Genomic DNA, 244,304 nt, shown 5'->3' with positions numbered 1-244,304 from the left:
CCCTGAAACCTCTCCTGGAAACAAACCCAAGCACAAACCAAGGCTTGCTCAAGGCAGAAGGGAAAAGAAAGGACACAATTCCCAGTAGGAAAGGGCAGGTAACACAGAGGTAACAAGTGACAGCAGAGGTAAAAAGTGACCACGGAGGAAGCAGCTCAAGAGGGAGGACAAAAAACCAAAGGCAGCAGGAAGAGAGGAAATCCAGCTACATGCAGGAAATCCTGGGGGATTCCCAGCCCAGAGTGGAGGGGAGCCCGTGGCTCCTGGCCCAGCTGGCTCCGTTCCTCCCCTCTGCTCCTCCCTGCACGTTTGAAGCTGGAAATCTGCTCACAAAGCACGTGGATCCGTTTGGTTTTTCCGCCTCAGCCTCCTGCACAGAACAGGGGCCGGGAGCATCTCGAGCCAGCAGTGCCACAGGAATTGTCCCGTGAAGGTCCTTGGCTCTGGGTCCCTGGGCAGGGATGGGCAGGTTTGCAATCCCACTGCTGCCTCAGCTGCTGTTTTCATTCCCACCAACACCCACGCAAGCAGCAGCCCTGGCCCTGGGATGGGATGTCCCTGGAGCCACTCGGGCTCCATCCCCTCCCGGGGGCTCTCCTGGCCCAGCCGTGAGCTCACTGGGGACACGATGGGTTTGGCTCCAGGCACTGCCATCCGTGAGGAGCTTCCACCATTCCAGACCAGCTCACCTGCCCCATGGCAATAGAAGCCCTGGAGATGCCCGGTTTTGGGGTGCCCCAGGGCCAGGAGCAGCAACAACCCGGTCCTGGTCCAGCCCCTCTCCCAGCCCCAGCAAAGAGGCACCGAGACACTCCCAAGTTAAACTCTCCATTTATTGGAACCTTTTACAAAAAACTCAACATTGTGCTCGTGTCCAAGGAGTGTTCCTTGTCTCTCAGTTCCTGTTGGATTTGAAATCCCGGCGCTCACGGCACCGTCGGCACAAGGGGAGGGCAGGGGCCGTGTGACACGGGCGGGGCCGGGGCCGTGTCACCTCAGTCGTTGCTATTTACAGCGGGAATGGCCTCGCTCCGTGCCCGGGGAAAGCAGCAGAAACTCTGGAACCGGGAGAAGGTGCAGCTGCCAAGAGCCCTTCCCGTCTCCTCAGGGTTGGGGTGGTGGAGGCCGCGTGCCCCAGGAGCTGGGATGAATCGTACAACCAAACCTGAGCTTCGGAGTGACCCTGGGATGCCCTGAAAATCCCGGGAGAACGAGGAGTGGTAGCAAGGAAGGATGTTTGGGATGGTGGCACGGGCGGGAGCGCTCTCTGGAAAAGCCCCTCTCCTCCCTGGTGGTGGAGGAAAGCCTCAGGACAGCTCAGGTCCCGGCGTGTCTCAGGAGCAGGAAGCTGGGCTGTGAATCCCAATCCTGTTCTCCAAGGGTTTCAGTGGCTATTTGGGATGATTTGGGAAAGAGCCACAGCAGCAGGACGGGAGGGACAGCACCAGCCCTGCGGGTGGGGAAGATGTTCCTGCTGGCATTTCATTTCCTCACAGAATTCCATCCCTCCCAACGCTGCTGCTGCCTGGATGCCCCCCTGGAGCATCCTCTTTCCCACTTCACTCCCAAATAATTCCCTTCGGGGGCGCTCAGCAAGGAGGAATCCATCCCACAACACGCACGGAGATCCCACTGCACATCCCTGCTCTGCCTCGATGCACAGGGGGATCCTCCCAACAAAAAAAACACCTTGGGAAAAAGGCCAAAGAGCCTGGGAGGAAGAACAGTTGGATTTGCTCTGCTGATCTCTGATCTCAACTGGCCTCGAATCAAAACACAGCAAGGGAAAGCAGAATTCCCAGCCAGGGGCTCCAACATCCCGAGCATCCCGAGCCCCACAACACGCTCAGCAATGCCAGCACTTCCCATCCCATCCGTGTTCCCCCAGGCTCTCACTGGAATGACCCTTCGGATTTTGGAAAGCCTGAAGGCTGCAGAGCAGTGCCTGTGTTCAGATGAAGTGCAGTCCATGCCCACGGGAGAGCTGGGAAGGCAGAGCTGGCCCCGGTCTGGGCTGTACCGGAGCCACGGCATCGCCGCTGACGAGCCCCCACTAACGAGGGTGGAATTAAAGCCGTGGCAGAGGAGCTCAGGCCCCTCGGGAACGCTGGAGCTGGTGCAGCTCCTGACCGCTGCCACATCTCCTCTCTGGGCAGGGGCAGGGAATCCTTCCTGGTATTCCAGGGCCTCGCAGGAGTCTCCAATGGCATTTTTAAGGAGACTGTGAGACTTCACGTGCTGTTTTGGGCATCTGATGTTAAAACCAAAAGGGAATGAAAAGGGGAAAAAACCCACAGGACAAGATTCCTTGATCCGTGTTTTGCTGCGGTCAGTAGTGCTGGTGAAGGCACAAGCCACGGGCTCGGCTGGGAACAGGCTGCTCCTTCCCTCCCCTTCCCAAGGAGGAAGTGTCAGTGCTGATAGGAAAACCTGGTGAGAGGAGTTTGGAGAGGCCCTAGAATGTGGTGCAGGAGGAGCATGGACAAGGCCTGAGCTTGGGATTGAGCCCAGGAGCTGCTGCTGGACCATCCTGCTCCCACACACCAGAGGCGACATCCTGCTGTGGGGTGACAGGCCAGGACAGCCAGGGACATGGAGGTGACCACACAAGTGTCACCTTCCCGCCCACCCAGCAAGAGCTTCTCCAGGCTGCTCACAAACACCTGGGATGTGCTGAAGGAGAACATCCCAAGCTGTGCCCTTCCCTCCTGCGCTGCCCTCCTGTCCAGCTGCGACTGCAGCAGGAGGTGGGCTGGTCACAGGTGTAACAGCGTTTTGCTCTGGGGGAGAGGAAGCAGCTCCAAACCCACGCTGTGAACGCGATCCCAGCAGCATCACGATGGAAAGCTCCTGCTGGGATTAACCCTCGGACACAGCCCGAAGCCAGGGCATGAGGACGGGGTGGGGGTTAAGGCAGTTGTGCTGAAGCCCACGGCAAACCCAACACGGGCACGTTTCGCTCTGGGATGGGGATGAGGCAGAGCGGGAACTGCGGCTCTGACACACCCAGGCTGGGCTGACCACGGAGAAGGGTCAGAGCCTCCAGGAGCCTGGAGCACCCCCAGCCCTGGCTGTGCTGCAGGTGGACCTTCCCCAAGCCCAAACACGCTCCCTGTCTCTAGAGGATCAGCAGGACAAGGTGGGAAAGACACTGAAACAGCAGCAACTGAACCCCCCGAGCTGCAGCACAGGAACGGTGCCAGAGCTGGACCCGGGAAGGACCCTCCAGGCCGGCCTTGCCCCTGTCTGAGGGCTCAGGGTGGGGAGAAGAGCAGAGCAGAGCAAAGGGCTCCTCACCAGGTGACACCTGAGAGGCCTCAGTAGCAGCCACAGGGCCAGAGAAGCCAGGATCTGGTGTGCGGGAAGGGCTGTGCCACAGGAGGAAGCACAGCGCTGGTGACAGGAGCTGCCCTGATGCTGCACCCAAACACCTCCAACCTGGCCTTGCCATGGTGCCCTCGGATGGGCTGAAGGTCCAGAGGGGGAAATGGGGTGGGGAGAGGGGAGGGAAAAGAAAAGAAAACAAAAAAGCGCCTCACGCGGCAAATCTAAAACACTTTCATTTAAATAACAATAATTATAATTAAAAAGAACGGCTGCCCTTGGCTAGCGGAGGGGCAGAGCCAGTGGCCAGCGAGCCATTCCTCAGTGTACGATCCATGGCAGTGTCCTCACAGGAGCCGTGGGATCCCGTTCCCTGTCCTGGTGAGCCGCTGGGGGAGCGCAGGGAAGGAGGGAAGTGCCCGTCCCAATCCAGGCCGCCAGTTTGCCTGCGGGAGCGAGGCCGGAGTCCACGGCCAACGGCCCCAACAAACCAGCCCCGTGCCAGCCTCTCCCGCCTCCGGCCGGAGCTGGGAGCGGAGAATGTCCAGCTGCTCCTGTTTCTAGATGAACTTGAAGCATTTGGTCTTGTCGTGGGGCAGGCGGGTCTTGAAGAGGACCGAGTCGACGCGGAACTGGGTGTAGAGCAGGGGCATGTACCCGTACACCTTCACGAAGAAGTTGATGCACTTGTGCCGCTCGTGGAAGTGGGAATCGTCGTGGGAGAGCGCCTGGGGGCAGCCGGGGCAGCGGAACGTCCAGCGGGAGGTCACCTGCCAGGGAGGGACAGAGGTGTCAGTGCCACGCTGCCCACAGGGCCCGGCCCGGGGCACTGCGAGGGGAGCTGCGATATGGGTGGGATCTCGGGATGGACTGAGCTGGAAGGGACCTCAGCTCATCCAGTCCCACCCCCTGCCATGGGCAGGGGACACCTCCCACTATCCCAGGTTGTTCCAAGCCTCGTCCAGCCTGGCCTTGGGCACTCCCAGGGATCCAGGGGCAGCCACAGCTTCTCTGGGAGTTCCAGCCCAGCCCCTCCCCACCCTCACAGCCAGGAATTCCTTCCCAATATCCCACCTACCCCTGCCCTCTGGCAGTGGGAAGCCATTCCCTGTGTCCTGTCCCTCCAGCCCTTGTCCCAAGTCCCTCTCCAGCTCTCCTGGAGCCCATTTAGGCACTGGAAGAGGCTCTGAGCTCTGCCTGGATCCTTCTCCAGGTGAACACCCCCAGCTCTCCCAGCCCGACTCTAGGGCAGAGATCACCTTTCACCAGACACCAGAATTCAGTCTGATTTAATCTTCCAATATCAAACCTCAATTCACCTGCTCTGTGGCAGGGATTTGGCTGATTCCGAAGGCTGAGCTTTTCCACTGGAGCTGCATTTCCCTGGAGCAGAGCAGCCCCTGACACAGCACTCACTTCCCAGGCACAGCTTCTCCAGCAATGCCAACCCCGGGACAATGCCCTGGCTCCGGTGCTTTACCTTTATGGGAGGTTTCCTGGTCAGGTGGGACACCAGGAAGTTCATGGCGATGTCCTCGCAGTTGATGTACTCGTCCACCATGTCCCGGATGGCCTGGGGCATCACGTAGGAGTACAGGTACGCGTAGTACTGGGAACGGGGAAAGGCACAGCGTTCTCCAGGTGATACCAACACATGGGACATTTGGGATGTGTCTGACTCACAACTCAGGGATCCCAGGGGAGATTCCCCATAATGGAGTTAATCCCGCACCAAGATCCTCTGGAGCCACAGCAGCAGGAAATCTCCCACAGCCACCACCCTCTCCCTGAATCCCCAGCTCCTGTAACCTCAGAAATCGAGGAATGGGGGTTCCAGCCCCCTCAGATCCTGCTCTCTGCTGCTGTGGGGTCAGTATGGCAGGAAGAGCCACTGGATACCCTTCCCAGTGCACTCAGGACCAGGTTCTGGCCGTGTTCCAGTTTGGAGAAAGTGAGGGAAAAGGAGCAGAGAGCTCCCACGTTTGTCCTTAAAAACCCACAACCCCCCAGAGCTGCAGCCTCGGGTGGCTGCGAGCAGGAAGGGGCAGCTCCGGGGATGTCTCACCTTGTGGAAGAAGGCAGCACCAGTGAGCACCATGGAGAGCTCACAGGAGTAGTTGGAATTGTAGAGCCAGGACTGGTGGGGGATGTCCCAGGCGTGGTAGCGCCCCGGGAAGCCCACGATGCGATCCCTGGCCTCTCTCCACACCCTGCAAACACAAAACTGTCCGTGAGACATGGAGCTGGGAGCCCGTCCCGAGGGGCTGCAAGGGATGGAGGCGTCTCTACATGAAGAGGTTTGGCCACTGCTTATCCAAGGAATGCCCAAAAGGAAAAAGTGTTAAAATGTGCTCCTCTCCTAGAGCACGGCCGAGTGCACAGGGAAAGTTCCTAACCCATAAATCAGGGATTTTGTAGCTCATCAGGGCTGTTCTGGAGGTTTAAAAGAAAACTAAGGCCAGAGCAGCCCAGGCTCTGCCTGGGAGGAGCCCAACATCTCCTGGCCTCTTCCCCAAATCCCTGGGACTTTCCATCTCCCAGCAGCTCTGTAAAGCCAGGATAACATCAATCTCCCTTAAAGAAAGCTTCAAGACCAGGCTGGATGGGGCTTGGAGAACCTGGGATAGGGGAAGCTGTCCCTGCCCATGGCAGGGGTGGCACTGGCTGAGCTTTAAGGTCCCTTCCAACCCAAACCATTCCAGGACTCTGTGATTCCAGAATTCTGTGGAAAGCTGCTGAGATGCTGAGGGCCCCGGCATCTCCTGAGGGAAGGCCTGGATTGTCAAACTGCCAGCTCCTCATCCCAAACCGCAGCTTCCCGGGCTCTGGCCACACAGGAGAAGCCTCCAGGGCCCTGAGTGCCCCCCTCACCCCAACACGTGCTCACAGTCCAGCCTTGGGAATGAAATCCTGAGGTTTGAACGTGGGAGTGTGGGATTGCTTAATATTCTGCTCTCCTCTGCAGCTCACGCTCCTCCAGAGAAATCCCCCAGGAGAGCTGCAGCACTGGCAGGAATAATTAAGGAAGAAGTCAGTGCCTAATGCCTAACCTGGGAAACAAATCCAGCTTCCACAGGCAGGGGTGCTGCCTTCCTTTGGATCGTTCACTCCCACCTCCCTGCTGCTCAGTGCCCAAGCTGTGACTCCACACTGCATGAGAGAACTCCCTGTGCACACAGAAGGGTTTTCCCTTCTTCCCAGGCACAGAACTGGGCAGAAAGTGGCCTGTTTGGTTTTTTTTCTCTCATGTCCATGGAAATTCTTCCCATGAGCCCTGTTCCTGGAGAGCTACAGGAGGAGAGCAGCTGAGGAGACCGAGATTTCCCTGAGCTTTCCTCACACTTGTGGAGCACAGACGTGTTTGTTGTTCAATCCTCTGCTCCAATTAATGAAACTCCAAGATAACCTGGTAATGAATCCTGAGAAATCAGCACCACCAGCAGCTTCCCTGGCTCCCTGCTCCCCCCAGCACTTGTTTGCTGCAGTTCCTGTCAGTCCAGGGTGATTGTTTAGAAAAGCTGGAAGTCAAAACCACTTTTCCCTTTCACTTCTCCCACATCTTCGCTTTCCTACGAACGTGACACTTTTTCCTTCCCAGCTCAGCCACAAAAAGCAGGATTTCTCTGGAGAATCATTCTGGGGGTGCTCAGGGAGCTGCCTCCAGCTCCCTCCTGAGTGGCAAACAGGGAAGAACGAGGCTTTTGGCCCCAAGAATCAAAGGCTGGAGCAAAGTTTCACAAAGCACAGTTGTTGTGGGCAGAGGTTCACTCCAGTGCCAAGACTCCAGCAATTCCTGGGAATGTGTTAACAGAGGGAGGCTTTGTGGGAACAGGGTGTCTGTAAGCAGGGATCTGAGTGAGAATAACACAGGGCACTTACAACCTTCATTTGATGCTCTCCAGGGCTAATCAGCAAAACCTCGGCCAGGCGAAGGAAAACAGAGACCAAAAAAAGGGGGAAAACAGCCCAGTTCAGATAAAGAGCCTGGAATGGGGCAGGGAAGGGAAGCCAGGAATCCTGACGCCTCCTCCTGCACTTTAATCCCTCTCACACCTCGTTTCTCATCTCTCTGAGGGAGCCTGGTGGGTTTCCAGGCATTTTGTGCCTTTTAATCCTCCTCCCAAGCAGATTTTGGTCCCTGCCTCCCACCCCCAGGCAGCTGCGGAGTGTTCTCCGGCTGGGAATCGCAGTCCCTGCTCCTGGTGCCACCCTCCCTCCCAGCTCCTGGCAGGCAGGGAGGTTTGGATGCAGGAGCTGCAGGAGCAGCTGGCACAAACCTCCCCCAGCAGGAGCCCCCTCATTGCCATGATCAGGAAGCTTTTGCCAGGGAAAAGTCAAGGGAAAGCTGGAAGCTGGAGCAGAGCAAGGGTGGGAGCGAGAGCACCCCGCACCTGCCTTTGCTGGGTGACATCTGCCTTCACCTGCTCTGCAGGAGAAAATGCCCAAAGAACTGTCACAGCCCAGAGTCACACGGAGCAGAGGGTGGCAGCCACCACCAGCACATGAACATCAGGTGCTGGGGCAGCCAAGAACATCCCAGCCTTGCCTGTGGCACACGGATGGAGTGCAATGGCCTCTGGGATTTGTTTCCCGGTCTCTGTCCACCCTAGGAAGCCACAAAACCATTCAGGGAGCGTTACCAGCACAGCAAGAGCTGAAGAGTTGGGTTAAGCAGTGTGGGAAGTGGGGTTTCCTGGACAACCTGGGATCGGCTTCCCCACCCCATCAGCGCGTGTTTCTCCAGCACACGGAGTTGGGAAGCCACGGGGAGGGATGTGCCAGCCCTAACTGTGCCCCTGAGCAGCTCCTGGCTGTGGGGAGGAGCAGTCCGTGGCCGGGGCCGCGCGGGGAGGGCGCTCACCGGAAGCCGAACATGATCTCGTCGTGGCGCAGGTGGGCGTCGTCGTCGATGGACAGGATGGCCTCGGTGTCGATCTCGTCCCAGGGCAGGAAGCGGTTGTTCAGGCTGTTCTTCTCCGTGCGGACGACCTGTGGGGTGCGAGTGACGTTCACGGGGCTGCAGGGCCCAGGGGTGGGGTTTGGGGGCTGGGGCTGTGCCAGCTGTGGTGGCCCTGGGATGGGGAATGCTTTCCAGGCACAAAGCATCGGCTCAGCCCAGCGCCAGCTCCAGCAATTCCCCTCATCCCCAGCCACACATGTGTAAAATCTACCGAATTTCTCCTTCTTCCAAACATCATGGAATAGAATCACGGAGTTGGACGGAACACATCAGGGTCATCCAGGCCAACTCCTGGGCCTGCACAGACACCCCAACAATCCCACCCTGTGCATCCCTGAGAGCAGTGTCCAAACACTCCTGGAGCTCTGGCAGCCTTGGGAATGTCACCATTCCCTGGGGAGCTGTTCCAGTGCCCAAACACCCTCTGGGAAAAAACCTTTTCCTAAAATCCAGCCTAACCCTCCCTTGACAGCCCCATCCACCCTGGATCCTTGCCCCGGCTCTTACACTTTCAGCTTCCCCTGGCTGATCCAAAGTCACTCCGCCCATCCCGTATTTCCCATCCCATTCAATCCCTCCAGTCATTTCCCTGTCTCTGCTCTGAACAATCTCTGTTCAAAAATTAAGCCCAGCCTGGTGAAAAGACCGAAGCGTCACGGCAGTAGGACTCCATTAAGCAAGATTACATTTGATCCCACAGAAAAGCCCATGCTGAAACCATTAACAGCGGAAATATTTGTATCGGGATCTGCGTGACAGCTGGGATGATTCAATTCCCATGGAAAGCCAGTCTTGGAGCTTTCATCCATCGATAGCTCCGGGGGGGATGGAATATTCGCCAGGAACACGTGGAATATTCCACTGAGGAGCCATCAAAAGCACCAACAATTTACTGCAGATGAGCAAACTGGGCAGCTCTGGGCTATGGAAAAGCAGGGCCAGAGGGGAGCCAGCAGCATTCCCACCCGGGGAGCTCCATTAGGACATGGAAAAAGCAGGGAAAATGTCGGCACAGGAATTTCTGATCCTTCCCCTTCCCAAGGTGGAGAAGCATCACAAAACTCGGCTTAGTGTTTGGCTTGGCTGAAGGGTTATCCAGAGCCAGCAGATGCTCCCAGGGGTTTCTTCTCTGCCTGGGAACTGCTGGAAAAGAGGATGCAGGAATCACAGCGAGAATGGGGGGTGAGGAGGGAAGCAGGAGGAGGCAACTCTGCACTCCGTGTTCAGCTCTGGGGTCCTTAGCACAGGAAGGATGTGGATCTGCTGGAGTGAGTCCAGCCTGGAGAAGAGAAGGATCCAGGCAGAGCTCAGAGCCCCTTCCAGGGCCTAAAGGGGCTCCAGGAGAGCTGGAGAGGGACTTGGGACAAGGGATGGAGGGACAGGACACAGGGAACGGCTTCCTGTGGGATATGCCCAGCCACTGCCCTGGAGGGATGTCTGCTGAGATGAGAGATTTCGAAACCGTCCAGCAGGACTCCCTGGAAAGGACTTTTGAGTCATGGTGAGGAAAAGGAGACCCACAATCCTTTGGGATACCCTATGCAGATCATTCTGTAACCCATTGCTCTATCCCAGACCCTCTGTAATCCATTGGTCCCCTTGCTGATCCCCTGTACCCCTATAAAAGAAGACCAGCTCGCCTCTGTAGGAGGAAGAGCTCGTCCCTGGCTTCCCTTCGCCAGAGGGAACCCACAATAAAGCTCCCTTCGTGCGGAACCAGCCACACGGGCCTTCTCGTCTCTCTCTGGTCTGGTTTGGCCTAGAGGCTGCTCTGCAGAGCTGAGCTGGAATCACGAGCTGATATCACTAAAGAGCTGACAGCTTCTGCAAGGGCTCCTCTGCCAGCAGCTGAGAGGAAGACACCGGACCTCGGGCAGGCAATTCCTTTCGGGACCATCTCCCCGGACCGGTCATCTCTTCCTGGGTCACGGCCACGGACCCCACCACCAGCTGTAATAGCTTCCCAGTGCCAGAGGGCAGGGATGGATGGGATACTGGGAAGGAATTCCTGGCTGTGAGGGTGGGGAGGCCCTGGCACAGGGTGCCCAGAGAAGCTGTGGCTGCCCCTGGATCCCTGGCAGTGTCCAAGGCCAGGTTGGACATTGGGGCTTGGAGCAGCCTGGCACAGTGGAAGGTGTCCCTGCCTGTGGCAGGGGTGGCACTGAAAGAGCTTTAAGTCCCCTTCCAACCCAACCCATCCTGGGATTCCATGGTCTTGGCAATGGGGATGTTTCTGGGGGACTCCCTCAATGCGGAAGCTTTGCAGGTCTGGAAGTGCCAGTATCCAGCACTTCCCAGGAGCCAGGGCAGTATTTCCCAGGAAACAGGGCCCTCCTGCCTTCACCTGGGAGCAGTGAAGATTTCAGCGGCCTGGAAACCAATACATCCCAGGGAAAAACCTGGCAAACTTTACAGATTGACTCGTTTTCCCAAAATCTGCTGAATGAGGCAACTGCTGTCCATTGAGGAAGCGACTGCCTGAAACCTCTGGAATTTGGGAACCCCAGAGCACAGAGAGATCTGGCAGTAATCCCTTCCCTAAGGAGAAGGATGCTACAAGGAGCCGGATGCCTCCAAGCCAGGATAAGCACATTCCTTACACCAGCTCCAGCAAAACTTAGAAGCAACTGCTGCGTTTGTTGCCTTGTTTCCAAAGGAACTATCCCGAATTCCAGCACTTGGGATGCACTTAACTGCCAGCAGACACTGTTCAGTGGCTTTTGTAATTCCCAGGGGTGACTAATCTGAGGAAGAGCACAGGGATGTCCAGGCAGCCGTCTGGGATGGAAAGGATGAGGCTGAGATCAAACCCTTCCTCCCATTTCTCCATCCCTCTGAGATGGTTCAAGGCCAGGCTTTGATCCTGACCGTGTCCAGCACATCCCGGGGCTGCAGAAATGAGGGAATAGTGTTCTGTACAGAAGAGAAAACTCTTGAGAAAGCTAAAAGTGAATTTTTGGAGACTTCCCTGCTTTAAGACAAGCAACTCATCTTGTAAAAACAGGGGCAGAGAGGGGCAATGGGGGAGAGTTTGATTCAGGGACTTGAAGTATTTTTCTCTCTTCTGAAGTGTTTAAATTTCCATGGGTCTCTAAACCCACCGGATTTCTTGGGCACGAAATGGGCATTGTGGGCACAAGTAGACTCAGAAGCTGATTAGGTCAGGTGAGAAAAGTCCTTGCATCCCTGGAAGTGTCCCAGGCCAGGCTGGACAGGGCTTGGAGCAACGTGGGATAGTGGGAGGTGTCCGGTCCACGGCAGGGGGTGGAATGGGCTGAGCTTTAAGGTCCTTTCCCACCCAAACCATTCTGGAATTCTCCAAGTCACCTCCATTAACCTCCTGTGTGCTCCAGGTCAGTGGAGCTGTCACTGGGAGCAGCATCTCCCCCAGGGAGGTGTCCTGTCCCCACCCGGGGACACTGAGAGTGGGAGAATTCCCCTTCCTCTGCCACGTTCCCTCTCAAACATCAACACTGCTCCTTGGGAATTATCAGCCTTCAGCTCCCACCCGCTGCCCTGGGTGGGCCTCACCCCCCAGAAGAGCCCATAGGTGCCATAACCAACCCCTCTCTGTCCTTTTTCAGACACCGAGGTCTCAATCCCTCCCCTGGCGCTGCTTCTCCCGCCCTTCCATCATTTGAATGACCGATTTTGCCACAACTTTGTTCCTTAATGGTCTCGAGCCAACAGCTCTGTCAAAACCCAAGGAAAAATGTTCCCTCAGCAAAGCTGAAAGGCTCTGGCAGAACAGGGAGTCAGCATTTCTCCTTTCCAAGGAGATTCAGTGAGGAGGACACGAAATCAGCCAGAGAACAAGAGAGACCCCAGCTCATCACCAAAACACCACCTTCCCTCACAGCAAGGGCTCCAAACAGCGAGCAGAGCACCAGTGGTGGGACCTGCACCAAAGTCCAACCCCTCCAGGCTCAAAAACACCCCAGACTGTGCCCTGCTCGCCTTATTGTGGTTATTTTTGACTTTTGTTTGGGAATAATCCTCTTTAAAACACTTTGCCATCAGCTCAGTGGCCCAGAGCTCGAAACCATGAACCTCCTGAGCAGTTTGCAAAGTTTGGAGACAACATGCAAGATCTAAAATGCCTCCAAGCACCCAACAGACCACACTAGAAGCTGCTTCTTTTTTTAGCAAATGAATTCAAGTTGATTCAGTCCCACAACGTGGGATTTGCTTGACTCAAGGAGCACAAAACCCCACAGCTCCATGAAATCCATTTGCTCCCGGTGTTTGGTGTTCGCAGACACGTTGGACAAATGGATCTTAAAAAACCTTAGAGAAAACTAAAGCAGAGCATAAACCCAGAGTCTGCCTAGCAATCATGTCCTTTTACCAATACTTTAAAAGAGGTTTTTATACATAAACACAAAAAAGGCAGCAAAATCAATATCTTCCAGCAATCTCCTCGCTAGTGAGGCTTCACGCTTGAGCTTTAAATGAAGTGTCACGTGTAATTCGATGGTGAAAACATGAGGAACGTCCGTGCCCTTGGACAAGTTTTGACAGCTCAACTTAGAGAACTGGGTTGATTCCTGGGCAAAGAAGCAAACTCTGCAAGAAACCAGGCGCCTCGCTGCTCACATCCCGTCTCTGTGAGGGGGAAAAAGCCTGAAGGATGCCCTGAGGAGAGCTGGATAATTTGGGGAGATGGTGAATGAGCTCTCAGGAAAAGGATCCGTTTCCATCTTTCCCAAAGATGAGCAATTCTACCCAAATGGGCTGGGGGCAGAGAGCAGAGTGGGGTGGGGACACCACGCGCTCCCCTTGCTTCACCAAGGAACGGGCAGGATTCAGATCCTCTCCGTGAAGGAAAGGGATAATGCAAATCCCGGATCATGGGTGACCAGTGTGACCAGCCCAGACCTGGGACTTGGCTCCAGAGGTGCCACCGCTGTCCCCACCCATCAAGGATGGCCACATGTGGGAGGTGATGATCTTCATCCTGCCCACATCCCGCATCCTCGTTCCCAGCTGAGCAGGTTGCTTCCCATCCTCCTTTCTCTCTGCAGAAAGCACACGGGAAGCCAAGGCTTCTCCAGCTCTCCCATGTGAACATGTGGGACACAAATCAATTAAAAATCAGCCAGTCTAGGCTTAATAGAGGTCAGGGAGGGCTCTGTTGGAGGACTTTGGGAGATGGCAAACTCTAGGAAAAGGGAACAATGAGTTCCAAGTATCCCTGAAGCCACCCTGTCACATACATCTATTTTCAACTCCTAGTTTGGCCAAAGTCAGGCATCTTTTGATTAAGAAAGTTGCCTGGATCAGCACTTGAGACCCACAGACTGCGATACACCAGGGTCCCTTCCCTCTTCACCTCAGGCACAAGCACTGGGATTATTTGCAAGGCTCCCTGGAAGGAGGGAAGGGTGTGCAGATCCATAAACAGGATAAATCACATCCTTCATTACCACAGCCGACTCCATTCCCGCTCCCTCTGCAGCTGAGGTGTGAGATCAGACTGGCCCTTGCTGCTCTGCAAATGCAGCCAGAGATGGGGATGGGGAAGAGAAGAACTCTGCCTAGTCCCACCAAACAGCATCCTCCTGGAAGCTGTGGAATTTTTTGGAAGTGAAGCTGTCAGAACGAGTTTGCACTGAGCCAAGCAACAAATGTGGGATGTGAGGCAGGGACGAAGCACACGGCCTCAGGCTGGGTAAAAGGAGGAATTTCTTCATGAAAAGGGTAGTCAGGTACTGGCAGGGGCTGCCCAGGGACGTGTTGGAATCCCCATCCCTGGAGGTGTCCAAGGAAGGACTGGAGGTGGCACTCAGTGCTCTGGGCTGGGGACAAGGTGGGGATCGGGCACAGCTTGGACTCGATGGCCCTGAATCATTCCAACCTGAATGATTTTGTGACTCTCTCAACATCCTGGCTACAGCAGGAATTCTGGCATTGGATAAGGCTTCATATGGGAACTCCACACCTGAGGCTCCCTTTGCTAAAGATGACTTTGATCCTGATGTCTCTGAGCTCTGTGTTACCGCCTCTCACGTCGTGGAAGGAGGGAAGAGGCTGATCCTGGGCACGCTGGCTCCATGACAAGCAGCCAGGCTCTCTGCCAGGACAGGTGCCAAGGAGAAGCCAAAGCAGCTGCTGCCATCACTGCAGATGCCACCCAAAAGCTCTGCAGCCCATTCCCAGTGAGATGCCATTGGAGTAAATCTCATGAGTCTGACCAAGGCCACATTTTTAACTCGATTTTCTCAGTGTTTTATCACTACCTGTTCCTGGGCAAGCCGAGCTGCTCCACAAAAGCTGGCAGGATCACCGTGGCTCTCAGCCCAGACCTCAAATCTGCTTGGCTGCCCCTACCAAGGACAACCACCGTGGTGTTTATTGAAGACTTTCAAGCGCAGCATCACACCCAGCGGTGCCGGTGTCCTGCCCTGCCCACGCAGAACCCCTTCCCTCCTGCCAACCTCAACTCCCACCACGAGAAAACCCTCAGAGGACAGAAATTCACCTAGCTCCTACTGGCCAGCATCCTGCTTTCCAAAGCCAAAAGCACAGATCCAGGCCTTTGGCTCAGACAGGAGTTCTTCATTTCATGAGAGATGAAATAACCTGGCCTCACTCGATGCAGTGCGAGGCTCCTTCCGGCACACTGCCAGGAGCTGTGGGGGCAGGGAGGAGATGGGATCCAGCATGGCATTTCCACCAGAGCCAAGCCCCTGGGATGATGCCTTTCCTCCCCACAGCCAAGCTCTTTCTCCCAACGCAGACCCAAAAACTTGAGGAAATGAGTCCAGCACAGCAGGGGACTCCAGGGCGTTTGAGACAGCTCCCGATGAGCTGCAAATCCAGTGGGAATTGCTGCCCTGCACTTGGATAGGGTGTGAGCGGGCTGTCAAAGCTCCTTCCAGACACACTGCCAGAGCTGAGCAGGCTGGCATTTTGTAAAAAAACCTGATGTTCTTTTGGCCGTGTTTGGGATAATTAATCTTTAAAAAACTGGGAACGCAGAGGCGACATCCCAGATGCACAAAAAGCAGCGTTGAGGTGTTTGTTCAGACAATGATATTTGGGTGTTATCCTGTGGTTAACACACTCAGATCCTGATGTATTGATAAATGGGAATGGCTGTGACCTGAGCTCCTAAAGGAACCCCGTTACCACATCCAGAGCCATCCCAAGGGAGAGCCAGGATGCTGGGATCCTCCTGCATCCCAGGCACTGCCGGGAGGGAATGTGCTCCTCTCATGACTGGTCTCTCCCCACCAGCCACCCTCACCATTCCCAGCTGGCTCCTAGCTTTGGTCCAGGACTGGACAAGTCCCAGGACATGCTTGGTTTGGATGGAGCTGTAGGTGGGCAAGGGAGATATCAGTCCTCACCCACCCCATAGAAATCCTCTGGAATCTGCTCTGTTGCTGGATTTGATGGCACCAAAAACATCCATTTATCTGAGCACCCACCCCAAACCTGAGACACTCGTAGCAGGATGTTTCCTCAGTCATGCATCGCCTGAAGAGCTGTCCCTGGCTTTTACAGTGGTTTCCCCTGGCAATTCTTCACCTTCTTGTTGTTCCTTTAATCTCCCCTTGTAAAGATGGATCAGGAAGTTACCGTTATCCCCTTTCTTATGTATTAATTATTCCCTGCTCCCTCCTCTTCACCTTGAAACAGCTACAGCCCCTCCTTTATGCCCTGAACCTCCGCCTTTGCTACCTCCGACTTAAAGCCTTTTCAAAATCTGAATTTAAAAGATTTATAGACTATTTTAAGACTCATCTCTAGAGGTATGAGAAGGGTATTCAGCTCCAAAGCCATCCAAAGGCAGCGCATGCTGAATATAAATTGGCAAAACAGATGCATTTTTAAAATACGCGTAATTAAATAATGCAACATAAACCCCGGCATAAATTATCCCCCGCTGAGAACAAAACCACACAGGAAGATACCACGGAAAGGCTTTTCTTAAACTGATGCTGTGTCCACGCACGGAAAATGTGCAAACACTTGGTCTCCATTTAAACTCCTCAGCTGAGATCAGTGGGTCGCTCATCTCTGAGAGGAGAAAACAGCTTGAGATACAAATAAAACTGATTATTTATTCATTTTCATACAGGAGCAGCTGTCACATCTTCCCAGAGAAGCGAAAGGAGAAGGATACTCGTTTTAACGTTAAAGGGATGCAGACACTTATTTTTATTCTGTGTGTTGCTGTTAGTGGCTGTGCAATTAGAGATGCACATGGAGTTGGATGTCCAATTAGATTTATTTTACAATTAAGTGTAATTATTTGGCTCAAAGAAGGTCCCTGGGATAACACACTGTCATGTTCCAATAACTCCACTGCTGCAGCTCATTCCCTTCTCAACTTCCTGAAATTCCTCTGTGTGCTTTCCATGAAAGCTCACAGGGAAAAACTGCGGAGTGCAAAGCCCATGATCCAACTTCCACTGGCAGGTCTGGGATCACGAGCCAGATGTACGAGCTGCTGTTTGCTGTGAAGCCAGGGAAAGTCATTTGAAGAAAAAAGAGCTCACTCTTTTGAGGGTTTTGATACTGATAACCCAAATTTTTAGTTTGGTAGGGGTTTTTTTGCAGTGGAATAGGCAATTCCCAAAGGTGAGATCATGGAATCACAAAATCACTAAGGCTGTGGAGATCTAAAGTGATCAAATCTAACCATCAACCCATGATCCACAGCCAGCACATCCACACGTTTTAAAAACACCTCCAGGGATGGGAACTCCACCTCCCTGGGCAGTTCCAATGCCTTTCGGTGGAGAAATCCCTCCTGATGTCCACCCCGAGCCTCCCCTGGCCCAGCCTGAGGCCGTTCCCTCTCCTCCTGTCCCTGTTCCCTGGGAGCAGAGCCCGATCCCCCCCCCGGCTGCCCCCTCCTGTCAGGGAGTTGTGCAGAGCCACAAGGTCCCCCCTGAGCCTCCTTTTCTCCAGGCTGAGCCCCTTTCCCAGCTCCCTCAGCCTCTCCTGGTGCTCCAGCACCTTCCCCAGCTCTGCTCCCTTCCCTGGACACACTCCCAGAGCTGAAACACCCCAGGGACGACAATGGATGGCGGCAGGAGTGTCCCTAGCATGGATTCAGCACAAGCAGGGCGTGCATACATTATTATTTGTCAACTCTGAACTTCATCCTCTGTGTCTCTTCTCCCTCTCCAAATACCCCTTGGCTGTTTAGTGGTAATTTTAACAGCAAAGAGGTTGCTGGTTAAATCAGCTTTCCTTCCAAAGCTCTGGATAATGATAGCCCTGGTGTGTCCCATTTTAACAAACCAGTGCCATCCACCCTTCCCTAATCTCACAGGGCAGCTGTTCCACTGATGAATGCCTCCAAACAACTCCGAGATCTCGGGATGGAAAAATCCTGCCAAGGATTTTCAAAGGTTGGCCCTGCACAGTAGGAATGTTGCCCTTTTGGATTCAAAGTCACAAAACCCGATGAATTTCACCCAACGCCTGATAACGCAGCGCCAGTGAGGTGGTGAAACAGAAGTGTTGTATGGATAAGGCTGAGAGCCAGGAATTCCAGGCTGGAGAAGCCCAGCTCTGTATCACTGAACACAGGAAAAAACAACAGGCTGGTGTCAGCTCGCCTATTTCCATCCCTGATGAATTTTATTTGCACTATAAAACTCCACCCAAGGGGAAGGTGCTTCCCACGATGACCTCGCCATCTCTCCAGCATCCCGTGTCTGGCTCCATGTCTCCATCCAACCCTGGTGGCTGAGCTCTCCCCAGACAAGGTCCAGGAGCACGTTCTGATGAAATGGGGACACCTTCCTCACACCGCCTGCGTTAAACCCACTTTGCTAATATTAGGTAAAACACAGAGATGCCATTTGGGACCACTGTTGAGAAAGAGAACATGCCAAGAGACAGAAGGAGGGCAGGCAGCAGCTTTTAACTCCATCCAAAAGGTGGAGTGTTACTGCCTGGAGCTCAGGGATGAGGGATTCAAACCACTTGTGGGTAGCAAAAGCTTCCCACACTGGTAAATACCAACAGCTCAGGAATGGATGTGAGCACTGTCAGCAAGCCCAGGAACAGATCCCACGCTTCTGCTCCAGATTAGACCCAACTCAGACCCTGGGATTCAGCAGGAGTTTGGCTCAGCCAGCTGCAAATCCTTGCAGCACCCTGGCCCATCCCTGGAGCAGAGAGAGCCTGAGGAGCAGCCAGGTTAGAGTGACCACTGCTCTGAACTGGCTCTCATCTCCTGGATCTGTTTTGGGACTCACAGGGAAGCTGGCACTGTACCAGGCAGGGAAGAGCTGCACAAGGAACTGACTGGGAAAGCCTGGCCTTGTTTTGGCAAAAATATCCGTTTCCCTGCTTGCCTGACTTCCCCAGTTGTGCCCCCAGTGGAGCACTCAGAGATGTGTCAAGCCAGGCACAAGCTCCTTCTTATCCTTGGAAGAGCCAAACGAGAGCCCAGAACAGCCACACAAGAGCCCAAGAACCACTCACAGACTGCAACTCCCTGACCTGATTTCCATAAACAAGCAAAACCCCAAAACCTCTAAAGTATGAAAGCCCAGATCTCCCTCAGCCCATCACCAGCTAATTCCTGCACTTCCAATTTCCCTGGAAAAGGCACGTTGCCAGTCCCCTGCTCCGTGCCCAGAAGTCTGGAAGCAAAGGGACTGGGAGCTGAGAGGTGGATCTGAGAAGGGCTGTCACATCCCATCTGTGAGACAGGAGATGGAAGAGTCAGGAGGCAGCTCCGGAGCATCCCTGAGCATCTCCTCCCCTTGCCAAGGGATCAGAGCCGTGCAGGACCAGGTCATGGCATGGGAGGAAACACAGCAACATCCTGGAGACACAGAAATGCACAACAGAGAGACAGACAACAGGAAAGTGCTGGAAATCCACGGGCTGTGATCCCAGGGGATTATTGGAAATACCTCCTTTCTGCTCACTAAGTGAGGCAGAGCTTATCTTTCCACACTTTGCTCTTTGGCTGATAGCCCGGCTGCTTTAATTACCAGAGGCTTTAGTCAGTGCAAATCCTCTGTATTGTTGTGCATTGTTGTGCAATTACTTCTTCAGCAGGTTCCTCCTCGGGATCTGTCAGAAAGGATTTCCACTACAGCAGGAAAACAAAACACCTGGCAGAGCAGGTGCCATTATTTGTAAATTTGTTCACATGGGTGCGTCTCACTCTTCTGGAATACATTACACCCAAGGATGCTCGGAGATGCTTTCAGCATTTAAAAGCTGCTCTGACCCATCCTACAAGAGCTTCAGTGCAAACATTTGTATCCGAGGGCATCCCAACAAACATCACAGCCCAACAAAGGGAGGAGGGAATTGCAGTCAGACTATAACTCACTGAGCAGCTACTAAAAAACCCGGAATATAAACTCAGATACAGCAGAGCCAAGAAGCCATCAAGTTTGCAGGCAGGTTATTGTTTTGATGGGAAGAGGACAGTGGATTTATTAATGTCTATGTGGCTGGGAGCAGCAACCATAAAGCACTCAGGCACATAAACTCACTTTTGGCTTCCAGGTTTATTCCAGACCGGAAGCCTTCCGGGGACTTGTGAGATGAGAAGGCTGAGATCTTACAGGGGAAGTTCTGGGTGAAATGATGACAGCTTGCTGCCAGCATCCCTGCCCTCAAATCCATTATGGAGGGATGAGAGCTCCTGTATGGAATGTTGGATGAAAAGAACTCTCCCAGTACCCACAGCATGATCCCCAAATTGGCATTTTATCCCTCGTTGTTCCAGGAGCACAGCTCACTGGGAACTGCAGTTTCCATCAGCTCAAAGAGCAGAGCACAGGGTTGGGATGTCCTCCTGAATGTGGCCAAACAAAGGGAGAGGCATCTTCCCCAAACACACAATATTCCTTCCAGGTGGCAGAGCCAGCCAGTGACAAATCTGGATGTGACCCCCAGATGGGTTTCTAAGGAATTTGTAGGTTTCAATTTTTGGATCCTAATTCCTGGAATCCTTGGCTAAATCCTACTTTACAGCAGCCCACCATTCTTCCACCCAGAGGAGCAGGGAACCATCTCCATGCCCAAGCCATGGGCAATGTCATGTCCTTCAAAGCTTCATTTATCCCAAGGCTTTTAATATTTGCTTCAACAAAATCCAGGAGGAAAAAATGCTTCCATCAAGAGGCAGTCAATGCATTACTGCCAAACACATGGTTGGGATGAATCCAGACTCCCAGAACTACCTCCCACAAGCCACAAGATAGGATGGGAATTAAGGACCAGCATGTGTTAGAAATTATGGACTTCACATGAATGAGTCACAATTCAAAACAATTCCTTTTATAAATTCCAATAAAACCAGCCTAATTACTATCAGTGTTTTGAAACCAACTTGCTTTGTCACCTGTGTTCAGAGCAAGAGGAAAATGAGCCCTGTTGGAAAGAGTTTTCCAGTTTATGGCTGTTCTGAAGCTTTTCTTACTCCCTCTTAGCTCTCTTCTGTCACAGTCCAAGATGAGGCTGTCCCTTGTCACAGAGATAAGCCAGGCTCCCACCAGCCAGGCTCTGGGCAGCTCAGAGATCAAAGCCACGATCATCCCTTCCACATCCAGGTTGGAAATGGAACTTCCCTGCCCCAAATGTTTTCAATGTCAAGAACAAAGCCCATTTCTCTTCCCTCCAGGAAGCTCAAACCCCTCAGAGTTCAGTTCAAATGAGCATTCAGAAAGCTGAAGACTTTGCTGAACTATTTGGATCTGAAAGTGTTACCTGGGAAGACAGAACCTTCACCACATTTCCCATCTTTCTGCTGTTAGAAAATCTGGGAATAGGTGAAAACAGCATTTCTGTGGACTTACATGGAGACACAGAGGTAGATGTTTCTGAGACCAGGTGTCGCTTTCTCCGGGCCCCAGTTTCCCTTTAGGACCCTCAGCTCCTTGCTGATGGTCCTTTGGCCAATTTCAGGAGAAGGAAAAAAATCCTCACCTTTCTTAACAGGGCTAACACAGATTTTCACTAATTAACTAAAGGCTTTAAATAAATGGAAGTGTCTGAAAACTACTGATTTTCTCACAGTCTCTGAAGTGACATCCCCTTGCTGTCATCAGGAGAAAAAGCTCCATCCTTTCTGGGTGCTTGTAGTGAAACAACTGCTTCCAGGGATTCTGGAGACAGGACATGGGGAAAACAAACTGCAGCCCTTTGGTTCTGAATCCAGCTACTCCATCACCTGCTGTCACTGGCTTTCCACAGGAGATGAACCTTTTCCAGAAGTCCAGGAAGGAGCCAAGTGCTGCTTTTTGGACAGAGGAGCATTCTGCATGCCCAGCAGGGCAGGGAGGCCCATCAGGCTTTATCGCTAAGCACAGCTTGATTTTAAGAAAATGGGAAAAGAGCATCCATGAATTAGATAAGGGAGAGCAGCACCTGCTTCCTCACCAGACACAGGTGAGGAAAGGGGAAGGGACTGTGGGGAAAAGGGGAAGGAGACTGTCCAGGGGCTGGCTGCTGCTGCCAGCCCAGCCCAAAACTTGGGAGTAAATCATCACCTTCTGCAATGTCTCTGCTAATTGATCCACAGAGTTTGGGGAGGCATCTGGGAGCTACATGAGACATGCAGCAACAAGCAGCGATTAAAACCTCTCTCTTGCTTCTCATCTCTTTCTCTAACCTCATATCCAAGAGGCACCTTCCTCTTTGTAACCTTCTCATGTCCCTCACAGCTGCCTCTTTGATGTCCCAATGCCCCATGAGGTCCCTTCTGTTCCAGCAAATGCAGATTTTCTTTTGTCCCATCTCTTTCATACCCAAATTCCTGACCTCCGTGAGTACAGCTCGCCTCCTTCCCTCCTGTGCCAGGGGATCCATCCGTGTCTTATGGCACAGCACCAAGTTATGGCCACTCTGGGAGGCAGGGCTGTGTTCACAAATAAGGCAGCCTGTGCAGAATGCACAATCAAATGGCTTTGCACAGCAGAACTACTCCACCAGGACAGATAAAAGCCTGGGAAGAAAGGAAATGCAGATATCCAGGCTCTGGGACTTTATGGGAAGAGAGGCATAGCTTGCAGTGAAGTGGATGTCAACACTCAACTCCATCACAACAAAGTCCCAGAGGATGGAAAGTAGGTGAAAACAAAAGGAAAAAAGAGAGGAAATGCATCCATACACTCCATTCCCCCCATGCCTGTTCCAGTGTACGGAATAATTTGGGGACATTTGATATTCTGTTGGTATTTAAACAGGTCACAATAAAACCCTAAAAGTAGCAGGAATCCAGCCCTGGAAAAACAGTGTGGGTTTTGCTGCTGCACTGCCTGCAGTGCCAAGTCCTCTCGCGCTGCTTTTGTCCCCCAGCGGTTGTGACAGAGCCTGCTCCAAACGGGGAGCGTTTGAGATGCACAGGCAGCTTCCGTGGTGATGTTTAATGCTTCAGCACGGAGGACTGGCCCCTGGGACATCTGCAGGCTTTCACATGTGACAAAACCCACCCAATTATGTCCCCAGCAGCATGCAAGGATGCTTCCCTCCCTTGCTTTTCCTTTCCAGTGCCCCAAATACGCTTCCTTCTGGTCACCGACCACATTAGCTGCATCCTGAGCCAAGGGAATTCCAGGGGCTGGGGCTACAGTAAGGTTTTATCTGTGGAAAAGCCATCACAAACCAGCATATGGCATGGGGGAGAATGACGGGTTGGGTCTAGCGAGGATTGTGAGGGTGTTGGAATTAATATTCCGAGTCCAAATTCCGAGGAGTCGGCACTGCTTGTTCCATTATCATCCCACGTTCACGCCTCGCTGCACCTTTGCTCAGGCCGTGCAGTGACAAGCATCTGGATTTCAGGATTCACAGGTAAACTAAGCAGCAAATTTGTTCCTTCCTCTGCTGCTACACAGCAGAAAAAATACATATGGAGATGGCAAACCTTGCAGGGATTTCAGAACTCGGCTGCCTCCCCAGCAGCACCGGCTGCGCTGGCAGCAGGTGGTGCTGCAAACCCGGCAGCGGCGCCCAGGCACTTCTGTGGAACGTCTCCCTGCCTTCTAAAACTGCTCTCGTGGAGAAACTGAGCTCACAAACCCGGGATACACTGCTGGTAACGCTGGTGCACTGAGTATGGCCTGTTCAAGCCAAGGATGGGGCCAATCTCCTGTGTGAAGTGACTCAGTGCTAAGAAACACAGGGATTTTCTCAGCCGATTTTGTGTGAATTGTTCCTTCTGGAAGTAAACCTGGAGCCCCCCACACCCATATGCAATTCAGGAACTCAAAGCAAAGTTGGGTTTCTTCTGATTTGGAACACAAGAGCTGTGAGTCAAAGTAAGACAGGGGAAAGCAGGATAAAGCTGGGACTCACCAAAGAGTTTCTGCAGGTGAGTTGGCCCAGAAAAGCACAAGCCACATCACCAAGGAAGAGTTTGGTAAATGCTGAATTACCAAACTGAACCAGACCCTGAGCTGGTATTTAGGCAAAGCTCCCAGGAAGGAGAAGGACTGACTGAAGGGGTGGTGTTGATCAACATGGAGGTTTTATTCTCTTTTTCAGCTCCTGGTCAGTGTGATGATCTCACTCTGGATCACACACACCACTGCAGCTTATCTCAAGCTGCTGGTTAGTTTGGAAGGTTGATGCTGCTATTACCAGAAAACCAAGCTTGAGGATCCAGCTGCTTGCTGAAAGACAAGTAGAGAAGCTCATGGTGCCACCATGGCCACCACCCTGACCAGGTTCTGTCCTCCTCCTCTTGGCCAGAAGTATCACCTACAGATCCTGCTGTGCTCCTTAAAATGGAGATATCAAAGACCCTTTGAGTCCTTCTGCTGGAAAGGACATGCAAACCTCAGGCATCTGAGCTTTGAGCCAGCTCAGCACAGCACATTTACACAGCCTGAGCCCAAACAGCAGGGAAAGTCAGGACAGCATTCCCTGCCCAGCCTGCTCCTGATTAATAAATGCCATGTCAAGGGACCCAAACAGGTCTGCAGACCCGGCAGCACTTCCAGATTAGCCATTTTCCACAGATTATTCCTTTTTAAACAAGCAGCAAAATGGAATGAGCCCTCTCAGCCAGCCACCAGGCCAGCAGCAAAGGACATTACGCCACTGGAAGTGGCTGCAGGGATCAAAGGCAGCGACTTATTCTGGAACAAAGCTGGAGGAAGGGATTAGTCACTGCCGGCAGCCACAGGAGCTGGCACTGAACCCAGCCTAAGTGCTCAGAGACGCCTCCAGCACTCACAGCCCACCTCAGCCCCGAGCAGGAGGAGAAACCAAACTGCTGCAGGGCTTTTCCAGCCACGGCTCTGCCACTGAGGGCCCTCACACAGCCAGCAGAGGGAGAGAAGCTGGAAGTTCTGGCTGTCACTTCTTAGCATGCGAGCAGAGGTTGTGAAAATACTGGTTTGGGCTGGATAAGGTTTAGCTCCAAATCACAGAATCACAGAACGGTTTGGGCTGGAAGGGACCTTAAATCTCACCCAGTCCCACCCCCTACCACAGGCAGGGACACCTTCCACCATCCCAGGCTGCTCCAAACCCCGTCCAACCTGGCCTGGAACATTTCCAGGGATGGGGCAGCCAGAGGTTCCCTAGAGAAGGGAGAAGCTCAGCAGTGGCTGTGATGTGGCTGTTGGAGCTGGAACAGTCCCACTCCTTCTGTCCTGGGAAGTTCTCCTAAGGCAGTGCCACAGAGACAAACACTCGGGGAAAGTGAGGCTTTGAGCTTGCACAAACAAGAGTTCTCATTCACACCGTTGGGTTTTGCTGCGATCCTGATTAACGTGGGATGGGCAGAGTTTTTACAGCTTTAAATGTGAGGGCAAAGTACCTACATCTGTTCCAGGGGCAGCCCTGAGTGACTACAAACAACTTCACATTATGTTGGATTTCCACCTACTCACTTCAGGCTGGGGACAGGGACAGAATATTTGATCAGACTCCTGTGCAGCTTAGCAATCTCACTGATGTTTTAGTAAATTATGCCATCTATATTTAAGTCAAAGTTTTTTAAAAATCAAATATATTCTGTCTCCCTGTTTATCTCGTTATCCATGAAAGATTCAAAGATCCAATGCAGCTTTGAGCTTGGCTCTTGATTAATTCCCAGCCCACCAGGGAAAAGAAATCTGCTTGGGAGGACAACCCCCAAATCACAGCCAAGCAGCACAGTTTGCACACGACGTTTCAAGGAACTCATCAATAAATAAGGTTAACACACGGAAGCCCAACTCTCCTTTGGGGAATTCTGCTAGCACAGAGCCACACATCTCTTGCCACCAGCAGGCCCTGGTGGGGTTTAGGACACTTATTTTGCTTCCAAAGGCTCTTTAAGCCTCGGACATGCTACACACGTTGTTTTGTCTCATTAGCCTGTGATTTACATAAAATGATAAAATGGTTTGGGTTGGAAGGCACCTTAAAGCTCATCCGGTGCCACCCCTGCCATGGGCAGGGACACCTTCCACCATCCCAGGTTGCTCCAGGTTGCTCCAAGCCCTGTCCAACGTGGCCTTGGACACTTCCAGGGATCCAGGGGCAGCCACAGCTTCTCTGGGCACCCTGTGCCAGGGCCTCACCACCCTCACAGCCAACAATTCCTTCCCAATATCCCATCCATCCCTGCCCTCTGGCACTGGGAAGCCATTCCCTGTGTCCTGTCCCTCCAGCCCTTGTCCCAAGTCTCTCTCCAGCTCTCCTGGAGCCCCTTTAGGCCCTGGAAGGGGCTCTGAGCTCTCCCTGGATCCTTCTCTTCTCCAGGTGAACTCCCCCAGCTCTCCCAGCCTGGCTCCAGAGCAGAGAGGCTCCAGCCCTCAAAGCATCTCCGTGGCTTCTTCTGGACTCACTGCAATAGATCCATGTCCTTCTGATCACAGATTTTCTTCAGTGACCTTCTGGCTTCAGGTGCTTTGATCCAGGATCATGCTGGCACACATGTGCTGCTGCTGTGCTGCTCCTCAGTCAGATGGTGCCTGGACCCATTTCAATCACAACCCAAATCCACCCTCATCCCCTTCTCTTCTCCCCTCAAGTTTCCCCGCAAAGCTCTGTGCTCTGGGACCTGAACACAGAGCAATTCCTTGCATCCCGAAGTCACTGGCAACGTATTTGTTACATAGAGATACACCACCACTTCCAGATCTGAGAGAATTGGATATTCCCCATCAAAAGACCTTTTTTTCCCCATAAGGAAATCAGATTCACAGCTCTTCAGTTCCTTCTGACACCAGCAAGTACTGACTTGTGTCTCCTGCCAATCCCACATCCCCACCTGCCTCTTCCCCTGGCCAGCACGTCCCACATCTCAGCCAACAAGGCTCAGACAGAGCCTCACCTCTGCTCCCAACATTCTTGTCATCCTTTTCCAGAGGCAGACCTTAGGATTTGTCACTGTCTGATGAAGCCCAGGGAAGTTTTCCATCATTGCCACACCAAACCATCCATGCAGATGAATGGTACAAACTCCCAACGGGATTAAACACCCAGTCTGGAGATGGGCTTAGCAACAGGCACGTCGGTGGGATGGATGCCTGGAGGCTGCTCAGGGTTAACCCTCCTGCGAGAGATCCCAGAAGACTTGGGCTCTTTTAAAAACTGGGATTTAGAAAAATGGGAAGAAAGCAGAACTATTATCAGACCAACACACCCCTTCAGAAAGGACCTGGCAGAAGCTCTCCGTGATCCAGCCACTCCCCAGCACTTGGCCACGAGCACAGTGTCACCATCCACTGTCCCAAAGCAGGCACACGACAATTCCCTCCTCTGGAACCCCACAGTTCCCAACATCCCCTACAGCGCATCCCCCCCAGCGCGTGGCTCGAAGGTGACACGAAGCAACTCGAGTGTGTCAAGTCCCCGAAAAACCAGAGGGGCTCCAACACAACAGATGTACAGATGAGAGCCAGGTACAAAAAGCCATTACCCTCCATCAAAAGAAACGTATTTTTCTTTCACAAATAACACCCATTAGCAACTCCAAGGAGAACAATCCCCGCTCCGAAGGAGGACGCGGTTTTTCAGCAGACACAATGCAAAGATTTTGTCGAATTCAGAGGTTCGAAAGGACTAATGTGAAAGATTATGTCGCAATTATCCAAGCAATTTTCCCTCCTCATTGTTCCTGGACCATAAGGGTTTTTAAATGTGAGCAGAAGGATTTATTCATCACAATAATAATAAAACGAAATATTAAATCAATGAATCTCTTTGCATGCAGCATAAAGCTTCCATTGCTATTAAGCTCAGGAGCGTCCTGTCACATAAACCACACACAGTTTGTGTATTTAAGTACCATCTCCCTCTTTTATTTTCCCCTTCCCTAATTTGTAAGGCATTATCCTTCCATTTGTCCTCTAAACACAACCAGATTCAGACCACACAGTGTTAGTTCTTGTTAGTGGCTCTGCGCCCTTGCTCTCTTTATGAGGGGAGATTTACATTTAATATTCATTGTTAACAATGGCCAGTGAAGAAGGTTATGTTGGGATGACAGGGAAGTCCTAAAATAAATAAAAATTTAGGGAGAATTCACTCCTTACAAGTCAATACCTGAGTGAGTACATTTTCACAGGTCTGAAAATGAAGGCTGGCTTTTGAAGGTGTTGCTTCTTCAGTTTGGCCGGGGAAAAAAAATAATCAACCCAAATATACAGAAAACTCAGCTACAGCCTTGGGAGCATGGAAACTCTCACAGTCACGTCAGCCTTGGCTTGCAACTCCTTCTCTGCCACCCCTTGTGATACAAAGTGAGAGATGAGTTTTGAGGTCAACACGAATTCAGTGGGTCCCTCTTCTGTTTTAATAAAAAATTCATCTGGCAAAGTGCAGAAGCAGTTACTACCTAGATATTTATAAGGTGTCAACTGTCCTCACAGGGAGGCACTTAAAGAGCCTAAGCAAAGATTTCCAGCAAGAAACAATCTTCAGCTCTAAGCATCAAAATTCATATTAGCCTCCACAAAAGCCATTCGTATTCCATGAGCGCTATATCCTGGCACCTCTTGTTTTTCTCCATTGATTAAAGTATCCAGACGAGGTACAGACACCTCCAACCATCCCCCAGGACTGAAGCTGAGCTGACACAGCCAACTCCAACACACAAATCCCACCACGAACAAGATCATTATAGATGTAGCTACATCTGTCTTACCATGATTGGGACGCCGATGTCTGGCCACAAGAGATCCTCGGAGGGAAGCTTGGGAGAGTTCCACACCACCACAACTTTATTTAAGTAGGGGAGACCATTGAGTCTTTCTAGGGAGTTCATCAACACTTCCTCCCGCTCGTAAGTCAACATCACCACCGTGAACTGCTCCCGCGGGACGTTGCCACCCAAAGCAGCCTGGAACTCCTTCCCAGAGCCACCTGCTCCTCCACCAATTGGTCGAAATCCAGTCCCAGACCCTAAAAATTTTGCTTCTGATGGTAAAATGGGGTCAAAGGGAGTGTAGGGGAAGAGGTGGAAAGGCCCTGGAGCAGAATTCCAATTCCTGTAGATATCCATTGCGGTGAGGGTGAAATTGCGGAGATATTTGGGAGATGCGTAGGGTGGTTCTGTTTCCACAGGCCCCAAGTCCAGGTCACCATTGTCTGCCATATTGGGGTCTGTACCAGCAGCTTTGCCAGACCGGTGGGGGATCTCCACAGCGGGTTCTTCTCGGATAGGAGCAGCCGGGATTTGGATTCGAGTCCTTATGATAGCTAAGACTGTGCTGAAGACGTTGTCAGAGGTGGAGAAGTAGGTTTCCCACAAGAAGCGGCCCTGCCTCCTCATGGCAAGGAGATCGTTGTCAGAAATGCTTCTCAGAAGGAAGTGCACTTCTGTGATACGTGGCTTTGGTATAATTAAGGCTGCCTCGTTCCACCGGATCACATCGTTGTAAGGTAGCTGAACTTGCTCTCCGAGAACCACTGGGATGGCCCCAACTTCCAGGGCCTCAAACAGTCTCATGGTACACCCTGCGGAGATCACTAAATGGGTGTCCCCGGGGGTGATGATCAGTGCAAAAGTAGAAAGCTTCAGTAGCTCTAGTCTGTCGTCCCTTTCTCCACACAGAGCCCACTCAGTGGGCAGACTCGCCTTAGGCTGGTTCTTACACGTGAACTCCACCAGAACAAAGTCCAGCTTGCTGTCCTGAACAGCCTTCAAGGTGGTGATGATCCGGTCGTCGTAGTCGGCCGGGGCGTTGCCTTCGATCTCCTCTTCGAAAGAGCGAACCTCCTGCAAGCTGGATCGGAGAGACTCGATCTTCTCCCCCTGGAAACTGAACAGGTACTTACGCTTGACCGGCACCTGGGGCGGGATTTCCAGGAAGTTGGGCTCGGACATGGCGTGGACCAGAGGCGATACCACGATGTCAAACCCCGGTCGGTACTGGGTGTCGTAAAAGGTGGACTGGGCGATCATGGCACGCCCTGTGCTGATGTTGTAAATGAAGTTCTGAGTTTCCGACTTCCTCGATAGATTGATGATGAGATGGTTGTGTCCATCAGTCCTCCAATATGGCAAAGAGTGCAACTGTTGCTCTAGTTCAGTAGGTTTTGGCAATACGGGCTCTTGCATTTCCCCCACTAAAATTATATACACACAAGCAATATTTGCATTTTCAGTAACATAAACATTAGTTCTGACAGTCGCCTCAAAGGCCTGTTTAATTAAAGGGTCTAAGGAACTACCAAAAGGGTAATCGTCACTGTTGTAGACATAGACTGGAAAGCCAGACGTCAGCGGGCAGCGTGAGTAGTCAAAGCAGTTGTGCAGCCTGCAGTTCCTGTTGGATTTTGGCAGGGGGAAGGTCGCATCATCCTTGTCTGGCAGCAGCCGGATGGGCAAGGAGAGCTTAGGCTGGTTCTGAGCCATCAGCTCTTTGTAGGAATGCTCAGTCTGACTGATGACATTCTTCAGCTGCAGCAGGTCCTGCTTGGCATTTTCAATGCTCTTCTTGCAGGCCTCGATCTTCAAGTTGAGCTTGGCGATCTCGCTGTTGAGCTCCTGCCGCTTGGCCTCGAGCTGGAGCAGCTCCTCGCTGACCGACTCGCGGATGCGGCACAGGTCCTGCACATGCTTCACCTCACACAGCTCGTTGCCGGTGCGGGGGCCAAAGATGCGCTTGCCGGCATCGTCCGCGTCGTCGATGGTGGTCAGGTAGTAGTGGGCAATGAGGGGGAAGAAAACGAGGATGATGAAGAGGGTGAAGCTAAGCCAGGTGAGCCGGATCCGACTGGACCACCTCAACACCCACGGCTGGCCTCCGTTCCCCACTCCCCCATTGCGCAACATCGTATAGCCAGTCATGAGTTCCAAAGTTGCCGCGCGCACAATCACGTTGGATCAGTAGCCATAACCAAAAGAGTTTTTACAGCAAGTCTCTCAAAAGGAAATGTTATTGTGCCTGCTTAACGAGAAGCCAATGGAAGGGGAATTTCATCTTCTTGCTGTGCCGGCGGCTCTTCCACGCTCGTTTTGCTGCAGGCACAACTTCTGATCCCGTTAGACTCGATCATTGACCTTCTCGCCCACCTCCAGCCCACCCTTGGTCCGCGGGCAACCTTTGCTGGAAGTGTCACAGCGTTGTCATGGTGATTCAAAGTCGCAACCGGCAGAAGAAAAGCACAGTGGGACCGAGCCAAACTCTACCACTGCTCCCGACATCCCGCATTACCATCCAATGAATATGCAGAGGCAGCAGCCATTGCGCAGAAGGAGCCAGAGGGGACTCAGAGCACTGTCAGTCTCTCTCATCGCTGCTGTGAGGGTGAAGCTCTGCCATTCCTACAAGAGAACAGTCAGAGTCAGGCAATGCAACCGAAACGACCCATTACTCACCTAGGACATTTAGATTTAAAACCAATTGTCCTCTCTCAAAAGAACAACCTCTGGGCTACCTGAGAAGGTGATGGGACCCATCAGATGTGGACACACAGCCTTCTCCAGGCACTCTGCTCTTCATTAGGGTTGTGCGGGGCTGCTCCAGACTACACAACCTCCTCAGCCCTGGACCTGGATCCCTGTTTTTCCCACCTGTAAGGCCCCCTCTCCTCACATCCAAACCAGAGGTGTTGACGTACACCTGCTCTCCCTGCCCGCCTCGCTGCGATCCCGGGACACAGCAGTGCTGGGAGTTTGTACTGCATAACTGAGCGTAATCGCCATTGTTCTGCTCCAGTGACTAGAGCTGATGAGGAATTTTTAGATGAAGTGTTTTGCTTTCATTTCCTGCTGGAAAATTTTGATTCATTGCATGAGAAAGTTTAAAGGGAACGCACTTGCCTTGGTTATGATTAACTGGCTGGCTGCATATGAGGGAATTTCTGGTCAACACTGGAAAAGTCTACACTGTACATCAAAGCAAAGATGCTGAAGTTAGGATCTGCTGGGAACCTGCTGGGAGAAATTCTTCCCTGTGAGGGTGGGGAGGCCCTGGCACAGGTTGCCCAGAGAAGCTGTAGCTGCCCCTGGATCCCTGGCAGTGTCCAAGGCCAGGTTGGATGGGGCTTGGAGAAGCCTGGACTAGTGGAAGGTGTCCCTGCCCATGGCAGGTAGAACTGGATGATTTTTAAGGTCCCTTCCCACCCAAACCATTCTGTTATTCCATGAAATTCAGCTCTGACTCTTAGCTCTAGGCCAGCAGATTTAAATCTAGGGCACATCAATATGCTGCCACTAGAAAATCTCTCTTCCCTTTTATTGGCATCCTCCAAGGTACTGAAGTTTCTGGGATATTCTTTCACACACTGGACTTCCCACATCACTGATGAATACAGAGCTGGGCTCAGCACCAGCTCCTTCACGGCCCCAAGAGAAGCTCATTCATTTCCATTTCAATTTTTAATTAGAGGAAAGTCATCCACACTGGTGACGGTCATTTTTCACTAAATCTATTTAATGCCCCTCTCATCTACTCATCAAGAATTCCCAGAAAGAAGGTGAGGAAGCAAATCTCAGCTGAAAGAGAGATCTGGAAATGAGCCAAAGCAAAAAAGTTCATCTTAAAGCAGCAGAAAGAAGTCAGGAGGAATTTTCAGTGTTGTACTCAAGTGCACATCAGAGAAAATTAAGGGGAAATTTGATTTTAACCAGAAAAAATCATCATGAAGAGGGGAAATATGTGGGGTAATAAAGCACAATCCCTAGGCCTGTTGTTACACAGACATTTGTTGCCACTAACTTAACACCCCGTGATTAAATGGGATTTCCATCCCCCCCACCAATGTGACTCACAACCCAGTTGCACAGCAGAATGGGCACTTAAAACTAAGGCAGTTTTTAAATTCATGACATTGGCAAAGAGCAGTGGTGTGGATCTCGGAAAGCCAGGAGGATAAAGGGGCTAAAAAGTCAGCAAAAGGCTAAATCAGCTTTCTTAGATCTTGGCAGCACATGGCTGTGGGCAGATGGGAGGTTCCAGCCTCTGGGACTGCTCTGCCCAGCAGCAGGATTTTAGCAGGCACCAACATGTAACTGAAGGCAATAATAATAATAATAATAATAACAACAATATTAATAACAACAACAACAATAATAACAATATTAAAATATTTTATTTGATTTTATTTTGTTTTTCTTTCTTTTTCCCCCCTTTTCAAGCTCTCTGCAGGAAGTGAAGCTCATGCTCTGTGTGTGTGTGCCAGTCCCAGCCATTTCAACCTGGTCTCACAGGGGCTGCAAAGATCCTCCAGTTGCCACCAGTTTTCTGCAAACAGCTGGCCAGGAGATTGAGCTGCCCTAATAATGCTTTTCCTGAGGGAAATGCCAAAGCACACACTCACTTGAACATCACAGAATCTAAAAATCAGCTTAACTTCAAGGCACACATGGGGAAAACAAGCTTTGCTTGGGTTTTTTGTTTGGGGGTGCCATGGGATAAGTGGGGTCTTAAATGTGGACACATGGACACATTGCTTTGGGCTGGTCAGAAAAAACTGCAGCCTCAAAGGTGAGATTGCATCAAAATCTTATTCCTTTGTGGTTACTTTGCCCATTAATAAGCCATAAACGGTAATGAAATGGCAAACTGGACTCTAAAATGGCAACTGGGGTCCTTGAAAAGCCAAATCCATCACCCTACACCTGATCCTCTGCAGCTGTTCTGCCACCTAATCCTTCCAGTGGCTCCTCTGGTCCTTCCCTTCCTTGACACAGAACAAAATTCATACTCCTCACCTCAAAATATGGGTTGTGAATTAAAAATATCCGTATGCTCAGAAGCCTGAGGTTGCCAATGTGACTCCATCACTCTCCTGGAAAACACCACATGGGTAAGGCCAGGGCAGGCTGAGGAGGGATTTAAAATGCACCACACATGGCTTGGGATTAGTTAAAAGTACGGACTGTCAGTATGAAATATGTGCTGGTGATAAAATGAGCACTTTAGACACACTCCTCAACTCTTCTTCACTATAAAGACTTTATTTCTCATCAACTCAATAGAGCCTGAGGTCGTCACACGTTGCCATTAGGACTTATAAAAAAAAAAGACAAAGTAAAAACCCAATCCGTGGTTTTAGTTTTCAGAAAGAGAGATTTCAGGGCTGCGTTTATCAGCCCTGGGGAAAAAGGCTGCTGATTCCCATCGTTCCCGAAAAGAAATCTGGGAGGAGGAGAAGCAGGAGAGTTGCTGAGCTTTCCAGCCAACTCATCCCTCTCACTCCCAAGCACTATTTAGTTCTTTAAACTTATCAAGTGTCATGAAAACTCTTGTTGATGTTATAGCACAATGCTGCTGCCTGATGGAGCTAATTACATACACACAGAAAGAGGCAGGAAGAGCTCTTGGGAGATTAGAAGATCAATAATTATCAGAGCCTCTTCCCAAATGCCAACCTGACTGAATTCTCAGGCACGACAGGTTTGCACACTGCAGCTCCTTCTGCCATGAAACTCAGCTGCTCAGAGCACATTGTCAAAGCTCAGGCTGCATTTCCTGAGCTTCCCTCAGCTCCACAGCAGGCCAGTGAAGTTATGGGAATACCTGAGGTTCTCCCTCATTTTGCATTTCTGGAAATAACCCAGCTGGTCTGATCTGTGAGTGTTTGTGGAGTCATTACTCTGCAACTGTTCAAAAACCTGACCGCACCTGCTCCTCCCTGCTGACACCTCTGTTATCCATCTCCCTATAAAATTAGGGAAGTACTGCTCCTTTCTCAGCATATTTGTGAACAGAGCCTGGGAATTTTAAACTTATGGTCCTTCAGAGCTCAGCAGAGCAACGCATAACCATGAGGCCGAACATGGTGGCACAGACTGCACTGTGGAGAGGAAAACCCACAGGGATCCTGCACCTGCTAAATCAGAGTTCCCAAACTCTATCTGTGTGCATCCATACTCACTTTCCTTATGGAATCAGGGGTCTGCAATGTTGTTATCCACAAAGTTCTGGTGTGCTGCTCTCCATGGAGAACAAACCCACCTCTGCCACACCAGCTCTCTCCTGGCAAATGGGGAAGGATCTCAGGGAGTGTGGAAGTGGCTCCTGTGCTTTATCTGTCCAGGCTTGGAGAGACAGCTTCTATTGCAAAGTCTCTCTTTCACCAGCACTAGAAATGAAGTCAAAGAGAGAAAATAAAAATACAGCGTGTTCCCCTCTTCAGAACGGGTGCACCGGAAGAAAACAAACTTCAAACAACCCTTCAGCAATGATAACTTTCTACTTCCTAATGCTTTCAAAGGGAAGGATTACATCCCAAATCTCCAATCACTTTGGGAACAGGAGCAGTTGAACAAGGAGAATAAAACTATCAGGTACACGCTTTAAGGTACAATTGGTTGGGAGCAGATCCTTCAAAGCAGCAGATGGACAATTCACTCTGAAATGCTTTGCATGCAGCAGCCTTTGGGATCATCCCGAGGGATTTGTACCATCTCCAGAGCTCACAGGTACAGAGCAATTCTCCCAGGCTGAGATCAATGCTGTTACAGGCACAGGTAAAAGGTCCTGTAACCTGGAAATTCCAGGGATAAACTGCATCCCTGGCTTTAGGGAGTTTCATCTAAACCAAGGAACATCCAGCACGTTTGCAGCTCCATGCAAAGCCCAACCTGCTTCCAGCCCTGTTCCTCATCCACATGGGCATGTGTGGGGTAAAGGGATCCTGGAAAAACGCCCCAAGAGCCCCTCCATGTGCTCACTCTGGAAAAGTAGGAAACCACACGTGCTGAAGAAGGCAGTGGCTTTAGAAGTGGCACTTTGAGCCCTCAAAGGGCCTCCAACATCTTTTGAGAGCTCTTTTCCACCCCAAGTTCCTGGGGAAGAAGGGTGCTCACTTCTGTCACCATGGCACACAAGTGATGTTCTCCTCTGCCCTTCCAGCTGCAGGAAATGATGAGGGAAGAAGCAGGAAGAGCCAACAGATCAATACTGGCTCTGAGCCTGGTGTCACCAGCAGAATTCTGGGGCTTTGGATCATGGACTGGTTTACACCACACCAGGTCTGGGGGCAACAGACGGGGTTCAGCTGTTTCAAAGAGGGAAAAGGATCATCCTGCAGGAGTTAGGAGGGCTCAGAGAAAGAGCTTTAAACTGGATTTGAAGGAGGATAGAAGAGGCCAAAAGATATCCAAAACTCGCTGGACAATGCCCAGGTTCAGAGACCTCCCGAGGTCCCTTCTCACCAAAATGACTGTATGACTCTGTGTCCAGGCTGCCAGGTGACTGCAATTCAGAAATGTGAGGAGAAACCCACAGTCAGGATGTACTGGGCCTGCATCCAGCTCCAACACTGCCTCTCTCCAGCAGCCAGGGGAATCCAGGCATGCCCACGCCCCTGACCTTCATCCCTCTCTCCACAAAGCAAACGTGACCTCAAACGCTTCAAAGCAGACCAGTGAAGAACTGAGTCTGGCTCTCAGCTTTGTGCTCCCATCTGGGCACGGGGACAAGATCATGCTCCAGACGATGCTCAGTATGGAGAAAATACAGAAACCTCTTCCCCAAGTGCTCGCAGGAACCTGAGCTCTGCCCTCTGCCAAAGGCTCACAGGCTGTCCCTGCTCCTCGGCCGAGCTCAGCCGAGTGCTTCACAAACGCTCATTTATTCTGATGAAATCCTGGAGACAGGAAAACCACATCCCGTTCTCAGAGAGCAGGTAATGGAGGTGTGGAGAAACAACTTGCCCAAGGTCACTTGAGAAGCCGTGCCAGCTTGGGATTCACTCCACATCTCCTCATCCTATCCGCAAGATCATCCATCTTCCCAGCCTGCCTTCTTCCAGTGGTTTCCTTCAGCAGTGCCTTTCTGCTTTTTGCATAATGCATTGTGAAATCTACTTTACATATAGAGCTTTTAGTTCTTAAATTTATTATGTAGTGTTGTTTTCTGGTAATAAACCAGTCACAGTGCTCTTTATTTATTCTTCCAGGCTGTACACAAGCACTTCTCCGCTCAAAGGAACATCCAGCTTAGGAGCAAATCCTTCTGTGTCCTGTGGGATGGAGTGGCAGAGCATCCTGGATGCAAAGTTCACCCCTCTCCTCTCCAAAGCTCTGAGCAAGGGACCACAGGGCAGAGTTTCCCAAACTGGAAAATCCCTACAACCACAGGGGCTGATGCTGCAGTGCTCACCACATTCCTGGTTACAAAGTGCTAAAGATATTTTGGGACGTGGGAAGCAAACCGAGGATACTCCAGGATGCAGTGGCACAAGCTTTTACTCGTTTCTAAAGGGGATAAATTAGGTGTGGGAGGAAGCAAAGGCTCTCTTTGCTTTTACCTTGAAGTAATTAATGAACAAGAACTCTCCTGAGGCAAAACCACAGTCAAGAGACAGGCACTCCACATCACACAAGAGAAGCATGAAGAGGTCAACTCCAGGCAGGAAGAGAGGGTTGGTTTCCCAAACACTGAGACAGCTCAAATCCTTGGTATTCTTTGTGGCTCCAGCCCCAGATAGCTCAGGCACGTTATTTTCCCCAAGGCAAAACCACAAGCCTCTCTCACCTCCCTAAAACACCCTCATCGATGCTTCCACAGCAGGAAATAACCACGTGGCAGCTTCAGGCTCCTGCTCCCTGACAGAAGCTTCAGGTCATAATTAAGCATGAATTTAAAAGTTTCATTGTCCTGGGTGAGTTATAAGGAAAAGGAAATAACTGCCTGAAAAGCACAGATACACACAGACTGTTTAACAGCATCGCACTCAGCAGGGTGGGTCTCTGTGGAAAATAATCCATCTGAGTGGGTTTTATGGAAAATTTGCTCCTTTCCTGCACGCAGGGAATAAACCAGATCTGGAGACTGAGCACCTGCATTGAGAGGCTTCTAACAAACATGAAATCACACAGATGGTTTCTTGTGCACCTCAGAGGGCAAGGAGGCAGCTCAGCACTGAGTCCTCACAACCCAGGGACACCGGGAAGTTCACATCCAGGGAAAGCCAACAGAAACCTGGGAACACTGGCTGCTACACCTGAGCAAGGCTCAGTGACATTCAGCAGTGCCACGTGGCCAAATTAACCAACTCCAAATGTACCTTCCCTCCTCTAACAGCTCCTTCACCTGCTCCCATGTTATCCCATCCCTGCTGTTGTGTCCAGCTCCAGCTCCTCCTTCCTCTCAGATGCACGGGGTGGGCACCCGCCCACAGCCTCATTAGCAAGCTGAGGGACTTTTGCACTTTTTGGAGATGCTTCATCACCACCTAAATGGGAGCTGTCCTGCTGCAGACAGCCTGCTCAATCACACCAAAAAATTAAATCACCTGATGTGTTGGATCACCCATGTTTATACAGCAGGTGGGTTCTTATCCCACACAGTTCATTGCAAAGCAAGCTGGAAATTCAAATCACAGAATGGTCTGGGTTGGAAGGAACCTTAGAGATCATCCCACGCCAAGGACACCTTCCACTATCCCAGGCTGATCCAACCCCTGTCCAACCTGGCCTTGGACACTGCCAGGGATCCAGGAGCAGCCACAGCTTCTCTGGGCACCCTCTGCCAGGGCCTCGCCTCCCTCACAACCAAGAATTCCTTCCCAATATCCCATCCATCTCTGCCCTCTGGCACTGGGAAGCCATTCCCTGTGTCCTGTCCCTCCATCCCTTGTCCCAAGTCTCTCTCCAGCTCTCCTGGAGCCCCTTTAGGCCCTGGAAGGAGCTCTGAGGTCTCACTGGAGCCTTCTCTTCTCAGGTGAACACCTCCAGCTCTCCCAGCCTGGCTCCAGAGCAGAGGGGCTCCAGCCCTTGGAGTATCTCTGTATATCTACATTTCTCCCCCCTGAGAAAAGCTGAGACAGGGCTTGGAGCAACCTGGGGTAGGGGAAGGTGTCTCTGTCCAGGGCAGGGGGTGGAACGAGATTGTCTTGAAGGTCCTTTCAACCCAAACTATTCTGGGATTCTCTAAAACCTAAAGAAGGTCCCTGCAGGACACTCCACCACACAGGACGTGCAGATGTGGACGTGGCCAAATACTTCAAAACACACCGAGGAGACAGAACACAGCACACAAGGGTTGTGTGTGCGTATAATGAAGTCATTAACCAGCAGCAGAGTGGATGATAGGAGATAAGCAGCAGCACAATCCATGCTAATTAAATTCCTGCAAAGCGCCGCCGCCGCTTGGATTTGGGATGCTGGATCATCTGACACACGCTGTGCTCTGTCTTGTCACTGGTGCCCAGTGCTTCCCTTGCAAGACATCACAAAGAAACACAACAAAAAAAGCTCTCCTCAAGCTGTCTCTGGCTGGAGAAGACCGACACAGGCAGTCCTTGGAAAAGGCAGGATGGGAGATGGCAAACTCCACTCAGCACGTGCATCCAGCGTGGAGACTGCTCCTACCCAAATGGGAAGGTAGAAAATATCCAGAAAATGCTGCGGGGCAGATGTAGCAATAACAGACCAGTTAGGAAGGGCAAAGTGACACCGTTGTGTTTATTGGAGGGCTAAAAGAGAGGTCAGGGCAAAAAGGGATCCAAGGAACTTGATCAGAGCTGGAGGTGAAGGAAGGAATTAACTTTTCAGCTGCACAAGGTAGATTCAATCACTGAGCGAAATGAGATGGGTTTTGGAAAGCCATGTGTTATAAAAGTTAAGCTGAGGGTTAGACTGAGCCTGCCTAGAAATAAATAGCTCAATTTAAGACCTACGCACCAAATATTTAATAATGCAGCATCGACCAAAGGAGGTCTCTGCTCTGGAGCAGCACCCTCCTGCCCCAGCCCTGTGCTTGTGCTTCACACCTCTGTGACGGCCACTTCTGGGAAATGCTCAAGCATCCTTCCAAGTCAGAGGTGATTCTGCCTGCTCTCAGGGCGGGGAACTCAGGGATATCAAGAAGAATACAGCAGGACTCTCAGTTTAAGGGCTGCAAACTTAATGAGCAAACACAGCACTTCTTTTGACCTCAAAAATTACTTTTTAGGATAAAAGTGAGGCCTTAAAATAAAAAAAGCATGATGAAATGCTTCAACCAACAGCACTACTGCATGGAGCCTCTTCCTTAGCATCCCAGAGCAGATGTGCTGCACTCAAAATGTCTTTGTCTATTAAAACTGTGTCAGCTTCAGAGACTCCAAAACTCCCTGTGGCATAAACAGAATTTCTAATGAACAGCTGCAGGATACAGGAGTGGCCGCACAAAATGCAGCTGCTGAGATCGTTTTCTTTGCCCCCCTCTCTCACCAGCTTTTCCCTGCTGTCCAAATCCCACTTTCACCCATTTGGGTCTCTCCTGTCCTCCCTCTCCCCTCCTCAGTGAGGCTCTGCTGCCTCACTGTTCCTTCTGCCCCCTCCACACATCTCCTGGTCCCACAGAGCCCTCAACCTCTCTCCTGCTGGAGTTTTGCTGCTGCTTTCCCTTCTCGCACCAAGGAAGTGCAAAAGGGACAAATTAAGGAGAAAAACGTTCTCGTGCCAAACCCTGAAATTCCACAGAACAAGAGCAATCCTCAGGGAAGGATTTATCCTGAGAAAATTGAAACTCACTAATAGATTTTTTAGCTTCCACGCTGCCTTCCAGGCCAAGGCACCAAAGCATGACTCCTTGTGTGAGCTGGGGGAGCGTTTTTTAAATGCCTTTGAAACCCAAAACCTGTCAAGCTTAAAGCCTGGTCCAAATGCACTTCCCAGCTGCTCTCCCGAACCTAATGGTGTCCTCTTAGCTGGAGAAAGAACTGGAATGATTTTTAATTTAGTCAGGGGCTTGTAATGGCCCTGCAATGCTCAGCACTGTATTTTGCAAAAAATATCTGTGGTGTCAATGTGCCCCCACAAGTTCTGGGAAGAGCAGCAAAAATGAAGCTGAATTCTCACTGTTTGATGCCTTCTGTTTTCCATGGGGTTCTCCAGGATCCCATAGAGAGCCTCACTTCCCTATTTTCAGACCATTTATACAGAGTTAATGCTTTGGTGAGCTCCATCCCTCAAATTTGAGTGCAAACAGCTGATGGATTCAACAGTTACTGGAAGACTAATGGGTAACAGCAGATGCCAAAGCCCTGCTTTATTAGAACCCTCTGACAACATTAAAGAGCATCTAATGCTAAGCATTGTGTCTTTCTAAGGAAATTTTTATTAACTGGTATCAAATATGAAAGCCAGTTTAATACCTTGTGGCTTTGAGACAATCTGTCTGCTGCAATCACACCAAGTCCAAATGCTTCAGCCACGAGTGGTGAGACTGGTGCTGTCAGCGAGCCCCTCAAAGCAGCCAAGTTTTTGCAGAGTTAATGGTCTAACAGCTTCCCTGGACTGGGAGCAAGATGTGCAGGACAGAGCTGGTTCACAGGGCTTTGAATAGTTCACATCACTAATGCGTGTCCATGGCCAGGAGGGAGAATTCCCAGAGAAACCATGGACATTGTGGATACACTCTGCACTCCAGACATCACCCAAATAACCCTCACCACATAAACCCACCTGCCTGCCCGCAGCACAGTGTGGAGGGAATCCAAATGTCAGCAGAGAGGGCACGTTCGGGAAGGCTGGAGCTCCTTTAGCTCCCAAATACTCCAGGCAGGAATCTCTGACACACAGCAGCTATTTTTGTAGGGAAGAGGGGCCAAATGTCCTCGGAGCAGCTCAAAAAGTGGGCAGTGGGCCACAGTGGCAGCACAAGGCTCATGCAAATGAAGGAGCTGCTTCCAACACAAGCTGCTGTCTCCCAGCCATCATCCCAAAGATCAGGCTGGTTCCAACTCATGGAACCGGTTCCAACTCACTTCAGGGACCGTTTGGAAAATAGATGCTGAGAGGTGCTAATGGATGAGGAAGCCACAAACGCCTCTTCTGGCCATTCACATCAGTCATTACGGACAGAAGAGCCAGCCTCAGCATCTCAAGCTGTGCCATCTCATTCCCATCTCAGTGGCTGGAGCCATGAATGGCTCCAATCACACAAAATTTCCCTGAGGCACAGCAGAGCTCTCTCCCTTTCAGCCTCACACCATCCCAGGCTGCACTAGAGAGTGAGTTTGCTGTTGCCACCCTCTGCACAAAGGCTGCTTGTGGCCAGAGTAAACACCTGATGGCCAGCCAGGAGAAGGGGAGCCATTCCCAGAGGCTGGGAAAGCTACTGGCAAACACAGCCTTCAACACAGCCACCAGCTCCACTGTGAACATGCCACACGGACAGACACAAAGGCATCAGCCTGGAACAAAGTCATTAAGATGGGCACAAAATTCACAACTCAATTTGGCCTCTGTAGAGAATCAAAAAAAAATATTAAGGAAGCACTAGGATGGCTGTATTAGATCAAGCCAATGATCCGTTCACTTCAGCCCCTCACTCCTCAGTGCTCATTTCCAGCTGCTTTGGTGTAAAATAACCATAAATCACAGCCATGGAACAGTTTATTCAGGACAATTTCTCCCGAACCATTAACAAACAGGAGTTGTAGGAGCCCTTGAAGAACAGCAGCTGTCCACCAAAATGCCTTTTTTGAAGCAACTGACCACAAACATTCTCAATAGTACAGAGTCTGAACTGTTAAAAAAAAAAAAGGGGGGGGGGGGGGGAGAAAACGAAAAACACACCAAGCACTCGGTTTCACAGCTTCCTGCAGCAGCAACTTCCACAGATGAGCTCTGCAAGTTGCCCAGAGAAGCTGTGGCTGACTCTGGATCCCTGGAAGTGTCCATGGCTAGGCTGGACAGGGCTTGGAGCAACCTGGGATAGTGGAAGGTGTCCCCGCCCTTGGCAGGGGTTGGAATGAGATGAGCTTTAAGTTCCTTTCCCACAAAAACCATTCTGGAATTTTAAGGGATTTCCTTTCACCAGCTTTAAACCCAACGCCTCCTGATTCAGTCCCTGCCCCCTTCTCCAGCATTACACACATCCATGGGGACAGGAATGACACAACTCACACCCAGCTCACAGCAGATCCAAAGGAACAAGTCCCAAAGCCACCACCAGAACAAGAAGTGCCACCTTACCTTCTCTAAGCTGCCTGACATCCCACCACATGCTCCTCTCTGCACTAGGCAGGATAAACCTTTTCAATCCTGGCAGCCAGCAGAGTTGGCAGGGAAGCAGAAATACAAGGATCCTACTGCCAAGGGATAATTTCAGCACAAATCTGCACTTCTGCTATTGTCTCCCCTTCCCTGATGGACACCCTGCTTCTCCAGCACACTCCTTTTGTGGAGCAGCCCTCCCTCTCTTTTATCCAACGTCCTCTCTAACATCTTTGTTCTGTTCCCATTCCACTCATTTCCCAAATTTGTGCCTAGTTTCCTCTTTTTTTTTTTTTAATTGCTCTCAATATGTCACTCTATATTAGTCAACAGCAGATTTATTTAAACGTGTCAATGCTGTTGCTTAGCAGATCTGACTGTGCTTTACCATTTCAGCCTCCTTCAGAATCACATGTTTCCCTTCCCAGAGCTCCCCAGCATGTTTGGATCACCAGGAAGTTTGAGGAAAACAAAATTAAGTCCGATTCTAAAGGCAGGCCGCTGCCTGGGAAAGCTTCAAGAAAACAAAAAAACACCTCCAAAAACAACCAAGAAGAGGAATTCTGCCAAAAAAACCACATGGTTTTGTTTCTCAGTTAGGAAGCAGCACCAGATGCTGGTTTTCTTCCATTTTCTACCTTTTACTCATGAGTTTCAATAGGAGCCCATCAAGTAAATGACGATCCAGAGCTTTGGAAAGGGTCTGATACTGAGCCAGTATCAGCTTTCCCCTGCAACAGCTAATTTTAGGAAATGGCCTTCAACCACTCTATAAAAGGCTGGGAACACCCAGGTGAGAGCATGTTCTGACCTTTGAAATTAGATTTGGGTCTTTGCTGAGGCAGAAAGAGAAGATAATGTGCAGCTAAATCCCCCCCAGGAGGATTTCTGCTCAGGCTCTCCAGCAGCGATGGTGTTGATTTGGTCATTGCTCCTCAGATTCCAACTTGCACATTCACAGCCAAGTGACTGGAGAATCCAGTGGGTCCAAGCAGCATCAGCTCCACACACAAACTGTGGCGCAGCTGTCCCAAAATGCTTATGGAATCATGGGATCACAGAATCATTAAGGTCGGAAAAGCCCTCTGAGATCACTGAGTCCAACTATCAACCCAGCACTGCCAAGCCCACCCTAAACCGTGTCCCCAAAGGACAAAATTGTCCGTGAAAAGGACTAAGCAACACCAAGAAAACATCATCCTTCTGCAATCCTCTGAAGCAGGATAGTCCCAAGCCAACTCCCAAGAGCACCCCAAACCTGCTGTGTGGCCACTGACAGATGCCAAGTCTCCTGCACGTCCATCAAGGGCTCCACCTGTGGGATCATCTCCATGGCTTGGCTCCACTCCAGGTGCACTTCCCATGTTGCCCCTAAGCCAACCTCATCTTCTGCCCCAAAATCTCCAGCTCAACCATCACCCTGAATCCCAGAATCCCAGACTGGTTTGGCTTGGAAAAGACTTTAAGGCTCGTCTCATTCCAGCCCCTGCCACAGGCAGGGATGCCACTCACTAGATCAGGTTGCTCAGGGCCCCATCCAACCTGGCCTAGGGGGAATTAAATCCCAGAAACTGATGCCATCAACAGAGTCTCCAGCAGCTGCTGATTCCACATTCAGAGTGCAGATCACATCCAAGAGATCAGGTTCACAACCTTGGGAATCGATACCACAACCTGAGACAGCCCAGCCGAAGACAAATCCCGCAGCAGGACCTGCCAGAACGGCTTCTGATGGCTTTCCAAAAATAACCCAGCCCCCTTTCCACGGTGCCTGATGTCCATTTACTTACAGCCACCTAAAAATAGCCCTTCCCATTCGGATCGATGACGGGAGCTGACAGAAGTGAAAGGAGCTCATCACTCCACACACACAGGACTAAAGGAGATAAAATACTTTGGAAATGCAGCGTAGGGAACAATCCCGCTCTGGCCCCGAGACAGCCAGCTGGATGGGACTAATGATTCTTCTCCAGCACCAGCTGTGATTGAATTTATTTCCATTTGGTGTGATTAAAGAGACAGATAAAAGGGAGAACAAAAAGTCCAAGATTTCAAAAGACACTAAAAATAAAATAGTTTGTGTGAGCTTGGCACCCTACCTTGACAATTTTTATACGTATCAGCCAAGTTCAATAACCCAAAAGGAAGACACAAATAGTCTATAGGTGGGGAAACCAAGGCATGGAAATGTTAAAATACCAATTCAATCATCAATAAAATCAACAGCAGGAACAGGTTGAAAGGGCAGGCGCTCCTGAGGCACCTGCCTGTATCCATGCCCTCAGATCCCTCTGTATTTACTCTTCATGGAGCCATTGTAATTGTTTCCATTGCCTGGCAAGTGCAAATCCATGCTGAGGAGTTCAGTGGCTCCTCACGACGAGTTCCAGTCCATTTAGCTGATCAAAGGGAGCCGCTTTGCCGAGCCCGTTCGCACCTCGCAGGGAAAAGGCACTTCCTCAAAATTCAAACGTACAACTTCAGCAGCAGGAGGCCTGAAATTAATCCCTCTATTTAAACATTAACAACTTTAAGTGTCTCTAAGCAGTTGTAAAGGCTTTATTAGAGAAGACAGAGAAAGGCTGTGAGCAGCCAAGTCAAGAGGAAGCCAAGGTTATCTGCACTCACGTTCCAGGTATTAACTTTGACAACAAACTCACTCTGCAGTGTCTGTACCTGGAATAAAGGACAGCAACACCTTGCTGCCAGCTGAAGCTGTGGGCAGGGATGGATGGAGCAAATCCTCCCAGAATCCATTCCCATGGCCATGAAGGGTAAGATGTGCTGTGGGCAAACTGAACCTCATCGATTTGTCTTCTGAAACCGAGTGACCTCCTTGGCAGATGTTCATTACCTTGACAGCAGCACGGTTTCTGATGTAGTCTCCTGTGTGGATATTCAGTAGGAAAGCAAATGACTGGAACAGGAGCCTAGAGAGCTGATGGACCCTCCAGCTCAGCACAGTCAAACCTCAACTGCACAAAGCCTTGAGCAATCTCATCTACCTTTGCTGTAAGCAGGACATTGAATTAGAGACTTCCAAAGATCCCTTCCAACCTCATTTATTCTACAATTCAAAGAAATGCCAGAGAGAAGCTGCAAGCCTTTCCTGGAGACATCTGAACTAGATAAAGTTGTAATGTATAATAAAAACAACTCTTTGTAAGCTTTTCATTGAATGTATGAGCTGGTGGCAGCGAGGAGCCTCCCAGCACACTGTGCTTCCCTCACTCCAGCATTTACCTCTGGACACAGGAACACATCTCTTCAGTTAAGACACAAATACCCCTCTCACACTAAAATTCAAGGTGTTTTAGTGGCATTGTAGGACTTAATACTTGTAGGAGGTGATAAAACATTCATGAGAGCAAGACTGTGAGATTAAATGGGTTGGGCTGACATTAAAAGACATTTTATGGGACAGCCTTTTAAGGACCAGCTCTCTGCTCAAACACTACACAATCGTTTCCCCAAATCCTTTCGTGTATCCAACATGCAGAGAGATACACAAGGTGTGCACATCCCACCCTGGATCCTGTCTGGTTGCTGTAGTGGGAGAAAAAAAGCATGGATTAGATGCTGTCTGAATTGCAGGTGTCACCAGGTTTGGCATTGTTTTTTAATGCCTCCCTGTTACCGGAAAGTAACTATTGAGTTTCACCGAAGTCAAAAGCTCCTCTCAGGTTCGTTTTCCTTTCAGCTGCTCCAACACCTGTCTTGCCAAAATCCATTGAAGACAAAATCTATAGTTCCTAGGATTCACATTTTGGAATGGTTCCAAATGCAAAGGTTTCACCTTTAATACACTCTCGCAAGGCACACAGCAATCTCCCTGACTTTGCTGGTCCTGATCCAGATGGAAAAAAAACCCCAAAGCACAAGCCAGTGTTTTTGCTGACCAGGATTACCTGACTTAGTATCAGCAGCCTTCAAGGACACGGTCTAACACACCCGAGTGGAAATCACCAGCGCTGGATGCAGTTCCCTTAAATCCTCTAAGCCTCTGCTTCTCTGCTGGAACAGCTAACTGCTGATAAACTCACTTTTAGACTATTTTCATAAAACTGAAGGTCAGCAAATGATTTGGTAATTAAATCTGTCACATAATTCTCAGCCTGATGTGTAACTCAAGCCAACTCCAGTGAGCAGAGTGGCAGGCAGGGTCGGCTGCCTGTCTGGAGGTGTGACAAGGCTGTGGGGTCACCAGGCCTTGGTGACAGATTCCTCAGAGCCACATCTTGCAGCAAGCTGTGTTTTGCAGCCTCTCCAAGCCCTGCCTACCCCACACCCACTTCTGCAGAGTTTGTCCATGTTTAGTGACATGTTCTTGCTTTGGTGGATCCCTTGGCTCTGGACAAGTCATCCTCCAGCAGCTCAGAAGTCGCCCCTTGCCCGGGGTGGCTTTGCAGATGAAGGGTGAGAAGTTGCACTGATCAATTCCCAGGGTCTAAAATGCTCCTGACTCTTTCCAAAGTCACTGAAGAAACATAACAATCCTGCCCCCAAAAAAGTCTCTGAACTGGGGAGGTTGTTCTGTTTTCAACCAGAGGAGGGCAACCACACACATTCACAACAGGCAGCATCCTACTGCCTGATACAGACAAGTGCACTTTATTCCCATTCCCAACCACCAGAAGAGTTGTTTTATCTTTCCCATTCTGCCTGATTTATGTCTGTTCCCTTCCTTGTGATATTTAAAGAACATCTCCCAGTAGAATCACAGAATGGTTTGTGTGGGAAAGGACCTTAAAGCTCATCCAGTGCCGCCCCCTGCCATGGGCAGGGACACCTCCCACTATCCCACGTTGCTCCAAGCCCTGTCCAACCTGGCCTTGGACATTTCCAGGGATCCAGGGGCAGCCACAGCTTCTCTTGGCACCCTGTGCCAGGGCCTCACCACATTCTGAGTAAAGAATTTCTTCCTGAAATCCAACCTAACTCTGCCCTTTGGCAGTTTAAAGTAGCAGAGTATATTCCCCTGCTAAAGAGAATTCCTCATTCCCCCTGCTCAGCAGCAATTCCAGCAGCCAGATCCAGAACCCATCGAGCTTGGCCCAACTGTGTGTGCCACTGACCTACAGAGAATTCATCAGTCCCAGCTGGAAAGTTGGGCACTGGGAGCAAGGAAACTGCTTGTGACATGGCTAAAAATAGCAAAGGGACCGCGGATATTTTCTCCCTCTTGTACTCCTGCCTGCCCTGCTCACACAAACCCTTTGGAGCCTGGATCAGGCTGTGCTGATGCTCTCCCGCCAAGTTTGAATCATGAGATGGACGTGAAAGGGTCTGTCCAGGAGAGCACAACCACCCTAACTTTTATATCTTGAGGCAGAATATCCTGCAAGTAACGCCATTCCTCAGCATTTAGCTGGAAAACCCAGGGAAAGGCATGAGTTTGTGGGAGAGGCACCGGGTGACAGCTCTTCACCCTCTCCTCTCTTCCTGTGGACAATTCAACAGCACAAGGCACTGGAGTTACAGGATGAGACACAGGGATTCACTCAGTACACAAAATGGAAATTCAACAACCCCATCAGCTCTGATTTTTAAGGACACTCATTTCTCCATCATCATTAAGCTCTGTGGTAAAAGCCACTTTATGAGCTCAGCTAATCTGGGATGCTGCTGTTGCATCATCACCTGATGTTGATAAACAACTATTAAAGAAAAAAAAAAAAAAAGAGGCAAACAAATCCATGCTTCTCCTCTGGCCTGGGTGGTTTTCAGTACCATTATCAGTGAAAAAGGTGGTTTTTTCAGTACCATTACCACTGTGGTTTTGGTATGGACTGCCATGGTCCCAAGGCCTGTTCTCTGGCCCAAAACCTGAGGTAGAACCCAGCCACTTTCATGCTCTTGAGCTATCCCAAACACCTACAGACCACATCTGACTTGCCTTGGAGGTTTGATTCCTGGTTGTGCCAAGTTTGGATCACATGGATCAATGGCAGCTGGCTGAGGTCACCGCTGGGTGGTTCCAGCCTGGACGAGCAAGTGAACAGGAGCAGCCTCCCATGTCCTAAACCTGAGCTGTGCATCCATCTGGGAGCAGAGCCTGGCCCCTGGCTGGGGAAGGATTGGGAATCTCAGTTTTCCACTACTCCACAGCATTCAGTAACAAATAAATCCCATGGACCACACGGGGAGGGTTATTACTCCAGCACATATAAAGGAGACGTTGAAGTGACAGGAACTTCCCTTCCCACCTTTTGTGGGGATAATACAAATCAGCAGAGCAGAAACACATCCAAAACATCGCTTTTCAAAGCAGCAACAGATTTTTCTGTCAAAGGAGAGATTTCACAAGGATGTCTTGGGCATGGGTGGATTCATGGCAAAACAGTGAAGCGATGCGAGAGACACACGACCGTTTCTCTTCTCCGAGTGTCGAAAAGCTTTCAGGAGATTTATAAAATTAGAGCTGCTTATGATGAACATCTCAAAGGGAAAGGGGAGAGAGGAAGTGCTTCCCCCACGCAGCTCTCCAGCAGCAGCTCCTGATTGTACTCAGTGGGAAACACGGAGCACTCTCAGCACCTTCCCTCCCATCGAGCTCCAGGCACAGGGGAAGCTCAGCAATTTGCAGGATTTGGGTCCTTTTTTTTGCTCCCCTTCCCTCTCTCCCTCCCCATCCTCCCTTTGACAACCACGGAAAGAAAGATTGAGGAGAACACAGCAATTAAGGAATTTGAAGCCTCGCTAGCAGCTACTCTAAATGCAGGCACATGAAGCAGCAGGATTCTGCTGGTGACATTTGGACCACAAATGAAGTCCCCAAGAGTAATAAACAATCAGGTAAAGAAATCTGGAAAGAAATTACCCAGCACACCTCATCTTCCTGGTCCCCATGAGATCCATATAAAATGTGTTAATGCATCTGATTATGATCTAAATTATATACAGAGGCTCCTGCCAAACACTCTGTGAAGTTTCTTTATTGTTAAGTTGGAAGCTGTTTAAGAACGGTCCAGTCATCATGTTTCAAATTAGATTTGGGGAAAAAACATTTTCCTACTTTACTGCTGGCTCAGAACATGGGAAAAAGTCGGGATGTGGGTTTTCTACGCTGAAAAAAGAGCAGGAAGAGTGGGAACAGAACGGCAGAAGAGCCAGTCTGTTTCCTGTCCTTTACTGTCACCTGAGCTGCGTGGCTTTACTGTCCCCACACATGCCAGAGAATTACTGCAGCTTCAGACAGTTTTCTACACATTTTTTCCTGAAAGGCGGATAAAACACCAAGGTGTTCCCATACGCACTCTCCACAGGCCCAAAAATTTTGAAAGAAAGGATTTCTGGAAGAGTCCTGCTGAGAAGACCTGGTAAAACACCATGTGAGATTTTCCCCACACCTGTGAGGGCTACCTGAGCTGTCACTTACGCTGCCAGTCCTTTGTGCTGCCTGGAGGCAGGTAAAAAAGCTGGGTTTCCCCCCAGCATGCTATACCAGGACTGGAACTTTTAAAAAAAATAGAGATACACCCCTCCCAGGTGTATGTGCAAATTCGGGAGAGCACCCATAGTTTTACCTGCAAGCCTGACAACCTCACATGTGCTGAAACCTCCCCCAGCCCAACCTGCGCTTTCTCTCCTGCTGGTGTCTGGCCAACCCTTTGCTCCATGGATCAGCACCTCCTTGCCTCTGCAGGGCTGGATTCCCAAGTCAGAAGCAGAGCCAAGGTCACCTTGCTCAGAGGAGCTGGATTTTAAAAGGAGGGTCCCTGTATCTATTAGAAGTCTCCCATCCATTACCTATGCCTTTCCAAGCTCACAACTGCAGCCACAACTGCATAAATCTGGACTAAGCAGGGCCCTGTGGAAGTGAAATAGGATATAAATAGTTCTTACAGGTTCATTTTGCTCTATACATGGATATAAATCATACACATACACACATATATATATGCCAGCTATCTGCCTGTACCTCATTGAATCATGCAATGATCTGGGCTGGAAGGGACTTTAAAGCTCATCCCATCCCACCCCTGCCATGGGCAGAGACATCTCCCACTATCCCAGGCTGCTCCAAGCCCCATCCAGCCTGGCCTTGGACACTTCCAGGGATCCAGGGGCAGCCACAGCTTCTCTGGGAATTCTGTGCCAGGGCCTCACCACCACTCTTACAGTAAAGAATTTCTTCCTAATATCTCATCTAACCCTGCAGATCTGCAGGAAGTCAGGGATGAGAACAACCATTTCTAGCCACCCGTGGTAATGCAGTGGTTTAAACACCCAAAAAATGCTTTAATGTAGGATCACAGGCTGGATCCCAGCCAGGCAACAGCACTGCTTTTCAAGGAGTATTTATCTCCATAAAACACTTCCTGAACAACGTGCTCGGTGCTTGAAAACAAAGCCTTGCTAAACAACCAGGTTTTAACCTGGAATTCTGCATGTTGGCATTCTCTGCTGCTCCAGATGAGTCTGATTCCCTTACACAGCATGCTGATTTTCACTCTTTTTAAGAAGAAAAGGAATTTTCTCTTTCAGTTTAACTTTGAGGCAAGATGGAAGACCACAGCCTGGCCTCAAAGATGTGAGATCTTTTGAACTCCAAGTCAGCAGGCTCTCACAGGAGCTGAGCTCGAGGGCTGCTCTGGAATAAATCAAAAAGGATTTACTCTTTCACTTGAACAAGGCAGGAAAAAAAACCTCCATAGATGCACAGATATGGGGTTGGGGGTAGGGAGACAGCTAAAATATTTAAAAAAAAATAAAAAAGGCAACTTAAGAATGCCGTGATGGTTTGATAGTCACAGTCTCATAAGCTAAACACCACCCTGCATGGTTGGATTTCCTGGAGGAAATCACAGGCAGAGTTACTAAGCCTGCTGGAAGCAGTTCAGCCCAAGAATATAGGGAGCAGATGCTCCAAACACGACTCCCAAGGACACGGCGCTCCTGGAGAAATCCTCTGACAGAGAGTCAAAATGGGGGCTTGAACTGGCCGTGTGTTATTAGAGATGCAGCTGTGATTTCCTCCCAGAGTAGCAGAGTTCAAGGCCAAAAGGGACCTTGAGAGCACCTAATGTGCTTCATCACAGCCCATCACACTTCATCCAAGTTTTCCTAACAATAGGAGTCAGATTTAGCAGCCAGATTCCAACCCGAGTAACCCTGGTGGCTCCCAGACACAATCCACGTGCTGCTTCCACTCCAAAACTTGGGCTGACAGAGCAGCTTTGTGCAGGATGCTGCTGCCTCTTGGTGTCCTTGTGTCCCTGTGCCAGAAAATGCCATTCCCTGGAACAGGCAGGAGTGAAATGACTCCGTGCTCCAGCCCCTTTGCTTCACTCCTGACACCTCTGCTGGAGCCCACACTCATCAGTGGTTTTGACAATACTCCAGAGCTGGAGCTTGCCTGAAGGAGCTCAGCACAGGGCACAAAATCTCATCCTCTGGCTTCCTCACAGGAGTGAGAAGAAAACTGGAGAAGGAGAAATGTGCTGCTGGCAGCAATTCCAGCCTCTGCAGTGAGATTGGAAGGCTCCCAGTCAGCCACATACCCCCGCAAGAGCTGTGCACCCATGGACTAATCCTCACACCTCAATTACAAAGAGTTTGGGGACAAGAATGTGCCCAGAGAATGGTGCTAAAGAAGAAAAATGTTCAGAGCCCAACTTCCCTCTGAGCTGCGTGCAGGGATTTGGATCCCAAGGCACCAAGACACTGAGCTCAGACCATTAGTGACATTCAACACTGCTTTTAAAATCAGAATTTAAAACTGCTGAAACCAGAATATTGTGAAATGCTGCTTCTTCGCCTGCAGCTCTGCCAAATGAATTTGGCTAAAACTTTCAGCAATTAATGGATGATTAAATGGAAGAGCTGATGGCCAAAAAATATGTAAGGGACTTGATTAAAGCTCTGGGGGTGACATTGTGCCCTATTTTTACAAGCTTTCCTCATCTCACCATTATTTCAACTGGACTATGGGGAGCAGGAGAGTGTTGTTAGAAGGGTGTGAGAAGTTCTGGCAAATTATGTTAAAATCCAGCATGGGAAGAAGCAACTCAGCCCCAGGCATGGGGCAGCCTAACACAGCAGAGCTCCTGTGTGCTTTACCTGTTGTTCCTTGGCTCAGACCTGTCCCACATCCCACATTGACTCCTTGACCACCTCTCTTCTGCCTCCCAGTGCTGATCTCAGGGTTTCCCTCCTGTGAAACAGAAAAACCCAGACAAAACCACATGGACTTAAGAAATCAGTTATGTATGGCCTTGAGGCATTGTACAAGAGAGGCACTCTGACACAAACATTCCTTCTGGGCCTCTCCAAACAGGGACTGAGCAACGTGGGAGAGTGGAAGGTGGCCCTGTCCATGGCAGGGTGTGGAATGAGATGAGCTCTAAGGTCCCTTCCTGCCCAAACCATTCTGGGATTCTGTGATTTATGACATGGTCTTAAGCCTGGAAGCTCCCACAGGCTTGACAATTTGGGCTGCTGGGGAGTAAGGGAGGCTGGAGAACACTAAAGGGGGAATCAGGCGCAAATGAGACCACCTGGAGAACGGACATTGCAAATCTAAAAGGGATCAGATGTGGGTCACCAGCTCCCAGCTCCATCAGCTCTGAGCCAGCTTCCAGGCATTCTCAGCTCCCTTCACACAAAACTCTTCCTCTACGACACCTGATAATAGACAGCTCCCAGGTTACATCCGTGCGATCATTTCCCACAAAAATATTGAATAAAAGCATCAACTCCACTGTTCCGTAAGTGCCAAGGTCCAAGAGGATCACTGCAAGCCACCCAGCCCGACCTGTTCTGTGACACATCACGAGTTCCACCCACCAAGTCCAGCCTCAAGCCCAGCAATTCCCCCCAATTCTTCATCCAGCTTTTTCCCTAGCTCAAATCCTCTCTCAGCCACATTTCTACTGCTAACAACCACCTGATCTCAGCAGACAAACATATAAAAAATTAAAAGAAAATAAAATACCTTTAGTTAAGAAAAGCCCAAGGCTCCAGGATTATCCTTCGGTGGCGGGCGATGCCTTGGCCATCAGTGGCATTTCCCTTTGTTTTAGAACAAAAGGGACCATCCACATCCTGCCTTCATCCTCCTACACAGCCTCTGGGACAGCAGAGCATCCCAACCTCCCTCTCCCCACCCTGACTCTCACTAATGTGTTCCATACTCAAAGCCTCTCCGCAGTCCCAGCTCCAACGCCGCTCCCAGCAGGGAGTCGGGACTGGTCCTCGGAGGCTGGTGCTGCTTATAAAGGCTGCTTCCATCCCTGTCACTTCAGCTGGCAAAACACTTCCTGAGTGCCCACATCTTTGGGATACAAAAAGGAAACACATCACGATCGGAGCTCGTCTCTCCTGGCAGGCTGCAGGTCCTGGCACGGTTCCATCCGCACGCGGCTACAAAATGTTTGCAGAAACAAGAACAGCCACGACCCTTCTATCCCCTCCTTCCTTGCCTGATCGCAAAGCTTCTCCCAGAGTTCTCCAGAAATCACGAGTGAAGATGTTACTCAACAGCCACAGCCGAGGACTTCATTTCAACATGACCTGTGAAATATCCACTTCAAACCTCACCCACGCTGCACGAGCCCAGCATCTGCACAGCCCTCGCCGCCTCTCCTGGGTCTGGAGATGTTTTATGGCAAGCTTGGAATGCCGACAGTTTACAAAAAATAAAAATCTGTTGGTTTGGGTTTTTTTTCCCCAAAGCCACCAATTATTTTGAGTCTCTGAAACTCCGGCCACTTGGGGCAAAGGAGCCAAGGGACCAGAGCATCTGGCAATGGGATGCCCAAATCTATCAGGCAAACAAAGCACTCTCCTGAGAATCACAGAATGGTTTGGGTTGGAAGGAACCTCAAGGATCATCTCATTTCAACCCCCTGGGACACCTTCCATTAGAAGAGAGCTTAGAGGTTTTTTTTTAATTTTAATGTAAGCTCTGGAAAACCTCAGGCTCTTCATAGAACAAATGCCACTTTATGATTAAAGTGAAGTCCCCTCTGTAATAAATACTATATAATTAATATGATGTAAAAATCCCAGCATATATGAACATTTTATTCTGATCACTGTCATTAACAACAATAACAGCATCCCAGCATAGGCTCACCCCAAAAAAAGGGTGGTTTCTCCTTACTTTCCACCAGAGAAGAGGAGGGAAGTAGCTGTTACAACTTCATTTTATATTTTATTAGTTTTTACAAACCAGCTATGCTAAAAGGTTGCACCAGTAATTTAAACTGCGTTTGTCAGCAGAAGTGAAGGACATTGTGGGATACATTTTATTCCAGCTCTTTTATTGCCTGGCTCCTTGGAGTGATTCAAGCAGCTTAAGGATTTTAGAGGCACTGTCACAACAGTATCTGGCCCGTCGCAAGTTGCTATTTTAACAAAAAAAAAGTACCCAAAAACTCCAACTTTCAAAGAACTGGCTGGACCAGCAGAAGCTGTTCAAGACTCAGCAACTCCTGAATGCCACCAAATTATTCCCTCACAGGGACAGGCACTTTCTGCAATGTTATTCCCACTTGGAAGAAGGGGAGGGGGATCCATAAAACGGGGAAATGCTGATTTTTGCAGCTCTGCCAAACCACAGGAACACACAGAAACACGTCGTGACTCTCCCCACCCTCGGGAGCCAGCAGTGCTCTGTCACATCTGCTGGGACACAGACAGCAGGTGACAAGCTGGGGACAAGAGCACAACGAGGCTGGCACAGACCCAATCCAGGAAAGCTTCCAACAGTGCTGGCCAGAGGAGAAATGTTTTGAAGATTCCTGAGACAGCAGGCATCTGCTTTCTGTCCCAGCAGCACCCCGGCGTTCTCCTGGACTCTTCCCGATGGATGATCAAAAAGCAAATTAATTCCTTGAACTCAAGGACCAACCCCTTCTCATCACAACCCCAAGCTGGTGGGAGATGCTGGTTTTCATCCCCATCCAGCTGCCCCGGACACCACGGGGCTGGAGGGGAAGAACATCCCACTGCTGAGATGTCTGCTGGCTGCTTGCCTGGCAGAGGACTCAATTCCAGACTCCATTAGGGAAACTATCCCAGAAAAACAGGGAAATGCTACTTTGTGGGAGGGTGGAATGAACAGGGCCGTTCCTGGTCAAAGCACTGCAGTACTTTGGGCACCAGATAAATCTGAGTGACCTCAAAGCCCGGTGTCCCCATTGCTCCCCAGGATGCAGAGCTTTCCTGAGGTCCCCATCTCCTACCCACACACAGCAAGCCATGAAACACACGTGGGTCACCTTATCCCACCTCCTGGGGTGCTTGCAGAGAGGGGGGTGCAAGGCTGACAAACCTGGAAGGGCTCACAGGGCCATGGGGTCACCTGCACTGATGCCGGGTCACTCTGTGCCATAGGCAGAGGAGAGAAATCCTCACCCTCACCCCGTCCAACCTGACCTTGGACACTTCCAGGGGTGGCGCAGCCCCAGCTTCTCTGGGCAGCCTGTGCCAGGGCCTCCCCACCCTCACAGCCAAGAATTTCTTCCCAATATCCCATCTAGCCCTGCCCTCTGGCAGTGGGAAGCCAGCAGATCTTCAGATGATGCCACACCAGTATTGGAGAATGGGTCATTCTCAACTGTCCCCCTTCAGCACATGCAGACACTGTGCCAGGAGAGCTCCATGTTCCCCAGAGCTTAAAATCTGTGAGGACAAGCAAAACTTAATTTGCAAAGAAAGATCCTTTAAGCAGAGGGAAAGTTCTCATACCCGGACTTGGGCGGTTTTAAGTTTGGGACATGTTTTAATGTATTAAAAAAAGTTTTTCAGGTCATCTTTGATGCAGAGTTGTCTGGGAGGGGGAGGCTGTCAGATGGTGTCTTAGCAAGGGAATATCTGTTCCCTGGGCACAGAGCTTTGTGAACTCCCTGTGGCACCTGCATATTCCGTGTTTGTACTCCAAGCCCCACGGACACTCCTTTGATGTGTTGCCATGTGGTGAGCTGGAGCTCCTAAAGGTCTCTGGAGATCACAGGATCTACGTGACGGGATGTATTTAGTGGATAAGGAGCCTTCCATCCTTTGAAACAGAACTTTGCTGTGTTATCTTGTTTAAAGAACATGTAAATTGCTTCTTTTTTCATGCCCGATGCAGAGAGCAGCTGTGGACAGATGCCCAGGAAGGATCCACGGGGAATCCAGCCCTGCTCTTACACACATGGTCTCCTCCTGGCCTCTCCAGCTCGCTGCTCCAACATAAACAAGTGAGACCTACATCCTCCTGGAAATTAAACCCAGCCTCTCAGACATGTACACAGATCTCCTCCTGCCCCGCAGGAAACGGGGATGGAGGATTTGCAGCCCCAGGTGGCCCGGAGCAATCCCTGTTCATGGGGGCTGGGGAAGGCCAGGAGTGGAACACGCAGCACTAAGTGGCATCTTGGGATATTTAATGCTCTCAGTTTTCTTTTCTGATCTCATCTCTTCATTAGCCAGAGAAATTTGTCCATTTTCCTCTGCTCATCCTCACAGTGTTCACCAAAAAGCTTCTTCCTTTACTCCTGGTCACAAAAGCATCCCAATCTGCTTCCATTTCACTCTTCCCTGACAACTAGCCACCCTTGGTTCCCTATTTTCTCTTCTTTCAAGGCTCTTATCCAGGCTGGTTTTTTCTTTCCCTCACCTGCCTGCACCACCATTACTTTTCCCACTGTCAGAGGTGCCAATCTAAAATTCACTTGAGTTATTTGAGCTCATTCTCCTGAACTAACGCAGACAAATACTGCAGCCTAATACAGAAATATGCCCCTGGAAATCATTCCTGGGATGCAACGCTCCCACCTGAGCTGAAGGCCAACGTGATGGAGACAGAGCAACACAAGCCCAGATCCACAGCTCTGGAAAGCATTCCTGGCATTCCCATTCCAAGTGCCATTAAGGAGATGCCGAAGTCCAGCAGACGTCTGGACAACACAAAACATTAAACTGAGCTCTGATATTTAAGAGCAGAAAAGTTTCCCAGGCTAATTCAGGCAATGTGTCCCATAAAACTGGCAAAAAACCAGTCCATTAACTGCATTTGCTCTCCAGCATTTGCTCCTGAATTGTTTATGCACAGAGGTTTCCCAGCATATTAATCCTCCAGAAAAGAACGTGTAAAACAGAGCTGGAAATGAAGGAGTGCTTGGGGATCCTGTTGTTATGAGTGGGATAAAGCAGGAGGGGCCTACGGGGGGAGAAATCCCCACAAGAAAACTCCAGAGAGCCACTATTTACCTTCCCCTTCAGCAAGCAAAATCCCACAATCAGGGAAATTAAAACCTGTTGTTGCAAGCAGAGACAAAGTCAAAGATTTCACAATCCTGCTGTGAGAAAGGAATTTTAACAGGCTGGTAGAGGATAAACTGTTAGTTTCTTCCATAAACCTGAACAAAACCAGTGGATTTCCCAGAAACAAATTGGGAAATTATCCCCTCGGCCCCAAGAGTCAAGTCCAAACCTGCCACCAAAGTTTCTTCACAGACTTTGCCAGGCTGGGGTTCAGGCTCACGATCCAAATTCAGGCAGGTTGGAGATGCCCTAAAAGCTGCCGAGTCACCGGAAGGGAAAGGGATTTAAGCTAATAATTTACCTTACAGCTGACCAGGAGCTGCCAGCACACAAGGCAGGGTGTAACTCTCACTGGAAATGCTCTGCTTAGAGCTCCGTGTGTTCCCAGTCACCCAGTCCAGATGCCACAATTCCCCTTTCATGCCCTCGTGCAGGAGAAACAACTCTCCACCTTGACTTTTGGATGGCCAAGTGACCACTGAAATACCAAAGGGACAAAGATCCCCTTTAAAAATCCCTAAGTTTCCTCAGCAAGCTCAAGTCTGCCAATCGAGCTGACAGAGAGGGCTTTGCATAAGAAAAGGAGGAATGCAGGGATTTCCAATGTGGAAATGAGGGTGGATAAGGAAAACAGGACATTTACTCTGGAACTGTTGCCCCTAACATTTATCAACAAGGAGTAACAAGACAAAAAAACAATATATAAACTGGATATTAGGAATAATTTCTTCTCCAAAAGGATTGTGCCAGCTCTGGCACAGCTGCCCAGGGCAGGGGGTGGAGTCCCCATCCCTGGAGGGATTTAGAAGCTGTGTGGATGTGGCACTTGGGGATGTGGGTCAGTGGTGGCTTTGGCAGTGCTGAGGGAACAGTTGGACTCAATAATCTTAGAGAAGTCTTCCAGCCTAAATGATTCCATGATTAGGACTTATTTTGAGGGGAAAGAAGGATATTTTTCATCCTTATCTAACTCAGAAAAAACTTCGTTAAAGAAACCACTTTGCACACACTTCAGAGGCTCAAGACATTCGGGGATAAAATTGGACCTTCAAATTAAGGTTCTTCACGTCCCTTTCCACCTGAACCCACAGCTGGAGATATTACAAATCCTTTTCACCTTAAACCAGTTACGTGGCACAAAGAATTAGCATGAAAGTGAGAGATGCTCAAATGAACTGCTGCAACGAAGAACTCAAGGCACGTTAGAATCTCACTGTTCTTCCTTCTCCAGCAGGAAGAACATTTAGAAGTAGCAACAATCCCCTTCCAGAAAATTGTCCTAAGCTTCCAGCCCACTGCCAAAATTCTTTCAAAAGGAACTGGTCCAAGAAAGAACCTCCACCATTTTATGGTGCAAAGCCACCCTCTGTTCCACGACAGCATTTTGCTTTCACAGCAGAAAAGGTGCCTTGAGATTTTTGTCTTCAAGAAAGGCAATGGAAACTTTCCTTGCTCACTGCCACCAAACTGGTGTCGCCCTCTCTAGATCTCAGCATTCCCACGGGTAAAGAAAAAGCAAGTTCAACCTCCAAAGATACATTCAAAGAGGCAGCAAATCCAACCCTTCCTGAGAATTTGCTCCAGTGATTAATCCCAGCCCATGTCTACCTTTCAATGTCACCTTCCAAGCAGCTTTCCCCGTCCTCTCCAGGTCTCAGCAGTACCCAGCAGCCTCTCCCCAAAGATGGGACTCAAGTTTTGGTCTCTCTCCTGACCCATAAACACAGTGGGAGAGTTTAAAAGTTCAACTCTAGATCTTTTCACCCTGATCCAAAAGTTGCCCTGCTGCTCCTTCTGCAGGATCTCCAGCTTTTCCCACGTCTATTTTAACATACGGATATCAGAGCTAAATACGCTACTTGAACAGTATTTTCAGAAATGCAGTTTTTGGAGTAAAAACATCCTTTGGTCCTATTTCCCAGCTCACATGTCCGTAGATGGCATTAAACGCTTTTTATTCTGGGAACTGAAGCAGATTTGGCTGCTCAGTCCAAGCACAAGTACCTTTGCACAGCGACTGCTCCTGAAGGGCTGAGCCCTCTGCCCCAGGCACAGCCCATGATGCTCCCTCCATCCTCCAGCTGAAAAATCATCTGCATTACTCCAAGTCATCTATCATATTCTGGGGACGATTTATTACTCCACTGGTGTTGTGAACTCCACAGATTTCCTTGTTCTCTGTACTTGATGAAAATCACAAGAGCCAGGATGCAGCTACTCCTAAGAACCCTGATGATCACATTTGCAGCACTACAGCTTTATCACAGCCTTTCCGTGACTTTTATTTCCTATCCTGATGAAAAAAGAGCAGAGACAGAGGCTCACATGATCTTCACGACAGCTCTGATGCTGCCTGGTCACACAAAGATGAATTTGTTCAGTGCAGATCACGGAGAACCCACTCCTCCCTATAAGCACAAATTTTACACTCAATTTCTTTTCACTACGGATAAGAGGAAATTGATTAAGCAGAAGAGGTCCTTAAAAAATGAATCTTCTTATATGCTCTTTATCAAACAAAAATAGCCTGAAAAACTGGCAAATCTAAGTGTTTGCCCAGCAGATAAGACAAATCACCCTTCAGTGACTCTCACATTTCCCTCCCGCCGCGTGGAACTCCTGCAGGCCTTTGTCACCACAGGAACGAAGGGTGGTGCCACCAGCAATGATGTTTAATTCTGTAACTTCAACACGTGCAAAAGCTTTATTGGAAGGTTATTGAAGTCCAGAACCCTGCTGCATTTTGTCACAGGCTCCATCTCTAAGGCAAGCAGGCTGCTTGCTGGTTTGGTTTGTTACAGAAGAACAACTCCTGCATTAATTCCTGCTGGGCAAACTGAGCATGGGGGAGATGTGTGTTCATCTCAGCCATTCTGCAAGAAAAAATATCCTGAATCAGAAAGACAGGCCCAGAACATTCTGTAATGCCCCACCATATTTATTTTTCTTGCAGGTCACCACCCACCTCTGTCACGGTGTCCCACAGTGGTAGGGAGGAGAAGAGAGATCCAACAGGCAGGAATTGTGCAGCAAGATTCTTTTTTTAAATTATTTTACAACTCTTTTTTAGACTTTTTTCTTCATAGTCTAATTGGTCAAAGGATCAGCCATCCCTTGGGGTGATTGTCTAAAATCCTAAAACATCCATTGTCAAAATATTTTTCTACTGTACTATAAACAAGGCTTTGCAAGGTCTCAGGTGTTCATGGTTTATAGAACTCTACAAATACCTTCCATGAGAGAGAAAAGTATCTCACGGGACTGGAAAGAAGCAAGAAAAATTCTTGCTAGCAGCAATATTTGTATCCACACACCTCCACCAAAAGAAAAAGAAGGGTGTCATCCCCACTGTCCCCCATGAGGCTCCAAGCCAAGAGCCCAATGCCCCATCCCACCTCCAGCCTGGACTCTTACAGAAATACAATTTGTACAACTGTGTTTTCTGACACCTCTTTTAAAACCTTCTGAAGAGGTTTCAGCTCAAATCTGGCCTAGCATGAAGCTCTTAAGACACAAAGGTTGTGCCTCCACAAAGACAGGAGCCTCAGAGGATGGGCAAGAACCAGCAGCTGCTGCTCATGAGGGGATGCCTCAGATTCTAATACATCACAGAATGGTTTGGGTTGGAAGGGACCCTAAAGCTCATCCAGTTCCACCCCCTGCCACGGGCAGGGACAACTTCCACCATCCCAGGTTGCCCCAAACCTTATCCAGCCTGGCCTTAAACACTTCCACATTTATATACATTTTCTCATCTTTACCACCACACAGCTATATGTGTTTACGTATATATACGTACGTATTTTCACATACTCAGAGAGGGCAGGTCCTACTAAACTCCATCATCCTGCAAAACTAAATCCAGGGTGTCCAAAACCACTGCTCTGGGAACAGTATTTCTGAAGAGATTGTTTCCAGCAACTTCCCCAAAATGACACAGTCCATGGGAACAGCAAGGACAGGATCCAACCCGAGGGTGATATTCAGTGATGATTAAGAAACACATATTTTCTCCCTCCTCTCCCCCTTAATTCCCTGCCCCAATTCCCTCAGTGCTTCCAAATTGGCCCAGCTTTGGTGGATTTTTATGGGAACTGCAAAAGGGATATTTGCCAGCCATCCAGTCACTGCTCCCAAGTGCAGAGGCACCATGACTTGAATTGGTCACCCTGCCTTTATTTGTATTTGTTTTTAATTGTAAAGGAACGTATTTTCACAGTCGCATCCTCCAAAGCAGCTGAGCAGTTTTCATTACAGTCTTCCCAAAAAGCACCAGCAAGCAACTAGTTGGAATGTTCCACCTGAAGCTTGACATAATATGAACAACTGAAAACAGGATTTTCAAACACAGGAAAAGCTTAGGAATGCCACCATTCCCCTCTCCCAGGTTAGGAACCTCCATCAATCCCCTCTCAGGGCTTTCTACCCACCCTTCTCTGCTGGTTTGCTTTGCTTCAATACCCAATTTAGGCTGCCTGCTCCTCTGGAATAGACCTCAACAGTGTATTTGTCCATAAAAAACACATCAGTGTTGCTTTGCACCCAAAGCCACCCATTTTAGCCATGGTTTCACTCAGCCACTCCAACAAGTTTTTAAAAATTCCCTTTCGGTGCCCACACACAGGCCACCAGCAGGATTTCTGAGCAGGCAGAACATGAATGTGTGTTGTGACACACGATGAACATTTCCATAATCGGGATTTCACGTTACTCAAAAGCAATTTGATGTTTGGTTTGGGATTTTTTTTAAGTCTCCAGCAAACCTTGAAGCTGGGGATGAAGGAGAAGGGCAGGTCAAACATGGCCAGACCCCGTTTTTACATGATCCTTGGCCAACTCTGCTTCTCTATCGCCAAGCTACAAAAAATTCTCTCTCACAAAAATTAGATGGCACCGTAACCGAGCCCACCATGAAAAATAAGGAATCAGGAGGGAAAGGGATGGCCAGGATGCTGATAAAATCTGATGCTGCCAGTCTTGTCAGCTCATTACTTGAGGCAGCCTGGGCTCCCCATGAGGTCCCATGAAGCACGAATGACTTAATCAAGGAACCTCCCTGGGGCTGAGGGAGATGCTCATGAATAACAGCATCAAATCAAAGCCTGGGAAATCAGTGGCATCCTATGGAAAATTGATGGGATCAGCTGGTAAATCCTTAAGCTGTTAAGTGGTGCCTTGCTCCTGCCTCATACCAAAAAATTGCCCTGAGCAGAGCTGGAGGCACAAGGAATGCTAAAAAGCCAAAAATGGGGAGTTGGATTCCAGAAGTCTGCAGAAAACTGATCCACACCTTTGGAGAGTGCCACGAGGGACAGGACACAGGGAATGGCTTCCCACTGCCAGAGGGCAGGGATAGACGGGATATTGGGAAGGAATTCCTGGTTGTGGGGGTGAGGAGGGGCTGGGATGGAATTCCCAGGGAAGCTGTGGCTGTCCCTGGATCCCTGGGAGCGTCCAAGGCCAGGTTGGACGGGACTTGGAACAACTTGGGATGGTGGAAGGTGTCCCTGCCCATGGCAGGGGTGGAATGGGATGAGCTTCCAGGTCCTTCCAACCCAAACCATTCTGGGATTCCACGGTTCTAAGGCAGGAGCATCTGTGCACCTCTATGGGAACACAGTTTCCGAATTTATAAGCACATTTTCTCATTTTCAAGCCAACCTGGACAGCAGCTTTACAGTCACCAAGCGCCTTGGGCACACCCAGCGCTGCAAAATCTGCAACGACTTCAAATTCTTTACTAATAACATATTCTCCATATTAATCTTCCCCAAATGATCCATACTGGGAATTTATGCATGACCCAGTATTAAAATCCACTGTAACTGTGTCTCTGAGCGTGTCATGGAGCTTAAATACAGGCAAGCAGAGGGCATTAAGAGGCTGCTGAGAATCATTTTCTAGTACACTGGAAAGGACAAACTGTTTTTATGAGTGTGTGTTTTACAGTCTGTTTTTTCAAATTAAATCTAAAATAGTTCCCAGACAGAAGCTGCATCATTCCAACTTCAATCTAAGGAATATTTTATTTTAAAAAATAAAATAAAAAGAGGTGAAGCATGAGAAAATATGACTCCACAGGAAGGCCAACAGTGTCTTGTGCTGCTCAGAGAGGACTCAGAGACATGGTGACAAAAACCCTAAAGACTTTTTTCTGAGCAAAGATTCAAATAATAAGGAAGCAGTCCTAAAACAGTGGCATCAAAGTTTGTCCTTAATTCCACAATGAGTGCATCAGACTGTGGCAAATTTCTTTACAAGGCTCCAGGCATCCATGAGGCAGCTGGAGAACGAAAAGGATTCCCTTGCCCACAGTGTTCTTATCCACTGCCTCCAAGTAGCTCTCCTTCTACAAATCAGTATTTTCCATTATTTTTAAGTATCCCATATAGCTCTACATGGCTCTAACCCTCTTCCCAACTCACAGCACCTCCAAAGCTGGAACTCAGCTTTTAATCAGCATCAGCAACGATGGTCCAGATCATCTCTGATTCCAGAGCTGGAGAGGTGATGCAGATCCCTCGTGTTTTGTCAAGCAAACGAATACTTGGAAGAGCAGAGAGGAGATGAAACCAGGATCCTTGGAGTTGCACATGGGGGCAGAAGTGCAATCAGCACCTGGCTTGATTTGCATCTCCCACAAATTGCACATATTTATAATTTGGTCAGGACAAACGTAGGAGTGGTTTGATTACAGGACCCCAGGGATGGAAAAAGCAGCTCCCTTGGCAACTTCCAGCCTGGCTGCTGCAGGGGAGGAAGGAATAGGAGGGGAATCACTACAAATACCTCTCTTCCACAGTTCAGAGGGAACAATTCCCGTGCCCTACACACTGAGTATGGTTTGGTCTTACTCCCCCTCCAGTCAGGGTGGCCACACGCCTCTCCTAAACACCTCCTGGGTGTCCTGGCCATATCCCAGGCAAGAAACCATGGTCATCCATGGATCAACAGCAGCCCAGCACTCCTCAGCATGTCACCCTCCATCCCCCCTGCCAGAGCCAGATCCCTAGGGGTCACCAGGGAACAGAGTGAAAACAAACAGATGTGCTTAGAAAGAAATGCTTGGGAGGAACTGAAAGCAGATTCACATCTCCCACCCTTTACTCTCATTTCCTCTCCTTGGACCTGACCTCCTGCCTGCTAATGCTGTCCTTACTCCAGCTTCTGGCTCCTACCCCAACCCTCTTAAACTCCTCATCCATCATAAAATCACAGAATACCCAGAGTTGGACCCACCAGGATCTCAATCCAGCTCCTGGCCCTGCACAGACACCCCAACAATCCCACCCTGTGCATCCCTGAGAGTGCTGTCCAAGCGCTTCCAGAGCTCTGGCAGCTTTGGGGTTGTGACCATTCCCTGGGGAGCTGCTCCAGGGTCCAACATCCCTCTGAAGGAAGAACCTTTCCCTGATATCCAGGCTAACCTACCCCTGGCACAGCTCCAGCATCCTGTCCCTGGTCACAGAAAGCAGAGATCAGAGCTGCCCCACTGCTGCCCCTCAGGAGGAATTATCCAGCCACCCTCCCCCCCTTCTTTTCGAAGCCCTCCCATCCACACCAAATTCCACCCCACATTACAAATTCTGCTGGGCACAGAGATCCCATTACAGCAAATTACCAACGTGCTGCCTGTGCTTTGCAGCTTAGAGAGGATCGAGTTATGCCCCAGCTCATGACACGTCAGTACCATCAGGAAAGCTCCACTCTGCCTCAGGAGGGACAAAACCATCCTGGACAAACTGGAGAGCTGAGAGGGAAGAGTTCTGATTGAAAAACAATCTCATAACTGGGTAGAAATAGTGCTGTCAGCAGCAGCAAGACACACCGTGCCGGAAGGAGTTATCTCTTCTCCAAACAATTTTAGGCAGCGCAGTCAGGAGTGGCAACACCAGCTTATTCCACACTTGCTCCCTCCTAAAATCAATTTTCCAGCCGCACATCCATAGTTCATCTGCCAAGTGGCCCTGTCTTTGCTGTATTCACAGTTCTGACTCCCCTCAGTCAGAGCAGGGAGCTCTCCCTGGAGCTGGGATTAAACACAGACATCTCCGAGCAGGGATCTTTCCCCTCTCCATGTCACCAATCCCTCTCTCTTCTACCAGAATCACTGAACAGCCTCTTGAAACCCCAACCTCACGTGAGGTTCTGCCGGCAACCGCAGCACAAAGCGCAGGTTTCCATATTAATTTCTGCTCCCTGAAAACCCTAGGACACAACAAGAGCAGAATAATAACACCAATTACTGATATTTGATGCAGCAATTTCAGAGCCAATTAACATAATGAACCTCTGTCTCTTTCAGATGGGCAATCTCAGAACACTCCAGTTAAAGGTGAGGGGCTGAAGCACAGAACAGGAATGTTAAACACTGATTACAGGAAGGGAACTGCGAAAGATTTCCACACACTCCTTCCTCCAAAAATCCACCTCCCAGCCCCTCTCCACCTCCACACACACACAAAGGAGGACCTGTGGTATTTTTTATCTGTATTTTGATGGCACACTGAGGGATTAGAGTTGGAAGCTTTTTATGACAAAGCTCCAAGCCCAGCAGCCAACGATTCGGAGGAAAAAGAGGAAAGGGAAAAACAGCAAGTTCTGGGTGAGAAGCAGCAGATTCCAGCTGCTGCATGAGAGAGAATCCCCTGCACCAGAGGAACAGATCCATCCCTCTCACAGGGAATATACCTGCAGCCACGTGTGCTGTTTGCTCCATGCTGTGCCCTCTGCAAAATGCGGCTACAGAGGCTACAAAGGACCCACACTTGAAACACATCTGTGACACTTCAAATCATCGCAGAATGGTCTGGGTTTGAAGGGACCTTAAACATCATGTCATGAAAGACTCTTAAAAAATCAATCCTCCTGCCATAGGGGCAGGGACACCTCCCACCATCACAGGTTGCTCAAACCTGGCCTTGGACACTTCCAGGGATCCAGGGGCAGCCACAGCTGCTCTGGGCAACCTGTGCCACCCTCACAGCCAAGAATTCCTTCCCAATATCCCATCCATCCCTGCCCTCTGGCAGTGGGAAGCCATTCCCTGTGTCCTGTCCCTCCAGCCCTTGTCCCAAGTCTCTCTCCAGCTCTCCTGGAGCCCCTTTAGGCCCTGGAAGGGGCTCTGAGGTCTCTCTGGAGCCTTCTCTTCTCCAGGTGAACACCCCCAGCTCTCCCAGCCTGGCTCCAGAGCAGAGGGGCTCCAACCCTTGGAACATCTCTGTGGCCTCCTCTGGACCCACTCTAACAGATCCACATATCCCTTGTGCCAAGGACCCCTGTTTTGGAAGAAGAAGAACATCACCCTAACATTTAGCACATTAAGTGCTGGGGAAAGAACTTATGACTTGTGCCATGGGTAGGGGACTTGAGGGTGGCAAAGCTCGGGCCACCAGCGTGAGAAGGGGCTGATAAAGCCACACCACAGTAATGTGGATTTCCTGCTTTTGAAGCCACAGAAACGGTTTCAGTAATTTTTTTCTCTTCTTAGAAACTAACTAAAAGCGTGGGTACGGTGAGGGCAAACGGCACGAGAAGGAAGCAAAAAAACACAGGAGAAAAAAAAGAACAAAATCAGGGTCATATGGCCTCTGCCTACAAAGTGAACCTGTCTCCTCATCCCCCATTCCTCATCCAGGACACTTCCCTCCTTTGCTTCCAACTCCACCATAATCCTCGTTTCATTCTTGGACAGTTCTTACACGTTTGTCCTTCTCTATCTCATCACAGAAGTGCTCCAGGAGGCTCCAGTAAATGCATTAGGATTTCTCCCTAAACTTTGTGTAGTCACCCCAAAAGGCTGATCCTTGCTGGAGCACTACACAAGACACACACGATACCCACAAAAACCAGGCAGCTCAAAAAGCCATAAACATAGAACATAAAAGCTCAAAAAGCCAGAAATATAAAAGATCCAAAACACTGGCTGGGCTTTACCCAGACACTTGAAGGGCACAAACTGCCCACGGGGCGGGGTTGGAACTACATCTTTGGGGTCCCTGAAAACCCAAATCCTGTGTTTCTGTGATTTCTTCTCCTGGGTAGAAAGGTTCCATCACATTTAATCACCATAAATCTCACAGTTCCTCAAATAATACAAATTGTAGACATATAAAATATGAGTCTAAGATTGTGAAATGAACAGAGTTTAATGCACTAAAGCTTGTGCTCTGTCACATGGAACCAAAATATTCACCCCATGATCCAGAAGAGGAGAAGGACCAAGGATGGGTTTCAGCGAGCCTCAAATAAACAAACTGATGAAAATAACATGAGGTTTGATTTTCAGATAACGAGGTCACACCAGTACAATCTGAGTGCTGGAATGGCCACAGCCACGCTTTGGGTTAAGCTGTGGCTGCCCCATCCCTGGAAGTGTCCAACACCAGGTTGGAGCAACCTGGGATAGTGGAAGGTGTCCCTGCCCATGGCAGGGGTGGAATGGGATGAGCTTTAAGGTCCTTCCAGGCCAAACCATCTGTGATTCTAAGCTCAGTCATCACCTCCAAGCTGTCACATCAAACACAGCAAGCAGGAGTTTTGATGTTTATTTGGCTACAGACTAACAAGGAACCAGGCTGAACATGCCCAGGGCTCTTGGTCACTGCCTTGGTGTACAACCAGAAGCACCAATTAACAGAACTTTGAGATACCTGAAGGCACTAATTAGGCCAATTAAGGCAAGAAAGAGCTAAATTACTTGCCCAGGGCCACAGAAAGCAGTGAACAAGTGGTGTTTAGGAGCCTTGTTCACAGCCCTGTTCCGCAAGCCGTGAGAGAACCCCCACAGAGCAATTCATGGGGGGACTGTGGGGTGAGAAATCTGTGCTGCAGCCAAAACCGACTTCCTTCCCTCTCCCTCCCTCTCTGCCCACAAAGACAAGAGTTTATGATGAGTTACTTCATGCAAGATGTACAACTTGATTTAAAACAGAAAGAAAACCAACAGAAGTCCCTCACACCCCTCAGGTACTCAGGGCACCTGAATGCTGCTGAAGGTCCACACTCCTTTGTGAGTGAGCAAAGCTACGAACAGGAGGAAAAAATCCAACTTCCCATGTGCTTCAGGAGCAGGAAGCACTGCCAGGGATCTCTCAGCCAGGGATCTCCCATCCCAGCCTCACGAACCCCACTGCTGTGCCACATGAGGCTCTCCTGACCACACAGCTTCCTTGGGAAAGCACCCCCGGGAACAAAACAGAATAAAGCTTACAGGGCTCCACTGCCTATGACTCAGGTATCCTGATACTCCAATTACCCTGGAGATGGGAATAACTAATTAATAAGGAGTCATGGGATGGAAGGGAGCAGCTAGATATTTTGGGTTAGTTTAATTACTTCACCTCAAAAGCGTCCCGAAGCTCCAACAACAAGGGATTCCCCTTACAGCATCCCCGAGCACAGCAATACTCACACTACCTGTATTCCAACCTCTCCTGCAGCTCCTGACATCTCCAGCGGCTACAGATTTCCCTGGGAGAGGTTTCTGGCAGTCTCGCTGGTTTTCAGTGTTAGGATGTAATAAAAAAGGAAATTCATGAATTGTCTGCAGCAATTTGAGGGAGATTTGTGGCCATAGCAACATTACTATAATCTGTGCTTCGGGGAACAAAAGCCACTTTGATCACGTCGTTCCCACCCTCCCCACCCCACCCATAAGGCTGGAAAACGCTGTCCAGACACTCCCCAGTCCCCAGATGTGCTCTCCCACTGGCTGCCCCGGACATGAAATTGCTGAAAAGGGGATTTGGAGTGACTCGGGAAGGTTGTGCAGCACATTCACCATCCAGACAGACCATCCCAAGCAACCACCCTTGACAGACCACGCTCCTGTGCTGCTTTAGGAAGGGGACAGTGCCTGGTTTTCCCAGTTATCCACCAAGCACCAGCCATCCCACAGCTCCCAGTGAAGAGCCTGTGACAGCGCTGACTGGGCTGGGGATGAGCTGAGGACACTCATTGTGCTGGTAACAGAAAATAAACAACTCACCCCGGGTTTATCGCTGTCGGTGCCACGTGGCTGCAGGTTCTCCCTTGTCACTCACTACATTTCCTTACTCTGAAATTCATCCAGAGCATCTTTCGGCTCAGACAGGCTCTGGCAACGCTCCCGTGCCATGCCTAGCTGGGGGTCTAAGCTGCACTCAGGCCTGCAGGCACTCCTGTAATGCAAATAAAACAACGAACCAAACCACTGAGGAATTAATCTAACGAGCTGCCTGCCTGCTCCCTGTGCCGTACGGCTCCCACAAGGAAGATGCCTCCGGAGAGGCCGGGCTGCCCAGTGAGCTGAAGGCAGAGATTCGTATTAATGCTCTCACTATTTTTAGCTTCACAAATCAGGGAGAGCTGACTTGTGCTTCCTGCCCCCAGCAGCCACAACATCTGGGCTCTTTATGGTCATTCAGGCTCTTTTTCCCACAAGGCAGAGCCTGGAATGTGGCAAGGTGGAACACTGGGAATGGGGAAGAGGCAGCAAACTTTCCAAATTAGTAGGCAAAAGCAGAGGGCTGCAGTAATTCCACAGCTGGGATAACTCAGCAGCAGTGATTACAATCTGCCCACTTAATTTGGCCCTGCAGTTTCTATTAGAGGCGCAGTAGGAGGAAATTCCTGTACAGTAGTTAAGGCAAGGGCCGGGTGTCGGGTGACTGGGGTTTGATTCCCAGCTGTGCCTCAGCCCTTCTGCGCAACCTCAGGGAACTCGCTCCGTCTGCTCCGGTTCCCTGGCTCGCAGCATTCCTTGGGAATTCACCAGGGAGCTCGTGGGTCACAAATAGCAACTGAGAGGAGAAATATAATCAAAAGCTACTTCCTGTTCAGCAGGATGTAAAGCATCTTACAAATTTGTTTGTAAGGCGACCAAAAGATGGAACTACTACACAAAACTGATTGATTGGCATCTTCCAACCATCTCAGTTGTATGGGAAGGAAAGGGCACAGCCTTGCTGAGCCATTCCCATAACCCCCACGCTACCAGGGAATCTATCTGAGAACACATGTCTTGATAGTCTCAAAATATGATCCTGGGAGACAGGAAAAATTAATCATCTTGTGCTGGTCTGACTTCAACTACTTCATAGCTCTGACTCTGAAATAAAATCTGAGCATGGGAGCAAGAAATGCCAGGAAAATACAAGGACTCAAATTTGAAGCTTAAAATTAAAAAAAAATAATTAAAAAAAGGGCATTGAACCCCGACAAGTTAAACACAATAAAACAATGAAAGGAAGGAGGAAAGGGTGCTTATTGCTGACCCCTCAATCATGTAGCTCTGAAGTTTGGGGTTTTTTTGGAAGACAACATATTCCAGTACCCAGGAACTTCTGGTTTTCCAGAGCAGGGGTAGAGTTCTTTGTAAAATGCTCTGAGGTCCTCAAAAGGAAGGCCAAAAAAAATTAATAATAGAACTTCCAGACCAAGACTTTCACTCCACATCAACTCTGAATTGTTGAGACAATGTATTACACCCTCACAGGGGCTTCCACACCAGGGAAGCACTGTGGGGTAATCTGGAATAAAAAGTTGCAGTAGAAATGGGAACCCCTTGCCAGCATCTTCTCCCATCACCTTTCCATATCCAGACCCACCAGCAGCACAGGGATCCCATCAGTCCCTCAGCACGTTTATGTTATGGGACGAGTGGCTCAGAGCCTCAGAAGAAAGGCAGTGCCACAGCAGCAGACTGAAGTCACCCTGTGCCGGTTGGAAGGCGAAACACGTAACCCTGAACAAAGCCAGGCCAGGAAACAGCCCCAGAGCTCTGCTCTGCTTTCAGGGGACGTGTCACGAGCAGCACTGGTGCCACTGACCTACTTATTCCCCCAAAAGGGCCACAGAAACAGGCAACAGCCCCAGCTCCTTGGCTGCTGCTGTGCCCGGCTCCCACGGCACCGAAATCTCTCTGGAAAATGCACTATGAGGAACAGAGAACAGGTGGGATCTTCCAAGACTGCTCCAGTTTTCCCAGAAATAACTGCTATTTTTGCCACTGTGTTACACAAGGGCAGAGCTGGAGCAAGGCTGTGTTTAGGAAATCCCATTTGCACCTCTGCCTTCCAACAGCAGCTTCTGTCCAATAATCTCCCTAAGGCTAAAAGCCCTCTGTAATCGTTCCAGGAGGAAAGGGCAAACAGGCTTCATTTTTTCAGGATGAAAGCTTGCAAAGCTGCAGGAGTGTTTCAAAAAATGATCATTCCCCCCCACCAATCCAAACCCACAGACAAGGACGTGGGAATGCTGAGGAGGAAGAGCCCGCACGGAGAGCAGCATCCCACAGCTCCAGCCTGCTGCTCCAGCCAGAGCCATCACCTCAGCGATCCAGGGTACAAACATCACTACTGAGAGCGAAAGAGCCTAAGCTCATCCATTTGGCAACTCAGGAACACATCAAACAGGATACCAGGATGAGCCAAAAACATCGCAGAGCCCGACACCCCCTTCGTGGCACCTGGTGAGGTCCAAATCAAATCTGGAGCTGTGGCTTTATTTTGAGTCATGTTCAGAAGTTCAGTCCTAAAGGAGACCTTGCAAACAGAAAAAAGGCAAATGATCACTCCATAGTAACAAAGACACAAATCGACACCGACTAATTTAATTAATTAACTTTATAGTGCAGCCAGCAGGACCAGGGCAGTGATCATTCCTCTGTGCTGGCACTGCTGAGGCCTCCAGGCCTGGGAACAGCTCTGTGCCCCTCACGAGAAGGACATTGAGGGGCTGGAGCATGTTCAGGGAAGGGAGTGGAGCTGGGGAAGGGGCTGGAGCCCCAGGAGCAGCTGAGGGAGTTGGGAAAGGGGCTCAGCCTGGAGAAAAGGAGGCTCAGGGGGGACCTTGTGGCTCTGCACAACTCCCTGACAGGAGGGGACAGCCGGGAGGGTTGGGCTCTGCTCCTGGGGAACAAGGGACTTACAAGCACGAGAGTGGGAGGCCAGCAGGTCTCTCGTTTCACTTTAAAGGAAAGAACTTCAGAAAACTCTTCCAATAAAAGTTTCCTGAACCTCAGCCACGACTTCTGAATCAACACTCCGGCAGCAGATTCCTCCTCTCTCCCAGCTGATGGTGTGATGGCTCTTTCCTTGCCAAACACCTGCTCGTCAGAAAGTGAAGCCGAGCACTTTATAGCCCGAACCAGACTCTGCAAAGATGTGAACCCACCATGCAAATGAGCCATTTGTTCAGGCTTCACACACAGCAGTCCTGGTTCCTTGATCCTCCATGGATCTGCCACTCGGCAGCGAGGCATAGCCTTGGTGGCTTGTGGGGGTCACTCCAAGTTAGAGAGACACAGTCTTGGTGACTCGTGGAGATCACTCCAAGCCAGGCCTTGGTGGCTCGTGGGGATCACTCCAAGCCAGGGAGGCACAACTGGAGCCCTGAGAGCTTCACTCAGTCCTGTATTCTTCTAAATCCTGGCCTCCGGTTGTGCCTCATCCCAGCCCCAAAGGCAGAGTCATGATGAGGAATAAGCACTACAGCTCATGGAATAAACACTCCGGAGCTGCCAGAGCTTCCATCCTCCCCAGTCTCCTGAAGATCTGACACTTTGATGATGTTTGGCATGGAACTGCTCCGAGGTGCCACCAAGCCAGGCAGGGACAGGCGGCTGTCTGCCATTAACGCCGCGCCCCGCTGCCTTCAATTAAAACGCTCCATTTCCAACGACACGGGGGGAGCTCCCTGTCTGCTTTAATTTTGTACCACACACTTTACACAGCACAGACTTCTCCAAAGACTGCTGGATTTCACGCAATCCCAGAATCATTAAGGCTTGAAAAGTTTTCCAAGATCATCAAGTCTAACCATCAACCAGCACCACCACAGTCACCACTAAACCATGTCCTCAAGTGTCACATCCACACATTTTTAGTGACTCCAGCACTGCCCTGAGCAGCTGTTGCAATGCTTGACAACCCTTTCCATGAATGTTTTTTCCCCAATATTTAACCTTAACATCCCCTGGTGCAACTTGAGGCCATTTCCCTTGCACTGAAAAACATAACCTGGGAAACTTCACATAACAGAGGCAATTGTGTTGAGGATAGTGGGAATTGGATCAGCTGGAGGTGTTCACCTGGAGAAGGATCCGGTGAGACCTCAGAGCCCCTTTCAGAGCCTAAAGGGGCTCCAGGAGAGCTGGAGAGGGACTTGGGACAAGGGATAGAGGGACAGGACACAGGGAATGGCTTCCCACTGCCAGAGGACAGGGATAGATGGGATATTGGGAAGGAATTCTTCCCTGTGAGGATAGTGAGGCCCTACACAGCTTGCCCAGAGAAGCTGCGGCTGTCCCTGGATCCCTGGAAGTGTCCAAGGCTGGGTTGGACGGGGCTTGGAGCAGCGTGGGATAGTGGGAGGTGTCCCTGCCCATGGCAGGGGGTTGAAATGAGATCTTTGAGGTCCCTTCCCACCCAAACCATTCCATGATTCTGTCACAAACACTGCAGTTTGCTCCTTCAGCCACATTTTTTTTCTGGAGTATGGCTGCAACAAGAAACAGATACACACAAAAGGCAATTCAAAGGCACTCAGCTGACCTAAATAATGGTAATTTCCTGGAAATTTCACTTAACTACGTGGGAGTTTGCAATACTTCAAGCAATCAACACACAGGGCTCCACAGATAAAAGCTGGGGGTTTCGCTTCCCTATCTGAGACATCTCAGAGAAGCACCAGCTGTGCAAAGAACCACCACAAGACTGAAAATCTCAGATCTCCTTTTGATTTTATGTAGCCTCTAGAAGGAGGCACTTCCAGCCTGCAGAAACCGTGAAGAAGCACTAAAGGGAATGAAACCAGTCCCTTGCTTCCACTGTCGCAGCCCCCAGAGTCCCACATTCCTTAGAATGAGACATCCCAGCCAGGAAAGGTGTGCGTGAACTTTGAAAGTTCAGCATCTCTTACACTCCTGGATTCATAAAAAAGGTAACATTTTGCTCAGAAAAGGAAACTGAAATAGGAATTTCATAGTAACAGCAGACAGAAGCAAAATATCTATTTCATTACACTTTTATGTATTAGCCTCAACTGTGTCTGGTTCTGCCAACACGACATGTTTGACATGCCTCAAATAGGAATACCTAAGAGATTTCAATATTTGTCTTGGATTCCTCCTAAAAAAAAAAAACAAACAAAACAAACAAAACAGTTTTTGTAAAGTCTAAAGTTGTAGCCACAGGATGAAGAAATACAGTTGGTATCACCTAAGGTAACCTACTGCTTTCAAACTTCTTTGCTCACCAAAAGAAAACAGCCTCATTCTCTCTTCCATAAAATATTAAACCATGTGAGATTGCATTTTGTAAATGATTTAAGGGATTCAAAACACATAAATTGAGAAAAATACAGCCAACTTATCTCTCTTTCGGTGCTGATTTTAGCATCTTGTGCTGAGGGAACCCAGTCCCTTGGATGGTGCAGATTTCCACCAGCGCTGCTTCCCCAGTCACCCTGAGCCACCCCGTGACCAGAAGTTGGAGTTAAAGCCTTTTGCTGAAACAGTTTGGATTTCCCATATTTTCATTTCATCTTAAGGCCTGGACACATTGGCAGAGGAGGGAATTCGGCATGATGACACCAATGTTTGAGGATAAAGACCAATCAGAGAAAGGTCCTGTGTTGTGACAGGCAATAACACGGCAAAAATAAGAGTTTTGAGGCTCCAGACAGGACTACAGAGAAAGCCTCTCACAAAGAAAGACAAGGCAACACTTTTATAGTCAAGTCAGACAAGAAAAATTAGAAAAGGGACAAACCTGCCATGGGAAGACCAATTGTTATCAGCAAATTTAATGCCAGTACTAGTGTGAACAGAGACGGCCCCAAGAACACAGTCCATGGGCACCATCCTGGAAAAGTGTCCCTCACCTGGAAGGGCTCAGTTCCCACACAGAGAGGTGACACAAGGAAAAACAAGAGGTTAAATGATAGGGACAAGGACTAAACCCAGGAGCTGTGCCCATAATAGTGAGTTAAACCAAGCCAGAGTGGATCCAAACAGTCCAATGCAAGGATCAGGAAATGGCAGGGGCTGGGGAATGTCCCAAAAGGGAGCTGGGACCAAGCTGTCCTGATTTTGGAGCTGGAAGTTTAACAGTGGGATTGTGTCCAGGCTGTTCCAGGTGGGCTGAGGCCAGGGGACAGGGCAGGAATGCCACAGCCTGACTGACAGTGACATCCCAGAGCCAGAGCTGCTCCCTGACAGACTCCAGGGAAGTGCCATGGAGGAGACAATGAGCAGCTAAATATTTCCGTGTGGGAAAATCCTCCAAAACATGGAAAATCCTCCAAATACACACTGGTTGTTTTGAGCCCCTGCTCATGGAAAACTGAACATGAATACAAATGAAGTCCTCAAAAGACGGAATACGAAGTTGCTTCACATCTTCCCCTGAGGGCAGCAATTGCTCTCCATGGGATCAGACAGACTCCATGGACGGCATGCCTGTCACACTCTGGTCCCACCACAAGAAGAAAGAGCCCTCACTGCAAAGGTCCTGCCAACAGGCCACCATCAGTGACTGAAACACTTTGTACTGTAAAAGATCTGAGAAATCTCTTTCTTTGAGCACTTCTGGAGACACTTCAAGCTCTCTCTACACTGCGTATTCCAGCATCACCTTGAGACACCTCAGCTCCAAGGGAAGAAGTTTGGGCTTCTAGTGAGGCCAAAAAAGCCTCCTGGCTTAAAGAAAGAAATAAAAGAAATAAATGAAGCCAGTGCTTTTCTTCTTTCCCAAATCACTCTAAAACCAACACAAGACTGAAGAAGCGCTAAGAACCAGCACAATGTCCATCCCTTACCAGTACAGGAGACCAAAGGGGCCTTACAGCAGAGCTGGAAAAGGACTTTCTGCAAGGGCATGGAGTGACAGGACAAGGGGGAAAGGCTTTGGGCTGAGAGAGGGTAGATTTCGATGGGATATTGGGAAGGAATTCCTGGCTGTGAGGGTGGGGAGGCCCTGGCACAGGTTGCCCAGAAAAGCTGTGGCTGCCCCTGGATCCCTGGAACTGTCCAAGGCCAGGCTGGATGGGGCTTGGAGCAACCTGGGAGAGTGGAAGATGGAATGGGATGATCTTTAATGTCCCTTCCACCCCAAACCAGTTTGGGATTTTATGATTATCCACTGTGCTGAATTCAATGCCAAGACAGTAATTCCTGATGCCAATCAGAGCCATCCATATCCAAATATCAGGCACGTAAGATCCAAGCTTTTGAAACAGTCACCACATTTAAACTTGGCAATTTGTTCCAATTAAAATGCAGTACTGTAATTCAAGTGGAAAGGATGATACTCAAGGTAAAATAGACAAGGTCTAATGTTAAGAGGGGCTTTTACAGAGAGAAATTATATTTCATCTGTGCTTGAGAGGAGTGGCAGGTCCCTCTCTCCTGCTCACACTTTTCCAACACCATCTGCTTGAGTTCAGCTCAGTGCAAGTGTTCCTCTCCTTGCAGGAATTGGAGAAGGAACAAGATTTAAAAGTCAATACCTACAAAAAGAACAGCAGCTTGAGATGAGGAAATTGCCTTAAATTTCATTTTTCCCAAGTACCTGCAAAAGCAGCAGCTCTCCCCTTCACTAAAGATCTCAGCACTTGTTTTTCTTCTTTATCTCTGTTTTTTATTGATTTTACAAGGAAAATCAGCACCAGAGCTTTTGCCAGGAAGGATGAATTATGTGTGTGGATTTGAGAGGTTTAAAGCAGACTTGCCCTGAAATCTGAGAATCAAATCCTACGCAAGATTTTTCAGCCTTTACTACGTCCACAAGGAAGAAGCATTTTCCATAGGAAAACAGATCCATGAGCTGCCCAAGCTTTCATTTGGACTCTCTTTAAAACCTTCACATTCATAGAAATGTTGTTTTCCTTGTAGATTTCAGAAAGAATAAAAACAAAAACTGAAATTTCCTACAAGCATCCAGGGAGCTTTTCTTCTTTACTACTTCACTGTGCTAGAAAAAAACACTGCTTGCTTTATAATAGAATTCAAATTAAAACTGCTCTGCCAGACTCAAGGCATTTTATTTCACAGGGAAGGCAGATTTTCCTTGCTGATGGGGTGGATTTGCTGTACACAACACACAAGCCCACAGTCAGTGACACAAGCACTTGGGGCCCAGCCACAACAGAAATGGGGAGTAAATCAGAATCCCCTTGAAAACAGCAAAAATTCCTGGGTCCTACCCCAGCTCTGACTTCACTCAGTGAAAATTACTCTATTTTAACTAAAAGGGTATTAATCCAAGTCAATTAGTCCAACCATACTCCACCTCTATTTGCAGAAGTGACCTTCTTTCCAATTACCTTAATTTTAACTCTGGAAGTAAATTAAGACAAACCTTCAGGCAAATTTCATTCAGAGCAAGAACTAAATTTCATAAACTTCAAACAATTGAACCTGAGAAGCTGAATTCCAATTAATTTGCCTGTGTATCCATATGCAGATGGAGCCATGAACCTCCCAGCAATTCCTCCCAGCACCCTCAGCCCAACATTCTGCTCCCAGACCGAAGTGTGATGCTGCTCTTCCCGTCAATAATCATTTTTCCACCTCCCAGATGGCTGAATTTCCAGAGCTTTGATTGTAGAGTTGTCTGGAGCTTCCAGATCCTGGAAATGGGAAGCATTACATGATGCTTAAGGCCATTAAATGTGTGTTGAGTGCTGGAGCCTGGAGCCATCCATCAAACGTCGAGATAAAAACCTCTAACAAAAGATTTCCAGAGGAGGCTTCTGTTAAAATAAAGTAAAAATGGGAGGCTGGGGAGTTTGAAAATATTAAGGAATAACAAATCTGTTTTCCAAGTTCGTTTTACGGTGTTGACTCTGCTAAGTGAAAAGAGCTGCTTAAAGAGAGTGAATGGAATCAATCACAGCAGTTCAGGGAAAACACGGCCCAGAGGTGGGGGGGAATAACTCACCCGGCTTCAGAAACGCCAGTTTGCTCAAAAAAAAGAAAAGGCCACTGAGGCAGGCAGACAGCAAAGAGATCTGACCCTAGGAATGGATTTCCACCCGATTTTCAAAGCGAGGCATAGTTAAACATCAGCTGAAGTTCCTGAGACACAGCTCGCCAGTCAAACCCAGCCCCAAAAAAGGCTTACATGAGACAAACAACTGAACAAGAGGGAGAGATAGGAAAATCCCTCCTCTGAAGTGCTGTAATTAAGGAATATGTAAGGAAACAAATAACGACAAGCCTGCTTTGTTGATCTCCTCTGCTCCAGGAACAGAAGAGCCCCAGAGTGAAGAGCAGCTAAAAAAGGAACATGCGCTGATGGCTCCCGGTATTTGAAGAGAGAGGAAGTATCTGCCAATGGTACACAAGGCTGTGCTTCAAATGACAGCAGCACAATTTCACAGATGTAATTTTGAGCTTTCTTCAGGTGATGAAGTGCTACTGGAACATCAAGAAGCCCCTTAAGAGAGGGAGTAGGAGCCCCATTTGTCAGCAATAAAACCACAGGATGACACACACCGGAGAAGCAGTTTGGTTCCCGGTCCAGGGATGCAGCTCAGCAACTTCCCTGGATGCTCATCCCACTCCACTCATCCGTAGCCGTGAGGGTCATTAAGGCTCAGAGCTGCACATAACCAGAGCTCAGGGTCACAGAAACAAGCTCTGCTCACACAGTTGCTATATTTGCCTTCTTTTCCAGGTCTCCCTCACAGCCACTTGTCTTCAGAGAAGCTGTGGCTGCCCCTGGGTCCCTGGAAGTGTCCAAGGCCAGGCTGGATGGGGCTTGGAGCAACCTGGGATAGTGGAAGGTGTCCCTGCCCGTGGCAGGGGGTGGGAATGGATGGGCTTTAAGGTCCCTTCCAACCCAAACCATTCCATGTTTCTCTGATTCCCCCACCTGGGGTTGCTGGGCATGAACAATCAAGCTGCCCCAGGAGACACCTGAGCTGCCACAGGCGGCACATGGGAAAGAGGAAGGGAAAACCCAACCCTTCCAAAACAGCCAGGGAAGCAAAACTGATTTCCAAATATCAGGCAACATTTCCTGACATTTCTCAGGAGCTCTTTAGCCAGAAAGGTAACTAGAAAACCTCCCCAGGCTGAGAGCAGCACTGGGAATGCCTCTCTTGGACACCATTCCCAAAGGACACAGCAGGAAACGTGCTGCCATAAGCTCAGATCTCAGTATCTGCGAAAACAGCAAATGATTATCAAGGCGCTCAGATGGGCTCATCTCAGTTCTTAATCACAGTTGTTGGTTAAGTCATCACTCACTCAAAGATTTTCCATTCCCCCCCAAGCCCAAAGCACAGGGAGGCAGTGGTGGATCTCATCCCAGCTCCTGCTGTACTCACCCACCACATCCCAGTCTCTGGTAAGGAGGGAAGTGCATGCACCATGGTCAGATTTATTGTTTTTAAAACCACCACTGACACATTTGGCAGAATTCAGAACTCTCATCTAGGAAGATGAAACTTGCTACGTTTGACGTGGGAGTCAGACATCCCTTCTCCCATAATGGAGTTCACACTGACAAACACGGACACAAATCTTCGGGAAGTCACAACTCCCCCCACCCTCAGTGGGAACAAGAGCTATTAATTTCAATTTGGAGCATCAAACCCCTCAAGCCAAAAGCACCAGGCAGAGAATAACCACATTTTGCTGTGTGCTCTGCGATTTATGACCTGGAGTTTCAAGAGGGGGAGAGGAGTTCTCGTGCTGCGTTTCATTTTTCTGGCTTTAAAACCTCAGCCAATAACAACAGAATGTCACTAAGAACCAGCTCCCTTCCCAAAGGAGCAGCACACGGTGGGACAGACCCCAGCTCCTTCTCCCACAGCATTATTCCATGTGAAGGGCAAACAGGAGCAAGGGTTTAAGTGCTAAAGCAAACAGAGCCAGCTTTAACACACAGGTTGATGAAAGAGACCGTACACAGCTGTTCTTGAAGTAATTTCTTTGTAGTCTTCATTCCCACAGATAATTATGAGCTTAGAGGTTCTAAGACTTCAAATGATAGTTTGTGCTTTCTTCAAGTAAAAAAAATTAAATAAATAAATTTAAAGCTCATCTGCTTTTTAAGTCAAGATTAATGAATCTTCACAAAAATAATAGAAATGGCCACAGTTACCTGAGGGATAGACTTGGGGGAGCTCATATGTGCTTCTGATTTTGCAGAAAGGCTCAACCTCAACCTGGGTAGGACCTGTAATTTAATTTATAAATTGTTGGGGTAATATTATTGCCTTGAAGACTACATACATACAAGACTTCCTTTAAAACTAAATTTGAGAAATATTGATTTTTAAGAGGCTTTCACAGAGCACTGTTAGCAATAAAAATAGCATTTGGAAGAACAGAGCTGGAAGTTTTAACTCTCCAAATGCTGTGAGTGGGACTTGGGGGAACCCAACTCCAGGGAATGAAGGAATTCATCTGATATTTCACATCCACCTGGAAATAAGAAATGACAGTGCATGGGCCAGCAGGCCTTTCTGGAGTGACTGTCATTTAATAAATTATGGCAGTGTTTTAAAAAGAGATACAAAAAAAAACAAGACCAAAAGTAATTTAAGAAGAGAGAGACAAAAAAATAAAAAAGAAAAAAAAAGACATTTCCTTCTATTCCAAGGGCACAGACCAAAAAAAGAGGCACAAGCAAGAACATAACACAAACACGTAAGTTTGTGGAGGAAAGGAACAGGCTTATTGTCTGGAGAATACACTATATTTCGCACAGCAATTGTATGGGGAGAAGGAGTAGGGGGAAGAGAGTATCAAAATCAAAACAAGTCACAAGGCATCAACAATCCCTTGATGACAGCAGAGCAGTTTTTGTTGGCACAGCTCGTGACAGCTGGAGGAATAATTGCGATGCTGAGCGAGGATGCCGAGAATATTTCGCTTCAGAGTCTCAGATGAAAGATGTTATCCACAAGCACTTTGCAAATGTTAATTAAACCCACACAGCCCCTTTTGGCAGATCAAGAAGTATTTATCCATATTTTGCAGAGAGGGGAATGAATATCTCAGGCACTTTTAACTTAAGGTAAAGCTGCTCTTTGTACTTAGGAAGTGCCCCACAGATACACCATTAAAAACACAAATTAACCTTCCCAGTCCAGCAACCCTCCGGAGGGCACAGCCAGGACGGAGCTGATCCCTCTCACTTCTCTCTGACTACTGCCCCAACAGAAGCCTTGACTCTGCAGAAAAACCAAACTCTGAGGTGACTACGGGCACTACAAATGAGCTTTAAAACAACACCAACCCTTAGTGAGTTGGAAAAGAAAAACAAAACCCAACTGCTCTTCCTTTGGTTTTCCTCTTCCAAGGTGACAGCCTTTCCTGGGCTTAAAATCATGGAATACCCTGAGATGCAAGGGATTCCTAAGGATCATCCAGTCCAGCTCCTGGCCCTGCACAGACACCCCAACAATCCCACCCTGGGCATCCCTGAGAGCGTTGTCCAAACACTCCTGGAGCTCTGGCAGCTTTGGGAATGTCACCATTCCCTGGGGAGCCCGTTCAGTGGCCCACCAGCCTCTGGGGGAAGAACCCTTCCCTGATACCCAACCTAAACCTGAGACAGCTCCAGCCTTTGCCTGGGTCCTGTCTCTGCTCACAGGGAGCAGAGATCAGAGCTGTCCCTCAGGAAGAAGCTGCAGGCCCTCATGAGTCTCCCCTCCGCCTCCTCCTCTCCAGGCTGGACAAACACAGTGACCTCACCCACTCCTTGTACTCTTACCATTCCAAACAAGCTTCCTATTCCAGATATTCACATAAAACACCAGTCTCCAACAGGATAAAAAAGTAATCATGTCAATTTAACCCAAAGCACTGAGTTAAAGCAGGCAGAAGCAGTGGAAATAAAAAGGAGCTGTGAAATCATTACCAAAAAAGACAAAAGAGGCACAAAGTATTTGGGGCACCTACACCGGCAGGGCAGGAGTACCACTGTGTCCTGGAAAAAAGAGCTTTTCCTCAAAAGAAAACCAGTCCATTATTTGTTAAATTGACATGGAACATTCGGTATTTAAGAGGGCAAGGGTCAGTTTGTTGGATCTATAAAAGAGTAGCTGAGAACATCTGCAAGGTCAGGAAGAAAATGCATAAACACACATGTGAACTAAAACACCAAAATACACAGTGGTGGCCGATGCCTGTGATCTTACCATGAAAATAAGCATATTTGGAGTTCCTTCCTGTTCAAAAAAACCCCCCAAACCCCTGAAGCAGCTGATTTAGTATATATTTCAGTTGGAAATACATTTAATGCTGCAGTTGGAAAGGAAACCTAAGAGTAAGTGGAGCACGTTCAAAGACTGTTGCGGATCCCTATCCAGCAGAAACGCTGTGGGACAGTGTCCCTCCTGCAGAGCTCACACACCCAAAGGCAGACAGTGATTACTCACACAGTTTAACAATGTTTTTACAGATCTATAGTTTATATTCCATTTACGCTTACAGTGTTTTTACAGATCTACAGTTTATATTCCATTAATGTTTACAGTGTAACCCACAGGGCACAGCACCAGCTTCACCACCATGTGCCCATCAAGCCTGGAGACTGTCCAGGGCTGCAAAGCTGCATTCAGACCAAGCACAGGAGCTGAAAAGCTTTCCCTGGGCTAATCCAGTGCCTCAAATGGCTTTCTTGGGAGCTTGCATGGCCACAGGAATTTTCCATAGGAGCAGGAAGGTATGGCTTGTAAAACCAGGCTGACACATGCCACAGCACAAGGGGCCACCACTGTTAACTCAGCTTTGTCACGCAGGTGCCACCGTCTTCTCTTTGCTAATCCAAGGCACAGGAAGCTCCAAAGACCCAGGAAAACCTGAAACCTCCCCAGGGAAGCAGGCAGCTGGTTGTGCAATTCCAGCATTACCTGTGCTGTTGCAATCTGGCACAGCCAGGAGACAAACCTGGGGTAGAGGCAGCAGATGTTTGCTGCTGCATTTATTTACCCCCTCTGCGACCCTTTCCAGGCTCTCTCCACCCAGCCCCACCAGCCAGATCCAGCTCCTGCTCCTGCTCTTCCCATGCAGAGGTATCAGGAAAAGGTTCTTCCCTCAGAGGGTCGTGGGGCACTGGAACAGCCTCCCCAGGGAATGGTGATGTTCCCAAGGCTGCCAGAGCTCCAGGAGTGTTTGGACAATGCTCTCAGGGATGCACAGGGTGGGATTGTTGGGGTGTCTGCGCAGGGCCAGGGGTTGAACTCGATGATCCTTATGAATCCCTTCCAACCCAGGATATTCTGTTTCTATGATTCTTTGCCACCCAGCTCAGAGCTGCTTCTCCAATGTGCTCACTCAGGACCGTGGTACTACAGGCATTAAAATAATGTTTCAGTGTAGTTTTCAGTGATCAAGTCAAAGTATTTTGGCTCATAATTCCATTTTTGCCCTTGGCTTCTGGTTATATTAAAACTGCACACAGTGAGGTAGATATTGAGACATTATTAAAGGTGCTTTGCATCCGGAGCAATTCCCACAGAAATCTATTTGCAGTCCACTTCATCTTGATGACAAGCTTGGAATTAGGGCAGTTCCAGCTGGGAACTGTTCCTGTGTTTTAACACACACTGCAATGCAAGGCAGCTGCACTGACCTTTCCTGGCTGTTGGTCTGGGGGTTCTCCCACAAACATTTGCAGGGTTTGGGCTGGTTCTAGATCTGCTGCCACTCTGCCACGTGAGCAGCCCTGCTCCAAACTCCAAGGAGAGGTGTGAGGCTCAGCACTCGAGGCTGCAGGAGGAGCAGAGCTAGCCTGGGTCTCCAGGCAAGGGGCAGGGGCCAGGTCTTGTTATTCCACGCTTTCCGATAAGACACCCAGCACATTTTTGGCCTTCCCACACAAATCCATATTTGTATGGCTGCCAGCTCTTTACCACTTCCCTCTTTGCTTTTTTTGGTTGGTTGTTTTCAACTTCGCCCAAGGTTACATTCAGCAAAGGCTGCTCCCTCAAAATACAGCATTAAACCCACTATCACATTAACATCTGGAAATCGCATTTAAATCCTTCTTGAAAGTGCATGTTTTGCAAAAGAAAGCCCCAACTGAGCAGAAAGCAGCAAATTTTTGCCCCATGTCCCTCTGCAGGTGAAGCATTTTGCAAAGGCCACCTTGCAGCTGTTGTCATGACCTTCAAGAGATCAATATCCCCACCTGTGCTCGCCCTCTCCTGGGGGAGCACACACCACACACAAAACAAGCATTACTCGGTAGCCTGGAATTTGACACTGGGTATAAACAAGCTCAAAACCTCCTACATCAAGTACAACCTGCTGCAGTCACCAACTCAAAGCCCCCTCTGAAATGCTTCAGAAAGAACCCAACAGCTGTTGAACTAATTCCCTTTTTTTCCCACCCAAACTGTTGTTTGGAATCTGCACATCTCTGACTAAAAGCCACTTTGTAACTCTCAGTCACTGCTTGTGGCCTTTTATAATTTTCCTTTCGGGGATCAACACTGTCCTCAAAGTCAAAGGTTGGGGTTTTTTCACCACCACGGCATCATCTGTATTTTTATTTACAGACTCAGACATCATCTGTAATTAATACTTTCAGTAACCCCTCTGCTGGCCCTTCACCTCTGTTATCACCCTGCAGCTGCTCAAGGATGCCTGACAGGGCCCCTTTTTGCAGCTCCCATGTCCAGCAAATATTCCAGCCAAACAGCAGACTATTCCAGATTATCCCTCACGAGATTTAATGACTCTGGAAAGATCCCCAGGGAAGTAGTGTTTATTGCCAACGAGCTCCATTAAGTTTCCAACAACATCCAGCAAAAAACAGCAAAACATCAGGGTTTTAATTATTTTTCAAGTTGGCTGTAGCACTCAGAACACCACAGAGCATGTGCCACACGAACGGCCTGCCCACAATTCTCTGCATTCTTTTGGGGGCTGTCAGCAAAGGCAGCTACTTCCAGGAGGAGTAACTTTACTCAGGATAACCAAGCAGTAGGAAAACGCTGCTTTTTGCCCCACACATCACTTGCCAACAGGGAGAGAGCAGAATGACTGGAAACACCTTTCCGACAGTGAGACGCTACTGGCATGAGCAGCTTCATTTAGGATGTGGTTTTTCACTGTTGCTCAGCTGATCTCATGGCCTGGTGCTGCTGAAAAGAGGAATCTCCTCCCCAGCTTCCAGTGAGCTGAATCAGGGAGTTAGGCTGGAAGAAAACTGTCTGGACTGAGAGGGAAGGAACTGGATCTCTATCAGTGCAAAAAGATCACTGGGAGCACCAGGCTGGGAGCAAAACCTTTCCTTGCAGCAGCAGCTTGACATGAGATCAGTTCAGCTACAATGCACAGCCACACTCTAAATTTAGAGAGCTTTCTAACTTTAAAGCTGTATCCCACGTCCATTATTCCTCTCCAGCACAAGAATGAGCCATGCTATTATAAATGCTTTTATACCAGCGTTGTGCTCTCCACCCTAGAGGAGCACACATCAATTGTGGATAAAGTGGTTCAACTTTGGAATGTAGACAAAAACTGAGACAACGCCAATGGTGGTGAAAGACAGGTTGCCTGGGGAGGGAAATGATCAGAGATTTATGAGGAAAGGGGGGAAAAAAAACCCTACAGATAATTTACCTGTGCTTGGGTCGCTGCTCATTAGTGCTCTGAAGAGAATCACTTCACAAGTTATAAATTAGGCTGCTCTTGGCTAACTCCCTTATTATCCAGCTCAGGCAGTAGCCAGGAGCCTTTCACACGCACCGGATAATGGGAACACTTACTCTGAATAAAATGAACAGAGGCAAAGAAAAAAACAGGGGCCTTCATTTGAGCAGGAAAAACCATCAGGAGACGCAGCAGTGGCATTGGGTTTCACCAGTCATTTCTCTGTCACTCTGCATTTTCTCCTTCTCCAGAGAAGGGAAAACCTCTCCGAAAACAAACTTGGGCTGTGCAGATGTGGTTGTTCTCTCCTGTTGATATTTCCATCTACCCCCTGTTGATTTGGGACTTCCAACAGACTTTTTAAAAGCCTTCCCATTCAGGCTGAGCGCCACTCCAGGAAGTTTCTGGAGAGACTGTTCAATGCAGACATGTAAAAACTTTCAATTTTGGCTATTAGGCAAAGCTCACTGTTCAACAGCAAGCAGTCAATTTCTGTCTCAATTTTCTTTTTCCTTTTGTAATTGTGGCTTGAAAAAAATGCAGCTGTAACACACTTCTTTAAATATTCACTATTTTTTTACTGTATAGAAATAAAATCCAGCAGACAGTAACATACCAGTGATACCTATCAGAGCTGGCAAGGGCAAGATCACTCTTTTCCCACACACCTTCTAATCTCCTGCTTACATCGCTGATAAAATAAACTCATTATTAAAAAGTGCTTTAGCCTAAAGGTTAAAGGTTGACAAAATCCACAACTTTGGAACAACAAAACCCAACTTTGACCAGAAAGGCCGAAACAGCCAATTCAGCCCAAATATTTTGGCAATTTTCCCTCCTTTTCGTGCTAAAGCCCCAAAAGGATGAGCTGTGCAGCTGCAGCCCTGCCACCAGAAGCAGCCTGACACTTGGCCTTGCTCTTAGGATTCCATCTCAGAGGCAAAAGCACAGGGAAACAAAGACACACTTGGCCGGTGAACCCAAGAGGATCTGTATAAATTAGCTCCCTGGAGACCTGACAAAGGCTCCCTTCCCTCCTCAAAGGCATCAGCTCTGGGATGCCTCACGGTGAGCACTCCAGCCGGAATTAAAAGGACTCTAAATCTGTCCACAGGGAAAGGCAACAGCTGGATCAGCAGGATGAAGCAGAGTCCAGGCAGCCCCACACAGGAGACAGGAGGAAAGAGGGAAGAAGTGCATCCTCCTTTACTTAGGGGCAGTTTCAGTGCAGCACTGCAATCCCCTTCTAACCCTCCGAACCTAAATCTCTCTAAAAATGCTTTCACACCCTAGAGCTCATGTCTTGCAAGGTCCATTCTGTCCAGAGAGCAGCCACCACTGGTTACTCATAGAAAGGGCTGAGGCACTATGCCACAACTCCAATCTCATTCCTGATCCATCCCCACTTCCAAGATCTTCCCCCTCTCTTTTCAACAGTGTAAACACTAATATGCACAACAATAATCTGACTCTTCATAAATTACTAACAAATACTCAAGTCCTGCTTCCCCAGGGCACGCCCAAGGTTGCCAGAGTTCAAGGAAAGTTAGGACAATGCTCTCAGGCACAGGGTGGGATTGTTGGGATGTCTGTGCAGGGGCAGGAGTTGGACTGGATGATCCTTGTAAATCCCTTCCGACTCAGGAGATTCTTTAAGTCTCTGGTAGGATTTTCTGCAGCATTACCTAATGCAGGTCCAGGCTAAAGGCTGCTCTCAGGGGCAGAAGTGAAACCTCTTCTGCCCAGGAGCCTCCCCAGCAAGATAAAGCTGCCCCCATTGCTCACTACTCTGTACCAAGAAGAATTCCTCTTCTAAAATTTTAAGCATCATCTTCACAGCAAGATGCCCGTGACTTCCACATCAGCCTTTCTGCTGCCTGTGGGAGGCACAGATCTTGGCTTTCTTTTAGCTCCTGAGTCACTCGGGAGCTGGGAACAGAAGGAGTAAGTATCCTTCAGTCATCAGCATCACCAGCTAAAAACACCCAGAGAGCAGCAGGTCTGAGAGCCACCGAGTGCAGGAAGCACGTGACAAAAACATCTCCAGCAGTGAAAAATTTAATAACCTTGCTATTAATTCTTAGCAAATAACAACACTGATTCCCACTCTTCCTTTGATTTGCAACAGGAGGAGGAAGAAATAAAGTTGTTTAAACAGGAACAGCTGTTGCATCAATGCCGGTAGAATGGAGTCTCCAGCATCCTGTTCTCAGGAGAGCCACTGCTGTCTGAGGAAGAGCTCCGCCTTTTCAAGAGGACTTCAGAACCTCAAACACCAACCTTCAGCTACATTTTCATCCTAATCAGAAGTCAATTATCCTGCTGAGTGACAACAGAACAATTCACAAAGTAAATCCTTTTCATATTGGGGCCCTCTGTGATGGAGCTGCAATGGGATCTTCCTTACTCATACAAAAGCAAGGAGGATTTCATTTGTGCTGCCCACAATTATTCCCAAGGGCCTCCCTCTGAACTGCCAGGTGAATTTCCAGTGTAGCAAAAGCTTCACCTGACAATGGGAGCTAATGCACTTTTACCCACAGCAGAAGTTCCCAAGTTGTTATCAAGCCTGAGGAGATCTAGAAAGCATTTACATCCCGCTATCTCCAGAGCTCACTCACAGAATCAAACTTGTGCTACTGCCATTGTTTTTCACTTCCCAATCATTGCTACAGTAATGCAAGCCTCCTGGAGAGCCATTTCTTAACAACTTTGAAATAGTTTTACTATACTAAATAATTACTGCAACATTTTTGTATCACAAAGAAGTTTTCATCTGTTCTCAGGCTTTGTACCTTGCAGGGTTCTCATCCCAGCACCGTCCCCTTCCCAGGTGTCCACGGTCAGATACACTGAATTTAGTTCCAGAGAGGGCTCTCAGTACCTGCTGTTGGATAAATGAAGCCACAAGTTCACAGAATGGGTTGGGTTGGAAAGGACCTTAAAGCTCATCCCACTCCACGGGACGGCTGAGCTTTGTTATTTAACAATGAAAAAAACAACAAGACCAATACAAGAATCATGGAATCGTTAAGGTTGGAAAGGACCTCAGAAAATCACAAAATCCAACCATCAACCCAGCACCATCACCATGTTCACCACTACACCAGATCCTCAAGTGCCACATACACACATTTTTTAACATTTCCAGAGATGGTGATTCCACCACTGTCCTGGGCAGCCTGTTCCAATGCTTGACAACCCTTTCCATGAAAAATTTTCTCCTAATATCCAACTTTAACCTCCCCTGGCACAACTTGAGGCCATTTCCTCTCATCCTGTCACTCGTTTCCTTGGAGAAGGACTGACTCCACCTCCCTACAACCTCCTGTCAGGGAGTTCTACGGAGCAAGAAGAGAGCTGGAGAGTTGCAGCCCTGCACTAACACACCACGGAGGATCTCACAGCAACCCGATGGTTTTCACCTCACTTGAGCTCTTTCCCTCTAATCCCCCATGTGATCCAAGAAGAACTGTAAGCAGGAAAGAAATAAACACACAAACAGTGACTTATTCTCCCCAAATCCAAAGCAGTTCCTGGCGGGAAGGGAGGAGAACACAACCCAAGCTGACATTCCAGGCTCAGCAAGCAGAAGCACTCCAGCACATACTGCTGGCTTTGTGATGTGCCACAAAGGCAGCCTGTTCCAGCTCCCCCATTACACATTGTCCCACACAGCCTCTGCTCCCAGTTTCAATGGCTGCATTAAATGGAAAAGTTCCCTGGATGATGGCACAGAGCTGGATTCTCCGAGTTCCATTTCCCCAGCGTGGCTGGATCACAGCAGGGATCCCGGCAAGGTCTCCAAACCTTCCCTTGTCCCAAGCTAATCCAGGAGGTTTCCCCTGGATGGAGTCTCTCATCACAAGAGATTTACTTGGGCAGAGCAAAATTCCACCACACAACTCAGCATTTTACAGGCTCTTTCCACACTGGCTGTATTATTCAGGCAATGTACTAAAAAAAAGGTAACATAAAAATAAATAGATGCAGTGTACCAGTGCTGTCCAGGAAGAGCTGACCCCTCGTTCAGGGAGATCAATGTCTGCTGCATTTACACCCTCTAAGGCCAAAAATAATGCTGGAACCACCAGGAGAAACAGCCAATTACGCTGTTTTTATCTCAAGCAGATTAAAAATTACTCTAAATTTACTATCTTACTAAACTACAGCTGAAATTATTACAGTAGGCTGGCTGTGGGCTGGCAGGCTCGCTGTGTGCAACTTCACATATGCAAGAGTAAAAAGAAGAATGAGAAAGAACCATAAATATAAATTTATATATTTATAAAACATATATATATGAAGGCAAGGAAATACTAAAAAACCTCCAAGCTTCACCAACAAGCAGGGGCTGGGACACCCTGAGGAGTGACAGACTCAAAATCAACCTATAGTTTTTGGATGTATTTCTCTCCCTCTCCTCCTCCTCGTGCCATAGGTGTCCCCTGTCCAGGGGGACTCCCCAGCTGGGTTCAGGACTGGGTGAGGCATAGGTGACATTTCTTGGCAGGCCAGGTGAGTCTGTGGGGAGCTGGTGTGTTATTGACAAATCTGTGCAATTAACTGTGGTGCACAAACTGGCTGCTTTGGGAGAGAACTGCTACAAGGACTAGGTCCTTTGGCTTCTCTGTGCAGAACAGAAGCCACCAGTGGAGCACAGACGAACCCTGGGAGTTCTCTGGGTTTAAAGGCAGGAAGGAAGCACTGGGGAAGGCAGCAGAGATGAAAGAAGAAAAGCACGGTGGTGAAAATAGCAGTGGAGGTGTGGAAGATAAACCTTAACACAGGGAAAAACTGCTCTGGATGGGCCACGGAGCCGTGATTCAGCGCTGAGGAAAACATCCAAGTGTTCCTTAGCTGAACAGAGGCCCAAGTTTCCCGGGCTGCCCACAGGGCAGGGCTTTAATCACCCCTGTGGGAGCCCTGACTCACCTTAGGGCAGCACAAAAGCCACAGATCTGAGTCAGGGCAGATAGACAAAACCACAGACTTGTCACAGCCCCAGGCATGTCAGTCTGCAGCCCTTCACTGCAGCCCTGCTGTTAACACTTCAATCACGTCATATTCCAGTTCTACTTTCTGGAAGCCACTAATAAAATAAATATCATTTGTGCAAAGCAGAGGGGATGGAGAGCCAGGCCTTGCCCTTGCAGAACCAGAACCTGTTTGATGACACCGATTTATATTTATCTAAATAAGACCAATTCTCTATTCTGATACCATTTCTTATCCAACGGAGAGGGGGAGAAGGTTTAACATCCAGAATGTTTCTTGTCCTCATTTGGAAGATGCAGCAGACACCAGCAGCCATTTAGTTTCACAAAATTGCTGCAGGGTACAAAGATACATCCCATATCCTGGCTGACAGCTTTAGCACAAAGCCACACAACCTTGCCAGGGCTCCTTGTTAACAATGTATTGTTCTAGTGACTCAGTGCACTGGAATGCTATCAGGTTTATTCATAGCTTTTCTGATGGAGTTTTTAGATTAGACACATAAACCTCTGCTTTAAAAAAAAAATAAATAAAAGGCTGTGGCTTATTATTACAAGGAGCATCAAAATTCCTGGTTTCTTTTCTATGGCTAAACATACAGAGAGCTGCAGCAAAAGAATATGACCTCAGAAACCCAAAGGTTCTTTCAATCTTCTAGGAAGAACATTCAAGAGGAGAAAAAATGACCAAAAATTGGAATATAGTGAATATAGTGAAGATGGTCAAAACCATGAAGCATCTCTGTAAGGACCATTGAATCAATTAGGACATTTTAGTCTGGAAAAGAGGCCTCTGACAGGGGACACAGAAGGGATTTACAGAGTTTTACCAGTGTGGAATTGGCAAATGGCAATTCCCCAAACAGGAGCTTATTACAGCTGGCAGTAGGTGCAGTCACCAAAAGGAAGTGGTTCATCATACAGAGTTAAACTTTGAAATGCAGGACGGAGGCTGAAAGCACACAGAGGTTCAACCAAGAGTTAAATAAGCTGATGGGAGATGAAGGACATTCTGTCCTTCTGGTCACAGCTGGAGACAGGACAGACCTGTGGCCTCCCACAGCTCAGGTGTTTGCCATGCTCTGAGTTTTTAAGAAGCAGACAAAAGTCTACAGCATCTCCTGAGGAGAACAGCAGCAAGAAGCAGGAATTCCACCCCCTCACTTCCCAGAGCTGCTCGGGAGGACCGCAGCAGGTACAGGCAGCACAAATCCTCCCTGCCATACCAAAGTGCTCTCCCCCAGCTCTTCCTCATTGCAGCTGTGAGCAAAGAGCACATGAGCCTGTGTGGAGCACAGGAAGCATCAGACCCACGCTCATGCTCATGTGGATGGTGCCACATCCTCACAGGAAGGGACCTGCAACACAAACTCCTGCAGAACTTGGCTTTGCTGCCAACCCAGGAAGCCTCAGAAGGTGTTTGAGTCTCCTGAAAATATTTTTAGATTCCAGGCCCAACCCAGTTATTTAGATATTTAGTGTCATGGAGAGAGTCTTGCATAAGAATGACTTGTTAAGGAGTCCCTTGAAACAGGTTGTTTTCCCATTCTGCTCCATGGCAATTGCAGACTGTTTGCAGCATCTTCTCTATAGCAGCTCCCTGCCAAGAACAGCCCTTCCCTCAGCTATCTCCTACTGGCCTAAATTCATACTTCTTGCTTTAATCACAATCTTCCACCCTAAAAAGGACTCCGAACCTGAAATCCTTGTCTCCTACATTCATTCCTGCAGCCACCAGGCCCACTAACCCAGAAGAGCTTCTGAAGGTCAATGCTGAACCTGCTGCACACCACAGCAGTGTAATAAATGTTGCACGGGCCAAATGATGTCCTGGGGGAAGCAGCCGTGGCCTTGTGCAGACTGCACAGCTGTCAGCCTGAGACTTCCTACATATCCTTAAGATATGCAAAGAGAAGGAGAATTCAATGGTATTGACTGATTCCAGCTCCTGAAGTCAGCAGATCCGGCTCAGAGCGCACACTGGGATTAGAGCTGTCGATGAGGACCTTGGCACGATGGCACCGTTGGTCAATAACGGCATCGTTTGTCCTTCACGTGACCTCGCTGCTACTCCCACTTTTGTTATTCACTGTTGAATTTTTCACTGGAGCCCTGTTCCAGCTGAGGGGAGTCCCTGCTGTGTTTGGCAGGGCACAAAAGCGGGGTAGGAAGATTTCCTGGATCCAGAAGTACAACAAGAAATGCTGTAATACACAGGAACAGACACCTGAGCCCAGGACATCCTGCATGTACTGGCTGGATATAAGAGAAGTGAGGGAGCCACAAATAAGTTTGCCTCTCTTCCCTTCTTTCCCAGGAGCACAGGAATTCTCTGCCCTGCTCCCTGGATATATCCACACCAACCCGATGACACAACCCAGTCTCTAAATGTATTACTTCACCCTTGACTTTTGTTAAAGAACACTTTCAGGATTCATCATCCCATGTTATCCTCAGAGAATCACCTGCTAAGGCTGTCACAATAAACTCAATTGCTGCAGCTCCCACACTCACCTGCATTTTACACCCAGTGCTAGAGCATCCTCTTGCCTTTCAGACACCTGTATCAGGCAATTCCCAATTTCAGTCTGGCTGCACCACATGGGCCAAGACATTCCAATTAATCAGTATTTACTAGCTCAAGTATTTACTCCCTCACAGTAGAGAGTTCTAAGATGTTTGCAGACACTTCATAAAGCACACACTCGTTATTACAGCCCATTAACACGCATGCAAGATATTTTAATGTGTAAAAATTCCCCATGAAATAAGGATTTTCTCCTCCACTTTCAGGGCAAAACTGCCATCCTTACCATGAGCTGGATAATGGTTTCCAGCACTTTTTTCCTGCTCTTTTCTGCCTACCAGTCAAGCCAAGCCTCATTTGGCTGATTTCACAGCACTCCTTTATGAGTAACCCCAGCATGTGCCACGGCAGCCCCCTCATCCACCCTCCTCACTCCGTTCCAACACCTCCAACAAGACTGGAATAGCGTTATGGAGCATTTCCACTCCTGACCCTGCAGCCTCCTCTGCTCTGCAGCACAGGAAGCCTCAGGTGACACCTTTAGTGCTGATTGCCCACAGCCCCGAGCAGGCACCAGATGTAACTGCAGCAGTTCTCTGCTCTGCCACTACTGGCTGTGGGATGAGGACACAATTTATCACTTCAGATAAAAGGAGCTGCAGCACACTTCTCCCAAAACAAGAGTTAAGCCAAGGAAGCTCGTCCTTTTAGGAAAACACTGTCCAAGCATGCAGACTTAATGCTGGGCCCCAATGGGCAGGCATTTGAGGCCGACATCAGGCACTACAGAAAGTTCTATTCCTGAAATATGAAGGTACTCACTGTACACGGTGATCAGCTGGCAAGCTGCAATCTGTCCCTCTTCTGCAGCCAGCTCTCTACTCATCTGTCTGGAGCCTGTTAGAGAGGAAAAAGAGCTGTAAATATAGATAAAGTGGCCAAAAAATTTTTACAAAAATTTTGAAATATCAAGAAGTAGGCCAGGTAATCAATGCAAAACAGACACGCTCACGTCCCCAGCTCTGAGGTCAAGAACTCAAAGCACCTGCAAAACTCTCAGCAAGGTCTCTCAAGCAAATGCTGTGATGCTTGAAAACAGCTACAGCACCAGCTGCCTCTGGAGGCTCTCGAGGTCAGACCTGATCCAGCCCAGGAGAAAAGCAAGGTATTTATACATGAGAGCAGCATCAACAGCTTCCCAAAGCCAGTTGCTCCAGAGACAGTGAATCACAGCTCTTTGTGACACGTCCTGATCCCCAAAGTGCCGTTACAAACGCAGGGGAACAAATATTTATGCAAACACAGTGCTGAAGGGTTACATGGGCTCTGATCTGGAGTGCACCAAAGAAGTTCCCTTTAATACATTTGTTGTCCCAACACACTTTATCCCCTTAATGAGGCACCACTGAAGTTCTGCTTAAACCCATTTTGATTAAGGAAAAGATTATCCATAGAATTGCCAGCCATACATGTTAGTATACATCACACACAAACCAACTGTGCTTCAGGGAGACATTAAATCCCCATTCAATTAATAGAGACACCTCTTAAAATGAGCATTAAATAATTCCCCACAATGTAGCAAGACAACTGGCTACTCCAGTAAATTCGAATAAAAATAACTTCCCATCTCTCCACCAACAAAATCCCAATCAAAACTTGCCCTTAAAACAAGAGGTCAGTACAGAGGGATGGGGGGCAGGAATGCTTCTACCTCAGTGCTATTGTATGCTTATATTAAAAGTTCCTCACCAAAAAATTAAATGAAATGGATGCCTTTCATGTTTATCAATAACAGAGCTAATGGTTTTTATGTAAATGCCATTACTTTCAGCCAGATCTGCAAGCGACTGGAGCCACATAGCCCCATCTCCCCTTGCAAGAGACTCCCTTCAGGCAGCCAATCTAAATGCAAATTACAATCAAATGGCAAAACCAAGAGTTTTCTGGATGATACTGAACACATAAAACTAGGGACAAAGCAGAGGTATTTAAGAACAACACTCCTCTTCTGGAAAAACCTCCCGATCTCACATTGCTTTTCTATGCTGAACATATATAAAAATTAAAGTATAATTTGATTCTCATTTACAGTCATATTATTTACCAGCTTCTTCCCTTCTATTAAGGGAAGTGTTAAAAAAAGGAGGGGAATGTTCTTCTGTAGAGAGAATCGCCTCTCGGAGATGTTTCCCCCACAACGGGAGCATTCCATCAGCGAGGATATTAAATCAGAGCGATAAGAAAGCCCCAGTTGGATTTGCCAAGAACAAACTGCACTTCCACATTTTCAGGAGAAAATTTCTTCTTGGAATGGAGTTGTTTTGCAAATCAAGGAAGAAGGCGTTACTACAGGATGGTTATCAAGAGGCAGAGGTACAAAACTGTTGTCAGCACAAGGAGCACCATGTTCTTGTAGCATAAAATTTGCTTTTTGAAGAACACTTAAATCCGACCCCTACCTGGAGCACAGATGCAGCCAGGACTTTGTCAGCACTGATTAAAACAAGGTTCTAATGGCAAACCTGCAAAGAACTAATATTAGCAACCGTGCTGCTTAGCAAGGAGAATGCACAGAGGAGAAGCTAAGATTAAAACAAAGGGCAAAAAGCTGACAACCCAACTATGGCAGAGTCTGCACGTGAGTCTCAGTGGGCACTTGCCCGAACTACCACAGGCAGCTCCACACTAAACTTCCATCCCCAAGAGGAGCGTAAGTCCTTGGAGGGATGCAGCTAATTAACAATGGGGCTGTGTACATGCTCATTACACGGGTGACGAGCTGAGCACTTGGTGTGTGCTACAGGAATACTCATAGAGCAGAACCTCGCTAATTAACATTAATAACTGAGAGACCACTTCTGCAAACAGCTGGATTTTGGGAATTAGCCAGCAAGAAACCATGCAAAGTGGGAAACCAGAGGGACAACATAGCCCAGCAGGCACCTGGTTCGCTTCTTTGGGTATCTATAATTAAATAATTTATCATTGTGCTCCTGTGTCTATGAGTGAATGTGCAGCCTGTAAACAAAGCACCTCCTGTTATGCAAGGCCTTGCTAAATCTGAAAGTTTGACTGCCTGTGGAAAGAGGTCATCAAATTAAAAACCACAGCCCTGACTACCTTCTCTCAGAAACTTTTCACATGGACCAGCATTTCAGAAAACTCATCAACTCCTTCTTCATCTGTTCTGTCTCACAGATCTATTGTTCTTTACACAAAACCACTGGCTTTCAGTCCTGGATCACAGCTTGGAGTTGCTAAGGCTCCCTTCTCCTCCTTCTCCACAAACCCGGTGAGGCAAGTCTTGGGTCCTGTCTAGCAAAAGGAGAGTGGGACCCCAACCTGGGGCTTGTCACCACACCGACCATGCAGGATCAACCTGTGAGCAGTGAGAAGAGGCCCTTCCAAAATAAGCACATCTCCTTTTTCTCCCCACTCTGGACCAGCTGTGTGAGGCCCGGTGCTGTCACTGCCGGAACCACTCAGGATTTCACACCCAGCCACAACCATGTGTGAGCAGAGTCTGATTTCACAGCCATACTCTGACTTCAGCTGTCAAACCACAGCCACAGGACCTTCTCTGCACAGCGTGAGCAGCAACGCGCCTGCAAAGCTGAGCTGTTCCTGCAGCAAAGCCATTTCCTCCCAAAATGGCCAAAATCGGGGACAGCCACACATCCCCAGCCTCCACCTCAATGCTGCTGCTCACAGCCTTGACCACTGGCTTAGCCAGCAAGTTGGGTGCCAGCAAAATGAAGATTTCTCCCTTGGGTAGCGAAAAACTTCCAGTCGTCACTTGAATTTTGCGATTTTGCAGAGGGAAGGAACAAAACTGAAAATATTTCCCTTCCTAACAGCTCCTGTTCTTTGCTGTACAATTCACAACTACACTAAATTTACTCAGCACTATAATTTTTATTTTTCCTTTCTGTCATCACACACAGCCCATGACTTCACTTGCTGCAGCCCAGAGTTTTCACTTTCCAAAGGTTCAGGTTTCTGCACAGCAAAACGGTCTCTTAAACAGTCTTTTCTTACTTCCTTTTGTCAGAGGCTTCATGCTATGATGAATGTGTAGAAATGCAAAGCAGAAGTCCATACAAAAAGAAGCCAGTGTGTGAGGTGGTTTTGTCTTATAAAAAAAGAGAGCCAGGAATGACTTACGCCTCATTAAAGAGCTCCAGTCTGCATTTTTATTAGATATATTTAGACACCAACGGCTTTAAAAATGAATAAATTAAAAGCAGTTATATTCTTAACATATGGCCCTGGATCAGGCACATGGGTATAAACGAAAGTGGGCACAGCAGATTCTCCAAACATAGGCATGGAAATCATTTTAATGGTGCACATGACCTATAAAATTTCAAACACCAAACCACACAATGGTGTGACAGAATTCAGCTACTGCAGGGCTGTGTCTTGTCCGCAGTCTTTGCATCACCACATATCCCTGTGCACATCACAGCTGCTCCAGCAGACAGTAAGAGGGAGCAGAGTAATTCCTGCTAATGAACACACTCTGGAATCATGCAGCATTCGGTTTTTGGTGGAGAAACTGAGGCATGGAAGGGGCATTTTCTGCTATAATTCATTTCGTATCACAAATACAACCCAGACAATATCCCAGCCATCACCCTCTTCACTAGCAAGTGTCTTTGGCAACATTGCTGTAGCCCAGTGTCATCCCCTCCACACACCACGGCACTGAACAAAACGACGAGGCACACCCAGAGCAAGCATGTCTTGCAACCACTAAACACATGTTTCTGTGCTCTACGTGGGCAGCAACTGCTGTCCAGAATATTTTAACAGCAGAAACTGTACTGGGGAAAAAAAAAAAAAACCACCACCACAACATAAAAAAACCTGAGTACATTCGTCCTCTTAGTCGGAGCCAGAACATAAGAAACAAGCAATATAATTATTTCCACACCAGAAGGAAAATAAACCCAAGAACAGACATAGGGAAAGAAAGAAGCATCCAAAGCAGATCTGCAAAATAGTTCAGGGCTTCTGTGCTGGGCTATAACTTCACAGCAGAAATCAGGAAGAGTAAAAACAACAGGTAAGCCAACTTCGGGGTGATGAACACCTCTGAGCCCACAGCACCCCCTCCTCTGCGCCCTTCCCCACAGAGCCTGCAGAGTGGGTACCCTAAATCCTGCACATCCTTCAGCATGTGACCACATTTCCTTTTGCCTGAAGTGACCCTTTCTGGTATGGCCTCTGGTACAAGCAGAAAGAAAAACATTTTCTTGCCTTTTTTGCATCAAGCACAAAGAGCATCAAGCACAAAGCGCATCAACCCCACCTGTCCCGAGGTGCTCATCCACAAGAAGTACAACAAGAGGATGCATCCAGCGTGTCCAGCCCAGGTTCCCCAGCTGGGATAGCACTGGATAACCCAAAATCCTGGAAGGCTGGAAGCAAACAGGAGCAGGAGCAGAGCCTCTGTGCTCCCTCCACATAGCGGAAGCACGGCTGGGGCACACTCGCTCTCTTCACGGATAAGTAAAAGCACTTTAAGGAGAGCTTTTTTTTCCCTCCCTTCACTTTGTTTTAAATGGCTGAAGAATTTCCTCTGTGAATGCTCCCAATTGTGGCTCACGCTGAGTTATTTTTAAAAGCACAGAACCAGATTTTCAAGGCCCTGAATGAGGAAATGCAAAGCTTTTATTAAGCAATAATAGCCCAGACAATGGTCACAATTTCCCAAGGGTCTGAACACGGCAGCTGACAATGAGCTTTACTCCTCCACAAAACCCCCTTCACAGGCTCGGAGGGTTTGCTTTGTACGATCCAGCCTCAAGTTAGGGAGTTATAACAGAAAGCTCTGTGGTCGTTTTCAGTGTGATTTCCTCCACCAATGCACATCTGATCAGAGATACAAAAATCACTGGGAAAAGATGCCATGCACTGTCTCATTCCCTCCTTTGCTACCAGCACATCATCCCGTGCAGCTGGACCTTTCCCTTGCGGATGGATCCCAGCTGACAAACTGGCCAATATTCCCAGGGTCAGGAGAGTAAAACAAAGCCTTTCAGCTTTCTTCATTGATGTCTGAACCACTTCAAAATGCCTCTCACTAAAATGGCCAGAGACATTCTTCAAACCTCAGATCCGCTATCACGGGGTATAATCAGATCCAGTGGCCACATCAGATCTTGTTTCCTCCAAGCAGGAGGAAGTTGCAACGATGAGGGGAGCTCGTGCAATCTCCAAACCCACCCAGCAGCCAAGGTTTGGCCTTGCAAAGGCCCAATTTCACTCAGTAATGTTGGCCACAAGTGATTCCCAGCACACCTGAACCAGCTGGACGGGCTCTCTCTGCAGCCAGCATGAGCAGCAGGCACTGCTGGAGCAAAGAAAATCAGATTGGTTCAAGATGTCTACTTAGGACAAGATGAACAGTGCTATAAAAAGGGGTGTTTTTCTCTGCTGGTTATAAAGCAGACCTCGAGAAAGGAGGAAAAAAAAAATAAGCAACTTGGTAAACAACCAGATCTGTACAAAAAAGTTCCAGCCTAAATGTCTCCCACACTAATGCTGTCCTCACCTTCAACAGAAAAGCAGCTAACACTACAAATTCAGGAGTTCTTCCCACCAAAACAAGTGTATTTCTATCCTCCCACCATTTCTCCTCTTCCCTGTCCCACTGAAAACACAGTGTGGCTGCAGAGCAAACCGAGATTACAACTAAACCTCACAACCAAGAACCGAGCTTAGATTCAATCTGAGCACTTCCCAAAGTGCTCTGCCACACAGCCAGGAGAGAGACAGACCACAGGAGCTCTTTCTTCCAGCTTACCACAGCCTCCAGGGGTTGTGAAAACACTTCCTAATCTTCTGCATATCTGTCAGTCAGTCCATAACCAAGAGAGCTCATGTGCCCAAAAGGAGAAAATACTTCAACCCCCTTCAGAAACACCTGCAAAGCTCCTGCTGCTGGTGCAGCTCCACCACAGCTGCACACCTCAGTCACCAGAGGTGAGATCTCTGTGCCTGCTGCATCTCCTCCCCCTTCCTGCTCAGAATGGTACAAACACTAGAAAACGCATTCAAGTTTGTCTACAACTTCCTGGAGGAAAGGAAAAGGTGGTTTGAGGATCACCCCCTTGCTGTTTTCAACCTGGCTGTAATCGGCCATACGGCAACGGCCTCTATCATCCCTTGTCTTTTTTACTGTGAACTTCACGGCCTCTTGACCCAATGTAATCCCTGAACTTGGCCTAAAATGCTACTGAAAAATAATTAATCATCTGCCTGTGTGTAAAACAGCTGTCCATGTCTGTGTCCGGATGAGTGCACAGGAATTCAGGATATGTTCAGAAAATGGAAGCACTCAGAAATTGAGGATGCCAGAGGTACCCAGATACTGCCATTCAGAGAATTCACAGAAGCACTTTTTGTGCAGCAACATCTGTAAATCAAAGCACATTATTTTCCACCCTCATAATCAAGAGATTTGCTAGATTATCTAGAGCTCCGTCTGATCATGACAGACAACGCTGTTGAACCTCATGCAGCTGCCTGGAACAAACGCTCAGGCAAAGAGCTTGCTCGTGACACCAAACAATGAATGCAGCCCCTGCAGTGCTCACTTCCAATTAGGAAAACTCTCGGTGTGATGAGGAAAGAGCCCCTCACAGCCAGAGGAGTGGCCACAGGTGACAAATGTGCAGGCCAGCAGCCACTGCTTGGCAGAGGAGCTACAGTGAGGATCAGGCAGGCTGCAGTCAGTGAGAAGCCAGAGAGGCTGGAATATCACGGGGAGGACAGACAGCAGAACTTTAAAAGGCAGCTTTGCCAGCGAGCACAGCTTCAATTAACAAGCTGTATTTGCAAGGCCAGACTCCAAAATGCTCCTCAGTATCCAATCATCTAACCCCTGCTTAAAGACATACCATTACAGCATGGAATTGGGTATCAGATGGCTGAACTAATCCCAGCCAGATGCTAAAACTACCAGCAAATAGGTCAGTAATGCATCCCACACCATCCAGCCCTGCAGTGGGGAACAGTCACGCACCACCACTCCTGCACCTGTGGAAAGGGTTTGAGAGGTTCCTCGCAGCCCTGAATCCATTTACTAAATTATATTTCATTTTGTGGTTCAGGGAAAGGGAAGTCACATCCCACCTCATTGCTGGGAAGCCTTTTCATTGCTACCTTTCCAGATGATGTTATGCAACAAGTAATTCACTCCTACACAGGTAGGAGCAAAAATGCCCTTGGGCATTACTGCCAATTCTAGATTACTACAACCGGAATAGAAATGAGATCGTGGAGATTTTATTATACAACTCTTCAAATTACTTAAATCAAGCAAAAAGGGGCAAGGTTAAATTAAGACTCCTTTCTTGCTCTGCCCTCCCTGTCTGCCTGTGAGAACACACATGACAAAATTGAATACAGGTGTTCGCTTTCAGATGCAGCACAAGTCATTTATTAACTTACACAATATCCAAACACTTACCTCCAAAAGTATGGGCTGAGAAAAAGTTATTCCAGGTACTTTATAAGACACTGCTCTCAAAAGAGAGTGGTGACAGATACTATCTTTGCAAAGATTCAGGACTGTATCTTACTGAACCTCCACTGCCATCAGTGACCTTTACAGTAACACAATAAATATTTTAGCATGTAATGAATTTGCTGCATTACATTTGCTCTCTGGGCTATTGAAGATCAGCCAGGAACCAATCGATTGGAGGCACAAAGCTCCCACAAAACTGAAAGCCACAAAAGAGGTCTTACTACCTGCAGCAAAGAGTTAAGGGGTGAAGAGAAATAAGGTGTTTAAAAATAAAAACAAACCAACTCATGAGTTCCCCATTTACATAAACTTCCATCAGATTCACTGTACCAGCCCTGAGATCCCTGCTGCCACTCAAGCAGGACTGGCCCTGAAGTTGCATCTTTATTGTTTTGAAAATTCATTTATGCCAGCAACAAACCTCTCAAAAATAACCTCTAAAACCCACAAGCTTCCCAGGAGTTTGAAGGACAGGCTCTGAGACACAAGGGAAGCTGCACGGTTTAGCTCCAGTTCTGCCATCAGCTCATTTGGATCACTTGGATCCCTTCACACACCTCCTTGCATCTCCATTTCTTTGCCTGCTTGGAGGTGTCAGGGCTTTGTCATTTTGCTGCAGCACCTCAGGAACACGTGGAGTTGTTCACCTGCAGAGGTGAACACACAAAGCCAGAAGATGCCACCACTGAGGCTGTTGATCTGTGCCAAAACCTCAACTAGCCAGATTGTCTCCTTTTTTTTTTTTTTGTATCTCATTTTCAATGGATTTAGAAAAATTATCCCAGGGGTATGGCAAGGGACCAGAACGCAGAAGATCATTTCATGACACCTGTAATAGCACATAGTTAACAACAATTCCTCAATTTTTGTCTTATGACCTCACTCACTGGGAAGAGTTCTTATCACCCTCAATATCTTTACAAACACTCCCCCTCTATGTCTCCACCAAGTCTTTCCTGGCTGCCATATAAGCCCAAGGCTTCTCTTTCCTCCCCTTGAGCTGCAGTCAAGGTAAGATCTTAATTTCCTCTACCATCTGCAATGAAACCGCCTCCACACCCGTGCCAAACAAGCTGGAATTACACCATTAATTTCAGCTTAGTCAGCTCACCCTACAGACTAAGTCAATATTTGACAGATATTTAGCAAAGACTACAATTTATTTAAATTCAGCACATCGTGCCCACCAGAACAGATACAGCAAAGGATGAGAGTCAGCAGGACACACTGCTTGGGGGAAAAACACCAGATAACCAGACTTCTTTTAGCTGGAGACCTCCTGTCATCAAAAAAAAAAAAAAAGGTTTAGGGATAGAAGGCCCAGTTTGCTGAGATTGTCCCTCCAAAGCAGGCCTGCATTCCCAGGAACAACACCGCGGGAGTGAGAACATCTCGGCTTTCAGAGAGGCAGGGTTGCTAAGGCAAGCAAACAAAAGGCTCCTTGTTTGCAGCCCACAGCTCCTCAACACATCCCCACTGCTGCTGGAGATGGGGTGGTGCAGCCCATCCAAGGAGCTCCAGCTAAATCCAGGCTCCACAGCCAAGCCGTGCCCCTCTGAGCAGTCCATCAGAGCAGTTCATGTTTTCTGGTATCTTCCCAGCTGCTCCACAGCTGGCAGGGACCAGGGAAATTCTGAGGAAAAGGATTTATGTGAAAACAATGACAAAGAGGAAGGAGTCAAACCAGCAAGAAGAGTGTGGGGAATAAAATCATAATAAACAGAATAGATCAAGCACAACTCCACCATAAACTGCAAGCAGGACAGCCCCTCAGCTTCGCACCCCTCACACAATTTTTGTAAGTTTCTGAAATCCAGCTGTTTGAAAGGAGCACATCCCAGCAGATCTCGATGCTGTGAGTCAGCACCGGCTCTCACAGATGTGATCTCTCCCCAAGTGCTGTTTTCCAGAGCAACAGCTCCAGCCCCAGCGCAGCGTCAGCACAAGGCACCCTCAGAGCTTTCTGCCAGCACTGCTCAAAGGACGAAAACTGCTGAAGCCACCCCACATGCCAAGCTGGTTAATGACATCCCCAAGAAACAGGTTCACTCCAGATTGTGGCGGCTTTTAAGATGAAGCTGCTCCAAGTTCGAAGATGGGCATTTTTTGCTTTTCAGTAGAAAAAGCCAGAGAAGATGGAAGCAATTCCTTGAACTGTCACTTCAATTTCTCGTGTCACATCTTCCCTACCCCATCAGCACAGGCAGACACTGCAGGTCCTGGATCTCTCTAACCCTGCTGTGTGCCCTGGTTCATCCTGCTGGCTGGCAGAGTCCTGCGCTTACATGAGCCCTGGGAAATGGTGCCAAAATTGAGGATTAAAGGAATAGGTCAGTGAAAAATTCCAATAAACAGACCATCCCAGGGAGGAGGAGGGGAGTGTTGATCCAAACCTTCCTCTTCCACAACCAGCCAAAGTCCCCTTTTGTCAGCAGACACGAAGCACTACACAGATCAGAGCTGCCACCAGCAGAGAAAGCTGCTCATGTAAGGGTTTGGTTTTTTTAATGTGCGAAAACTAAGTGTTCCTTGCTTCGTACAGAACTGGCTGGGAGAAGAGAGTCCAAACACCAAGTAAACAACCCACAGGCAGCCCAAACCAGCTGCAGAACAAGGAGTCTCCCACCCAGCAGTGCCCTGGGGACCTTGCAGGGAGTGAATCTTGCTTGGCCAAAGGAATGTGCCTGCAAAGAGACAAGATCCAAATTCAGAATAAACCCTGTGCTGCAGCTCATCAAAGGGACGGCTCAGGATTTTAATTCAGTCACAAAGTAAAACTTTAAAAGATGCATATCAAAAAAAGGTTTACAGCAACATTTTCTCTTGCCCCTGGACAAACTCTTTGGCTGCAGAAGCTGAAGGAAACCACACAGTGTGGACACACAAACGTACCCTGCATTTGAAAGCAAAAAGAACAAAGCTCTGGTGGATGTGGGAAATTAGAAAGCCTGACAGATTTCACCCTGGTTTATCCCCTGGCAAATTAGCTACTGTTTAAACATGGAGCTTGGGCATTACATCATCTGTTTGCAGGGGAGGTTTTTTTTAATTTTTTTTTTTAAGCTAAACCATTCTTGTATTCACAGCTTGAGGAGCATTGTTCATTCCAAACAGACTCAACTAAATGAAGCGGTGGATCAAGCTTTTTGCAGGAACCCTTCGAGCAGGGAAGCACACACCTAAACTGCTTTGCAAGTTCAAACAGTAAAAGATCTTATCTGGAGTTTAGCAGGAAATATGGAGCCCCTCAGGTTTGTCTATTCATATCCAAGGATGAAAAGCCTACTTTTTCAGGTTGGGATGTGCAAAACCAGCCTGATGAAGAGGCTGAAAACACACAAGCTGCTGCTCACTCAGCTCCAGCTCACTGTGGCTGGGTCCTCTTTGACTCTTCCAGTCATTTCTGTCCCCTATGTAAACAACTCCACACTGCCTTGAGGGATAAGCCTGAGAGGAAGGGGAACTGCCTCAGCTGCAAACTGAGCTACTGGACATATTTTTGGCATCTGTTGGCTTGTTCCAGCTTGGACACTCATTTTGGAGACTTATTTTCCCTTGAGAGACGCAGATCTCCATCAGCGCAATTTTCTCCAGACTTGGCAGAACCCGAATTTCACAGCACCTGCTCCTTGGCACGGCTCTCAGAGTTTTCTTTGGTGTGTTTGAAGGACCAGGCTCTCACAGCCTCTCCAAGTGCAGCTTCAGAAAACACATGGAGCAATGGGCTCTCATGTGAAAACTCTTACTTGAATGCTGAGAGATTTCGCACAATGTGTTTTTCTGACCCTGCGCTCTCAAGAGTTGTCAGATTTTAAAGTGGAAAAATGCCGTAATTTTCAAAAGGGAAAAAGGAAGAACCATTGGTCTCATCCCCGAGAAGAGCAGGTTTCACGCAGACAAGATGGTGTGGAGCAAGGCCTTCAGATATTGGACATTTTCCTACAAACCAAACCCACAGTGGGCTCTGACCACAACCCAGTGACATTGAGGAACCAGATTTCAGAAGAGCTCTGCTAAAACTTTGTAAAAAAAATAAAATTATTTTTTCTTTCTGTAAACCTGACAAGGTTTTATGATCTAATCAGATTACAGCCTCTAAAGCTGAAAAACAAAAAAGCAAACAAAAAACCCAAAACCAAAATAACACCAAAGCAAACCCACAAATAAACCAACAAAAAACCCACAGACCTTTCATCATCATGCATCTAGACATTCAAAAATACAGCGAGAACTTTCTCCTTAAATTAAGAAATAAATAAATAAAGACTTATTTTGTAATAATACCCTGGATAAACAATTCTGGTTTAAAAAAAATCCAAGCAAACAACTAAACCAAAAAGTTTCAAAAACTTCATCTGTGGAAGTCCTGTCAAATAGAGCTTAACCTTTAAAAAAGCCACAACTCTAATGCACATAGAAAAACAGGCTTTGCTGTCAGAATGTAATTAAAAAACCTAAAACAACTCAATTTTGCTCTATATCAAGATTGCCAGGAGCTGATCTGGGAGAAAGTCAAGCAAATAAATTTTCTCTCACAGATTCCAAAAGGTCATTGCAAACAATTACTAAAACAGAGTCCTGCAAACAACATATGCCAATTCTTTTTTTTTTTTTTTTTTAATTTACAAGATAACTTTCCCGCTCCAGTTATTAGCTGGAAAGAATAATAATCCCAGGGATCATGCAGCCGATTAAATAATTGCATGAATTACCAAGAAACCATTAAAACTGCATTTCAAAGAGAATAGACAACTGTTTGTTTCCTCTTCCTCTGCTTTTGCATAACACAGTTCCCAAAACAGGTCTCATCTGCAGCTCAGCTTGGGCCAGGATGAAGACATTCCTTCCCATTGGACAGGAAGTAAGGGAGATTATTAATTTCACTTCTCAAAACAGAAAAGCAGAAGTCATAGCAAGAAGACATCAGAGAAAAAGTCAAGCTATAAAAAGAAGCCCCAAAGTCTGAAAAATTTGTACCCAAGACACATTTTTCCAGTTGTCTCGCTACCAAGAGCCTTCAAAACATGGCATTTTCTTCTCTCAGTGCCACTCCAGCCCCACTGAGAGGAACTGCCTGTGTCAGCACAAAGCTCTGCTGCACCCAGCAGCAATGAGGAGCTGAAAAATGAGCATCTGATCCTGGTGACCTTCATAGTCATATACAACAGCCAGCTATTCTTGTCCATTCAGCGTGTTCATTTAGAACGAGTCCCTGCGCTTCATTAAATCACCCTCCTTGGTCCTGAGCACACTCTGGGGCTGCAGGGAAGATAAAAGGGTGCTGGGGCAGCTCCCTGACACAGCATAGTGGCTGTGTCACTGTCCCACTCTCACCTGCCCAAGCTCTGCCATCTCAGCCACTCCTATGACTGCCAGGGGAAGGGCTGAAAAGCTGCTGGGTGGAAAAGAACCTTGGGGAGGTGGCCCACAGGCAGCTGGCCATGAGCCCAGCTGTGCCAGAGGCCAAGGGCCCCTGGGCTGTCCTAGCTCTGGAGTGCCAGCAGGGCCAGGGCAGTGCCCATTCCCTGTGCTGGCTCTGCTGGGGCACCTCCAGTCCTGGGGACACTTCTGGGACAAGAACATTGAGCGTATCCAGGGAAGGGAACAGAGCTGGGGAAGAGGCTGGAGCACCAGGAGCAGCTGAGGGAGCTGGGAAAGGGGCTCAGCCTGGAGAAAAGGAGGCTCAGGGGGGACCTTGCGGCTCTGCACAACTCCCTGACAGGAGGGGCAGCCAGGGGTGTCGGGCTCTGCTCCCGGGGAACAGGGACAGGACAAGAGGAATGGCCTCAAATTGTGCCAGGGGAGGTTTAGGTTGGATATTAAGAGAAATTTCTTCACTTAAAGGGCTGTCCAGCCCTGGTGCAGCTGCCCAAGGCAGTGCTGGAGTCTCCATCCCTGGAGGGACTGAAAAGCCGTGTGGATGTGGCACTTGGGGACATGGGTCAGTGGTGGCCTTGGCAGTGCTGGGAATGGTTGGACTCTGTGATCTCCAAGTGTTTTTCCAATCTAAACTATTCTCTGATCCCCCTCCAAGGACACTCCAGCATGAAACCTCCCAGGGCACCAGCCCTTGCCTTGTGCTCCCTACCACTAAGGGGACTTCACCTCCTACCAAAAATCCCTCAAGCAGTTTGCTGTTGGATTTTCAAACTAAATCACTTCACTGAGGCATCATATGAAACGCAAGGACTGCAGAGCTGAGAGAGGGAGAGGGACCAAGGCAACCCCTTCTAGCAGCAGGCTGTGAAATCAGTTCAACCATGTCACAAATCTCAAATTCAAAGGTCAATGTCAACAAGTACCAGGCAGTACTTCCCTGCATCACAGACACTCTGCGATACACTGAGACACTATGGAAACATTAACCTGTATTTCCTGAGCAGTTATAAAGCACAGAAGCTGAAGGAGGTGACAAAAAAGCTTGGATATAATCCCCTCTCTCCTCAAAAGGCTCCACATGAACACACAAACAGCCTGAACGTGGAGGTCTCCCGATGCACACATAACAGCTTTTGGTAAACAGGCTAAGAATAGGCAGAGGGGCAGCAAAGTGTCCAAGCAAGACTCCCCTGCACAGGAACACCAAGCTCACAAGAAGCATTCCCGATACTGCTCCTGCTTTAATCAGTTTTGAGGAGAGGAAATTCGCTTTGGTTCTTTTTATAACACTCGCTCCATTGCATTTGTCAAACAGCTGCCACTTTCTGTCCCAGGGAGAGCTGCTGTAACCCAAGGCTCGCGTGTTGGCACACGCGGCAGAGATCAGAGATGCACATGGAAACAGACGCCAGATCTGTCTGCAGATTCCAGGTCACTTCTTCCAAGGCAATGGAATTATACAGACACAAGTCAGAGCAAAGCCTGGGTCATGATGGTACAAACTACCCCAGAAGATGCTCCTGGCATTGCCACCTGAGCAATGTCACCCGAAACACAAGCTCAGTGAAACACTCAGTGCATGCAAAAACATCTTCCCCAACATCTCGTTTGATGAGGGAGAAATAATTCTGTAGCTTGGCCTTTCTAATCAAAATTATCATTGTCCCAACAACGTAAAAGTCATTTCCAGAGAAAGAGCAGGTCTGGTCCCTGAGGGGTGGGGGGAGATCAGCTTCTGTACAAAAACCTTGAGATACCTGCCAGCTCCAACTCAATCATTACTCCTAACTAACTACACCCATGAGATACTCGCAAAAGGCTTGGTGCTATTCATCATTGCCACAAAATAAAAACAGAGTCAGAAGACCCTGGAGGCAAATGCAAGAAACCAACTGCAAGATTTCTTTGTATCTTTTTTTATTACATCTTGATTTTTGTTAAAAATTCTCAGATTAACACCAACAATGACACTTTGCAGATGTTACTGATTTACAGCTTTCCCAGTGAAGAATGGCAGCCTCAAAGTTGTTTTAAAGGTAAGAAGTGTAAGAAGTTTGCAACTACAACAGAGCCCAGCAGCAAAAAAACCAAAATGCTTCTGTGTCCATCAAATCTGACCTGCTCTGCTGGAAGGGAATCACGTCAGAATGAACTCCACCTTCTGCTCTTAACAACCACCCTACAAGATCACTACAAGGACAGCTCTCCCCCTTCTCCAGCTCCTTGTTTTTGTTTCGGGATGCACCGTTGAGAACTTTGGAAGGAAAGGCTTAAAAGCTAATTGTCAGATGCCACAGTAATTAGTGGCACCTTTCCAAGACATCCATCTCTGGCTGCTTTTCCAATAGCTGGCTCCTCCTCAATCCCCACATTAAAATGAAGGTACACAAGGTAGGCGGCAGATTCATTTCCAAGCACCAAGGTCTTCCCAGGAGAGATGCCTAAGGAAAGAAATATCTTAGCTAAACAATGCATGGGTTGGTTTTTCTCCTTCCTATTTGCTATGGAAGTGCTATCTTTATTAATTATCTGAGAGCGATGTTAACCTATTCCCTGACACGTATTATTAGGTGTACAATGCATTTCTGGGAGTCAATAGGCTCCTGTATCACATGGCCAGAAAATTACCTCTAAATGAGGAAGACAGGATCATACTGTCCTGACTTCTGCCCACCTGCTGGTCACACATCACAGCTTTGATGTCACTACTGCACTTATATTAAAGATTTCCAACCTATTTTACTTGCAGACCCTCACAAGCTTTCCTGCAGACAGAAAGGCTGTGGTAGGGAATTCAAGACTACGCTGCTTAGACTTTCCAGACCCCTTAGAAAGAGGCTCACAGCATTGCTCTATATATTTAGGCTCTGCTCTCAACTCCAAGGCTCCCCACTTGTTTGGCAGCTTCTTCTTGTCACAAGCTCCAATGCTTCCATGCCAACCTTTTCCAGGCATCATCTGCGTGTCAGCAGTACTCCACAGCATATCCTCCACTCCACACCAACACAATCCAGAACACATCACTTCCCACTAAGTGCCTACACAGAGCAGACCTGCAGCATAATGACTTCCTCGTGCCCGTAATAGAAACGCTAAAAGACATGTACGAATCCCAGCCCGATGTGCTCCCGCGTTACATACGATGCGGAGGCACCAGACCACGGGTGGAAAAGATAAAGAAGCCTTTCCCACGTTCAGTGACGTGCTCAATTCTATTAAATCTGGGCCCAGAAGGTGGGATACATATGGGGTGGGGAAAAGAAAATGGAGATGTGTTGATGGGACAGCGTAATGGAGGATGTTGGATGGTTTTAATTGTATTGCTTTTACAAGCAGAGAAGCCAATTTCCACATTTAGTGTCCAAACTTGAATCCATCACGTCTTTGACCGGATTTACAAACCTGTCAAGAAGTGATCCTTGAGGAAGGCAACACATGCTCAGAGCACTCCATTTCCTGCTCTGTGGCACTGTGGCCTTTAAACAAATAGAACTCACTTCCAGATGAATCCATCGATGCCCAATATTCCGGCACAGATTTGAGATGACTTTGTTACACTGAAGGGTAGCACTGAATGGGAAGAAAGCTCATGCAGAGGCAGATATTGGAATCCACACTTCAGGCAACACTGGTACCAAAACACAACAGGAAGAAAAACAAACCTCAGGCTGTCACTGTCCCTAAGACTAAAGTTAGATGAGAAGATACCTGGAAGTATTTTGAACCATTAAAGAAAGCATTTTATGAGACAAGACAGGTAAAAGACCAAGCACCTGGGCACTGGGCAAAGTAGGGGAATAAAAACGTTACTCGTGCACTGGGAAATGTTATTTACATTTTCTATTAGAAGAAGCTTGAAAGTGTTTCTTGGAGACCGTGGGTTAAGCCCATGTTCTGATACCACTCTCAGGCAGGCATTCGCATTAGAAAAGTGGCACGTTTTCTTAATGCTCCAAAATTCATGGGGAAAGGGGAGGGCAGAGGATAGCAAAGAAAACACAAATGCAGGCAACAAGATTCCAACCACTTAAGAAACTGAGAGCAAGAGCAGAAATCCTGAGATTCATTAAAAATATGTGCTTTAAAATACTCTTTATGTCCATTAGTGGCTACAGATTAACAGCTGGTTTGGAGGTTTAGGGTTCTGTCCCACCCAAAAAAAACCATAAAGGATTGATTTGATTGATTTATAAGTCTCAATTTTCTGTATTTCACTTGATGGGACAGGTCACTTTGTGGTGTTATTGGTTATATCAACATAGTCCTGAGAAACCATTATCCATTTACCACCAATTAGCAGGGACAGATCATCAAATCCCAGAATAGTCTGGGCTGGAAAGGACCTTAAAGCTCATCCAATTCCAACCCCCTGCCATGGTCAGGGACACCTTCCACTAGCCCAGGTTGCTCCAAGCCCTGTCTAGCCCGGCCTTGGACATTTCCAGGCACGGAGCAGCCACAGCTTCTGGGTAACCTGTGCCAGCGCCTCCCCACCCTCAGAGGGAAGAATTCCCTCCTAAAATCTAACCTAAACGTACCCTCTTTCATCCAAGATGGATTAGTCAGACCTCTAAACTGCTCTTGCCGGTAACAGGCATCAATTAACAAACAGCAATGACTTCACAGAAACGGGATTTCAATTTGCACTTCAAAACTGGCCCTGCAAGTGCTGTAATAACATCAATTTACCTGGTGGGCCAGCGCTCCAGGCTTCCTACGCCCAGGCAGCCCGGGGATCGATGAGCTGCAAGCCACGGAGCTGCACATGCTTCTGTCTTTATCCTTCCTAAACAAACCCCAAAACCTCAAACTGGCTTTGCACCTCTTCTCAGGCAGCATCCACCACCACGATTTGCATGTGAGGAACAGCCGGCTGCGCTGCAGGAGCCAAACTCAACCACGACAAGCCCCAGTAAACAGCACTTTCAATGTTCTCCGAGAAGAAAACTCTGCTTTTGAGGATATGTCTAAATTGCAGCCCCACAACTGCAGCTCATTCCCGTGCTAGCTTTAGCCCAGCAAGCACAGCCTGTGTCAGCACGGGTTGCAGGAGACAACTGGCGGTCCCAGCTGCGTCCCCCAAATCCCATGGGAATGCTTCCCCCACTGCCAAGCCACACAGCAGCAGAGATACTTTTTTGTCTTTTCAATACACAGTGGCGTATCTAAACACGCCTACAAGTTACACTTGCCTTTTTCACACGAAAACAAACAAAAAACCTCAGTATTTTGCTTGCTGGGTGGTTAAGACATAGGAATCCTGCTCTGGGTTTCGATCGTTAGGAGTAACACCAAATATTCCACCCCGAGTTAAAATCCCGGTGTTAGGAGCTGCTTCAAAACGTTCACAGTCTGCTCCTTCTCAAAAAATAAAGGTATTCAGCACAGATCACAGAAAAAATCTCTGGTGATGAGACAGAAGCTAATGAACACAAGGTCCCTTCCCGTTCACTGTTTCTGTGGGGTTTCCAAAGCAGAAAAATTGTCTCTGGACCAGGAACCAATTCACAAAGGGCTGCCGTGATCTTGGCATCAAACAGGTAACATCTGTGGTTAGCTGCAATTCCCAGCCTGGTGAAAACATTACCGTGGGCAGCAGGAGGAATGCCCTGGGAAAACAGGCAAGGCAACCAGGAGAGGCAACAGGAGTCAAAGAGCAAAGAGGAAAAAATCAGGCAACAGAGACTGGAAGGAAAAAACAACAAATACAAAATATATACGGCCAGAAGGAGAGGGACAAACGCTAAAAACTTAAGCTGAAGATGTCATGGCATTTCAAGAATTAATAGTCATGGGAAGCAAGCTCAGGAAGGGCTCTGGCTCCCCATAAATAAACAAAACTTGGGAATGCGTCAACAAGATCCAACTCATCAACTAAACAGTCCCAGAGATCCACAAATATTCATGGGAAGATGATGATGATCTTTCCCAGCCCATCTGAACAGTACACAAACAACCCTCCAATTTTGCCGTGTATCATTGAGACACAGCCTAAGTGAAGGCAATTCAACAATCATGTTTTACTTGTTCCCTGCATTTGCTGCTTTTGCTCTGACTTGACAACAGCCAAAATCCATCATCACGTGTAAACAAACATGAGAGCTAAGAGACCCCACTTGAAAAATCAGAGAATTCCAGAAAACTGCTTTGGACTTCCCTTCTGCAACACGACATCAAGAAGTTCAAGAACTGTCTGTACCACAGCTGAGCTGCCGGAAAAATTTGCTCATTCAAGGCAGTCAGTTACCCCTGCTCCAGAATCCCTGAACACTGAGCTGAACCCATGCAAACTCCCATTTCTGAACGAGAAATGGAAAAGCAGAGGCATCCTAAAGTCCTGAGTGGGTACAGATAACAACTGGGCTCTCAGATGGTACATGAAGTTAAGGGATTTGTGAGGGGAAGGCGAAGCTCTCTCCCCATCATCACATAATCAGACTATGGTTCATTTTTGATGCTATTTCTGCATAGAAACGAATTTAAGATTACTCCGTACTTGATAAAACCTGACAACCCACGTTCCAAGATGTTACTATCTTGGATATCATAGATTTCTCCATGAGAACAGAAATACCTAAGATAATCACCTGCATGTGACACTCCTCTCAGGAAACAAAGTTACTTAATCTTCTTCACACACATGTGAGACTTGCAGCACAAGAAACCCAGGCACTTTAAAGGCAAGTTATCGTATCATGATATAAACACACGATCTGTCAGACTCACGCAAAAGCAACAAGAGGTCAGAAACTGGTCAATGTTTGGATTTTAACACACACACAGCAACAGAACAGCCTATTTAAAGTGCTTCTCAGCATCTCTGTGAATCCTTAATACCACTTGAACCATTTCCAGGCCCTTCAGGCTCCAAATTGTTTGGGTTTGGACCAGGGTAACAGGGCATTAGCCTGTTGGCAGTAAGTTATTATTGCCACACTGGTAAAATTTTTGGTAAAGACCCCGATGTTTTTTGAGCAAGAAGAGACCTCATGTGGGGAAAACAGCTGGGAAAAGAGAATAATACAAACCTCAACTTTAGCAAATAACTCACAAGAGTGCAATACCAGCCACGCTAAGTAGCCCAGAGCAAGGGCAGCCTCATCCTTGCTGTCCTCACCACCTCACAAGGCAGAACCCCATCAAGAACCCCCGGGACCACGACTCAGGCACTGCCTCGGAGTGGGAGAAATGGGGTTTCACTGGCCAGGGGGGCTGTGACAGCCCCCAAAACACTGGGGATCCACAGGCGGGACAAGGAGGTCTCAGGATCCTTGCTGGATGCAGGAGCAAGGACAGGCAGGAAGGCTGGAGCCTGTCAGCAGTACCTGGGCACCACCTGCCATCACAGCCTTCCCACCATGAGGGTCCCCAGCCTTGTGGGGACCCCTCCACAGTGTCCCTCACTCTGTGAGACCCCCACAACGCCCCTCATGCTGTGAGGGACTCTCTCACAGCCCCCCAGCCCTGAGGGACTCCCCCCTTGCAGTGTGACATCCCCACAAGGTCTCTCACGCTGTGAGGTGAGGGACCCCCTTCACAACCTCACCAGCCCTGAAGGAACCCCAGTCCCTGAGGGACCCCCTCACAGACCCCCCCAGCTCTCAGGAACCTCTCCCCACCGTGAGCCGAGCCCTGAGGGAGCCCCGCTCACAGCTCTCCCCCAGCCCTGAGGGATCCCTCTCAGATCCTCCCCAGCCCCGAGAGATCCCTTTCACCGCCCCCCCAACCTTCAGGGAACCCCGCTCACAGCTCCCCCAGCCCCAGGGACCCCTCTCGCAGCCTCCCCAGCCTTGAGGGACCCTCGCTCACAGCTCCCCCGGCTCTCGGGGACCCCGCGCCCCTCTCCTGCCCCTCAGGGACGCCCCAGCCGAGCCCCCCCCACGCCGCCGCTCCAGGGGGTTTCCCCCGGACTGTACCATTCCTGCCTTACCCGGCCCCACGGGCTGCCGCGGGGGGGGGTTCCGGGGGGATGTTACCGCTCTCCCACCTTCCTCCCCCTCTCCCCGTGCGTGGTACGGTCCGCTCCTACCTCTCGGCGCCCTCACTTCGCCCTCCCGGCGGAGCCGCGAGTGGCTGGGGGGGGAGCCATAGCCGCTGCCTCGTCTTCCCGCTCCGTCCGCCCTCCCCTGCTCCCCCCCCCCCCCCACGGGCCGGACACAGTTGGTTTATTCCGAGAAGCCGGCCGGTCTTCTCCCCTTAAACCGCTGGGTCTCGCACGTCTTCGGCCATTTCCGACCGAACCGGCGGAAGTTACCGAAGTAGTGGCGGAACCTATCGATGGAGGGCGGAGATAGCCGAAATGGGGGCGGAGATAGGCGAAGCGGAGGCGGAGATACCCGAAGGGTTGAGGGCGGGGAGCAGAGAGACTCGCCTCCGGAACCTGCCGGGAACAGCCGAAGGTCCCTCAGCTCGGCTCCCGCCACTGCGCACGCGCGCCGCGCCCGGGCGCTTTTTCCCGCCTAAAAGGCAGGCGCGCGCCCCTCTGTACCTCACACCCTCCGCTCCCCTCATGGAGGGGCCGCCATGTTGTCAGTGCCCGATGCTTCCTCGAAGGGGCAGCCGCAGTCCGGCCCTGTGGGCACACAGCTCTATGCATCCCCCTAAAATCCTGTCAGAGTGTCCTTATGGAGCTCAGTCAGTCCATGCAGTGCTATGTATCCTCCAAGAACCCCATGAGGATGCCGCCATGGAGCTCTGTCATGCCACAGCCCTATAGTTATGTGGATGCAATGGTTGCCACTGACCCTGTGAGAGCCGTCCAGGTGCCTCCTGGCAAAAGGGGTTAGGAAAACAACTGTATTGTGGGAAAATGATCAGCAGATACTAAAATACCACTATGGTTTGGAGTTTGTTACAAAATAACATCCAGATCCAAGCCGGAGGGTTGGCGTGAACAGCATCAGTGGTTAAATGTTGTTAAATCAGAGGAGCTATGTAGAAATCAGTGACAAGTACCAAACATAGAATGCAACAGATGGTAACTGAAGCAAAAGAGGGGAAAAAAAGCAATGAAGAAATAAATGTGGGGGGGAAAGGCAAGTAACAGTGCCAGCATCTTCTCACAACAAAACCACGTCACACAGGTCCAGTCCCCTGTTTATGCATTCTAATTTTATATATTAGGAGCTCCATGAAAGGCATTCATATTTATAGCAATCAAATTCCACCCCAAAACACACAATCTGACAACTTTGGGGGAATTAGAGTTTTTCACAGGAAGAAATGGGGGTTTATCTCCAGGAGTAAAAGAGGGTGGTGTGTTTCTGGCCACAAAGCTCCAAGAATCTCAGCTTTAATAAATCATGAGCACTTCAAAATGGCGAAAAACCACTTTTCCATCGCTCTGCACTTTTTAGCAGTCATTTACACATGTGTAAAGAATGCAAGGAGAAACTAACTTTTATTCTGAGATGAAAAACCAGCGAGGGTTGAGGCGGGGGCACAGGTCCGCCCTTTGATAAGCAACACAAAATCCAATCTCGCCGCAGGGAACATGCTGTACAGAAGGGCAGGAATAGGCACTGCAGGTTCAAAGGCTCAGAGAAACAATACTTTTTATATTTTATCAGGACAAAAATTTTAAAAAGACTATGACTATCACACAGTAGAAAGACTAAATTAACATTCGAATCATTGAACACACCCACGTTGTCCTACCACACACATCTGTTCCCACTGTGCCACGGCTTGGGGTTTTGCATTCCACCCTGATCTACCTGGAGCTCTGCATGAGGAAACAGGGAGACAATCAGTCCCTTCAGGTCCTCACTGAGGAAGAGACACCAGTGGAGAATGTGCACTTCAGGACTCAACTCAAGCAACAATTCTTCTCCCAGCTACCAGAAGAAAACAAGCTGCCAGGATCAGCAGCCAGTCTGACAAGTCTCCCTTTCAGGAAGTGTTATCAAGGCTATTACAGATTATATTGACAGAGACACCTTCAGATTTAATCCCCTTCTCTGTGTGTTTCCTCTTCTTACTCTTAACAGGAATTGGTATTAAAGAGGAGTTTTCAGCTTCCCTTCTAGCAAGTGAAAAATGCACTACTCTGCTGCCTTCTGTTTATCCCAAAAGAAAAATTACTGTATTCAAATACCCTCAATTTCCAAACTTTCCTGCCATCCGGGCTTTTATTTTCTCATACACATTTAAAATTTCCACATCACAAATGGATCCTAAAGGACAGAGTCTATAACCTGTGATTAATAATAGTTTAAACAAGAAAATAAGTTGCAGATAAAGTTGCCCAACACTTTTCTGGCAAGGAGAAGCCTTTTATCAGCTTCCAAACCTGTTTTCCCAAAGGAACAGACTCAATTCACAGTGCCAGTCCTGTTAAAGACTCGGAAGCTCCATGGTGACCTTGAGCTGAAGCTGACAGGGTGGAGGACTGAAAACACTAATCCTGCTGTACGGAAACGTGCAGATGTAAAGCAAAGCCACCTAAAAAGCAGCCACAGTTTAGATCTTGGCCTTCCGTTCAACCTTTAGGAAGAAACTCTTCCCTGTGAGGGTGGTGAGGCCCTGGAATAGAATTCCCTGAGAAGCTGTGGCTGCCCCATGCCTGGAAGTGTCCAAGGCCAGGTTGGACAGGGCTTGGAGCCCTGGGATAGTGGAAGGTGACTCTGCCCATGGCAGGGTGTGGCACTGGATGAGCTTTAAGGTCCCTTCCAACCCAAACCAGTGTGGGATTCTGCTCACAGAATCATTTCTTTAGACACCTCTGTATTATTTCAGGCTGGGAACCTCCCTTATATTTATTACCTTTGAACTTACCTACACTTGGCAGCTGCAGCTGAACGCAGTAAGTGCCATCACACCTTTGTGTCCTTTCCACGTAAATAGTCCCCACTTTCCCTCTTTTCCTTACCTGCACTACATTCCCTCTTCCTAATCTCCCTTCCTCCTAAACATCCTGGTGTCTCCATCCTGCTCTAAATTACATTGAGTCATTGCAAGCAGGTATTAAGGAGTTTCAGAGCCAGCTAATGCACATTTCCGTGGCACGCTTCCATGGCCTGAAATAAACCTCAGAAAAACACGGAACAACAATGGCAGGGAGGACTCTGGGCTTCCATCTTTTCCCTGCTGCAATCCTTCTGGTACATCTTTTTTAATCTCTTTGTCCTCCCTTCCACAGGAGACAGTACCAAGGTTGGACCATCCACGGATTTTACAAGTTTCGTGGAATGTTTTCAGACCGCACTCTTAACCTCAGACACTTCTATCGGATTTCATAGGATTCAGCCACTTTTTAGCCCCAGGGTGCTGTAGGTGCTAAATAGATTATCTACATCTCTCAGCCACTATGGAACAACTACACAGCAAAGCTCAGTTTTTAATCCTGCTGAGACTCCGACTGCTTTTGGCCATCAGGTATCCCATGGCTTCACGAGAGGAAATGTTAATCTGGAACGCTGGCCAAACTCCAGCTTAGGTAATTATATTCTGACAATTTACATTTTCCCTGCAGTTTTTTAATGGATATGGAAATTTTTTTCTTCCCTTACTTTATGACATAAAAGCAGTGGCCTGGTCGTGCTCCTGCTGTTAGAGCAGCTGCCAGGCTTCACAGCTTAAGTAGCTGCATTTCAGGGGTAAGTGAAGGCATCTCAGTACAGTTAAATAAAACCCTTTGAAGACCCCATGGGCACAAGGAGTATTGTAACAATACACCCCACTGCTGGCCATAAAGCATGGAAAGGGCTGGAACGTGAAATTAATCACCCAGGGGCAATATCTGGCCTAGGAAAGGAAAAGGAAGGGACACAGAGACATAAAGGCTTTTTCCTCCCAAATCCTAATTCTGCTTTGGACCCGGTGCAGCCCCAGCTGGGATCCAAAGAGCAAACACAATGAACTGTCAGCATCCTGCACAGAGGAACCAGTTCCTGGTGGCAAAAGAAAATAAGCTTATAAAAGTAGTGGAAGCTTTTGGAAAGATGCTGGAGGACATTGCCTGGTGCTTAAATGGGATGAGGAAAATAAACGCCTGTTCCCTTGCTAATGAGGGCACACTTGCTGTTTTTATTTTACCTGGCTTTGTAAAAGAAAAATCATTGGGCAAGAAATGGAGTAGAAGTTTTTGTTTGGGGTGGAATATTATGGATCACACTCTGAGTACATCGAATTGCACTGCCACATGTTTGATTAGGGACAAACATTCTAGATAAATTAATTAAATGACTGTATTATCATAGAATCACAGAGTGGTTTCGGTTGGAAGGGACGTTAAAGATCCTCTCATTCCAAGCCCAAAACCACAATGTTTTGTTTATAAAACCATTCATAACCATTCTATGTTCTTTTCTTCACAAAAACCTTTCTAAAAGGCTAATTTTCCTATTTCAGCAACACCTATGTAAGTTCTGAGGGATGAGGACAGTGGTGACAAAGAAATGGAGAGATACTGGATGGATAGAGACAAGTGTAGCTTTCCCTCCTCCCCAGTATGTTCCAGATCACTACAACCAAAAGCTGTTACCAGCACTAGGTAAGTATTTTTCACAAGTAGTTTCTTGACCAAAATATGGTTTTCCCCATCCCCAAAATGACCAGAAATGAATTTCAGTGTGATGGGCCACTCCTGGCTTTGGTGGAGCTGGACATGGCATAAGTGGGTGAAGGTAGAGGGAGTTTCCTTCCCCTTGTTCTGTAACAGCTCGCAGTAATTCTACACCGATCCAGCATCAAAAGAAATTATCTAAAACATATCTAAATAGAATTTATCTACAGAAATAATATTTTAAATCCCATTAAGAGACTTCCATATTGCAATACCCCTGGAAATTTCATGGACTCCTAAGAAAGACAGAATCCAAAGCAGGAAGCAGCAGCCCAGCCTGGGGACAGCCAAGCAAAACTCCAACTGGGTCTTGGCAATGGCTGAGTAACGGCACAAAATACCAGCACTGCCTCTTTCCTCAAGGCTCCTTCTCCTTCCAAGCCCTGCTGCACTAAGGAATCAGCTGCATTTCTGGAAAATTCCCTTGAATTCCTGGAGTATTACAGCTAACCATGCTTCCCCTTCATCTCAACACAGATGCTTTGAAGTTTTCCAGAGATACCCAAGGAAGAAGACACATCCAAATACCCAGACTAGCCCCAAACTCCACCCTGGAACAGATGGCGGGATACTAAATACAGACACATCTGGTAACCACTGGTATGAAAAAGCTGGCAGGCATCAGCTTATTCTGCTTTACTAAATATTCCATAATTTGAACTTTATTTAAACAGAAGTTAAAAAGAAACAATCATTTTGCTTGTCTATAACATAATCCCCAAACACCTACATATTTAAACTGTGGCACAGCTCGGGCATTACACTCTGGCCTACCAAAAGCACTTTTTTTTTAATTAAGCACTCAGCACTGTCTAAACTTAAATTAAAAGTGACTGCAAACCAAGCAGTTGGGTAAAGTACAAAAGCATAGTTTTCAGCGTGTGCTTTGTTGCACCAGGCTACCAGACTCAAGGCTGTGATGCTCCAGCTCTTCAGCTCACCCTCGAGTCCACAAAATTTGAGGGTCCTTGACAAGCTGCCAGATTGCTGAGCGTGCTTGAAAAGACTGGGGGAGCGCAGACTCTGCTCACGCAGACCTGTGTGTTTAAGCCAGCTGTTCCATTTGTCCCTGGGTTCAGCTCCCACAATGTAAAGCAGGGATAATTCTTCCTTGTCAGGAAAACAATCTGTTAGAAATTATCATCATCATGTGCTAAAGGCAGCTGGGAAACATGTCTGCAGGTGGCTGGGGAAAACACCCACCCTCAAAACCCCCCACCAAACTCAGACCTTGAGCCTGCACACTACCCATGGTCACCCCAAATGCACTCCCAAAACTCCATTTAAATAATCTTTTGGGACATTGTTCCACGGTTCTTTCTGTGAGCTGAGTGAATCATCTGTGTCTGCTAAAAATCCAAAGCGATAGCAGGCATAAAACGATCTTTCTGGATTAGAGTCACTTTGGGAAAAGGCTGTAAAAGGCTGTCTGCTGGGACTGTGCTGGAGGTCCGCTGGAGACCCCACCGTTGGGTTTGGATGTGTGCAGAGAGCTTTTAAAAATGACTAGAGAGAAAAAGAAATACTCTGAGGAGCTGGCTGATAAGGGAGTCTTAAATTCCAGGTCTAGAAGGAAGAACAAATACCAACAGTGGAGCCCTGTAAATCCGGGATGTAAGAGCCAACAGACCTCTGAACAAAACAGGCACTGAGCAAATGAGAGGTGATTCTGCAGGAGACTTCTGGCAAATAGTGAGGATGCTGTAATAAAAGCTGCTTGTGATCACTCAATTCAAGCCTATTTGCCACAAATTAACTCAGTTTAAGCAAAATAAAAGCAGGTCTGGAAGGTTTTCAGTTTCAAAAAGTTGAGGTAATTAAGCGAACTAGTTTGAGAGGCTGAATGGCTGAAAGGCTCCACTAAGACCTTGAAACCAAAAAAGAGAAACCATCTGCCTTTGCATCCTGAATAGAGAATGTGAATAAGAAGCACAAGTAGGAAGCGAGGAGAACACGCTGGAGATTGGAGATAGTCAGGGTCAAGCCCCCTGTCTGAACAGAGATGCTGCTGTTGAGTGAAGAGAGTGTGGGGGTGAAGGGAGGGTGAGCTCTGACATCCCACAGCCACGTTTGAAAGTGCACCTGAAGTTGTCCTGTAACCACAGTCATCCCCTACTTCCAGTGTCCCTCTGGAATCATGGAGACCTCCAGGCAGAATATCCTTGCTTAAGGATGGAGGATGGGGAAGGCTCAGCTCTCAATGACAGACAAGGCTGGAGAACTGAGGCTGAATCAAAACATAAAAAGCATGGAAATACTGAGCACAAAGTGCCCATGAAATCAAAGTTACACCGTGCTAAAATAGCCTGGCACTCATCTTTGATAAAATAACCATGGCCTTCTGATAAAAAAGCACTTGGTCTTATTTATTGGGATTCTAGCAAAGCAACCAGAAATCTGGGGACTGTTTGTAAATGGGGAAGACGGGGATCGATAACGAGAATGCCGGGATCGATAATAAACACTTGCATGGCTTAAGTGCTGCAGGTTTTTTAAAAAGCATTTTACCAATGATAAATAACAATAAATAATTGTCAGCATTTTGAGCACAATCTATTTCAAGGCCTAACTTTACTGTACAAAAGGCTTTAAATTTTAAAAAATAGATATCTAAGTAGCACAGCCCTGCTGCCAAAGCCAACCACTAAAATAAGGAAGCAGGTGGCAGCTGCTGCTTTTTCCCAGCTCAGAAGGTACTTCCTCCTTTCCACAGTTCACCCAGTTCAGTTATTAGTGCATTACAAACAGAGCAACCCACTCCAACCTGAATCATAATGAAAATATTTCTTAAAATGTAAACCTTCCTTTTTTGTTTGTTACCTGCAAGATCCTTAAGTGTATTTGCAAAAGCGTGAGACAGGAAATCCAGAGTCTGATCCCTTAATACTGAAGCCAACCACATTGCATAATCCCATTAATACATTTATCAGGCTCCATCTTCACAGTAATCAGGTTTTTAGCCCTTTACACAACTCCTATTAGAAGGCTTTTCCAGCACCTCCCTTGGTTTGAAGCTGTTCTGCTCTTTTCCAGACTAAACTTTTTCAGAGTCTTTTGTTCTTGTGCCAGAATTGTCATTTAACTTCAATAACTCTTCTCCCTCTCTGGTATTTACACCAGTGTATTTATCGAGAAAGAATCTAATTTTTCTCTGCCTTTTTTTTGTCACCACCTGACCATCCAGCTTCCTTTAATCATTTTGGGAACCAGATTCCCTGTTATCCAGATCATTTCTAGCAGATGCCCTCCCCTGCACCTTTTCCAGCTGGAATCAATCTTTCTCCTGTGGACAAGGAATGCAGAATGCATTTCAAGCAATGCCTCACTAAAACCCGTTGCAGTGGCATTTGCATTTCCTTGTCACCAGTGGGAATAATTCAGTTGACAAATGTGATCCCAGAATGTATCTTTATCATCAAGACATCAGAATTATCCTGTGGTTGATTAATACATTCCAATTCCCACACAGAACCCCCAGCTTTCTATCAGAGTTTGCATTATAAGAACTCACATTTGCTTACAGACAAATAGTCCTATAGTCAGTCATTCTTCTCCTAGGATCTCCTGTTTTTCCTCTTTTGATGACACCTCCAAATCCCATTAATTTCTGCTCTATCATTAGTCAGTACCTTGATTAAGACCAGGCTTGGGACCAGTCCATGAGGAACACTATTGCTAACTTGCCTGCCAATCCTTTTTCAACCATCCTGCCTTTTCTGCCTTTAATACAGGATTTATTGATGCAAAATAGGAGCAAAATACTTCAATTCTGATTGATTTAAACTCTCTTGCTTTGCATTTTTTTGTATGTTTTTTTTTTCCTTAATGAAAGGCTGGTTTTTGCTGGTGGAGAACAACAAAGGCATATTTCTCCATAAACCAGGCCTTTGCCTGAACTGCAAAGCTGTCCTAATTTTACAGTTGGGCATCTGTAAAAATTAATAAACCATGCAAGTCGACACATTTGATGTTAAAAATGGTAAATGAAGTTTCTTAATGACTAGTCTGACTTTTTCATTGTACTTAGGGTTTATGTCACAAATTTAAAAAACAATGAAAAAGACATGTCAAACTCATAGTTAAATAAAATTAAGCTAAATGTGCTGAATGCATAGTTTAAATTAAAACAAACTGCTTTATTGTACAAAGAAATTCTGCAACCTATAAATAGAACAAATTTCTATCTATTCAGCATGTCTTCAGGTTTCCAGAACTTGAAACAAAATTAATTTCTATTCTCATGCAAAAGAAGAGCTGATGCACAAGTAAAATGAAAAGTGGCAAAAACAACTTCATTAAATTTGAATTAAATTAAATCATTTTCTTTCACCCACCTGTGAAGGAGAGGGCACTCACACAACCCAAGCACAGCCACTGTCCTCCTCCCATCCCTCCTCTCCCTCCCCATAAATCCATGCCCACACAGGAACTGCAGAAACAGGCTGACACCACCACCGAACTCTGAAATCCCACTGGCCACAGGCAGCAAAGCTTCTCCTGGTGCAAGTGCAGCCAGACAGAGCTCAGCGAGAGGAGCAAACTGGAGAATAAACATGGGGATCACTCCAGCTGGTGTGGGCAGGGTTTGACCCAGCTCTGCACATCCACTGCTGCAGATCAGCAATTGTCCCCAGCAAACATTACCTCAGTACCAGCCTTACAAAATTGCTTCATCTTCCTCATCAGAGAGGAAAGGAGAGAAAGTAATGACATTGTCCAAGCCTTCTTCATTCACCAGTCCTGAAGCACTCTGAGATCCTCCAATATATGGCAATGCTTGTGTTTAATCAATACCAGTGTCGGCTCGCAAGAGTGCAAGAGCAAACAACCATTTGCCCTTCCAATTACAGCAAAGTTTCACTAAAACCACTACGTATGTCAAGATTTAAATTCAATCAAATTTAAAGAGGAAGAAAAATCCTCCCTTTCTCCCACCAGTGACAGAACAATACTATGCTCTGCCTTTTTTTTTTTTTGGTAATTAAAAATAGGCTGAACTTTAGGAGTGTAATTGCACTAGAAGCAGTAGAATAAAGTGCATCATAAAAAGATGCCACTGGGATCAGCTGAAGCCAAGAAAATTGAAAACATTTCAAAGGAACAAAGCCAAAAACACAGAACCAGATTTAAACTTGGCGTGTGCTGTGGCAGGAGGCCAGTGGAAGCAGAACCTGCTGGGGGAGTGTGGAGAGGGAAGGCTCCCTGCTGCAGCCCACGGGTTAGGTGTGATGGGCCAGGTAAGGCGGTGGCACAGCTGGCACACCTGGGAGACATCAGTGAAGCAAAGCCCACTGCAACTTGCTGGGCTCCATCCCGGCGTGGCTGAGCTCAGCTGTGAAACATTCTCATCATATTAAGCCATGGCATTAATAAACACTGAACTGTTATACACCACTTGCCATCTTCAAAGAGCTCTAAACCCAATGACTAATTCTCACAACCACCTCCTTAGGTGCAGGAACTGTTTATAAAGATGAGAACAAAGGCAAAATGGTGAAGTCATTGGCCACAGCTCCTAAAAAGCAATTTTTTAAACCAGAGGAGCACAAGGCTGAAATTCAAGGCTCCCAGTGACACAGCCCCTTCAGTAGGAGGAATTTCCCTTGTGTTTCCGTGACAGCAGGACACATCTACCACCTAAAACACTTGTCCCCAATCCTGAAACTTCACATATAAAGTTACTTCTCTAATGTGTGTGAAACTGATTTTATATCTTCTCTGTGCAGGCAGGGAGCAGCAGAGGAAGCAAAATGGGTGAAGTAATGGTACAATGGAGATCAACAGGAAGTTTTGGCCACTAAACTTGCACTTCAGCTGATGTGGTTTAACCAAGAAAAAAAAAAACACCTAGCAAAGCCTCCTCACTAGAAGGCTGGTAAATCACAATTCCTAGATTCTCTTCTTCATCTCAGTTTTTCCTCCAGCAAATAAAATTACTTTAAAATTTACAAACAGATTCAGCTTTATGGCAAACTCTTGGAGAAAAGATGCACAGGGCATCTCTGTTACCAATGCTCAGCTCAGCGGAGATCTCCAGGGGAGACCAGAACTAAAAAATATCTTAACAAAATGCCAGAAACAAGAATAAGTTACTTAAGGGAAAATAAACCCAACACACTTGTGTTTCTAAGCACCTCAACAACATTATCAATAAACCCAGATGCAGCCTTCACAAAAGCTGCAGTGACAATCAATTCAAATGGATGGCACTTCTGTAATGCCCCTATTTGACTCTAGAGCTGAAGCAGATAAAAATTCAAAGATTGGACTTCCTTGGTATTTTTATGTTAATCTGCACAGCTTTGGGAAATTGTTGCGACTCAACTCCAATTCACTCTGTGCAGTCAGAGCCATTCAAGTACCTACCAGCAATTTTCATAGCCCTCGAAGTCTATCTCATAACCTGTCATCAACCCAATGCTTTATCTTTCCTGAAAAAACCTGTCAGGAGCACCAGGCAGGCTCCCCCTCGGTTCAGATAAGCAGAGCAGACCTGACTCATCCTCTTTTTTTTCCCCTTTCACCTTGATTTGTATTGTCTCCTTTACAATTTATTTTCCTGCAGAGCACAAGATCAGGCTACGTATATGTATAATGTGTGTGCAAGGGACAACGAGAGAAAGAAAGTGTTTTTAATCTCCACCTATCCCTCTTTCTAACAGTTCCTTCTGCTTCATCTTCTTGAAGGTATTTTAGCATCAAATTCAAATGAATTCTCCCTTTCTCTTGCTTTTGTTGAAAGAAAACAACAGGACATGTGAGAAACCCAGGCAGAAGGAAATGCTTCCTGATCTGGAGAGCTTGGACTTGCTCAAGCCTTTTGCTGTGTTTCTGCAGAAAGCAGACAAGCAGCTACACCTCACTCCGGGCTACATTTGCCCAAACTGCCACTGCATTTAAACTGAAAACCAGTTTTATTGCAAATAGAGATGGGCATCCACGGGCCTGAGGTCTACCAGAGCAGCAAAGGGCCCCCGCTCTGGCTCCCGTTGATAGATCCCATGGAACAGCTGGAAGATCTCCCTCCCTCCTGGGCACTGTCTGGTATCCACTCACACAAGCTGGCGCAAGCTGGCACTACACCCCTCCCCGAGGCTCTGTGAGTACCCGGGCTATCCCTCATGCCTCACTGCCTGTTTTTCATGAACTTATGCAACCTTCATTACCCTTCAGCCCAGTGTCTCTTTGTCAGGCTTGCATGAAACAGGCTGGCAGGTTCAGAAGTTGTTGGGGTGGCACAAACATACGGGGTGATTGGGTGAGATTGAGGCTCATTTTGTAAGACGACAACACAGATGTTGGTTATTGTGTCATGGATCTGAGCAGAGATCCCAAGCAGCAAAACAACTTAAAGATTTAGGTGTAAGCACGCAGAAAAATCAGTATTTGGATGAACTTGGGAACTGCCAAATGTCTAAAATACCACACTGATAAAGAAACCCCCCAGCCCAGCTTCTTGGCATCAGCCAGCACTAGAATGACACTGCCACGGTCCCGGCAGCTGAAGCCAGACAGGACCACTCAGAGCAGAGTCAGAGGCTGCACCACACTCCCAAACTGCTTCGCCAATTAGACTGGGGCTGCACCACAGACAAAGAAAGAACAGAGCTGAGATGGACCTAAAAGTTCATCCCTTTACTCCACGCTGCACAAAGTTTTACTTCAGTAATTTTCTTCCATAAATCCACCTGAAATTCTCCAGAATTTCTTCAGATTATGGTTGTCAGGCCCAGGTCAGTGACAACCCAGGTAGAGCAAAAGCTCTATCTCATCAATCCTTTTAATTCTTTAAGCCTCTCTTTTCACCACCATTGTGATGTTTTCCTTTTAACAAGGCCTTCAAGGCAACATGAAACACAAAAGAGCAAGGAGCAAGGAAAGTCCTCAGGTGGTCAAAGATTCATTACAACAGACAATCATTCCCTTTATCCTCTCTCCAGCCCCCACTTAATTGAGTAGCCTGATAAATTGATGAATTACAGTTAAATGATCTTGCTGTGATGCCTCTTGCTGATGAATAAAGAATATCCTGCCAGAGTCTCCTGCTTTCAGGTGATGGATTTGAGCCCAGGCTGCAACACAATTCCTTGTGACTGACAAGCTCAGCTATTTTCACTCTTAATCTTGATAATATTTGATTGAATAAATCCAAGGTCATAATTTCCTAGGTGGATAAATTGTTCAAAATATCACCAGCCCTCCAATTACTTCAAACTGCGTCAAGAAAAAAGGTGAAGAATATTCATATAAGAGCTGCTGAGATTTCAGCCTCATGGCTGGGAAATATCTACACCCAAAACAAAGCTTTGCTGGAGCATGAACAAGCAACTGTGGAGTTCCATTTGTCATCTCACGGCCCACAGCCCTTTTCCTGCAGTCGTCAAACCTCAGGGACACAGACCCCTGGGGAGTGACATTGCTCATGTTCAGTCACAGCCCAGCAGATTCTTTCTTTTTTGTGTGAAAGTTTGATAGGAAGCAGCTTGGCTGAACTGGAGTGATTTCAAGACGTGGGAAGAAGGAAAGGATAACTATTAATTGGCATCATTTTCTTTCAGCACATACAAACATTTTCTAATAGGGGGAGCCTTCAAACTCCTGTGCTTGAGCTTTAGTGAACACTTTGGAGATGCAACCTGATTTTTCCTTCCCATTTTCTTCTTCAAGAGGCAAAAATGGGAGCAAAAACTTCTGCACCTTGGCTGCACAGAACTTTCACACAGATCTCTGCACAGCATCAGCTGGATCGAAAGATGGTGTGTCATTTGTGAAATATTCCAGTCCTTTATTGTGCAAGCTCCTAATTATTAATGTCTAGGCTCCGTATTTCTGCAGTGAGATTTATGATGTAGCTCAAGGTGGTGGATTTGAACTAATTTTCCCTCAAATCTACTGATGGGAAACCACAGAAGTGCTTTTTATCCCCTCAACTTCTGTAGTCTCTGGAGTAGAAAAACCCCAAGGAACAAACAAGCCCCTCAAAAGAGGAATCTGAGGTGAAAATTGTCCTTCTCTGCCTCCACCACCACCACCACCAGTGGCAAAAATGTCTTTTAAACAGCTCCACACGTCCCTTGTGGGCAATATAGACAGATTTTAGCAAAATTTCACTGTTGTATCTGGTTTTAGGGGATATAAACTGCACTACTGCAAGCCTCCTTCCATCCCACCGAGGCTTTTCAGACCAAGTGCAGAATGGGGACTGCAGCAGGAACAGGACACAGCTGGTGCCCTGGAAAAGGGAGAAAAGAGGCAAGTGAGGCAGAAGCCAGTGGCCACACGTAACCCTTCCAGAGGGAGCCAGAAGCTGTCCCCGTGGAACAACAGCAGGAAACTGTCACTGAGCTGGCTGTGGCCTGTCACAGAGCTGGGCATGGAAAAGTCCTGCAAGGGAAAAGCAGAGAAATTCTGGAAATAGAGAGTTTCACTTCTGCATGTGATTCCCACAGCAAACTGAAAGGGAAAGAGTTTAAGCCCAGAAATTAAGATGGTTTTGGAGTTAAAAGCATGGCTGGAGAGTCAAATGAAGTTAATCTCTTTTTTCCAAGAATAGGATACATTGGAAAAACACGTAGAGTGAGCAACCAGCACCTGGACTGATGGCACACGCTGCTCTTATTGGTCTAACAGGGCTTAACACAAACAGCTTGTGCTCCAAAGAACACTGATATTTATATAGTCATATACATGTGCATATAGACATGCTGGTCACACATAATGCAAATAGAAAATAAACCCACAACATCTTCTGGCTCCAGGATGTGGGATTTAAAAAAAATAACAGTCTGCACATGCTACAGCAAAAGTTGCATTAAAATAAGCACTGCTGGTACCAGTGAGTTATAGATGCTTGCAAGAGGTGGGATAAAGGGATTTCACCATGTTTCGTTCCCTCGGAGGTAACTGCACTCTTATCAGGAGATGCAGGATATGAGTCTCTGACACTGCTCTGATTCATGCTCTGGAATAAAGCAGACATTTGATGGCATCTGCATTGCTGACTCAATTGCGTATCTTCGGTGCTGATCTTGTTGGTGCTGGGAAAAGGGATTGGGAGGGAAAAGTGCTCTTGTTGCCTGCACGCAGGCAGCAACATGGCCACGGCTTTGCTGTTTGCCTCAGGGCCTCACTGGTAAAAATAGGTAAATAAAGAAAATAAATGTGTTCCTGCCTCCATCCCACATCCACCAAGGCAAGGCTTTCAGCTGGTTTTCTCCACCCAGACTTGGCAAAGCAACTTCAAGGAAAAAAAAGAAATTCCAACTGCTCCGCTTTCGGAATATATTTGAAATTAAAAGAAACTAAACCTTGCCTCGTCTTCTCCCTGCGCTTTACTCCCAGTCAGTCTCAGAAAAAGGTGGAAGACAAACATTTTCTTGTTGAGGCTCATTCTAACTCCATGTGGTTGTTTCCAAAGTCTGGATTTATTTAAGTTTCAGCTCTGACACATCTAATTTTCTTCCTTCTGGGGAATAAACAAGAAGAGCAGCAACCCAGCAGATAATGAAACAGATTCTCCTCCAGCTCTACAAGTAGAAAGTTGAAAGGTGGCAAAGAAGATAAATGAACACCTTCAAGGGTGCTTAGAGGATGGGAATGGTGATTTCCAGCAACTTCTGCCTCATCTGGTGCTCTGGCAGCCATTGGTGAACATTCACAGCCCCACGTGCCAGAGCCAGCACGGGATTGCTGCTCTTGTTCTCTTCCTGCCCACGGCTGCGATGGATATAGCTGCTCAGCCTCTTCTCACAAAGCAAGAGGGGCTGTGACACCTTCTGTGCTTAAAAGTGGGTGATTTAGCAAGAAAAAGACCTGCAGCTGCATGTTATAGAATCATACAATCCTATAGTGGCTTGTATTGGAAGGGAACTTAAAGTTCATCTTGTTTTAACCCCCTGCTGTGGGCAAGGACACCTTTCGCTAGACCAGGTTGCTCCAAGCCCCTCCAACATGGCCTTGTGTGGGTCTTCATCCCCATGGAATGACCCAGGCTGGGTTATCCATGGTGGACAAGGATAACATGGGAGACAACTCTCTATGCCTCATGTCCCTCTTGGTATTTCATTCCTCAAGGGTGTAAACAGGACCTCAGGAGGGTGAGGCTGAAGGTGCTCTGCTGGAGACACTGTCCAAGAGCAAGAGCTTTCCCCTAGCACCTTCTCCCAGCCTGGCTCACTGGAGCCCATGCACTTGGCATACACAGCGTCCACGCTGGCTCTGGAGAACTTTGGGATGAGCCAGGAGGAGAAATGCCCCACAGGCTGCTGAGGCGGCCAAGACCATGCCAATTCCAACTCCCACCTTCCCACCTGGCCTGTGGCAATGGCCCCACCAAACCCAAAAGCTGAAAGAGCCAGATGATTTACAGCAAACAAGAACAGGCCCAGGGTTGACAGCCTCAATGCCCAGCGCCAGGGCTAAGCCTCCTTTCCAGGGAAGTCGTGTCTCGTCAAGCCTTGGCTGAGCGCTGGCCCAGGCTGCGGCTTGCCCAGCTTCCCGGGGCGCCCTGGCTGGTGACTAATTACCCATGACTAATAATCACCTCTTCCCTCCATCACGGCACTTCTGCTGGCACCCACTCATTTGGCACAAAGCCCCTCGGGTTCCCTTCCCTCGGTGACCCCACTGCTCCACCAGACATGGACAGAACTGTCATTGCAGATGGACAACAAGGAGCCTCTCACTGAGCCTCTTGGTTTTTGGGAGCTACTACAACCACCACCAGGTGTGCCTGTCTCCAGGTGTGCCAAGCAGCCAACCTGTGCCCCCCTGCATTCCCATTGGGAGCTCCACTGAATTTTCCCCATCCCAGTTCATCTCCACTCTTTAATTAATCACAAACCGAAAATCAGGGGAGGGCGGCTGTTCTAGGACAGCAGACAGCCATTAAATAAAATATAAGTACCTCATCCATACTTAACATCAGGTTTGATCTACACTGTTTTCCTTTCTTTTTTCAAGGTGATGTGCAATTTCTTTGGTTGCATTTTGGGAAGGGGAGGGCTGACTTACTGCATAATCTCATTTTTGATCTATTATTAAATGCCTGCTTTCTTTTTTCTTTTTTTTTTTACCCTTTCTCTAGGAAGCCAGAAGCCCCAGCAGGAATTACTGCCAGAAAGAAAGGTGAACTGTGAAATGAAAGCTGCAAGAGAAAGAATTGCTTGGGCTTTTGTTTGAAATTTTCAGAGTTTTCTGGTTTTTGGTTGGAAAAATCTCAGATTGGCAAACCAAGGCCAGAGCCAGGACTCAATGGAAGTCTGGGACAGGACCACAGCACATGAGGGCAGTGGCACTCAAGGCAGCCAGGAATGGCTGATTTTTTACCATTCCGATTCCATCTGAAGGTGGATCCATTCCTAAGGCCACGCTGGAGATGCATCAGAGTGGAGGAGTGATTTTCTTCACCCTTTTTGCCTCCTTCCAGCCCCTCTACATCGCTGGGAGCGATTCCTCCTTCTGCTGTGTTTCAGAAATAAGGAGTTTCTCCTCATTTGGCAGCAGGACACGCTCCCACCTCCCAGCCAGATGAGTTGAAAGCAAGTGTGGCTTTGCTGCCAGCTCCTACTGAGAGCTGGACGCTCCCCTGGCCGCGCCGGCCACTTGGCTGGCCAGCAAATGGTCCCCTTGAGGAGCCACATGTCCAAACTGGGTCCCCAGTGAAGCCTCTGCTCTGGCATCTGGAGCTGACACAGGTTTGTACAGAAATCATCCACTGGCAGCCCCAGAGAAGGGCAAATGCTTGTTAGCATTTCCTATTAATTGAATTAATTAGTTTAACAATTTCCTGTTAATTTCCTATCATAATCATTGCCTTATTAACTAATAGGAACAAAGCCATCATTTAACCACCAGGAATGCAACTCAGTGACAGTCCCAGCCAACAAAGCTATTTTTTGGGAAAAGAATAGTTTTCTAAGTGCCTTTGTTTTTAAAGAGTGGCCCATGCAAGCAGCTGAAGGTTTTGCAGCTGAAGTGGACAAGTTCAGACCCATTCTGAAGGAAAAAGCATCCCTGGGCCACATTCCATAGAAAACTCTCTGTTTTTTCCAAGGGAGTACAGAAAGGGCAGGGAGGTGACACACAGCCCAGAGAGCAGCTCCTTCTCCTTCTGCAACTGGACATCCCAGTACCTCTTCTCTGGGAAAATCCAGTGGATGCTTGGGGAAGAAATCCAAGAAACGGCACATCTGGAAAGAGCCATCCCTGGCTGGGAGCAGTCAGCAGATGTGAACATCCATCCGACAGCCACCAGTGCCCATCACTCCTCAAGCATTTGAAGGGCCACCAGGACCTTTCCTGGTCCTGCTACAGGGATCATGAAAGCTTCTGCTTGACCATTTCCAGGCATCTGCTTCCAGGACCCACCAGAGACCAACTAGAGATATAATAAACACAAACTCTGGCGTGGGACTGGAAACCTTTTCCTCATTCCCAAGGGAGACAGAGAAATAAAAGAAATTGAGGAAGCAGTTGTGAACCTTCAATTCCAACTCACCCAACAATCACAAAATCCTTTTTGGGATCCCCAGAGACCAAATTACATGAGAGCAGATGTTCCCTCACCTTCTTATTTTTGCTGGATACGACTGATTCAAGTTTCTGGGCACCAAACCAGTTGGAAAGAGTCTGTTCCCAGAGATGTACGTCTGCTGAAAACACCAGAGCTGGATGTCACCGTGACATGAGGGGTGTATGCGCCACCTTCTTTCTCCACCTCCAGCCTGAATCCCATCCTGCCTTCCCTTAAACTCAGCAAAAAGGAGCCAGATCAAAGCAACTGTCTGCATTTGGCTTTATCTGCTACAAAATGTCAAACTCTTCAGCAGGAATTGCAACATTTCCATCCTCCCTCCTTCCAAAGCACGAAGACTGGTATAAAGAGGCCAAAAATGTATCAGAGAAATGAAAGCATCACCTACGCCAGCCACAAATGGACTGAAGCTGGAGGTCCCTCTTGGAGAACAAAGGGCTCTGCAGAGGAAAAATGCACCTGGATTTCTCCACGTTCCCTTGCATCACCTCTGAGTTTGCTTCCCATGCAACCATTAATATGAAAATGTGAGTGCACGTGTGGCGTGCTGGAAATATTATGACTAATGGATGGAACCAGTTCAGCGTGTCAAAATCTTCCCTCTCTCCCGATGTAGCAGCATTTCGCGTGCACTTGAGACATTGGCACCTACATTTCATCTGTTTTCTTATAAGAAGATGGAACACATGTAATGAACTACAGTGATTTTATGTCTCGCCAGCAGATTCTGTGCTGGCAGTGCTGCAGAGGAGCCACAGGGCCCCTCAGGCCCATTGCTATAGGATCAACAGGCTTGCATCCCCCCTTATTTATTTTGAAAGAGCACATCAGGGCGCAAGACATCATTTGATTTTTATTTTTTCTCCTGCTAGTACCCCATTTTTCCCATCTCTGGTATTTGATGGCACTGGGCTGCATCTCCTCATCACTCCTGCACCCATCCTGCATCCCTGAGGCTGCACAGGCTCTTCCAGCAGGGAGAAAGCTCTTGCTCAAGGTTTCTCTGGGACCATTTAGAGTCTCATATCAATGATATGCACCAGCACCTCCACCCCTGAAATCCCCTGAGCCCTGAGCTCCTGCTTTGGACAGGCACATTCCCATGATCACTGGGACAGCTGGGCTCCAGCTCCCAGACCTGGCCAGGTCTGCAGCAGTGGGGATGGGCAGAGAAACACTTCAGCACCTTTAGCTTTTACCAGAGATAAAAGTAACGGCGTTTGTCCTCCTTTGCAGCATCCTTTCCCTCCCGCTGAGCAGCGCTGGCCGCGGAGCCGGCACGCATCCCCGGGCAGAGCGCACGGCTCCGGCTGGCGCACAGCGCTGCCAGGTCAGCCATGCTCACACTTTCCACGTCTGCAGCATCTCAGCCTGGTGCTGAGCTGGAGCAGAAACCCTGCAAAGCCCCTTCCTGCAGCAACCGAGGGGAGAGACGCCCAGAGAAAAGCCCGAGGGAGGCAGAGCACAGAGCAGCCTCTGCAGGGAGCGAGGTTTGCACGAAGGAGCAGAAGTTTCTTCGCTCGGCCACTGAGACACGTTTGAAGGTGCAGGTTGGACGGGGAAACATCTGTGGCTGTAGGGAGCCCAGACTGCCCAGACCAGAGTGGAACACAAAGAAACCCAGCTTCCAGCATGATGAAATACAAGTTTATTTGCTCTAGCCCGGGTCCAACTTCTCTTCCTGGCTTAGGAAAAATTTCTTTAATGCTGCTCTGGCTGGGGGCTTTTGTGCAAACCAGGTTTTTAACCAACTCAAAAAACAATTCGAGAGAGATGGTGAGTCCTGAGCACCCAGATCCAGGACACCAAGGGGGACCCGAGCAAGGAACCGAGACCAGAGCATCCTGACTTCTCCAAGTCCTTTTGCTCTGCCCACACTCTCCTGGTTCACATCCCAGACACGGAGTTAACGCAGCCATAGCTGAACGATGAGAGGCACCACTACACCGGGGCTGCCGAGATGCCTCTTTAAGGAAAGCCAAAGCCATTCCTCTGCTCTCGGGGGCCGCTCGCCTCCTCTCCGACCATTCCCGGCTCTCCCTCCCTGCAGGGATTTCTCCCTGTGGCACAGAAGCCCTTCCAAAGCCTCCAATTTTCCTTGCATTCCCCATGGCCCAAATCGCCAAACTCGAACGCAACTTTCACCGGGGGCAGAGGAACCCCCGCCCGCTGTTTCAACGCAGCCGTCACATGAAACCTAATTTATGTTGCACCATCCCGGCGCAGCAGGAGAGGAGCCGGTGCCACCCCAGGGCCACCGACACGAGTTTCCCCGAACTTTGGGGACCTGGATGAAAACCCACCCACCCCACCTCCCCCAAGAAAGCAGCTGCCAGCTCAGCCAGGGGTTCATCCCACTGGAAAAACCCCCAGCCCCAGGGACATGCCAAGCCCCAGGGGCATCTCCAGCCCGGGATAGGGAGGGGAAAGGAGGAGGAGGAGGAGGATGGGTCCCCTCCAACCGGGAACCATCCCGGGAGGGGCTGGTGCTGCTCCCGAGCTGAGTCCGGGGTATCCCTCCTGTGCGGCGGGGAGTGATTATAAAGTAGAATAAAATAAAGTAATGAAATATTAAAATAAATGGGGGGAAAAAATAATGAGAATAAAAGCTGAACCAATAAACTAAAAATTAAAAAAAAAAACCAGAAAATAAATCCAATAACATAGCATAACATAAAATAAAATTAAATTAAATCATATCCTGCCGCCCGAAGTGTCCCGGGGAGCGCAGCGCTTACCTGGCGGAGGGGCTGCGCTGCCCCGCGGAGCTCCGCGCTGTCCCTGCGGCCGCAGCCCGGCGTGCGGAACCCGCGGAGCCCCCGGCCCTGCTCGCTGCATTCTGGGAAGCGGCGCCCAAAAATGGGGGCGCGGTGCCCTCTGGTGGCACCTCCTGCGTGTGGGGTCCCCTCGGGTGGGAAGGGGCGGGGGGGGCCCGGGGACCCGCAGGGTGATTTGGGGTTCTAATGGGGTGTGTGTATAAATGTGTATCTCTGTATGTCTAGGTATGTATATGTGGTTATATATATATATGTGTGTGTGTGTATTTATATATATATATATATGTATGTAATTTTATGTATATCTGGTATGCATGTATTTTATGTATGTGTGTATGTATGTATGTATGTATGTATATATATGTTTGTGTATGTGTAACAACAGAATCCCAGAATGTTTACTTTGGAAGGGATCTTAAATATCACATTGTTCCACCCCCTGCCATGGGCAGGGACACCTTCCACCATCCCAGGCTGCTCCAAGCCCCAATGTCCAACCTGACCATGGACACTTCCAGGGATCCAGGGGCAGCCACAGCTTCTCTGGACAACCTGTGCCAGGGCCTCCCCACCCTCACAGCCAGGAATTCCTTCCCATTATCCCATCCATCCCTGCCCTCTGGCACTGGGAAGCCATTCCCTGTGTCCTGTCCCTCCATGCCTTGTCCCAAGTCCCTCTCCAGCTCTCCTGGAGCCCCTTTAGGCACTGGAAGGGGCTCTAAGATCTCTCCAGAGCCTTCTCTTCTCTGTGTCCATTCCCAGGCAGAACCCAAAAAAGGTGTCTTAAAACCCCCTCTATAAAATAAGTGGGAAGCACTGGTTTGAAGAGGAAGGGGCAGATGTTGGGGCATATCAGCTCTTGGGGTGAAACTCATGGCTGGAGGTGCAAGGTTCAGAGTATTCTCCTTGTTATGAGACCTTATTAGACACATATAGAATGAGTTATAGAGTTATAGAAATGCATAGACTGATGGACTGGAAATGTATAGATTGATGGATTATATGTACCCATGGGTGTTGCAGGAGGATGTGGGGCCAGGGTGGGTCTGGGGCTGTGACCCAGAGCCCCCAGACCCAGCCCTGACACTTTCTGCCCTGCTTTTCCCCACAGACCTTTCCTCTCCTCTGTGCCCAGGCTGCTTGGACAGGTAATTAATGCATCTCAGGTGGGTAATTAATTCATCTCAGGTGGGTAATTAATGCAGCTCTGCAGCAGAATCACCTAAATATTAACGAGACTTTGTGGCTTGACCTCCCTGGGTCACCACTCCAGCAGTTTTGCTCTGCTGAGCCCAGCACTGGGATCCTGCTCGAAGGCCAACCAAGAGCTCAGCAAAACCCTGAGGAAAAGTGGTCCCAATGGGATGATGATCACCCCAAAAATGGGCTTAAAGCCCAAATACTGCTCTGAAAGTGAGACCTCACAAGCCTTGATCCACATTCCCGGTTTGCATCACGATCCACTAATGTAATTCCTGGGGTTTTTTTCTGGCAGGAGAAGCAACTGCAGGTCATGGACAAGACCTGGAAAAGAGCCATCAGTGACAAGAGAGGAGAATTGCTGAAGGACTCTGAGGAAAAGCAGCGGCACAGCAATCAGGTGTGTGCACAGCTGGAGCTCCAACTTGTCTCTCTGCTTTTCCATGGCAAGAGCAGCCTCACAGGAAGGACTTGGCTTTCTGGTGCCACCTTGTGTCTGCTGCAGACGTGAAGAGACATTTCAGGCCCTGCCAGTAGCTCATTCTGACTCAAAAAGCCTCTTTTTCAACCGAAGTCCCCATTCTGTTCCAATGACGTCTTTCTACATGCTCCTGTTGCTTCCCAGGAGCAGGGATGTGACTCTGTGGAGATCAGAGTCCCTGTCCCAATCAACATTTGGCCAAATTCTGGGGAGGGCTGCAGATATTTCTCAAATCCCAGGAAATCCCGTGTTTTCCTGGTGTGTTTGTCAAGTGTCACATCCAGAGCAGCAACGTCTATCTAGAACAACAACTTAAATAAAGTAAAACATTGTGGATGTCCCCAGGGGGTGACCAAGGATGGGGACAGGGGGTCCCTTATGGGAAATTTTGTCTCTAACTGATTTTCCTGGCACCATTTCCTCCAGCTCCAGGTGACAGCTTGCACACAGATAATCCAACATCTTCAAAGGGGCCGGTGCTGCCGGGACCTCCTGGTGGAGCACAGGGATGGGATTTGTGGAGATTACAAAGGCTGGAAACATTTCTATGGAGCATCCAGGTCTGGTCAGACAGATGGAGAAGAGCAAAGCCAGCAAGGAGCATCTCCCCTCCATCTCCTGCAGCCGGGGCAGCTCCTGGGGTACCTGGAGGGGGTAAATTTAATCTTTTCCATTCGTTTTTAATCAGCTCATCAGCGATGGGCACTGACAGCGTGCTGGCTAAGAGGTTTATGTCTCTTATTCCCTAAGGATTAGTCTTTGGGATCCAAGAGAGGGAAGTGGCTGCACTTCCAGCTCACTGGGGGCGTGCATTGCAGCAGAGATTGCCTGCAAAACAGTCTCCCCAATGCCCTGCTGCCTCCCTGTCATTTATTTGCACAGCCCAGGGATGGACTGACTTCCTTCCTTCCTTCCTTCCTTCCTTCCTTCCTTCCTTCCTTCCTTCCTTCCTTCCGAATTCCTTCCTTATTCCTTCCTTCCTTCCGAATTCCTTCCTTCCGAATTCCTTCCTTCCTTCCTTCCGAATTCCTTCCTTCCGAATTCCTTCCTTCCTTCCGAATTCCTTCCGAATTCCTTCTGAATTCCTTCCTTCCGAATTCCTTCCTTCCTTCCTTCCGAATTCCTTCCTTCCGAATTCCTTCCTTCCTTCCTTCCTTCCGAATGCCTTCCTTCCGAATGCCTTCCTTCCGAATGCCTTCCTTCCGAATTCCTTCCTTCCGAATTCCTTCCGAATTCCTTCCTTCTGAATTCCTTCCTTCCTTCCCTCCCTCCCTCCCTCCACTCTGAGGATCCATATAGACCCTATAGGATGGGAGATGACTTCCCAACAGCCTTTGTGGGGCCATACAGGGTGTGTGGATTTGCATGTGTGCCCTTAAGTGCGTGCATACTTTTGGGGGAACTAAAATAGCAAAGCCTGACCCTAAAAATGTCCCAAAAGCTTCTTGTCCCCATTTGACACCCTGAAACAGTCTGGGGTACATAGGCATGGAGGAAGTTTGGACATGATGGGGATTTGAAATTTCCTGCGGGGAGAAATTCTGGGGAGCTGAAACCAGGGACAGGGCTCTGCTCCATCCTCCTGGGTGCTCATTTCACAGGAGCTGAGCTGCACCTGGAGGCACCCTCGGGCACTTGGGGTGTCAAGATGACACCCACTGGGGTGTTTCTGGTCTCTGGGGTGGTGAGGAGACACTCATTGGGGTGTTTCTGGTCTCTGGGGTGTTGGGGACACACCCATCACCCACACACAACATAACTGCTTGCCCCCAGCCCTCCTAGAGGCCTCAAGTTGTGACAACTAAATTGTCCCAGATATCCCACATGGGGTTTCTCCCAGGTGGTGCTGGTCCCTCACGGGGCTCAGAGAAAAGGACATGGGACTCCTCTTGCAGGGTCACTGATGGGATATTGCCGTGTCTGTCCCCCCACATCTCCCTCCAGGGCAGGACATGGAGCAGAGGAGGGGACTGCATTGTCCAGGCACCAGAAAAGATGGGGAAAAGCATAAACTAGCACAAAGCTCCCGTTTGCAGCTCCAGAAAGCACCGAGTTTGATGTGATTTCTGCACATTCCATGATTCTCTAGCTCTTGTGGTGTCCCTACAAACCACAGACATTTCTGGCCTCTGCAGGATCCCAACTGCAATGGGATCGATTGATTCCCGTGGGAATGCCACCCTTTCCCTGCCGCGGCCGTATCCATGGACGTATCCCCACCCTGGGTGTTGATCCCCAGTGCCACCACCCCCAGCTTCCTGCCTGTCATCCATCCGTGCCACTCGGGCCACTGGTGCCACTGTGAGCCCGGGGCTCGCGCGGTGCACAGGGTGGCACTATTGCCTTAAAAATCCCGGCTGGCCCCTGGGGACGCCGCTTTCCGGGGCTGATTCTCCGCAGCCGTCCTGGCCCCAAGGAGGGAGCTCCCGTGGGATCCCCAAATCCAGCGGCGAGGCCGAGCACTGTCCCAGCCTCGTGGTCAGACAGGCGGGGATGAGCCCTCCCATTTCCCTGGAGATTTTCGTCTTCCAGAGTGACGGAGAGGTTTCTGCCCCGCGGTTTGGGTGGAAAAGCTGTGGATCCCGCCGAACTGCCCCGAGCAGCAGCTCCCGAGGGCAGATGTGGGGCATTGCCGGCGCTCAGGACTTTGCACAGCATCAGCATCGTGGCTTCTCCCATAACATCCTCCCAAACCTTCCAGCTCGAACCATTCGAGGATTCTGTGAACACCCCAAGCACCAATTCCTCCCCACAAGCATCTCTCAAGAGCATCCCTCCACCCCTGCACAGCCGAACATCCTCCCTGCACCCAGTGCCGTTCCAAGAGCTCTTTTAAAAGGACCCCAATTCACCGCTGTCCCAGGAGGGAGGAAAAGCATTTAAGGATGGCTTATCCTTGAGAAAACAGGATACGGGGGAAACAAATGTACAACGAGCTCTGATTACAGTGGGAGCGGAGGAGGAGGAGAACGGGCTCCCGAGGAGCCAGGTTGAACCCAGTACTGGGCGCATGAGCTCGTGGGATGGTGCAGCTTTTTCTGCTCCTGCACCACCCCGGTCCGACTAATCTGGCTGATGCAAAGCCCCGGAGGGTCTGGGGCAGGAGCAGCATCGGGAATTCGATTTACTGCTGCTCCAGGGAGGAACGGAGATGTCCCTGTGACATCCACCGTCACCGCCGGGCCCGCAGGGCTCCTCCCTCCTGCACTTCCAGCGAAAAACAAAAGTTTCAGTCCGGCCAGTCAGAGCTTTTCCAACAGCAGCTGCTCCGGACGGGATGCAAATCCCTCCCCAGCAGCTGGAGGAAGCAGTGCCCCGCGGATAGGTCGGGAGGGTCACGGGCAGTGAGCGACAGGGGTCAGGGGTTTGGGGGCGGCCGGGGGTGAGCCGGCACCTGTCAACGGCCGCGAACTCGGCACCTCCTCATTGTGCCGCCGCTAATTCCTCACAGCTCCGGAGGCCGTCACTCCAATTAGCGCCGTGTCCCTTCACCCCGCTCACGGACTAACGAGCTCCGGCAGGATTGGGGGATTTTGCTCACAGTTAAAGGCACACACAGACCAGGGTTAACCCTTCACCTGCCCAAGCAGCGCTGCGGGCTCACGTTTCCTTGGGCTGCTGCCAAGGTCGGGTCACCCAGGGGAGTGCCAGGAGCTTTTGTGGAACAAGCAGGTTCTTTGGGGATTGCTTTTGGGGAGCAACATTTCCAGTGGAGAAAATGAGCTGAAAACTAAAGATGGTTTCTGGTTTTCACTGAATGATTTAGGCTGGAAAAGACCTCTGAGACCATCAAGTCCAGGCTTTGATCAGCACCTTGCAGTGAGTGCCATCCCCAGTCATTCCTTGGACACCTCCAGGGATGGGAACTCCAAACCTTACTGGGCAGCCCCTTCCAATGTTTTCTGTGAGGAAGTTCCTCCTGATGTCCAACCTGAACCTCCCCTGGCGCAGCTTGAGGCCTTCCCTCTCATCTTGTCACTAGAAATTGGAATTCTTTCAAAGGGGTCCAAACTCTTGGTTAGCCCCTGATTTTATTGCTCTTCCACAAGCAAGCACATCGATGGCCCTGCTCCCTCTGTGCATCGGTGCCATCGTCCCCAAGGGCACTTCATCCTCAGAGTTTGGGGACCACCATGAAAGCCCCCCCCCCCCCCCCACAAAGGAGAACTTGGGAGCTAGTTGCCTCCCAAAAATTAAAACTGAGGAACAAGGTTAACTTTTACCTAATCCTGCTTTCTGCAGCCGAGCAGATGTTCTATGTCTTTTGGCAGGGGCCGAGCTTTATCTGATGGTGTCGTTTCCATGGCGGAGATCAGAGGGCTTTGAAGGCATCGGCGGGGGAATGTCGGGGCTCGTCCCTTCTGACAGATTCCAGGTGGGATTTGTAGCTGGATTATGTTGCAACTCAGGGCCTTAAGGGATTTTTTCAGCACGTTCTCCCTCTGCACCAGCACTGAACGGGAAGCAGCGGAGGATATGTCTACACCGAACAGGAATATTTATATTTAAAATACTGAATTACAGCAGCTCAGGAAGAGGCTGGCAACCATTTGGCACTGCAGATCCATCCTTCTGCAGCTTTCCCACCATTTCAGGTATCAGGATACCTCCAATTTGCTGAGCACTCATGCAGCACTCCCTTGGGAGACCCTGGAAATTTTTCAAGCCAGCTCCTGAGATGCAGAGGCTTTGAAATGCATTGAAGTACTGCAGGGGGGGGAGGTGTGTGGAGGCAATAAATGGGGGCAGGAAGCAAAGGGGAAGGTGGGATCTCATAAAAACCAAAATCAAAGAGATGGGTGAGGAGAAAGCGGCTTTCTCCGCTTGGGATGTCCCCGTGGGATGGAGGGGGAGCAGGGGATGCCAGTGGGTAACAGCAGCAGGATGTGGGTGCTGGGAAAAGGTGGCAAACAGGTGGAGGCACTGAAACTGGAGACTGGATATCAATCAAAGGTGCCTGGAGTGTTATCATAAAAACCAGTCGGACCGGTAGCCAAGGGCGTTGGAAACGTGGATCCCGGACGGTCACGCTCCAGGGCCAGCAGTTTTATCCCACTGGGCCAGAGCTCTGAGCTGGAGATAACTCTAAAGAAAATGACTTTTTAAAAAAAGATCTTCCTATTTCCACCTGGTTTGTTTCAGCCTTTTGTTACAAAGGATTTCTTGGAGTAGGTTCAGATTGGATATTAGGAAAACATCCTTCCCTATGAGGGGGGGCCCTGGCCCAGGGTGCCCAGAGAAGCTGTGGCTGCCCCTGGATCCCTGGAAGTGTCCAAGGCCAGGCTGGACAGGGCTTGGAAAACCTGGGATAGTGGAAGGTGTCCCTGCCCATGGCAGGGGGAGAACTATAAGATAAATTTAAGGTGCCTTCCAACCCAACCCATTCCATGATTCTGATTTTATTGCCTTTAGGATTAATGTGTGGCCAGATGCTCTTCTCCCTTCAAACTGGAGGAGAAATCACAACAAGGGCACAAGCTAGCAGGGCTGAGAGACAGAGCTGGCCCCAAAACAGCAACCAGGGTGTTCAGGCACATCAGGAATGTGATGGTGACTAAAAAACTCCCACCCCTAATCCCAGCCTAGGGGTCTGAACTGACCTCAGCCTCTGCTCTGACCACATCCCCCTCCTCCAGCTCCTCTTTCTCCATGCTCCTCCCACTGTCCTCACCTGCAGGTCATTAAACCACCTTGGAGAGGGCTAAACAAGCTCCAGGTGACTCCATCTCCTCCCCAACCCTGCATTAACCCCTCTGGGACCTGGCAATGCAGCACAGAGGGGAGAAAAATGCTGTGAGCTCCCATTCCTCATCCCCAACGGGTTCAGCTGCACAGGGAATCCTCCTCAGCTGCAAGAGATCACATTTTTGGCTGCTTGACTTCAGAACTGGTCACTCACAACCCACAACAGTTTAAATTCAGGAAGATGAGGGAGACCAGCAGCTCCTAAAGTTTCATCCCTGAACTATTTATCTAATGAGACCTAAGTGAGCACCAGTAATTAGTGACAAGAGTTATTTTATCACCAGCCATGAGAGACTCAGCGTACAACCACGTATCCGCCCAAATGCCAGACAGCTCCTTCAAATAAATCAGTCATCCTGTCCTCAGGTTGGATTTGGCAATGAAAATCCCCAAACATCCCTGGCATTGCTGCTCCCAAACCTGTCTGCTCTTCGCTCCTCTCTGCCTGTGAAATGCTGGTGGTTTGAGCGGTCTGTTCTCGTAAAAGGGCGGAACAAACCAGAGCCCGAAATCTGCAGAGAGCTTTGTGTTTGCTGGAAGGGTGCCCGGCGTCCACAAGTGCAGATGTTGGGGCGAGATTAAGGCTAGAAAGTCTTTCTTCAAATTCAGAGAGCTGCTGGCCAGAGTCAAATCTGATAATTAATTATTTAACCTTTGAACTGGATTTTTAAGGGTGGGTGTGATTATGCCCATCAGAGATGAACTGAAAACCAGTCGACAGAGAGACAAGGGGTTTTCCATCGTTTTATTAAAAACTTCCAAAGGTCTAAAATGAAAATGTACACCTACTACAAGGGAACCAGTTTGTACACTCACAGTTAAAGTGCTAAAAATTAAACGTTACAAAACCCACACTGGACTACTGTAAACAAAGTCTACCAAGAGCCGAGTGCAAGTGGGGTCAGCCACAGGCAGGGACTGCCCCACACATTCCGCTATGTGGAGGTCTCACGGCCATGGGGGCTCCTTCCCCTCTCCTGAGGAGTTGGATGTTGTCACAGCGCGGACACCGGAGTGCCGAGGGAAGGGCTGGAAGAGGCGGCAGCGCATCACATGCACCGAGTTCCCCATGCACGGACCCCACGGGCAAAAACTGGGAGAACGCCCCGCCTCCAGGGAAAATTCATCCTGATCCCTTTACAAAAGAAGCACAAGGGGATGGGGGAAAGTTTCACATTCAACTGGACATTCTGCTGCTCGAGGTGGACCTCAGGATGTCTCCTGTGCAGGGGCTGCTCTGCTGTGCCCTGGTTTCACCACGCACCTGGAGCTGCCGGCTCCCCACTGGTATTTTGTGATCCTCAGTGCCCTGGAGCTGGGCTGGAGAATCAGCTCCCCTGGAAGGGTGGGCACTGCTCTACAGCTGGCCTGACTCTTCTCCTTGTGCCCTTTCTGAGGGATTTTCTCTTCCCTCCTTGCTGGAACAACATGGGAGTGGTGCTGGATTTGGCCGTGACCGTATTTCAGCCGGAGCCTCCCAGTGCCATCCGCTGCTCACCACTGACCCCTCCAGAGCTGGTGTCTTAACGCTTCCAGCACAAAATTTGGGTCTAAGCTGGAGGAAAAGGGAGAACACGAACACATCTACACCCAAGTGTGGCTTTTTGCTGCTGTTGGGATTGTTTATGCTTTAAAAAAGAGGAGCGGCCTCTTCCATGCAACGCCGACTGCAGCTCTGATCCGGGATATTTCAGTGAACCACGGGAGCTACGAAGGGATTAAGAAGGAACAGCACATACTCGGGGGGATCTGGGATCTGTTGTCAGCGCAGCTGGGTTGGTAAAATAGGAGCTGGAGATCCCTGGGAATACCGGGAATGAGAAGCCGTGCGTTTTACGGGAAGCTTTGACGGAGCAATTTCACAGAGCAGAGTTTTGGGGCTGCAGCCATCGTGTGCGCAGGAGGGGGAGGCACGAAGCTTGGGATGAGCTGGAGAAGCCAGGCATTGTCCAGTTCCCCTGCCTGTTCCCTGGGAGAGAGGATCCAGCCTTTGGTGGCTGCTGGGGAGGGACGAAGCGCTGTAGGGACTCCACGAGGAACGTGTGCTCAGCTGCAGGGACATCCGGGGAGCCCGGAGCCCACAGAGCACTGCAGTGACTGCAGAAATGCCCTCCTGGCCGGGGGTTTCAGCTCGGGGGGAATGTAAAGCTTGGCACCAATCCCACAAACCAGGCACCCGGGCTGGAGCTCTCACCAGGTAGGAAAGCACCCCAAAACCACTCCTGGTGCCCCTGCCAGAGATGGTGGTGGGGTCACATTCAAACTGGGATGCACTCCAGAGCCCTTGGGCACGATGATTGGGGAGCTGAAGCCCTGTGAGCCCCATTTGGGGAACTGCACCAGAGCTGGGGCATTCTTCCATGGGTGAGGAATGCTCCTCCCAGGAGGAATGCTCTGCCAAGAGAGCACAGTGTGCTGCCTCAGGTGTTGAAGGTAGAAGGGAGGGGGCAGGGAGGCAAAAAACCCAGCCAGAACTCCAGTCTGAGGTTTAATCACCTCTCTGGGGTGACAGGAGTCTGTGCCCTTAGGATCCATGAGCAAGGAATGACTTAGATATTCCCATCTGGAAGCAGTATGGGGACTGAGCCTCATAAATTAACAACATTTCCAGCAGGATCTTTCTCCAAACTCCATCGGCGTTCCTCTCCCTGTCTCTAAACAAGTCAAAGCACTGCTACAACTTACTTAAAAAAAAAAAAGTACTGGAAATTGAGCCAAGAACATCAGTGTGAACCCGTGAGCTTATTTAGTTCCGTTCCAGTGTTTAGGAAAAGTCAGCTTCCCGGCTCCTTCCGCAGATCCAGATTTCTCCCAGATCACCCCTTTAAAGCAGCATGTTTGTTAGGAGCTGAATTTGAAAACAACAAAGGTTTCACCCTTGGGGCTTCCGGGGAGTTGTAGCTTCTCCAGTTTAAGTCACTCAAAAGGACTTCCCATAGCCACGTGGATCTGGGCAGTTATTCCTGGGACAGGGCTATCCCTGGGGTCCTGTGGATGGCCCCCAGGGCTGTTTGCTGAGCAAACAGGCAAAGCAGAGCCTGCTGTGCCCCAGGGCCCTGGGTGCAGCACCTCCCTCCCCAGGCCGACAGCAAAGAGCTTTGTTATTCCATGCTGGGCTCTATTTGTCTTCTCCTCTGGAGCAAGAAACCCGGTGGAAGCAAGAAAGACAATTTGGGATAAATCTGTCTCGACTCCCGGGGCAGCCTTTGATTCCACAGCACACAGGTTATGAGCTTTGCTGTTGTGTCATCAGCTGCAATTAAAATGAGTTAATTGTGGAGCAGCTCTGGCCCCGCTGCCTGGGACAGCCCTGCGAGCTCCTGCCCCGGCCCTGCCCTCGAGGTTGGTGCACAAAGGCTTCTCAACATGCCTCCAGCAGGTCAGCAAGGGAATTATGTAAGGACAATGCAAAAGTAAGGATTCATTTCCCAGCAGCGATCTGCAGTAATTACTGAGGTAGGTTTGCATGCCAGCAGTGTTTCCTCATGCTGAATGAATCTCGGCAGCAGACGCTCCAGAAGATCTACGGCACCGTCCTCGACCGGCCTCGACTTCTGCCTCCAGTGCATCCCAACAGATCCTTTCCACACAAAAAAAAGCCCAAACTGAGAATTCTCTGCCATGAATAGCAGGGAATGAGAACAACCTGCAGCAGAGCTGGATCCATAACCTGGCTGGGAAGGAGCCACCAATTTACTGCGGATCCCGTCTCCTCCTCGAGGAACGCCGTGGGCTTCCAGCTGCCACATCCTGCTTTTTCCCCATCTGGGGGAAGCTCCTGCCTCCATTTCTCCCTCCCATCTCTGAATTCTTGCTCAGCACAGAGAATCCTCCCCAAACCAGCCATGACACCACCAGGAAGGTGGGGCATCCTTGAATAAACTCCTCTGGTGCTTCTGGCCTCAGCCTTCTTCACCCGGGTGCTGGGGCTTGTGAACAGGCTCTGCTCTGGCTGTAAGGAACCGGCTGGGCTATACATTCCTGCTTGGGTGACAAATTCAGCTTTTCTGTTATAATTTTTTTTAAAATAGATCAGGAACAGGCAATCTCAGCTTTTTTTGTACATGACTCGAAAAAATAAATGGCTGAATATTATCTAGATAACTGGTTTTAAAACCCATCTCTTCCTACAGAAATTGTAAACGAGTAGAAAATTTAAATAGTCTTTTGTAAAAAAGCAAGGACAATACAAGTTATAAAAAAATCACTCTTCCCTGCCCCCCTCTTCTCCCCACCCTCGTGACAACTGAGCCTGGACAGCTCTGGGAAGAGCTGGTGATCCTCAGAAGAGTTTCCTTCTCCAAAATGCTCATTCCTGTGGTGTTTCCCGTGTGACCAAACGCTGCCAGCTCGATCAGACGTCCCTCGGGCAGCGCTGGGTGCGTCCCCTCATCGGGCGCCTCGAGGGAGGTGCACGGAGGGATTCCTTCAACCATCAAGAGTTCCCTTAAGTCTCATCAGAACAACTCCCAGCACAACCCCGACACCGAGTTTTGGGGGGTGGCACCTCCCGACGCACGGAGCCCAAGGGAGGAGAGACAGAGGGAGGAGGGGGAAAGAAGGGGGAGATTGTTTTCCACGGAGAATAAGAAATTCAGTAGTTGTGTCTGCTGAGGACCAGTTATCAAATAAATAATTACCTACAGAGAGGTTCAGAGGAGACAACCAGCTTTTTACTCAGTAACTCAAGACAGCTGAACCCTCCAGCTCCGAGGCAAGTCCCACAGCGTGGCTGCCACACGGAGACGCCAACTCCGGCTTCCTGATGCCCAAAATTCAGCACCTGACGAGAGGATGAGGATAATACTGAGGTGTCACCTCGCTGAGGAAGGCACCGCGAGCCCTGCGAGCACTCCAAGCTCTCCCTCGCCGTCAGGCACTGGTGCCATCCTCCTCGATGACGCGGTTCATGCTGGTGCCGTGCGTGATGTGTGTCATTGGGTTGCTGCTGAGGTCCCTGATGCTGCTGTGCCGTGACTGCTCGTTCAGCCGGTGGGAGCTGCTGTGCCTGGAGTGATCAGTCAGTCGCGACATGCTGCCGTGAGGTAGTCGTTCCTCCACGCCTCTGTAGCTGCAGGGAGTGTACCTAATTTAGGGAAACACAGGGCAATTATTGCCGGCGTTACCGCCGCGCTGCTAAAGAATGTAAATAGATGCCGGCGCTCTTGTGAGGAGCAGCATTCCCTGCTCAGCTCGGTCACTCGTAGAGCCCCAGGCAAAGCCTTTCAGCTCCTCGCACAATGGGTCCCGCTCGGTTCTCACTCCAGCGCTACGCCTGGAATTGGTAATCAGCGGAGTGAAACCCCTGGTGATAAATTACGCTGTAAACCTTAGCTCCACCTCGAGTCAGAGCGGGAGCCGGTGCCCCTGTTTACTTCGGCAGGGCCAGGAGTATTTACGGACACAGAATCAACTGACACACGGACAAAAGCAGCCACCAAAGCGCCGAGCTGACACTGGGGCAGGTCTGTTTTCCCACACGGTGTATGTAACACGGATCGCTGCCGTGCAGGAAAACCAGCACAGAACACAGGCCTGCTGTGCAATTAACTCACAAAAAGCAGCTCAGACTCTGCAAACATCACGGTATTTTTTCTCTTTCCAGTCCAGACACTAACAGGGAAAGGAGATGCCCTAGAACATCCAGCTTGAGCATAATTACGGCCACACATCCGGCTGGAAGGGGCCTGTCCCACCTCCTATACAAGATTTGCCTGGAGAGTTTGTGGACTCCCTACATCTGGAATTGTTTGAGGCCAGGTTGGATGGGGCTTGGAGCAACCTGGGATAGTGGAGGGTGTCCCAGGGAGGTGGAATGTGATGATCTTTAAGGTCCCTTCCCACCCAAACCATCCGTGATTCCACGATTTTTTGGAGGACGCTCGTACCGTCCATCCCGCGAGCGGTGCAGGCTGCCGTGGTAGCTGCTCACTTTGCTGTGGACACTGCCGGCCTTGCTCCTCTGGTCATCCATCATGGCCAGCTGGGTGGACGAGGCGTGGGTGGAGGTGCCCTGGGTGGAAGTGCCCCTGGACTTTCGGATGATGGGGGTGTTGGGGTCCCTCAGGAGGGACTGAGCGAAGTCCGGCTCCTGCAGCACTTGGCGGCTCTCGTTGACAACTCTGAGCAAGAGAAGCGGTCGGAGCAATTAACGTTAATTACTGCGGTAGAAAAGCGATCACAGCACTGTGACTGTTCTACAAACAGAACAAGCAGCATGGCTTGGCAAGTAAGACCATTATTTACATTAGAATGTCCCTATTTGCCTGATTTTGAAGCATCTCTTGGCTATTTTAGCCCGAGTTGAACCCTTGAAGGATGGACCAAAAGTCATGGAGGAGTCACCAAAAGGCTTCTGTTGTTGTGGATCTGTTTTAAAACACCTTAAGACAGTATTTATTATGAAAGTATCCACCCATGGCTACCACAAAATCACACAAATGGTCTTTAAATTGATTCCAACCTTAATCTAAATTAATTCCAACCTTAGAGAAGCTCCAAGAAATTCTTACTGTCACTTTATCAAACTACTCTGCAGCACTAATGCATAAGGAAGATTAAAAGCAGAGACAAAGGCTTTCAACTGCAGCCACGGTGAGAAGAACCTGCATTTCATCTCAATTCAAAGGTCTGGTTCAGTTGGCTAGATGCACATTTATAAATAAAAAGTTTTAATTCCACCTCTCAGTAAGAGGCAGCGCAGTTGCAGCGTTCATTTGACAATTCTTGTTAAAAATATTTTGAAGACAGACAAATGTAGATTTGATTCTAGGACCGAAGAATAATTAGGGAGAAATGAGCAATTTTTGAGCTGTTGCCTGCCTTGTCCTTCCTTGCTCCATTCTGGTGACTTTTCCATCCATTCCTGCCTTTGCCTCCATGAAAAACCAACCCAAACACCCTTCCAGGACTGCAAGGGAAGTTTATCCGTAACATATCCGTACGCACTCTTTTTTCCTGCGCCCGTGGAAGAAGCTGGCCCACTCAAAACAGGTCTTCTTGCTTCCAACCCAGAACACCGAGGGGATCCCAACGACCAAGGCCATGAGATACTTCATGAGGAACAGAATCAGATCTGGACGGCTCATCTGAGTGACCTGGGGAGAGAGAAAAAGAGAAAAGGAAGATTCATCGTAGCTCACCACTCATTTATGGACACATTTAAGTCATCCCTCCCTGCCTCGAGCCAAAGCAAACATCGTCAGGATTCCTTTGTTCCCTGGCTCCACGGAGCATGACCGAGAGCGCTGCACAGCCCAGTGCTGGCTCGGACAAAAGGCTCAACCGCTGTGAGGTCCCGGCCTTTATTTGTACTTCTGCTCTTTTCTCTGTGCCCTGAATAATTGTGCAATATTTTCTAGTCTGCAAATCATGAAGAGTCGTTTCTTTGATGGGATTAACCCAGATAGGACCAGGTGCTGTGGCTGCTCCTGGGAAAAATGCCAGTGAAACGCTTCATGGATGGTCAACACTGATCCTGTATTCCTTGAAGGGTTTCCCTGTCTCCCTCCCTCTGGAATTCAAGGCACTGGCCAGGTACAACTGCCGGGTTCTTGTCAACCCAACTTTCTCTCTTCAGGGAGATCAGCTGAACTTGAAAATGCTCACAAGGTCTATTTTCCCGAACATTTTTATACACAAAGGGTTTGTTTGGAAAAGAAGACACAAGGATGTTCTTTTCAGGAAGGTCTGTAGGGTAGCTGCAAAACGAACAGACATCCAGGGGCTTTCTGGAATCGATAACCTGGCTCAAAACCTGACCCTTCAAGGACAGAGACCTTCCAGAGCAAGCCTGAAAGATGCCACCAAGCTGTGGAGGGAAGGAACAAACTCATGGTGGTGTGAATTCCTCTGTAAGCATTTGGGTGACGCTGGCATTTGCACTGTGACCGTGGAATTCCAACAGTTCCAGCAACTGAGAGAACTGGGAGTGTTCAGTCCGGAAAAGAGAAGGTTTGGGGTGACCTAACTGTGGCCTTCCAGGACCTGAGAGGAGCCCACAAGAAAGATGGAGAGAGGCCATTTACAAGGGCCTGGAATGACAGGACACAGGGAATGGGTCCCCGCTGTCAGAGGGCAGGGATAGATGGGATATTGGGAAGGAATTCCTGGCTGTGAGGGTGGGGAGGGGCTGGGATGGAATTCCCAAAGAAGCTGTGGCTGCCCCTGGATCCCTGGGAGTGTCTAAGGCCAGGCTGGATGAGGCTTGGAGCAGCCTGGTCTAGTGGAAGGTGTTGGGGTTGGAACTGGATGATCTTTAAAGTCCCTTCCCAAACCATTCTGTGATCTCAAACACCCACTGGCCATTAAATTACCTGGCCTACAGCAAGAGGTTCCCTGCTTTTCGTCACAGCTGAGGGAGATCTCCAAACCCCTTGAAATTTTCTGACACCTTGAAAATTCTTATTACCCATGGGGACGAGGACTGTGAACAAGAGGGAACACGGATGACAAGCAGCAGATTTATCCCGATCCCAACAGAAATAAAGCTGGTGCACAACGGGATAAGAAAGACCCGCAGATGGCTCAAGGATCGGCGTGGCAGGAAGGTCTGGGGCTGTTTAATCGTGGGGAGATGCCCATGAAATCTTCCCAACAGGGAGTCACCTGCAGCAGCGGCTTTGGGACAGGTGGTGACACAGCTGGAAAAACCACCACACCTAAGGAAGTGACTGACCAGCCCGCCTAGAGCACGAGGAAACGTCCAAGGAGCCGTTTGAGACAGGGCCTGGCGCTCCCTGAGGTGAGGGTGAGACTGGAATCCTCTGGGAATTCACAGGGATGTGGAGCAGGGCCGGCAGGACAGGGAACAACCAGCCCCCCTTGCAAGAAGCTCCTCTGGCCTAGAGGGACTCGAAAGTGTGAGAAAAAGAATAAACACTGAAATGTGGGGAAAAAACCACTTGGAGGTGTTTGATCTGTGCAACAGAACAGAAATATGGCTGCAGCAGCCATGAAGGAAATTCCATCCTTAGGAAAATGGGATTTTGGAGTAGCTTCAGACATGAGTTGTGGGGATGGGCATGTTCTGAGTGTCTCCAGTCTGCGACCTCAGAGGTTGACAGTGACAGTCAGAGCTCCCCTCTGCTCCTACGAGCCTGTAATAATGTAGAAACACAGATACAACCTCCTGAAGCAACACCAAGAACCAGTTTTTCCCCCCAGATTGAAAATTCAAAGTCAAAACATGCCCTGTGTCAGGAGGATTCACCAGAAATAGGTTCCCACCCCGTGATACTCCAGCCATATTCCAGTTACTGCTGAGCTGCAGCACAGCTTCCACTGGAGCAGCACAAACCCAGCAATCCCTGGTTTAATACTTTGTGTTATTGCACATCTTTTAGTGCTGTCACCATTGGAGATGGAAAATGAAAGTGCAGAAGTGTAATGAGCACAATCAGGAGAACATAATTATGTTCCTTAAGAGTTCCCCATCCATGTCTGCCCCAGGAAACGCTGAAGGGTCTTGGACACCACTGTGGACCTTCCCACACCAGTTAACAGAACAGGTCTGAGGTGGTTTTGTAGCCAACCTGGGAGATTTCCACCCAGGAATCAAAAATAGGAACAATTACCCAATAAAAAATTACCCAACAAAACGAAGCTCTCAAAAATCCACCTTAATTATTTCATCATGAGCTCGTTTGGCATTAAGTGGAGTAAGTGGTGAAATTCATCATTTCTTAATGAAGCTGACGTTCAGGTGCATTTTTATGTATTTAATTATTTATATTTACATTTAATGTCTGTCCACGGGGCCAAGTCTCCCCTGGCAGAACTTCTGGCCTGAAGGGAATTTAATTTTGAATTTTTCATCAAGAAAAAACCACCAGTTCTAGTGCTACAGCTCTCAGTTGCTCACTTCCACCATGATATTACAGTAAATCACTCAACAGCAAAACTTCTGGCTCAACACATACATGCTGAGTGCTATAAATAATTCCAGGCCAAAAAATTGAAATAAACACATTCAACAAATCTTTCAGGTGAAAGGAAGCACATCCTGGTCTTCGACAAAGCCAGTTATTAAACATCATTAGACACTTTTCTCCAAATTAAGCCTCTTTGCACCGAGCAGCCAATTCAGGGAGCAACACCCATTAAACTCACATTAATACTGAGTGTGACTGCACCTCCTTGAAACAATATTCATCTGCAGATACGAGATATTTATAATAATTAACAACATTTACGATAATTAACAGCACGAAAATAAAACTGGAAATGACTTTTCAAGGTTTACTGAACTAAAAACCAGGTGTTTGAACCCAAAGGTTCCTGCCCCTTCTCCAGAGCACTGGGGCACCTCCAACCCCAAAACACTGGGACAGTGACCAGGTTGGACAGTTTTAAAAACAGCAAAATAAGGCAAAAACTCACTCATGTTCACCATCAAAAGTTAGACTTTTTTACTGCCCAGCTGTTTAGGAAGAGTCGCAAACACAAACCAGTGAAGTAGTGCAGACTTGGACGGGGTTAGATTTATCCACAACACATGAAATCCTGAATTCAATGGGAATATCCAAACTCCACACATCAACTCAACCAAAATGCAAAATATTTTCCAAAAGCACCTGTGAACACGATCTGCTCTGAGTCCTTATTTATGGTAACCCCTCTCCCCGACAGGGAATGTAATGTTCAATGGTTCCAGCAGCACTTTTGCTATTTTAACCCCATTTTTATACCCCCTCAGCTTTTAAAGCTCAGCCTTCCCATCCCTGTTTGTGTCTCCTGGGAAAATCCAGGTACCCAGGACTGCTGAGGGAAGCGTGGAGCAGCTGAAACAACGATGGCAGCAATTCCATCACCTGCTCTCCCTTCTCCCAATAAATTCATTGTGCACAATCCAATCTTTTCCAGAAGGATCCAATTTCAACATCAGACCTCAGTAATTTTCTGGGGGAGTACTCAGACAAAACTCTGCTGCTGTGACATTGACCACACTATAAATAATCAGCTTCTTAATGTCTTCAAGTTGTTGCAATTGAAGGACTAAAAGAGGAGACACAAAAGCTTCATGAAATCCCAGATTCCTGTGGGAACCACTTTTGAGAATGACAGTGAAAATTGGACAGGATCCCCGGTTTCAATTTATCTTCTTGGAGAGAGGAGACGATGCTTAATAAGGGAGCGAATAATCAATAAATGAGACACTCTGAGATGTCCGAGTTTATGGAACAAAGTCACTTGATGCACTTTCCATCTGTGCTTTTAAAAATTCAGGTTATAAGGAAATACCTTTGGGTTTAAATGAAAATTTCTTTGAGCACTACCTGGCTCTGTTTCCCTCTGGGATACCTGAATAAACTACTGCAGTTTATTGAAGAAACCTCTCTGAAAGCTGAGCTACTGCAAGGAGGAAAAGGGACTGAAATGCAGTTCAGGAGGATTTAAAATGTATTTTCATCTCTCACTTTTCTACAAAACCCTTTGGAGCTGCTGACTCGTGCTGAGCTCCGCACAATGCCATGTAACAGATACTGTAATAACAAGGAGCAGAAATCGTAGAATTTACAGCACTCACAGAATGGTTTGGGTTGGAAGGGCCCTTAAAGCTCATCTCATTCCAATCCCCTGCCATGGGAGGGAAAAATCACTGATTTTCCTCTTCTTTTCTAGAAACACAATGCAGGCAAAGCACTGCTGGCAGTTTTCATGTCGGAATTCACTCAGGAGAAACGACTCCAATACAAAAAGCACCTTCTCAGCAGCACAGGCAGCCTAAGGTACCCCTGGAATGAGATGATCCTTCAGGTCCCTTCCAACCCAAACCATTTTATTAAGAAATTCAGTCTGTTCTTGCTTGTGCCGATAAGTATGTGGTACTGAAGCTGCAATTAAAGATTTAAGGGTATTTTAGCAAGGTGTGCTGAAGGCATTGCTGCATTTTTGGGCTGCAGCACTTTATTGAAGTACTACAATTAATTTTTGTTAGGGAAAATGCCACATATCCCTCTGTTATGCTGTAGAAATGTGGGATTTCCTCATCCCCCCTCCAATGACTTACTCACCAATGGAGGTTTAGATATTCTGCTTTCAGAGGAGGGGTCTGAGGGGGGACTTGACCCTAAAACACCCTCCAGCAACCTCAGCAGCCCAGTTTGGGAGTGCAGCATTAACCACAGATCCCACCCAACAGCAATTCCCCTGCAATCAGCCCTGCAGGAGCACTGACCTCGCCTTTCAGTTCTGTTCAGCGAGAACTCCGAGTTGTGAGACACCAATAAAATTCCCAACGTGCATCTAAAAATAGAGGCTGAGCAGCGTTTCAGCTATGAAATAACAATTATCACATTTTTTTATCAGAGATGGAGATGCGGCAATGCCATCAAAAGGGTGATCCCTCAGTATCAGAGAGTGAATTCCACTGCTGATGCAGCCAGCGAGGGAAAAAACCCCTCCTAAATCCAATTCTAGAGTCTACATTCCTGTTACCAGCTGAAACAATAACTGGGAACAGCTACTAAGGAATTGAATTCTGTCATTTCTTCTGTTTCCCACTTGGCACCATGGCCAGACCCTTCTTAAATCTGTGAACCTCAACATTCTCCTCATAATCCTGGACCAAAGGCTTTCAAAATTCCCCCTTCACACTGGAGAGCTCAAATCCGGAGACAGATCTCCTCTGGGCCTTAAAAACCAGGATAATGTCCTTCCTTCTAGATAAAAACCTGCTTGTTCTGAACACCAGGAGCTGCTTTTCCATGAGGGCAGAGTGTCAGGGACACAAGGGAGTGGAAGGCCCTGGGGCCGTGTCCTCAGACAGGAGAACCTTTCCCAGAGGGAAGAGAATTCTGGTGGTGATTCTCTGTTTTCCTTCAGACCTGATGGCTTTCCTGGGGATGTAAGAGGGGTTTGTGCACTCCAGGAACACAAGACCTTGGCAATTTCATGGAGTCTCTGAATGGTTTGGGTTGAAAAGGACCTGAAAGCCCATCCAGTTCCAACCCTGACACCTCCCACGATCCCAGGTTGCTCCAGCCTGGCCTTGGACACTTCCAGGGATGGGGCAGCCACAGCTTCTCTGGGAATTGCAGCCCAGCCCTTCTCCACCCTCACAGGGAAGGATTTCCCTGTGGATCCAGGCTCTCAGAGGCACCGAGCTGACAAGGAAAAGAGGCAAGGAGATGCAGGATTTGGGCTGTGGGCTCCGCGCCGCACTCGGAGCTGCTCAGACACATCCCACGAGCACAGAGGCCTCACCCAGCAAGTTCTGTCAGATACAAAGATCACGGCTGTAACAGAGGCATTTCTGCAGCCCATTTTCCCCCTCCCATCTGCTGGGCTGCTGCAGAGCATCCAACAGAAAAGTTTTTCCCTCAGTGAATCCAAGACTCCTCAGTGAACACACTGGTTCGGAGGCATCGCTTCCCTCCTGCAACACGCGGCGGGCAGGTGTTCAGAAAGGAGGTTAAAAACATCAATTTCCACATTTCTCCAGGGAAAACCAACGCTGCTCTGTAGGCACACTGCTCATTTAAATGCTTATATAACTAATTCCTGAATATTTTCCCCGCCTGCCCCCAAATGATCAATCACAGCTGCTTTTTCCTGACACAGACCAGTGGCCTCTTCCCACTAAAACGTGTGAAACCACAAATTAATGAGCTCGCCGTGTGTGGGGGGGAAAAGCCCAAACACAACACCTGTCCCCCTCCTCTGGGGCAAGAACGCTGATCATTTGATATTTCCCTGAGGATAAAAAGCAATGAAATTCAAATTAACCCATCCTTTTGTTGAAAACAGGGAAAGTGGGAGGAAAGACCAAAGGGAATCTGATCTAACAGCCTCGCTGCCATAAGCATTTCCATCACTGTCGTTGCTCTGAGACTCAGGATTACACTCACAATTTGTTTTCCAGTCAAATGTAGTAGGATTTGTCACTGTAAAGTAAGTTATTATTAAAATATTGCTTGTTTGGCTTTTATCAAACCATGACACCATTCTGGCTACTCTGCAAGACTTGGGGCAGTAACAAAGCTAAAAATAAATAAAGAAGACACTGCAATAAAAGCTTATAAAATCACCATCTTCACGGGGAACAGCTGTTCTGGGGGAAACTTACCCACCTCAGAAGTTAAGTGATAGCCCAGATCCACCTCACCACACCAAACTCATCTAAAAGACACCTTTCCCCCAAGAATTTTAACTGTGCAAGTGCCAAAAAAAATACATCCCTAAACAAAGTGCCTCTACAGAACAATTCAAAGGCAATGAATTCTGGTTTAGAAGAATTTCTCTTGAGTTCCTCCAGTCTATTAAGGGAAAGGAATTTATGGGGGTGAAATTAATTCAGGGAAAACCTGCACTGGTTTCACCAGGGGTTATCCCAGGTCCACGCTCAGGGGACCACACTGGAATCTAAAAATCCACTGGGAAAGCAGCCTGGCCAACCAACACGGCAGAGTGGCCTCTCACAAGGCAAATCTGATTTCTGTCCACCCTGCTGCTAGAAAAATACTTGGATTAAAATCTTTGCAGCCTCAAGACCTGTTTGGCAGCAGATATTCTTCCCTGAATCGATTTAATTCTTCCAGGACAGAATTTAGGGAGCTCGTTGTGAGTGTATCCCCAAAAAGGAACTCCCACTCCTCGGATGAAGACGCTTGGCAATAAAAAACTGTGAAATCCCTGGAGATAAAGCCCTGAGAAAATCATCAGTGTGGTTTGGTAAAGATGCAAACAATGGCCAAGCCACTGCTCAAAGCAAAGTGCAGAATTTAGGAGTGAAACAAAAGGTGTTTTAGCCAACATAATATTTATAATATAGTTTTTATTCTCCACAGACAGCAATTCTGTGTGCATTAGGTTACAGCCCTTCGTTTTCAAGTCAGTGTGAGTGGAATAATAATAATAATAATAATAATAATAATAATTTGATTTTTGAAAAAATCAGTTCAAGTGAGTCTTTGAAAAATAATTTGGTGTCAGGGTTATTCCATCAACTGAGAAAATTTCACAGTGTAATACTACTCTGATATATATTCAAATATAATAACAAGAGCTATTAATGACTTAAAACTCCTCTCAGTTCCCTCTGAAGAACTGCTTCAGGAGGAGAGATTGAATTATTTTCCTACATTAAAGTTGGGTTGTTAAACCTAGAAAATAATGCAAAACAAGACAATTCCCAAAATTCAAACACAAGGGGGAATATAAGGTGGCCAAAGCATGACCCTGATTTGGACACAGCTCATCAGTTTTGATATTTCTTATCAGTTTGGATATTTCTTATCAGCATTTGATACTTATCAGTTTTGTTTCATACTGGTGAAAATGACAAATAGACCCCGGTCGCATTCATTTTGGAGCACAACAGATATTCTAAAAGAATTCAGATTATACGTAATGACTTCAGAAGCACTATTAAAAAAGGCAAAAATAAATAAATGAACCACAGGTAAAAATAGATTTCCAAATGCAAACCCAAATCCTGTCGTTTATTAAAACGAAAAGATAAATCTGTTTTTTTGGGTGATGGATTTCCTCTCACAGGTGCTGCAACGTTCGGTTCTGAGGGTAAAGAGCGACTTCCCTCAGCTTTTGCTGCTGCTTTAATCACAATTAAAAGAGTCAGTGGGAAAAGATCTTCCTTAATAATTGGAATTATTATTGTTGCTCTTTAAATGTATTATTTTTCCTAAGCATCCAAACCAGGAGAAATTAACTCTATCATTGCCAGGAAATGCTGCAACACTGTGATCAATAATGTTCTGAGCTAAGTTACATTTGTTTTTGAAGGAAACCCAGCTCCTAATTCCGATTTTCTCCGTCTCTCCTGATTGATATGGAAAACCTGGGTTTATCTCCACCTTTGTTTTGGTTTTTTTTTTTCTTTAGGATGGAATAATTACATCCAACAAGAAGCAACTCCTTCAGGGCAGATTTAAGCAAATCCATTACCTCTCCTAAGAGGAATTCTAAACAATAACTGATGGAAACAGAAAGGAGGAGGAGAAATCCGGATTTACAGACATCCCTAAATATATTTATTCCCTTCCTGCTGGTGCCACACGAGCAGTGCCATTTCCTGACAAAGCCTCTTTTCTCCAGCCAGCCCCGAGCACTCCCCGCACGGTTCTGCAGCCCCACAGATGGCAAAACAGCTGAGACACGCTGGGTTAAAAACCACAGGGGCAACACCCCTGAGGAGTGGAGAAAATGGGGGGGGGGGGGGGGGGAGAAGGGAAAAATGGAGAAAAAATGGAATTTTCTCCACAAAAACGGAGAAATTCCATCCCGACTTGAATCTTGGAAATGTTGCCCCTGCCTCTGTTGCAAGGGCAGCTTTTAAAAAAAAGCAGCAAAACAAAGCAATTTAGAGATGTTCCAGGCTCCAGAAGAGCCTGGAATGAAGAGATTTTTGGCACACAGCGTTAATTTTGGGACACAGTCACAGAATGATTTGGGTTGGAAAGGACTTAAAGCTCATCCCATTCTATCCCCTGCCATGGGCAGGGACACCTCCCACCATCCCAGGTTGCTCCAAGCCATGGGCAGGGATGCCACATCTAAAAGGATCTTGAAAATTTACAGTAAAATAAAAAAATTAACCATGATTAGCTCCAAAAAGTTCATTTGTGAAAATGGGAGACGAGAAAAGTGCTGAATTCTTGAGCCAAAACCCCCAGCAGGTGACAGGATTTGAATCCTATTAGGATTTTAATCGTAATTTTAAAACACATTTGTCCAATGTTGTCAGGTAATGCATTTAAATAATCTCTATAGTGTTAAAATTTCAGTATTAACAGGAAAAAATTGGCAAGTGTGTGCTTTTATTCCCTTTGTGCCACACCAGCCAGGGATGGGAGTGAGTGGGTGAAACTCCAGTAAAATCCCATTTAACTTCGTCCCACAGCAAGGCTGGGGGCTCCACTTGGAAAGAAACAGTGGAGAGGAAAAAAAAAATGGGGGAAAAAATGGGAAAAAAATGGGATTGTCTGTTTTTGCTGCTGATAAAGATGATATTCACCATTACATCATCTTACAGCTCGGAATAATTAAGTTCTCAAATCATCAAGGCAGTTTGAATGTTTTTAAAGTGAAGATCAGAAGGAAAACAGAAAAGATTCGGAGATAAGCACAGGAACTGCTTCAAAGAACTCGGTGAAAATTACTTTTGGAAGAGTTGTGCTGCAAAAAAACTCCTCTCTATCAGCAGCAAAGCAGAATGAGCTCTCCATGGGATTCCCAAATTCCAGGAAAAGCCATCTAGGTGCTTTTTTATGTCAATTCTCAAAAAATGAGCAAAAAACCTCTTCCCTCATTTTCTTTCTGGAATGATTATAAAGATTCAACCAAGGCTGGATGAACATTCAGGATGTAGAAAATGAATTAAAAAGGTGTTGAGGCTTATTCTGATTTTTGAAGGGGACTGACTGCAAAAACACCCCCCCCAATTTTCCCCAAAAATTGTCCCCAGAATGTTGCAGCAAAAATCCTAAAATAAAAATACCCAGGAAGAGCAAATGTGACCTCTTGAAAGAGACCATGGATTAAGTCAGGCACAATTCATGCCCCAGCCATGGAAGTGTTTCCCAGGCCAGGCAGGGATGGGATGGGATGGGATGGGATGGGATGGGATGGGATGGGATTTAAGCTCCCTTCCCTAAAAACCATGGAAAAGAGAAAACAGGAGCAGCACCTTTGCTCTGAGCAAAGCAGCACGGAGGCCTTTAAATCCCTGTGTGGGGAAAAGCTGAATATCAGATCACAAACAAAGATAATTAATTCCTACTGCTCCGTTCCTCTTCTCAAGGACTCCCACTGCAGCACCAAATGTTTTTGAAATGGTTTATTTTCCTTTTTTTTCCTCTCTAGTATCTAAATTTGAAGCCTCTCCCAGAAGCCCAGTGCTGAGTCTGGCCCTGAAGCCTCTGTGGAAATTGTGGAGTCTGTTTAGGTTTGGATTTGAGATAAATTAATCTTAAAACTTGCTTTGCTCTGCAGGAAATCAGATTTTTCTTGATTTTTGAACTCCTGCTTTTCATAAGAGAAATGTGCATTACAACCAGCTTTGGGGCAGACTTTACTGAGTGTCTATTTCACTTCTTAGCCAAACTCATCCCAGTTTTGAGACCTATTTTCCCAGACTGGGGCAGGTCACTGTGGCCCAGTTTTGATTCTCCTTGTAATTCCAAGAGGAATAAAACTCCGACACTCTCCTTGTAAGGAATAAACCACCGTGCAGGACAAGGATGTGGAACAGCAGCTAAATGAACTTTAAAGGGTTTTTCTCCCCTTGCCCCCTGCTTTTCCCTTTACTTCTGAGGTCGGATGGAAAGGGAATCACAGCTTTTATGGCAACAGGAACTCAAAACCTGACTGGACACAGACCTGGGCTGACCCTGCTTGAGCAGGGGTTGGAGTAAATGTGTCCGCAGGTCACAAAATCATGGAATATCCAGAGCTGGACCCATCAAGAACATGGAGTCCAAGCCCTGCCCTGCACAGACACCCCAACAATCCCACCCTGTGCATCCCTGGGAGCGCTGTCCAAATGCTCCTGGAGCTCTGGCAGCTTTGGGAATGTCACCATTCTCTGGGGAGCTGCTCCAGTGCCCCAAAACCCTTTGTGGGAAGAACCTTTCCCTAAAATCCAACCTGACCCTCCCCCCTTCAACCTGAGCCATTCTGTGCTTCTGCAGAGTGACTGCCCAAAACTTTATCCCAGTGCACCTGCACTTGATCTGATTCCCACAGGATGACACATTCCACCAAAATCTGGGAAGAAACTGCAAATAAGAGAGGAAAGAGACAAACTCTGAGAGCTGAACATCGGGGCAGGATTAACAAACCAAGCCAACACCAAGAATTTATCCGGAATAGTGAAATGGTTGGCCTGTCCCGAGGCTCTGCCCTATGAACGATGAAGTGACATTGGGTTAACTCCTTTTTTAAGGCAATGAGTGAAAAGTAGGATTCCAACACAAAATTCAGCTCCTTGTTTGAATATTCCTATGCTGAAAGCAGATTCCAAAGGCACCGTTTCGCCCTCCAGAAAAAGAAAAATATTCCAAGCTCGGTAAAATGAGAGGTGGATGGGTCAGGACAGTTTCAGGCCAGTGTGAGCAGGGATTTCACAGAGAAGTTGCACTGACTGGAAAGATCAGACCAGTGCAGTCACTGCAGAGCCCTGGCAGCAGGAACAAGAATTATCTGTGGTGACACTTTCATCAATTTGTCCTTATTCCCACTGAAAGGCCAGGCTGGATGGGGCTTGGAGCAACCTCAGATAGTGGAAGGTGTCCCTGCCATGTGCTCCTTCTGGCCCTGCACTTACTCCATGAGCAGAGGGAATATTGGGACATTCATTCCCTGTCCTTGTGGCAAAGAAGGTTTGATTTCACAAGGAAAGCAATGGATGCCTCCCAGATTTGCCAAATAACCAGGAGAATCCATATCCAGGTCAAGCCAGGAAACATCCAGGTAGCCAGAAATCACAGTGGGAGCATAAAAACATCTTGTGGCCTCCTCCACTTGGGAATATTTCTAATTTTGGGGCCATTTCTCATTCTAGGCAGCCAAATAAACACAGTGGCTGGTTTTTATCTGAGCCCCAGCCTGGTTCTGGAGCAGGCAGGAGAATCCACGGCTCAGCACTGACCCCGCGGTCCCTCCCGCAGGAGCAGCTGCATATTCCCACCCCCCTCACCAGGAATTTTCCAGAAGGAGTTTCTGTGGCACCATCTCCGATGGCAAGGATGATGTCATGCTCCGATGGACTCATGGATTTTTAACCTCGGATTTGCTGGTGTTGGGCAAAAGCTCCCAAAATCCACAACCCCGGGGGGGGAAGCTTCACACATAAACCTTTTATCCACTGTGGGATCGACTCCAGCTCTCCATTTAGAGCTCTCAGAAACACTGGAAGTTAATTAAGTAACATTAAAGTTTGTAAAAATATGCTCTTATTTCGCCACTGAGGGCTATTTCCCACAAAACTCCACATTTCTCCCTAATTTAAGGATATATTTCACTAGCATGAGCTAAGGATAAAATCATTTTCCCCACAGCTTTGGGAATCTGTTTCAGTTATAAATCTGGATTGTTTAATAAGGGAAGCATGTTTAGTTTGAGGGGAAAAAAAATATAAATGGATGGGTTAAAAGAGAAAGAAAACCCCCTTCTAATACTCCCTGGGGTCTGCAGGTCCTTCAACCCAATTTGATGTGAATGAAACCATTATTGTTCTTTTGACTCCCGCTGGGCCATTATGGCAATGGTTTGCCAGGGATTTCAGGAGCATTTCCCTACATGTTTTCATTCTTCCAGCCCTCACTTTTGAGGTTTCAAACAAGTTCTTGCTCAAAATTTTTAGGAGGCAAAACCCTCTTGATTTTATAGATCCTTACCAAACAAAATTCAGATTGGCACACGGTGGGTGCTGGGAATTAATCAAGAGAAAGCCACATGTCCCTGGTTTTTGGGGGTTCTTTTCCTTTGTTTTTAAGCATCAGCCAGTTTGAACAGATTAAAACCTGCAGCAGTGAAGACTCAATCAAGCCAATGGAACTGCACACACCCACTGCCAGAGATTTCCTGCCATAAAAATGCTCCCGCACTGGATGGGAGGGAAGAGTCCCACCCTAATAAAACCTGATGGAGAAAAACACCAGAAAGGGTTAAAAGGTAATAAAAGGATTATTATCAAGCCTAAGCCAAACCTTTAAGTGATATTTCATTGCCTTAAAATGTGAGCTTTGATGATTCAGCTGGTGTTTTAACTGCTTCAAAGCCAAAATGCTAATTTTTAAATATCCCTCTGCGTGCAGCTGTATAATAAAGGTTTGCTGTAAAACCTTCTGGAAATAAAGTTCCTTTAAAATAAGTTGCAGAAAATATCTAAGGAATGTCATTCCAAAAACAATCTGCCCTTTTGGCTCCAAAGTAGGCAATTAATCCCTGCAATACTTTCTTTTCAACTGCATCTGAATAAACCAGTGGAGAGTTTGATCTTAGGGCTCTTGGAGGCTTCTGTTCTGTGATAACTCAATTAAACTGAGCAGATAACTCTTGATTTCTTGAAAAAAACCCCAAAGCTGATGAGCTGCAAGCTCTGGTTTTCTTCAGAAGACACTTCAAGAAGGATTTTATACAGATGTTCCTGGCACAAAATGAGCACAAAACCTCCGGGCCATCGAAGCCCCAAAACTGCTACAGACAAACGACGAGAACTAGAAAAAGCAGCCTGATGACAACTCAGTTTAAATGCCAGAATTCCTCACCAGCAAAACTTCCAAAGGCCAAAAACAAACTCGTCAAGGCCCAGTCTAGAGGTTGGTTTAAAGTAACATCTTTATATCCCATGGAGGTGCCACACAGCCCAGAAACTCCACAAAAAAACACCAGGCAGCTGATGGGAGCCTCTGATTTCCCAGCAACACCCGGCCTAGGGCATTATCCCAATAATTTGAGTACGGCAAGAACTTTTTTTACAGGAATAAAAAAATTCCTATAAAAGCACTTTGGAGTTAGGGAGGACGAGTAACTCTTCCCACATGCCCTCCCCCGGGGTTCCTCACCTGGTAGGGACAGGGGATGTGATACTCCCGGCAGCGCTCCTGGATCCACGTGGTCTCCCACACGCCCCGATACGCCTGCTCGTAGAAATAGCAGCCGATCACCACCAGCAGGGGCACGAGGTACAGCACGCTGAACACGCCGATGCGGATCATGAACTTCACCAGCTTGTCCTGGTTCTCCTTCTCCAGCGGGATCTCGATGCGAACGCGGTTGAGGGAGATAATCCCGGCCAGGAGGAGGGAGACTCCCACCACCACGTACAGGCAGAGAGGGGCCAGCACGAAGTATCGCAGCGCGTCCACGTCGTAGAGGCCGACGAAGCACACGCCGCTGATGTTGTCGCCTTCGATTTTGTTCATGGCCAAGAGGATGATGGTGAGGGTGCCCGGGATGCCCCAGGCGCTGGCGTGGAACAGCAGGGCCTTCTTCTCGATGGCCTCGCTGCCCCACTTGGGCACGGCCGCCAGGAACCAGGTGATGGTGAGGATGACCCACCAGACGCTGCCGGCCATGGTGAAGAAGTAGAGCACCATGAAGAGCATGGTGCAGGCCTTGTTGTGGGAGCCCTGCGTCACTGTGGAGGCCTTGTACTGGGAGGGGCTGGAGGCGTTGCAGGCCACCCGGTCCTCCAGCAGGAAGCCGATGAAGAAGATCAGGGACACCATCATGTAGCACACGGCGTAGAAGATGATCGGCCTCTCCGGGTAGCGGAACCTGGTGACGTCGATGAGGAAGGTCAGGAAGGTGAACAAGGTGGCCGAGAGGCAGACGATGGAGATGACGCCGATGAAGTAGCGGGCGAAGGACAGCTCCTCCCGACGGAAGTACATGTTGGGGCAAGGAGGGGAGCAGTCCCGGACCCTCAGGAAGGAGTAACCCAGGTCCGGGTCGATTTTCAGCTCCCGAGGACACCAAAAGCCGTAATCCCTCTGGACGGCCATCGGGGCCTCCTCCGTGGGCTCACCGGCCAAGTTGAGGTCAACCAGGCGAGGATAGGGCTCGTCACAATCTGGGAACCTAAAAAGAGGCATTTACAAGAAATATACTCGTACTTTACAAGGGCTGGTAACTTCATCTCTAGGTGTGACTTCAGGCAAACCAACGGGAGCAAAACCAGACAATCCAAAAAACGGGGAATCCATGAAATTCTGCACTGTTTAGACACAAACTCATCCCACAGAGCAGTGTTGAAACTATAAAATAAATTCAAAAATGAAACAGACCAGGAGCCCATTGGGGCTTTAGGAATGAAGGTGAGGATGGAAGATCCATCCCAGGAAGTCTGTGAACTTAGGCCCGTGGCAGCATGATTTTATAGAACATTTTAAAGCCTTTCCTAATCAACTGCACTCGCTGCCGTCAGACAGGGCAGTGAGGTGGTGACGCCAAAATTCCAACTAGCACTGCCACCAGCGTTAATAAATGGAATTATGACGGAGATATTTGTGTAGTCAAAGCTCTGACTCGAGGCAAGGACCGTCTGAGTTTTGAAGGAGACACTGGAGGAATCCCAGTTACCTAGAAACGTCCTCTTATTTTATCCTCTTATGACTTACTTAACTAAAATAATTTTAATTGTTTTCCATTCTCTCCAATCCAACAGTAAACGATTTCTTCCTGTTTGTGCTCCTCAGTTTCATTAGCTGCTGGAGTCACTTACAGAAAACAACAAGGCATGAGGGTATTGTTTTTAATTTCACGTGTATTCTGCCTCAAACAGCTTGGAACACCATCGGGTCGTTTTTCCGTAAAGTTATTGGTGCAATGTAAAGCTGAACACGGCTGTTTGCAGCTCAGCAAGGGGTAGATGCTCTGCAAACAGCTTTGAGATTTCATCCTCATCAAACCCAGCCAAGTTTCAGCTGATCTCTTGGGCAGAAATAGGAACTCACTTCCCACCTCAGGAAACAGGCTGCTGGAAAAAGGGAAGGAAAATATGGCCACTTGTGATGGAAAACATTTAAAACACCTGGTTTTTTATGAACCATAAAACATCCTGGATCGGAATAAAATTTTATCCTGGAAAAAAAAAAAAAAAAAAAAAGGGATTTTCTCACCTGGTGCACTCCATATCCTCCGGCCAGGAGACCCCAAACATCTCCATGAGCTTGGAGCACTCGCTGTGGGCTCGCTGGCACAGGCGGCGGCAGGGCAGCGTCACCCGCCCGTACTCCATGCACACCGGCGCGTACAGGGCACACAGGAAGGGCCGGAAATCCCGGGAGCATTCCAGGTTCACCATGGGGTGGAAGGGCTGGCAAAGAGAAAGGAGAGGATTCAGCAGCTACAAGCAGCAATTTGTGGAATGTTTCACTTTGTCTGATCGCAGCCATGACCGCGACCTTCTTTTCCCGGCTGTTGGGAGAAACAATCATCAGGACAGAACTGAGGTGTTTTAGGAAGAAAGGTGACCATGGGGACAAATGAAGAGATTCCCAAGGGATATTTATGTACTCAATCTGCACTAAAATCAGTGGGAATTCGACAGCTGAATGCTGGTGGGGATTTCAGTTCTCTCATGAAGGTGTATCCGTGGAAGGAAAACATTCCCAGCCCTCACGTTACCCCACTTATATAAATTCCCACACAGCCACAGAACCTCCCAGCTCCCAGAACAGGGTTGTAACCACAGTGAAGGCACAGCCAAGATGCCTTTTCTTGCCCAACCAACAGAAAGCACCGCGAAATCAAAGCCTGAAAAAAATCAAGTCAAAATAAATAACCGGTGTCTTGTGCTCCCGTGGTGCTTCACAACAGGTTTGGGTGTTGGTGAGAGCAACACTCCTCGGAAGCTCCGAGAGAAAATCTGTCAGAGTTGGGCAAATACAGCTGGTCTGGAATATTCCTGAAGGATAAAGAAGGAAAAATAAAGAGGACAGGGATTTATGTCTCAGTGAAAGCTGCTGCATGTCGATAATCCACGTTGTATTCCTACTGTCCAGCGTGGGTTCATTCTGCTCTTGCTTTTTGTGGTTTGTCCTCAGAACTCTCCAGGAATTAATCAATGTCTCATTCCAAGTTTCTGGGGCACCTACCAGCATCCAAAGCCTCGCTGTCTCTTTGGATATCAATGTAAGATCAATGATACTCCCGTGAGAGTGCAATTAGAGAATATTGGAACACATTAGGGCTTCCAGCTCTGGAATGAAACAAACCAAACCCCAGACTGCAAGAACACCTCCATGAGCCACTTCTCATCCTGATTTCTATTTCAAATCACAGCTCAAAGGGAAAAGTTGACAGTGGCTTCATCAATGGCACTGCTCTGTTCTACACAGACTTTTAGAAAAAGTCCATTATTTGGATAGCAGAGTTTTCTCCACAGCCCAGCAGGATTAAGGAGCAGAATCCTAATCTTTGGAATGTGCAGTGCAATAGCTGAAGCACAAATGAACCTGCTATATAGAAATACATCCAAATCCTAAATCTTATTAGAAGTGCAGCTGAAGAAGAGCTGCAGAACGATTACATTCTCAAGCAGTGATTTCCTGAGAAGTGTTTTAAAGCAATTCAGCATTTTCTTTTTCCAAACGATAGAGTAGAACTGATCTAACAGGGAAAAAATGGGGCATCTTCTGTGGTAACAGAAATGGCAAATACTGGGAATTATAAGGAAAAGTTTCACACCTCCCTTATCACCTCTTTACTCTTCCAATCCTTCCCAGAAGTCTCCTTCCCCCTCCAAAAGGTGAATTTTTGGAATACAAGGCACAACCATGCTATGAGTTCAATGTGGGGTTTTTTTAAACATCATTATTATTTACCAAGCTGAACAAATCCCCTTCATTTTTCAAACACCCCATGAACAGGAGAGCCATGAAATTCAGCAATAACTTGCAGGAAGAGCAGGATGAGCCTCTGGAGTTATCAACCAGGAAAAAGGCAGCAGCAGTTGGGACATATTTACATTTACAAGCTCATGTTTCTCAAGGAACTCCTTCTGTTTGGCTGGACATGTACTTCAGAATTATTTTTATTTATATATTTATTTGTGAGTATTTGTTGTCTACAGCAGAGTTAAAGCCATTGTTTGACCATGTGGATCCAAGAAATCGATTCCAGGGAGTTACACCAGCTGCCTGGAAAAGCTGAAGGTAAAAATCTTCTTTGTTTGATGGAAAGGGAAATAAAACAAGAACTCCACTTTTATTCTGGTAAGAGTTTAACTTCCCTTCTTTTCAGAAAGCCCTGAAAATGAGAAAATTAAGTTATAACTTTATGAAAAAGAGCTCCTGTTTCCATGCCTGCCCCAACCCCTGAGCTTTGCCTCCTGCCATTGTGGATTTCTACAAACCCACATCTGAATTTCAAGTTCTCCTGACAATTCCTCCCCTACTTTCCTCTGATACACCTCCCACTAAGAAAAGATGTTCCCAAAATTCCTCTTTTCCTGCTCTTTTGCCTTTGTTAAAAGATCTGTTTGGATTTGGTGGAGCTGCAGAGGCTGAGCTGTTTCGGAAGAGACCCCAGAGCAACTCAAGGTGTGCAAACACAGCTCCAGGTGAAGGGAAGGACAGGAGGAAACGGCCTCAAGCTGTGCCAGGAGAGCTTCAGGTTGGACATCAGAGGGAATTTCTTCATGGAGAAGCTGTTAAACATTGGCAGGGGTTGCCCAGGGAGGTTTGGAGTGCCCGTCCCTGGAGGCGTCCAAGGAAGGCCTGGACGTGGCGTGCTCTGGGCTGGGGACACGGTGGGGATCGGTCACAGGTTGGACTCAATGATCCCAAAGATCTTTTGCAGCCTCAATGATCCTGGGATCCTGCGAACTTTAAAATCCTGAAGAGGCTGAGCTGGAGAACGGGAGAAGAAAAATCCCGGCAACGACTCCTGATAACACAGAAAAAGAGCCTCGCTTGCTCTGAGGCAGCGACAGCAGCATTTGTGCCTGTGGGCAGCTCCCTCTGAAAGCGCCCCAAAAATTATCCCCGAATTGTCTTCCCCCCTCGCAGCTCCAAAGATGAAAAGTCACCTCCACCTACTGATTATGTTGTTCCCTATTAAAAATAAACCCGGGGAGATTAAAAGACTCTTTTTATGCTCTTGCCCAAGGACGCAGAGCAAGTTATGACTCCGCCGGTGCCGAACAAAAGGCCCTCTGTTAAATGGGATGCGCTTTTGAAAAACGCCTGGTGAACAACTCCAGGAGGAAAAAGGAAGAGGACGAGGGCAAGAGAGGAGGTGTGGCAGCCAAACTGATTTCAGTCATTCAGGCCAAGTCCCAGGAAATCCAAGAAAGGAAGAGATAAATGTTTAGGAAGAGATAAACTCTTCCTGTCCTTGGCTTTGCCACCCAGGCGCTGTGTCCCAGCCCTGTGTCCCTGCTTCCCTCAGAGCAGCACAACCTCACCCAGCTCTTTCTTCTCCCTCTTCCCCAGCTCCTTCCTTCCCCGCTATTTCCATCAAGAGCTTATATGGCCGTGCTTTAGCAGAGATTAGAAATTTCCTGCTGGCCTCGGGTTTGTTTTCAGGAGGGGGTCATGGAATCGCAGAATGGTTTGGGTTGGAAGGGACCTTAAAGATCATCTCCTTCCAACCCCCAGCTTTCATTCCCCAAGGGATGAAAGCCAAAGGAGAGCTGGAATGTGTAGATTTTCCCTCACTCCAAATAATTTTTTTAACAAGTCCTCATTTTTGGTTACAAACAAGAGAAGTAACTCAAATTATAAATACACCATGGAACCGAGATCTGATTTCAGACCTCGTAATACTGAGAGATAATAAACCCAATTATTTTCTTATCAGGTAAATAAAATAAATATTTCAATTAAAAAATATTTACACAGACATTCAACTGGCTGGTTTTGGGAAGTGACTTTGCACGATTTAAACCAAATTACTCGGCTGATCTTTCCCTACTCTGTTTGGTTTTATATTCCATTCTTTGAACAGAGAACTAAACAGGAAGCATCCTCATAAATCCCGAGAGGGAAGGAGGGAACTTTTCTCCCCTCAGGCTCCTGGGAAGAGAGTGATGCTATGACTCTCAATTGCTGCTGCAATTCCCGGGTGGAAGCAGCTGCCTCGGGGCACATCCTGGCTCAGAGCCGCCACACGAGCTGCTCTTTGTCCTGCATCTCCCGCTCTTTGATGGAAGAAACCGGGAATTGTGTCTCAAAGGGCACGGGCACTAATGCCCTCCAGGCTGCCTTCCCTGGAGAACTGGAGCTGCTTTGGATTTAGCTCTGCAGACAGCTCCTGCTTCCACTGAGCACATCTGGCCCCTTGCTTCTGATGGCTGTCACGAGCAGAATTGGTTTCCTTGAGACTGAAAATCTTATTTTCCATCGCCCCTGACTCCTGTGAACCCCTCTGGATTCACTGGATCCTGCAGCCCACGCTCCTGGCGCTCACACTCCACCTGGAGACGTTTGCTCCAGGTTCACACCTGAGCTGAAGAGCTGCTGGGATCAAACAGGGTCCTGCCTCAACCCGGCTGCTGCTTCCTGAAGAAAATCAGGGAATGCTCACCCGGCCACAGCAGAGCAAAAAGCAGGGATTTGGGGCCCGAACTTGGCAGAAGACCAGAGCCATTTCCACCTTTTCCCACCCAGTTTGGCTCGAGCTGGATCGTGCCGTGAAATTAAAGGTGGCAGAGAGCACCACGAGCACAGCCAGCTGTGCAGGAGTGAGTTTGTTTCTTCTGGAATCAACGCAGTTCACCCAACTTCGTGCGACTCCGGTTGCTGCAGACCCTTCATTCTGCTTTCTAAAGGCAAAAGGTGACTTTGCCCCAGCCTGCTCTGAGCGCACGGTGCCAAGACACACCCAGTGAGAATTCCTGGCACAAAGCACATCCCCACTCACCTCACCAACAACTTCCCTGTCGAGAAACTGAGGTGTACTTTTATTTTTGGAATTATTTCTGGTTTTTCACAGTGCTACACACGTACGAAAAGCCAAGCGGGGCACGGCTCTGGCTGCCTGTTGAGCTTTTCCCCTCCAGCACGGAATAAAGTGATTCCCAATTATCCCTATGAACCCCGTGACCCACAGCCTTTCAATATCCCACACCTCATAATTTGATGGCAGCTGGAAAAATCCTGGTAGCAGTGAGGATTAGACTGACACTGCACTGCTTTAGGGGCTGGGAAGGGGAAAAAAAAAGAACCAGATTGTTTTTACCTTAGCACTAAAAATAAATGCCTGCATTTAAACAGTTATTTAAGTAACTCCAACAATATAAAAAGACAAGCAATTACTGTGGGTTTAAATGATATTTTTCTCGTGCTATAGGTTGGACGAGGCACTCACTTTGTTATTCACTTTAAACCCAAGGCCAATTATTTTACCTGCCTTACTCAGAGAGGGCAGCAATCATGAAAAACCATCCCAAGCTTTCTGTCTCCAAACAGACAGCCAAGGTTAATTTCTGCAGGAAGAAAAAAAGGAGGATAAAGATGGAAGTAGTTAAAATACAGGGAATGACATTAATCTCTGCCTATAGGACTAAAAGCAAAGCCATCTGCTCGAGTTCTTTAAAGAGGTCTCCTGCTGCATTTTAAATTCCAAAGTTCCTCTGGAAGACGGCATCCATCTGTCAGCTTTTCCTGGATGTGGGATTCGTGTTTTGGGAATGGGGGAATGAAGATGGGTGGTCCTGGTAACCATTTCCATTTGCAGGGAGCGTTGGGTTGGTGGCAGCTGAGAGGGTTTGGGCTTCCTCCTTCCTCTCCATATGCCTGCTGTGATGGGCTTGGGAGAATTCCAGAGGGATATTACCAGGGAAATACATCCACCATCCTCTGGATTGTATTTTCGATACTGTTAAATGAAGACACTTTGCCTGGGCAAGGAAGAGACTCCAGGGCAGGAGCTGTAAATCTCGTCAAAATCCTATTTTTCAAGGAAATGACACATTTCCATCTCCTGCAAAGATGACATTCCAAGTGGGAGAGTGATCACTGCTTCCAGGCCCGCTGGGAAATGCTCTGGTGCTGCTGTCACCGTGGGAAGGGGAAGGAGACCCGTGCTGAGAAGTGGAGCAACACCAACCTTCTCCTTCCCTTCTCCTTCTCCTTCCCTTCTCCTTCTCCTTCTCTTCTCCTTCTCTGTCTCCTTCTCCTTCTCCTTCTCTTCTCCTTCTCTGTCTCCTTCTCCTTCTGTCTCCTTCTCCTTCTGTCTCCTTCTCCTTCTCTTCTCCTTTTCTTTCTCCTTCTCCGTCTCCTTCTCCGTCTCCTTCTTCTCTGTCTCCTTCTCCTTTTTCTTCTCTGTCTCCTTCTCCTTCTCCTTCTCCTTCTCCTTCTCCTTCTCCTTCTCCTTCTCTGATCCACACAGCAGGATCACACAATTCCTGCCAGCTCCAGGGAGGTCTCCTTGGAAAAAACCAGGAGAGAGGAGCATGACAATCCACTGCTCAAAAATCCGAGCAAAGGAGGAAAAGCATTTGGTGGGGTTTGTCAGAGGATTTGACACTGGCCGGAGAGCACACGATGGGATTTGCACCCAGATCAGATTCTTCAGTGCTCAAAAAAAAAGGGGATTTCTATAAATCACAAATAGGATGGAAAATACAGATAAGGACACAGCCAAAATTCGAAGTCACCATTTGGATTTGCCTCCCCTTTTGATTTTTTAGAGCTGTAAATATACGGGATGGCAGCGCCTGCCACAGAATACACAACATTAACACCCTGCAGAACAAAACCAGACAAGCTGGATTTCCAAACATAAGAAATTCCATAAGAAATGCTGAACCCTCCCACTGGAGGGTTTTTGATCACCACTTTTTTTTCCCCAAGGCTTGATGACTTCTACTACTTCATGTGTGACTTTGCTGTGGTTTTTCACCCAGCTGATGCAGCAGGATATCTAGAATGTTTAATATTACAAGCCAGTGCAGCCTACTGGATCTCTGTGTTTTCCACTGGGATGAGGATGGCAGAAGGCTTCTATTTGCTGAATTTTGGCATTCAAGCCCAGGTTGGGAGATCAACCAGGGGGACCTGCAGTGTTCTGACTGCCTTAAATGTCAGCTTTGCTGTCACCAAATGGTCACAAAATGAGGACAAATCGCAGTTGTCACCTAAGGCACTTCAGGGGCAGTCTCACAAGGGGCAGAAGTTTATTTACCCTCTTCCTCTGCCACTCTGACCCAGGTTTAAGGTAAATTAAAGTGAGTTTTAGAGCATCAGCCCCACAGCACAGCAGACAAACCCTTCTTGCCACGGCAGAGAAGAGGCACGAGGCTGTTAGAGCAGAACTTTTGGCAGCCAGGAGGGGCAGGAGGCTGGGAAATCCAGGAGCAGAACTTCTGGCAGCCAGAAAGGCTGCAGGAGACAATCCATCCGCGCTGAAAGAATTCAGGAAGCTTTGTCTGCTGCTCCCCTGGCAGCCAGTCTGCTGTCGGAATCCTCTCACAGGATTCTCCCACCAGCCAGAACACCTGGTTCCATCCATGGGAAAACAACGGCGGGGTCAGTCGGAATAAATCCCCTCCTGCCTGAGCTGGGAATGTTGGAGATGTTCTCCAAGAAGGAATCACCATCCAACAGCTCTCGTGTCTTCCCTGGTTACAATCAGGACCAGCATCTCCTTGGGAAGAGGTTAAATGATTGAATTTTGCTCCTACGAAAACAAATCTCACCTAAATCCTTCAAGAAAAGATCCTGTGGCATCCACAAAGTCTCTGCCCCACAGTTACTGCCCAAATTAAACCCCAAAAGTACTCAGGGGATACAGGGATGCATCTCCATGGAAAAGTCAGGGGTTTTGGTCTTGGGAAGGAGCAGAGCTCAACACTGAGCCACCACAACCATCCTCATAAATAACACGATGCAAACTGAAGTAAGAACACAATCTGCTGGATTAACGTTGTAAGAACCATCCTGGATAGCAGACAGAACGTGTCTGACACACGAATGCTGATATTTTAACAGCTGTGTCTTAATCTAACATTGCAGACCATCTGTTCAATCCATAGCCCAGCAAAACCACACACACACGCTGTCTGCACTCGGATGGGAGAGAAGATTTACATCTTTGGGCCTCAAAATTAACGCTATTTCACAGAGCAATCATCAAAATGTATTGTTTAGAATACTTCTAATAAAGATATTCTATTCTTTTTCCCTCGTGTTTGCTTTCCAGGCAGGCTGCACTGTCAGTCCAGGACACTGAGCTGTCTTTTGGTGGAAGTAATTCAAAAATCAGCAGGTTGTGTTCCACGGGCATAAATAATGCAGGATGGTTTTCCTGGTCTGCTCTCTGCAAGCTCCACAGCCCTGCTGTCCCCTGAGATATGGAATCACAGAACCATGGAATGGTTTGGGTGGGAAGCGACCTCAAAGCTCATCCAGCTCCAACCCCGACACCTTCCACTGCCCCAGGCTGCTCCAAGCCCCATCCAGCCCGGCCTTGGACACTTCCAGGCATGGGGCAGCCACAGCTGCTCTGGGAACTCCATCCCAGCCCCTCAGAGGGAAGAATTCCTTCCTCGTATCTCTGCATTTACTGGTGTAGGGTGCACCCGAACCAAGCTGCAGCACCTCCAAATCTCAGCTCAGCAGCACCTCCCATTTAATTCCACATGTACTCCACCACAGCTGTGACTGTTTCTCTGCTCTCCCACTCCCCAGGAAGAGGCATTTTGCAATTTACAACTCCAGACTATTTTGTTTGTGAGGATTCTGAGGGCTTGGAAATATTTCAGCCAACTTCCAACAGAAGAAAAGTAAAGCTGCAGCACTTAACACTCTTCACATGAAGATGCGGCCAGATTATGACATAAACCAGATTTTCCTCAGGAAAACCTGTACATTTACCCGAAAGTTGGGGTGAAAAATCAAGAGTGTTTCTCTCAGGGTTCCCTGGGGCTCCACACAAAATCACCCTGTGCTGTGAGCAAGTCGACAAAGCCACTACAAAAATCCAAGGTGAGCTTTAGCTGAATCTCAGGAACGACTTCCCCTATTTTGGTACTAGCCATGGAATTCTTCCCACGTGCCACCTGCACAGCTGGACACAAACAACGAGGAAATGAAGTGGGTTTAGGGGAAAACTTCAGTCTTTGGAAAGAGATTGTCCTTTCTTTTATGATTACAATTCTCCAGTGAGTCTGTAGGCTCTGAACAAAAACTGCCTGAATTTATTGGGATTTTTTTTTTCAATTTTTCAAAGAAATTGTCCATCCCAATATAAATTTCTTTCACCCAATCAAGGAATTACAAGAGGGCAACCCAACAGGCCTCTCTATTCATCAGAAATTAATATAGAACAGGAAAGTTAAGACTGAGAATACCTCAATTTACTCCAGTGGATTAAATTAAAATTAATTTATGCTTCTAAATAGAGGAATTAAGATAATTAGCTGGTGACTTCAATTTTTAACCATTTTTAAACCACTAACCATTTCTAAAAAAAACCCATGTGTGAACGCAGCAGCTGTAAATTAAAATTTAAGATTCATCAGGGCAATACTCTCCCCTCTATTCAGCGCCAAGTTAATGAGGTCACAGCTGAATGCTACAGGGGGAAAAGAATTAAAAATAATTGCAATTGTATCCCTCTTTTCCACTGGCCAGACAGCTGTTATCCACCTCTGAACGACCAGTCCTGAAATCCTCACCCAAACCATCAAACTGAGGACAAACCCGAGCCACTGACTCGATTTTTCCAGTTAATAATTCACCAGATAAATATTTGACAGGAATTCCCACAGTGCCTCCACTTGTTTGTTTCTGCGGCACCCTAAAAGGGTTTTTGCTGCTCTCAAAGTAGATTAAAGAATATTTTGCCCTCAAAAGTCCGGGATTTTTCTCCCTGTTGAGGCCAGGAGTTCGTTCCCAGCTCTCCTCTGTACCACAGACGGAGTTTTTGGGGAAAATTGCTCCCACATGTCAGGAATGCTCACAAGGCCAAACAATAACTGGATTAATAAGAGAGAGGGAACACAAAAAGATGATGCAACTGCTCCACACGAGGCCCCTGCCCAGGGTGACGATTCCAAACCCTCTCCCAGTTAAACGGAATAAAGAGAAGCAAACATCTGTGGATGCTGTGGAAGAACCCCTCCAAAACCTTCTTGAACAGTGAATGCCACTCCTAGAAATGTCAGGATGGGGATGGAATGTCCTGCAGGGGAGTTTGGAATGGACACGGAATGGAATCAGTGGGATCAGACTATGAAAGGAGGAAAGACTTCACTGAATTCCTTGAGGGGGCTGCGAGAGGCAAGAGGGGTGAGAGCGTTTTCCCACTGAGTAATTGCCCAACGCTGCAAAAATCCCCTTTTATGTGTCTATAAAAGTGTCCAAAAGGCTGGAAAATGCAGCTGAGGGAAGAGCAGGAGTGGGGCTGTGGGGTAGGGAAGGCAAAAAGAGCTGGAAGCAGCAGGATGGGGCTGGCAGAGTGGGAAGGAGTGTCCGTGCATTCGTTAACGAGCTCAGCTCTTCCCTCGCTCCCGGCTCCCACTGCTTCCCAACTCAAGGATGAGCACTGACAGCCAGAGATCAAAAATGTGTCCTTTAATCCATCCCACCGGCTCTTTTCTGATGGATACAGCGGGATCAGGACATCCACAGGCCACAGATCCCTGCCAGTCCTGGCTCCGACTCCCCCGAGCCCCCTCCGTGACCCTGGAATCTTCAAGGCTGCCACTACAAAGTGGGAGGGGAAGCAAAGGCTAAATTTTAAAAGCCTGGAAGTTTGCAATTCCCAGACAAAAGCAACCGCCTCCCGTGGTGCCAGGGGAAAAAAGCGGCCGATGGATCTGGAGAATTACGCTGCCTTTTTTGTGATACCACTTAATGAAGGTTATTGTCAGCAACAGGGATGATTTCCAAAGGGAGTGGAAAGAAAATGCCTGAGGGCTCAGCAGGGTCGGTGTTTTAGCCACGAGATTTGGAGGACAGAGTCCCAAATAACTCCTTTTAAATGGTATTTCTCCGACGTGAGGTAAAGACCTTTTCTGGAAGAATTGGATCATCTGTCATTCGAAAAGCCACAGAGGGAAAACTTGGAGGCAAAGTAACTTCCCTGTCCTTTAACAAACGCACATCAAACTTTACAATCTGACACATTTGTAAAACATGCAGGTAAAATGCCACCATCCCACGATATTTTTGTTTCCTTGCCTTTGGTTTTTTTTTTTTCCCCTTTATTATTGACAACAAGCAGCAAAGCTGAAATCCAAGGTCAAACTTTGTAACCACATTATCCTCTGCAGTTACATTTCCGTGTTGCACCTGCACCGTGAGGGTTAAAATGCACAATAAGGAGGAAAAAGGAATTCTCAGGAGCCGGGATTCAGTCTCTGCTGATTCTCAAGGACACATCATTCACCCACTCCCCCACAAAGACAAGGATGCAGCGATGTCGGATAATTGACAATATGATTGAGTCCTTACGAAGGGGAAAATATGTAATACGTGTGAGTTTTCAGGGAGAAATGTTAAAAACATGAGCGATGCTTTCGGAGCTGTGAGGGGGGAGACGAAAACGAGCGGCTGCCCAGAGCTGTCTCCCCGAATTTATAAAGAAAGATGTTTCTCCTCGCTCAGCGCCACGGACATGACAACTTTCGTCCTATAAATCAAGAAACAGGGAATATGAACGAGTTTACAAATTGAAAGCAACTTTCAGAAGATAAATTTCGGGCTTCCACGCCACACAAAGATGAACTACAAGGAGCCTTCCTCCCTTGTTCAAATTCAAATTAAGCAGCCCTTTGTGCTTCTCTTTTCAAATTTCCTTCCCTGTTTCCATGGGAACCCCCCGGCTGACAAGCCTCGGATGGAGCAAGAGGCCAAGCTTAGCGAGGGGTGTGAAAAGGGGTGGGAGTCAAAGGGCAGAATTTGGCTCGGGAGGACCAACATGCCAACCTTTGTCCCCCCACAAGCGGGGGGTAGCCATAGGAACAACTCCTCGGGACACGGGAGGAGCCAGGGGGGGATCCCGGCCAAAATCGCGAGATGGGAGGAAAATGGGAACGGTGTTGCTGAAAACACAAGGCCAGGACCTCCAGTGGGTCCTGAAAGTGGGTCCAGAGAGTCTTACAAACAAGACAAAATTAAATAAACCCTGAAGGACTGAGCATCCGACTTCGTGCTGGTTCTGCACCCACCTAATTCCACTGAATTGATTTATAGGAGACCGCAGAGAAACTGGGAAGAAGCGATTCCCAAACCCAACAGGAGAATTTAATGTTCTCCTGAAAAATCCCCTCGACTGAAGGGCTCCGGAGGTGTTTTATCAAGGCCTTATGGAGAAATGGAAGCAGCAGAGGGTCAGGAGGACGGAGCTGCAGCTCCCGACACGCAGGGCCGGCTGGGCCGGACGGTTCCGCAGGATACGGAAGGGTCTGGCTGTGACTGTCCCCACAGGAGTGACGTGACAGAGCAGAGTCACACGGCGTCTGTCAGCGCTGCAGCACATCCATCTACTCCATAAAACCAGGAATAGCTGCTCCATAAAAATATAAACGTGGCACCTTCTGATGATTGCAGCTTGTAAAAGAGCCAGCAGGAGGACGAGCCCTGTAAAATCGCTGATGATACCGAGAGGAAAACTCGCTCGCTGTGTCTTCAGCACAAAAAGCAGGGAATGTAAAACCAGCAGGTGGTTTATTGAAGATTAAAAAAAAAAAAAATCCAAAACGGACTGAAGAAACAACAGCAAATGCTTCACAGCACGCTCAGCTCATGTAACTGCCAGTGATTTGCGTGGATGTGCTTTTGAACGTGAGGAGTCCAGGGAGAAAATGGATAAATCTGAAGAATAACACAAGTATTTCCCTGTACTGAGCACGGTGCTGGTGCTCCCAGCATAAGGAGGACATGGAATTGTTGGAGCAAAGCCAGAGGAGGCCACAGAGCTGCTCCGAGGGCTGGAGCCCCCAGGCTGGGAGAGCTGGGGGTGCTCACCTGGAGAAAAGAAGGATCCAGGGAGACCTCAGAGCCCCTTCCAGGGCCTAAAGGGGCTCCAGGAGAGCTGGAGGGGGACTTGGGACAAGGCATGGAGGGACAGGACACAGGGAATGGCTTCCCAGTGCCAGAGGGCAGGGATGGATGGGATATTGGGAAGGAATTCCTGGCTGAGAGGGTGGGGAGGGGCTGGGCTGGAACTCCCAGAGGAGCTGTGGCTGCCCCTGGATCCCTGGGAGTGTCCAAGGCCAGGCTGGACGAGGCTTGGAACAACCTGGGACAGTGGAAGGTGCCTCAAACCCATAAAAGCCACCTGAACTTCCTCTAAACTCACCAGTGCCTCCGAAATCAAAGAAGGAAACTGCAGCCATGCCAGCGAGACAAGTATTTCTGACAACTGCTCCTCGGTGCCGAAGTTACTCCAGATTTATTCCTCGTCTTCTCACTCTGGGGTGATTTCCCCTCTGGATCCATCTACCCTGTAACTGGAATGACCATCCCACACCACAAAAAGCAGGGGAAAGCCAATTTCCAAGCAGCAGCAAAACAAAAAGCACATCCCAGCCAAGCCAGCCCGCTTTTAAGCAGCCAAACATTATTTACATCACTGCCTGTTTTTTACACAAAGCCCTCACAAAGATGGGAAGGACCCATCTCTGGGGCTTTTGAGCAAAAAAACCCAAATATCTGTGACCTTGTGGTGGGTGAGGGAGTGGTAAAACAAATATTCCCCAGATGCTCCAGCAGCACAACATTCCCTGGCACCTGAATTTGCACTTGCAGAGCGACAACTGGCTGCGCAGTACTTTGTATTCAACTCTTCCAAATAAACCCGCGTGCGTTCCACCTTTGCTGATAATTCCTCCTTAAGGCTGCACCAGCTGCTGCAGAACGAGGCACGCTGCAGAGCCATCTGCCTCCCTGACCCCGAAAACATCCCCCTGTGAATACATCTTGATTAAGACGTGCAGCATTTACTTTCAACTGTATCTTTATGTAAAAGTAATGTTTTTCCTCCCCCCCGCCCCGCCCTCCATGTTTGTACTAAGCCATTAAGGCTAAACTTCCCCTTCCTATTTCCACTCGAATCGTCGTTCAGAATTAATCTTTGATCCAGGCAAATACGAACGTGGTGGCAGAGTTCATCCCCAGCATGCAAGCGCTGGCTTATCAATTTCACAAAACCCCCAACCCTTTCATTCTCTTCGTTTTTCCTCTCACTGCCGTAGTCAGCATTCTAAAAATGCTCACGTGGCACCTTGCTCTCATTAACAAACATCCAAGACTGAAAATCAATAATTCTTAAATTATTCTCTGGCGAAGATGTGTTAGGCAGAGAAAAAATTCAGGGTTTCTCATGCCTGTGATTTTGCTTTAATATTTGGGCACTGGTGATCCCCAGGCAGGAGTTTGAACCCTCGTGTGCTTTGTGTTCATTTTGGAAGGAAAATCTCTTCTTAGTGCTCGTTCTTTCAGTTAAGCTCAGCCCTCAGGTGCCTTTCTCTGGTTTCTTGGAGTGCAGGGGTGGGAAGGAACAACTCAGAGACTGCTCCACGTGATGTGGAACAATTAAGGAAGGATCCATCCCACCTGGAAATGCCACGGGCAGGGACAGCTCCCACCAAGGGTGCTCCAAGCCCTGTCCAGCCTGGCCTTGGACACTCCCAGGGATCCAGGGGCAGCCACAAATCCTCTGGGAATTCTATCCCAGCCCCTTCCCACCCTCACGGGGAGGAATTCCTTCCCAGTATCCCACCCAACTCTGCCCCCTGGCAGCGGGAAGCCATTCCCTGTGTCCTGCCAACTTTGCGAGTCACCACATCCCCCAAACACAAACCACTGCACACAGCAGCAGCCGAAAATTCCATCTTCTCTGCACCTATTCTTGGATGTCGTTTTGTCTGGATTAACTGCTTCCCAAGATTCCCAGCCTCCTTCCCTTTCTTCCTTAGGCCTCCACCAACCTCAGCGCAGGTCCATGAAACGCGGAGCTCTGCGTTTCATCTGAGTGCAGATTATCACCTCCCGCGGCTGCTCTTCCTGTCCAAACCATCGAAATCAGGCACTATCCACGGAACTTGCAACATTCCCTCAGATTATCTCGGATCTTCCTGCGAAAAGGATCCAATGCATGGCTCCAGCACGAGCCCAGCCAAGGCTGAACTGCTCCCTCAGAAACCTCATTTTACAGAATTGTCGGATCACGCTCATTTCTGTACGAAAGCTGCTCGGGGATGTAGCAGCCCTGGCTCTTCCCAGATTGTTCTTTCCCACTAAGGATTTCACCTTTGCATAACACTGGTGCCCTTTGCAGATCAAGCCTGAACCAGAGGCTGCTGCTGCATTTCGAACAGACAAGCCCCAGGTATTCCTCGAGCAGGAATTCCCAAGGACACGATGAGGAATTCCTTGGCCCTGCCCGCATGCCGCGGAATCATCTCTGCGAGCCCAGCTTTGCTTTAACAATGAAACAAATTTAAAAGCTTTACGTGGCTGTATCTAAGGTAAAAATTCCAGCTGGGGATAAGAGAATATAAAATTAATGAAAGAGAAGGCTTTAATCAGCTGGAGCACCGCTCGCTTCCCTGTGATCCTGCCCGGCTCCATTGTTCTGCAGGGATCATAATCGCACACACTAACGAGAAAATTAATCCTTGCTGCAAATTAGTGCCTAAGATCAGGCTGCTTACACAACAGCAGCCTGATTAAAACCCCCTTCTCCATTAGCTTTATGTGCCTGTGCTTCCAGGAGGTTGGGAGGCAGAACTGAGGAATACAGAAAGCCAAGGAGAAGTGTGAAATTTGGGATATAAAGCACAGGGAAGGCAGGAGAAAAGGAATAAAGGTGGAATTAAGGGGGTAAGAAGTTAAGGATTTTCCACTCCACATTCTGCCCATCCTTGGTGATTATTAGCAAAGAAACACCACTAAATGAGCCACTTAATACCTGACCTACCTCTGCTGGAAAAATCCCTCTGATCCCAGATGTTGGCACTGGGCTGGGAATAAATACAGCTATGCCTTCTGTTGGCGCCATTTTAAGCACACTCTGGTTCTCCCCCACTTCAAAAAGAAGATGAAAAAAATGAACTAAGACTCCAAAGGTGACAAAAACAGGGCTGGCAAGGACATGCAGACCTTGCAGCGTGTGAGGTCCGTGGAATTGTCCTCTGTGAGCACCAAAACAGGCAAGAAACAGCTAAATTTGAAACAGGGTATGAAAAATCAGATGCCCTCACATCTGTGGTTGGCTATTCTGTGGCGAATTAACTGGCTCTGCTTCTAAATATTCCAAAAATCCATGATTGGGGTGTCTGTTTGTATCAGTGCCCTGATTCCCTGGTGACCCCTGGGATGCTGATGGAGCAGGAGCACACGAGGGGACATCACTCCTCTGCCCTTCCAACTTCCTCCCTCACACTGCAAACCCCAGAACAACTGCAGGACAACACAATTTCTCCACTTCCCCCTTTTCCATGTCCTGGCCAACCCAGCTGCATGCCTCAGTCCCTACTGCTTCTCTTTTTGGGTCAGGAAAATGGGAATGGAGTGCAAAGGAAGAGCATGTTGTCTCCTTGGCCATATGGTGACTGCGTCGTCTCCTTTTTAGGGTTTTGACCTCCAGTATAATCCCAAAAGACAACTCAGAGGGACCCATTCAGCCCTCAGCCATGTCTGGCTCCTGTCCTTTAAAGCCTCTTTGATCCCCACCATCATTTGTGGGGTCCCATAAAAATCAGGGTGAAGAGAAAGAAGCGCTGGGAGCTTATTTAATTCCAAAAGCCTGGCAATCATCAAATTAAACTGCTTCTCCTCAGCAGTGACAAAAGCTGTCAGTGAGTGGCCACGGGCTCCAACAGGCCCCAAACTTCCACGTTTTCTGATCAAAATGTTTGCCTACAAAACCTGAATTAAGGCAGATAAACCCCCACCGCTGGCTATGCTCACACGTCAGCAAATCCTTCAAGGCCGGAGGAATATTAAGTGGAAAAGGGACAGAAGATAATTCTTTGGAGCAATAATAATCCAAAGAGATGGGTAAACAAGGTCAGGTCCCCAAGGGGGGAGAGGGGTAATTTGACTTCTCCATCAGCCCAGGATTTATGGATTTATGTAACACGCGGAGCCGGGGGAGCAGCGCCATCCCGACGCCGCAGCAGCATCCTCGGGAATGTCTGGGAGGGAAGTTCTACCAGCACTGCTGAAACCAGCGATTCCTGATGGGTATTGCCAAAAAGCAGCCTGCCAGCAGGTCATAGAAAACCTCACCAACGCCTCACAGCACGCTGGATGTGACAGCTCCGCAGGGACCCTCCGGAGTCGGGATGCGAGAAGCCCTGGACAGCTCCCGGCTCTGCTCCGGCCTGGACAGCTCATCCCGGCCACAGGAGCTGGGAAGTTCCTGCCCTGGACACCGGCAGCTCGTGGCTCCGTGCTCTGTCAGCGCTGGGGTGCCAGCACCCCTTTATTGCTGCTTTTACAACAGCAGAGGCAAAATAATTCTCATTTCAGTCCCTGCCAGAGCCAGCTTGGATCGGTGCTCGTCCTCTGCCAAAAGGACCAAGATCCTTCAGGGATATTTGGGAATAAAATAACGCTCCTGGAGGCAGCACCCTTCCCCCCTTCAGTGTTCCCAGATTAAAGCAGCCTCGTGGCTGCAGCACAGCACAAAGCTGAAGGAATTATCTCTCCCAGGAGTAAATCAAGGACTGGGAGCTGATTCCAGCAGGGACCTCGATGGAATATTCTATTTGCCTTTGTTTAATCAAGGCTGAAAGAAGGGAGACTTGGATGGGATGCTGAGGAAAAGTAACTCCCTGTGAAGGTGGTGAGGCCTTGGAAGAGAATTCCCAGAGAAGCTGTGGCTGCCCCTGGATCCCTGGAAGTGTCCAAGACCAGGCTGGATGGGGCTTGGAGCAACCTGGGATAGTGGAAGGTGTCCAGGTTGGAACTGGATGAGTTTTAAGGTCCCTTCCCACCCAAACCATTCTGGGATTCCCCGATTTTATTGATTCTCTAACCTGATGATGTGACTTTCTTACAATTACGAAGGAATTACACCAGCCTTAAGTCTCAAAAAGGCAACTTAACTGATTTTTCCAAGCTTTCAAGAAATAATAAATAAGTTTTTAAGCAACCAGCAGTATGGGAAGAGAAGTACGTTGAATTTATTGATGGCAAGACAACAGCTACAATAATTCTCATTTTTGCTTCACCTCCACTCCTTGTTGTATTGTGCCCTTCCAGCACAAATAAGATGAACTCTTCTTGGGTTTTTTTTTTAATCAGGAGCTGCTGTGAAAAAGTGGAAAACTGTGAGAATGACAAGGCCTTCCCTGCAGCACACCAAATGAATCACCCCGATTCTGCTGCTACATTATTTTACGTTCACAGCAGCCAGGGAGGGGGCTTGGAGACCAGAGACGTTCCCAGAAAATACCACAATGCAACATTCAACAGACTTCGATCAGCCCAGCATTTGAGTGCTCCATAATAGAGCCACTAAATAATGCCTAAAAGCTAAACAATAAAAACTTCCCTCTCCCTAAGCGTATATTAAAGTGCAATCTGAGTTAATGCAAGGAATGGGAATATATTGATGAAAAGCTGTGGATTTTCAGTCTTTTTTTTTTTTTTTTGCTGCTGCTCAAAACCCTGCAGTGGGAGAATTTGAAGCTTGATAAAGCCTTTTCACCCTTCCTCAGAAGCAGCCCATAATCCATCCCCAGGCTGAAACTGCCGCCTTAAATGCTGATTTTATTGGCAAAAGGGAGTGTTAAACACACCCACGCCACCAACGCGCCCCGTGCTAAGCCTAAGAATGGCTTCGGTGTGAATTGCAGCGTTTCACGCCAGGTAATTCCTGCTTTTAACTCGCGTTTCGCACCTCAAAGGGCAGAGGAGCAGCGCTCACCCCCTCCCCAGTTCCCCCCTCGGAGGCAGAAAGCTGCTTCACAAAAATTGGGATAATTGCACCCGTTGTTCTGGTCCATGGAATTACTGCTCCGCTTCCAGCGGCGGCCAGAAACGGGTCTGGAGTAGAAATTATGTTTCTGACAGTTCTCTGAAAGCACGGGTTTGACGTGCAGCAGAAAGTCTGGAAAATGGGCACAGCGCTGGCCACGATCAGTGAAAAGTGGGGTTTTAACCATAAATGGTGCCCACGGCCCGGGTGAAGTGCCACCGACCAGGACAAGGCTGGAAAACAAAAGGGACAGGGGAAGGGAATTCAAATTATCCCAGGAACGAAGCAGCAAAAAAATGCAGGAGGGAAGGCCAAGACTTGGAGAAGGACACTGCAGGGAGAGAGCTGGAACGCTTCCACCTGGAGAGGAGAAGCCTCGGGGATAAAAAGGAGGCTTCCAAGATCTCCAGGGGGTTTAACTGCAGCACAACCCAAAAGGGGATTGAAGGAAACCAGCTGGAAACTGGTGTAAAATAGGCTGGAGAATGAATGAATAAATAAAGTCATTAAATCCCAGGATGGTCTGGGTGGGAAGGGATCCTAAAGCTCATCCCAGGGTGGGAAGGGATCCTGAAGCTCATCCCATTCCAACCCTGACATCTCCCACTGTCCCAGGTTGCTCCAGCCTGGCTTTGGACACTGCCAGGGATCCAGGGGCAGCCCCAGCTTCTCTGGGAATTCTGTGCCAGGGCCTCAGAACTTGCCAGAACCAATTCTATAACAAAATTCACTCCTTTTGCTCCGTGTTCAGGGTAACGGGAATCTCCAGAGCCATCCAAAGGAGCCATTGCAATCCAAGTCCAGAGTTCCTTCAAACAGCAAATTGAAGGGCAAGAAGCTCAATTTTAAAGAAATCCACCACATCCAATTCCAAACTCTTCCATGGAAAGGCCACACAAAGCCAAGGCTTTGTATCACTTAACAAGAACAATGAAATTCAGTTTCAGTACTGTCAGGAAGAGCATTCCAAGAAGGAAACACAGGATTATTCTTTCATTTCTCAGTCTACAGCACCACAGATTTACCCACAAAGGGTTCCCAAACACTTTAAAAAATACAAATAAACCAAATCTGCACAAATCCCTCACGGAATTTTGAACAGGTCGAGAGCAAGACTTGATTAATATTCTGCATTTCCACTCATTTTAGTCATATCTCAGAACTCCAAGTAAGGAAACTCCTTGGGTGAGATGGAAAATACACTGAAAAATTATTGTATAAACCAGACTTCAGATATTTAAACTAACAAGCACATCCAGAGTATTTCCCACTCAGTGATATCCAACTAGGCAGGATCTACAGTCATGGAATAGTTCAACTATTTAGAATATGGCATTTGGGGTTATATTTGAATTATTCATTACCTTGGTTTGTTGGTGGTTTTTTTTGGTTGGATTCTCTTGTCAATTACTGGTGAACTAAAGACCAAACATTTTTATATCTATTCATACTATATATATTTTTTATACGTATGTATATTTTAAAAATATTTATACTTATTTATGGAAAAAAAATCGTTTTACCTCCATTGCCAGAGCTGCTGTTTGCTGGTCATAGTGGTTCAGGAGGTTGGGCATGAAGGTGGTGTTGTAAGGCAGATCCTGGCACATCCTCAGGATGATGGGCTCGCAGGAGAACAGGCTGTGCCCTCCCGCGGGGGCCACCCAGACATCCAAAATCCACAGGGAACACAGCATCCAGCCAAAAGCCATCCTTCCACACCGGGAATGGGGCCAGGGGCGCAGCCCAGGCAGGAAGATCTTCCAGCTCCTCGTGGATCCGCAGTTTTCACTTTGATATTTCCAGGCCTTGCTTGAGGTTCCTCCCAGCTGGAAGAGCTTTTGTATTCAACATCCTCAGCTCAGTCCAGGAGATGGTATTTGAGAAATCTTCCCTTTTTTTTTTTTCCCTCTCAGCCTTCTGTGGCATGAATGAAGTATTAAAATTTCAACCACATTCCCACACCACGGACCCCATGGTGACACAGCAGCGCTCCAGAGGCTTCCTTCTTTTCCTGGATAACCTGGAACACAAAACAGACAGAACTCACTAAAACCCCTTTTAACCCATGAAAGTATTTTACCTCTCAATTCCTAAGGATTGCTGCTGGCAGACAAACTGCTTCAACTTCTCCTGCAAGGTCCTTCTGCAAGTTTTAATCCTGTTTTCTTTTGAATTCCTGGAGGAAATGAATGGAAGAATTTGATGGAAGAACTAAATGGAAGAAAAGCAGAGAGACTCCACCCAAAAATGGTGAAAACAAGGGGATCACGTTGATTATGACAGAATATTTTTAGAAAACCCCACACTTTCAACTTGGCCACACTGAAACCAGGCTGTTTGTGACTCAGCAGCTCCACGCACAGCGATAGCATCTCGTTCTCTGCACGGCCTCGGAACTCCTGAGGAATAATTATAAAACAAAAACAAAACCAGTCACCAGCACCAACCCCGCAAGTCCCAGCTCGCCACTGGCCTGCCCAAGGAGGTTTGGCTACCTGGGCTCAAATGTGGCATTTTAATCTGCTTTTCTTGTTGCTGTCCCAAACCCATTTTAATTGCACTCCTCCATCCTCCCCGCCAGAAACCACCCCAGCAGCTGAGAATCAGCCAGAAGATGTTCTCTGACCACCCCTTTTCTCCTCACACTCCCAGAGAGGGGAATTTTAGGGTTGCTCTGCCAGTTCCACTCTCCCCGTGGAGCCAATTTAAACAGGAATCACTCCCTGGGGCTGGATCTGGGTTTTCTCAGCAGAACGGGGACTCAGCAGATTGGGCTCGTCCATGGGAGAAGCTCTGAAATTGGAGGTGGGAAAAGTTCACAGAGCCCTCAGAGCACAAAGAAGCCTCTTTTTAATAACAATTTCGTCTTACAAAGGTAAAATTTCCAAAATCCAGTCTCTAACCAGCTGCTTTCAAGTGAATTAATGTTTAAAAAGTAACAAGAAATTTAGAAAACTCCAAATATTCCATCAGTATCCCCAAAAGCAAGCAACCACAAACCTGCACACATTCCCAATCTTGAGAGAACAGAGTTTTTCCTTTCTCCCCAATGCAAACACAGCGAGAGATAGGAAGGATTTAATTACCAGACGTGTGCTGTGATGCACATTTTTATTTACACAGGCCCATCTTACAGCCAGAAAAATGAAGGTTTTAAACCCTTGGTGCAGTTTGTGGGTTGGACGGGATAATCTGGAGAGGTTCCTTCCAACCCAAACAATTCTGGGCTTCTCTGCAGCATCACGAGAGGGGAAAGGGTTTGGCTGGAGCTTTTTGAAGACAGGCTGGTTAAAAACAAACATGCAAAGAGGAAGAAAAGACCAAGCTGCTAAAGATAAGCATGTTAAATTCAGCTCATTTGACAACTCGCTTTCACAGGCTGCTTCTCGCTCTCACAGAGACTGGTGGGGAAGCCGTGGCTGAGGCAGCACTGAAATAGGGAAAAAACAGAAATAGGAAAAGCTCCAAACCCAGGAAAAACAAAAAGATGAGCAAAAAAAAAAAAAAAAGGCAGAAAAGAGAACTCCCTCCACACCTGAAGTGGTAGAACCAACACAGCTCAAATCTCAGCTGGTGCTCTGAAGTAAATGCTGCTGTGAAGAGTCAACACACTGAGCTTGAACAGATCCAGAGCAGCCACAGTGTTTGACACATGTCCCACATGACCACACCGGATTCAAGGCCAATTTCAAGTTGATACGAGCTTGAAAAGTTGTGTCCTTCTGACTTTAGAAATGTAATTTCTCAGACTGACTTTTGGACCATTTGGCAGCTCTGGGAAGAAACGAAAGAGCTGAACTGTCCCACCTGCCAGGCAGCACCGGCCAGCCCTGGAGCCTTTCTGCGCATTCCCAGCTCCTGACCAGGACACCACAAGTTACAGACAGATAAAACCAACTCCTGCTTAGCTCTGTACAGCTCCCTGGCAGAAAGATTGGAAATAAATGGTCCCTTCCAACCCAAACCAGTCTGTGATCCCATGTCGGACAAGGTGCTTAATCCCATTGGAATCCATTCCTTTGGGTTTAACATTTTAATAACAGAAAATTCAAATTCCTCAGATCCCGAAAAGAAACCCCCAACCTTTGGAGTGTTTTGTCATTTCCAGAACTCTGGATTCACAATTTTTTTTTTGTTTGCTTGTTTGTTTCTCCTAAACCAGCTCCAGAGGATTTTGTTCCCCAGTTTGAGTGAGGTCACCTTGCAGTGTGGATGAGCAAGGGATTTTTTTTTGCTCGCTGTAACTGAGGTGTAATTGCAGTGATCCGTAGAAAACCCTTCACAAAAAAGGTCCAGAAGCAACCTAAGATGAACTGTGCTCACACTAGTTAAAGTCAGCACCACAGAAATCGGACAAATCCAGGCCAGGATGTGGAGTCTTGGGAAAAACTCCAAGAATGCTCCCTAGAAATCATATTAATGACACACAGAGCAGCAGGATCCAAACACATCCACCCATCCTCTGCCTTCCCCCACAACCTCAAGCTGAAGAAAACATGCAAAAACAAAGACCCAAGAAGCCACAAAATTTAAAAAAAACAACAACTTTTAACTATGCAAAAAGCAGTAAAAATTTCACCGTGTCCTTTCAGGACTTGCCCATTTTACGTTCAAGATATTAATTACCGGACCAAAAATAAAATTAAGAATGTATTTACAAGAGACAGGAAAGCCCATCAAAATATACAGCCTGGCCCATCCCAGCGCCCCTCCATGGGAAAAGTAAAACAATTCCAGGTGAAAGGAAGCAAAAAGAGAAGGATTCCATTGCGAAAGGAGCCCCAAGTTTTGCAAACGAGCCTATGGATGAGCTATTAATTGGTGCAGACAGATGGGTGCTGTAATAAGCAATCCTCAGTGTCAGGAGAGCTCCTTACCACAGATCCAGTTTGTACACTCTTTGTTAGGCCTCTGCATACGAGATTTTGTGGTTATTTTTATATGTATATAAAAACAAAACACTTTCGATGACACCAGGGATAAAAGAGGAGGGGAGGCCTCCCCTTCCACCACAAGCACTGCAAATAAAACGCAGGCAGAAGGAGCAGTTTGTTAGTGTGGTTATGGATTTTACATTATTTATCAGCAGAAGAAGCCCATCCAACTCTTGCTGGAAAGGATTAATTAAGACATGCACAGGCAATTATTATAAAGCAGTGAAAATCACGAGGAGAACGGGTTGATTCCCACAAGGAATTTTTTTTTCAAAGAATAAATTTCAAAGTTCCTAAGGGAGCAATGAGGAAGAAAAAAAAAAAAAACCAAAAACAACTCATCGGACTTTAGAAAGAAAGGACGGAGGGGGATTAATTCACACTTATCTGTCCCAGAGAAATGAGGAGATAAAACAACACACCAGACTCCTCCTGTAGGAGAGGAAAATGTCACCTCGGCCATTCCCCACCCGATCCTGACCCTGGAGAAAGGAGAGGAGCTCATTCACTGCGTTTCCCCAGCCCATTCCCACCCACACGAAGGCACAAAAGGAGAATACATTAATCTCCCAACTCCATTTTAATTACTCAGCGGGAAAGAAACTCCAGCGCTGCGCTCCCTTGTTCCACTTCTGCTCCGTCTTGAGGGACAGCCACACCGTAATCCCCCACATCCTCTGTTTCAATTAGGAGCACAGAGGGAGGATGGAAAGGCAGAAACAATCCTGGCGAGATTTTCCATGATTATCACGGAATCGTGGAATGGTTTGGGTCGGAGGGGACTTGGAGCACATCTAATTCCAAGCCCCCCGCCATGGGCAGGGATGCCCACTCATCAGACATGGAGGGACAGGTCTGGCAGCTCTCTCCGTGAGCTCGTATTCCACGGGAAGGGGCTGGGGGGCGGGGGGGGGGGAAATCCTCCGGTTCCCCGGAATGGGAAGCAGGCAGGGGCTGCCGGCTGAACCAGCATCCCTTTCGGATCCTCGCCGCGTTGGAGAAGCAGAAGGAACAAGTGCACAGGCGGGACCAGCATCCTCTCGGATCGCTGCCGCACGGCCGAAGCGCAGGGAGCAGATCCACGCCCGGCACAGCCGCACCGCATTCCCGGAGGGATTCGGGGAGCGCAGGGACAGCGCCGGCACCCCCGGATCCCTCTGCGAACGGAGGGTGAGGCACCAGCATCCCTTCCCCGGGGCCGCCGCACTACGGCACGGCGAGCCCGGGGCCAGCATCCCCGGCCCCGCGGGGAGGGACGGGGCGCGGATCCGGCGCCTTCCCGACGCTCAGCACCGGCATCCCCCGTCCTCCGCCCGCCCAGCCGCAGCAGCAGCAGCAGCAGCAGCAGCATCCCCCGTGCCCGGGCTGCGCCCCGCCGCTCCCCCGCCCGCAGGGCGCTGCGTGGCCGCCCCGCTGCACGGCCGCCGAGCCCCGGCACCGCCTGTCCCCGCGGCGGGCAGGACGAGCCCCGGAGGGCAGCGCCGTGTCCCCGCCGTGTCCCCGCCGTGCCCCCGTTACCTGCGCGGCTCCCGCCGCCCTCACGGTCCCGCGCGCTCCCCTCGGGTGGCGGCGGCGGCGGCGGCAGCGCCCGGACACGCCCCCCCCGCGTGGCCACGCCCCCGCCGCGCGCCGCCGCGCCCCGCCCACTCCCCGCCGCCCAGCCAATCAGAAGGCGCCGGGCTGGTTGCTAGGTAGATCGGAACCCCCGGCCGCTGTCGCCCCGCTGGGGGGCTCCGATTGGCTGGCGCCCCCCGGGGTTGCCATGGAGACGGGATGCGGACGGGCGGGAGGAGGAGGCGGGAGCTGATTGGCTGGCACCGCCTCCCCCCGGCGTTGCCACGGCGACGGGATGCGGACGGGGGGAGGAGGAAGAGGAGGAGGCGGCGTCCGCAGGCGGGAGGAGGAAGGTGAGGGGACACGGGGGCACACGGGGGGACACGGGACCCTGGGAGAGCGCGGGGAGGGGGTGTCGCTGCGGTGGGGCACGGGGGGACGCGTCCCATGGGACACTGGGGGCGCAGAGCGTCGTCACAGGGCGGCAACTGCGGGGCGGCACGGCGGGGAGGGGATGCAAACGCCTCGGGACACAGCGGGGAGGTGGCACAAACTCCGCAGGGAATGCGGAGCGGATAAGGGGTTCGGGATGCAGGGAGGAAGGTGGAAAATGCCGGTGTCGGTGGGAGGGCTGCACAACGGCGCTGCACCGGTGCTCCCAATGTTTACATCCTCACCGAGCAGGATGGATCCCTATGGATTGCGACGCCCAGGTGCGCCAGAGGCCGATGGCACCTGGGCTGTCCCAGCTCTGGAGTGCCAGCAGGGCCAGGGCAGTGCCCATTCCCTGTGCTGGCTCTGCTGGGGCACCTCCAGTCCTGGGGACACTTCTGGGACAAGAACATTGAGCGTGTCCAGGGAAGGGAACAGAGCTGGGGAAGGGTTTGCAGCACCAGGAGCGGCTGAGGGAGCTGGGAAAGGGGCTCAGCCTGGAGAAAAGGAGGCTCCAGAGGGAATTTTCCTCTCTGGAATTCCCAGACAGGAGGGGGCAGCCAGGCGGGATCGGGATTTCTCCCAGGGAACAAGGGACAGGATGAGAGGGAACGGCCCCAAGCTGTGCCGGGGGAGGCTCAGGTTGGATATTCGGGTGGTCAGGCACTGGAAAAGGCTGCCCAGGGAAGTGGCGGAATCCCCATCCCTGGAACTGTTCAAAAACCACGAGGAGGTGGCACTCGGGGGCCTGGATTAGTGCTGGGCTAATGTTTGGACTGGGAAAACACGCTGGAATCCATGGACAAGTGCGAGCCTTGCTGGGTTATTGATTTCAGCCCCAGGTCCTTCTCCCTCCATCCTCTGCCCCGCCTGTACCCGTGCTCGGTGCTGCTGCTTGAAGCCTTTCTTCCATCACTGTTTATCTTGATATAATAATTTATGATCAAAATTACTCTCCTGCCTTAGCTTGAGGTTGATTTCAGTTAAGTTCCGAAAATTCTGAATGTATTGCCATCTGAACTCCTCTACTGCACCGTTGTTGCCACAGGGGTTGATGGGATTAGGGAAATACATCCTTAAGCACCAAAAAAGATTTATTTCTGTAGAGATGTGGTCAAAAATCATAAACAAAGTGGTCAGAAATCATTCACGAAGTGGTTCTGCTTCTGCAGGAGTTGTTTTGAGTACGGTTAAGCAGAGATTAGCCCAGGTAAAGGAAATCATTCCAGTGCCCCTGGTTAGTGGGATAAGATCATTATGGATTGTCGAGCTTCCTTCAGCGGAATCGTTTATTTGTTAAACCATTTCAAAATTCCAACTTGTACTGGAATGAGTGCAAGCATTTCCAGTGGTTTCCAAGTGAAATTTTCCTGCTGCCTCCTGCCCTGTGAAACTTTGTGTCTCCTGCACATCCAAATCCCTTGGATCCTCCCATCCCAACTGCGACCCGTTCCTAGGGACTCTGCCTGTAGCAACCAAGGCAATTTTGCTCCTTTTAACCCTGTATAAACTCACAAAACTTGGGGTTTTTTCCCAAATCTCTCTTGCACTGATATTTACCACGCCTCCCACCCTCTCCTACGTTTCCATTTTCATTTTTTTAGAATGACAATGGATAATTTTTTTGCCATCATGTGTCAAGAGCTTTTCCTCTTTGGGCACTGAACCAGCATTTTCCTGATGCCCATTAAAGGCTGGATCCTCATTAACCTCCCCTGCTCTCTCTCGCTGCTGGAATGTTTTGGGATCACCTGAGCCTGAGGAATCTCATCCCGGGAAATGGGACTGACGAGCTGCAGCAATCTCTGGAATGTTATTTTGGGCAGCCAGTCCGAAGATAACAACTCCTGCGGAGGAGAAGCGGGGCCTTGGCTGAGCAGCTCGTCAGTGCCAGCTCCGCGCAGCATTCCAGCTGCTTTTCCATTCCAGCCACCTCAGTGTCACCTCAGGGGTTCGCTGTGCTCAGGGTCAGCGCAGAGATTCAGAGCATCACGCTCTGGTTCTGTCATGGAGGGGTTTGGGTGGGAAGGGACCCTCAAACCCACCCAGTGCCACCCCCTGCCACGGGCAGGGGCACCTCCCACTATCCCAGGGTGCTCCAGCCCCATCCAGCCTGGCCCCTCTGCTCTGGAGCCAGGCTGGGAGAGCTGGGGGTGTTCACCTGGAGAAGAGAAGGCTCCAGGAATATCTCAGAGCCCCTTCCAGTGCCTAAAGGGGCTCCAGGAGAGCTGGAGAGGGACTTGGGACAAGGGCTGGAGGGACAGGACACAGGGAATGGCTTCCCACTGCCAGAGGGCAGGGATGGATGGGATATTGGGAAGGAATTCCTGGCTGTGAGGGTGGGGAGGCCCTGGCCCAGGGTGCCCAGAGAAGCTGTGGCTGCCCCTGGATCCCTGGAAGTGTCCAAGGCCAGGCTGGAAAGGGTTTGGAGCAGCCTGGGATGGTGGAAGGTGTCCCTGCCCATGGCAGGGGGTGGGATGAGATGATTTTTAAGGTCCCTTCCCACCCAAACCATTCCACGAACGAACTCCTAAGCACTGAGCTCGTGCAGCCTTTGAGGAGTGTCAGCAAATACCCAAATATCAAATCCAATCCCGGCAGTTTTAGGGCTTGTGCAGTTTTATGGCATGTGACTCCTCCATGTGATCATCAGTCCAACCCCCAGCCCTGCCCAGGACATCCCAACAATCCCACCCTGGGCATCCCTGGGGGCATTGTCCAAACACTCCTGGAGCTCTGGCAGCCTTGGGAATGTCACCATTCCCTGGGGAGCTGCTCCAGTGCCCAAACACCCTCTGGGGGAAGAACCTTTTCCTAAAATCCACCCTAACCCCCCTTTGACACATCTCCAGCCTTTCCCTCGGGTCCTACAGCCGGAGAGAGAAGAGACCAACGCCTGCCCCTCCACTTCTCCTCATGAGGAAATTATGGACAGACTTTTTCCAGATCCTGAGCCCCAGTTTTGGCACAGAAGGCTCACGGGGAGGTCCAGAAGTTTGACTCTCCCTGGTAACACCCCAATCCTCGGAGGTGCTTTGGGAATGTGGCTGCTCCAGCCCCAAAACCCACATCTGTGAGGGAAACTGGGACGGGAACCCAGGGCTGGGAGGTGGCAGCCGATGGGGTTTGTGACTAATGGACAAGGTTGTCCCTGAAAAACAGGACACGGGTGCCTGGACCTGTTTTTTTGGCAGCAGAGCTGTTTCTCTACCCGGCGTTTCTGGGCATTGAAGGGAAACAAAACAAAAACGAGGCAGGGAACGATCCCAAATCCACCCAAATCCACCTACTCGGTTGCACAAGAAGGTTTTGACGTTGTCCAGCTGCAGAATGTGAGGATGTGAGACCTTGGCGAGTCCTGCAGCTTTCAGTGGGCAGATAATACGGTATTTAAGGATCTTTAGCCAACTAAAAAAAGGAGGAAAGAACTCAGATCCTTGTAATGAATTTATTTCCTGAGCACGGAGAGGAAAATGCAACAGACTTTTCATTGGGGTTTTTTTTTCTTTATATTTCTTTGACTCCATAATAACTTAGGAAAGGAAGGAAGGAAAAATTAAGCAGAAAAGTGATGTGCCCAGACAGATCCTGCAGTGAGTTTTGAAGATTAATCCACTGAAATAGAGAGGAATTTTGTCTGGGTGAGGAATAGGGGTCTGAGAGTAGCTACAAAAGTCCTTTTTCTGGGTGGGTTTTGACGTGTTTGGGTTCAGAACAGGCTGGTAACACAATATGGGAGTTAATTCATGGATTTGTCTTTCTTTTGTCCCAAAAATCCCATTATCCATCCTGGCACCGTGAAGCTTTAAAGCCATCTGAGGGATTTACAGAAATAATTACATGCAGGGAAAGGAGATATTTTTTAATGTGGTAAAGAAATTATTTGGTTTTCAGGCTGCCGCAGCTTAAGGCTCCAGTCTGGAAATTGGATAGCTGAGGTGAGGAATGGCATTATCCTGCTGAATCCAACTGCAGGACAGAAGATGGAGGGGGAAAAAGAGTCCCTTTTTCTGTGTTTGGGCAAGAATTTGTGAAGAAATTTCTTTGTCTGAACAAAGTTCAGACATTTGGCGACCCAAAAGGGGAAGTTTTGTTGAATGTCTGATTTCATCAAGTCCAAACATCAGCCACCACCACGGCCACCACCAAACCACGTCCTCGAGTGCCACATCCCCATTTTTTGGAGAAAACTTCCAGGGGAGGTGATTCCACCACTGCCCTGGGCAGCCCGTTCAAAGGAATACTCGTTAACACTTGTGATGAAGAAGATCTGCCTAATTATTAATTATTAATTTTTTATTATTTATTACTTATTAGTGCACAGAGGTTCCAGTGGGAAATCACGGAATCCCAGGGTGGTTTGGGTTGGAAAAGAACTTAAAGCTCATCCCATCCATGGGCAGGGACACCTTCCCCTATCCCAGGTTGCTCCAAGCCCCGTCCAGCCTGGCCTTGGACACTTCCAGGACTTTAATCTCACGGATACTGTGGGTACACAAAATAAAAAGCTTCACCCAATGTTTTTCACCCAAATTCCAAGTGATTTTTCCTTGTGTCATTGCCGTGCTATAAAACCATTGGATTCCTTCCTAAAACTACTTTTTTTTTTTTCCCCCATGAAAACAAAGGAATGGCACAGGGATAACGTCCGTCCTCGCTCTGTTCTGCAGCCACTGGTGGTGACAGGAGGATCCAGCCTCTCCTGGATCCATGGCATTTGCACCTCCCAAAACTACGGACGGCTCCAAGCTCCAGTTCAAGCTGAGCACGTGGACTCCCCTGAACCACCAGCTCATGAATGACAAGGCAAGTTCCGAGCAAACGGGTGAAATTCGGGGAATCAGGGAATTGTTGAGCTTGGGAGGGACTCATGGAGATCATCCAGTCCAACCCCTCAAGGCAAAGCCAGCTTGAGCCTTTATTTCCTCAGGATTGTGTCCAGTCGGTTTGGAATAGTCTCAAATCCCAAGACAAATGCTCAAGGTCGTAAATTCCCAAATCCTAGAAAAATTTAATTCATGTTTTACCCTGTGGAGGTCATGGGAAATGGAATAAGAACTTGGAGGTTTTGTTCCCTGTTGGAAGTACGGAGATATCTTTATGGTATAGAAAGATATAAAACCGAACATGAGAAGATGGAAAATTCTGATTTACTTGTTTAAAGCAAACAACCATTTGATTTAAATACTGCTATTTTGCCAAATCAATTGCTTTTAAAGAAAAAAACAAAAAAATGGGTTTTTTCTTGCTGAAAGTCACAAAATTGTGGGGTTTTCATGCACCAGAATCCTCCAGTTTCACCCCAGAGCAAGCTGAGTGTGAGTCAAAGGTTCTGGGTGCTCACAGCAGAGCCCTCAGCCCTCAGGGATGACGCTGGGCGGATATTTTGGAAGCTGGAGTGAGACACCAGTTTATAAATAATGGGATGCATTTCCAAACCCTCCCACTCGGATTCCATATCTGGGAGCTGCCAGCACGACTTTGGGCTCCTGTGTCACCGGGAGCGTCCTCCTCCCTCCCAATCCCGTTCCCATTTCTGTCGATGATTCCCGGGATTCGATCCAGAGAGGGCCGTTTAAAGTCCGGCTTCCCGGATTTCTTGGGACCACTTGTTCTGCGCAGTTCTCCCAGTCTTGAGCTCAGAATTTGGCTAGAATGGGTAAAATTTGGTTAAAATGTGTCTTCCATGGAGGCGCCCAGGCTCCCTTTGGGGTTGAGCACTGCCATTCCTTACAAAACGAAAATTTCACCACTTCCCTAATAATTTTCTCGTGATTAAGCCCTTATCCCATAAAAAGACGAAGCTTTGTCTCCTGTCTGAATACCTCCAGCATTACAATTAATTTGATTCTTCCCTTCTCCCTTATTAAACTCCTCTGCATCCTGCATTATTCCCCCGTGGAAGGACTTTTGCCCCGCTTCAAGCCAACACTTGAATTTATTTTATTTTTGATAAACTGAAGAGATTGAGCTCTTTGAAGTCCTTTCAACCTGGCAAATTCTCCAGCCTTTGAATCATTTTAATGTTTCCTACACCCTTTCAATGTTATTTTTACAGATACACATCGCTGTGCAATAAAGCATGACCTAAGCAGAAATAAAAACCCCACATTTTCCCACCTTTTCCCACCTTTTTTTACTCCCCTGCTCCTTGGGCAGCTGGATGTCGCATCGAGCTGCAGCGAAACCTTTAGGGGTTAATATTGGATCGTTGAATTATCCAATGCTTGGTGATGTTCCAGGTAGGGAAGAACATACAAGAAGATCCCAGAAAACACCAGGAATGAAGATTCAAAAATGCAAAAATACCAGGGATGAACTGGAAGTGCTGGGAAGGCACACAGGGAATGTGGTGGTGTTGCATTCATGGTTGGACTTGATGACCTTGGACATCTTTTCCAACCTCGAGGATTCTTTAAAATTCATAACAAAAAGATTTTGCTCGTTTCTGATTCAGGTTTTACAGCACTGCACTGACCTCCCCAAAATTCCTTTTCTTTTTTTGCATCCCTATGCTGCTCTGCAGTGGGAAAAAAGTAAAGAATAGCTGCAACAAAATTAGTTCTGACGTTTGAAATCAGGAGATATTCCATGAGGTATTTATAGGAGCTGGAGAGGGAGAAGGGGCCGTTTTTGTACAGTCAGGAGTCTGCTCAGCTCTGCACTCCGGGGAGGCAGCACGATGGGAGATGGGAATTTACAGATGGAAAAGATGGGAATTCATAGATGGAAAAGATGGGAATTTATAGAGGGAAGGGATGGGAATTTATAGATGGAAGGGATGGGAATTCATAGATGGAAGGGATGGAATTTGCAGATGGAAAAGATGGGAATTCATAGATGGAAGGGATGGGAATTCATAGATGGAAAAGATGGGAATTCATAGATGGAAGGGATGGGAATTCATAGATGGAAAAGATGGGAATTCATAGATGGAAAGGATGGAATTTGCAGATGGAAGGGATGGGAATTCATAGATGGAAAAGATGGGAATTTACAGATGGAAGGGATGGGAATTCACAGATGGAAAAGATGGGAATTCATAGATGGAAGGGATGGAATTTGCAGATGGAAAAGATGGGAATTCATAGATGGAAGGGATGGGAATTCATAGATGGAAAAGATGGGAATTCATAGATGGAAGGGATGGGAATTCATAGATGGAAAAGATGGGAATTCATAGATGGAAAGGATGGAATTTGCAGATGGAAGGGATGGGAATTCATAGATGGAAAAGATGGGAATTTACAGATGGAAGGGATGGGAATTCACAGATGGAAAAGATGGGAATTCATAGATGGAAGGGATGGAATTTGCAGATGGAAAAGATGGGAATTCATAGATGGAAAAGATGGGAATTCATAGATGGAAGGGATGGGAATTCATAGATGGAAAAGATGGGAATTCATAGATGGAAAGGATGGAATTTGCAGATGGAAGGGATGGGAATTCATAGATGGAAAAGATGGGAATTCATAGATGGAAGGGATGGAATTTGCAGATGGAAAAGATGGGAATTCATAGAGGGAAAAGATGGGAATTCATAGATGGAAGGGATGGGAATTCATAGAGGGAAAAGACGGGAATTCATAGATGGAAAAGATGGGAATTCATAGATGGAAAAGATGGGAATTTACAGATGGAAAAGATGGGAATTTACAGATAGAAAAGATGGGAATTTATAGATGGAAAAGATGGGAATTCATAGATGGAAGGTGCAGGAAAAGCAGGGAGGGAAGAGCCGTGTGAGAAATGAACTTGTTGGAACAGGGAATGAGGGGCAGGAGCGGTGGGAATTCAGAGCTGGAGGAATTTTGGGTAATCCTGGGGGTATTCCATGGGTAGATCCTGTAGATTTCCCTGGATTTTCGAACATGGTAAGAGCACACTTGTCATAGAATTCCAGGATGGTTTGAGTTGGGAGAAACCTCAAATCCCATCCCATTCCACCCCTGCCATGGGCAGGGACACTTTCCACTGTCCCAGCTTGCTCCAGCCTGGCCTTGGACACTTTCAGGGATCCAGGGGCAGCCACAGCTTCTCTGGGAATTCTGTTCCAGGGCCTCCCCACCCTCACAGGGAAGGATTTCTTCCTAACATTTGACATCTTCTCTTCTTGGGGGGTTGGAAAGAGATGATCCTTCGGGTCTGTTCCATCCCAAACCATTCTGGGATTCCACGCACTCCTGAAACCTCCTGGATTCAATGCCCCTGGATCCCTGGAAGTGCCCAAGGCTGGGTTGGGCAGGGCTTGGAGCAACCTGGGATAGTGGGAGGTGTCCCTGCCCGTGGCAGGGGGTGAGATGAGAGGAGTTTTAAGGTGCCTTCCAACCCAAACCATTCCACGATTCCACGATTGCTTTAGAGACGGGATCACCACCAGGGACAGACCAAAGCCAAGGAAGCAGAATTAAGAAATCTCAAATTGCTCCCAAAACCAGGGATGAAATCTCCGATACGCCAGGGCCGTGCTGCAGCTGAGGATGAAGCAGAGGCAGGAGGTGGAGCATCCCACAGGCTCCGGCCTGGGAGTGCAGGGAAGGGCTGGAATTCGGGAGAGGATTTGCCTTCAGCTGGGCAGGGATTCAGGGGTGAGCCAGAAGAGCCTCCAGTGGCATTTGCAGCAAAGGAAGGAGGGGTTTTCCAGCCACCCGAGCATCTACAAACCCCCTGAAGCCATGGATGGGAGACGGCAAATCCCAGGATCACCCCGGGCCTCCGGCTGCATCCAAGGCTCTCTACAGCTGTAGTAGCTCCAAGGCCTTGGAGGAGAGGACACAGGCTTGATTATTTTACCAAATTTGGGCCATTCTGTTGCTAATTAACGCTCCGCAGTGCCTGGAGAGGCAGAACTTTGTGGCGGCCTCAGCTCAGATGTGTCTCCAAGAACGCTGAAAGCAAATTCGAGTCTGTCTTTGATCAAAGACCATTAACATCGCTCTCGGTTACACAAACAGCTCCCTCCTCCCTCAAATTCTCCAGCCCAGAACTCAGATCTTTGACTATTCATCGCTTCCTTGGGGCAAATCCTTTTCCAAGTTCATCCTGTTAGGTTTGTTGGGTGGTTTCTTTTTTTCCCCCCTCCGCTTTACCAACGCCCCCCGTGCAAATAAAGCAAATAAAAGGAACGTCATTTTCCAGCCCTCACCAGAGACGCTCCTGCTGCGAGAGACAGAGCTAAAGCTGTCAAGTGCTGCAGCAGACATCAGCACTGATAATGTCCTTCTCTGCAGGAGCCACCTCTGCAGGCTGTCAGAGCAGGAACATGTCTGGAGTTTATAATGATCAAGCGTGTTTTCCTACTCGCCGTTTAATCGCTGTTTTATGTGCACTTATAAGCTGGGCTTTTTTCCCCCCCCGCTTTGATCTGTCTGCTGGAAAAATCATTTCCAGCATTCCCTCACTTCCCAGGTCACCATCCTGAGGATTGAAGGTGGTTTTGTGGTAGTGGGGAAGCTGCGTGTTGGTGCTTTGGGGTCCAGCTCCCTACGGATAAAGGTCAAGATCAGAAATCCTCCGCTGGATTTTGATACTGATTGTCCGTGGTGGGAGCTGTCGCTGTAAAGTGGCCGGGGAGCAAAGGCTGCTCTTGTTATCTCATTCCTGAAGGTTTTGCTGAGTTGGGATTGGATCCGTGCAGGATTTCAGGGCACCCGGTGCCTCCAAATCAGGAGTAATGGGATTTCTAAAATAAAGAGGTGGGAAGTTCGGCTTCTGGGTAGCCCAAAGCACGCGAGGCACCTCCCATCGCTGCGCGTCCAGGAGAGCAGAATTCTTGTGGAGCCAGGCTGGAGAGCTGGGAATGTTCACCTGGAGAAGAGAAGGATCCAGGGAGAGCGCAGAGCTCCTTCCAGAGCCTAAAGGGGCTCCAGGAGAGCTGGAGAGGGACTTGGGACTCCAAGTAGCTCCAAGGCCTGGAGGAACAGGACACAGGGAACAGCTTCCCACTGGGAAAGGGGAGACCTAGATGGGATATTGGGAAGGAATTCCTGTCTGTGAGGGTGGTGAGACCCTGGCACAGGGTGCCCAGAGAAGCTGTGGACTCCTCATCCCTGGATATTTTGGGTTGGAAGGGACCTTAAAGCTCATCCAGTTCCAACCCCGACGCCTCCCAGTATCCCAGGTTGCTCTGAGCCCCGTCCAACCTGGCCTTGGGCACTTCCAGGGATCCAGGGGCATCGAATCCAGGAGGTTTCAGGAGTGCGGGGATGATAAAATCCCTGACAGGATCACCAAGGAACAATCAACAAGGGAAGAGTGTAGGTGGCAGGATGAGGGATGTGGATTCTTTCCCTCTCCACGGGAAAGCTCTGGAATGCTGGGCCCATCTCTGGGCTCCTCAGTGCAAGAAATACATGGATTTACTGGGATAAATCCAGCACAGGGCCTCAGGGACGATTAAGGAATTGGGGAGCCTGATGTTTCGGAAGGTTCTGGACTCTCCATCCAATAAAATACTCAAAACTCACGGACATGTCTGAGCTACCCCTTTAGCTGATCCTATCAGGGAGTTGGGATTAAAGCATCTCCATGATTTTCTTCCAAGACCATCCATTCAGTGATTCCATTGGTATTTTGTGGATTGTTTTTTCAAGCTGGATTTTTCTCAGCACGTACCGAATCCTCCTGAAATACTCCATTTTCTTTTTGTGTGTGTGTTTCACAGGTGTTTGAAGAAAGAAGAGCCCTGCTCGGAAAATGGGTAAATTTTTCTCTTTAAATCTCTATTTGCTGCAGACAGATTTTGGAAGTGATCGGGAGTTTATCTCACGGGAATGCCAAACTTCTCCTCTTTGGAAAAAGGGATTCACTTCCCTGATGTGAAAGTGAGCTGTGACTGCTCTGCTTTCGAGGAGAGCAAAGGCGTAAATTCCCTCAGTGCCCACGTTCTGTAAGTTTTGAAGCTGGGAAATCATATTCCAAGGTTGGAATGAGCTGAAATGAGATGAAAAACCCTGGGAAATGTCTGTGGAGTCCTCAAAGGAGATGTTGGATGTTCAGATGTTGCCCTGGCCTGCTGGAGGCTCTTTGAAATCTGTAATAAATGAGATTTTATCTACCAAGTGCACACATAGATCGATTTGGGTTGGAACTGGTGCTTATTCTTTATGCTTCGTAAGTCACTCATGAAATTATTTTTCCATATGATCTGGTCTTTACAGGCAAATATTTTGATTTTAAGGATTATTTGTCCTTATAGGAAACAGGCTTTCCATCATTTGCTGTGTTTTGATGATAAGGAATTTCAGGGACACCAAGGAAATGAAATAATTGAGCGATTGTTGCTCAAAAAAACCAGCTTTTAATGGGTCAGGCAGCAAGTGGAAAACATAAAACCCATCTCTTGGAAACTGGTGGATGTATAAAAATGCCAAAATCTGGGAAAAGCTTTCCTCCAAACACTCTCACAAGTGCTGAATCATCTCCGGAAGGTCACATTTCCGCCCCTTCCCGTGACTCTGGATCAGCAGCTCTCAGAAGGCTCCTTCAGAGCTAATTCTCCTCATGCTCCTGCCATCCAGCATTCCAAGGAAAGAAAGCACAAAAGCTGCTCTTAACACCCTTCCAAGCCTGGGGTTGTGGAGAGCCTGGAGCGCTCCGAGAGCGAGAGGAACCACACGGAGAAATCCCAGTGCTCCTGGCAGGATTTTCCATGTTGGTTCCCATGACCTTCTCCGAGCGCTCTCAGGAAATATGGACTAAATGGAGCAGCTGGAGGATGGATTCCATGGCTGGGATCACGTCCAGGGTGGTTGTAAAGGATTTATTCTGAACCTGGAAGGCTGAAGCCTGTCCTAACTGCTGTTAAGCATTTTCAGTAATGTCCAGACGACGGAATGGAAAACGAATCCTCATTTAATGGTTGGACTCGATGATCTGAGAGCTTTTCCCAGCCTTAGTGTTCCCATGATTCCATCTGCAGGTGATGCCAGGAATGGAGGGGTTTCCTGAACGTTGGGGGTTAGAAATCAGGATGGAAAGGTCTGCAGTCAGATAAGGACGAGGGAAAAACGCTGCAGGAAAGACTGACACACAAAAACTTCATATCTGAGAGAACCCAAGGATGCAGCGGCTCTGCAGGAAAAATTCCTGGGAATGAAGGGGGATCACAAACTGCACGTAAGCTGACAGTGACTTACAATAAAGGGAAATATCCCAAAGGTAGGGTCATTCCCGGTCCTGCTCCCCGCCTTTTGGGAAAGCTGGGAACGAGTCAGACGTGAGAGCAGACTCAGGTCCAGAAAACATGGAAACAATCCCTGTGCCGTAGGGAAGATGGAGAAGAGGCATAAAAACACCTTCTACCGAAACACAAAAGGTGTTGGAAAGAGGAAGGGAACGATCTGATCCCTGTGGAGAGGGCAGGAGATCCAGGGCTTGAGTTGCAATTATGGAGACACGATTTAGACACGAGCAAAATCCAGTGCTGGAGATAATTCCCTGCTGGAATCACTTGCCTGGGGATTAGGGGTGGAATCCGGAGCCTTTTGAGGTTGGACGAGCAGTGCCAGGAATGGTTTGGGGAGAGCAGATCCTGCCTTGTGGCAGGAGATGAACCAGATCGGCGTCCCCCAACTTCTTCCACGGAAGGAACATCCTGGAAAAGCAGAAACAGGAAATGCCTCGTGCGGCCCTGCCACAGCAGTTTTCCTTTATTTGGTTTTCCAGACAAAGATTAGATTAAACTTGGGATGCTCATCGTTTATTTAATTCTTCCTGATTTTATTTGCGTGCATCCAGGGACTGCGGTTTTACATTTTCATTTCGTTATTTTTTCCCACTGGTGCCACAGGGCATCTTTGATGTCTCCCAGGGTGTTGAGAAACAAGGAATGAGGTGACCTGAAGGGATTTAATTTCAGTTTCTGTGCACCTGAAAGTTTCTCACCTGACAGGAGGGGGCAGCCAGGTGGGATTTGGGCTTTGCTTCCAAGGAATAAAGGACAGGACAAGGGGAAACGGCCTCAAGCTGAGTCAGGGGAGGTTCAGGCTGGACATCAGGAGGAATTTCTTCATGGAAAGGGTGCTCAGGCCTTGGCAGGGGCTGCCCAGGGAGGTTTGGAATCCCCATCCCTGGAGGTGTCCAAGGAAGGGCTGGAGGTGGCGCTCAGAGCTCTGGGCTGGGGACACGGTGGGGACCGGCCACAGGTTGGACTCGATGACCTCGGAGGTCTTTTCCAACCTCAGTGATTCTGGGATTCCATGATTTAAGCTCTCGTTTCTCCTTCTGTCACCTCTCTGTGTGGGAACTGAGCCCTCCCAGGTGAGGGACACGCTTCCAGGATGGTACCCATGGACCACATTTGTGGGGCACAATAACACTGCCCCTAAATTTGCTGATAATAATTGCTCTTCCTGTGGCAGGCTTGTCCCCGGCCTAGCTTTCACTTTTACCACCGCATTAAACAAGCAAACCCGACATTTTACAGGGGAATCGCAGAAAAACTTGGCTTGGAAGGGACCTTAAAGCTCATCTCATTCCAACCCCTCGCCACAGGCTGGGACACCTCCCGCTATCCCAGGTTGCTCCAAGCCTTGTCCAGCCTGGCCTTTATCCAGGAGCTGACCCCATGGCAGGTGACAGGGCAATGGTTCATTCTTGTCACCAGGCCACCTTCCTTTCCTGGAATCTCCTCTTGGAAATGGGGCTCGGAGCAGCCTGGGATGGTGGAAGGTGTCCCTGCCCACGGCACGGGGTGGAATGGGATGAGCTTTAAGGTCCTTCCAACCCAATCTTTCCATGATTCTCCTGTAAAGAGTCAGATTTCTTTGTGTAACTGCAGAGGGAAAAGCGAAACCAAACAGATCCTGGGGGAGAGTTCCTAATCACTGACAAGGAGCTGCTTGGCAGCAGAGAAGTTTGGGATTTGGTTGGGTGGATTAAGGTGTTTTACGGATATCGGGTGCCTCGTCTGCTTCTCACCTTCTCACCCAGCTCCTGGGCCTCCAACAAATCCTTTCAGCAGGACTGGGAGAGGGTGGCTGGGGAAGGGAGGGGGAAATTGTTTCTCGGCTGGAGAACGCATTCCTACTTTTGCCGAGCACAGGGATCCCAACCTGGGAGCTCAGATCCACGTGCTGGGCTGGAGATGAGGGATGTGTCCCCCTCCAGTCAGAACCAGTTAAACCAGCAGTGAGTGTCCTGCAGCAGAGGGGCCTCTCTGGGCTCTCTCTCGGTGTCAGGCTGCGTTATTTGTGTGTGTGCACTCATGGATGAACCGCAAAGCGATCCAGGGCAGGGCCCGAGCACTGCGCCCGGTGTCACACAATCCCTGCGGAGACTTTGTTTGCCAGGGCTTCGGGGAAGGCCCAGACAGAGGGGAAAAGCCGCGGGGAGAGAGGAGGTGAAGCCAGGGGAATCCAGTCCGACTGGTTGGGCTGCTGTAATCGCATCCAAGGGGAGGATCTGTGGAGGAAGCGGCCAAATGTGGGATGGGGACACACTTGTTAACGCTGGAAAAGAGACAACCTGTGCCAGCTTAACTCCTTGGCTGCTGCTGGGTGCAGTGGGGAAGGGGCTGGGTGTTCCCAGTGCTCCCGGTGCTGTGGCACTGGTTTAAATGAAGTTTAAACGGAGGCTGGGGATGCTGGAAGGAATTCCCTCATTGGAAAACCCATGGCGGGGTGGAGAGGGTTAAAAAGGAACAACTCTCGTGTCTGCTGGAAAGTGAGGCTGGATTTGTTTTGACTAGTTCACTTAATCTCTTGATGTGGAAGAGACTAAGCCAGTTACTCCCTTGTCTCCGGAGCTCGCTCGGGAGAAATTTATCTGTGCAAGTTGGTGGTTGGGGATTGCTTTAACGAGCAGAGGATGTGGCCGGGATCATCAACGGGGAACGCGTGCAGCAGAAGTTTTCCCCCTTCGTGTGACAGGGAAAACCTTTCACTTCAAGCCGAGGGTGAGAAGGGGACAGGCAGAACCTCCTCTGTCCCCCTCTGGTCCATCTTTGTCTGAGTTTATTCTCAGGGAACGTTTCTAAGCCCTAAATCCCCAAGTCCTACTTCAGTTTTCCCTTAATACCCTGCTAAGCATCATTAGAAGTGACAGTTATATGAAGAACAGGGATCAAAAAAAGGGAATATTCCTTAATTCACTGTGTCTGAAAAGAGAGGGACATCTGGGAGCTTTTCCTGTTTGGCTTTTCATCTCTCCAGGATCTCAGGAATGCCAATTCCACACTTTCTTCATTCCAACCTTCTTGAAGGTCTTGCAAAGGTGTCTGTGAGGAGAAGAGCCATTTTCTTCCTGGAGTTTATTCTCCAGCACTGGAATTCATCCAAGGGAAAATAAATCAATAAGGAAAGAGCTCTTCAAAATGATCAGGAGAGAAAATGCTTCTCAATTCCCTTGAATTGCACAGTGAATTTTGAACTATTATTCTGCCAGTCCTCCATTTGGGCATGGACGTGGGGTGGGGAGGAAAGACAAGGAAAAAAATCCTGAATTTTTAGTCTGAAAGGGAAAAGAAAAGACACTGGGCATTAAACTATTTATTTAATAGTTAACCCATGATAATAAAAACATCACTGGAGGAACATTTTTTTTCTTACTATTTTTATAGTAAATATTTATATTTATATTTATATTTTGGTTTTGGTTTTAATTTTGTTTTTGTTTTTATTTTTATTTTTTATTTTTATTTTTATTTTTATATTTATATTTTTATTTTATTTTAATATTTTTATTCAATTTTTGGAGGTCACGTTTAACGAAGGACTTAGATGTCCCTGAGGTTAAATGCAGACAACAATGTGCACAGATCTGACGTGCAGAGAGCGAGCTGGGAGCTGTGGAAAGGTGGCTCCAGGCAACAGTGTGAGCAAACAGAGCGCGTGGTTGGGGATGGCCAGCCCTGAGAAGGAAACAAACTGGGAAAAGCAGCATTCCCCAAGGAGGGGAATTCCCCAAAGCGCTCAGTTTTCCCTTTGAAAAGAAGGTGAGTTTGGGTCAAGGTTGCTCTTGCTGTGCTGAGGAGGAGTTTCATGGAATTCCAGAGGTTGGGTTGGAAGGGATCTTAAATCTCATCCCGTTCCACCCCCTGCCATGGGCAGGGACACCTTCCACCATCCCAGGCTGCTCCAAGCCCCGTCCAACCTGGCCTGGGACATTCCAGGGATCCAGGGGCAGCCACAGCTTCTCTGGGAATTCTACTCCAGGGCCTCCCCACCCTCACAGGGAAGGATTTCTCCCCAATATCCCACCTAAATCTTTCCTCTTTCAGTTTAAAACCCTTCTCCTTGTCCTGTCACTGCAAACTCTTGTACGGGATGAAGCAAAACCCATCATCCCCCTCAGGAAATCCCTCTCCAACCATCCCACCCTGCTGCCTGCCGTTCCCACTGGCAATTCCTGCTGCTCCTGCCTGCAGCCACCGCGATCCCGGGGCTTTTCCCTCGCTCCTGGCAGCTGGGCTGCAGGTTTGGAGCCAGCGGGCAGCGACTGTGGGATGAGGCCGTTCTCCTGGCAGGAGATGGCTGCTGACAGGGCCCTTGCCATCGCCAATGTCACCACGAGTGAAAGCCCAGCCAGCGCCACCGTCACTCCCACCCTGTTGACTCAGCTCTGCGCCGACGCCGCGGTGGCAAAGCCATCCCCGGTTACCTGAGCGCTCGGTTCCTCCCACACGGATTCAATCCTCCTCTCTAGGTTACCTGCCAGAAGCATGGAAAAGCTGTGGAAAACCTTTGTGACTCTGCTGCTGCCGCCACCGCCGCAGATTTTTCCCCTCACGAGCTCGTTTGGTTTCCCTCTGCTCCGCTGCTCAAAGCGGGGATTTCTCCCCTGTGCAGTGGGATTGTGAGGAAAAATACTTTACAACTTGTGCGGCACGCCGAGGTCGCGGCGGCGGGGGAAAGTGTCAGGGGGGAGAAGGAAGCAGCAGTGAGCTCCTCTTTGGGGCCTGCTCCTGTAACCACGCAGCTGAGCCTCCTCCTTTCCGTGAGGGAAGCCACCTCTCGGAGCTGGTCCCAGCAGCAAAGAGCATGAGTGAGTCCTGGCCTAGGCCATCCTGGATGCTTTGAGGATCAGGAATCCTTACGTGGCTCCAGAGTTTCTTTTCACGTAGCCTCTCCATTTGTTCCCGGCGCTCTGCTCCCTCCGAATGAGTCACCAGAAGCTGCTGCTTGTGCACTTTCCCTCGCCTCATTTTATTTTAAGAAGCTGAATCTCCGGTTTTTCTGCACCTGAAACTCCTTTTTTTTTTTTTTTTTCCCCAGTTTGACAAGTGGACAGATGGCCAGAGGAGGAGGATCCTGGTGGACCTGCTGGAACGCTGCTCCGTGTCCCAGCAGAAATTCTGTGCCAAGCAGCTCCAGGCCCGAGTCCCCACCGAGGCCGTCGATTTCACCACGAGGCTCCCTCGAGTCCTGTCCTTGTACATCTTTTCCTTCCTGGATCCACGGAGCCTCTGTCGATGTGCACAGGTGAAAAAGCCAACACCTGCCCGGGGTTCAGAAAACCAGGTTAAAGTCCTTTAAAAAAAAAAAAAAAGGGAAAACATTGATTTTTGGTGAAGACAAAAGATCTTCTGTGCCAAAGGCTCGCTCCTCAGATCCTAAATTAAGCCAGATTGGCCAAGATTCACAGAAGTGAGGAGTAATTTTAGATGCTCCGTTCTAAAGCGTTTTAAATGTGGCATTTTCAAGAGTGATTATTCCCAGAAAGGAAGCCTGGTACTTCCTGAAAATCACATTCCTCTAAAACACCTTGCACCGTGAGCAGAGCCCTTAATTCTTTGAGAAATTCTGGCTTGTGCTTTTGCGAAGAACAACACTCGATCCTTCAAGGAAAACAGATCCTTTAAAATGCCTGAGGATCAAGTGTTGGATGTGGAGAAGCAGAAAATTACAGATGTGCTTTGGAGCACAGTGGTTAAGACTCCAAAAATCTGTTTGCATGCCATAAAATGCTGTGAGATGCTGCCCGCAGCAGTTTTAAATTAATAAGTTCAGCTATCAGTGACATTATTGCTGCACTAACGTAATATTCCATGTAATTTAAGAATGTATCATAATCTCGGCTTGGCTAAGCCTTGCTTTAGTAACTTTCTCCAGCATTTCATGAGGATGCGACTCAAACTATCCATGCTCGGGCAGGGAGAAAAGAGGTTAGAAAATTACTTAGAATCACAGAAGGGCCCCACACCAGGAAGGCCTTGAAAGGTTTAAATGGTTTGATCAAAGGTTCAAGAGGAGCATTAACAGTGCAGAAGAATTGTTTACGCACATGTGGGAATTACCTCCCCAGCCCAGAAATCCGTAGCCGAAATCTTGGATGCTTTAAACCCCAAGGTTTCCAACTGGCTGGGAATTCACAGGTGAGCTGGCACTGGAAGTACCTGTCAGAGCTGGATCAGCTGTGGATGCTGAAGTGCCTGCGTTTCGGGTGGTTCATCAACTTCTGCCCGACCCCCTTTGAGCAGGGCGTCTGGAAAAAGCACTACATCGAGATGGTGAGGGAGCTGCGCGTCACCAGGCCCAAGGTACGGATCCGCCGCCTCCACGGGCGTCTGTGCCCAGGGGCAAATCTGGGGTCGGGTCTGGCTCTCAGCCCCCCCTGCCTCTTTATCTTTTTGGGATCCTCCTGCCCTGAATTCAAAGTTCAGCCCTTTAATTTAAAGTGAAGTCCCCCACAGACTCTCTGTAGCTGGCAGAGAGAAGCTGATCCATCTCAACAGCAGCTCGGCTCACTTGAATATGGATTGTAGGACCTGGGTGATGAAAAGCACCGCCAAGGTGCCTCTTTCTGTCCGCTCACCATAATGGAGCCTGCAGAGACCAATTTCGAGTTAATTCCCAATTATTTTAACCCTAAATTTAGGCCAACCTAATTTTCATCATAGGCTCAAACTTGTTTCCTTGCTCTAATCTCTTATCAGACTCCTTCCAAGGACGAGTTCATAGTTATCGATGTGCAACCAGTAAAAAGCAATGTCCCAGAGAGGAAACTTTCTGTGGCAGGACGGGGGACAACCAGGGGGAAAAAGGAGCTCCCTCCTTGGCGTTCATCCGACAGGAATCCCACGGACACCATCCGGTACAACTACCTGGACAACTACGACCCCATCGAGCAGGCCAGGCAGGCGTAAGAGCTTCACCTCTTTTCCTTTCCCTGTGGCACAAGGTTTTCCATGTCCTCCTCAGGCTCGCTCTGCCCATCCAGCTGCCTGGTTGCAAAGCCAGTTTCCCGCTCTTTTGGCCTTTTTTGGATTGGTTTTGGTCCAGTTGTAGCTGCAGCTGGCGCTGCTTTGTGTCCATTCAGCGCCACTTGTCAGGCCGGAACTCCTGGGGGATGTTAGAGAGCTGGAATGGGAGGAATTAGGACAAGGGGTTGTTGGAGAGTTTTTAAATAAAGCTGCCAGGCTGGGAGGAATGTGTGGGTTTTGCACGGTACAGGAAGAATGAATTAATTGTGATGGAATATAATTCTATCACTGGGAGGATCTCCTGGCTGAGAGGAGGCCGGGATGATCGAATTGCAGGGCAGGTGTACGAGGATGTCGGAGCATGGAAGTGATGAATGGTATTTGTGTCTGCACTGCCTGGATCCGTCACTTCCTGGGCTCTCAGGATTATCCACTGGCTAAAGAAAGGCATTTCCCTCCCAAAGCAGAGTTTTGCACATGGATCTGTGTTAGAACTGCCCTATGTTTTCTTTCATCACCTCTGGCACCGGAGATTTTCCCAATCTTAGATCCAAGGTGAATTTTCTGTGCATTGACAAGCTCAGGAAGGGTGTGGGAGTGACCTGCGGGAAGAGTTCCCCCTTTTCTTGTGTGAATCCCTGGAAATGCCACCTCTGACACTTCCCAGGGGCCACCTCAGCCCAGCTGATGTGGAAAGGGTGACGCTGTCATTAATCCAAGCCTGGCAAACAGGTCATGGATCCTCTTGACCATTCCCTGGTCCCTGTGGGAATCCACGGACTCACCACTCCGAACGTGCCAGGAGCAGCAGATTCCTCTCCGCCGTGCCAACAAAAATCCTCGGGAACCAACAGAGCCACAACGAAAGCACCTGGGCTGTGTTTAAGTCAATATCCAGCAGAGCCAAGCTTATCCCTGTGCCCGGGAACAATCAGCTCAGGAATTACCCCAGCCAGGGATTGTTTGGCCAAGCGCTCTCGGAGCTCTTTCCCAACGTGAGTAACCCTGCCGGACCCAGCACTCCTCCGGGCTGTTCCCCAGAGCTCCCAAGCGCCTGAGCAAAAAGCCTTTTATGAATCACGTTTTAATCCGCGTCCCCTGGTCCTTGGATGTTGCACTACATCAAAGAGCTTCCCAGTTTCCACCTCACCCTCTTTCTGTGGGATGTTTTTCCCAACTCTAACACCACTTTTGGGTTGAGTTCTTGGAGGCTTTTCGCTGAATATTTTCACCGAATGCCTCCTCGTTGCAAATGAACGTCCTGATGTTATTTTCCAGCCGCGCTCAATGGTTTTGTACGGCAGCTCTTGAAGGTTTCTGTGAGGTTTAGGATTCTCTTGTGCCGTTTCTGTGAGGTTTAGGATTCTCCTGTGCCATGAAAAAGTGGGACAAGCCTCGGCTGAAAGGTTTAGAAGTCGCCTGTCCCAGCGCTGAGCTGTGGATGCAGCTGAGAACCAGGTGGAAACAATTCCCCTGAAATAAGGAAACAGTAAATAATAAATACCCTCCCCGTTTGCCTCTCCTGAGTGAGATCCCAGCCTCTCTCTATTTGTGGAGAACTTTTTAATGCCGAGCGTTCCTGCAAATCTGCCATTTATCCGCAATTACAGAGGATTATTGCGAGGAGGGAGAGGAATTCTGTGAGATTTGCTTGTTTATCGAGGATCTGCCTTTAATATCACTTAAGCTGGAGGTAATTGCTGGTGCTCAGGCACATCTGTGGTGATTATTCAGCAGCGCAGGTGCCACGTTTCAGGTGCTGATCCAGCCTCCCACTCCCACAATGATGTTCTGGTGCTTCTTTTCCAAGGACACTTTGCTGTCCCTTCCCAAAAATCCTCCCACTGAGGCTCTGTGTTGTGCTCTCCACCCTTTACTTCCAGGCAGCTGCCAAGGGATGGGGAATTCAGCTCTTCAGTTGGATCCCTGGAGCAGGGAGACACCACCTCGAGCGTCCCTCAGGCTTTGGTGGGGGTGGCAGGAAAACATTACCATGGTCCCGGTGTCCCTCTGGGACACCAAGCCATGGTTTGGAGACTCCCAGGAATGCTGTGCAGGATCCACCTCCACGCAGGCAGACCCTGCCTGACCAGGGCTCAGCTTGGAAGGCAGAACAGAATCCCAAGATAAAAATCTCCGACCCCGCCGGCGCTGTCAGGTGCAGTTCTCCTTCGGATGAGCCGCATTCCTGGAGCTCAAGGGCAAAACAACCGCCCCTCATGTAAAATGGATGTCAGGAGGAGTGAAATCGGTGTAAAACGAGATCCTGGAACAATAGAAGCGATTTCCGAGGGTTTGCCAAAGGGAATCTGGGAAAGGAAATGGGTTTTGCTGCAGCCGGAGTGCACGTGGGAAGGAACGGCGATGAGGGTTTCCAGGACGTGAACGTGTGGGAGAGGACGTGGCAGAACTCGCAGAAACTCAAAGGGGTGGTGGAGAGAAAAGGACTGGGGAGAGATTCTTCAAGCCCAGCACCTCGACTGGAAATCCCTGACCCCACAAACCATTTTTTCCCATTTGAGTGCTGAGGAAAACCGGAGCTGGGGAGAATTCCTCGTGAATAAACAGGATCACATCAAAGGAATACCTGACGCCACCATCAAAGCAACGCGTGAGACGAGTCGCTGGCTGCTACCTTGAATCCAAATCAATCTGCCTAATCCCAGGTTGAATTTTGCGGCATTTAAGAGGTAATCCACAAAAAACAAGTTTTTCCTAACTCCTGGGCAGGTTAAAATCTCCTCGGAGCTTGACCTTGCTCTGCAGTCGTTTTCTGATCCAAAGGGAGAGGAGGACTTTGCTGCTCATCGTATCAGGGTGAAATTTTGACATTTAAACGGCAGAGTTCATGGAATTCCAGAGCCGTCTGGGTGGAGAGAGACATTAAAGATCATCCAGTTTCAACCCTGACACCTTCCACTATCCCAGGCTACTCCAAGCTCCATCCAACCTAACCTTGGACATTTCCAGGGATCCAGGGGCAGCCACAAATTCTCTGGCCAACCTGTGCCAGGGCCTCCCCACCCTCACAGAAAATAATTTCTTCCTAATCTTCTTCTAAGTCTCTCCTCTTTTAGTTCAACACTGCTCACTGTGTAAAAAGTCGCTTCCTGTCATCTGCGATGACGAAGAGTTTTCATCTGTTCCTTTGTTGGGCTTTTGAGTCATCAGCTGCCTTCTCCCTTCCACAGCAGCACCGAAACAACACTGCTGGGAATTCCTAGCAGAGAACTCATCCTTGTTTAGCCAAAAAAAAAAAAAGGGGGAACATGGCAAGCAGAAGGAGCTGCAGTCAATTCTCAATTACGCAGCGCAGTGGAGACAAAGGGAGTCCTGTAAGTGGAAACACAAAATATATTCTGCAGGCTGTGAGGCCAAAATTGGCTCTTTAGCTTTGAAAAACAGATCAATACATTTCCAGACAGCAGCTGGGCAAGGGTTTGGCCTGGCCAGGGCTCACTGAGGAGAACAATAACACTTGGCCACAGCTGAGGAGTGCCCAAAAAATGGGGTTCATTTGCAGTCTGGATGATAATTGAAACCTGTTTTTCGCTTCTGCTGGATTTCTTTGCCGTTTGCTCAGAAAGGCAGGAGCTTGTACCCCAAATCTGTGCCCAGGAGCTCAGTGAAAACCCCCCTGCAGCATGAGGGAGGTGGGACAGAGATCCCCCAGTAAGTTCACTGGGAGGTTTTGGGTTTAGCTGGGACAGTGTGGGAAAAGCTCAGCAGTCTCTGAGCAGTGAAATTAAGAACAGCAATGAGCAGATGTGCAGCCAAGGGAGTGGTGAGGTGATAGAGAAGAGATACAGACAGGGTTGAATTACAAATTGCCTGGAAGGGGTTATCAAAATCCCTCAATAGAATTATAGCTGTGACTATCGGCGTTGTAATTTATCACGGCGATGATTTCTGGTAGGTCTGGTTTGTTTTCTGCCTGAATTGTCCAAGCAGCTTTTTGTTACAGACAAAAAAAACCCCAAAACATTCCCAGAGATCAGCAAGGAGGGATTTGCCTCCCTGGGCACAAAGAAATATTGCAAAGGGGAAGTGAAAGATTTTTATCTAAAGCGTGGAGTCGAGTTAGGAAATTTTCCTGTGGGGCTCTGATCTGCCTACAAAGGCCCAGGAGGGCGTTTCTGTCAGGCCCTGCATGCACGGCTCTGCTGGAAGGCATCTGCTGTTTGTGCAGCTCGTTGCCAATAAATCAAAAGATTTGCCTCCCACTTGATCATGAATAATGAATTCCGATTCTATCCGAGCACTGGAGCCCCGCCAAGACCGCGGCCTTGTGCCTCAAGACAGGGCCCTGCTACTTCTCACGACAACAGCTCGGCCAAAATGCAAGTTCTGTCCCCCCTCCCCAGCCTTGGGTAATTTACGGCCACAGGCTGGCTCTAAAAAACAGTTGCATATTGTCCTGGAGTGTTTACCCAACGAGAAAATAATTACTTGCAGTAATTGTTCTGTCAGCGGCCCCCGCTCCTGACAAAGAGGGGCTCGCTCGCGTGAGAAGGACTCGGAGCGTCCCCGTCCTCCCGGATCCCGACGCTCGTCTCCCCCTTTTCGTGCTCCTGAATAGCCAGCCCAGCACTCCGTGCCTGGTGGGTGTGTGGGAATTAAAAAAAAATTCCTTAAGGGAGGAAAACAGGGCGAGAAACACCGAGTTCAGCACTGGGAGCGAGAGACCTGCTGTCCTCATCCTGGCTCTGACGCCTTTTTCCTCATCCTCACTCCTTCCATTTTCCTGACCCGGAGCTGGGGTTCTGGGGGTGAGCTGACACCACGATTCAGACACCAGAACACGGCAGCAGATACCTCAATTTACAATAATATCTTTATTTACAGCCACCAGGCCAGGGCTGCCCTCTACCCAAAGGTCACAGCGTCATTCGGGATGGAAAACACCTTTAAGATGGCTGAGTCCAACCATAACCTGGACACTGCCAGGTCCACCAAAATGACCAATTCCTTCCCAGCTGGAATATTTTGGGTCGGATTTTCTCCCTTGACTGTTTGATTTTATAAAGAGGTGGCAGTTTTCCTCAATTTCCCACTTGAAATAATGCTGGATTTGACTTCATGCTCCTGGACTGGGATGAGGGAATACCGGCCACGTGCTGGTGTTGTGTGTGTGTTATGTGGTGTGATCCTGGCTTTTCACAGGATAAAAGTTGCTTTTAGAGTCTATTTCCACCCTTTATACCCATGATTTTTGTATTCCAACTGTGCCTTTTTTAGCATGGAGCCCAGAGACACCGGGAGAACCACTCAGAGCTGCTGCTTTCACTTCCCAGATTCTGTATCACGGAATTTGAATGTGGAATGAACACCTCCGGATCGTGAACCTGCCTGAGTGCTTAAAAAGCACTGCCTCAGAGTCTGGATTTTACTGCTGATATCGGAAAAAACGTGGCAGCCGGCCATATTCCAGTGCAGTTCACTTCATTTTCACACTCTGGAATATTCCTGTTCTGCCAGTTAATTGTGTTGAATTTAAGAACAGCTGCATATAATACCAAAAATCACGCATTTTTATACTCATACATATAGAAATAGATACATAGAATTATTTGGCTATAAAAACATTGAATAAACACCTTGTTGGAGGCAGCCCCCAGCCTTTTTTGCACTTCAGGTAACACAGACTTCACTGAAACCTCTCAAATTGATTTAGCTCAGCTTCTTTTCTGTGAATTTCCCGAAGGTGCTGTAACATCTTAGGTGCACTTAGCTTAAATCACTGAGTCCTGAGCTTGTGTTTGAGTGCCAGAATTTGTCATAACTTAAAAAAATACCGAGTTCCCACTTTCCCCTGAGCGCTGGTAGCTGATTGTGCTCTTCGGGGCTGCCCCAGGTGCGAGATGAAAATGTGTTCTCTCAACCCACGTCTTTTTGGGTGCCAGTATCCCAAAGGATTTGGGTTTTATCAACCCCAGGGAAGGAACTGCACAGCATTTATTGATATTTTTGCGTTCTGCTCTGCAGGAGGAGGAAGGGAGGAGGGCGCACCCCAGACCTGAGCAGGCAGGAGGCTGAGAGGAAGAGGAGAGGGGCTCGTGGATCCAATCAGCTCCGGAAGGTGAAATCCCTGGCAAGTGTCAGCAGTTTGTGATCCCATCACCTGGGGCGGTGTCAGGCACCCCCAGGAATGTTGGAGCTCGGAGTTTTTCCCTCAGGAAAGAGCTGCTGAGAGGACACCTGGGCAGGAGGAGGACACAAAGCCTCCCCCACGGCTGGCTGCTCTGAGGGAATCTCGCCGCATCCCAGACGCCGCTGGCGGTGGGAAAGGGGCAGCAGTGTCTGTGCAGAGACAGTGCCCCTGTTATCCGCTCCTCCCTCTCCTGACTATCTCAAAAATCCCTTTCCATGCTTTTTACAAAGCGCTGGCACAGTTCCCTCACAACACAAAGTTTCACGACTCTGGATCGCCGCAGTTTGACGTTCGTTCATCCTCCGTGCCCTGAGCCCGAGCAAAGCAGCCCCAAATCTCAACACTGAGGGCTCATTGTGCCCGGGGCTGCTGCAATAGGGCATCCTCCCACGCGAGGAGCTCAGGGAAGTCATTCCAGAGAGCTCCACGGGTTCTGTGGAGATGGCAACAAACAACTGCCAGGAGAAGGCCGTGCTCACGAGCGTGTCGGGGGTTCTGGGAGCAGACCTGGTGTTCCCGGAGCCCTGGAAGCCAGGGAATGCCTGGGAGTGGAGCTAAAGGAGGGTTACATGAAAGAGAGGCATTGTCTCCCAGATGGGGAGGCATCCTCCTGACCCAAATACAGCCTGTGGGCAAGGAAATTGATTCTGGCACTGCTGAAGAACAGAAAATATCATTATTCAGCCTCTGCCTCACAGTTGGCGCTCTGGAGGTCGGAGCGTCTCACACGGGTTCATCCCACCACAACTTCCCCTTCCCAACTCCAAGCTGTTTTATTGCCAGGCCAGAAGTGAAAGAATCTCAGTAAAAATAGGTGAATTTGATTTTCTCTCCCCGGATTTTAGGAAACTTACGTGTTCTTCAAAGTTAATTGACCTGCAACCCCAATCAGGAAGCATTTGACTGATATAAAATGGGAGAATCATGGAATTGCTGAGGTTGGAAAAGATCCTCAAGATCATCGAGTCCAACCATCCCCCAGCACTGCCGAGGCCAGCACTGAGCTGTGTCCCCAGGTGCCACTTCCATAGGGATTTTCAATCCCTCCAGGGATGGGGACTCCATCCCTGCCCTGGGCAGCTGTGCCAGGGCTGGACAGCCCTTTCCAGGCAGGAATTGTTCCCAATATCCAACCTGAACCTCCCCTGGCATAATTTAAGGCTGTTCCCTCTCACCCTGTCCCTGTTCCCTGGGAGAAATCCTGATCCCACCTGGCTGCCTCCTCCTATCTGGGAATTCCAGAGAGGAAAATTCCCTCTGGAGCCTCCTTTTCTCCAGGCTGAGCCCCTTTCCCAGCTCCCTCAGCCGCTCCTGGTGCTGCAAACCCTTCCCCAGCTCTGTTCCCTTCCCTGGACAGGCTCCAGCCCCTCAGGGTCTTCCCTAAACCTTTTATGTTGGAAAAAGTCCTGGATCCCTCCCGATTTTGGAGTTGTCCCCGTGTCAGTAGAAGAGCTGAGTTTTTTATCCTCTTGTACAAACCTGTTGCTGCTCCAGCCACAAATGAGCGCAGCACTAAAGACAATAAAGCTGAGCTTAAACCAGGCTGATGCATAGGGAAATAAGTAAGTAAAAAAAATAAATAAATAGAATTCTCTAGGAATAACCCAGAATTAATTTCCATTTATTAAAGGCAGCATTGGGAAACCTGGCTGAAATGAAGACCTTTAGAAAGGCTCCTATTTAATCAAGCCTAAATAAAGAGGCTTAATGTGCAAATCTTTCAGCAAATCCTCAGAAGAAGAATAGCCCAGGATGAAAGAATAAACACCCAAGGCGAGCAAACACCGGGTCAGATTAAAATGAAACCCTGAAATAGATCAATGATCCCAGTGCAGACCGTAGGTGAGAATAAAGAATATTCCAGCCAACAGCCGGAATATAAAATATAAATAAAATAATAAATAAAATAAAATAATAAATAAAAATATAAAAGGGGTTTTTACATGGAGCTCCCAGCTCAGGAGGCTCAACCAGAGCGCACCAAAATGAGCATAAACACCTAATTAAGGGGACATCCACTGGCTCCACGTTTGCATGGGGTGAATGAGTTCTCCCCGAGTAAAGCTGGGAGGGTTTGGAGTTTATTACTAATCACAGAAAGCAGAAAATGTGACCAGGCTCGCTCTTCATTTGGAAGAAATGAAAGTCAATTGGCCCAATTACACGAAAGAGTAAATTACAGTGAATTAAGTTAATGAGGTCTCTGAATGAAGGGCCACACTCTGCACACCCCCAGGTCCGTGCAGGCGGGAGGCAATTCCTGGCCTCTCTTTATCCAGGGAAATGCTCTAAGGATACTCCAAGGATGCCACTCCAGCTGAGAGCCGTGATTTCGGAGCCCAAGGTCTCACTGCTGCCACACCAGTGCCCTCCCCACGAGTCCTTCCCAGCAAATTCCCAGATATTTTATGGGGAAGGCGAAACTGGATTGGTCAACGTCAGCAGTGAGGGGCTGGGTCTGCCTTTGTCTGCTCCAGACACTGCCCCACCCTCACAGCTGCTCCCAAATTAGTTTTAGTCCTCACTAAATAACATCTTTTTGACAGGATCAGTCATTCCTGCCTCCCTGGCTGTGTCCCAGGGTAATGAGATTGAAGGATCTGAAGGCAGGAATGCATTTTTTTCCATGACATATTTACAGGGAATTGATGTTCTGAGTAAAAAAATCCCATTTCCAAGAGGTGGGAATAGCCTACAGGGAAATCCAGGATTCCCAGCACCTGGTCCTGGGCAATGTGTGTTTATATTCTGTAAAGCTTATTTGGAATTCTCTCGAGTTGACATAATAACGTTTGTTCTCTATTCTTACCAAATAATTTGGGTCAGTCCAAAAAAAACTCGGAACTGTTCTTTTTCCAGGACCTGAGGGTTTTTTGAATTTTTTGGGATCTTTCTCAAGGAATAAAGTGGGTTGTTGAGAGATTTTTTTTTTTTTTGCTTAATTTTTATCCTGGTTATGTTGAAATAAACTTCATCCTTTTGAGTCTTCAAGCACTGAGCGAGACTGGGATCAGTCCCAGCCGCGTGCACAGGGGAGAATTCGGGCATTAACATATTAATTAATGTGGAGAATTAATTAATGCGGGTTTAGCTTCGCTGGCATCAATTTCTAATTGGGTCCTTCTGTCCTTCAGGTAAATTTAGACCACAGCACAGCTCAGAAAAAGGAGATTATGGTTGTGGTTTTTAGGACTATCATTTGGGGATAAAATTCATAGAATGTATAGAATTTCTCAGTGGATTCCAATGTTTTCAGTCCCTCTGAAGCTGTTGGGATGATGATTTCTCTTCTTCTCTTCTCTTCTCTTCTCTTCTCTTCTCTTCTCTTCTCTTCTCTTCTCTTTTCTCTTCTCTCTTCCCAGTTGTCACTTTGTGCCGATCTCGAATCTCTCCCAAAGCCACCAGTTCGTCCCAGCTGGGCCACACCTCAGCAAACTGGGAACTTGCCCTCCAAGGCAGCAGCCAAGGCCCTGGTCCAGAGCTCCCGCTGGAACGCCGGGATCCGGCCGGGACCCTTCCGAGCTCCAAAACCACGGGAGAGAGGAACTGGAGATGGCACCAGGATGGGCACCAGGTCCCCATGTGAGTGTGAGGTCCTGTCCCTGGGGAGGCTGTTCTGGAGACAACATCCAAATCATGGAATCATAAAATCTTGGAATGGTTTGGCTGGGAAGGGACTTTAAAAATCATCTCATTTCACCCCCTGCCATGGCCGGGGACACCTCCCACTATCCCAGGTTGCTCCAAGCCCTGTCCAGCCTTTCCTTGGACACTGTCAGGGATCCAGGGGCAGCCACAGCTCCTCTGGGAATTCCAGCCCAGTCCCTCCCCTCCCAGCCAAGAATTCCTTCCCAAAATCCCACCCCAAGCTCCCCTTTCCCAGTGGGAAGCCATTCCCTGTGTCCAGTCCCTCCATCCTTTATCCCAAGTCCCTCTCCAGCTCTCCTGGAGCCCCTCTCAGGGGGTGGAGGGCAGGGCTATGGGTGTTGGGAATCCAGAGGACAGGGATTTGCTGCACCAACAGAGAACACGTGGCCGGAGATGTCACATCCAGCACTTCCCAATCCCCCTGTTTGTCACCACTGTCACCGCGGGATGGAACACGTGGGCTGGACTCACCAGCACTCCGTGGCAGAGCAAGAGATCCCAGAGCAGATGTGTGAGTGGGCTCTGTCCAAAATCCAAGTCCTGGAGAGGATCCAGGAAGAGCTGAAGTGGTTGGGTTGGGAACCAGAGCATCCAGCAAATTCCAGGGCCAAGCAATGAACTCCAGGGAAACAAACAACAGCTGGGAACTCCAGGAATGCCTCCCAAAAATAAGGAGCCGGAATGACACAATCCCAAACAATTTGAGGCCATTTCAGTCTGGGGTTGGGTTTGGAAACCCTTCATGGCACATCCTGAAGCTCCTCAGTGTCAGGAGCCTGCTGGGAAAGCCTCTTTGGGGTCTTTGGGAAGTCCTGGTGGTTCACATCGGGGTCGTCACCGTGAGGGTTCCAGTCTGTGAGCCCTGGTGGTTTCTTGTGCAAAAATGGTGAAGAACCTGGAGTGAGCAAAGGAAAAGAGGACTTTGATGGAATACTGTTGGGATTTTAGGAAAGACACAGGGGTAGAGTGATGGGAGCTCCTCCAGGTCAATGATTATCTGGTAATTATTGATCTCATCTAGATGGGAGATGGTGGAACACGTGGAGACCTCCAGCTCCCTTTGGATCTCCCAAACATTGCATTTTTAGCAGATCCATAGGTTAATCTCCACAGGGCAAACCGGTGATCCCAAATCCTTGTGAGGAAAGAAAGGAGCTAATCACAGACGAGGGATGATACATCAGGACAGCACTGGAATGCTTAAATTGGGTTGGATTAGGGATTGGATTTAGATTTGATATTAGGAAAAATTCCTTCACTGGAAGGATTGTCCAGCCCTGGCACAGCTGCCCAGGGCACTGGCAGAGCCCCCACTCCTGGAGGGATTGAAAATCCATGTGGATGTGGCACCTGGGGACATGGATCAGCGGTGGCCTTGGCAGTGCTGGGGGATGGTTGGACTGGATGATCTTGGAATGCTTCTCCAACCTCAACAACTCCGTGGTTCCATGAGCGAGGCCTAAGGAAAACACAAGTAGGGAGCAGAACGTGAATGCATCCTGGCCATAAAAACACCGGGATCAGGCTGGAGAGTCCCATTCCCTCCCGGTGCTGAAGGATTCCATAAAACAGGACCCTGATCCTGGAATCCCACGGCGCGGAAAGAGCCATGGGAATGTTGTAGGCTGGGCCGGGGCCAAGTCATGCAGAGTTTAGTGTAGGATCTGGGCCTTGGCTTTGGTCATTCCAGAGAATCCAGGGAATTCTGGTGTGGTGGCCTCCCGGGAATGTGTCCCTCGGCTCCGGAGGCGCTGGGAATGGGGAGAAGGTGTTTAAGTCTCTGAACTTCTCCATGAGGGGAGGTTCAGTGCTGTCAGAGAGGATGTGGGAGACCAGGGAATTCCTGCAGGGATGTGACCTCCCAGGGACTGTTAACGGGGCCATACTGGTGGGGGATACCGGGACACGCCAGGATGGGCCAAATCCAATCCCGGATGCACCCAGGAAAATGACAAACTGTGGAAGAGGAAGGGGTGAGTGGGGAAAGAACTTACCCACACCACTGCTGTGTACAGCACCCCGAGGGGAATCATCCCTGAGGGATTGCACCTGGATTAGGGGCGATTTCACAGGGCAAAACCGTGTTTTGGGGTTTGTTGTATCAGAGAGAGACAAATCCTATCGTGATTCCTTCAGTGACCTCTCCCGGACCTTTGTGAACTCTGCCAGGCTTTTCCCAAGGGAAACATCCCACCTCTGGATCCTGCTCCAGCTGGGCTTTGCCAGAGCGTGTTTGCAGATTGTCAGGAAGGGATAGGAAAAGGAAAAATGTTCTGATTGATGATTCTCTTCCCTATAATGAGATCACGAGCGGGAATAACCTTCCCACTCAATCCAGATTTGGGAAGGTGTTTGAGGTATTAAATGTCACAAAAATCCTAAGAATTGGCCGAGCACTTAAATACGTTTAGAATCGGAATTCTCTAAGTCAATCGGAGTTCTCTAAATTTATCTGATTCTTCCTATTTCTCTCTCATGCAGCACCTCCTCTGTTTGAGGCTCAGCCCTGGCACATTCCTTCATCCAACCAAGGATCTGACACGGAGTAAGGGAGGACCCAGAGTATCCTTCATTCCAGCAGAACGGGAATTCATCCACCTGGCACTGGGGAAACAACGGGGATGCCTCTGCTGCGCTTTGGGATCGGAACCTGTTTTCCTGTCACTGGTGCGACATTCCCTTTTCCTTATGGATTCTGGAAAACACGGCAGGACTTCCAACCAGGAAGCACCAGAGAGTGCAAGGGAAAAGCACGGGAGAAAGGAGAGTCAGGGGAAACGCTCCAAGGACAACCTGGTTAGGGATGTGCTGGAGACAGAATTCCTTTCTCATGTTAAACAAAGGAATTCCACCTTTTCCATCGTGGTCCTGAGAAGGAAATCAAATCCCACTCTCTTGTACACGGATCCATGGGGAGCTGGAATTGATCACTGAAGAGATTGGGAATCCCGTGCGCTCTCTCTCTCTCTCTCTTTGGGCTTTTCCGCAGTTTGGGGAATTCCCAGGAAACGGAACAAAGAGCAGCTTTTAAGGATAAGGGGACTGAAAGCACAGCAGCTGTAACTCATCCCAGAGAGCTGGGACGAAACGGAACCTTTCCATTCATTGGGAAAAATCATGGCATGCACAGGAATCCTCAGCATTTATGGACAAAAATCACATTTCCAAAGAAATCCCAGCCACCAAGCACGGAATCCCAGAATTAAGGTTGGAAAAGACTTTTTAGATCATCAAATGCAGCACCACACCCATAGTCCTTAAACCACGTCCACAGGGGCCATATCCACAGGTTTTTTGGGCGCTCCCAGGAATGGCGACTCCATTCAGCGCTTTCCAACCCTTTCCATGAAGAAATTGTTCCTTATGTCCAACCTAATCTTCCCATGGGGCAACTCGAGGCCCTTTCAGCACGGATGAGGAGCAAACTTCTGCTCTGAGAGCAGATTATTCTGTGTCACTGGAGGGTTTCCGGGGTTTTCGCAACACCAGGCACCGGGCACGGCATCCCATGGATGGAGAGCATCCAGGGGGAGACTCTTTCCCATGGGAACACGTGAATTCCAGCTCCGAATCACTGGTTTGACAACTCAGTGCATCTCCCTCTCCCAGACTTTGGGGTTTTTCCTTTTTCTGGTTTTCCTGGGTGCTTGGAAGGCCTAAGAGCTGATGAGTCCGAGCCGTTGCCTCCCAAAAAAATCAGCCAGGAACTTGCAGGTGGGAATTATCTTCGGATCTGTTGATTATGCAGAAGACCAGACTGATGAATTTTGATTAAGGAAGCGAAATTTTGAGCATTTAAAGTGAGGTGGAGCAAACCCCATCCAAAATATTCATCAGCACCGTTCCCCGGAATTGCAAATCTCTCCTCACCAGTTTTTTTTTCCCTAGGAAACCAAGTTAAATGATTGCTCCATGGGTGCTTCCTTGGCTTCTTAAATCCAAGCTTCTTTTGGCTTCCATTAGGCAGCAGCTGAGGTCAGATCCATGTTACAAACATGGAAATGATGTAACCCTGCAGCAGTGGTTTCTCTCTTCCCATCAGTATCCCCTGGAATTGTACAATTCCCAGGATCTGAGTGGTCTTGGAGGTGAGTCTTGGAGAGGCACTGTGCCTTTGCGGTGTTAGATCATATTTTAAGTGCTCACTGCACATTTTAAAGCTTAAACCTTCTCTGATTTGTAATTTTTTTTGTATTTATGATGCTGTAAAATAATAAATACGAATGCCCAGGAATGTGTTAAGTCAATTATCCCTGGAATACCAGCAGACCTACAGAATGCACCCCCTGTTAATCAGAATAAAATCCTGTATACTTACGCTGTACGTAAACATACTGAACATCATTCCTGAGGTCACCAAATGGGCCAGAATTTGAAATGAAGAGAAAAAAAAAAAACCTCCATCAGCTGCCTGTGCCACCCCCTGGGGCAAAACCGAGTGCCTGGGGCTGGTGATGGGCACAGGCAGAGGGTCCTTGTCCCACTTCAGAGCGAATTCCCAGATAACGCTGATAAGAGATCGCCAAACTACAGCTGTGCCCTCGGAGATGCGCATTTCCCTGCCCCGCTCGGCGTTTCCAGGTCCTGCACGACTGGAAGCAGCCCCAGCCTCTGATTAAAGGCACCTTTGAAAGCCCAGGGGCCAATGAATCAGCAGCGTCTGAATTGCAGCAGCCGCGGCAGCAGCGACATGAGAATGCGAGCCCTGGGCTACAGCCCCGCTCAGATGTGGGGAACAAACCCAAACACGCCAGACTGCCTCTGACTGGAGCTCTGCTATCCCAAAACTCCACCTGCGCTTCCCTGGTGTTCCTTGCCCCGGAGGAAGGGCAAGAGTTCGGTACCGGAGTTTGGCTTCGGGGCCAAAATGAAGTTTTCCTAATTATTCTGAGCTAAAGAAGCAGGAACTCGGGGAAAGGAAAATGTGTAACTTCTGAGGACGGGAGCTGCGGGTGGGAGCACAGCTGGAGGATTTTTGGAAATGCCCAACTCGTGTGGAGAGGTGGAAGACGAGGGAACGTGAGCTGCTGCCAGGGAAGTGGGAGCAGGAGGAGAGCAAAGTCTCAGCAGCGGCGTTGGAGGGATAAAGGGTTAATGGATGGTGCTGGAAGAGCGCGGAGACCCTGTGGGAAAGGGAGAGCAGCCAGTGAGAGGAAATAAATGCAAGATAAAAAGTTGCTGTAATCAGTGGATGAAGCTGATAACGAGCAGAGAGCACGGCTCAGCTCCAAGGCTGAGATGAGGGTGTGAGGAATTGTTTTTAGGGAGGAACAGGGATATGGGAACAGGTTTGAAATCCACCTCCTCGTCCCTGCTGGAATGTTCAGACCCATCAGGGATATGGGAACGGGTTTGAAATCCACCTCCTCGCCCCTGCTGGAATGTTCAGACCCATCAGGGATATGGGAACGGGTTTGAAATCCACCTCCTCGCCCCTGCTGGAATGTTCCGACCCATCAGGGATATGGGAACGGGTTTGAAATCCAATTTGATCCGCCTGGAACATCCCAAGGCACAGCAGCTGCTGGAATAGATTTGGGAGAGGGGAGGGCAGAAGATAAAGGTCTGGGGGGAAGCACAGCCACCTCCCAGACCATGGAGAAACTGTTGGTTGGCACAGGAGGCTCGGGAGACCCCGGGGGAGGTAAAATCCCAGGCCAAGAACAGGTCCGGGCATCGCAGGGCACTCCCAGCACATCCTGTAGGAAGGAGACTCAGCTCAGCTCTCCAAAAGGCCCAGCAGGCAGAAGTGGGAGCGGATGGTTTCAACCCTATTTCAACCTGTTCCATCCCAGGATCTGATTTCCAGACACCCTCGTGCCATCCTCAGGCACCAGAGCAGGCTCTGGCTGCCTTTTAAGTCATCCCACCCGGTGGGAAGAGCTCTTTCCTCGTGCCCTTTTCCCTCCCTGCAAGCCCTTCAGCCCCCAGGCACACCCCAGTCATGAGAGTGGTGCCAAAAATCCTCAGAACAGCCCCTGGATCCAAAGGTTTTCCAAGAAAAATCATCTTTTTTTTTGTGAGACTCTTTCTTTGTGAGATTTTTTACCATCCCACAAATCCCCAGAGCAGGTCACGTGGCCATTGCCAGCATCTCCCTGCTGTTTTATCTGTAAGTCGGTGGTTTTTTCCTTGCTGCCTGTTCTCTCCTCCTCCACAGTCCTGTTTTCCATCCAGGCAGCATCTCCCCTCTGCTCATGGGTAGGTTCATGATCCACCAAAATCCAGGGACTGACCGGGATGCCACCAGCAAGAAGATTTGGGAGCAAGGCCCTGGCAAACAGCAGGGCAGTTCCCCAGACAAGGTGTAGTCCAGCCATGGAAATCCCTGTCTCCAGAAGGTGAAGCTCATCTGAGTTTTAGAAGTCACTGGATATTCATGGAAGAATCCTGAGCTGATTTTACAGGATCGTTGCAGAATTTGGGCTGGAAGGGACCCCAGGAGACCTCCGGTCCCACCTCCTGCTTTAAACAGGGTCAGATTTGGGTTTATTCCAGGTTGCTGAGGGCTTTAGGGTCTGCAAATCCTCCCAAGGAGGAGAGCACAGGACACTGTGACACTTAGGGAATCATGGACAATCCTGAGTGGGAAGAAACCCACCAGGATCATCAAATCCAACCCCTGGCCCTGCGCAGACACCCCAAAATTCCCACCCCGTGCATCCCCGAGAGCGTTGTCCAAACACTCCTGGCGCTCTGGCAGCCTTGGGAATGTCACCATTCCCTGGGGATCCCGTTCAGTGCCCGACCCTTCGGGGGAAGAACCTTTTCCCAATATCCAGCCCCACACTCGGCCGTGCTGCCTTTGCTTTCAGGGACCCCCAGAGCCGCCCTTTCCCCTCAGCCTCTTCCCCCCGCTCCCCTTCGCTGCTCCCTCCCACCATCCCCATCTCCCCCCTCCGTGCACTCCCCGAGATCCCGCGGGTCTCCGGGAGGCATTTTCCGCCTTTTGTCAGGAAAACCCAGCCCGTTTTTCCCTGCTGAAGCCGATGTTTTGCTACCATCTAGCGCTGAGGCGGTGCGGCATCCTCGGGCCCGTGTGGAGATCCCTCGGGGGGGGGGGATCGCAGCGCAAGGGGGAAGGGGGAAGAAAACCCCAGGGAAAAACTGGATTCTAACGGGGAAATAGGATGATCCCACTACTGGGAATATCAATCCGAAATTGTCCTGTAAGAACAGCCATAAGGATGTTCTTATACCCCGGGAGTGCTGTGTCAGGACAGCAGGGAGCTCCTGGAGCAGGCCCGGCAGCGAAGATGGGGAAGGACCTGGAGCTCTCCATGCCCAGGAAAGGCTGAGGGAGCTGGGGCTGCTCAGCCTTGGGAAGAGACCCCATCCCGGGGTGTCCCTGTGTGCAGGGAGGCTCAGAGCAGGGCCCAGGCTCTGCTCCAGGCACCAGCAATGGCACCAGAGGAACGGGCAGGAACTGATGCCAGGAATTCCACAGGAATCCCTCTGAGCAGTGATCGAGCACCAGAGACCAGAGAGGGTGAGGAGTCTCCTCCCTGGGATATTCCAGAGCTGTGCCCTGGGCTCTGGGATGGCCCTGCCAGTGACCCACTGTGGTCCCTTCCAGCCCGACCCATCCTGGGATTCTGAGAATCTGTAAATCTGGGATTCTGGGGGTCTGTGAGTCCGAGATTCTGTGGTTGTGGGAGTCTGTGCTTCGTGATTTCGTGAGTCGGTGACTCCATGATGCTGTGATTCTCTTGATTCTCCGATTCTCTAGTTCTGTGAGTCTGTGGGTCTGCAATTCTGTCATTCCACGGGTTTGTGAGTCTGGAATTCCGTAACTCTGTGATTCCATCATTTTTTAATTTGGGGGTTCCATGACTCTGTGATTCTGTGACGAATTCTGAGATTCTGTGATTCCATCACTCTGGGATTCTGTGATGGATTCTGAGACTCTGTGATTCCATCACTCCGTGGTTCTGAGACTCTGTGACTCTCTGACACTGTGACTCCGTGATTCCATCATTCTACAGTTCTGGGATTCTGCGACTCTGTGATTCCATCATTTCGTGGCTCTGACTCTGTGGCTCCGTGACTCTTGAGATTCCACCATCCCGTGATTCCACGATTCCATCGTGCTACAGTTCTGAGACTCTGTGACCCTCTGACGCTGCAGTTTAGTGATTCCGTGATTCCCCTGATTCCTTGATTCCCTAATTCCATGACTCCTTGATCGATTCCTTGATCGATTCCTTGACCGATTCCTTGATCCAGCTGACTCTGGATTCACCTGACACCGCGGCCTCGACAAACACCATCCAACCGAGCATCTCAACGGAGGACACTGCACACCGGGCACGCCATGGGCAGGGGGACCCGGGGACCCCAAACCCCCTCCCCAAAACCCCGGGGGGACCCCCAGAACCCCCCAAACCCGGGGGGGTCCCCGGCGCTGCCCCCGGTGGTTGATGGCGGAACTGCACCCCCCTCACCCGTCGTGCCGCCCTCCCGGCGCTTTACGGCGCTTTCGCGACGGCGCGGGGCGGTGTCGCTTTACGGCAGAGCTGTGGGATAGGCCGCGGGATCCGCCGGGATGAAGCAGAAAAGGAAAAATGGGAAAGGTAAAAGAGAGCCCTGAGGGGCTGGAGCGTGTCCGGGGAGGGGATGGAGCTGGGGGAGGAGCAGATGAGGCAGCTGGAGGGGGCTCAGCCTGGAGAAAAGGAGGCTCAGGGGGGATCTCCTGGCTCTGCACAGCTTCCCTGACAGGAGGGGGCGGCTGAGGCGGGGTCGGGCTCTGCTCCCGGGGAACCGGGACAGGAGGAGAGGGAACGGCCCCCAATAGTGCCAGGGGAGGTTTAGGTTGGATATTAAGAGGAATTTCTTCACTTAAAGGGCTGTCCAGCCCTGGCACAGCTGCCCAGGGCAGTGCTGGAGTCTCCATCCCTGGAGGGACTGAAAAGCCGTGTGGATGTGGCACTTGGGGACACGGGTCAGTGGTGGCCTTGGCAGTGCTGGGAATGGTTGGACTCGATGGTTTTGGAGCACTTTTCCAACCTAAATCGTTCCTTGATTCTCTGTGTGCGTGCGGTGGGAACGCGAGGTCGGCCTTGCCCCTTTCTGTTGTTTTGGAGGGGCTGAAGAGGCAGCCCCGACCTTCCTGAGGCTTTGGGGTGCTTTCCCCACTGTTTTTGCCGGGAAGGCGGAGCCCTGGGCACCCCGGTGGTGCTCAGGAGTTTGCCTTGTGCTGACTGCCGGGGGCAGAATGGGGAGTCCCGGTGTTAAATGGGCTTTTCCCTTAAATCAGAGTGGGACAAAAACTGGGAACGGGATATTGGGCAGCAGAGAAGGTGCAGCAGCCTGACCAACCCTGCAGAGAGAGAGAGAGAGAGAACAGATGGGAATAGCTGAGGAAGCTGTGCCAGGGAGGTTTGGGTTGGATTTTAGGAAAATGTTCTTCCCCCACAGGGTGGTCAGGCCCTGGAGCAGCTCCCCAGGGAATGGTGACGTTCCCAAGGCTGCCAGAGCTCCAGGAGCGTTTGGACAACGCTCTCGGGGATGCACGGGGTGGGAATTTCGGGGTGTCTGCGCAGGGCCAGGAGCTGGGCTGGATGATCCTGGCGGGTCCCTTCCAAGCCAGAACATTCCATGGTTCTGTGATTTTAGGGAACGCAGGTTGTTGGCGACAGGAAACGCTCCTGCCACGTTCTGTGGGAGGGTGGGGAGGCCCTGGGATGGAATTCCCGGAGAAGCTGTGGCTGCCCCTGGATCCCTGGCAGTGTCCAAGGCCGGGTTGGGCAGGGTTTGGAGCAGCCTGGGACAGTGGGAGGTGTCAGGTTTGGATTGAGACGAGCTTTAAATTCCCTTCCCACTCAAACCATTCCACAGTTCTGTGACAGGAATCGAGGGCAGGTGCCCCTGGGTTGTCTCAGGTGGGAAAATCTCTGACTCCTCGCTGTTGTTGCTCTGTTCCCGTTCCAGGGGAGCTCAGCCAGGCCGAGCTGATGGTGATGACCATTGCTGACATCATAAAGCAGCTCCTCGAGGCTCACGAGCAAGGGAAAGATGTGGATCTCAACAAGTGAGTGCCTCTGGAGCTGATCCATCAGGGATGAGCACATCCTGTGCTTTCTGTGACACCCAGCTTTCATTTTCACACCATTTCTCTCCCATTTTCTGATCATAAAATCAGGGAATTCTGGGCTGATTTGCTACTGAGTCCCAAAATGGGTGGGATTGCTGAAAAACTCCAAGAAACTCTCACTGCCATCCTTCAGTAGTCCCAAATCCACCAGGAAAAGGAAATGTTAACGTAGGAATAATATTCGATCAGATTTTTTTAGGCTTGAACAACACATGAACTTGTTGTTTACAGAAACTTCTTGCTCCTTTATTTATGTGGGGTAATAAAACCTGAATTTGCCTCACTTTTTCCGCTTCATCCTAAACTTTTTGTTGGAAATACCTGCCAGGAATTGCCTTGGAGATGAGCTCAGCTATAGGCTGGCTGTGTAAGGCTTCAACACATGAGTCAAACCCCTGGAAAACGACAAGCCAGAGCCTTGGCAGCCTGCACAAAGTTAGGATGAAGCCATATTTGGGAGGAAAAGGTGCAGAAAATAAAAAGAACTAAAAATGGCTGGCGGGTGTGGGTTTGTTTTTGGTCCCTTAATGCACAGTGCAGCTGTTTGCTGCTTTAATACTCTGTCTGCAGAGCAAAACTGCCAGAACCTACCAGGATCTCCGTGGAACTGCTGGAAATGAGCCCTTATTTTGGTCCTTTGGGGTATTTCTGCTTGCAGGCTGAAGACCAAAACCTCAGCCAAGTACGGGCTGCCAGCGCAGCCCCGGCTCGTCGACATCATCGCGGCTGTCCCGCCCCAGTTCCGGAAGGTTCTGCTCCCAAAGCTCAAGGCCAAGCCCATCAGGACGGCCAGTGGGGTGAGCACAGCCACCATCCCTCCTTCCCCCGCCATCCTCCCTGCTCCCAGCCCCAAACTGGGTCGGATTCCTGCCCAAAACCGGGATGGGGAATGCCCGGTGGCGTCGGCACGTTCCAGGTTGCCTTTTCCGTGCCCTTGTGCCCGCAGGGGTGTGGCTTTGAAAGGATTTGGGGGAAGGTTCCTTCCTTGGAGGTTTCCCTGTGGCTGCTGCATCCTTGGAAGTGTCCAAGGAAAGGCTGGACAGGGCTTGGAGCAAAGTGGGGTAGTGGAAGGTGTCGGGGTTGGAACGGGATGGGGTTTAAGGTCCTTCCAACCCAAACCATCCTGGGATTCTCTGAGGAAAAAGGGGGAGTGTGTCCGTGTCACTGTGGGTTTTTCAGCAGAGCAGTTAATCCAGTTCAGGGTAAAACACCTCATTCTCCCTATTAGACCCAAAGTTCCACACATGTGGAAATACTAAATCATACAGGTTCCTGTTTCTTGCTGATTTTGTTCTCCCCTTCGAGGGTTAACCCACAGCTGTTTTGGGTGGCAGCCCAAGCAGGGAGCATCCTAAAACAATCCCACAGATGCCCCAGCAGCCCCAGCCCTGCAAGAAGCTCTTTATTTTCGTCACTTCAGAGGCAAGGACTGTGATTTCTCTCCTCACTTCGCTCCCTGCAGATCGCTGTGGTGGCTGTGATGTGCAAACCCCACCGGTGTCCCCACATCAACTTCACGGGCAACATCTGTGTGTGAGTATGGCCGGCCCAGATGTGCCCTGCTGGGACAACTCCAGGCCTGGGGACACTTCTATCCTCCAGGAGGGGCTGGAGCGTGTCCTGGGAAGGGTTTGGAGCACCAGGAGAGGCTGAGGGAGCTGGGAAAGGGGCTCAGCCTGGAGAAAAGGAGGCTCCAGAGGGAATTTTCCTCTCTGGAATTCCCTGGGAGGAGCCATGTGGGATCTGCTCCCAGGGAACAGGGACAGGATGAGAGGGAACGGCCTCAAGCAGCACCAGGAGAAGTTCATGTTGGATATTGGGAACAGTTCCTGCCTGGAAAGGGCTGTCCAGCCCTGGCACAGCTGCCCAGGGCAGTGGTGGAGCCCCCATCCCCAGAGGGATTGAAAATCCCTGTGGAAGTGGCACTTGGGGACACGGCTCAGGGCAGGGAATGGTTGGGCTGGATGCTCTTGGATGCCTTTTTCAGCCTTGCTGTGATTCCATGACCCAAAAGGACATTTTCCCAGCATTCCTGGATAAATCCAGTGTTGCAGGAGCAGCGTTTTGGGGCCAGGCTCCCATTCTGCACAGCTGCCAGGTTGTTGATACCTCACACATCACCCCAAAATCCGCTTTTTTTTCACCTTTTCCTCAAGGAGGAAATCTTCTCCTTTCATGACCCAGACCCACCATTCCACAGGAGATTCCCACCTTCATGGTTATTAATTTATTACCAATTTGTTAACGATCAGGTGGGGTTTGTGTCCCTGATTTGGGCTGTTGCATCCCTGGGCAGAGGAGCAGGTGGGAGATTCCAGATCCTGCAGGAAAGCAGCAGGATCTGGGAATTCTGAAGGTGGCTGAGCTGAGCCCCTCCTGAGGAGGAGCAGGTGTTGCCTGCAGAAAATTCCTTGCTGTGCCATTCCAGTGGCTCTGGAATGACAGAGCACAGATGGAAGGGAGGCCTCCAGCTGCCAAAACCTCCTGGAACAGCCAAAAATGGTTTTATTTGAATCAAAAACCACAAGCTTGGCTTAACCTCGAAGTCTCTTCCTCAGTTTGACTCGGAGCACCTGAAATCTCCTCTTGGCTGCGCTTTTCCCATCATTTCTTTCCAGACATTCCCTGTCATTCCCAACACATCCCTGAATTTCACTCTGGGTTTGTTTCAGCTCCTCTGTTTGAGCTGTTCCAGGTGATTTTGTGTCTGAAATGGCTTCGGCTGCTCAGCTCTTTGCCAGCAAATGAATGTGGGCACGGTGATTTGCTAATTAATTGTATAATGATGACAGATGACTCGGGGTGAGCTGGCAGTGAGGAAACAAATCAATTATCCTGTGAAGCTAATGGGGCTGGTTTGGTGGAGGTGGCGTTGTCCTGGGAGCTGATCCATAAGGAAAATTCCCTGGATGCTCCCTCACCTTTCCTGCTGGAGCTGAAGGAGAAGGAGTTGCCCACCCTCCTGTCTGAATTCATCTCTGAGCACCTGGAATGTTTTGTTGATGAAATAACACATCCCTAAGCTCGGGGAGCCAATGAAGATGAGCTTTCTCACCATCCAAATACTGAAATTCCCGAAATTTCTGGAAAAGCAGGTGCTGGGACAGGAGGAGATCCCTGTTTGACATCTTTCCACGCCAAAGAGAAATCATGTTCTGCATGGAATAAAGTGATGCTCTTGAGGGAATCGTGGAAAATAGTCAAACTGTAAAGTTATTTTTCAAAATCAGTTAATCTGTGGGTAACTGTTGCTCCAAAACTCTACAGCTGCTCCCTCAAATAATGCCATATCCCAGGAATATTTTCAATATTTTGCTTCCAGAAAGTTGCTTTAGGTGCATGTAGGAATTTGACAGGTCTGAAGTGGTTTTGACCAATCCCTTTCTCACTAAAATCAATTAAAATTCCTGTTTTGCACTGGACCTTCATTGTTTGCAAACACAGGCAGGCTCAGCTCCTCCCAGCATTCCTGGATTTCATGGAATCACAGAAACAGTTGGAATTGTGAGAGTTTAATTCCTGTTTTCTCTGGTTTTTTTGCCCTGCAGGTACTGCCCAGGGGGCCCTGACTCTGACTTCGAATATTCCACCCAGTCCTACACTGGATATGAGGTACTGATGCCCTCTTTTGGGGAATTCCAGCATTCCATAAGCCCGGCTTTGGGTTAGGCTGGGCTTTATCCCTACAACTCACTCGTGTCCAAGAGCAAAACCAAAACCAATCTTCAGAAACTTCTAAAGGTTGTAAAGCAGCTCAAAGCCCAGGAGGGAAATTCTTGATCAGAGTAAATAATGATGAGTTAAAATGTAAAAAGTTGTGCCCTCGTGTAAGAAGGGTCTTCAAACGCTGGAATAGGATGTGGGGAGGTTCCTACAGGATTAAAATACGTAAATTTTGGGGGAAAAAATCCCGTTTTTAAGCTGTTAATGCCTCTGAAATTGCATTCATTCCCTTTTATCTGCAGTGATTTCTCCCGAAATTTTTGTACCTCCTAGTTTTTCTCTCCCTGCTGTCTGGAGAAAGTTTAGCAGCAGTTTGTGACTGAATTATTGTGGCTGCTTTTAACCAAAAACCTCAGAGCTGTGGGAAGGATGTAAAGCAGGAAAATGAGGTGAAATCCAACTGGATTCATTTGGTGAACATTAATGCAGCATCTTTTAAACAGGAACTTTGTCTCTTTTTGCCTCTGTGATTTAAAATTTGTCCCATTAAGGAAACAGGAAAAATGGGAAATACCAAGTGAATCCAGGATACAAAAGGTGCCTGAAAATCTTCTTGAAATATTATTAATAGGCTTCCATCAGCTGGTGATAGAAGAAAAAGAGCTTTTAGGGATTTCAACTGAAGGAATAAGTTTAGTTTAGAGAATATTTGAGGCTTAAACTGAGTCTAGAGGATGCTGCCTGGGTGATTTGTGCAAGTGAAAAGGTTCTGAAATGAGCAGGACCAAAACCAAAAGTGCTCTGAGAAGCACTTTGTGATTTTTGTAACGCTGCTGTGACTCACTGCAGAGATTTTTTAGCTGCTGGGGAGCACTAAAAATTGAATAATTTTGGTGTTCCTTGTAGGTCCTGTTGCCATCTCAGGACAAAAACGTGTTTAATGATTTAAGGAGCCAAGTTGGTATTTACAACTGTGCAGAGTCTTTATTGGTGGGTTTGAAGGCTTTGGGGCAGTCAGGATTTGAAGTTTTCAGCATTAATTTCAATGCTGAAAGTTCTTTTGTTCTTTTTTGCTGTTCTTTGGGGAAAAGAAGTTTCTAAAATGAATCTTTTTGTGTTTTGCAGCCAACATCCATGAGGGCCATCCGGGCTCGGTACGATCCCTATCTCCAGACAAGGCACAGAGTGGAGCAGGTACATTTTTACAGGGAATTTCCTTGGGATTGGGATGCAAAAAAAAAAATGAGGATTGCTTTAATTTCTGGACTGGTGGGCTGCAAAAAAAAAAACAAAAAAAAATTAAATGTATACATTTTAATTGTCCAGCTCTCATTTCCATGAAATAAATGGTGAGATTTGAACCTCTCCTGAGATCTCTTGTGTGCAATAGGTGATGGTTAATAATAATTCCAACAAAATGGAGCTGAGCTTCTCTGGAATTCCTAGTTCTTGGTGATTCCATGGAGAATTTAATACTCAAACAGTGCCTTTCCTACCAAAGTTATTTTATTTGGGGGTTTTTGCAGAGTTAGATGTGAAAAGTTTCTTGATCCTGTTCTGCTTTGATTAGTTTCCTGTTTATCTCCAAATCCATTGGAAAATTCTCCATGAATTCAGTGTTTTCTCTCACGAGTTTTTAAGGAGAGTTTGTTCTACATGGATTGAAGGAGACGCAAGGAATTTTTTTGCCTTTTGGCCGAATTTAGGTAGTTTCAGTAACCAGTAACTTAAATAATTCTGATTCTTCAGGAAAATCCTCTACTCTGGGCTGTGTTCTTACAGTAAAAAAATGACTTTGGAGGGGTTTTTTTTTTGCGGGGGGAGGAGGTTATAAAAAACCTGCACAGAAATATTAAAGATTTCTCATTCATGAAACAACAAAAGAAGGAAATGCAGCAGTAAGAAAATCAGGGATTGCAATTGGAGAAATCCCCGACTGATCATTTTTTTTCCCCGTGATATTTTTAATTTTCCAGCTGAAGCAGCTGGGCCACAGCGTGGATAAAGTGGAGTTTATCGTGATGGGTGGAACATTCATGGCTCTGCCTGAAGATTACAGAGATTATTTCATCAGGAACCTGCACGATGCCCTGTCGGGCCACACTTCCAACAACGTGGCAGAGGCCGTCAGGTGAGAGCCTGGATTCTCCCTCATGGAATTCTTTAAGGTTTAAATCGTTTATTCTTTGAAAACACTGAAGAGAATTAGATTTTTTTTTTTTTTTTGTTTAAAAGGGAGTGTTTATCTAAATATATTTTGAGGCACAGGATGTTTACAGCCCAACTCAGCAGCGCAGAGGGGCGGCAGCAGCAGGCAGGGAACGGCGAACTGGAAATGGCAGGAAAGGCCAAAGTTTTCCCCATTTCTTGGCATTCCAGCCAGCCCTGGCCCTGTCACGCCTCATCACCTTGGTCTGGAGTTGTGACAAATCCCATTGCCACGGGATTGATTCCCTGCGGCTGGGCAGGGGAGCTGCTCCAGCCTGGGAGGGCGGCCGGACGTCAGCTCCCATAAGGAATGACTCAGCCCGGAGAGCGTCAGCGCTCCCGGCCCCTTCCAGCCCCGAATGCAGCTCCCCCTGCAGCAGTTCCGTGTGACAGGAGCTGCTCTGCTCGTTTTACAGCTCGGAAAGCACGGGCTGATTGATGCACACGTGCTTGGGGCAGGAAATGCTGAATTTTCAGTGCTTTTCCGACAAAAGAGGAAGTTTGATGTTTTGGGAGTTGTTAAATGAGGCAAGCATCCCTGTGATGGTTTCACTTTGCTGCCTTGTCGTTGTGGATTTTTATTTGTGACATTATCATCTCCAAGAGGAGCGATTTTAGAGCTGTCTTCTCCAGGAGAAGCGATTTTTAGGACCAGTCCTTTGTATCTGAAAGCTGCAACTTAATTTGGTTTTCCTCTGGAGGGCACCAAACACTTCTGCTGGTTTTCTTAGCTTTTTTTTTTTTCCCCCCCCTCTTGTCACTCAAAGACCAAACAAAAAGTGCTCTACTGCTCTTTCCCAGTGGATTTTATCAAGATAAAATAGCAAACAAGTTGAGCAAAGAGTTTCTGAAGGACACAACTCCTCAGGGGAGGAGGGTGGTGGTTCTAGGTTGTCCATTCAAATTACTGCTGTGATTCAGGATGTGGGTAGTCCATATTTTTTTTCCCTGCTGCAGGTGTCTTAGCTAATTTTATTGGGCCTAAAATAATTTTCCAAGTAGCCTGGCCTTTGCTCTGCAGATAATAAGGAAACTATTTCTGCCACAGCCCGTGTGACCGAGCAATTTTAAACCCAAAGTGACTCCGTGGAGTCAGAGCAACACGGATCGAGCAGTGTGACAAAAACCTGCCCTGACAACGTGTGGGTTCTTCAGCACATAAATAAAGGTTGATATTTTTAATGTAAAACTCACATTATAAGTGCTTGGTAAATGGAGTTCTGTGGGAGTTACTCGAGTTGCATTTCCTAAATATTCAAGAGGCGAGAAAATGGGGTTGGAGATGAATCAGAGCTTTTAGTTTTTGTGCTTCTGGAGCTTGGTCGTCACGGCAGCATTGGTTGAGATGGTCAGTGACACTTGAAACAGACAGTCAAGGTTGAATTTATTTCTCTTTGTAGTGAGGATTCATCTCCTTCACCGCTTCCATCAGCAGAGGCCGTGAGGAGTGAGGAATTCTGAGAGCGTTTTCCTTGTTTTATACTGGGCTCTGCCTCTCTCAGCTGACTCTGAATGGGATTCTGGGAGCCTTATTTCTTGGGCAAATCATTCTTTAACTTCAGGTTTTGTACAGAGGTTCCTTCATGTGGAAAAGGACCTTGAGCCAGGAGAGAATCACAGAATCCCAAGGTGGTTTGGGTTGGAAAGGACCTTAAAGCTCATCCCATCCCACCCCCTGCCACAGGCAGGGACACCTTCCACTATCCCAGCTTGCTCCAAGCCCCAGTTTTCCCTCTTTTATCCAGTAATTTCTTGTCTTTGTCCCAGACTCGTGCTCTGCTCTGTGTCCAGTGCTGGCCTGAGCTGAGCAGCGCTGAGGGATCATCAATCTGGCGTCCTCCTCCTGACGTAATTTTCAATTTTCTTCTTGTAATGCTTCGTCTCGATCAGCCCACTGAGGCTTCTGGCCCCAGCTAATCTGATAAAAAGGATGTGATTCTGTGCAGTTCCAGGCAGAACAGCACGACCAGAGCCTGCCCGTGGAGGTCGATCCCGTTCCTCACCAGGGACGGGCACTGCGAGCCTGGATAAAGAAATTACCCCTCGGATTTCAGCTGATTCTCTGAGTTGCAGATAAATTCGTGAACTCATCGACCAAAAGTGTGATTTTTGCAAAGATAAACGGGGCAATTTGGAGACTCTCGTAGCGACTCTGTTGTGAGCGGAGGAAGGAAATGAATTCCCTGCGAAAGCGCTGTTGTTTTTAATATTTCTGCAGCGCCTCCCTTTTGGGGTAATAAATGCTTTTTTAGACTGTTCAGACAGAGCTCTTTGCTCGAGGTGCTTCGGTTTGCTTGAGAAATAGCTTGGCCGAGGAGTGCGTGAAGAATTGCAGAGCCAGAGGGGATCTTTGTTTTGCAGAGGGTGTGCAAAGAGAAGACTGAGAAGTTCTAATTTTTCTCCCTGAGAGCACCACTTAGGAATTTCTGGGCCCTTCTGGGTGCTTATCAAGCCGGGTTGTGGATTTGGTGATAAGCTTCCCTTCTCTAGCAGCAGGTTTGCAATTATTAGGAACTTTGCAATTGCTAAAGCATCGCTGGGATGGATTTTTCTCCCGCATCTCTTTCCCCGGGAGCTGCTCCCATCAAGCCCCGAGTGTTGACTTGATTGCGGCTGCTTTTGCTCTTTCCTGAGGACAATCAGCCTCCGAGAAGGTGTAAAATGCACATGCAAATGAGAATTGCTGCTCCTCTCACCTGACCCGTGAGTCATGAGAGGTGTTGGGTTTATTTAGCTGCCACCGTGAGTCACCGGAGCCGGGAGCTGACTTCTAATGAGGGAAGGAGGCCCGAGGAGAGCTCGCCTGCTTTGGGAAAAGCAGGAAAATCAGGAAGGGCTCTGCACCCCTGCAGCTCCTGGGACTGCAGCAGCAGCTCTGGCTTCTCTTCCTGAGCCGGGCTGGGAGAGCTGGGGGAGTTCACCTGGAGAAGAGAAGGATCCAGGGAGAGCTCAGAGCCCCTTCCAGTGCCTAAAGGGGCTCCAGGAGAGCTGGAGAGGGACTTGGGACAAGGCATGGAGGGACAGGATGCAGGGAATGGCTTCCCACTGCCAGAGGGCAGGGATGGATGGGATATTGGGAGGGAATTCCTGGCTGTGAGGGTGGGGAGGCCCTGGCACAGGGTGCCCAGAGAAGCTGTGGCTGCCCCTGGATCCCTGGAAGTGTCCAAGGTTGGAGCAGCCTGGTCTAGTGAAAGGTGCCTGCAGGGGGTTGGAATTGGATCATCTTTTAAGATCCCTTCCCACCCAAACCATTCCATGATGTCTATGATTTCAGCATTTTAAAAGGCATGGAAATGATTTTCAAGTTGTTTTTTTAGCAGTGCGATGGGATTGCCCGATGTCTGATAAGGCTGCCTTGGCAAAGGAAGGAGGTAACACTGCTGGGACCTCACATTCTGCAGTTCAGGTCTCTCCTGTACCTGAAATTCACGTGGCAACATCCAGGTGCAGAGCAGACATCGCCATTCCCTGATCCGAAACCGGGGCAGCTTCCCCTCCCCTCATCAGTCCCTTAAAAAGCTCCTTTTAAACTCACAGAATCCCAGAACTCTGAGGAGCAATCGCAGCTCCCGACTCCACCTTTTCCTGGGATTCGCCATCGATTGCCTGTGCCAGGAGTCCTTTTGTGTTCCCGCATTAGCTGTGACCTCCCTGGAGCTTCGAGACGGGCAGCAGTGCCTCCTGCTGCCCCAGACATTATCCTGGTGGGAAGTTTCCTTTGGGTATCCCAAAAGCCAGATTGATTTTTTTGGGAAGAGGATAGATCCAGCTACTCCTGAGCTCTGTACATAATCAGAGCTTAGGGCCCAGCTTGGCACCTCTTAATCCATTGAGGGAGGAAAAACAAACCCCGAGCCCTGGCGGTTCCTGCAGTGCTTGGTTTGGGATGTGGAGCTCCCGATGCCTTTTGAATCCCAGCTGGAAATCTCTCCTGAAACAGGTCAGATCAGAGCAAGCTGTGACAAATGTGCTTTGTGTGATTATCAGAGGATGGGGTTTGTGGGAAGGTCGTTGTATATGAAAGGGAAAACTTCTTTGAGGATGATGGAACAGAGAGGTTGTGGAGTCTCCTTCTCCAATCCCACCTGGATGTGATCCTGTGCGGGCTGCTCTGGTGAGCCTGCTCGGGGCTGGGTGGTCTCCAGAGGCCTCTTCCAACCCCGACCATTCCGTGATTCTTTTCTCAAATTCCCACGTTAATTTCAGATACCAGCAATTCTTCCGATAGAAGCTGCAGTTGTTCCAAGAAATCGTGGTAGCTGGAGGCAGAGGGTGGAGTTAGGTGGGATATTGGGAATGAATTCTTGGCTGTGAGGGCGGTGAAGCCCTGGCACAGAATTCCCAAGAGAAGCTGGGGCTGCTCCTGGATCCCTGGAAGTGTCCAAGGCCAGGTTGGAGCAACCTGGGATAGTGGAAGGTGTTGGGGTTGGAACTGGATGGACTTTAAGGTCCCTTCCCACCCAAACCAGTCTGGAATTCTGTGGTTGTGAAGGTTCACAACTCAGCCACACCTGAATTTGCTTTTCAATAGGGAGGAACAGACCTGCTCTTAAAAGATAACCCTAATCCTAACCCAAACCCAGCTTTATCAAGTTGAAGTCTGTTCTAAATTTCCCAAGTAAGACTTTAGGAGGTTGCTGGAAGATAGAGCTTCCTGCAGTGAACTCTGGGCTTGCTGGTGCTGTACTTCAACCAAAATTGAGCCTTTTTGCTTGGCTTTTAGGGCACTGTGAAGTTCTGTGGGGTAACAAGCGAGCACGTCGTGCCTGTGCCCGTATTCCGCAGACCCCACCGTGAGAAATCCTCCAGGCAAGAGCTCAGAGCAAACCCATTTCCGTGGTTCCTCCAGGCAGGGAAGATGCCGTCCTACAATTCCGGGGCTCCACTGGCATACGGCGCTCGTTTCGCTAATGTCTCTTAATTGAGCTTTCCGAGTGCTAATTGTGACTCCAGCAAAAACAAGCCAGGCTTTGACTCACTCGCCGCAGTGATTCATGCTGGGGCCGTTGAAGAGGTTGCTGTTCTCCTTTTATCTACCTTGACCCTCTGCTCGAGGTTACCCCTTCCAGAGCAGGCAGCTCAACTCACCCCCCCTCCGGCTGCCACAGCTCACCCCGGGGCGAATTCATGGAATTTGGGAAGGAGAGCTTTATTTGAGAAGCTCCTTCTCTGCTTGGGGGGAGTGGGAAATTGTCCTGTTGCAAATTGCCGGGGTTTGACAGTCGGATCCCACCCCTCGCCCTGCCGTAATGAGTGGGTGCAGTGACAGGGAGGCTCTTGAATTTTCCTCCGGTTCCAGCCCAAATTGCCGGGTTAAGCTCCAATTCCAGCTCCAATTCCAGCGGCAATTTGGGCAGCAGGGGGATGTGGGGACTCACCGGCTCCATGTCCCCTCCTGTGCCTGCTCCTGGCAGGAGGAAGGGAATAGCAGGAGGCAGCAGCTTTGGAAATTGCCGTGGCTGGATCCGTCAGAGCTTGTCTGTCAAATCCCTCCGGACATCCGGGTGGGCCAGGCAGGAGATAAGTGGCTGCTGCTTTAGTGCCAGATCATTCACAACAGAGAATCTGCCTGGATTTCCTTTTGTGCCCACAGATTTGGAGCTCCTAATGTTCGGGAAAAACAGGCAGATTTTCTTTGTTTCCAGCTTTGGATGGGACTCATCTGTAATGAGGCACTGGCACAGGTTGCCCAGAGATGTTGTGGTCTCCTCATCCCTGGAAGTGTCCAAGGCCAGGCTGGACGGGGCTTGGAGCAAGGTGGGATAGTGGGAGGTGTCAGGGTTGGAATGAGATGAGCTTTAAGGTCCCTTCTCACCCAAACCATTTTATATTTTTCATTAAAGCCTGTTTGGCACTGGGTGTTCATCCCTAAATGCAGAATTTAAGGAATTTCACCCCAAAGCTGTCTGGCCT

At 48.6% G+C, this 244,304-nt stretch overlaps 4 protein-coding genes across 13 annotated transcripts in view; 2 read left to right on the top strand and 2 right to left on the bottom strand.

Annotated features, from left to right (window-relative positions):
* Positions 1-814: 814 nt before the first annotated feature.
* Positions 815-136,829, bottom strand: EXTL3 (exostosin like glycosyltransferase 3). Of its 5 annotated transcripts, XM_032103579.1 has the most exons (8): positions 115,938-116,169; positions 94,810-94,884; positions 52,668-52,761; positions 28,365-30,989; positions 8,186-8,313; positions 5,390-5,534; positions 4,805-4,933; positions 815-4,094 (listed from the first exon to the last, which is right to left on the bottom strand). In XM_032103579.1, the coding sequence occupies exons 4-8, from the start codon at positions 30,510-30,512 to the stop codon at positions 3,885-3,887; spliced, it is 2,760 nt and encodes a 919-aa protein (XP_031959470.1). In that variant the 5' UTR covers positions 30,513-30,989; positions 52,668-52,761; positions 94,810-94,884; positions 115,938-116,169; the 3' UTR covers positions 815-3,884. The 5 variants fall into 5 exon arrangements, with proteins under 5 accessions (XP_031959470.1, XP_031959471.1, XP_031959469.1 ...); XM_032103580.1 differs by lacking the exons at positions 52,668-52,761; positions 115,938-116,169 and adding an exon at positions 136,746-136,829; XM_032103578.1 differs by lacking the exon at positions 52,668-52,761.
* An 8,106-nt stretch (positions 136,830-144,935) lies between these two features.
* Positions 144,936-193,099, bottom strand: FZD3 (frizzled class receptor 3). Of its 2 annotated transcripts, XM_032103563.1 has the most exons (7): positions 193,017-193,099; positions 188,085-188,584; positions 167,796-167,992; positions 165,738-166,755; positions 151,159-151,307; positions 150,099-150,332; positions 144,936-149,296 (listed from the first exon to the last, which is right to left on the bottom strand). In XM_032103563.1, the coding sequence occupies exons 2-7, from the start codon at positions 188,271-188,273 to the stop codon at positions 149,083-149,085; spliced, it is 2,001 nt and encodes a 666-aa protein (XP_031959454.1). In that variant the 5' UTR covers positions 188,274-188,584; positions 193,017-193,099; the 3' UTR covers positions 144,936-149,082. The 2 variants fall into 2 exon arrangements, with proteins under 2 accessions (XP_031959454.1, XP_031959455.1); XM_032103564.1 differs by lacking the exons at positions 188,085-188,584; positions 193,017-193,099 and adding an exon at positions 180,931-181,172.
* An 86-nt stretch (positions 193,100-193,185) lies between these two features.
* On the top strand, positions 193,186-227,604 carry FBXO16 (F-box protein 16). 3 transcript variants are annotated; one of them, XM_032103571.1, is made up of 9 exons: positions 193,186-193,405; positions 198,113-198,290; positions 204,151-204,186; positions 210,701-210,907; positions 211,801-211,965; positions 212,362-212,567; positions 218,614-218,707; positions 222,142-222,361; positions 224,909-227,604. In XM_032103571.1, the coding sequence occupies exons 2-9, from the start codon at positions 198,195-198,197 to the stop codon at positions 224,974-224,976; spliced, it is 1,092 nt and encodes a 363-aa protein (XP_031959462.1). In that variant the 5' UTR covers positions 193,186-193,405; positions 198,113-198,194; the 3' UTR covers positions 224,977-227,604. The 3 variants fall into 3 exon arrangements, with proteins under 3 accessions (XP_031959462.1, XP_031959461.1, XP_031959460.1); XM_032103570.1 differs by having other exon boundaries at positions 193,187-193,405; positions 198,155-198,290; positions 218,614-218,719; XM_032103569.1 differs by having other exon boundaries at positions 193,188-193,405; positions 218,614-218,719.
* Positions 227,605-230,912: 3,308 nt separating this feature from the next.
* The window catches only part of ELP3 (elongator acetyltransferase complex subunit 3), a 74,797-nt gene continuing 61,405 nt past the window's right edge, over positions 230,913-244,304 (top strand). For all 3 annotated transcript variants that reach the window (XM_032103566.1, XM_032103565.1, XM_032103567.1), the window contains exons 1-7: positions 230,913-231,000; positions 232,358-232,457; positions 233,179-233,317; positions 233,983-234,053; positions 236,069-236,132; positions 237,309-237,377; positions 238,160-238,314. In XM_032103566.1, the coding sequence (XP_031959457.1) occupies positions 230,973-231,000; positions 232,358-232,457; positions 233,179-233,317; positions 233,983-234,053; positions 236,069-236,132; positions 237,309-237,377; positions 238,160-238,314 (626 nt within the window). In that variant the 5' untranslated portion in view covers positions 230,913-230,972. The remainder of the gene's footprint in view (positions 231,001-232,357; positions 232,458-233,178; positions 233,318-233,982; positions 234,054-236,068; positions 236,133-237,308; positions 237,378-238,159; positions 238,315-244,304) is intronic.

The sequence above is a fragment of the Corvus moneduloides genome, chromosome 3, assembly GCF_009650955.1.
Source record: "Corvus moneduloides isolate bCorMon1 chromosome 3, bCorMon1.pri, whole genome shotgun sequence".
NCBI classification, from domain to species: Eukaryota; Metazoa; Chordata; class Aves; order Passeriformes; family Corvidae; genus Corvus; species Corvus moneduloides.
Note: the sequence above shows the minus strand (reverse complement) of the source record. Positions and strands in the feature narration are given on the sequence as shown.

Excerpts from the sequence above, each read along its gene's own strand:
- FZD3 (XM_032103563.1), bottom strand. The coding sequence starts at position 188,273 with ATGGCTTTTGGCTGGATGCTGTGTTCCCTGTGGATTTTGGATGTCTGG. Across the intron at positions 167,993-188,084 it reads CAGCAGCTCTGGCAATGGAG|CCCTTCCACCCCATGGTGAA; the intron begins GTAAAACGATTT and ends TCTCTTTGCCAG. Across the intron at positions 150,333-151,158 it reads CACGGGCGCAGGAAAAAAGA|AGTTGTCAACGAGAGCCGCC; the intron begins GTGCGTACGGAT and ends TCTCTTGCTCAG.
- FBXO16 (XM_032103570.1), top strand. The coding sequence starts at position 198,195 with ATGGCATTTGCACCTCCCAAAACTACGGACGGCTCCAAGCTCCAGTTC. Across the intron at positions 198,291-204,150 it reads ACCAGCTCATGAATGACAAG|GTGTTTGAAGAAAGAAGAGC; the intron begins GCAAGTTCCGAG and ends TGTGTTTCACAG. Across the intron at positions 212,568-218,613 it reads ATCGAGCAGGCCAGGCAGGC|GAGGAGGAAGGGAGGAGGGC; the intron begins GTAAGAGCTTCA and ends TCTGCTCTGCAG.
- EXTL3 (XM_032103580.1), bottom strand. The coding sequence starts at position 30,512 with ATGACTGGCTATACGATGTTGCGCAATGGGGGAGTGGGGAACGGAGGC. Across the intron at positions 8,314-28,364 it reads ACATCGGCGTCCCAATCATG|GTCGTCCGCACGGAGAAGAA; the intron begins GTAAGACAGATG and ends CGCACCCCACAG. Across the intron at positions 4,934-5,389 it reads GTGCTGCCTTCTTCCACAAG|TACTACGCGTACCTGTACTC; the intron begins GTGAGACATCCC and ends CCCCGTTCCCAG.